The 288,358-nt window shown below is 29.3% G+C and overlaps 13 protein-coding genes and 1 pseudogene across 25 annotated transcripts; 7 read left to right on the top strand and 7 right to left on the bottom strand.

The window, feature by feature from the left end:
• Window positions 1-9,678: 9,678 nt before the first annotated feature.
• On the bottom strand, window positions 9,679-26,838 carry LOC119688900. 3 transcript variants are annotated; one of them, XM_038103565.1, is made up of 6 exons: window positions 26,169-26,838; window positions 16,645-16,906; window positions 16,382-16,579; window positions 14,971-15,138; window positions 10,912-12,298; window positions 9,679-9,751 (listed from the first exon to the last, which is right to left on the bottom strand). In XM_038103565.1, exons 2-6 carry the CDS (start codon window positions 16,891-16,893, stop codon window positions 9,732-9,734), a joined length of 2,022 nt encoding a protein of 673 aa, XP_037959493.1. In that variant the 5' UTR covers window positions 16,894-16,906; window positions 26,169-26,838; the 3' UTR covers window positions 9,679-9,731. The 3 variants fall into 3 exon arrangements, with proteins under 3 accessions (XP_037959493.1, XP_037959494.1, XP_037959492.1); XM_038103566.1 differs by having other exon boundaries at window positions 9,697-9,751; window positions 10,927-12,298; window positions 26,169-26,837; XM_038103564.1 differs by lacking the exon at window positions 9,679-9,751 and having other exon boundaries at window positions 10,211-12,298; window positions 26,169-26,254; window positions 26,331-26,838.
• Window positions 26,839-37,940: 11,102 nt separating this feature from the next.
• LOC119688902 (RING finger and SPRY domain-containing protein 1-like) lies at window positions 37,941-49,683 on the top strand. Of its 2 annotated transcripts, XR_005253318.1 has the most exons (11): window positions 37,941-38,064; window positions 45,978-46,040; window positions 46,673-47,057; window positions 47,128-47,551; window positions 47,616-47,733; window positions 47,790-47,953; window positions 48,013-48,323; window positions 48,390-48,528; window positions 49,053-49,171; window positions 49,233-49,489; window positions 49,553-49,683. XR_005253318.1 is itself a non-coding variant. In XM_038103567.1 (10 exons), the coding sequence occupies exons 3-10, from the start codon at window positions 46,843-46,845 to the stop codon at window positions 49,423-49,425; spliced, it is 1,683 nt and encodes a 560-aa protein (XP_037959495.1). In that variant the 5' UTR covers window positions 37,941-38,064; window positions 45,978-46,040; window positions 46,673-46,842; the 3' UTR covers window positions 49,426-49,580. The 2 variants fall into 2 exon arrangements, 1 of the variants encoding a protein (XP_037959495.1); XM_038103567.1 differs by having other exon boundaries at window positions 49,233-49,580.
• A 108-nt stretch (window positions 49,684-49,791) lies between these two features.
• Window positions 49,792-51,231, bottom strand: LOC119688903 (mitochondrial chaperone BCS1). Its single transcript, XM_038103568.1, has one exon. The coding sequence runs from the start codon at window positions 51,167-51,169 to the stop codon at window positions 49,835-49,837; it is 1,335 nt and encodes a 444-aa protein (XP_037959496.1). The 5' UTR covers window positions 51,170-51,231; the 3' UTR covers window positions 49,792-49,834.
• A 3,283-nt stretch (window positions 51,232-54,514) lies between these two features.
• LOC119689591 (toll-interacting protein-like) lies at window positions 54,515-57,941 on the top strand. Its single transcript, XM_038104456.1, has 4 exons — window positions 54,515-54,779; window positions 54,836-54,949; window positions 56,388-56,933; window positions 57,003-57,941. Exons 1-4 carry the CDS (start codon window positions 54,735-54,737, stop codon window positions 57,111-57,113), a joined length of 816 nt encoding a protein of 271 aa, XP_037960384.1. The 5' UTR covers window positions 54,515-54,734; the 3' UTR covers window positions 57,114-57,941.
• A 2,705-nt stretch (window positions 57,942-60,646) lies between these two features.
• On the bottom strand, window positions 60,647-94,239 carry LOC119662524 (calcineurin-binding protein cabin-1-like). Of its 2 annotated transcripts, XM_038072157.1 has the most exons (22): window positions 94,183-94,239; window positions 93,782-94,110; window positions 93,603-93,716; window positions 90,759-90,875; window positions 89,530-90,497; window positions 87,168-87,342; window positions 85,676-85,797; window positions 83,718-83,834; window positions 83,367-83,654; window positions 80,985-81,171; window positions 80,737-80,896; window positions 80,527-80,680; window positions 80,226-80,466; window positions 78,939-79,441; window positions 78,710-78,883; window positions 78,061-78,259; window positions 77,771-78,002; window positions 77,413-77,711; window positions 66,561-67,078; window positions 66,101-66,497; window positions 64,041-64,235; window positions 60,647-62,780 (listed from the first exon to the last, which is right to left on the bottom strand). In XM_038072157.1, the coding sequence occupies exons 2-22, from the start codon at window positions 93,851-93,853 to the stop codon at window positions 61,587-61,589; spliced, it is 6,426 nt and encodes a 2,141-aa protein (XP_037928085.1). In that variant the 5' UTR covers window positions 93,854-94,110; window positions 94,183-94,239; the 3' UTR covers window positions 60,647-61,586. The 2 variants fall into 2 exon arrangements, with proteins under 2 accessions (XP_037928085.1, XP_037928084.1); XM_038072156.1 differs by having other exon boundaries at window positions 93,782-94,229.
• Window positions 71,084-75,215, top strand: LOC119662525 (tyrosine-protein kinase transmembrane receptor Ror). The gene is made up of 9 exons (XM_038072158.1): window positions 71,084-71,525; window positions 72,541-72,595; window positions 72,663-72,808; window positions 72,870-73,517; window positions 73,576-73,789; window positions 73,851-74,058; window positions 74,132-74,579; window positions 74,637-74,769; window positions 74,833-75,215. The coding sequence occupies exons 1-9, from the start codon at window positions 71,395-71,397 to the stop codon at window positions 75,073-75,075; spliced, it is 2,226 nt and encodes a 741-aa protein (XP_037928086.1). The 5' UTR covers window positions 71,084-71,394; the 3' UTR covers window positions 75,076-75,215.
• A 3,274-nt stretch (window positions 94,240-97,513) lies between the features above and the next one.
• LOC119690195 (clavesin-2-like) lies at window positions 97,514-112,078 on the bottom strand. Its single transcript, XM_038105202.1, has 3 exons — window positions 111,184-112,078; window positions 98,133-98,752; window positions 97,514-98,042 (listed from the first exon to the last, which is right to left on the bottom strand). Exons 2-3 carry the CDS (start codon window positions 98,742-98,744, stop codon window positions 97,638-97,640), a joined length of 1,017 nt encoding a protein of 338 aa, XP_037961130.1. The 5' UTR covers window positions 98,745-98,752; window positions 111,184-112,078; the 3' UTR covers window positions 97,514-97,637.
• Window positions 112,079-114,549: 2,471 nt separating this feature from the next.
• Window positions 114,550-116,238, bottom strand: LOC119662636. 2 transcript variants are annotated; one of them, XM_038072296.1, is made up of 3 exons: window positions 116,012-116,238; window positions 114,743-115,949; window positions 114,550-114,681 (listed from the first exon to the last, which is right to left on the bottom strand). In XM_038072296.1, exon 2 carries the CDS (start codon window positions 115,937-115,939, stop codon window positions 115,298-115,300), a length of 642 nt encoding a protein of 213 aa, XP_037928224.1. In that variant the 5' UTR covers window positions 115,940-115,949; window positions 116,012-116,238; the 3' UTR covers window positions 114,550-114,681; window positions 114,743-115,297. The 2 variants fall into 2 exon arrangements, with proteins under 2 accessions (XP_037928224.1, XP_037928223.1); XM_038072295.1 differs by having other exon boundaries at window positions 114,743-115,954; window positions 116,012-116,237.
• Window positions 116,239-119,301: 3,063 nt separating this feature from the next.
• Window positions 119,302-160,490, top strand: LOC119661910 (NPC intracellular cholesterol transporter 1). Of its 3 annotated transcripts, XM_038071424.1 has the most exons (13): window positions 119,302-120,047; window positions 141,027-141,197; window positions 141,292-141,448; window positions 141,537-141,613; window positions 141,762-141,986; window positions 144,536-144,728; window positions 148,361-148,483; window positions 151,576-151,898; window positions 152,008-152,304; window positions 152,688-154,077; window positions 154,143-155,015; window positions 156,956-157,032; window positions 160,205-160,468. In XM_038071424.1, exons 1-13 carry the CDS (start codon window positions 119,949-119,951, stop codon window positions 160,208-160,210), a joined length of 4,011 nt encoding a protein of 1,336 aa, XP_037927352.1. In that variant the 5' UTR covers window positions 119,302-119,948; the 3' UTR covers window positions 160,211-160,468. The 3 variants fall into 3 exon arrangements, with proteins under 3 accessions (XP_037927352.1, XP_037927350.1, XP_037927351.1); XM_038071422.1 differs by lacking the exon at window positions 156,956-157,032 and having other exon boundaries at window positions 119,304-120,047; window positions 160,205-160,490; XM_038071423.1 differs by lacking the exons at window positions 148,361-148,483; window positions 156,956-157,032 and having other exon boundaries at window positions 119,304-120,047; window positions 160,205-160,490.
• LOC119662821 lies at window positions 121,072-121,148 on the bottom strand (annotated as a pseudogene).
• A 42,558-nt stretch (window positions 160,491-203,048) lies between the features above and the next one.
• Window positions 203,049-237,019, top strand: LOC119687857 (sarcoplasmic calcium-binding protein 1). 2 transcript variants are annotated; one of them, XM_038102375.1, is made up of 6 exons: window positions 203,049-203,073; window positions 208,959-209,059; window positions 234,651-234,817; window positions 234,977-235,057; window positions 235,121-235,273; window positions 236,846-237,019. In XM_038102375.1, exons 2-6 carry the CDS (start codon window positions 209,008-209,010, stop codon window positions 236,960-236,962), a joined length of 570 nt encoding a protein of 189 aa, XP_037958303.1. In that variant the 5' UTR covers window positions 203,049-203,073; window positions 208,959-209,007; the 3' UTR covers window positions 236,963-237,019. The 2 variants fall into 2 exon arrangements, with proteins under 2 accessions (XP_037958303.1, XP_037958302.1); XM_038102374.1 differs by lacking the exon at window positions 203,049-203,073 and adding an exon at window positions 208,516-208,613.
• A 5,692-nt stretch (window positions 237,020-242,711) lies between these two features.
• LOC119689158 (HEAT repeat-containing protein 3) lies at window positions 242,712-248,459 on the bottom strand. The gene is made up of 10 exons (XM_038103921.1): window positions 248,391-248,459; window positions 247,473-248,310; window positions 247,209-247,388; window positions 246,938-247,087; window positions 246,728-246,876; window positions 246,596-246,672; window positions 246,295-246,550; window positions 243,266-243,406; window positions 243,059-243,196; window positions 242,712-242,987 (listed from the first exon to the last, which is right to left on the bottom strand). The coding sequence occupies exons 2-10, from the start codon at window positions 248,227-248,229 to the stop codon at window positions 242,850-242,852; spliced, it is 1,986 nt and encodes a 661-aa protein (XP_037959849.1). The 5' UTR covers window positions 248,230-248,310; window positions 248,391-248,459; the 3' UTR covers window positions 242,712-242,849.
• An 8,570-nt stretch (window positions 248,460-257,029) lies between these two features.
• LOC119689690 (dentin sialophosphoprotein) lies at window positions 257,030-278,792 on the top strand. Of its 5 annotated transcripts, XM_038104576.1 has the most exons (10): window positions 257,030-257,585; window positions 268,427-268,560; window positions 271,265-271,434; window positions 271,496-271,640; window positions 271,701-271,888; window positions 271,948-272,052; window positions 274,744-274,909; window positions 274,976-275,085; window positions 275,225-275,555; window positions 275,625-278,792. In XM_038104576.1, exons 2-10 carry the CDS (start codon window positions 268,464-268,466, stop codon window positions 278,564-278,566), a joined length of 4,254 nt encoding a protein of 1,417 aa, XP_037960504.1. In that variant the 5' UTR covers window positions 257,030-257,585; window positions 268,427-268,463; the 3' UTR covers window positions 278,567-278,792. The 5 variants fall into 5 exon arrangements, with proteins under 5 accessions (XP_037960504.1, XP_037960499.1, XP_037960502.1 ...); XM_038104571.1 differs by having other exon boundaries at window positions 275,225-278,792; XM_038104574.1 differs by lacking the exon at window positions 257,030-257,585 and adding an exon at window positions 257,922-258,129 and having other exon boundaries at window positions 275,225-278,792.
• A 5,926-nt stretch (window positions 278,793-284,718) lies between these two features.
• On the top strand, window positions 284,719-285,189 carry LOC119688500. The gene has a single exon (XM_038103177.1). It carries the CDS (start codon window positions 284,719-284,721, stop codon window positions 285,187-285,189), a length of 471 nt encoding a protein of 156 aa, XP_037959105.1.
• Window positions 285,190-288,358: the final 3,169 nt, after the last annotated feature.

Raw genomic sequence — 288,358 nt, forward strand, 5'->3', positions numbered from 1 at the left:
AGAGAGTTAGATGGGTGTTTACGCATATCTGCTCAGGTCCTGCTAAGTTGACCAGCCTTCGGGAAGTACAACTATCTATCAGGTCAACTGAGAAGTGATAAGTGCGGTCATGTCGCTGCTTATCACTTGATGCAGATAGTCGGGCGGAAATGTAGAACATCACCCTTTTGAGTGAGTGGAATGTGCGTATTAGAAATAAAGCCCTACAAACTAAGGTGAAACACCTTAACCTTTAGCTTGGCTGTTGGGGTAGAAGAAGTCTTAGTATCGAACTCAGGATACCTGCTAACCTCCTGTTTTAAATAGCCTGGCATGCGAAGCTCTCCGCAGGTGGACATATTTCTCTTCGCTACTCGTGGGAATTAAATGGTCACTAATGAAATTTTGAAAAACTCTAACCGAGGCGAAATGTTTGACGCTAATAAGGTCAACAATGAGGCTTCACAGGCCGAAATGATATTCTTAGCTGCAAAAGATAGCCATTAATCACAACGGTAAAAAACGTGACAATGACTGACCTCGACTTAGCCGAGCGGATTTGTCTGAATAAGTGGTAGAAGCAGAAACGAAAAAGAAAAAGGCAAAAGGCTGAAAAAGCAACACCATCAGTTGAACAACTAGCCGAACGTATAAGTGAAGTATCGCATGTGGAGTCCTCACTAGAGGCCGAACTGCTAGTAAAATGGCATAAGGGTGGTGCCCGGAAGCTCCGACAGCTAGTTCGACTACTTCAACTGGAACCACAGGCCATAACTCTGATGGTGGACAACCAGTGAAGGATGATAGTGAAGCTGAATCGGCGGCGAAAGACCCAACCAAAACGCAAGTTGGACTACCCAACCGGGCACGTAATCGACCCGCATTGGTTGGCAAAAGGACTGTTGATCAGCGCGGTGGACAGTCTTTAACGGCTGATAACCAAAGGATGACACAAACTGGACCTAGGGTTGGGAAAGGCGTATAGCTCACACATGGTGTCTAACTAATCAAATCAAAGCGTAGAGGTCAGAAGGTTGGAGTCAACCAAAGTGGACAACCAGCAATAGTTGTTAACTAAGTGGGGTCTTAGTTAGGATGGCGGATTAACTGCCAAGCATCAGTAAGACTGCAAACAATCAGAACTGTGGCAAGGTTGGGGACAACCAAGGTGCAAACTAAAAAAAAAAGAACTCTAACAAGCGGGCAGTAGAAAACACAAACTATGGCCCTGCCCATTAGAGGTCCTGCGCCCAGGCAGCTAGGACGAATCTCAATATATGTATCATCGATTCAAAAGTCGAAGAACTTTTTGGCGAAAAACACTTAGTTGCTTTCAAAACATCTTTGTTAAACGCCCTGGAGTCCCTAGATGACGAAATAGGTGGCATAGGGTTTTTCAGCAACACTCGCTTTGAGAATTGTTAGATTAAGTGTGAAAACTAGCAATCTAAGGCACGATTAATCAGCAAGGGTAGCTTAGCTGGAAGGTCTTTGGTCAGTAGCTAATCTGACGGCTGGCACACTAACAGCGTTGCGCAATGAGAGGAAAATATTCCTCCTTTTATACGACTTTACTGAAGGCAAAAAAATTATTCTCAGCAGACTGCAGAAGCAAAACGGCTGAGTGAAAGACACTTCGAAATGGAGGATCACTAACTTCTGAAAGTTTGGCTGGCGTCATGCTCACAGTATGGTGGCGTAAAGAAGAGGCTAAGGTGATTAAGACTGCAGAGAGCAGATTTAACTGTGGTCAAAATCAGCCCAAAAGAATGCACGGTGAACATGACAATGGGTCTGTCTAGATCATTAAGGTGGTTGGTGGGCCCATACTAGAAAACAATAAAGGTGGAATAACTCAATATTCATAACAAAAAAGCGGCATCAGAAATGATTCTGCAACACTTTGACGTAAAAAAGTTAGACATTCTATAAATTCAATAGCCCCGGGTTGTTCAGAACGTAATTAAGGGACTCTCTACATCAACTGTTCTTTTAACAGACAGCTGAAAAAAAGGACATATAAAATGGTGAGATCAATAGTTATTGACATAACCAAATGATCAGGTGCAGTGACACAGAAAATTGAAAAATAGAGGGTCGCTGATAGACTTATGATGTCGGATGTCGGAGGATACACTTTGAAATACTCTGTCCTCCGAAACGCATTAGTAACCAAAGGCTAGTAAAGATTCCTGAGAATACGGATCACGTCACATACATGACGTCGTTAAAGGAAGTATTACAAAACAGGCCGCTGAGAAAATTCAAAACTACATTGACTGTAGAGGCGGAAGTCAAAGCAATTACTGCTACGAATGTTAAAGTATTCGGAAACGTTTGTCCCCAAACCAGTATTGCTAAAAAGTTTTCGATACCTTGGTAAAGTCAGGATCTTATTGCAATAAAAAAAGAGGCAGGGAACGCCTTTAACAAATACATGAGAATGACTCCGAATCTTGTACATGGCTAAAAAGTGCGTGGATAAATTAAATTATCTAGGTAGCTTAGTCACAACTAAGAGCAGAGCGGACGAAGACATTGACTCACGTTTAATCAAAGCCAAAATTGCATTTGGCATGTTGCGTGTTGTGAGACGCTCTAATCAAATTTCCACTCGCACAGAACTTCACATTTACAACTCCAATATAAAGTCTGTTGTATTTTTTGCCTGTGAGACTTGGAAAAAAACAAGAGAGATTGATACAAAAACACAAACTTTTGTGAATAAATGTTTGCGACAAATATTAAAAATATGGTGGCTTAAACACATCACAAACACCAACCTATGGTCCGTTATGGAAAAAGACGAAAATGAAGAGAAGCCAATTATTCCTGGAGTGATATAAAAACAGAATTCGATATAAAAAGATGGTAGAGGCTCTGTGCTCCACTGGGAGATGAGAATAAGTGAGATAAAAAGCGCGAATTTAAGAAGGCACTACTCAACTTGAAACGGAAGTAATGGCGGGACTTCTGTTCGAGCATGATGCGGACCTCTGAAGTAGGTAAATTAAAAAGGTGATCACCAAAGGCCTGGTCTTAAGCTTTAATTTAGTCCGAAAGAAGGGTGGTACCATGGCGGAGACTGTAAGAGAGTCATTAAGTACACTTAAGGAAACCCACACAGTCTGCTCTGTACGTGGTCAGGAGCGTAATTGAGAGAGAGCTAACATCAGCAAGCATATTGATAGCCATCATGATGGACATTGAAGGAGTCGTTGATAAAGTAGGCTTTGATAAGTTCAAATCTGCTGTACCTAACCGAGAAGACAGTTTACTTATTATTGATTTTATGTTATGGATTGATTTTATGCTAAGGCCAAGAGCGATAAGCCAACAAAATGAAAGACATAGACTGAGAGACAGAACAGTTTAAACTTCACATCTAAAGCATACATACAATAGGGTATGCGGACGATGTAGCACTGATGGCAAATGGCAAGGTCCCAGAAACAATAAGAAACGTAATGAGAAGTGCTTTCAAATGAATCGAGAGCATTATTAGGAAACAAGACCTGACTATCAGTGCGGTGAAATCAAATACTCTCTCTTCACGAAGAAGTAAAATCTGTCAATGGGGCACTTACAAATTTTCGGAAACAATAATTATATTTCAAATTCGGTGAATTATCTAGGAGTCCCTAGATAACAAACTGACTTGGAATGAACATGTGAATGTGAAGATTGGAAAAACGAAGAGAGTTATATTTCAGTGTAAGAGAGTGTGTGCAACACAATGGGGGCTAACCCCAAAGATGACGTACTGTGTCTACATGATGATGGTCAGACCTATTATAACATATGCATCAGTTGTCTAGTGGTGTAAGGCCACCCAAAAAACAGTAAAAGTGAAGTTAGATGACGTCTAGCGACTGGCCTGTATTGGAATAAAGGGTGTTATGGCCACCACGTCAACACCGGCTTTAGGGACGATGCTAGGTCTGCTTTCATTAGAATTATATATCAAAAACGGTGGTATTAGTGGCAATTCGCATGATCCGGAGCTCCACGTGAAATAATTAACTTTATCTAGTTTATCTTATTGAATCTATTGAGTCTAGCTATGAATTGTTTTATGAATCTGATCATACTTTTTGCCATTAAATCTACTGGACGAACCATTGGACGTCTTTGCTTAAGATTGAATATGAATGTGAAGAGGTATTAATTTAAAGAGAACCTCAATGGATTTATTCACTTATCTTATTATCTTATCTTACTTATTATCTTATCTTACTTATTATCTTAGCTTATCTTATTTTAATAAAAATTTGTAATCAGCGTAGCTTTGGAATTATAAACAATTTTTTTTTTCAATTCAGGAAGTAGTTCGTCTACACATATACTTTACATATTTACATAAGAAAGGATATCACTCCTTCCTGCTGACAACATCGTGTCGTGTTTGCTTTAATACTACTAGTCGTAGTGGGTATCTTCGCCTACCTTGTGTGAATCATGTTACCTATCCATAGAATTAATATATTGAAAACCTCTCTTCTAATTAAAATTGTGTTTATAGCTTTATGCAAATTTTTGGTCAGAAGGATTCTTTTTCTATTTTTTTCCAATTTCCGGTATGAAAACCATTTCTGCTCTCCTCAATATTTAAGGAATGAAGTAAAGTGTAAATGCTGACTTTTGCAATCCTAGTAAGTGAAGTTAGAAACTGATCAACACCTTTTCGGAGAAAATTCGGAAATCTGTATTCGACACCAGGTGATTTTGGGGGCATTTCTTGCTGACTTTACCTTTGACATTAATTGCTCTATACTTTATTCAGAGTTTGAATATATTCTACCCCTATATCTACTATTGTAGACTAATATAGAAAGTGCATATGCCTTGTTGTGAGCTAAGGCATCGTATCCGAGTATTAAAGTAAATCACCTGGTAGATTACTTTTTGCTACACCCCATCTACGCTGCTATTAAGTCTTAAGATAAGAATCCTGAAAAACAAACAAAATTCATGTTGTAACTTAAAACCAGGCAGTACTGAGTATTGCTCTAGCGACGACAAGTGAGGCTGCTTTTGTACGGTGAAGACTTACAACATAAGCGCTGCTTTACTTTAGCTTTCTTCTGTTTTTATCTTAGGTCAAATATCCTTAATGTCTGACGGAGAGATTCTATCAAAGTCATTCTCACGGACTGAGTTCATTGTCTCAAAGTCCATGAGAAAGCTCTTTTCAAAGTGTGTGTCGCGTTTACGCACAGTCGATCAAAAACAACAATGTGTTGATGATGCAAAGCTGTGTTTGGCCATGTTTAATCATAATAAATCAGATTTTTTGCGTCGATATGTGACAATGGATGAAACATAGATCCATCACTTCATTTATGAATCAAAACGATCATCATCTGAGTGGACTGCAGCCGGTGAACCACGTCCGAAGCGTTTAAAGGCACAACAGTCTGCTGGGAAATTTATGGCTTAAGTATGGCATAATCTTCATTGACTATCTCGAAAAGGGAAAAACCAGTAGTGCCATGTAGTCACTACTACATGGCATTACTGGATCGTTTGAAAGCAGAAATTGTGAAAAAACGATCGCATATGGCGAAGAAAAAAATTTTGTTTGACCAAGACAATGCACCATGTCACAAGTCAATAAAAACGATGGCAAAATTGCACGAATTACACTTCGAATTGCTTCCTCATCCACCGTATTGTCCAGATCTGGCCCCCAGCGACTACTGACTGTTCACTGATCTCAAAAAAATGCTATATAATTTATGCTATAATAATTTATGCTATATAACAAAATTTATAAACAACGTAAAGGTATGTGAATGGATTCGCCGTCGTCACATTATAGTTGATATCGTGATGAAAGAATTACTGGATAAATGTATGGGCGATATGAAATACAGACCAAAGTTATTGACGAAGTACGTAGATGATATCTTCGCGTTATTACGTAGAAATAAAAAAGATCAAAAGCGCAACATTGTTCATCAAATAAACAAAGAATGCTGTATGCAGCTTGACTATAGCTTGCTGATCATAGCGGAATCAGCATAAACGGTAAGTTAGATTCAGTGCTACACACTTCTGAATAGTGTGTAAACAGGAAGCGTTACTTTGTGTGTAAGATAAATTCCTAAAACTGTAATATTGCGCCTCCAGGTTAGCATGGCCCACCTATAATAAAAATAGATCCTCGGAACTCATCAAAAGAGGTCGCGTGAACACTGCAAGGCTTACTATAGTTCGTTCTGGTCATTGGTGTATGGGAACCCAAGCAGAGAAACTGAGAATTCCTCATAATCCTCACTGCAGTAGTTGTGAAAACCCGCAGGAAAATGAAATCATAATACATTTTCTCTGATATTCAGATATATCTCTGAAGATATAAGTTCTTAGGAAGATACTTCTACATGAAAGGCCTATTAAATTATATAAATTCGGCGGGATGGATTTAATCTTTACTTTTCTATACTAGGGTTCTTCAAGAAATGTGGCAGCAAAACGGCGAAAATCGTTAATTGACCAATTAGCCCTTTCAAAATATTTTCACATTATATATATATTTTATTAGTTCCCTGAAGTTGACTATGAAAGACATTTGAAATATTGGAATATCACTTTAATAAAATATAATTTTTATATATATATTTAGATTAAGTTATAGTTTTTAATTAAATGACTATTTCAATGACCGGTTCAAAAATTATTATATTATTTTTTAGTCACTAAAAAATGCAATAATAATTCTCATTTTGTTTGTTTTGCATTGTCTATAAAATTAATGAAGCTGTTAGACATGGGTGGACTTTTAATACAATTACTGATTCCAACATTAACAATTACTAATTTCATCAACATTTTTATGAACTTATATATATATATATATATATATATATATGTTGCTGCCTTATCTAATTTAAATGTTTTTTTTTGTGGAAGAGCATTTTTGTGTACTTGCTGTACTAATATTTTTTAAAGTATTTTGTATGATATAAATTTAATTCAAGTACACGATTTAAAAAAGAGTCACATAAAAATTTTAACAAAAACAAAAAAAACCCGAAATAGATATTGATAAAATAGTTACTGAAAAAAATGTTAAATAAAATTAGTGATTGTAGGAAGCATGTACTTTATGAAAATAGGACTGCCGAATTGAATTTTAAATTCGAGAGCCTTGACCTATCTCTTATCATTTATTAGGAGTTATCTAGTTGGTTTCGAATTTTAGTGCATTCAATGAAAAGGAAAAAATATCGAGAAAGTGTGTTGTAAATTCCTTACTTTTCGTACTTACATGTATTAAAAGGTCTAATGTACACCTAATACCTAAAGCTCAAAAAGTACTCGGATTTTGTAAAAAAAACACAAAAATTTAAATTTTATTCCAAATTTATTTTATCTCCTTTAAAATATGCTCCTTCTGAAGCGATACACATATGCAAACGTTTAACCCAATCTTCCATACACTTTTCGTAGGCCCGTGCAGGTATGGCTTTCAGTTCCTTCAGCGAATTCTCTTTTACCGAAATGCTTACCACGAAGGGGCAATTTGAGTTTCGGGAACAGGTAAAAGTCGCACGGCGCCAGATCTGGCGAATATGGTGCCTGAGCGATAACTGTGGTGTTGACAGCCGTGTTTGGTCAAAAAATCGCGTACAACAAGAATTTTCCATAGTAAAAATCGCTAAATGCACTTGAGGTAGTCTCACATTAACAGTTGCTGTAAACAAACTAATTGACAGATGGCGCTTAAATTTGTACCATATGTCAAGAAAGGGTGTACCAACATAACAAAAAAAAATTTGAAAAAGGTCCATTACTTAAGGACTAGTTAACAAACAACAAAATCCGGATACTTTTTGAGTAGAAGGTACTTCCCAATACTCGTTTCTCAGAATAGCGAAAATTTCATATATTGCATTTGTATAATTAAAACTCAATTATTTCTTCAGTTTTCTTGTTTTATTTTATATACATTAGGATTCGTTTTGTTTGCCTTTTGTGGTCTTCAACCACACTTTTACAAACTATAATATTTTACAACTCCAGCGCAAATCTCAAAAGTAATTTTCATAACTTAAAAAAATTAAAAATCATTTCTCCAGTAATATGAAGTTTAAAAATATATAATTTTTTTTACAAAAGATAATCTTTGAAATTATTTCGTATTATAAAAAACATGAGTAAATAAATATATAATAAAAATTTTATATAATAAATGAAAATTTCAAATCATTCAGATATATAAATGTTATCTTTCAATTTTGTGTAATTTATAGAAATTTTTGTATACATCATTTCATAATTTATCATTTAAAATATAATATAATTAGAAATAAATAAATATTTTTAAATAATATATAATAGTGAGTCAACACTCCTCAACAAATAAAATTTTCTAAAATTTTTGTGTCTCTTATTATTTAATTGATATTATACATTTTAAATTGTTTGTTTTAAATTTTTGCTACATTGTCAATTTAATATTTCTGATCTAACTAATGATGTTTATATATATATGCTTACATATGTTTTTATATTTATGTGTCATTATAAATAATTAGTCTTAAAATATTTCTCGCCATATTACGGCTACATATGTTTAAATCAAAATATTACACAGTTAAAAATAAAGAAAAAATATATTACTGGAATCAAAGTATTTAAAAAAATTATATTAAAAATAATGCATACATGTTTGTTTTATTAATATTAAAAATTTAAAATAAAAAGTAATTTTGAAATAAATATATTAAAATAAGAAACAATTTATAAGTAAAAGCTTTTGAGTACAAATTCTATATGTGGATCATGTCGCACAAATTTCCAAAGTTTTTTACATAATGTTGAAATTAAATACATAAAAATAATAATAAACAATTTATAAGAAACAACTTTAGAAAACAATGAAACATGTCAGAAAAATTTTCGAATTTGTTTTTGCAGTGTAGATCTCATGCGGAATATGTTACAAAAATTTCCAAAGTAACTTTTGGAGTACAAATTTCATATAGACCATGTCACAAAAATTTTCAAATTCGTGTTTGTAGTACAGATTGCATTTGGACAATGTCACAAAAATTTCCAAAGTTGTTTTTTTTTCAATTAATGTAATATTTATATAACAAATATTAAACTTAAAATATAAAATATTATGAAATGTTTACTATATATGAAATATGTAATGACAATACGCTAAATTGAGTACATTTGGAAATTAATTTACAATATAGTGAAAGTAAAAAAAAAAATTTTAAAAACACATATTATACCATAAATTACATATTTTGTCATTCAAAGAAATAACATTATATACAAATAAATATATATATAAAATATTTCAAATAATAAAAATTTGGTATCGCTATTCAAAAAAAAAAAAAATATATATATATTAAATTAAAAAAGTTATTTAATAAAATCAAGAATATGTTTAAAAAATTATTGAAAATATTTTAATTTTTTAAGTACTTTAACATATACTTTATTTTAATATAAGCTATGAGTTACAAAAACTTAAAAAATTATCATTGGCAATTATCATTAGTTATATGTTTTTAAACATATGCCAAATATGAATTAGTGTATTAATTGTAAATATATTAAAACTATAATTTCACATTTTAATCCAGATTATTAGCAAAGAAGATATAACTATTTTATATACTTAAATTAAATGTTAACATACAACGTATGATTGAGAAATATTTTCAAATTTATAAAATAATAGAAAAAAAAAGTGTAAACTTAAAATAAAATATAATATTCTCATTTCCTCAACAAAGTGTGTGTTTTTCTAGTTAAAAAAAAAAAATTGAGTTCATTATTAAAATTATTAAACGAAAATCAGTATATATATTAGAAAATAAAAAAAAAATGTCATTTATTCATAGACGAATTCTTCATTGATGAAATTTTTCAAAATTAATTATTTGATATTCAATTACGTGGGAAATTACTTCAAATGAATGAGAAAAAATTTCTACAATGGTTTTTTTCTTTGTATACGTGAAAAAACCATTTAATTAATAAGTCAACAGAAAATTTTCACTTAAAATATGTTGAGTATAAATAATTTTTAAGAATGAATAACGAAATATTACAGCTTTTATGATATATCTTCCCTTATTTAATAAGTTGTGAAAAACTCGTGTTCACATATACTATTTATAATAATAAAATAAATGTATATAATAAGGAAAATCAGTGTTTTTATAGTATACTTCTTATAAAATATGCAACAAATCTCAAATATTAAATTTACACATTGCTATTTCTTATTTATAGTAACAAACTTAAAAAAATTATGCTTATATAACGATTAAAGGTAATGGATTGGATCATCATTTCAAACACAACCTAATATTGTTGAGTCGGTTTTACATTTATTAATCTAAATGTGAACCAGGACTCACATTGTATTTAGCCCAGAACTGTTAATTTTTTAATGCGAAATAATGCAAGATTTTACATAGTTACACAATTTAATACTTGTATATAACAACGTTAATGAAGTGCTTTAGGAAAATGTTAAACATAATGATAAAAGTAAATTTCCAAATAAATGTTCGACGTTGATCTGTCTGTGGTTTATACTCATATTTAAAAACCACCATCTTAAAGCCAATTAATATCTAATTATTTATGCCAATATTTTTAAATACATATTAATTTTTTTTTTCTGAACCATAATAGAAAAGACAGTGTATTTTTATACGAGTAGCTAAAGCATTTAAGAGGTTAAATCTATTGAGACTATACGCCCCGTTGCAGTAAATTGTGAGACTAATGGCAGGCTTCTCGCTGTACGTTCACATTCTACGTTTTGAGATATATTGTTTAAATTTGTTACTAAATTGCTACTACTTCCATTGTTACTAGTAGAAACCGCTAAAGTATTTGTATTTGCTAACCAGTCTGTAAAAGCATTTGTACTTGGTAATGTAGCGCGCTTACTTGCTATGATGGTACCTGTTGTTTTCTGCATACGATTCTCCTGATTGTAATTATGGAAATTCGTGCCTTCCATATTCGATGACAAAAAATTATTCGGCGCAGCAACAAAAGCTGTTAAGGGTGTTGTTGCCGTATAATTGGAAAATATATACATAGATGGTCCTAGAGGTCTTGGTAAAACATTTGTTACATTTGGTGTTTCGGTTGTAAGCAGTGCCGTGGCTATGGGTGTAGTTGATATTATTGTTGATGAGGTCGAAGGGGACGCAGTTGGTGGTGTTAACAAGACTGCACCCTCATATGGTGGAGTATTATTGGTTACTTTATCATTATTTACAGCAAAAGGTTTAACTTTCATAACTGGCGTTCCTAATCGAATCTTGGCACTATTGGTCAATGATTTGCGGAATACTGTGAGTGTTGGTTGTTCATTGTTATTAACGCACTGACTGGCTACTGATAATGTGCGAGCATTATTTAGAACAACTTTTGTTGTATTTAATTCTTTATGAACAGCACTCGATGTATTAACAATAATATTACTATTCACTAAATGTGCAGTTATTGTTTTATTTGAATGCGAATTTGTTTTCACACCATCTTCGTCCTCATCAGATGAACATAAATCGATTGTATCTACAAGTATTTGGTTGGCTGTTGATTTCTTGTAATCTGCATTATCATTATTTTCCCAGATTTGTTTAATATTAAATTTTGTGTCAATATCCATAGGTGACTCATCTGTTTGTTTAACTTCTTGATCATTAATTTTTTTAATTCGTACTGCAATTGGTCGACAATGTTTAATTAGTTCCCCATTGAAAAAATCAAGATCCTCTTTACGTTGACGTTGTGAATACTGACGTCGTGGGAAACTATAAACATGAGACCCTACATCCTGTTGTTTTTTATAAGTTACATGAGTATTGCTGGATAAACACTTTTTATCAAAATATTTCGGCCGTTGTAAACCTTTTAATAACAATGGCGCTTGACAAAACCGATCGAGACGATCGAAACGTTCACTAATATAATCTGTTGTAACGTTCGCTTTTGTAGTACGTATTAACAGTTCACCAGCAGGTGAAGTTAATGGAATTGTTGGGCATCGTGCTAGGGATTGAACAGCACGATTACGTCTTGGCAAATGCTTTGTTTTGTGCAGTATCATGAAATCATCTTTTGCAGGACTATCATGTTGCTTAACATTATTTAATTTTAATGCTTCGTCAGATATTAAACCAAAATTTAATAAAAACATATTACGTTGTTCATTGGATTCTATTGAGTTACTTGGTTCTAACTCTTCTTGATTATCATTCATTGGTTCTGGGGTATCACATAATATAACATCATCGTCGTCATCAAAACATGTCTTTTCGTGTTCCTGTGAATTATAAAGACAGTTAAAATAAATTTTTGTTTTAAAAACTCAAGCTTATGTTTAAATTCATGTTAAGATATTTAATATAGTTTTAATGTTTTTATCTTTTCAATAACTAAATGAAAAAATCGCAGTACTTATTACTGAACACAGAACACAGAAAAACAGATAACATCATTTTTATCACTTGAGATAAGCAGTTCGCGAACAACTCAAAGTGCAGGGCTATAACAAAATCTATATGGGAAATAATATAAATCATTCATTTGATATTAGTGAATATGACTAAATCAAAAAACTGCATTTAAGCATTTAACCGCTTGTGGATGCATTCAGCAAATTTAAGTTGTTTCTTGAATATGTGATCCAAACAGTAAGTTATATACAAGTTATTACCGATCAAGCCATACATTCGATGAAAATTAGAATAAAACTTTAACTTTCGATTAATTTTTACCTTCAAATTAAAACAAAATTTTAGACAAGCAAAATACATAAAAAATGTCTTTGATTCTTAATTCACTGGTTTCATATCTTGAACATAAGAGCAATTTACTAATATAGGGACAACAGAGCCCTAAAATTATTCACAAAAGTTGATACGCTGCCCAACCCCTGCATTATTAATTCCTGTATAGTTAAAGCCTAGTGTGGTTCAAGGATAAGCTCCCCAGCCATAAAGGCGCAAAAGTGCGCAATAGCACTAACTCAAAAAACCACCACAACAACAACAACTAGGCTAACTATCATCTTTCCAACGAGCAAATGTAATTCATGGTTTATGTATAAAAACTAATGTATAAATTGTGAGCAGTAAGCAAATATATTTATTCAGAATAAGTGAATGCTCGTGAATTCTGCTCGTGAGAAATCTGAATTAAATGAGATGAAGTTTCTTACAATTTTCATGCTCCAAGTATATATTGGAAATATACGGACTAATGTTGTTGTTGTTGTTGTAACCCGCCGGGACCTGAAAGCAGATAACATGAAAGGATTACAAGACGAATACATGGGATAAGAAATGGAAAAGGTGGGAGTGAGTGTTGGGATGAGGGAAAGGGGAGGGGTGGGAGTAATTTGAACCTAACCAGGATCCAGTCGAAGAAACCTAGCCACTTCAAGGGGACGAGTCCAAATGTCGATTGGACTTAAATTGGTGTGTGCGTTGGGGCAAGAAAACAGATGGGCGACGTCATGGGGCGTGGAGCTGCAGTTTGGGCACACATTAGGAATGGACGTGTTAATACGTGACAAGTAACTGTTAAGCACATGGCTATATCCTGATCTCAATTGAGATAGGACAGTTCTTGCCGTACGAGGAAGATTACGTTCATCCTGAGAAATGTTAGGCGGAGGCCTATTGAGGACCTACGGACTAATCGAATAATTAAATATACGAGAAAACTGTATTAAAAATTTTAGAGCACAATAATGATATAGTTTTAGCTGCAATTTCATATCGCAAAAAAAAGTTAAGAAATCACGCATGAACTAAAATAAAATAAAAATACATAAACGCACTATTTGACTCATTAATCCTCACAAATATTTTAAAAGTAATACTCACTTTCACACTTTCACTTTTTATAAATAAATTTATTCCAATTGAATATGACTAATTAATAGTGAATATGACTAATTTAAACGTAACATATTAATTTTGTACGATTAGGTGACGAGATAAAAAACATTTAGATAAGTCGATAGCTAATGACGTATAAGCATAAATGTACAATTTACTGAACCTAACCGTTACTAACTTTGATATATAGCTTTATTGTGGTTTTATGCCCGATAGATTTACTCTACATTATTTATTATGCACTGTGCACTGTGCTATACTGTGCTAATTAGTAACTCAATGCTCATTATAATCTTCAGTATATTCATGAGCCAAACAATTAGTTGTCACTCATATATGCGTCATTTGTCAGTATGTGCCCCCTCATGATATGCAGTTCTCCCCTCATGATATCGTCGATCTGTTTTCATACCCCAGTGCACATATTTCATTTAGTCCAATTGATTTTTAGCTGCATCCAATTAAAATGGCTATATTTCTCCGCATTGACACAGATTAGCTTTAATTAAAATCCCATCCATTCCCAATCCACTTACATTTAACCAGCAATCTTCTCAATATTTCACACTTTCACTCTACCTATCCATATCCTAACCCTATCCATATCCTGTATACGCATTTGTAATTTCTTTTGTATTATCTGCTATTAGATCCTCAAGGATTTAGAAAAAAAATTTCTTTGATTCTTCACTAACTGATTACATATCTTGAAAACAGGAGAGACATTTATTAATATACACTTTATTTTAACATAAAATAGAGATTTGTTTAGCAGAATCGACGGCATTATTATCATTCTGTGAACATTAAATAAATAATTGTTTTACGCTATTGAAGTGTCCCCAATATTTTTGAGTTAAACCCTAATTATTTATGATAGTTTCTTATTTATTTATGGTGGGGTTCTACATTTTAATTAAGGTGCTGTTGATATTGTTTCTATTTATTCCTTGTTTTAGTTGATAAATTTTTGTTGCCTTGTGCTATATTTTTGAGTTTAGTCTCTTACCACTTTTTACTTGAATCATTAATGAAAATTTCAAACGATTATAACATATAAGGACTTTTTTGGTTTTAAAATATTAATTACCTGCATAGCTTCCTTTGAGTACAATTCAGCATCACAGTGATCACATAAATATATATCGAATGGAGCAGGCTCTACCATTACATTAGTGCTCATCCGTTTTTCATGATGATCTTGCTTAGACTTTGCTTGCAATAAAGTCTTACGGTACCGATGTTGTTGATCATAACTCTTTATGAAATAGAAAATTATAGAAACTATTAATTATATTGCTAAACATAAACATCGATTATCTTTCAATTGATATTTATTTTTGTAATTATGTAAAATATATTGATAGTGATTAATTAATATCTAAAAACAATAAATACTAACATATGAAAAGATTTGAATATACTAATATTTGCTCAGAGATTGGAATTGTTAATCCCTTTATAATTATTAAATTGTAAATATATTAATATAAAAAATATAAACTTATTTAGTTTAAGCAAAAAATGCGAAACAGGTTTTATGTCCTAAACATGATTTAGTTTAAAATTAAAAACTATTTTTTTTTTATATAAATAAAAGTTTTGGTATAGATTTTTGAGTTGTGTACTATATAAATAGCAACGTAGACGCTTTAAATATATTTCACCTCATAAAAGACGCGTGAGTGCCAAAACCACTGTTTACAACATGTTTAAATCCATGCAATTAATGCTGTAAACATGTTTGAAAATGACTTTCAGAAAGTGTTTAATCTAAAACACCATAGAGTTGCATCACAGAAAGCATCTGCGCGACATATATACATTTTATTACGTCAAATATTACTTCAGCCGTTCGAAGCAACGCGTATTTAAATGTTTGAATATTTTTGAACTCTATTAGATTCATAGTTCAGAACATTTCTAAACTAAATAAATGAATTTATTACTTTAATAGGTCGTTGTTTCATTTAAAATCTGAAGGCTTTAAATTATGGAGACACGGTGGAAGATCTCTTCTATATGAAAAAGTTAATTATGTATTAAATCAGATATCTGACATTATCTCAGCCTGATTTAATTTTAAAATGACAGTAATACATTACTGTAAGATTACATTTGCCTAACTTAGGTCAGAAAGAAGTCATTTGATAAAGGCCTATCATCAGAGCAGCCATGCAACTCTTGACCGCATGACATGTACACATATAAGTAAAATTGCCCAACCAAAATTTTAGCTTATGTGGCAATTTAAGCTACAAATTGATAGAGGTTTCTAAATCAAGAAAATATTTAATTTTATCTCTTCTTTCCGCACTTTCTGCGTTAAACTAAATTAACATTAATCTAATACATATTGTTCCTGCAACTCCTGAACTACATTCTTATTACTTGTAAAGGCATAAACAAAAAAATTATGAAAAAAAATATATTTAATATATACATATATATTAAATATATTTTAATAATTACAAAAAAAAATTATTTAAAATTTTTATTACCATATTTTCGTTTCGAAACGTTACAAGTAATTTGTTGTTTCGCCTATCGAAAAGTGAGGTTGTGGAATTATAATTATTTATGAAACGCAGACTAGTTTGTTCATAGGAAGCCAAATCGTCACAAAATCTTAGTAAAAAAACACTTTTGTGAAACTGATAGCAAATAATTACTATTTCTTTCATTTTGCCTAACCAATCCTAGAAATATAGAAAACAATTTAGTAAGAAATAAAATCAAAAAAAAAAACTTAGTTGATTCTTACTCCGACAAATTTCTTAGGCTTTATAAATGGAACTGTGTAGGTTACATCTTCAGGCCACCACTCAGGCTCACTAGCATCTATCTTTCCCTGCAGATTAATATATCCAAGTGAGCATTGCACCATAAATGGTATAAAGCTTTCCAATTGTTTTTCAGTAATCCTTTGTAAGGATGTTGGATATCCACTTGCGAATAGAAGAGGCAAGTTTGATATCATGTTATTGCGTTTAAGGTTCTGTTGGTCTTCCATTTTAAAAAATTATCTGAAAAGGAAAGAGTTATTAATTATTTAAAATTAATTTATTTTAAAAATTTAAGTTTGATAACTAAGTTGTAAATTTTTTTTTTCTATGAATATTTAAAAGCTTAAGTATGGATTATTTCTTAACAGATGTTTACCATGTACAAGTTGTAATATATTTACAGAGATATAGCTATCATCCGATAGCTTGATATAAAAGTGGTTTACTGAGTTTCGTTATGATCGTATAAACATCAAATAAGCTAAGTGATCAAATCGAATCTCATAACAGAAAAGCTACTTATTTCCCAAAGCCCTTTGATCAGGAACCTCATTTTTTAGAAACAAGTAAAAAAAAAATGAGAAAACTGTAAGATTAAAGCTAGGTAATATTTGGTAATTTTCAGTCTAGCAATTGTTATATTTATGTGGTCACCAATGCTACATACAATCACAATCAAATTGTACGATTTTAAGAGAAAAATTAATATTTTTAGCTGTGAGCTAATGTCGGGTTTAAGACGAAACTAGTCATTCCATTTATTGCAGCGTATGCTGTTCTATTGTCTATAGAACATAGAGATGTGTTTCATTAAACTTGGTATGACTGAGGCGAATCGGGGATCGGGAATATTTCACGATATTACTGCTTACGTCGAAGAAAACACGTCATTGAGTAGAAATTGTTATTCTGCAGCTCCGAAACGTGAAGTCGGCTGCTATTACAATCAACTGTAAAATTTGTTATAGCAAAATAGCCGCACTCTGCATACATATGTTACCTGTTGAATTCAAATTGGTGGTATTTTATTAGACATACGTACAAACCAGCTTATACATAATCGAAATTTTTATACCAGCGATCCCTAGGGGATTCACTTAGGCCTATTGATCCATTGTTTTACCGCATATAGAGGAAAGTTCAGGTTTTAAAACCACTAATTAGAATATTTAGCGAAGCTCAAAATACTATTTAGTGGGAGGTCCTGATCAAGATCCTCAAGAAAGGGGCCTCATAAAGTGTTGAGTCGCCGGCGTGCATGAGCTGGGAAAGGACAGAGTAAACAAGTCAACAAAAACGAATTATTTTCTATTTTCTTTGTAGATATATTGGAAGTAGAAAAAAGCCATCGTAGATAAACTGCTTTTTAATAATCTTTGAGAGCTGGAGAAATGAACGATTGGACGCTTACGGATCAAATCACCAGTTGTACTCCAAACTTTTTAGATAGCGCTCACTTGCAAATTTTTATTGTCTTGAGAACATGACAAAGGTCCGTCTTCTGTTTATTTAGATCCATTTATTTTGTATCATTCTGACGTTCCATCTACGAACACACTATCGAAATTGAGAACTCTTTAAAATCCTAGGACCAAAGAGTAAAGGGGTGTAAAGACAAATTTTTATTTTGTGTATACGTGTTGGTATGTCAACAGGGTACCGTACCAATGCGAACCTCGTGTTTGACATGCAAGTTTAGTTGTTATTCTAAAGTTTTTAGAAAGATGTAAGTGGTTCCAATTGTTTGACTTTAAGAGAAATACAATCTTTGATTATTTTCAGGTTTCGGTACACAACTCACGTTGGTGATTACTATGTATACACTTTACAACTAATGAATTCAAGCGATTTTTACGAAATTAAAATTAATAATTGCACTACGACAATAAAGTAAGCGAATAATGAAATAAAACAAAACAATATTAAGCGTTTTCGGTAACTCGCAAGTGTGACAAAAAACGCATGCTGGTTTATATTCGCTAAGCGAGACATTGGCATCACTGTTGCAATCTGTCAAGCAAATCACATTTTGTAATAAAAAAATTAAAAAATTAAAAGGAATGAAATGTTAGAAATTTATTTCCCAATTTTCTATTTTTTTGCAATTTTTCAATTTTATTTGAATTTTTGTTTACATGTAATTTTTGACATACCTATGTATGCAATATTCGATTCACAAAAGTTCGCTTAGTGCGTTGGTAACACTTTTTTCTTTACTGGCCGAAGTGTTTTTTTTTTTTAATATTTCGCCGCCATATCATCTATTTACTTTTATAAAAACTTGCATACTCCCGTTAAAACTAATTGTTCTCTTTTGCCGCTATTTTAATGTACATTTTTGTATAGATTTTGTATGAAAAATTGACTAATTGCTACACATTTATTGATATAATTGCGAAAATGGTAAAGCATTATACATCTATATATCTATATATATACATCTATATATATAAAGAAATTATTTCCAAGTTAGTTAGTTAGTTGTGGTGTAGGGAGGACGAAACCTCATCAATTAGCTAAAAGCAAAAGGAAAGCCGTTTTGAATCCACAAAAAACCTCGTAATAGTGGGTAGTAGATAGAACCAGCCAGAGGCATTAACAAAGGTAAAAATCTGGCTAATGCTAATGCTGGAGATACCGTTAAGTGAGTTGAAGAAGGGGGCCCCCAAAAACATTATTTCTTTCGAAAGAATCCACAAAAGAAATAAAGAAAGAAAGAAAGAAATAATGTTTTTGTCTAATATTATTGTCGTATTATACCATCCTTCTGTACTCTTCTTTTTTTAGATAAACACGCACTAAAATTTAGACACAATTTCTGCGACCTAAACTAATTATAATGAAATAAAATAACTTTTCGTCACATATGTATATAGTTTTTAGGGTAGTATAATATATATTAAAATCGCTTATATTTATTTTGGAACAAGTTTCAAATATAATACGGGGCAGAATTAGTGAACTTACCAACGAAATTATTGGTACTTGCGCTGTAGCGCAGCTTTTTGTCAATATTTTATATATTGCATTGTTATAAAACTAAAAATCCATATTTTTTTAAAATAAAATTACAAATTAATAGAATACTTTAAAATATTTTTTTTAAAATTAACTTTTTTAAAAAAAGTTTGATACTAATTTGAAAAAAAAAAAAATTAATATAAAAACAACGCATATATTAATTCATAAAGAATTAATGTAATACAAAGTTAAAACGTAATAAAAAAAGAACTTTACATATTACAATATAAAAAAATTATTATAGTTTATCAAATTTGTTTTCAAATTGTGTAGAGGAAAAGCAAAACGTAATTGTCATACCGTTTTGCCACAGTTCATTTGCACTGAAATTCGCACCGTATACAAATTGTATGTACGAGTGTATACGAGAACGAAAACTGTTCCCATTACATTTTTAAAACTGTTCTCACTTGGTAAACAAGAGTGTTGTGTTCGATCATTCTATTATTGAGCATTTATTTACATAAATATTTATTTCATGCATTAATACGATTCTTTTAATGTTTTTATATAAATAATAATTTTAAAATTATATAAAATTTTATTTGCTTTAATATTAATAGCAGAACATAAAAATATAAATAATATATAACGCAGGAGAAGTAAAGTTCCAAAACAATTTTACACACACACACATGTACTTATTACACTTCAATACGCAAACAGCACTAATCATACATGTAGAGCACAGCACAGTTTTCTATTTGCAAAAAATCAGCAGTTTTTTCACGACACCTTTAAGGAAAATTTTTTTTTTAAATTCTCTTAATGAGTTGAGTTACTGAATAAAATGAAATAGACATACATTACTTCTGAAATTTCAAAAAACATTGTTATTGCTAAGTGTTTGATATTAAAGTATGAATACATGTACATATATAAGTATAGAGTGGTCCCATTGAACTGCGACCGTCTTCAAGGCGCTTATAAGTGTAGGTAAGAAAGAAGCGAGACAGTAGGACGGCTTCACAAACAATTTTGTATTTGAAATTGATTTATTTATATATTATTAAAATAATTCACTTATAATAAGATTTTAACATTTTCCCTGAAAGGTACTGAATGACCAAATAAGTAATTTACAAGAAATTACCGATGAAGTGTCCAAAATAATTACCGATGTCATTTCCTAAAAATTCATATAAAGACTACTTATAAAGATCGATTACCATTGATCGAAAGATGTTACCGCCTAAATGGGATTTAGGTTCAGTATGAAATATTACTTAGTGCACACTTTAAGAAGATTATATGGGCTCCATATTCCCCTTGTCTATACACATAAAACTACTAAAACTCTTGAACTGATAGCAAAAATAGCTGGATTTTATAATTTAAATGTACGTAGAAACATTTGCGTACCCAGGATAAAATTTAACTGTAATAGCGATATATTTCACTGAAAACCCATAATTGTTAATGTTATTGAAACCCCTGAATACAACTTTCTATATAATAAGAATAAATTTTTTATCAAATTTAACAAAATTTTCACTATAATGGAAAATTAATCTACTGATCACTTAAATAAATACTTAAAAACGGACTCAAATTGATATTTAAGTTCCAAAAAGCGAAAAATTTCAGCAAAGTTCCAAAACAAAAAAACTTGACTAAATAGAGAGAACAACTTCTTGAACGAACGCGACCAATTATTGAATATCCAGCTTCTCTGATGAGAAAAAATTGTCCAATTAAACAATTTATAAACAAAAAAAATTATCGTTTTCACTTAACTGATTATACGAAAATCGAGAACCTTAAATAGCCAAAAGTTACTTCATTTATTATGGGTAGGTAGGTTGTTGTTGTTGTAACACGCCGGGACCTGAAAGCAGATAACATGAAAGGATTACAAGACGAATACATGGGATAAGGAATGGAATAGGTGGGAATGAGTGTTGGGATGAGGAAAGGGGAGGGGGGGAATAATTTGAAACTAACCAGGATCCAGTCGAAGAAACCTAGCTACTTCAAGGGGACGAGTCCAAAGGTCGATTGGACTTCAATTGGTGTGTGCGTTGGGGCAGGAAAACAAATGGGCGACGTCATGGGTCGTGGAACTGCAGTTTGGGCACACATTAGAAATGGACGTGTAAATACGTGACAAGTAACTGCTAAGCACATGGCTATATTCTGATCTCAATTGAGATAGGACAGTTCTTGCCGTACGAGAAAGATTACGTTCATCCTAAGAAATGATAGGCGGAGGCCTATTGAGGACCTTGTTGGGAGTCAACCTAGGTCTCGAAGAAGATACTGCATCTGGGTCTACGTCCCGGAGCCACTCGTCAAAGACGACCAAGTGCCGTTCAACCACCCCCAAAGGGAATTCACATAATGGGTAGGTATTTCTTGGCCGTGCTTGTTGTTAGTCTTGTTATAGCCCGCAGGGATCTGTAAAGCAGATAACATAAAAGGAATTACGTGACTAATGCATGAGTTAGATTATGGATTGGTATTGGTTGTGTAAAAGTGGAGGGGATTATTTGGGAGTAAGAGCGAATTGTGGAATGAATGAAACTTAAATTAAAGTCAACCAAGAACAATACGGAGAAATCTAGTCACTTCTATGGGGATCTCTAAAGATCGATTGGACTCAGGTTTGTGTATACATGACAGAAGGAAAAACAGATACATAACGTTATGTAGGGTAGACCTACAGTTGAGGAACACATTAAAAATAGGCGCATTAATGTGTACAACATAAATGTGTTCAATCCAACATAAATTATTAATTTAGTTATATTAAATTACTTTATATTAAATAAACATAAAAGTATTGATTTACCTTTACTAAAATATTATATATGATATAAACCATATTTGAATACTAAAAAAAAAAAAATTTTTTTTATGTGGTATACATATATATATATATGTACAACATAAATGTGTTCAATCCAACATAAATTATTAATTTAGTTATATTAAATTACTTTATATTAAATAAACATAAAAAGTTAGTTTAACTTTAATAAAATATTTATATATGATATAAAACATATTTGAATCTAAAAAAAAAAAAAATTTTATTGATGGTATATATATATATATATTATATAATATATATATATATAAATATATATAAATTATTATAATATATATTATATATATATATAAGTATAATATATATATATATATACGACATGACACATTCTTCTAAATTGAACTGAGATCGAACTGAGAACTGAGAAATTGCAATATTTTAGTAGAAATTTATTTTGTATGTCATTCGATATCTATATATATATATATAAATTGTCTATTGGAACAAGTTTGTTCCGTATTTCGGCTGAATATTCATGATTATTATTATTATTATTATTATTATTAAAGAGTAGACGTGAAAATTGCCCAACAGCCGGTACTGCGGCCAGAAGAGACCTATTGTACCAGTTTCACTATTGATTAAACAAAGCCCCTTAAAGCTTTGTGAATAAAGTCTAGAACTAAATCTAGAGAAGAGTTCTTAATCTGTTCTGGTGACAGAAATTCTTTATGAAACAGGTTTCTTCTGTGCGTTATTAAAGCTGGACAGTCACAAAGAATGTGCATGGTCGTTTTCTCATCTTCGAGGCACAATCTGCATTCCGAGTTAGCAGATAATTGTAGTTTATGAAGGTGATATTTCAGACCATAATGACCTGTAATAAAACCCTTTATCAACCTTAAATTACATTTTGAGAATTTAAGAATGTCTTTGTAGGAGTACGGTGTTATCAGTGCTTTGCTTTGTCTGAGTCCTGGAAAGTTTACATATCATGAATATTCATGATATGTAGCGATCAAAGGGTCGTACATAAATTATGTAATTACGTTTATATTAGAGTATGATTAAGGCCTAACGATACTTCGATTTTACAATATGTCACAATACTTATTTATCTAAATTATGTTTAGTACTACATCGCTGATATTATGTGGGTTTTGATTAGCATATCTATATTTGCGCCCGATCTGTATTTTTTGTTCGAACTGTCCATTTCGTCGTAATTTTATTAATTTAAATATGTAGAATATCTAGAATGATATAAATTCATTTAGAATGTTATATATTTTAAGTTTAACCAATCGAAAATTAAAATAGTACTAATAGTAAATTTCTGTTGAAAAAATTACCCTAGATTTGCCAATCCAAAAGAACATTATATGATCTTTTTAAAACTTGGCATTCTGAAGACTTCCATTTATATAGGTGAACATCATATAAACAATTAGAGTTATCGTATTTGGTTATATACAATTATATTACAGCCATAAGACTGTCATATCACCAATAGGTTGAACAGAGGGTTGTTATAGCGGTCTGAACACTAAGCATAAGCTCAGAAAGAAATAATGATACTGGTGAAAATCAGTAGATGCGAATTTAGAAAATTTTGAACATGCCGATAGCATTCTGATATTCCTGATCTTTCATAAAGTTCGTAAAACCGGATATGAGCAAACATTGTAATTCGAATAATTCGAACTATCCAAATGATTCCTTTGATTCAAATAGTTAGAATATTTAACATTTTGATGTGCTACATTTTGAAGTATTCAGTTTCATGGTTATTTTCCATGAGTGACTGTTTATATTCTACTGCAACGCAAATTTCTTCAATTCAAATCCCTTATCCGGATCACTTCTAACGCAGCTGCAAGTTTTTTGCATTTTGTAATTCCCATTATAATTTTAGTACAATGAATAATTTAAAAAAATTTTGTCATGTACGAAGGGTGTATGAAGGCTCTAATATATCACTATATCACATTATAACGTTTAAATTGTACCACGAAGTTTTTTTTTAAAAAGGCTCGAACAATAAAATCGCTCATCATTGGGCTAAATATGGACCTAGTGTTACTATAACAACTTAAAAATGAACGCAGTTCAATAGGGGCCACACTGACATATGATTTATATCGATTATTTTACAAAGATATAAATAATTGGGTCCAAATATTACTGAGTATTTATTTCTATGATGATTTGATTGTCTACTAAAGTAATAAAATCAATATTGAAAGTGTCATATTCAACATAAATTGTCCTACAAAACTGAATTTATATCAACTACGAAGTACTTCTCTTTACTCTCTACATGCAACCATTTAATGCCTAAGTTAGTTTATATATATATATGGTGCATAAAAAAAAATTAAAGTGTTCAAATAAATGAGTGCTAGTTAACAGGAATAAAAAAAGAAGAACTTATAGAAAGAACTAAGACATACCAAAGAGTAACACAAAATCAATTTCACAAAATTGTCACCAAAAGTAAAAGTGCTAGCTAACAGCAATAAAATAAAGGAACATATACCAAAGTCTAGCATCTAGCAAGGATTAAAACAAAATCAATTTCACGAAATTAGCACCAAAAATCTACAAAAAGTGTGAAAATAAAACTTTTTACTCCATCTATACAAACACTCAGAAAGATATTTGATTCGGTACCCGCAGGTGGAAAACGCGGTAGAGGACGTCCGCATCTTCGGTGGAAGGACCAGGTGACCAACGATTTGGGGGGGCACGGTACTACCAACTGGCATCAGAAAGCAACTAATCGGGCTGACTGGCGGAGGCTACTCGACGCGGCTAAGGACGACACACGTCTGTAATGGCCAACTAAGTAAGTAAGTAAGTAAGTAATATAAACACTCAACACTTAAGTTGGTTTATATGTATATATGTATGTTACAAAATAAAATAAGTAAAAGTCAATGTGGTAGCTAGCTAACACCTAACAAAGATTTACACAAAATCAATTTCACAAAATTAGTCAAAAATGTCCAAAAGTGCTAGCTAATAGCATAAAAATAATTATCTTTACACCATCCAAGCAATCATTCAATCCTAAGGGCACAAATCAAAATAAGTAAAAGTGCTAGCTAATAGCAATAAAATAAAATAACACATAGCAAAATCTAGCAATGACTAAAACAAAATCAATTTCACAAAATTATCACCAAAAATTTCCAAAAGTGCTAGTTAATAGCATAAAAACGGTCAAAGTCCATTTTCAGTGTTAAAATGTGGTTCTCTATCAATACGAAGTACTGATGCAAATACCATTAGCGGCTATGGCAAAATTTCATGAATTTAATCATGAATTTTTCAATTTTTTTTTGTTTCAGAATTAATGATCCATTCTCGTTGCCTGCATGTTTGATTATATTTGTATACAATTGGATTCGAGAGATGTGAGAACTTATCAGAAACCTTTACATCAATTAGCTACATTTTGATTTGTGTCTTCCAAAAGACGCAAGCAATTACTTGTTAAGCAAACTTTTACGGGTCTTAGCTACATAATTTTGTTTAGTTTTGCGTTTAAATGCATTTGGCATAAACTACAAGAAACGAACACAGATTACAGCATTGAACAAAACCCAGTTTCTCTGGCTTGAAAATTCCTTGAAGTATCAAAAATTATATAAAATCAAAAATTAAAATTAGCAAATGTCAAATGATAATGAAAGAAGCAGTACTTACTACTTTTGTTGTACGTATGAACACATTCAATTTTGCTTTTGCACAGCAGAGCAGGAATTCAGTAGAATGTTGTAATTAGTGGCAGTCTTCGGTGCACAATATATCACATAAAAAACACTGTTGTAATTCGTAAAATTAGAGTTTTAAACTTAAAAAATATACCATATATAATTTTTATATATGTATAGTTATACATATATTATGTATTTATATGATGCATGTATAACTAGAAATTATTCTGGGAGCAGTAACACTCCGCGTCCGCGTCCGCTTGTTTTGTTTATTTTCTCTCGTGCCGTGTTCCTATTCCGCACAGCTGCTGCTGCATCGATGCTTTGGTTCTTAATAATCAGCCAAATGTAGCCCGTTCATTAAAAGATGGCCGCGACAGAATGGTCAAAGAAACTGTTCTCGATTTACTTGAAATTACTGTTCCCATCATAGGCAAAAACGGTTCCCATGATGCAATACGCTAAAAAACTCACTTTATGTACAATAAATATTTTTAATTAAATTTATTACGAACACGCTTCATTTTATTCGTTACTCATTTTTTCTTCGAGTTTATTGCAAATAAAAATAAGCTCAGTTTCACTTTGTATCAGGGTGTTAATATGACAGAAATGAATGTTGGAATGAAAGCATAAAAACGAAAAGTATGTCGTATTTCTTTTGACAGTTTTTTTTTAATACAGATGGCGCACCCTGCGCATATCAAATAAATAGTATTACTTTATGTCAAATTTTATGTATTATGATTTTTTTAAGGCATTTTAATATATAAATTAGTTTATATAAATTTATATTAATCTATGTATCACTATTACCATACTTTTGACTGGTATAAAATATTTTGTTTTGAAATTCTTTTACTATACATATACCACAATGTCTGCGTATTAAAAAAATATTTTGGAAACAGCTCTTTTATGTAGTTCAAATACTTTATCCACTCTTTTGTAAAATTTTTATATTAAAAAAATGAAATAACACATGTTTTAAGTATACTTTATAGTAAATAATGACATATATTTAAAATCTTTGTACACGAATAGATGTTATGTTTGAAGCCAAATGTCGCAGCTGTATAACATATGTTACAGTAAATAATATTTAAACGAACTATTTACGCCTATAAGCACTTTAAACGCTTTAAAGTGAAACATTTTTCTATATTAATAATTCGATAGTGTGTAAAATGGACTTTGATTCTGTAGTAGAAGATTACTGCAATTACATGAGACATAAAAATTTATAGAAATATTTAGTACTTGCAAAAACTTACGCCTTATGCATAATTAAACTACAAATGCTTATTACAATAGCTAACGACTCTCTCAATGTAGTCCAATTCTATTAAATAAAGACGTCAGCTACTGAAATATATTTCCTCAACGACATTTTTGATATACTAAATACTATAGTTTAAAAATTTTTATTGCAAAATTAAATTGGCTGGAATTGATTATTTATTAATCACTTGTAACATGAATAAAAAAAATCTTAAAAATTTAAAAAAGATGATGCTAATGTTTTATGATATCAGGAATTGTAAAATTTTAGTATTATTGAATTAAAAAAATCCCAAAAATTTAAAAAAGAAAATGATTTTTGTATTATTGTTTTTTTACACTCTGAAATATTATTACAAATACAAAGAGTACATTCTTTGTTTATTTAAGTGACACTAAATAAACATCTAAGTTTTAATTTTAAATATTTTGTTCACTAAATTCATTACATATATTAACTATAAATAATTTTAAAATCCGCTAAATAAGTTTTGACTACAATAATTTTATTAAACATTGATGGTTTCTTAAGCTGCTTCCTTTAAAAGCAAACTGACACAATAATTGAAAGTTTGTTTTCAAATCAGGATGGACAGACGGTTAGATAATGTGCTACGAATTCAAATATGATCATCTTGCAAATGAGAATTTAATATTTCTCATTTGGAATTATGTATAATGTATATTTAAATATGTATATGTATATAATATCAAAATATTGTAGACAGCCTGCCACTTCTGTTTTGAGACAAAGCTACTTCCACTGCATCAATTTATTAGCACCTTCGTGAAATATCTCCTTATAAAGTTGAATATATGTACATTAATTGAAGGATTTTAATGAATAAGTAGCACATTGGATAGACCACACAAAATGACCAACTACCAACTTATACTAATAATAAATAAATAAATAAAAAAGTTATAATAAATTTTTTTTAATTATATGTTGCATATTAATGAAACCAAAAAGGACATAAAATTATGTAAAAATAATATTTTTTTTTTTAAATGATCTATTTTAAATTATTTTATTTAACAATACTATATTTTATCTATTAGAATTGGATAATAATTCAAAAAACATACGCGCCAACAACAAAATAATGTACTATATAAAAAAATGTAAAAAAATCTATATTTTATAAAAAACATAAACTGGACAAAAATGCTAGACCTTAATGATGACAATTGGCATTATTGCAGTTGCGTATTGTGCATTTAAAAAAACAGCTGATTTTATTGCTTCAGACTAGTGTTATTTCGCATAAAAAATTAAAATAAAACTCAAAAAAAAACTTCTTACAAAGCGAAATGATGTGAGCTGTCAGTGTCAAATTTTCATTTTACATTACAAGCAACAACAATTGCTGAAGCTTGACTGTAAGCATAACATGATCCGTATGTTCATGTTTTGTAGAGTGTTACTGCCACATCAAAAAAATACTTGTTCTGCAGAGTGTCACATCGGTTTGTCAATTTTGTACTTTTACTATTACTTTTGGACTTTTCGGTTGTGCCTGAATTTTAAACGAAATATATGACGTATGTATATAAATGTACACGACTTTAACTTAGTGACGAGGCTCTCATAACTGAATTTAAAGCCAGATTTATTTTTTTCTCTCACTCTCTGTTTTTTAATTTGTATTGAAAGCAACAACAATTTTGATTTTGACGTACCCGTGACACTTTACATAACATGGGCCGTAGACAATTTTTTTATATAGAGCGTTTTGTCAATTTTTCGTGTGAAATTGATGAAAGTACTTTAGAATAAGAAATTTATGTTTATTTTCTGTACAAAAAATTTTAATAACAATTTTAATAAAATTATGAGTATATAATTTTCATCAATATATTTTACTTTTCAAAATCATTTGTGTGAAAATATTAATCATTTTTATTTATTGGTTTTGTTTTGGCAATTTGACTGAGAATTCCTTCTTTGGAGTGACAAATAAACAGCTGATACTTTTGCGTATTTAGTTTCAAATCAGTTTTAGAGATTTATGACATTTATGTCATTTTATCAAGGACATATGTTATGTATATAACGTTATCATACTATATATTTTTGAATATAAGACCGATACATTAAATTCTATTAATTTGTATTAGAAAAAGATAGTATTCAGACAGGATAGTTTGTTTGTCAAAACACATTAAGTGTCATTGTTAAAATTTTTCATTAAAGTTCATTGTAACTGATGTGAAAGCTAATTTGCATAACGATAAAAGAGCTATTTAAAGTTTTTTGTTTTTTTTCAGTTAGGGTGAGTTATTTTAGTAGTCCTAGGAATCCAAATGGGGCGTTGTGGAAACTTGAACTTTTCACAAAAATGGAGTTCTGAAAGCTAGTCCCTAGCGGGATAAGTGAACATTGCGCATACACTGGACAGTCACAAAGCAGATACGAGGCACGGTCTCCGTCTTCCTCATAAATGCGACCGGAACCATTAAATCGAAGATAGCCTAGTTCCCTACCCGGCAGTAACCTGTCAACAAATCTGCCACGAAACTGATATCCATATAGGACATCTCAACGGTATTGTTAAATTTTTTGTTAACAAAATGAAGTCAACTTGCAACATATGTCTGCACATCGTTGAGTTCTCCCATCTTGTGTTAGATTAAGTCAGGTTCGGAAGGCGCAGGCTGACAGTTGTCCACACTTCCATTCGGGGGCATATATTGCCCATTGCAATGCCCTCAAAAAATTTTTGTCGAGAGAGGCGAGTTACTAACCTTTGGTATCCTTGTTAGACCATTTGGTTTTCCAGATGAAATTGAGGAGATCCGATAAATTTGCTTTCGTTATCTCTTCCAAGTCAGTGAAAAAGCTATCCCCGAGACATTGAAGTCGCTTTGTCTGAAGTCCTGGACAGAGACAAAGGAAGTGGTTGATAGATTCTACCTCCTCTTCATCTTGACAACTCGTACATAATCGTGCATAAGATAGTTAGAATTCGACACCGTTGGAGCATAGGTGCAATGACACAGTGCCCCCCTAGTACTCCAGTAAGCACACTAACTGCAGGTTTGCTGAAGCCTAAAAGGCTTTTCGTTTTATTTTGTCCAACCTAGTCTATAGGGTTCTAACGAACTTACAGCCCATAAATTGTTTAAATTGCAGTTTAAAACCTCTTCTAGCTATCTCATCTGCTAGTTCATTTCCTTTAACATTGCTATGTCCAGGAATCCAGCAAAGAGAGACCTTGTGATGTTTGATGCTCATCAGTGAGGCACGATAATTTAATACAATCTTGGATTTAACTGTTTTAGATTCAATTGCTCCCAGTGCGGCCTGCCTATCCACAAAAACCGTGATAATCGAGAGACGAATTGTGTTTTGTTGTATAAGGTTGGCCGCTTTTTTGATAGCATATATCTCGGCCTGAAAGGCGCTGTAGCAGAATCTAGATCCGCCTTGATTGAGCCATGACCCCTTCGTCTAATCTCCTTAAAATTGTACGGTGTCCGTAGTTAGCTGGTTTCCACATCTTAAACTCCCGAAGCACTTTAGCAGCACAGCCTTAAATAAACATACACAGTGGTAGGAGATGTAGTGTTACATTTAAACCCTGCGTGCTATTGATTGCTCCGATGATACTTAAGCAAGCCAATCTCTGTGTTTTTTTCGATGCGGACTAAATTGTATATTCCGTGTACTACGTACGGTGACAATCCCCATCGCATCCCAAAGGTTTTTTGCAGACATAATATGCAGCTAGTCCTTTCCTAGTTCTCTCCTCAATATTCCTTTTCCAATTTAGTTTGGAATCAAGGACGACATCAAGATATTTGGTCTCCGAGGAAAGATTCAGTGTAATTCCATCTAGTTTAGGTAAGTGAAAGTAGGTATTTTGGTTTTCCGTTTGAACAGGACAAGCTCTATCTTAGTAGGATTAACCCCTAAGCCGTTACTTTTAGCCCACGTAGAGGTTTCGCCAAGTGCTGATTCCTCACTAATCATTGACAAGTATTTGCCCAAGATTAAGATGGTGACGTCATCTGCGTAGGCAACAACCTTTATTCTTGTAGCCCTGAAGGTTTGGAAGAATTCGTCAACTACCAAGAGCCAGAGAAGGGGTCATAATACCCCTCCCTGTGAAGTACCCCTTGTAGTCTTCCTGGTCAAGGAATCCGTTTTCATATTAGCAATAATGACTCTGCTTTCAAGCATTGTGCCAATCCATGCAACTATGAAATCCTAGACTCCATTCTTTATAAACGCCTCTCGGATCGCGTTCGTGTTTACGTTATTGAAATTTTTGGATTCGATGTCAAGGAATCCAGCCAGGGTGTACTCCTTTAGTTTGATTGACCTTTCACTAGTGCCAACCACTTTGCGAAGCGCACTTTCTACCGACATACCCTTACGATATGCGTATCGTGCCATGTCCGTTGTACGGATACTGGTCTTTCCTCTAATATACAAATCGATAAGTTTCTCTAGTGTTTTCAAAATATATGACTAGAGAATAATTGGCCTGTAATCTTTTGCAGTAGCTTGATTAGGCTTTCCCGCTTTCGGAATAAAAACCACCCTAACTTCCCTTCAAGCATTAGGTACATGTCCATCTCTTAAACATCTTGAAAAGATGTTTACTAGATGAGGAACCATGCTTTCAGCAGAGTGTTGTAACATGGCAGGTAGGATTCCATCTGATCCCAAAGATTTGTAAGGATCGAAGTAGTTAATTGCTCAGGTAACTTTATCTCTGCTAACAATATTTACGACGTCAGTCCTAGCCTTTTGAACAGAAGTTAACTGTAATTCACAGTTAATTGAGTCAGTGCAGCCTGGGAAGTGTGTCGTCATTAAAATATAAGGGATTTCTGACTCGAGTCCGTCCATGAGCCGTCTAGCTTTTTAATACTGCCTAAAACTGTTGGGTTGGGTTTCCCTAACCCTATTTCGAAATGTTGGCTTATTGTATTTATTGCATAAAGTTAGGTTAGTGAAAAAAATTAAATTAAAAATGGATTTACCTCTATTGTTAGTATCACTGCTACCCCAGAGCTCGTGATGTTCATTTGCATTGCAGCCATCTACCAGAAACAGTCCGCCTGATTCTGCATAAGCAGTCAGTGTTCGAAAGGTTGCTGGTGGTGGTTCTTCTTCGTCATACCGAAAGTATGCGGACGTTAGCAGCATGCTGGGTCAGAGCCTTTGTTCATATTACTACTACTGTGAGATCTCCATTGCTGTAAGAAATTAAGGGAAAAATATTAAGACTTTTTTTTGTAACTATAAGGTTTACGTCTTACCTTGTGTAAATGGAGTGTAGAGATGATAATCGGTCAGTTTAAGTTCGGCGATCTTGTCTTTGATAAGCCATGGCTCTTGGACAATTGCCACATTCACATCACGGTCCGCGAGGTACTTGATCAGGTCGAGCGAGGCTAGGATGGAGTGGTGCAGGTTAGTTTGCACTACCTCCAGCCTTCCCTCCGCTGGTTTGAGGGCTGTCACCTGGCACCTAAACCTTTAGAGAACCTAGTTCGAATTTGATAGTTTCTTTCCTATTTAAAATAGATATCGACGGTTGATCCACAGCGATCAGTATTTCTCTACCTGTCCCGTTTTTAGAGAGAACCATACTTACTATCTGCCATCCAGATGTTTTCAGCGCCTAATTTTGCCATCCGATAAGCTTCAATATAAAATCTTTGTCCGGAGCCGGAGATGGGATCCACAGAGATACTATTGGGCGTACAGGGAGCTGAGAGCGAGAAATTAATTCGAGTTGGGCTTCCTGCCAGAGTGTGCCAAAACTGTTGATTGTGCGCGTTAGGAAATCCAAGGATTTCTTGTTGCCGCAACCAATAACCTTAACACCTTTCTGCCATCCAGCTCCATCGAATATTACTTCCTCACTATCCACCTCCGTCATTGCTGTCATCAGCCGCACCACAAGAAGTAGTCAATTTTTAGGCGATTTCTTCCTATCAGGGTCAACTTTGTCTGTGATGGCTTTTTTTTAAATCTTTGTGTTTCTTCTCCGGACCGTGCTATTTTTATGGTTTTTCCGAAGAAAATAAGGGCACCCTTGAAGAGGATCCTGTGAGTTTGGTCTTTGGTGGCAGCTTAAGGTTGCTATTCTTAACCGCGCTCGATGGATCCTCTTTATCTACAGTTGAAGCGATATCCTTAACGGACTTTGCTTTTACTTTGGTTTGCCATTGTTCCGCTGATAAGTGAGCTGTAGCGTTATAATTCTTGAACTTTGCTACAGCCTTTTCCTGCTTCCTTAATAGATCCTCCTTCCTCTTCGTTAAGGAGGAGGAGTCTCTCGCCTTCATTTTCCTCAGATAGTACACCGAGCGCTTGTAGCTATATCTGCCATTCTGCTCCTTTGTCACTACCGTCCGCGACTCCATCCCCGGCAATAAAGCCTTGGATGACGAGGTTTGAGGAGGATCAAGTACTAGTTTCTTGTCCTCTGGACTGATGTTATCGACGTTGCTAACCTGTGATAATGAGTCATCGTCGGTTGCTGCATCGATGCGTAAGTTCAGAAATTTAGATCCGATTTGATTTCCCTCAACCTCCCCAACCAAGGCCTCTTGCCTACCCAAAGTCCTGTTCAGTATTAAAATGCAATTAAATTTGTATTTGAGAGATCCCATACGGGAATCCGACTCCCTGCACCGTAACTTTAAAATTTTCAGTTGATATTAGTCATATAAAATACCTCCTCCATGTGAAGTTTGTTTATAAGTGTGCCACACCACACACCACACAAAGACTCGGACTCGACCGCCCCTAACATGAAGAAAACAGACGTCGTTATGTGCCGCCTCTACTTTGGGGAAAACAGACGCACACAGGTAAGTTTTAGTTGGGTGCTTATCAGCCGGTATGTCTAACATGAGAAACTCTACCAAGAGGTAGCATATCATTGTATGGCTACCCCCGTTAATGAAGCCCGACGAAGCACGACGAGGCCCTACCAAATGGGGAATCTTTTATTAAATTCCGCAATATTTCAGATTTCAACAACTCTGAGTGATGCCAGAAGATGCCTGAAGTAGTAATGTTGACACTTAATATGAGTTTTTTTAATATTTATTAAGAGTTTATAAATTATTACTAACTGCTCACTTGAACAGCTCGGTCTTTGATTAAAATAGTAATAAGCTTACGATCACGTCGTATCACTTTGAATGGTCTATCATAAGATGATTTTAAGGGGGGTCGTACGTTATCATCTCTTAGGAACACATATGAACACGTCTGCAGATCTCATTGTACGAACGTTTTCGCTTTTGCATGATTTGAATCTGGAACCGGACGTAATTGATTCATGGTCTCCCTAAGAATCGTTGCAAATTCGGAGTCACAACCGATGTGAGACGTAGTCTCAAAAAATTTTCCTGGAAGCTTAAGAGAAGTACCGTATACCATTTCTGCTGGACTAGCTTGGATGTCGTCTTTGAACACACTCCGTAAAGCTAGCAATTTCAGTGGTAATTCATCTGGCCTTCATTGGTTTCACCTACATTTCAGTGCAGCTTTTAATGTTCTGTGGAATCATTCTAAAATTTCGTTCGATTGTGGATGTCGCGAACTTGTACGAAGATGTTTTGCGCCAATCAACTGCATAAGCTCAGCGAACAGCTTTGATTCGAACTACCTGCTCTGATCTGTAGTGATCTCTGAAGGAACGCCATAGTGTGAAACCCATCCCGTGATGAACGCCGCAGCAACTGTGTCTGCACGAATGTCCATAATGGGAATAACAACAGCCCAACGGGTTAATCGATCTATGCATGTCAGGCAGTAGCTGTATCCATCTGATGGTGGTAATGGCCGCACGATATCCACGTATACTGCTGCAAATCGCCAGCAGTGCCTTGAAGGTTCTGAGTAATGTTTTGTTGTGCCTACCTATTTTAGCTCGTTGACATTGTGGACATGTTAATATTTGGCCAGACCAATCATTCACTGATCAGTTTTGCTGTATCTTTGCTACCTGCATGGCCTAAGTTATGTATGGTGAAAAAAACTTGCCTACGAAATTCATCTGTGATCCAAGGTCGCGCATGCTTTGTTGAGAAATTGCACGCAATGAGATTTGATGAACTAGGTAGATACATCAATTTTAGCTGAAGCGAAGTCTTACCCGAAGTTCCAGGTCACTCCGTTGGCTCTTTGCTAACTAATCAAAGTCAATCTGCTTTTCTCCCAGTATTCCGTCAATACGCGATAGGAAATCAGCTACACTCTTATATTTTCCGGGGAAATGTGTGATATCAGTAGTAAATTGACATTTGTAATCCAAATGACAAAATTGTCTAGGCGATGCTTATTCAGGATTTTGCTGAAATGCGAAAATGATGGGTTTATGATCATACAACACCGTATAGTTCCTGCCTTCTACCATGTGTTTGAAATGCTTAATTACTTGATAAATGACAAGTAGTTCATTGTTATAGGTGCTGTACTGTCATTGTGTGTCAGTCAACCACCTTGAATAAAACCCAAGTGGTTCGAGTCGTCCTTCACGGATGTGATGTAATGCAGCTCCCACCGCGATATTACTCGCATCAACATATTGGCTTCTGCTGTTTGGTGTGTAAGTGAACTGGCATCAGCAAGCCTTTTCTTATAATCAACGAATGGTGATTCGGCTTCTTTTGTCCACTTAATCGGCGTTCTGTCATTTTTCCGATTTCCTATTATGACCATGGCCAAAAAACGACGAAGTTCTTACGCACTGCTTGGCTTCGGACAATTGAGAATTGCTTCAACCTTTTTTTTTGGCGGACCAATGCCATTTTGATCAATATGTTACTGTGACCGAGAAAGGTGACTTCCATCTGAACAAACACGCACTTGGTAATGTTGAGCTTTATACCGTATTGGTGTAAACGCTGAAACATTTGTTGAATGTTTTCGGCTTCGTTCTTAGACGTCTATGTAGATATCGTCTATGTAAGAAACCGTGAATTCCAAACCGCTAGGTACTTGGTCCATGAATCGTTGAAAAGTTTGAACCGCATTTCACAGCCCGAATGTCATCACATTAAACTTGAACAACCCAAATGGTGTGATTATAGCAGTCTTCTTCCTGTCTTCAATTTACTCTGCAAAAAAGTACATCCAAACCAATACTATTGCAAACATAAATACCAAAATTTTCTTGGACAATCAAGCTAAAATTTTGAAAAAGTATAGAAACGTCTTTCAGGTAATCCTTAGTAACGGTGATATAACTCCCTCTTGTAGAGTTTTTTTTGCGGACATGCTTGGTTAAAGTTATACTTCCTAACTTTTGCCGTTTTGGATTTTCAAATCTGGGGTAACTTTTTCAATCGAGATTAACTTTTAGCACAATTTCCATTTTCGATTGGTAAGTCTCGAACGAAATATATAACACTCAGATTAATTTATAACGCTCTAGATATTTTGGCAGAGTAGTAAGATTACACTGAAATTAATAGCTGTTTTATATGACATGACAAATCAAGTGCGATTTGCTTCGGTATATGTATATATTAAAAATATGAACGTCTACTGACACTACTACAAACATCACTTTAAAAATGTTCGATTAAGCAATAAAATTTGACAGATCGAGAGTATATCTAGATTGAATCTAGATTTACCAATAATTAGTTGTATTTTTCTTATATGCATTGTTATTTGCATATGCATTCATGCTATTCTTATCAAATGATTATCACAAATACTTGCACTCAACACAAAAATGATGCAAACGATTTATTAATCATTCATTAGTATTACGTCACAGTCGGTACAAGATTGACTGGTATTATTTGTTGTGCATATAATTTCCAATTAAAACAACCACTAATTTAATGCACAATGCAAATATACGTTTATAATGTTAAAAACAAAAACGCACACGCAAATTTTTTGCTTAGCAAACAACAGCGCTCACACAAAATTTCTACGAATGTCAAAACTGATCTTATCGGCAGTCATTCATTTTTGATGAGTACACTCATTGATTCATACCACTCGAGTATATGCTATGACTCATGAGTCATTTGCTATGTATGCTACTCTACTTAGAAAAGTGTACGCATTCTTTTGACTCTGGTTCTGTGGTGAATGTGAATGCGTATAAGTAGTGTATGAGAAAAATATTTATACGCATTTATACTTGTTTCTTATGAGTGTACTCTGTGTGTTAATATTGGGTCTGTTCCACGAACTAACTTTGAGTAAATACTGTGTATACACAAGCGCGTTCCACCAGCAAATTTTCAAGTATTTTTGTGTAAATTTTACTTCTGTTTTACTCATGTTTTACTATGAGTAGCTCGTGGAACAGACCTATTATCACTCGTTACAGTTCTCTGATCCATATAACAACTTTGAAGTTTACTTCATAATATAAAATTGAGTTAACATTTCTTTTCAAAATATATTTACTGTCATAAAACATTTACATTTTAATTCTACAAATATAATTTATCAAAATAAAATTTTTGATAAAGAAATCGTTTCGAAATATTTGGTCCAAGTTAAAAAAATTAAATTAAAAATTCAATATTTCACAATTATTGGTTGGTACACTTTTTCCGCGTTTTTTGGCATCAAATTCTTTGTAAGCAGTCAGAGGAACGTAAGTAATATATATTTATTTAGGTACTACTTAATAAAAAATATATACAATAATATAAATTTAACTAAACAGATGAACTTTAGAATTTTAATCCATTAATCCCTTTGAGTTTTAATGCCTTTAAATTAATGCAATTTTAGCATGAACAAGTCTTTTAAATTAAATGCAGCCATTCGTAGTAAATCATATTTTTTTTTGCGATAAAAGTGATGGACGGTTTTCTTATAGTGTATAAACATCTAATTGAATAACATATTTTTCGTTTTGGTCTAATATCTTTTGCCAAATCTGCAGAGTAATAGAATTCACAAGACTACAAAAACTTTTGACGTATTTATGCGAAGAAAACCCTGGTTTTATTCTTCTCGGGGTATTAACAAATATTTTTTATTTATTGCTTATTAATTACATATCATTTGTCATTTTTGATTAAAATAGATAACCAACTATTATATCTGCCTATAAAAAATAACAAATTCAATTCAATTGTTTCAAATCAATTACTGTCAAATGCTTTTTTAAACTCAATAAGCAACTATAATAATAAGCTGGTTTTCCCATAGGGTTTTCTTTGCAGCCTCAGATATTCTGGACAGAATTAGCATCGCAAGCACACTACTTGGTAAAAGTAGCAAGGCGATATCCCTAAAATTGTTGCACTCTAATGAAGTTTTTTTGGGAATTTTAATGATAAAAACCTCGCTCATTTTCTCGGGGTACACTTCTTCTTAACAAGTGTTGCAGAAAATTGAAAAAAGAGTATTTTCAGTAAATATTGGATTCGCATTGAGGTATTATGCATATATACAGTCAGTTCCTAGAGATTTACCATTTTTTAGAGATTTAATAATTTAAATTACTTGTAGGAGGTGCAATGCTTATGATTATCATAAGTAACATTAGCAACACCACTAACTCGTTTTAAGAATTGTTTAAGACTTCTTTAAAATATTCAGCCCAGTTGCTTATTATCAGTCAGATTGTCATTTCAATCCACCTATCTATCTATCTTCAAAACAAGTACTCTGCTAATTGAGTAAAGTTCTTTCATATTGTTCGTTCTTGCTGCGGCTTTGGCTTAATCTGCCAAACTACCAATCAATTTTCTTTTATCGTTTCGTGTTGCCTGTTTCGCTTGTTTGCATTTAGTTTCATAATTCATCATCAATTTTTCCGCGGTGTTGGAGACCAGCATAGCAATCGATGTCAGCTCCTCTTTGTACTCAAACATCTAATAAAGAAGATGTGATCTAGTTGATTATCTGTGCGCCTATACTGAGACGTCCACGTAGTTTTGTGTACTATTGTATATAGAAACATGCTTCCTCCGATGACCAACTCATTTTCACAACAGGAATTTACTAATGGATTGCCGTTGTCGTTTTAGACGCCAGGACTGTGTATACTCAGTACTTTTTTATTCCACTGTTCCCGAGTTCGACCTTGACATTGAAATCCCAAAGAAGGATTAATATATCCCCTCTATGTTCGGGTTTTTTTTCATGATGGTTGGGAATCTTCATAGATACTAGGCTCCCGACTCTTGACTAGACACATGTACGATTCGCAATACAAGTTGCCTCGCAATGCACCTATGTACTAAACCCTTCACTCCTATATGTTCAACGGGACTGGTTCGCTATTACACTACTGCTTCATTGGTTTCAGCATTTATTTTTATTTGCTCAATTCTTCTTAATTCGTTTTGTACGAATACGATGTGAAATTTTGTATAGTAGGAGTAGAGGAAAAACACAAAGAGGAATCATCGTGCCCAAATATGAACAGATATTTTCGGTAACCTCCGCGCCCGGTTAAAAACTGCGTTAGATGTTTATTTGATTCGCCATTCAACCATACGTCGCATTCCCTGCGTCAATATATCAATAGGCATTACACCAGCAATAATATATGCTGCCCCTTCCAAAATAGTGGGGAAGGCGCTTATCGTTCTCAGTGCACATAATCGGTAAACCGTCATTATCTTCTTTTTATTTTTAGTTAAAGAGAGCGATTTTAGACAAATGGGCAAAACATACAGCAGTATGAAGACTACAACTTGACTAAGAAGAAGCCTTTTTTTCTGATCAGGTGCACCGATGTTTGGTAGAATACTTAACAGTAATGTCTGAGTCTTTTCCGTTTTCTCGGATACAAATTGCATATGTGTTTAAAAACTTGATTTATTATTAATCATTATTCCTAGATATTTAATAACTGCCATAAATTGGATTAATACGTTGCCTACTATAACGTTTATAAACTCCACTCGTTTGCGGCTAGTTATAAGCACTGCTTCTGTTTTATGTTCCGCAAGTTCCAGATTCACTGAGTTAAACCATTGTTTCATCTTACGTATAGTTTCATTGATTTGTCTTTTAACTTGTGTAATATGTTTCGCTACTGCGATTACTACTATATTGTAGTATATGCAATTAATAACCTAAGCACTGTATCGTACATAATATTCCATTGGTGAAGTTCTAGTACTGATTTCTGTGGAATACTTGCTGAAACGTTGCAGTAATGCATATCATCATCACTTTCGTATTTTAATCTTATCGGTAAAGTAGCTAGACATTATCAGACACAGATAGTTAGGCATCGATAGTTCCCTTAATCTTTCAAGAATGTGTAACCAATTGGCAGAGTTAAATCCATTTTTTACATTTAGGATTACTACTCCACACTATTCCTTGTCGCCCCAGCGCCACCTTTTTCCCTTTATGACCTCTGCTCTATCAACTGCCATTTCAATTGCATCTTTGGTTGTCATAGCCTTTTGAAATCTAAATCGATTTTCTGATAATGCATTTTTTTCCTCTAAGTGTGAATTTAATCTGCTATGTATTATACGTTCTAGCATTTCACTCATGGTTTCTAGCTGACAGATCGGCTGATGAGAAGACGGATCCTCTTTCGGTATGAATACAAATCTTTGAGTTTTTGACGGTTTGGAAAGAATCCTTTTTCTAGACACTATCCGGTATGCAATTAATTACGAGTTTTAGAGCTATTTTAGGAATGCCATCTGGACCAGGAGCTTTCTCGTGTCCAATATTTCGGGCCCCTTGTAGCACTTCTTTCGTTGTTAGCGCAGAAATATTTGCCCCGCTTATGTCTCGCTTAAAGAATAGAGTGAACGAATATCCTTGGGGAAATAATGTAGTTATTATATTCCTCAGTGTTTGTGAACATGCTATTTGTGGCGCCTTTTGGTTTGGGAGTTTTTTCATAACCATTTTTTATGCATTTCCCCATGGGTTAAGTTTGGCTCATTATAAAATTGTTTAAAACAGTTACGTTTACTTTGTTTGATGGTGTTTTTCAAGGTTCTTGTAACACTTCTAAATCTATTCAGAGTATCTGTCTCATTTGGTCAACCTCTAGAATGTTACAGTTAACGCCTTGTTCGTAAACAGGCCTTCCTTAGCGAAGCAATCTCCTCATTTCATCAGTAGCAAGGAATCCTTTTACTACCTTCTTGACATTGCTGCATCACAGGCGGTGTTTATTATACGTAATAGTTCTTTGCTTGAGTCTTGAAAATAAATAAAAATAATAAATAAAAATAAAATAATTTTATCCAGCTGCGAGCTGTTCCATATTGAGCCCGATAGTTTCGGTTCTTATCTGCGCTTTACAGATTTTTTATAGAACAGTATAGGTTGATGTTCACTAAATGTAAAATCCTTACTGACACATCATGTCGCATGCCGCGTTATGGACTGACCGACTGACCAACGTAATATCAATAATTAAACCCCTGCCCACTTTGCGTCAGGTATTCTTACTTTCTCTGTTCGCAATACACATATTCAAGGGAGTTGCTGTCTCGAGAAGGTATCAGCCTCTAGTTTTAGTATGTTTGCTTCTCTACTCTATTGCTCATGTAATAAAGTTTCCAGCTATGACCATAACAGCCCTTCTACGCGCATCACTTGCAAGCTCATGTAGCATATTTTAGAATTCTTGTAAAGACCAATTGGTCGGTGCATAACAACTTTAAAAAATTATATCATTAATATTTGCCCTAATGAAGGCCCTGATTTCATTCTGTTTATTGGATTCTTTCCACATGTCTAAATTGCAGCTTTTTTGTATTTTGTACGGGTAAAATAAGAGTGTTGTTTTAATAGTGATGTTTTGACTTCTTTTAATAATTTCCCTAACCTCCTTCGTCTGCTTTTCCATATTCAGCTCGAACAATCATTTTATATTTTCAATATCATCTTTCATTGGTTGATGCATGGAGCGCCTTTTCCCTTCGTCCTGCATTTCTAAAGGTTTTTGGATTTGTATGCTCAGTCTTATAAACGATTCCGGTGGTTTAGACTGCATACTCTATTCATATTGTTTCTCCGATGTTCATTTCTCCCAGATAAATCTCCTTCCTTATTTAGTCTTGAACAGTTATCTGACACAACAACCAATTATATCACTACTGTTTCATTGCGGTAACAGGACATCGACGAACGGGAGCCCGCTTGCCCACTCCATACAGACGCCGGCACTGGGGTGTCTATCCCCTACACTTTAAGTTTATTATGCTCCTTCCATTCCATATTTGATTTTAATCTCGAGGGTCCTACCACTATCGTTTTATGTCTCCCGACAAGCCTAGTAATCAGCTACCCCTTACAAGGGATCAAACGCTGACTAGATAGCCGACCAATTTACCACATTGATCGGTCATCCAGACGGTTCTGGATTTCTATCCCAGGAAACGAACGGCTTTTCTATACATCTCTCGATGATCCTTATATTGCCATAGAATTTCCCTTGGAAGGTTGGAAGTTATACTGCTTCATCACGGTCGCCAGAGCCTCGTGTGTTCCAACAGGGTTTACCAAGTGAAGGTGAGGTTGGCAGTTAGGTATGTTCAACTCTCCATCTATATACGTGTGAATTTATGCAATTGTTTAGCGTGTCCAAAAATTCATTTATTGTATTCTTATCTTGATTTACAGTATGCGCACACATATTTATAATAACCATTTTCTTTAATCTTTTTCGTAGCTTGAGTATTAAGATTCTCGAATCAATTGGCATCCATTCAATAATATATTTTATTAAACCAAATGTTATGAGGAAGTCCACACCATTTGTGTTGTTTTCGCTTTCATTTCTACCTGAATACAGAAAAGTGGTACATTTGACGTTGATTCTTCCATGTATCCTCCACCCGCTTTCTTGAAAGGCTATCATGTCTAGTTTGTACCATAGCATTTCAAGACGAAGTTGCGCTAATTTTCTACTTTCATAAAGAAAACGTGCGTTCCAGATACCTATGCGAATTTTTGTTTTTTCATTTTGAAATATTTCAGTCAATCAAAACTAAAGCTTCAATTTAGCACCTCCACATTCAAAGTAACGGCAGCCGAGGCAGGGAGATTATTTTAAACGTGCTAGTTACCCCGTGGAGTGTTAATTCCATTTTGGCTTTGATCTATGCTTTTAATATAGCTTGTTGTTTTAATCACAGAGTGATAAGCCAAAACATTATGGGTTCATAACGGTATTACGCTACCTGCGGCATCGCTCTTAGGTTCATTGCATTATTAAATCCCTTCACCACAACAAGGTGACAATCTACGATTCCTCGAAGAAGAACGCAAGTATGGGTAGAGTCGGATACGCTTTTTTAGTCGAAGAAGTAAAGAGGATGATTCAAGAATTTATATATCCAAAATGTTTAGCCATTTAGAGAAGGATGCATTTATCGTATTTCGCTGTACACTAATGACTCCATTTGGGATTTCAGTAGCTTAGACATGTAGAGGTTAAAAATTATCGATGAAAGAATACTGTTGAACAACTTTATAAAATTAACAAAAAACTACAAGGAAATTGCAAATCCAGTGCTTTGTTGAGTAGCACTATATTGGAGACTGTGTCAAGTGGTTTAGCGAAATTAAGGTCAATCAAAACTGAACGTTCACAAGGGCTCAAGGGCAATAGATTTGAGAAATTGTCTCGCACAGAGAACTGCGATGGCTCTATGGCGCTTTTTTAAACCTTGTTAATGGAAGCAGGGTTAATAAGAGAGGATATCAATATGATAAGTAAGGAGACCAACACTTTGGCTACTGAAGATAGCATAGGGATCGACCTATACTATTTACTATTTCAGTGTAATCACATATCACATTACTCACATTATCAGAGAAAAGCAGTGCAATGTGATCAGAATGTGGTGTCCAAAATACTTTTGTTTGTCTGCGAGTCTCAAGAGAATCAGAGGCATTGTGAATGAAAAATCTGCAAAACTTTTGTGCACGTTTCAATTGATCAGATGTTGTGATATCATTTTAATTTATCACCTTCTTATTAGGACGTAAATGATTAGGAAGAGCTTTAATGCTAGTCCACAATCTACCATTGTGTGGATGACAATTTTCAATGCAATTATTTTTTCATGTTTTTAACCGTTTTCTACATGGCACATTTAGCATCAGCTGCCCAAGCTGTTTTTGCTATAGACTTACCAAGCAATTGCGGTGATCAACACATAAGCATAAGCGATATTTACAGTTTATCTCACAATATAGAAGAAAACTGACAGCATACTTAAACAGTACAGTAACCATCACAGCCTTAACATCATTGCCAGAGGTCCATCGCCACTATCTATACTATGAATATAACACCAAAAGGTGTATTATATTCATTACGATCTTTTTAAAATACGACCAGGTTAAGGAAACGTGTTAACACACTGTCACACTGTCAAGTTAATCGCAGTTCTTTTAGACAACTGATGTAAAGGCCCCCACGCAGAGAGAAAGAGTAAACAATCACATATTTTCTCATTAACTGTCCAGCTTGTGCTAACGGAGGGAATAGATTTTAAGAATAAGTTCTTTCTTGAGAGTATGTTAGACTGCTCGTCGGCAGTCTATATCAGACAACTGTAATGAGTACCCAACACTCGAGTCATATTCGAATCATAGGCTATATTTTTCTTATATGAATTCTGGCTCTCTTCTTCATATACTCGATTCCATCTAACCGATACATATAGATGAGAGCACTTATTATAATTTATATTCTTATCACATGATTATCATAAATACTTACACTCAACACAAAAATGATGCAAACGATTTATTAATCATTCATTAGTATTACGTCACAGTCGGTACAAGATTACCTGCTATTATTTGTTGTGCATATAATTTCCAATTAAAACAACCACTAATTTAATGCACAATGCTAATATACGTTTATAATGCTAACAACAAAAACGCACACGCAAATTTTTTGCTTAGCAAACAACAGCGCTCACACAAAATTTCTACGAATGTCAAAACTGATCTTATCGGCAGTCATTCATTTTTGATGAGTACACTCATTGATTCATACCACTCGAGTATATGCTATGACTCATGAGTCATTTGCTATGTATGCTACTCTACTTAGAAAAGTGTACGCATTCTTTTGACTCTGGTTCTGTGGTGAATGTGAATGCGTATAAGTAGTGTATGAGAAAAATATTTATACGCATTTATACTTGTTTCTTATGAGTGTACTCTGTGTGTTAATATTGGGTCTGTTCCACGAACTAACTTTGAGTAAATACTGTGTATACACAAGCGCGTTCCACCAGCAAATTTTCAAGTATTTTTGTGTAAATTTTACTTCTGTTTTACTCATGTTTTACTATGAGTAGCTCGTGGAACAGACCTATTATCACTCGTTACAGTTCTCTGATCCATATAACAACTTTGAAGTTTACTTCATAATATAAAATTGAGTTAACATTTCTTTTGAAAATATATTTATTGTCATAAAACTTTTACATTTTAATTCTACAAATATAATTTTTCAAAATAAAATTTTTGATAAAGGAATCGTTTCGAAATATTTGGTCTAAGTTAAAAAAATTAAATTAAAAATTCAACATTTTACAGATATTGGTTGTTACACTTTTTCCGTTTTTTGGCATCAAATTCTTTGTAAGCAGTCAGAGGAACGTAAGTAATATACCTTTATTTAGGTACTACTTAATAAAAAATATATACAATAATATAAATTTAACTAAACGGATATTAACGCGCTTTAGAGTTTAAACCCATTAATCCCTTTGAATTTTAATGCCTTTAAATTAATGCAATTTTAGCATGAACAAGTCTTTAAAATTAAATGCAGCCATTCGTAGTAAATCATTATTTTTATTATTATATCTGCTATAATTATCTAATTTTTTTTATCTGCTTATAAAAAACAGCAAGTTTAATGACTCAATTTAATGATTTAATTTAGTTTAATGATATATATATCATATATAAATTATTTGATCAGAAATCAAACATTTAAGTACTTTGTGTAATACACATAAATTTTACAAAATTTTATGTTTCATTTTTAAATATTACTCGTGCGATAGTGCTTTCTGCTGTCCATTGTGAGTATCATAAAAATATATATTCAAACTGTTGAATATAAATGTTAAAACTATTTTATAACTCAGATGTTGCAATGCCTGAATTTTAAATAATTTGACAGCGCGGTTATATGGCAACCCTTTCCAATTGTTTCATTCTCGTATGTTTTTGTTTATAAAATTTTAATAGCGCACATTTTATTTGCTTTTCTTTTGTTTAAGGCGTAGCACAAAATTCGTACGTGCTTTCAGTTCAACTGTGAGTTTTGTTGACGGATTGTTGCTTGAACGAAGTTTGGTAGTGCGGTGCGAACTCAACGTATTAGTTGAAATTTACAACAAATTGGAAGTGGTATTCAAGTTTTAGTTAAAATAGTGAAAAACCGCTGCACATGGGTTCTTGCATGTGCAAGAACAGTACTGATGATGGACCGGGAGTAAATGATGCCTATGGCGTCGGTGATGACGCTTTTGGAAGAGCTCGTTTAGGTGCGGAGGCGCAGCCTCGCGCATCGTATAGCGGTGGCCTTGTTAGAAAATCTTTGTCAGCCACTGTAGACACACTGGTCAACGAGACGCTTGAAGTAATTGGTACAATTACTGATAGGTAAATAAATCAGCTAATAAATTAATAATTCTATAAACATATTTTTAACATATTGTTTTATTTATAAAAGTGATCCAGAGCCACCTAGTTCTATTTTAACTCTGCACGCAATTACTGACAAGCCAACTGGTTGGATTGAAATGGTAAAATCCCTTATGCGTGTTGTACCAGTTGAACATCCCATGGGTCCTAGCGTTATAGCATTGTTATTAGATGACAGTCCTTTGCCAACACGTGAATCTGTGTCAAAGGTTGCTGATATGATAAATTCAAATTTAAAGCGTAGTCCCCGCAAGGAGCGTAATTTATGTGTAATATTGGGCTGTTTAGCAGAAAAGCTAGCTGGTCCAAGTAGTGTTGCACTGTTAAATGAAAATACACTAAAGTACCTGATAGCTAATTTATCTGATAATGTTGAGCCCAATGTTAAGTTATTGTCGCTGATTGCTTTGGAGAAGTGCGCACAAACCAGCGAAAACAAAACTGCTATAAAGGTAAAAAACTGTACACAACAGTAAACAAAATAAATATGCATAAATATTGTTTTAATTTTTATAGAAAATATTGACAGAGATTGATAAAAACCCGTTGCCAGATTTGGAAAAACATTACAATTCAAAAGACTATTTGCAGAGACAAATAGGTTTTTGTGCACGTTGGTGTTTGGATAATTATTGTAAGTTATTACTTCTGTAATAAAGTAAATAATTTAATATCATATTTTATTTTTAGTCATAGTGGATCAACGCTCGTATGCATATGAGTCAACTGACGTTACTTACATCAATGCAATGCTTAATACAAATGATGTCAGTGAATATTTAAAAATTTCTCCGGATGGTCTCGAGGCACGCTGCGATGCGTACACTTTTGAAAGTGTTCGTTGTACATTCCAGGTAATACATTTTTCCTATTATGCTATTATGTTATGCAATTAAAATATAATTAATTGCAGATAACAAGTGGTTGTTGGTATTACGAAGTACTATTGGTAACCCCTGGTGTCATGCAAATCGGTTGGGCAACTAAAGAATCCAGCTTCTTAAGTGACGATGGCTACGGAATTGGTGACGATAAATTTTCAATTGGTTTTGATGGTTGCCGCAAATTGATTTGGCATAATGCTAAATCAATTGGTCATAATTTATCTACCTGGAAAAGTGGATCAGTTTTAGGTTGCTTAATTGATATAGAAAAGCATGAAGTTATTTTCAGTTTAGATGGCCGTCAAACTGAACCGTACAAACAAGTATTTCATACTCCAAAGTAAGTATAACTATAAATACCGTATGGTTAATGTGATTTGTACTGTAATGTATGTTGTCTTTGCAGTCAAGGGTTTTTCGCTGCAGGCAGTTTTATGTCTTTTCAGCAGTGTCGTTTTAACTTCGGTTTAGAACCATTTCGTTATCCACCGAATAGACATTTCCGCAATTTTAACGATTTTGGAAACCTCACCAAGGATGACAAGGTAAGTACAGTAATTGAAAAATATGAATAATTCAAATTGTATCACAATTTATATATATTGTTTGAACATTTCTAAAGTATAAACTATCTATAATTTGTTTCTCATTAATTTTCTTCTCAAAAAAGAAGTAGTTACTATTTTTTGGTCATTATGAAACTTGAATGATATTTAGTGAAAAAAAAAATAATTAAAAAAAATTTGACAAACTTAATATTGTTGCAAAACTTGTGGATGGTAATGGTACTCATCTACCTTAATAGTTGAATGGTTCTTTTTTAAAAAAAGTGTCTGATTTCATACTTTATTGAACTTTAAGTCAAATATCTTTTATTTATTAAAGATATATACTAACTTTTAGGACAAAACAAAAAACATGTTAAAGTTTTACTCATTGCAAATACATATTCATCATTCTTATATTATTACAGTATTCATATAGGAATGCTATTGATGATGATTACATATTATTACATTTTAGTGTTCCATTATTTATAACAAATACTAACAATTCTATTTGATTTCAGATTGTGTTGCCAAGGCATATTTATTTAGATTTAATGCGTAAAGTAAGTGTGGAGGAAGATTCATGTACCATTTGTTTTGACCAAAAGGCTATTGTAAGACTGGAGCCGTGCCGGCATAGGTAAATTTGAAAGTAATATATTCATTAAGTTAATTTTTAATATATTGTTATACACTTAAAGGGGCTTTTGTGAAACGTGCGCGGATCAAATATCTCATTGTCCAATGTGTCGCTCTGATATTAAAGGAAAGCTTGTAGAACAAACCGACATTGTCAAATCGGAGGAGCTCACAGAAGCTATAACTACGAGCACAAACGAAGCAGCCTGTAACAACAATCCTGGTGATCCTATAGAAAAAAAATACCCTGCGTGACGCAATTAATTAAAAGCGACAACATCTAAAACATCAAAAAACTGAGCATAAATACAAATCTTAAGTAACATTTCATTAAGCTGAATTTTTGTATTAACAAATTAATATAAGTACATTTTCTCATAAGTTATCTTGACGCGATGTTTCCGTCTACATTGGAATATGCCATAAAAACATGAATGACTCTGCATTTTAAAAGGAATATTCAAAATTATATTCCATACTTCACAATTCATAAATTATATTTTATATTAACAAACGTGATTTTATACATAAAAATGTAAGAAATAAAATTTGAAGTATTTGTTTAATAGCTGATAAGGTAATACTTTTTAAATCATTCACATATATCAAAAAATAAAATACTTAAAACAATTTGTTTCGTTTTATTTTAATTTATATTAGCTCATCACGCTGCTAATGGCATAGACACGCCTACAGTTTCTTGTTTTTGTATATTTTTTTTAAGACTATCTTCCCATATTTCAGGAACACTATCGAGCACCGCTTGTACACTGGATGTTTTATGTCGCATAAAGAAACCTTGAATTTGCGCAGGACTTACGGAACGTCCATCGGTAAGAACACGTTTGGAAAATTCCGTAGCCATAGGAATTTTTTGATTATCATTTTGTCTATAGAATCTTTTGAACATTTCTTCGAGTTGATAATCGCCACAATAACCTACATACTCTTTTACATCAACTCGTCCTGGCCGTATAAGTGCAGGATCCAATCGTTCTATATAATTCGTTGTCATAAAAACAATACGTGCTTCTGTTGAGGCAACACCATCAAGACAATTTAATAATCCACTGAAAGTAACTCTATTTAAGCCTTCATAAGCTGCCTTTTGGTTTGCTACATCTTCTCGTGAAATAAACGCCGCATCCACATCTTCTAATAAAATAATAGATTGTTCTGGCGCAACATTAAGCAAATGATTTAGACGATCATCAGTGAGTCCTCTCTCTGATAAATTAAGCAAACAAATTCCATACTCCAATTCGCCTGCCAGTGCCGTAATGAAACTTGATTTACCACAACCAGGTGGACCATACAGTAAATAGCCTCGTCGATATGGTATACCACGGTCGGCATACCATTGTGCATTACGTATAAAATCTTTACAATCAGCAATTATACGGTCAGCAACTCCATTTTGTAGGACAACCGAATTGACTGGACGTCGCCGTCGCGGATGACCAAATGGCCTCCAATCAGGACCCATTGCTGTGTACATTATAGTTTTACCCTCCTGGGCGGTTAATGCTAATTGCCGCGCTTCCTCGAGCATATCGAAATATATTTGCTTGTTCCTACCGAATGCAGTTAGTGTCACCGTTTCCCAAGGCACTCCCATATGTAAATCTAGTGTTTGTTGTTCTCTTGTACGTTCCACTTGTATCCAATAGCCGCGATAACGCATTAAATGTTTACCTATACTGGGAATGAAATCATATTTTGTTTGAATCTGACCAGTTTCTTTTTGAACAAAAGATGTTTCTACACTCAAATGTTGAGTCTCGCGTGCACCACGTAGTGTTATCCATTGCAATAACCACTGATATGATTTATCTCGGCATGGCACTTCCAATGTTATCATCAAATGTCGGCGAAAAAGCACCAGCCCGCCTTGTAAGCCTTTGCGTAGGATTGCGGCTCCAGCGCCGATACCAAATAAACCAAATCCTGCTCCGAAATACGGATTCGTTGACAGGCTACCAATTAAATCCGTTAACATATTTTATTTTCTTCCCTCATTTCAATTATATCACATATCTTCTTCTTCTTTTTTGTAAATAAACCACAATGTTGCATTTTTCCGCTGAACTTAAACAAAATAAACCTACTGAATTTGAACGAAACATGTTTATATCGATAAATTTCTTTCGTTCAACTGGAAACAAGTTGAAAATCAGCTAATCAGCTGTTATGTTAACAAATTTATTTTGTAAACATTATAAACAAAATAAATTGCGTCGTTGGCAAGTTAAATTATTTTAGAATTTATTTTCTTGAATTGTGTCCTTAATTTGCTACAAAAGTGCACTATTTACTATAATAATAAAAAAAGGAACTCAATTTTATAGTAGCGGTTTATTAATTGCTATTATTTATTTAGAAAATTATTTTGAAAAAAATAAAAGGTCTGTTTCACCAGCTACTCATAGTAAAACACAAGTAAAGTACAAACTGAGAGCGTAACACAAATAAACTGCCAAATTACGCTCTATACACAGATTTTCATTGAACAGTTTTGTGTAAAGTCTGGTGAGAACACTAGTGCTGCGCAAATAAAGAATACATAATTTTAAATTCAAACCAAGACAGCTGATTTACACATCACACAAATTTTACTTGAAATAAAATGTACAAGTAAAGTCTGTGTAGTATTTTTAAATTTCGATAGGGATGTTATGCTCTTTCAGATACTCTCATTTACTCGAAAATTTGTTGGTTGAACGTACTTGTATATACAGTATTACTTAAAATTACTACAAAAAGCTCGTGAACCAGATCTAATATAAAGTAATGTGGTGCTGTCCGTAATTCCATAATTGAAGAAACGAAAATATAGACTTGGAAAATATAGGGAAACTCTTTCCTTTTTGTTATAATACTATAATGTTTCGTATGCAGTTCCAAGAATTTCTAGGTTGAAAATATAAACAGGTGTAGTTTTTTAGCGCTTCTTAATTCTTTCACATAATCGGCCCACATATACTTTAATGCGATTTTTTCAGATAATTTAAAACATTTTAGGCAATGCATTTTGTGTTTCGTTAAATTAAAATGGTTTATTATAGTATATATATATATGTTAATCCATAGACAACATATGCTTATTGTTTATTTTTGTATTCATGAAGTGTCAAGTTTATATCACTACATAAACCTAACTGTAAAATGTTCCAATTTCACATGTAACTTTGTGTATTTTGCTTATTTTATAAACAAAAAAATATCTTTCGGTTCGACGATTACAGTTCCTTATAAGTTTGCTTCGTCAAAGCAATGTTTTTATATAGAGAAATTCTTTTCATTTATACACAGTTGTTGTGTCGACGAACTTGTTTAGAAGTGCAAACAAAATTGTTGTTGGAGTAAGTGACGATTTTTGTATGGAACAAGCAAAAAACAGTTTCATAGCAACTAGAAGTTCCTGCAGAAACCTTTTTGACATATGAACTTAAATACTGCGTTCCGTTTTTGCATTTTAGCTGTATATACACAAACCATTTTTATTTGCAACATATTTTAACGAAATAAATATGTCAGTGTGAACGCCACTTAAGCAAATCAAGTCCACTAGTGGACTTTGGAGCATGCAACAATTGAATTTTTGAAAACTTTTGAGGATTACTTTTGCTGCATTAATTAGGTGGACATCGAAAATTCGTAACCTGGTTGTATGTGTACAGAAAAGCAAAAGAAAAATTTTAACAATATAATATTCATTTTATATTTACAAGAAATCAAAAATTACAAAGAAATTTCTTACTTTCGCTGCCCCCTTCTGTTATTAAAAATAAAATGCCAGTGTTAATGTAAAATAGCAAATACTTTAATATTGAAGAAGATGCAGTAAATGCAGAAAATTGTATGGGAATTCATATAAAAACTAATTTTAAAGCTCAACTTTACTCAAATGTAGTATGAACGAAATAGTTTCAAGCACTATACCATATATTCTTATGGCATTGAAATATTTTTTATACTACACCTCTTTATATGGATATTTGAAAATTTTTATTTCCAAACACATAATACTAACAATGTTAAGTCAAATAAGTAAGCAATTGAATGAAACGACCTGAATCAAGACCCCTTTTCCAAATTTTAACACTAGTATTTGATACTATATTCCTTTCTTATCTAATATTTTCGTGGTTGTTTTTAAAGAATTATGCAATTTGTTTAGTAATATTAAAGAATAATGTATTAATATTATTTAAATTAAATTAAAGTTCTAAATAAAGAGAAAAGCGATGTCATTGCGTTATAAAAGCTTGGCTTATTGGCAAAATAATCTTATAAAATCTTTGTATATCGGTGTACTACTATTTCACTCTTATAATACATAGGTTTGCTGACTTTAGAAAAATTTTTTTTTATATATCTTATTTATTTATTGAATCTCTTTTATAAGAAGATTTGCAATAAATATTCAAATCTTAAAAAACTAAAGCAAACAAATTAACTGATGACTATAGTTGGAGTTAATTTATAATAATTAAAGTTAATAGCTAGTATTTAAAGAGTTATTTCATGAAAAAAAAAATTTGAATTACAGTAAATTAAAGTTTAAATTAAGTTGATAATTTAATAAATATATAATGGAAAGAAAAAGAAAATCAATGAGTTGGTACATCTTTTCTGCGTAATCTTGAAGAAAGTCGAACTAACAGTAGATTTCTTCCCAGATGGTTCGGATGAGTTTTAAAATATTTCAGAATAAATAAATAAACTTTGTGACCTTAAATAAAGATTGTTGCTTTCAGTGCAAAATGAAGTGAGTTGTCTGTGTCCAATTTTTATTTTGTATTGAAAGTAAGAACTGAAGTGACTGCAATCATAATATGCCCTTTGTACATCGTTCTCCAAAATCCCCTCATTTTCTTTTCAAAAAGTTCTCAACATCATTACGTAGAAAAAAAAAACATTTTTTTAAGAAATATTTAAAAGAAATATATAAAAATTTATTGTATATTATAATTATAAAATAAATTACAATTAGAAATATTTATAAAAAGAAGTAAAGTTTTGGATTTAAGTTTACGAACTGTGCTGTGAACTTTCTTACAAACACTCCAACTTGTACACACCATGAATCCATAATATCTTGATCAAAGTCAGTTTATACATGTATGTTAAATAAAAAATGTTTCATATACATATATATGTATATACTATGGAAATTTTAAAAATTAAATTATTTATTTATTTATTGAATTTAGTTTAAAAATCAAATAGTAATATATGGTTTTAATACATATATATTAAATTTCTAAGTTCTTTATATTAATTTGATAACATATTAACAAAAATATGGTCCCCTACTTTGTTGGAGCAGTGGATCATTTCATTTCATTTTAATTTGTTTCATGCAGTTTCGTTTCCAAAACGTTTACTGCAGTTTGCTTCAAAGCAGATAGAACTCTAGACTGGAGTAAACGTTGGATTTTGCGGCGAGCTTAGTGCTAATAAAGTTTGGATTTTATTTATGAATAAAAATATATGACATAATTGTCATAACAAAATATATACTAAATTGAACTTTCAAGTAGCTTTTGTGCAAGAAAAATATGGCTAGTGCTGAATCCGAATCGCGTTCAAGCCGCTGGCGTAAGGTAAGAATCGAATAAGCAACAATCTTTAAACGTTTTATATATTTTACTATTTAAAGGCGTTGGTTGGTCCTTTACCACCAGATTTTCTGCGAATAACTCCCACTCGAGATGTCCAAGAAGCCGCAGATTGTCAGGCAGCAATGGCGCTTTATCAGCAACCGCAGTATGTGGTGAGTCAGTATATATGTATATTTATATTAACTATTGTTTATACAAGCAAATACGTTTTATATTTCTTTTTCGCTTGAAGATGCACACAATTACGCTGAATCAGTGCAAATATGGTAGATCGATAATATTAATGCTGAAGTTGCAATAAAATTCTCTATACAATATTCAATATTATACGTTTTGTATACTGAAAACGTTTAAAAATCCCCTACTTATGAAATAGATGATAGCGTGAAACGAAAGAATTTTAGTTATACATATTTACATAAATATGTTTGGCAGAAATTGATAATCATTGTTGTTTGGTTTATACTTTTATTGTGCAATTAATAGTATACATTGAAAATGTTTGGAACAAATAAATATTGTTAATTTTGCACGTATATAAGATGCGTAGTTTATTAGGACGCAATATTATTTTAGACGACGTGTAGTTAGTCACAATTCTGATAACTATTCATTTTGTAAATTTATTTATTGTTTAAGAGATCAAACTATTTGTTTTTAAAAACACAATTGTACGACCCATATCGTATTATTAGGACGCAATATTGTTTTAGACGACGTGCAGTTATCGTAGTACGGACGATTGATATTTCTTTGGTTACAACTCTGATAACTATTTATTTTGTAAATTTATTTATTGTTTAAGATATCAAACTATTTGTTTTTGTAAACACAATTGTACGACCCATGTCCCGGTTAATAACGGTTATAAAAGTTCCTTTTGACGAGTACGGAGTACCCCTACTTCCAAACTCAATGAACCTCTACCTATTAACATCTTAACCCATGCATTCGCATTGTAAATCCTTTTATGTTATCTGCTTTCCAGATAGCAACGAGTTACAACGACAACGAGTCCGAAGCAAATGGTTTTGTTGGTTTTTGTTATATTAAATTTTATTGCTGTGGCATTTTTGTCAGAAATTTCTAGTTGTTACAGCATTAAAACCTTTATCCATACTTTTTCAACACTAACTGAATTAGTACTTTAACGAACATCTAATCTAATAAATCTTTTCAATTATAAAAATATTCAATTATTTCCCTAACATAATAAAATGTAATGTTTGAATTAATAATTAATATAGCTTCGTGAAATCCACTATTAAGTTATGTTTATTATATTGTTCTCAATTCTCAATATTTGGTTGTTTAATTTAATAATATGAGTTCAGCAAATCAACATGAGATTCACATTCACAGTGTGGGTTGTGAAGTTAACAAGGGTATCTAATGTTTTCTTCAATAAAATGAGTTCTGATAAATCTAATAATCTTGAAGATGTGAGTTGTGTAATATAGAAAATGTGTTGATTTAAAATATAGAACAAAAAATTACGATAACTAAATCTCCTGTACTCTTTATATAATAGTTATATTTTTGTATTTAATTATCTACTGTTTTTTGTATTTTCTTTGGTGTTGTTTGTAGGCACCAACTGTTGTGGGTCGTTTAAGCATTACATGCGCGCAAGCACGATTGGCTCGCAATTATGGACTGACTCGCATGGATCCATACTTACGTATACGTGTTGGTCATTTTGTTTATGAAACTCAAACTGATCCGAATGGTGGCAAAAATCCACGTTGGAATCGTGTCATATTGAGTCAATTACCCGTTGGCGTTAACTCCATTTACGTTGAAATTTATGATGAGTGCAGCTTTAAAATGGATGAACTTATTGCTTGGTGTGAAATTAAGATTCCCGATAGCGTTATGAGAGGTGAAACACACGAAGAATGGTATCCATTAAGTGGTAAACAAGGGGAAGGTCTTGAGGGTAGCATAGATATTGTTTTAAGTTTTTCAAATCAACCAATGCAGCCTTATATGTATCAACAAATACCAGCATCAGGCCATATGTTAATGGTGCCACCTGGACGTCCCATGCCAATTTTTGTAGCACCACCACAACAGCCACAGCCTGCAGCGACTTTAGCACCAATACCGCAGCTTACTGAAGCTGATTTTAAACAGGTATATATCACAAGTATTTTATATTTGTTTCGTGAAAATAACTTATCATTCCAAATTTCGTTGTTTTAGATTCATGAAATGTTTCCTAACATTGATAAAGAGGTGGTTAAGTCAGTATTTGAAGCCAATCGTGGCAACAAGGATGCAACCATAAATTCTTTGTTGCAGATGAACGAATAAACAATTAAAATAGGTGTATAAGAGGACCATTTAAAGTTTTTTATTTATCTTCTTGAATTTACCATCACATTTGTTATTTCTTTATATGGTGTTTTACATTGTTTTTATTATTATTATATCTACTATTTACGTATTAAGTAATACTTTTAGATTTGTAGTTGGGAATATTATTCATTTTCGACAACTAAATTTTGATCTATAATTAAAAAAAAAGTTTTGAAAAACAAGGAAGTTTAATAACTTATCATTTGCTAATAAGTTAAACAATGAATTGAAGTTAAAGTTATAATAACCGCTGAAAATGTTAAATTGTTTAATAATAATTTTTGTTTAATCGTACAATCGATTTGGTCCCTGTTCATTACTTACAACTCAAAAGCCATGCGAGGACGTTAATTTATTAATTTAATTTAAAATTGATTTAAATTTTAATAGCCGTTGAAAACGTTTAATATATTTTAATAATAAATTATATTTAATTGTACAATCGAAAGTTTTGGTCTCTGTCCATTACTTACAACTCGTAAGCCATGCGATGACGTTAATTTATTTAAAATTGATTTAAATTTTAATAACCGTTGAAAACGTTTAATATATTTTAATAATAAATTATATTTAATTGTACAATCGAAAGTTTTGGTCTCTGTCCATTATATAGAGCTCGAAAGTTATGCGGGGACGTTAATTTATGAACATATTTAAAAATAAATTCAAATGTATATTGAACTCTCGAAAATGATTAATATATTTTAACAATAATTTTTTTAATTATAGACTTGTAAATTTTGGTCTCTGTCCAATATTTAGAATTTGAAACTTACATGAGAGCGTTACTAAATGAACATATTTAAAATATAAGTTAAAGTATAAAATATTTTGCTAACATTCCTTATTGAAATCTACAAAAAAAATAAATATATAATTTTTTTTTTGTATTAATAAAAATACTGCTATCGGTAGTAACATCCAACGTAAAGTAAATATTGTATTTTGTACTAAACAAATTGATTTTGTCAATTGTTTATTATTATTTTTATAAAAAATTATATCTTATGTGTTTAAATATATATCTATATAAGATGGTCCGCATATTTTTACGAAATTCTTGAACGTCGATGTAAGATTTATAAAAATATATTCATTGATAATAAAATTGTAATTATTTTCTTATGTGTATTTCTAACAAACATGTTCTTTATTAAACTACTATGATATTGGAATATAATCATTTAAATAGAAACTTTATAAGCTATTATAGAATATTGATTTTACGAAGCACGACTTTTTCAGACCAGCCATTTTAGTGATGCATATGTATGCATATGCATATGTATGCATATGCATATGTACATCAGTGTATATATATGTATATGCCATTTAGATTTAAGTGTCGGATTAAAACATTCATATGCATCCACATATATCATTTTTTGAATCAAAATACGCAACCCATACTTCGAGGACGTGATTCTCAATCGAAAATTTTATTCGTTCATTTATTGGAGATACTGGAAAAACCTATCCCGGAACAGATACGTGTTTTATTTGAAAAGAAGATTTGCCTTGATTCCACAGTTTATTTTTTCCGTATTTTCTTTGATTTTTGTCTACAATAACCGAAAAGACAGAATATGAATAAGACTAGAATTTCAAACTTTAAGTAAAGTTGGAATGTCTTTTGGTTTTGAGAACTGAGATGAAGGATGCGTGACAAATCAATCGAAAAGTGATAGTTGTTATTATATTAAGGACAAATGAACTTAACTAGGTATTTAAGTGTAACCGAAAACAGTACTGGTCAACACGAAAAAATAAGCCTATTAGTTTTTTTGAGAACATTTATAGTCGTCTTTGTGGTAGGCATTCAGCTGCCATGGATTGTTTATTGCCATGGCAATAATAGCAGTTACCGGGACAATAGCAATATTAAACATATAAAATATAATTTGCTTTACTCTGCTTCGCTATCATACTATTATATAGCACAGCAACAGCATCTGTATTGTTTAAGTTTTTGAAGCCTGTCTTCTATTATTATTATGCTATTATCACTGATAAAGATGATGTGGAGTGCTTTTAAGTAATTTTTGATATTAATTTATTTATTGCACGCTATGAAAGACAATTAGGCGCGGCCTATTTATCGCGACAAGAGCTTTGACTGTAAACAACATGGATTACTACAGTTTTGAGTTACTGAATCAATTCCAAGACAATGCCTGGATTACTGGAATTTGACAATGCCTGGAAGATCCTGATTTCTTTTGACAAGGATGATGAAACCTGTATAGATCAATATGATGTAGAGATAGTAAAAAAGAGAGAGAGAAAGAGAAATTACATGCTTTCTTATTTATTTAATGTAAGAATAACTTAATAATTTTACAGTTTTCGAGATATAATTTATTGAACAAAAGTATACATTAAAAAAATAAATATTAATGATTGCAATCTTATTAAGTACAATATATAAATAATATATACGATATAAATACTAATACAGGGTTACGCGATTGAAGTGTTATCAACTACACACAGGTACATCCATCAAACTGATATTGCTAACTACGTGAAATTCTCACGAATGACAGCTGTTTATATTGTGTACAAGACTCGCGTAGAAGGTATCTTTGGTGAAGTCGTCCTTTTCTTCTGTTTGCGCGTGAACGCAAATTAAGGTGATGTTAAAAAATTTTGCCTTGATACGGATTGTAACAAGCCTTTCGTTCACTGGTGTGATCGCTGGACTGATTTTAATAGTCTCTTGCTTACCACAAAACCGCACTCAAATTCACGCCTATTTGCATGGCAGCTGTAGTACACATCACAGTTTGCTTTTTTAGAGCAGCCTTGTCCTGTCCATCCCATTTCCTGGATGGCGGTGACGTCAGCCTTACATTTATTGAGGGCTTCCGCCAGTTGGATAGAGGCACCTTCCCTATAGAGGGTCCGAACCAGTGGCGAAGCTAGACCAACTCTGGACGTAGGCGACATTAGAATTGCGAGGCCCACTTTATAATTCAGTTGTAAAAGTAAATGAGTTACATTCACTAATATGACAAAGCATGATTGAAAGTTTTATTGCTAATCAAATTAAAATATACACAAATTAAAATAAATGAAGTTTCCAACTTTTAGCTTCACTCAATTTTTCATAATTTGCGCCAGCTATTCTCGCTTCAGTTTATAGAATTTCGAATGGAGATAGTCTCTCTTGAATCATCATACTTTTCTAGTACGTCTTAATCAATTTTAAATTTGAGAAGCTATACTGACTGGAACTGGTTACTATATAAACATTCGGAAATATTTCGAATATGGTTAATGCCATTATCAAACCAAATTGTTTAAAATATTTATTAAGTGTTTAGAATCCACAGTCGGTAACATTGCTGACGCCTAGCGACGCCACTGGTCCGAACACTCCAGGTGCATATCCCTAAGTCATAGTCCTTCAAGCGTTAACAATTACAAACTTTTTTAAAATTAAAATTTGATCTTTCTCTATATAATTTTTTATGTTTTTTTTTCTTATTAAATTAATAGTATGTAGAATGTATATTGGATTATTTAGTTTTTATAAAGTGATATATATAAAATATGTAAGAATCAACTGAAATGTAAAAGCCCTGTTAATTCGTATTTTCTTCTTTTTTAACCTCGATCATTTGAAAACCTCTATAATTCGTAAAAAATGCGGTTTCCTTGTGATTTCGAATTAACGCGATTTTCAAATCAGTATATATTGCGCCATAACTCAATGCATTATTTGTAATAATTAATTCATCAGAATAACGAAAGGATAAATAGTAAAAATACATTTGGTTTTTTTTTGTTTTATCATCTGTTCAACAATTATAATAGTACATAACGCTCGTTTGGCCCAAGAATGGTTAAAAAATCATATTCTAGACTTCATTTCGTCGAGTTCACACAATAGCTTTCGAATTTCGAATAGCTTCCGTTTTGGAGAATAAGGTGAGCACTAAAAAATATGTCAGTATGGATGGAATCCATTGTTCAGGAATCGGCCAAAATACCGGAAGATCACATTCGTGGAGCATGCAATTAATTTTTGAACCGTTTGAAGGCCATAGTCAAGGCAAAAGGTGCCCACATCCAGCTAGAGTGAAAGGATTCTCAAATTTTTGTAATTTGAATCAAGAAAAAAATAATTTCACACAAAAATGATGTGGTCACTTAAATATAATAGATAACACTTCAATTGCCTAACCTTTTACATAATTTAATTGCTTTCTAAATGCTTTCTAAACTTTATCTGTAGTGAAGAAACTGAAATGCGATTTTAGAGAGCAATAACTTAAGTGCGAAAAAGAATGGTCTGCATAAGTTATTTACATATTTGATGGTAGCGATTATAGGGATTGAAATATTTTATAGCAATTTAACATTGTACTTTTAATGATACAAGTTATAGTTTTGGATGTGGCCTTCCCGGACCTGCCGTAAATACTATTCCAATATTATAACATCTACATTAGGTTTAGACGATGTAGTGCCGGTTGTGGGCATATTTGCTTCGATCAATTGGTTAGCTTTTTGCCGTTCGGCTAATTTTTGCTGCAGTGTTTTCGATGGACAAGCACTTGGCACAACAAATGGTGTTGCAGCTGGAGAGTGATGTGTTGTATAGGTGGGCGTTGGTAGTTTAGTGTTGGATATTAAGGAAAATGTTGGCAAAGTATTCGTTCTATTTCCTGCTGCTGTGGTTACAGTTACTGTAGTCATCGTTATATCGTTTGTAATAAATGTAGGAATTTTAAATGGGTTCGATGATAATACCTTACCATTAGGATCTTGTTTTGGTTGCAATAAAATGTTATTGCACATGTTAGCAGATGTCGTTGAAGACGCTGCAGTTATACTTATTTCGATCATATTTTTCCTTATTTTATTTTGTGTATTACCTGCTGGTTTGGGCTTACGCTTAGCCGGCGCACGCGGTTTTTTGGCCAATGTCTCTTGTTGGGGCAGTGCAGTGTTTTTAAATAAATCAACATATGCGGATAATAAATTCGCTTGCTGGTTATAACCTGCATCTGCATTAAATATATTACTTAAGTTTTGCATTGTTTGTGCGAAATCCGCTTCTAAAGACACCGCTGCTGGAAGTTGTGAATTCATTTGTCGATTATAAGCTTTTGGATTCTGAAATTGTTTGGCTTTTGTGGACACAGAGGATTTAGCTTTTCCTTGATACGATTTACTTATTATTAACGAATCAGAATATGTATATGTGAGTGTGTTAGTTAAGTTAGCTACATTCGTTGTTGTTATATCGGTTACACTTCCTTTCGTAGAATTGGCTACACTTGTTACTGAGTTAATTGCTTTTATTTCAAGTGGCGTTGTTGATGATTGACTTGATGTGATTACTGTAGTGGAATTATATGATGATCCAGCAAATGATTGAATCAGTTCGTCCGTATTTTGTTTTGTATTCTGTACTTGTTTGGAGGAAGTCTGCCTTTGAGGATTTGCGGGTGTTATTGTAGTCTCTAATGGTAAAGACGATGCCAGCGATAAAGTTGTTTGCAGAGCATTCGGATAATTTGTCAAATTTGCAATTATATTCGGGTCTTTTTTCTCCAGTTCCAGTAAACGATTATAATAATCCGCAACAAGTCGTTGATAAGCGGCAGTATCCTGAAATGCCAACAAAAAATTTTATATAAATTGAAATATTTTAATATATATAAATCAATAATTTTATATTTATTTAATATAGAATAATTTAATATAAGTTAATCAATAATTTTTGTTAGATTCGTTTAGTCATGCCTAAATGCGCCAATTCCTAATTTGTGTCCCAACTGCAGTTCTATCCTCCATAATGTCGAGTACTGTTTTCTTTCCGTATTGCACACACAGACCTAAGTCCAATCAATATTTAGTTGCCCATAGAAGTGGCTAGATTTCTTCGTCTTGATCCCAGTTGACTTCAATTTTAATACCATTTATCCCCTACTCTCATTTACAACCAATAACTATCTACATTCAATAACAGAAAACAGATTGTTAATGATTAGTATAGCTGCAATTGTAATACACATAACGGTAGAATTCCTTATACGTAGCAAGTAACTATTTAATAAATGACAACATCCTAACCCCTGCTGGGTCAAAACAGTTCCTGCGGAAGGAGTAAATCATCTTTCATCATTATAGGTTTCAGTTGGCGGCCTACTAAGAACTTTGTTGTGAAGCAGTCGTAGTCTCTATACTCCACCTTACTTATGTTGACTACGTTATTAAAAAATTCGAAGTATTCATGACACGAAAAAAGGGATTGACGGGTGCAATGTAAAATGACAACTTTACTGATTGTGGCCTTATAAGCATATGCAACTGTATCAGAAGCATAGAAGAGTGCCATACTGTCTTTATTTTACAAAATTTTCGAAAATTTGGCAATTTGCAAATAATCAGTAATTAATTTTGACATTGTTCTAGCGTTATGGGACATAAAAGTACAAAGCAATAATATCAATTTGATATGCATGCAGAATATTTTATAAGGAAGATAACTTCTTTATGTGAAATGGAAATAAAGGAAAAAAATATTTTGTTTTTATTTCATGAGCTAAAAGATAAGAATATTTTCGATATGTACAGAAGTCATGATTATTTCATGAGTACAACAGTCAAAGACTATTGAATAATAATGTTTCAATAGAAAATAGCTTTTACGCAGTGTACCGGTTTATCTTTTCGATTAGGCAAAAAAGGTGGCAATAACGACCCCATAAAATTTGTCAATCTTTTGAATTTTTTAATAATTGTATCAAAAATATTAATATATATCCAAAACATATGCAACATAAATATAAAGTTAATATATTTAAATTTAATTTCAGATATTGAAAAATCATACACATAACATATATATATATATGTATATATTACCTGTTTAACTACTGCTGAATTTCCAAACAAGGACATCATAGACATTAAATTTGGGTTTTTCAAAATATCCGTTGAGATTGGAGCGCTTGTCGGAACAGTTGGTTGATTTACGTTTGATGTAACTGCAGGTTGTGGCTTACTAATACGACCACGTTGGCGCATGTTAAGTCCTGGTATTTGAATTGTTCGAGGAATCTAAAAATTAAATTAATATAATTAATGTACTACAGCCATGATAAGATTAGTTTAATGTTAGTTTAATTCAAAATATGTTGTGTACTTCAGATAATCGCAACTATTCATAAAAGATAAACGTAAGAGTTATACTTTCTAAGATACTTAAAAAACAATTTTAGGTAACTCACGTGGGATGCTCTTAACTTGCTTCTTGGCTTTTGATATGATGCAAAAGCAGTTGTTCTTTTGTTTATCTGTCTTTACCTACTCACCATATGTCACTCGTAACTACACAACCAACATATGCCAATATGCTTTCGTACTTTACTTGCAGCTCCCATAGTGAATAATCAGTTGCTTTCGTTACTGTCAGTTTATAAATGTTAACCTCGATATCAGTGTTTCTGGATTTTTTTCTGTAGCAGATATTTACTTTCTTAATTTTGATTAGCAATATATTGTCTTTTAAGTGTGAAAATGTGTTACCATCGTCTTTTACGTTCTCGCATTAATTAGTTTTTCTCTTAGTTACATACTGACAGCTGTGGCTTTCCAAGAAGCTAATTGCTCGGCTAAAAGATTTTATTGTATATGTCTTTGGGACATTTCTCCCAAAGGGACTACGCAAACAGTTCCCAGCGGACTACAATAACTACATATGTTTGCGTTGCTTTTCATCAGAACTCTGTAACACTACGAATTTTAGACAAATTCTTTATATTTAGATCAATATGTGTTATGGATGGAGAGGATATTTTATTTATTTTGTATTCCGACAAATACAATTTGAAATTATGTATGTTAGACTGATCGTATAGGAAATCAAGAAATATAGTTACACATAACAGTTTTTAAGGAGCAGTTTTCTATTGTTTATATATATATGTTTATCTATAAATAACTATAGTCATTCAATTTAAGCAGCTGTGGATAGATTTTTTAAATGATTGTTTTGGATAATTTTAAATAATTCTCTTCTTCTGATAGTAACTAATCGTAATCCGTAAACTAATGTTTTGTGTTGTAGTTTCTGCCTGCTAGATATTTCTGGCCAAGTCATGTAAACATTTGTATTCTTAACAAATGTTCAATAAATTAATTAATTAATTAAAACATTAATATTCTTAATGAACGACTGTATTTTTACTCGTTGCATTTTTATTGTTTAGTGATATATGAGTTATGTTGGTCATATAGATTACGATACCCACAGTACTTTCTTTGCTTATCCGAATGAATAATTGTTTCTCTTGATTTGAACCATGCATTTTTATTGCTAAGTTAGAATTACAGTAAATAGATTCAGTATGATATATATATGCTTTATGAGTGTACTAAATAATATTTTAAGCTCAGTCATATTGTAAGCTACGTTTTTTGTAATATAATGAGGTGATCTTAATGTCTTGTGATTTGAGCATATAAGAGATTTCGTATAAAAAGGAGGTGTTTTGTCTCTAACTGCATGCGAAGAAGAATCTTAAATTTCTCTTAATCTTAACCTTAATCTTAATCTTAATCTTAATCTTAATCTTAATCTTAATCTTAATCTTAATCTTAATCTTAATCTTAATCTTAATCTTAATGTAAGATATGAAGTAACGGATAATCAAATTTTTGAAAATGATAGTGACAAAATTATACCAAAAATAATAATACATTTTTTATTTTTGCATCAATAATAAATACAAAAAAAAATATAATTTACTTATTTGTTATAATACGAAATAAGGAAGATTTAATGGATACATATTTCTATATTCATGCATATATACATTTTGAAGCATTCAACAAAACTTTAAACAACAAACAAACCATTTGAGAAAAAATTATTTTTTTTAACATTATTATTTAAAATGAAACTTATTTTATTATGTACCAACCTGTGGTGTTAAGCCAAGTACGGCGTCTCCTATATTTGCATCAGCATTGCATGAGGTGATAGTATTTGCTTTTCCCATGTTTTTACGCGCGGACAATTCTTGCATACATAATTTTATTGCTAAATCAAGAAAATTAAGGTTGGCTGGCAGATTTTCCACTTTATCTTGTACATAATATTTATATGCATCAACCAGCAACTTCGTGAAGAGTACTTCCTTATGATTCATATGTTTGACGCATTTTTTATGAATTCTGTATATATCAAGAATAAGTTCTAACAGCTCTTTATCGTCACGTTGTTCCATATTATTTTTCAGATTTTTCCTTAATATTTGTGCGCAATAATTGACACAATTAGCATAAAGTTCTATACGTTCGAAATCTTTGATGTAACGTCTGTTAAAAGAAATAATTCTTATTACAATATTTATCTTATATAGTATATATCTTCATACTTACTTGTCATTATCGGGTGTCTTATACAATTGCAATCCAATATCAATCAATAAGTTATAATCATCGGTCTTTAGTAATAATTGTATCAAAGTACTAACACATTTGACCAGATGTGTTGAGAAACTGCCAGGTCGATCAATTTCAGAAGATGGTATACGCCAAATTCCATTAAATAAATTATTGGTTTTGCGATCGTAAAATAAGCCATTGACCAAGTTCCCTAGTGTAGTTCTATATTGGCCAAGCAATAATTGTTCACAAAATGTTAAATTCCGTAATTTCTCTGGACCATTCATATAGTGATATACTAGACGATAAATTGATTTGTAATGTTCTGGAAAACGGGTTATGCATTCTTCAAGGTTTTGCACTACAACCTTATAAAGAAATTCAATTTCAACTTCGGTATATGGAGTAACTGAATCAGAATCTGATTCGGAATCGGAAGATGAGTCTGATGTGACATTTGTGGATGTAGTGCTACTTGTAACTGTTGTTGTCGTGCCTGTTAAAGCACTTTCCTAAATAAACAAAAAAAAACAATTTATTTTAAATAATTATAATAATAATAATAATAATAATAATAATAATAATAATAATAATAATAATACATAATAATAATACATAATAAAACTACATAATTATAAAAAATTAAAATAATTATATATAGACTGTAGTTTCAGAAAACAAATATTGACAAATGTTGTAAGGCAGTTTATTTAAATTCTGAGTATATTTCTTAATGGAAGCTAAGTCCGCTAATTCATAACAAGCAAGGTGCGACATCTATGATAGAATAAACTCTCAGACTCTCAAACAACAGACTCTCATGTGAGAAAATAACAGCAAAAGTGTAAATACTTACACTCAACGGCCTGCTGGAAAATTTCGTCTGTTTTCAATTGGAAGACAGTTTCTAATCTGCAAACTGCTCGAGTTTTGCTAAAGGTGCAACATGTGATGCAATTTCTCAGTTTAAGGGCTTGAAAAAAACAAGCCCTAGATCAAATACTAAAAGCCCTAGATCATACGCCTAAAATGTGATTATTTGTCCTTAAATGAAACGCTATAAATCATACGCATAATGCGTCGACTTCAACATATAGAAGCTAAGTTCAAAGCAATACCAAATCGGTAATCCCGAAACCGTGGAATATTGGATTGATTTTAGTGGGCGAAGGTTTCAACATTAACTCAGCCAGCCTTTCCACTGCTTTATACCTACATCTACAAATTAAAAGTATATGCCACCATCTCACTGAAAGTCGTTGATTAATAAAGTCAATATAGTTAAACTATTGTGGAAATCGTCAGTTATTATATCCAGTAACTATTACTTAAACGTGCGTTAGACATAAGATTTGTTAAAAACCTTTACTATATTTACTTAATTTTAGTAAATCTATATAGAAATATTTCAAATGCAAAAAGATATAATTTATTAAATTTTAAATTTATTTATCGACCTGTTTTTTTTTTAATAATGGTTGTTTCTATATTACATTATAGACAATAGAGGATGACGCTTAGATATGGATTTCATTAATATTCAAAAAAAAATTAAAGAAACGTTGAATTTTAATTTTAATAAAAAGTGACTGACCTATAGCCGGATAAAAGATATAATTTATTTTGAACAAAAGTATTTTACTCTGTTATATTAGGTGGAAATAAGCATCTGAAGTTTACATTTGTATCTAACATAATAACCAAAAGGGTATATATGGCGTTGACTCCAAAAAAAATGTGTCCTAAGTAATATTTTATTATAGAATGAATGCCCAAGGAATAATGGATCGTCCTCAATGTATGGGCCAATAGCTGATGCATGTAAAGATCTAAATGTAGATCTTAATGGAACAGTAAATAATGTATTTTAGTTTAAGCATTTTTTTTTATAAAAATATAATAAATATAAATATTCATAAATAATAGAATAACAGATAAATAGATACAGATACTGACTAGTGCTTTATTGATTATTTCAATGGAATGATGGATTTTTATTTCTATGGAAAAATTATTCCTTGATTTTTTCAATGGATTTTTTTCTTCTATTCTGGTTTTCCTTGGGGAAATTGTTTCTTGATAAGCCAATAATTGAGTAATGATTTTAATAATTTAATATACACAAATAAATTAATATTTCTTTTTAATACTTTTATTGAATTTTTTTAAATTCAGTTTAATTAAAATTTTGAACTCATAACATTCACTTTACAATATAACGAAGTAAGCACTTCCGTCTGTCTGTCCTGAACCAATATAATTTATTTTTACATGGAACTCTTGAATACTGTTTGTTGAAATATATTCCAAACAGAAATTTGCAATAAGTCACTGAGTTCTTAAAACAATCAAAGGACGAAAAAAAAACTATAGATAGGTCGCTTTAAGGGATTATAACGAGATTATAAGAGATTATATTGGTGGTTGATAGAAGGAGAATTCTTTAAGAAAATTATTCTAGTGGTAATAAATAATTGATTAAAAAAAAGGAATAAACAAAAAATGAGGTTTTCTAGGAAAATTGGTTGAAAATGTGTTAATTGCAAGAAAAGGATCTAGTGTTAATTGACTATTTTTAAGTAACTGATGTCTTATTGAATGGATTTCCTCTTAGGTAGATTATTTGTTAAGCACATCTTATGTTAGGTTCATCTTATGTTATATTGTATATCCATCTTGCTTACGATCTTCGTCCGCTACTTGTTCACTGGGGTCACGTTATGTCCTAATCGGCTCTAAATATATGTTGTGTTCATTAATATCGGAGGTGTTACTTGGCGTTTTTATTAAGTAGACTTATCTTTGATATCTTGTATTTTGATTAATATTGAAAACTGATTTTCTCTCATTTCTGATACCAAGAAATCATTTGCTATAATGTTTTTAGTTAACATATACCAATTACATCCAAATAAAAGACCAAGATACAATGTTTTTTACTAGAAGATAATAATTGCTAAGCAATATTATTTCGCACAAAGCGCTATTTCAAGAAGAAATACTAGATTAAGGATCTTAAAAGTTATAAGTTTGTTGACATAAATAACATTAGTGGAGAATTTTTTATTTGGATGATTTGACAACAATCCAAATTGAGGATATAAGTGACTTTTAGTAGAATTCATATTAAAGGAATTAGAAAAAATTTTTACAAGCGAATAGAAAGATTGTTTTTTAATTCCAATTTAATATTATTTCTTTAATACCTCTTACAATATACATGCTTATAAATTGCCATTCTATATTATCATTATAGCTGCAGTGTAGTAGTAAAAAAGTATCTGTGATAAAGCAAACTCAACTTTGGCCTAGCGTGCCAGAAAGGAGGTATTTTGATCCCGATACGGGATACTTCTTCTCTATGTGGATAGTTGCGCTCAGCTGGATCAGCCTGAGAATGTTATGGGATACGTCCACTTGAGTTGCCCTGTTGGAAAGACCTAACGCGGGATTTATCATCAGAATTTGTTACCGGCATATTACATTCGATTGCTGCGTGTTTCGATCACGCTGGGGTTACCAATATATAGCGGCTCTTTGTCGCTTGTATGAACTCCGAAAGTTTTCTTATTAAAACAGAATAAAACGCACAACGCTATATATATTATGTAAGTTTCTTATGTATGATTTTCAGAAGAATTTATTGACCACCGGAAACTGGAAACGTATCTCTAAGTTTTTCAAATTAAATTTTGTGATGTCAGCACTTTTAAATTCAACTTGTCGTTGACAAGTTCTTTAAATTCTATGCCTTACACTCAATAAAAATATGATGTATATGACATATACCATACTTCATATATATAATCTTCACAGGCTCCCCCGAATTAGAGATCTGAATCTGCGCTCTTTGAATTAGAGAATATTTAACATTTTTTAGGTAGATGCCTTTTCGTCAAACTGTTCTGCTTAATTACTTTGGAGTATTTTTTTAAGGTTTTATAAAATGGAAGAGTATATCAGAGAAATTAATAATATATGTTTTTTGTGTAAAAATTCAATCATTCAATATGCGATCTTAAACATATAAACGTAGTTGTAGGTTTTGAAATTGTATTAAGAAATAAAGTAATAAAAATTTTATTAAGAAATGAATATTTTAAAGAAAAAAGTTAAAAATAAATGTGTTTATATTTCGATTAAGAGATGAATAGAATTGACCCTTCCAATAATGAGAGTTTTATAACAGATCTTTATAACGGATCCATACAGTTTTATTTAAAACAATAGATTCAAAGAGTTCGCATATAACGAATTTTACAAATACTAAGCAGAATTATTTTAGTTAATTTACATTATTATTTAGATTATTAGATTAATATTTTAGTAAATATATTTTTAAAAACATTTTTGCGTTGCCATATTATAGATGTGGCAACGCCGTTCAAAGGATAATTACTATCCTTTAAGGGGGTAGCTTAAAGTGTATACAACATATACACTTTGAGTTACATACACTCCACTCTAAGGGTTGATAACACACACAAACAATTATTTTTCATAACTGTGTTCTGTGCTCGTAAATTAAAAAACAAATTAAATTGAAATAATTAATAAAAACATATACATAATAAATCAAGCAATTTATGGAATATTATTTGGAATTGAAATGACGCGGCACGCGGTCCACTTAGACGTGTTAATAAGTCAGATAGTTCTATAATTGCAGAGATTAGTTCGGTGTTGTGCTTTCAAAATATGCTAAATTTATGTTGGGATAAAATGCACTGCATATTTATGTATACAAATGCACGAATGCAATAAAACAAAGATATATAGTTTAAGGATATAGTATTTTGAGTTCCTAATTGGAAGCAAAACAAAGAAAATGTTTACGAAAAGTTTATTGACTTTAACGCTGATATTGGCCTCAACATATGTTGGGCAAGGGGCTGAACATGATGAGATGTTGATAACTGACTCGAGAGATAACCACCGGGGGAATAATGATAATACTGGGTTAGTATCCAATAAAATAATAATATATTGTTTCATATAAAATATTAACAAAAGAAGAATTCAGTAGCAACAAGAGACAAAATTTTATGGGTTGGGCATAATGTGACATCTTCGTATGCTCCCCCTTCGTATTGTAAACGTTTATGGACTAAAAAATATTTTTACGCACTATTCTAGAATTACCTGACATTGACAATTCAAAAACATAATTACTAAAATAATATAGTAATATTAATTATATTTTGAAAAAATATATTTTGTTTTTAGATATTTATATAAATAAATAAAAAAAAAAATAAATAATTAATTTAAATTGAATTAAGAAATAAACATTATTACAATAATAAATACCAAGTTAGAATTAATTATTTTTAATTAACAAAAAATATTAATTTATTGTAAATATATATATTTATAAAAAATTATTAAAGTGAAAAAATTTGACCAATTAAAAAAGAAATCATATTAATAATATAATACATTAATGTTTGTTATAATGCAAATCATATATTTATAAACATCCCTCGATTATTTGGAGAAAGGACTGAGTGTTTTTTATAATCAGCTGGACGCATTTAGAAATGGTAGAATAGAGGTGAAATGGTAGAATAGAAGAAATAGAATAGAAAACCGGCTGTAAGAATGGAATTGTTATGTAGTGAATTGAAGAATTGCGCTTGAAGTGAGAAAATAAAATGTGCATAGGCGTGTCTTTTTTAGACACCAACAAATATTATTTACAGGACAAAGTTGTACAAAGAATCGGACCTTATATATAATTTATAACAGCATAGTACAGAATGTATTTCGGAGTTTATACCTGCAATAGTTATCCAACACTAATATATATAATATATTATAGTTATAGTTATCCAATATATATAATATATTATAAATAGTAACAATTTCTTTTATATATATATATATATATCTATATATATATGTTATATATATTAATTTATTTACTAAACTAAAATTTAATATGTTATATTCTTTTTGAATATAATTTTTTTAGATCGAAGAGTAGCGAAGTAACTAAATCTTTGTCAAATCATGGTTATACAGAAGAGGTAAATTGCTGGTTTTTAATTTTAACTTATAACAAATCAAAGTTAACTATATTAATAATACCGACAGATACCGGCAGGAATATGTCAAATATATAATGGCAGCACTTGTGCCAAATATTTACGAAATGAAAGCGTTTTTGTACCACCGAATTTATCCTTGAATGAACTGGAAGAGAGATTGAAATCGGCGTATGGCGTTATTAAGGAATCAAAGTGCGTAGTTTGTGCTTCTTACACAAATATATATATATTAATTTGTATTTGTGTTTTTTAGAGATATGAATCCGAATTGTCGAATATATGCACTGCCAAGTTTGTGCTTTAGTTCACTGCCATTATGTCGCACTCCGGAACGTACTAATTTATTATACTTTTCTAATCGAGCCACACACAAAGAGCGTAAGTTACGCAAAAATCATACAATAATTGATGCAGGCGTCAGCACTGAGAATCACATCATTGGTGGTCGACATAGACGCTTCTTGGACAAAAATACAAAAGAGCGTAAATTATTCCTAAAACGTAAATCATCTATAGCTTATGATGAGGGTTTCTCGGGTAAAATTTCGAGCCAATATCCGCCGAGTAGGGAAACTGAAAATCTACGCAGAATATGTCGCGATGAATGTGAATTGTTGGAAAATGAATTATGTCAGAAAGAATATGCAATAGCGAAACGTCATCCAGTCATAGGACAAAAACTGCCATTGGAGGAGTGCCAGAGTTTACCAAAACATAGCGATTGTTCATCTCTTGGCATAACAATCGATGTTGATACTGAACAAAATTGTTACTGGGAAAGCGGAACAGGTTATCGAGGTACATTAGCTGTATCCGCCTCAGGGAAGCCGTGCTTGCGTTGGTCTTGGTTAATGAAGGAGATATCTGATTATCCAGAATTAGCGGGACAAAATTATTGCAGGTATATATTGTAGAATAAAGAAAATAAACATGACATAATCTCTTGTCAAATTTAATAGAAATCCAGGCAACACTGAAGATCGACCTTGGTGCTTTGTTGATGATAAGTCATTCGAAAAACTTATTGAACCGTGTGATATTCCGAAATGTGCAGATAAAATTTGGTTTTATATATTTATAACATTTGGTGGAATTGTTTGTCTTCTCATCTTATACATCGTTTTGATCTTTTTCAAACGGCGACAGAGCAATGGCATGACCAATATACAAAACGTAAGTGTTGTTAAGTACTATAAAACAAGAATATCATAATACAATGAATTCATTAAAATAGATAAATACTCCGAATGCTGATAAAAATATTTACGGGAACTCTCAAGTTAACACTTCAATTGAATTGTCACGTTTAAATGGGAACAACTTAGCTAATGAGCAGACAACTTCCTTCTCGCAGAATTTGGAAAAAAGTTCGCTTTTACGTGTGCCGCAGTACACACTGCAGGATGTGGAGTTTGTTGAGGAACTGGGTGAAGGTGCTTTTGGTAAGTAAATTATTATATTTCAAAATAATTTGAAATTCTTTACAACTATAACTTAATAACTTATATGTAATAGGCAAAGTGTACAAAGGACAATTAATGCAAACGAGTGGTGAGCGCATATTTGTTGCTGTCAAAGCATTAAAGGAAAATGCTTCGTTCAAAACTCAACAAGACTTTAAACGGGAAATTGAGCTTATATCCGATTTGAAACACGACAATATAGTCTGCATATTAGGAGTCGTTTTAAATAAAGAACCCTACTGTATGCTCTTCGAATATATGTCTAATGGAGATCTTCATGAGTTCTTAATCGCCAATTCGCCAAATGAAAATAAATGTCTTAGTCAACTGGAATTTCTAAAGATTTCCTTACAAATAAGTGAAGGCATGGAATATTTATCGGGACATCATTATGTGCATCGCGATTTAGCCGCCCGCAATTGCTTAGTTGGTGATGAATTAACAGTTAAAATTTCAGACTTTGGTCTCTCAAGAGATATATACAGTTCTGATTATTATCGGTAATATATTTTATCACTATATACATATAAATATATCTTACTTTCAAATTTTTGCAGAGTTCAATCAAAATCTTTATTACCAGTACGTTGGATGCCATCAGAATCTATTTTGTATGGAAAATTTACAACAGAAAGTGACGTTTGGTCCTTTGGTGTTGTTTTATGGGAAATTTACAGTTATGGGATGCAGGTTAATATTAGATATGTTATCAACAAGTTCAATATTAAAAAAATATATTTGTAATATTTTCAGCCTTACTACGGCCATAGCAACCAAGAAGTTATCAATTTAGTACGTTCCAGACAATTGTTGTCATGTCCAGAAGCTTGTCCAACTGCTGTTTATTCTCTGATGATCGAATGTTGGCATGAGCAATCAGTTAGGAGACCATCGTTTTCGGAAATAACACATCGCTTGAAAGTCTGGTATCAAGGGCAAATGAAAATAAACAACACTCCAACCCAAATGACCAAATCCTTCCAATCAAATTCTTAAACTATTTTATACTAATATTTATTAACAAACAATAACAAAAAACATGAAACAAAATGACATTTTTTACTATAATTAACTTTACAATTATGAATTGAAAATCGATTAAAATTAGATTTAAATAATAATAAACATATGATATGAAACGGAGGTTGCAAAATTGAGATATAAACATCAAAATATTTATATTTATTTTACATTAACGAAAAATTAAAAACAATATCAACTTGTAAAAGTATATATGAACCATTTAGATTCTAAATATTCTATTTTTAAGTTTTATATTTCGTAAAAAAATTCAAAAATATATTCCATTTATTACGAAACAAAATTTTGTGAATAAATTTTTGGTAAGGTAAGGTAAGGTAAGAAGAATTCAGTAATAGCAACAAAAAAATTAAAGATGAAGCTCGAGTATTATTTCTTTTATTAATTTACTACAAAAAATTCGAAGTGAATAAAATGACTTATAATACAATAGTTCTCACACATCCCTTTGACCAATCTTGCCTTATATCCTTTATTCACTTTCCTCATTCTATTTAATTCTAAAATTTTTGTCTGCAATAACTGATGTACAGATGTACATGAGTATAAAGTTGTTCTCAGTTTACACAAAACCAATTTGACTCAACAGTAGTCCTTTATACGTCGAATTATATAGGATCTCAATAACCTTCACATAACAACCCTGAACATTATATCAGGAAGTTTTGATTACAATATGATCATTCATAGATATCGCTTATTAACTTACAGAAAAAAAGCAACGAGTTTAAATAATATAAACTTTTCTGGCAAATAACGATAACGACAGTTCCATAGTAAACAGTTCCATATCACGCGTTCATCAACGGTATTTTATCCGTTTCTAACCCCTAAACTTCTGACAACATTTAATACATTTTACCTATATTGTTTCGACGGACTTCCTCTTCTATTACCTTTTTGTACTACGACTTTTCATAGGTTCATTCTTACGATGTATATAAATATATGCAAACATATAGCTTTTTTTTATTAATATGTATGCTCATAATTTGGTTAGTTGGGTACAGTGACTGAACAGTGAATACCCATCCGCTTCTCATAATTAGCAATTATTATTATTTAATTTAATAATAATATCAAATTATTATTTTAATACTACATTCATCTCAAGAAAGACAAGACTAAATCCATTCTACTGGGTTTATGTAATATAAAATATCTTTTATTCATATCGATAAGAAGTTTTAGAGATACTGTCTAGAAAGTATTTCTATAATAAAAGTTAAAAACTACCAGAAAGTCGAAATAACTGCAATTATCTTTGTAGTATTTCTGAATCCCTGTTAATAAGTTCATAGGACCTGATTTTATGATACGAAGACCAGATTGATCGGGTTACACATGTTGTAAGTGATCTGTTCCTAATGTAAACTGAAGAAAGTGGAGCCAGATGTTTACATTCTAATGATTTCTAGTAAAATATACATAATTAAGACCAAGACGAAGGACTGTTTTTTCATTCTCTTCAATATTTCTTTTATCGAGTACTTAGATGTTACTAACATCAGCAAACCGATTTAGCCCGCCGATTTTCACTCTGTTTTCCTATTTTTTTGACCATATTTGATTTAGCGATAAAAAATTAAAGAGCTTTAAGTTTTAAAAGTTATTATGTTCCAAATCTATGAATCTATGAAACAATATATTTCTATTTCCGGTAATCCTTACAACATTTAATAATGTATGCCGAAAATAATTATATTTCATTAACTACATGTCTATATAAAACATTATATCATCTATTCCACAGTCTTCATACATACGCGATATGATTTAAAAGCATATCGCTCAGAGTTCAGGGCTATTCTTTTCGAACGGGAACAAATTAGCTATTGCTGTTTGAGTGACATTCTTAAAAAAAGGAATATGATTAAACAGTGTATAATTCGAAGCTACAGAGCTATTCTTATCAAGCGAAAAAAAAAGGACCTATTGCTGTTTAAGTGACATTGTGAAAGCAGTGAACACATAAAAGCTGTATGATTTAGGAGCATATTGTTTGAAACTTCAGTGCTATCCTTTTGATCGGGAAAAAATTAGCTCTTGTTTATTGAGTGATATTCTGAATTAATGTAAAAGATGATATAACATCACCTTCTTTTATATTGTATCGTTTATCGTATCGTATCATTTATGTTTTTTTTTTTGTTTTAAAATACGAAAAAGTATTCTTAAACATAATTCGCTACACTTATTGATTAGAGTAACAAAAGAGAATGGATATCATGCATGAAAACATAATTAGAACCAATTATAATTATAAAGTGGATATTATAAATTTAGATTTACCTGTGATTCCCGTCTAATAGTTTGTGTTTGATCAATTTTTGGAGCTTGAACGCCATTACGTTCCCTATTGCTTATTTGCATTTCGTTGTTTGTCTCGTTTCCGAGATTAATTGTTACACGTAGTGTTTCCTTTAATTTGCCATTATCTGTTTTCATAGTTGTTTCATTTGTGGTTAAGTCAGGATTTGTACAATTAGTCGAATTAATTTTTTCGCCATTTGAATCCTTTTTAAATTTGCTGGGAGCATCAGTCTCATTTTTATCGCTCATTTTGCGTTTCAGAGCATGAAAACAACTGCCTACAACATATATACAAATTTTATATGAATTTATATAAAAAATTGAAAAATATATTTACCATCGATTTTGGCTTTATTAAAAGCAAATGGACTATTTGCCAAATTATCTAGTACAGTGGTAAATAAGCGCCCAATTTCCCTACTAATTTCCTTCTCATGTTCGAGATACTTTATTATTGCAGAATTTGTACGATAGTATAGCTCTAGTGCCTCCACCGATAATGTTGAGGGATTACTATGATTAAGTTTAATCGGATATGTGGCTTTGTTTTCGTATAAATGATTAGCAGCCTATTTAAATAAATTTGAATATAATTTAATAATAAAAAATTAAAATATTGTTTTTTACCGTCAAATAATAGTTTAAGAACACTTTTGGAGCTTCTTTTCGTTTTTCGGCGACTTTTCCTAGCATATATTGACATAACCATTTTTCATCGTGTGTATCAATATTTTCATCAGCATTATTTTGCAAAGTATTCGCCAACGAGAAACAATTATAAGCTATTTCTAACATTTTCTCTTTACGTTCCTCAATGCTCGAAAATCTAAAAAATATATGAAGAGTAAAAAATATGTTATCAATAGAATAAGTTTAACTATCGTATTATGAGTTGATATAATAACTGAATGAATTCAGGAGCAGCCGGTTTACGACTTGAAGCCACTCGTATTTTGAGACGACCATACACCACTTAATTCTCACAACAACTAATAGGTACTTTATGCTTATTCATTCATGTTACTGTTTCCCCATAAAGGCAAAAGTCTACAGCCAGACATTGAGTACTGATCGTACGACTTATCAATAATAAAACATAAAAATAAAATAAAATTTATAAACATGATTCGTTTTTGTTTACTGCATAAACTAAACAATATTTGTAGCATTTCAAATTTTTAAATTTGATTTAATACATCAAAAAAGCATTTTATTGCTTCTACCGTTCATGTTATAAATCGTATTTTTGTTTTTTTTTTTGGTTTAAAAAACTCACTCTTCCATTGACAAATTTTCAGACGATTGCTTCAAATATCTGGCACAAAACGAATACAGCGTATAAGTGAAGGAACCATATTCAATCCATAATAATGTTTGGTTGCGATTTAAGGTAATACAGCGCTCAAAACAGCGTATGGTCTCTTCACACTCGTTCAATAAAATCGATAAACTGTAATTAAATTATTATTATTATTAAACTAAAAATATATAAGTTCAATACTAACTCAATTTTTGCTAATCCATTAAGCTTAGTTTCAATTTTGCTTGCTTTTGATAATGCTATGCCAGCCCAGGAATCGACTCTTTCTGTATTTCCTACTAAATCTAATGTATAATATTTTATAGCTTTAGAAAAGTCTCGACATTTGAAATAATAATCAGCCAATAAATAATATATGCTGTTGATTTTATATGGTAACGGAGTTTGTGGACAGTCATCCTCTTCTAGATTACCACTACCACTTATAAATTTCGTTATACGTGTTATAGCAGGCGTGGGATCTAGCTCGATCGGCATAAGTGCGACAATTTTAATCAACAATTGTTCCATATCAGCTGATATTGATTCCAGTTTGTACGAGTTGAACTCAGGTAAATTCTCTGGTCTATACAAATCAAAAAGCTGTATAGCTTTTGGCCATAACAGTTCAACTGTGACAGCATCATGTTCCTCGAGATGCCTTGAGCGCGCTTTTTTTTGTGGATAACCATATAGGCAATAAGTAATCTAAAAAACATTAAAAATATTTACAAATGTGTTTTAAAAAAAAAAAAACAAAAATAAAATATTAGAAAATTTTTTTTTAAATTGTGACAAGATAAGACATTGAGAGATCTCAAAGAATATATAGACATTTAATGGAGAAGTATAAACTACAGACAAATAAATAATAATAATAGAAGAATGCGAACAATAGTCAAGAAGCAACAACAAAAATTTGATCAATTTGTTAAAATTTAGCTGACCATACAACGCTGTTTCCAGTATTGCTCGAAACGTACAACGCTGTTACTTAAGACAGCGTTGTATGGTCAGCTAACTTCCAAATTAAATTAATCAAATTTTCGTTGTTATTTCCTCATTACTATTCAAACCCATCGTTTTAACACGCGTCACATTCGTAAAAAAAAAACCAACCTTAGAAAAAATAAATATATATGACTAAAAGATAACTACCGACCGACAAAATATTGATTTGATAAGAAAAAACTAAAAATTTGGAATAAATTTATTTATAATTAAATAAATCCAAAAAATTTTTGAAAATATTTAAACTAAAATAAAAAATAAAATAAAACAAGTAGAAAAAAGAAAAAATTAATAATAAAAGTTGGAAAAAAAAGTTAAATGTTGAAAAAACAAATAAAAACAAATAAAAACAAATAAAAAAAAAATAAGTAAAATATGAAAAAAATCAATAAAAAAAAAATTAGTGAAATGTGGAAAAAAGAAATAAAAAATATATTCGAAAAAATATTAAACTAATACTGTATATGATTGAAGCAAACACCTGTTCAATATATTCATAAAGTGAATCTCTGCAGGCATCATAGATTGGTGCTCTAAAATTTGGTGTTATGGCGTCTAATGTATACTGTAATAAACTGCCATTGTCGCGAGTACACCAATGACGTTTACCCAAAAACTCATGTGCAGTAAATAAAACTAAAAATGAATGTGGTAAGATTTCTTCTTCTTCTTCGGATTCCTCAGATTTCGATTTGATAGGAGATGAATTACAATTTTCTTCTCTAAATTTTAGACAGACAAATTTATTAGAATTATTTTTAAGTATATAATTATTAGCATACCGTATTGCGATCTGATGCAAAATAACCCATGTACGTTTTGTTTCAAGCTCGTGAACTGGATTATTATTTTTGTCAAATGGTGAATCCAGTTGATGAGTAACAAGACTTATTATATTTTGTACTAGTCGTGTGTAATTCTCATCTAAGCTTTCAACTGTAAAATAAAAAAAAAATTAATTTTTTAATACTAATCATTTGGATTTTGCATACATATGTCGAATCCCTCATTTAGGCATATGGCTTCTATATAAGACATAGTGAAATTGATTGATTCAGCCCATAGCTTATGGCGGTAGGCTGACACTTTAACTTCTTTTAGATATTGACCAGTGCAGAAACAAAGACACTTTTCAGACCATATCATACATTCCTAGAGAAAAAGTTTGTTTTGGAAACAAAGTAAGGTTAATTTTAGATAGGTATTAGTTAAGTTAAATTTTTAGCTTTAGTCAACTTACTTTATATGATTGCATATTCCAAAGAGCTTGCAATAAAACTTCTATCTGTATTTTAAAATCTTTTACCCAATTTTCAGAGTCCGTTACTTCATCTTTGCTGTTTCTGATGTTATATTTTATTACTTCTGATAGTTCCGTCCATTTTTCTTTTTCAAATAATATTGGAACTTTATTTAACGAAACTTTTCTAAAAAAAAAAAAATAAAATATTAACAAATTTTTTAAAAAAGCTATTTAATATGTTTTAATTCAATTTCAAGTAGATAACTTTTTACTAGTTATCATTATAATAGTTCATGCAATTATTTTTAACCTACTTAAAATCCATATCCTTGATTTATTATACCAAAATTGTTTTTTTTTTAACACAAATTTATAAGTGTAAGTTTTTTTTTAAACAAACATTTTGAATAAGCCCAATAATAATAAAAAAAACATATTGAAAATTGGTCTTAATAACAATTTATCACAAATTGTTTATTATAATCAAAATTTAATTGTTTTAGCAAAAGGAATGGCCGGGACAAAATACTTCTAGTATCTATATAAAAAAATAACACCAAATGAAAAAATATGCGTTTTATATATATAATATATATACTGTAAACAAAGAATTGTCAACCATTAAAGCATCTAAATCTCATCAGATGAAATGTAAACTGGTGGTGGAGTTTCTAGAAAAGCTAAGAATATTTGGTCAAAACAACCAAGTTTGAATTTTCTGGGTTCTGCGACATGTTTAAATTGAAGGAATGAAAAGATAGTTACTATACTATACTACAACGGCTATACTTGAAGATACTGATGTTGATGTTGTTGTTGTAACCCGCTGGAATTTGGTTGTAAAATCCCTTTAAGAGGTTGGTGGACGGCACTTAGTCATCGTGGTTAATGAGTGGCTCAGGGATGTAGACCTGGCCGTTCTTGGAACCACTTCAAGATGCGTACTCTTTTGTGGACTGGGAACAGCTAACATTTCTTTATTTATTAGGGAAGAAGAGGAAAATTAAAAATTACGTTGGTATAACTTACAGGTGTTACATATGTCAATATAAGGATTGTTTGTATTTAATAAAGAATACCATATGAATTATAACAGGAATTCTAATCAGCAAAATAAAAATAAATTGGAAATTGCATCTGCAGGTCTTACAAAAAGAAAGAGGAAATAGAGCTGAAAGAGTCACTATAGCTTCACAATATATAGACACAATATATAGAAATTTGCACATATTTGTAATCAACATCAATTTAACATAAACATGTAATAATAACAACACGACACTAGTAACTACAAAAGACGTTTTATTTACACAGCACAGTACACTACGTTTAACACTCAACACATAATTTCATTTCACTCACTGTGGAATTTCAATATAATCTAAAATAAAACAGAGTAGTTTTATTTAATATATATTTTATATTAAAAAACTCACAAGTACCACACCGCATCTGCACCGGCAGTATATTGAATTCATCTGAAATTATAATTACAATTAACAATAAATAAAGAAATGTATTTAAATAAGTGAAGAATATACATACCTTATTTATTCATTATAATATATTTATTACGTTTATAAACAAAAGAAAACACAATTAAACAAAACACGATGAATTCAAAAACACACGAGAATACAAAGCACAGAAATTACACATAGGACAACAACAGCAACAGATCACAAGTACCAAAAATACCAACGACATATGTACCGACGCGCTACACAAAAGCTTCGGTAGTTTGAGTATAAGTAAACGCGCATTGTACAAGCAAAGACACTTGCTTGAAGATTTTCAAAGGCACTAATAAGTCTTTCTAAAACATGGCAATAGAGATTTTTCAGTAGAACAGTAGTCAAGGTTATCATCATAAATCTTGATCTCGAGTTGATCATATATGTAAATAGTGTCAAGGTAGTCATCATACATCTTGACCAGTAAATTTTGTATTTAGGATTAAGTAACTCAGCATAAAATTCTAATCCCCGCTAATAACGTTTTCTCTTACAACAAAGACTAATAACAAGAGGAGTGTCGTCTATTCGAGAGCATAAATGCAACGTCCGGACCAGTTACCAAAACGTGTGATAAGAGTATATTATAGTATAGTATATAATAGTATATTATAATTATATAAGATTTTTAAATTTTCTTTTAAATAAACAATCAACAAAAATCCATCAAATTGCTTTTGACTTCAAAAGAAAAAAAAAATAAATTGGAACGACCCCTGGACAACGGCTAGGTATACCTCAGCACTATCGGCGAATAAAACGTGCCATTACAATAGCACTCTTTAATAATAACATTAAGCATATGATTTATTTTAAGAAAATATATTACTCTTAACTGTAATAAATATCTATATTATAAAAATACCTTCTAAGTCCTTCACAGGTACTGGTTACAGTATATTTCGTCAAACATCCTGTCTTTAAGTTTGGTAAATGTACTACAATTATGTCCTGTTTACTCTGAATTATTGTCTTAATACTTTCCAAACATAAAACACATTTTTCCAATTCATTCCTGTAATCATGAAGTAAATACTCCAAATTGGCTAAACGAAGTTCATAGTAAATGAAGAAATCTGGGTTTGCAACAAATACCGAACCACTGACGAAGGAAAGATGCTGCATTGTTTCAGTCCAGGCTATCGATAATTCACTAAAATAAAAAATTAATATTATATAAATAAAATATAAAATTATATATGTTAAAAGTTATTACCGGCTCTCTGACATACAATTCTCATATTCCAATTCTAGATATAATAAGCAAATACGATACGATGCTTCAAAGTTAGAGTTTGATAACATATGCCAATTAGACTTATCAAAGTGATCGCTATAAAAAAAAAAAAAACTTATTTTCTGATATATTTGAAAGAATATAAAAAATTATTTATTTTGGGATCGATTATTGTCATATTCGACAATATTAAATATAGTTATATTAAGCAAAGTTGGAAACCCTAGCTTGTTCTTTTAGTACATATTTAGTTTTAGTACATATTATATATAGTACATATTATATCGACATTTGTTAGTTCACTGTTGTTTTGAAATCGCCGGAAATACGAAGAGAGTCATCTGATTTTATAACCATTACAATTGTGGCGAAGTCCACTCACAAATTTTATTGGTTTTAAAACCAGATGGCTCTCTTCGTATTTGCGGCGATTTCAAAACAACAGTGAACAAATAAATTGATGTCGATCGATATCCATTACACAATATGTACTTAAACTAAGTATAATATGGCGTTCACACTAGCCGAAAATGGCTCATTTTGAATGAGCCATTTGAAAGTGTTTACATTCGTTGTAATTCATTTATTCTCACATCAAACAGCTGATTTCTCAACTTACCTGTTGATTTGACTTTTGGCCTGTACCAAAAAAAAGGTTGGATTAAGGTTAATTATACCTTCAAACCTTACAATATAAACTGAAAACATATTTTTAACTTCGATTAAGTACTTTTTGGGAAGTAGAAGTTCTAAAAAGAGTTGCATCGTTTTCAAGGAAATGCAACCACCAAATATTTGTTTACCTTTTTTTGTAAATATATCACAATGCCATAAAAAGCTTTTATTTAGAGCAACATATTTGGAACGCATTCGACCCTCGTTGGAACGCATTCATACAGAATGTGATCCAAATTTTATACGCAAGAATGAGCCATTTGCTTCTCATTTCTGATTTTTGACCAAAATGAGCCATTTGAGACTAGTGTAAATGTCGTATAACTCTTGTTTTACACATTATATATATACACAATATGTACTAAAACTAAGTACAAGCTAGAGTTTCCAACTTTGCTTAATATAACTAAATTTAATATTGTAGAATATGACAATTATTGTTATTGCTGTTATTTTAACCCAAAAAGTTTAGATATGAAATACATAAATTATATATATAAAAATTTCCAATATATAAATACAGTTAAGATACATTCAATTATTATATGTTCAACAAGATTAGTATCAACAATGACACCAATACATAAAACATATATACCCCATACATCTAATATATACATATAAAATAATATGGTAGCAAAAATGTTTTTAGAGTTGAAGACTAACTGGTATTACTAATAATAGAGATAGAATAGATAATAGAGCACTAATAGAGTGTATTTTTCGTTAAATATCCCATATTGCAATAATAACAGTTTATAGGATCACTTTATAGGATCGATATTTGATGAAAGATGATATTGTTGGGTTAGTGAAATTAATCTATTTTTCAACTTTTCTTTTCTTTTTTACTTCTCTCTTTCTCTCTCTCTCTCTCTCTCTCTGTCTCTGTTTATGTCTTAAGCTTTCACTTAGTTCAGTTTAATAAAATACTTTATTAACCTTTTTCTGTACATGAGCTAGTTTTGTGTTTACAAATCGAAAATAATAACAGATGTTAGCTACTGAACTAATTAAATTTTGGTCTTTAAACTAGTGAATTACTAAGAATAAAAGTAATGATCTATTTCAAAACGTCATTGATAAATATTTTAGTTCTGAGAGAGTATTCAATTCTCTTCACATCATTGCAAAATTAAATTTTGAAATACAAGGTTTAAAAGTGAACACTTATATGATTAATATACTAAATAATAATTTAAATAAAAAATTAAAAATTAAATCCAATAATTTTTATTTCAAGTATTTTTAGTTTTACTTACGAATAAAATTTAAATATTGTTAAATATTGGGTTTTAATTTCTGGTGGCAAAGTTTTACTCCAAAACGGTGAGACATTCTTGAGCCATTTGTAAATTAAAAGCATCAAATCAAAAGGTTCTTCCTAGAAAAAAAAATAAAGAAAAAAATATGTAGTCTAAAATTAACAGCCATTTCAATTTCTCGCTGCTGCAATCCAGCAGGAAACATGCTTGGAAATCCTTGTTCGGAGAGATAAGCGGCCTGTGGTCATTTAAAAGGATAAAAATAGGGCTATATTTTTTATTTATATAATGCAAAATTATTTACTCCATGCAAGCTATTCGCTAAGGTATTCTATCTATAACAATATGTTTTGTCGTTGTAGAGCACTGGGTCTATTCAACGCATAGAGTGGTCCAAACGAGATTCTATTGCTTGATTTTATTTTAAAAACTCCGCAAGCTATACACCGTGAACTATTTTAGTTCACGTTTATGGAGTTTAAAAGCTATCAATAAAATGAATTAGATTTCCCAAAAAATGCTCTTTGCTTTGGAATACACCTTGTATTTAATTATTGAATACGTGGGATATCTAATATATGAATAGAAATCCAAGATGAATACGTGGGCTAAGATCGGTGTAGGTGAAGGTGAGAATCTAGGATAGTGACTGTTAGGGGAAGGATAATAGCGTAGGTGGATGCTAATTAGAACTTGGTTGAGGCAGAGCCACAGATTGATAGAGCTCAAATTTGTGTATTAACTTGGACACAGAACATATGGGCGATATCATGTGGAGTAGAAGAGTAGTTGAAGCATCCATTGCAAAGTTACGCACCTATGCGTGACAAGTAACTGTTTAGTATGTGGATATATTTTAAATTTAATTAGGCTTGTTGCACAAGGAAAGTGTCTTTCATCACTAGAAATGCCAGCCGAAAGTCTGTTGACATCTGTCAACACTGTTTTCCTTTTTCAGTTAGCAAGGCAGTTAACCCTGGTTTGTATCTTGTATTTGTTATATATTTAGCGTAACATAAGAATAAAATGCCATTACTAAACTATTACATTTTTTAAGTAAAAACCATTTTCAAGATTTATGTTTGGAAAAGAAATGTTACTATGAAAGCAATTGCTCAACAATCAAATAAAAAATGTTTGAATTTATGGTCAACTTTAAATTTTAGTGTAAAATTTTTAATTTTAGTATTATTAGCTATTGAAATGCAATGCAGTATATAACCTTTGTTCGTATATAGAATACAGGAGATGATGTTATACTATGTTACATTATTCTACGAAGAATTAAGACAACGAGAATTAATATTATAGGCATAACTTTTCTATGTTAATAACAAATGTTCTTTTTTCATCTTACCAAGATGCGTATATGACTGACTTACTGTAAATACTTGACTACTTATCTTCTGTTTTTCTTTTTTAATAAATAAAAGAAAACATGAAAACGAAGAGGATTTCGTAATTAAGTTAATAAATGATTTTTTCTTACTCGAAGAGCTTCTTTAAATTTAGTAAATTCATCCTCGGTCGCGTTCTGGAATTCCTCCAACGTGATATTCGTGCTGCAGTCTCCACAAGTTTTTGTTTCGTTTTCCGATGCACTATTATCATTCAACTGATCTGGAATCTCTTCATCAAAAGGCCATGAATTTTCAACGGTGTTACTGCAAAAAAAAAGGCAGTTAAATAAATCCATAAAAAATCAATAAAAACAAAAAAATATTTATAAAGGACTTTAAATTTTAGGGTCGTAGATGTGAAACGTATATTAGGTTAGGTAATACCGGCGATCCCTAAGGTATCTACTATTGGTCCATTGTGTTACCGTATATAGAGGAAACTCAGGGTTTAAAACCATCTAAAACCTTTGGCGAAGCTTAAAATGCTGTTCAGTTGGAGGTCTTGTAATTGATCAAGATCCGTAAGAAAGAAACGGGGTTCCTGAAGCGTACAGTAACAAACGAAACTTGTATAAAGAAATCGGGAATACTTTTTATGAAAGTATATTAAATCAGTCAATAGAATTGTTCTTAATATAAAGTTCTGCTTTTGTATCGCATTTTGCGTGTAGTTTTCAATTTTAGTTTATTTTTTCGTTCAGTTATTTTAATTTGTTTATTGTTAAAATTAAATTAAAAATTTAATCCATTTTTTTTAAATAAAAACAAATAAATTAAGAAATAAACATTTATTATAAATAATAATTATTAATTAAAAATAAAAATAAACTCAATAATATTAAATTAAATATATAAACAAGCTTCTATAGAAGAAAAGACAACACTTTTGATATTATATGAAAAGGAAAGAAAAGATATGTGATTGGAGTATTTAAAACATCTTAACCGATTCACGATCGAACGCAAAACTGGAATGTAGTTAGCCAATAGGGGAGATGGGGATACAAAGACAGAGAGTGACATATAAATAGAGAGGGAAATAGATAAAAAGTAGGAGAGAGTTGTAGATAGAGAAACATATATATATATATATATATGTTATAGAGTGAAACATATATAGAAATATAGCAATATATAGAGATATATATAGAAATATAGCAATATATAGAGATATATATAGAAATATAGCAATATATAGAGAGTGATAAATATATAAAGAGAGATAGATATATATAAAGAAAGATGGATAGATATATAGAAAGAACAAGATAAAGAGGCAAATAAAGTAAGAAATTTAGATAGATGGAGAAAGACAAATAAAGAAAGACACATAGAGAGAGGAAGACGCATAAGAGAAAAACACAGATAAATGCAGAGAAAATATTAAATAGAGAGAGATATTTGGGTAAGGAGAAAAATAATAGAGAGAAAAAGACAGATAAAGGGAGTAACATAAATAGGGATAAATAGAAATGGAGAAAATGAGAGATAGAAAAAGGGAGAGAAAAAGAAGAGAAAGATAATAATATGAAAGATAAGAAGAAAGGAGAGATAGAAAGAAAAGAGATAGAAAGAAAAGAGATCGAATGAAAAGAGAGATAGAAAGAAAAGAGAGATAGAAAGAAAAGAGAGGTAGAATGAAAAGAGAGATAGTAAGAAAAAAAAGATAGTAAGAAATGAGAGGTAAAAAGAAAAGGGAGATAGAAAAAAGAAAGAGATAGAGATAAAAAGAAATAGAGATAAAAATTGCGAAACAAAGATAAAATGAGAGTGAGATAAAAAAGAGAGAGAGAGAGACAGATAAATGGATATAAAAAGAAAGATCGAGAGAGAGATAATAAGCGAAAGAAAAAATTAACAACAGAAAGAGAGTGTGTGTGAAAAAATTGAATATATATTTTATTACACAAAATTATGATCATAAACTTTAGTAAGATTTCAATCATACTAAAACACTAAGTAAGTACACTAAGTTTTATTGCTTACCCACAATACTACTCTTTTTTAGTTTTCTTGAGTTGTTTATTGAGTTTTTAATCCAATATTTAAATAATGTTCAGAAAAATTTTCTTCAAGATATTTTTGCTGTGGTTAAATAGGTTTTCTCAAAAAAGTTTAAATTTGAGCTGAAGACTTTGAAGTATGTTTTGTATCTGCTCCCCACAATTTGAGTTACAGAGTGTTTTCTTTGTAAAAAATGTAAACAAAATTTTATTATTTTGAGAAAATTTAACGGATTAATTTTAGTTAAAAAACCGTATTAAAATCTTTTTATAATGTAATTGAAATTATGTTTAATTTTAAAATTGCTGGACGTTACCATTTACTTATGTATGTCGGTTGACAATTTTATGAATATTTTTTTTTTGCTTATCTAGAGTCAAGCTTTATAATAGTACATTTATAATTTCAAACTTTATATTTAATACAAAAAACTAACTTTTTACTTACATCATAAAGTTACCGAATATCCTACGTAAGAACGCGTTCAGGCTGTTATCAGCTTCAGGTCTTTCTTGTACACTTGCTTTTTTATTACGGCGTCTATTTTTGTGCCAGCCCCATTGTTCCAAAAATAATAAATCACTACATCGCCTTCTAGGCTTCGGTTTAGTTGGTTCGATCTCTCCATTTTTTTCCAAATCTTCTTGATTTACTGAATCTGATGATTGAACTACATTTGTTGTAACAGATGTCGAGGGTAACAGAAATGTGTCTTGCACAGTGACTTGGTCCACCTCTTTTTCAATATTAGAATCTGCACCACATGAATGAGTCTTGCTCATTTGTTCTTCCACACTTTCTGTTTGAAATTGATCTTTTGTGTTCATTTTAAAATTTGAATTATCATTTACACCGCCAGAAATATCATCTAAGTTCATTACAAAAAACAAAGATTGTTCCGTTTCTTTTAAATGAGTATATGATAAGATTATATATTGGCCAATAGATTGCCAAGTAAGTGTTGCACAGCAAAACTGACTTAAATTTGATGTTGGTTTTTGATTCTGAGGTTCATTTTGTTCGTCATTTCCATTGCTTAATGCTGGAAAGACACTTCCATTTTCTAACATTGTGCTTAGCATTGAGGAATCTAAAACCTCATCAGAATCTCCAAGCATATTCTTGAAATAAGGTAGTAAACATTTGAATTTAATAGTAATTTCATTCAAAGTTTGCAATGCAAATTCATAATATCTATCCGAACTAAGTATTTTGTAAGCTAAACCATACGCTCCCAGAATATTATGATTACGGCACAAAATCTTTAAAATACCATCAATTGCATTCCAGTGGACGGGATTTTTTTTAAGGCATTTGTTGAAAGCAAATTCGGCAAGTTCCAGAGCGTTGTTTTTCATTGCCAATTTTCCAAAACGCTGCATTGCATGCACATCAGTGTCATCTATTTGCATGGCCTGAAAAATATATAATTTTATATATTAAATACAGTTTTTATGTTTTAAATTTCATTTTTATAAGAATATTCGTAAACTCAACCGATGTCTGTTGGGTAATTATCTTGAAAATGTAGCATATGTAATAAGAAAAGTTCTTAATGGCACAGTTCAATCAAATACTCTCCAATACATGTTGGTTGGCACTATCCGCATATTGCGGTGACCTTTCACAAAAGTCTTAGCGACGTTTTTCAAAAAAAAATTTACATAAAATCATACCAATATATAGTGATATAATGCCATTTCGGAATCCTGCTTTTCCTCACATATCATGGCAATATTTTTATGGCAATTGTAGCGAATGGCCCAAAGCCTCTCGTTTTTATCATCCGATAGCTAAAACATAATTAATAAGAATTTCAAGTTAAACTGATCAAAATTTATATTTTTGTAGTCGTATAAGTAAAAAAAGAAAAAATTTAAAATATTTTTGTATTAAAGGAACGATTTACAATCTATCAATGTGAGATATTACCTATACGGAATCAATGATTAATTAACACCGCCACCAATCAATAGAGCTATATAAAATAATACCTTTTTGCTGATAACTTTTATATTACTAATTCAAATATATAAAATATAATACATTAAACTATAACATATGGTATTATATGAAGCAATATTTACAGTAGTAGTGGTCAGAGTGTTGCAATATTAATTTACTTCTGTAAATATAGGTAAGAAACCTTTTAGACCTTTCAATTTACATGGTATTATTTAACAAACTTATGTGTAATCCTTTTATATATTTATTAAGATTATTTAGATGTCTTTCACTAAACTTATAGATTTATAACGTATACTGATATATACTATATATATACTATATATATATACTATATATATAGTATATATATACTGATTCATAAAAACTATCCGCGACAAACAAAAATCACGCTCTATATGTCTGTTATCATGCTTATTCTTCTGTATGGTGCAGAAGCTTAGACAATTACCAACCGTGATGAGAAGACGTTGGGAGTATTTAAGAAAAAAGTTCTGCGGAAAATTTGTGTTCCTTTACGCATTGGCAATGAGTATCGAATTAGATGGAACGATGAGCTGAATAAGCTATACTGCGACAGTGACATAGTTAAGCGTATAAAAATTTAGCGGATTCGTTGGCTTAGCCATGTGGTGCAAATTGGGAAAAAAAGTTACAGCTACATAGATATTCGATTCGATAACCACTGGTGGAAAAGCCGTTAGAGAGCGTTTGCGTTTTTGATAAAAGGATGAGGTTTAGTCTGGCTGGCGGGGGCTACTGGACGCGGCTAAAGACAACCCACGTTTATTATGGTCAACTAAGTAAAGTAAGTATATACTGATTCACTGGAGAAGAAAAACCTGAACTATTAAGAATTTTCTTAACATCTGTTGACTAAAATTTTTGTTAAATCTCTATGTTAGAGTCGCTAGAAGTTTCTATATCTGTACTTCAAACGTCTAAAATAAAATGTTTATACAGTCAAATTTCCAGAACTCGAAGTACCATTTTGCAAAGAAAAGGTTCGACTTATGAAGACTTAGTTTTTTTTTTTTGAAAGAAACTAGGATTACAGTAGTTATAGTAAAGTAAAATATTCAGAAATTAGGATTTAAGATTTTATTTTTTTTCTTATTTTCAGTAAAAAGAGATTCCAATTTATTTCAAGCCTCTTAGTGATCATCAGTTGTAGTATAATTTGTTTGCAAGTAAAAATTCAGAATTTTGAATCAGTATATTCTTAACAATTTTATCCACCGAACCCTCATCATTACTTGTCGTTGCGCTTAGAATCGCATCAAGTAATTCAGAGCTATATAATGCTCAACAATATCGTCATCTGTAGAAAAGCTTGATGTGTAAATTTCATTGTCAAGCTCAATATAATCGTTATGAGTAGCATTGGAAGTTATATTATTTACTTTAGTAAATAAAACTCTTTTTAGTTCGAGTTATGGAAGTTTGACTGTATAAATCAGATCATGTTGTTATTGTAACATATTTTTTGATTGGTCTATATAATCGTTTCAGAAAATGATTATTTAATATCATAGAAGAAAAAAACACCAAGTGTTATAACTTTATCAATTAGTTTTATTTACGAATGATAGCTTTTGTGTAATTCTGTCGGCAACATCTTTTTTTTGGAGTACATGCTTTACAATTTTGAACTCTTAACTAATGCACATTCGGTTCTGCACTCTGTTCTCTGCACAAAATGGTGAAATAATACTAAATAGCACAATCACGTTCCTGTATTTGCGATTTCAGTTCCTTTTTAATATAATGTGGAGGCAAATCACAATATTTCGACGGTAGGCTGCCCAAAACACTAACAAAATTATAGATGAACAAAAGATTGACAAAAATAACGCTACTTATCAACTGATATCTCAAATGTATTCATTAAACTGAACTAAATCTTCAGTGCTCAACTTACTTTTCCATCGTATATGGAAAATAAGTATATTTGCGCGCATTTTTTTTTCGAACAGATGATCCATGGAATAATTATCATTATGGTTAGCATATGTAAACTAGCGAAACTATTCCGAATTGTATCATTTAAATTTCTTTCCTATACACGAAGTAACAATACTAAAAGTACTTCATATTTGAAATTTTTAGAAGTTAGATCTTCTTGAAGTTAGTTGTAACTGGTTCAATTCAGCTGTAGGCTATGGTGTTTACCCTCAAGTAACTCATTTGCGGCGTTCAAAATATCTAAAATATCCTTTATATGTTGGGTTTAGGATGAAGTTATAAAATATTTTTTTGACATATTTAAAGTATATTGTAGTTATTACATACATTTCAATTTAACAAATGGGCAGTGACACGTTACTATGATATCACATATCAATATTATCATTTATAAGAGATACGGAACTGTACTTCATACAAAAAATACCTTAAACCATTTAAATTAAACACAAAATCTAATATGGATAATAAAAGTTTTTCAAAAATCAGCAGGTTAATTCTATAAACAAGTATATAAGATTTTCAGCTAACATAACACTCAAAAAAAAATAAAGCCAGATCAAATAATTGATAGTGTTGCAAATACTCACATCATTTAGTACTTTTGTTTCGAGTAAGCCATTCAGGAGCGTAAGTGCTACATCAATCTTACCATTAGATTTTAGTTTTAGCGCGCGAATATACTCAGCTTCAGCGATGGATTCCTGAAACAAATAGGCATTCATTTTTCTAAATTCCCATGTTATTAGTTAAATGTGTGATATGTAACCTGTGCTTCCACTGTTGTTTCAGTCTCTGAATCTTCCGACACATCCTCATTAAGCGCAAGTATACGCAACATGTATATTACAATCTTAGTATTAAAAAAGCTTAAGATAAATTATTACTATTAACTACTCTAATTAACACCAACTATAAATTTATATTTAAATACCGACACTTTCAACACCCGTTATCAAAACACCAAAGTGAAATAAACAGACGCGCAAATTCTTTGCATTCTACTTATTTCATGTTTACCGTATGATTGAATCGTTTTACCACAGGGATGTCATACAATTGCATGTCTAACACATGATATTGTTATATTGTGAATGTCTGCAATATGATTAAAATCAGTAAACATATGTTATGATGAAAACACAACATTAGCGTGATACGAGACTTTACCCAACTAATATCAACAATAGCTAAGTGATATTAAACTTAAAACACAATTAAAGGAATATCATTTAAGTTGTTTTTGGTAAATTTTTATTTTTAACAAATATTTGACGCAGTTTAACATAATAATGAACTTGAAATTTTAACCGAAGAGTATCTGATTAGGTTAACTAACCAAATAATCTTTACAGCTTTTCTTTAATTGAACATTGAACTTTTACAAATTAAAAATTCAAACGACAATTTCGTAACAACAAATATTTAAGCATAAAATAAAATTTATAATAAAAATGCTCATCTAAGTATATATATTTATCAAATGCATAATTTTATACGTTTACGTACATAGTTATTTAAACGCATTTAGTGAAATATTTATGCAAATTTATCAATCAGCTGTATGATAGCATTATTAAAACAAGCAATAGTTATGACAGCACAAATTGCAATGCTTAAGAGTACTATCTTTTCAACCAAACTTTTAGCCAATATCGTTGCAATATTAAATATTTGTGTAAACTTTATCGATCAGCAGTGTCGCTATCAATTAAATATAAAATAAAATACCTAAATTGAACGAAACATCCAAACTGAAAAATATTTACACAGATATTTTTGTAAATGACTTGCCTGTCATTTACAAAATAAATAAATTTATTTGGCAAAATTATCATGTAAATTTATCAAGTTTGTGTAAATGATTTTATAATGCATTTCTCAGTTTAGATGGGTACCCTTAATATATAAGTATTTATATATATTATAATTCATTCTCCACTGAAATTGATTAAAATGTTTTTTTTTAAATTCCATTTCAAACTTCTGAGAATCGTTTAGTTACGATTTTTTAGTAAAAAACATTTATAATTAATTATTATTACGACCAATCATGTAGACTGAAGATGTTTTGTATTACAAATTTGAAAACTTTAAAATACAATTTTTATTTATTAAACAAATGACTTAAGACTGATGAAAATCAAAAAATTTACTTAATAAAAATTATTTATAACAATTATTGTGTCAGAATAAAGCAAAATTATGTTACTTAGTCCGTAATTTTGACGCAAAAACTACAATTACTACAAACTACTACTATAATTTTAAAAATTATGGGTTAAATAACTGGTGTAAAATTATATTGAATGAACAGATTAAAAACAGTAGAGTTACAAAAAGTTGCAAAAAAAATCTACGGTTAAGTAACTAGTGATTTAATTTAAATAAAAAGATCGGCCCTTAATTCAAGTTCAGGAAGTGTAATATTTATTTTTGTCAAATGTTCAGAAATATATGCTGTTTAGTTTTACTTGAAATATGAGTTTAAGGCCGAGTAAATTGAGGTAAAGTAAAATAAATTTCCTATGAATTTTTTTGCACTGCACTTATGTAAATATTTATTTATTTATTTTTTGCTTTTATTTATTATTTTTGGTTAAAAGTTTTCATATTTATTTATTTATTTATTAAACATCTTATAAAATTTTCACAATGGTAACACCTAATTTACCTAATTTTTATCTAGTTTGATTTACTCGAATAATTTGCCGAAATAATTTTCTATTTCTCTCAATTTACCATCAATTTACTCGTACTCGCACACAGCCATAATACATTATTATATATTAATATTGGTGCCATTTAAAACAGGGAAATTTTTTTGTGAATTATAGATTTTTTATAAGGGTGGCATCACTTTCATTTAATCTAATGCGGACAAATATATTTTTGAATGTTCTGTTTAAAATCATTTAGAAATCAGAGCAAAACAAAAATATAAAATTTTCAAATAAATGAATGAATTAAATGAAAAATTTATATGAAATAAATTTTTTGTAATAAAAATAAAGCATTTTTGAATAGTATACAATATGCGAGGATTTTTATTCCAGTGTTAAAAAACCTATCGCTATGAACATAAATATGCGAAAAAAAAATTTATTTGTTGTTCCGTCGGATATTTTAAATGGAACATTTCTTGATTGTAATTTGAAAGAAATTTTTAAAATAAAAATCGTCAGTTGTTTTTTACGTTATAGTAACGCATAAAACAAAATATAATAACTAGTGCTGGAGTAAAGAGTCTTCTCGCTAGGCATAGCGGGCATTCTAACATCTCTGAGAAGCTCAAGTTGTTAAGTTGTTAGCGAGTATTGTGATATCCTTTCAAATAATCTTCAGCAATATTAGATGTGTCCTGTTGAGGGAGTATCAAATCAAAATACCAAACCAGTATTTACTTGGGTTATTATTACAGTGAACTTTCGGAAGCCTTTCGAAGTTTATCCAATTGTTGATGTAAGATATAATTCTGAAATAACTAATTCCACAATAAAACTGAGAATCACAGAAATGTATAGCCTACCCGATTTGTAAGAAGTAAAACGCGAATTTATGGGCATTTACTGAGAATATAATAGCTGCAGTGTTTTATAGCAGACCACCAGATTTCTGGAGCAGACTTTCAAAAGGATAGTGTCTTAATTAAAGTCAATGTGAACTACGGAGACTATTAACTTTTCAAAAAAAAATAAAATAACCCATTGAGGGCATCATTTTTAAAATTTTTTAATCGGAAGAAGTTTCTTTTAAGATTATTTACTAGGCTATATATTGGTATGGTAAACTCAATAATTTTGGTATATCGTAAACTATTCGCTTATAACTTTCAAGACATTGGGGTTTTTATGATAGAATATTCCTCCCACACGATATTTTACATTTCTTGCACTTACGAGTTATTTTTTATGTGTCCAATGCTTTGGTATGAAGTTAATGTATACATACATATGTATATCTTAAAATATGTATAGTTAAAAATCTTTGGGCCCCTTTTCTAACTGACCTGATAGAACTGTCATATTTTAAGAGTAGAGATATAGCTAAGTTTATAGATGCGCGTTCCCATGAAACGCTGTTTTTGCACTGGATGCTACGGATTTCTATTTTCCAGGTCTGACGTATAAACATTATCATCCGTTGTATCATAATAACATGACCTGATATGTACATACCATACTTGTTTTTCTATTTTATTGATATATAACTTAAATATAGCGTAATGGCTCTTACATATTCAGCTGATTTGATATTCTTATATAAAATTATAATGCAAAATTTTTTCTTCGTCTCTTCCGATCACGTTTTCCTCATGTGAGATTTTTTTCATTATTTACGTTCCGTCTAACATATAAACTCTAAAATAGCATTAAAGAATCTAGAAAACTAGTATTGGTAGTAATTCACAAAATTTCCACCATATTTAAAAGAAAAGTATCTAAAATGATGTATATATATAGTTTATTTTATTGATTGTATTTTATTTGTATATAAAAATTTTTCATATAAAATTAATAGTCAGTGCAGGAAGATCAACTTATAGGCTAAACACATAAATACGACAAACAATTTATTCGTACATGATTTCGAACAACAATAAAAAATGATTTGATCACAAATTGTCATGAGATGCAATTGTCATTGTTATAATGTATATTATTTTTATTATCTTCGCACAGGGTATTTGATTTTTTCGTGTTGGTCAATTCTTCGGTATTTCGGGGCACTTTGGAATACACAGCTGTTTCAATAAGTCTATAAGATCTTGGTGATTCTACTATTTGACTAGATTCGAGCAGATAATGATACCAGTCTAAAGTGTTAATACTGGGTCCTTCACCCCCAAGATCCGGTGGTAAAATATCTTTACTAATAAGATTATGCAGTGTTGTTAAGTTGGTTCCATGTATGATAAGGCGTTGTTTGATTTTGTCATTAAGAAATGGTTTGATTACAGCTAAGGCAACGTCAACATACCACGGTTGAGCAATGAAATGGATGCCTTTAAATTTAATAGGCATACAATCCTATAAATAAAAAAATATAATATTAATGTTAATATATGTACAAAAATAAATACCTTAATATAATATTGCTATTTAATTATTATGTATTACCTGAAGTCCTTCGATCATTAATTTTAAAGTTTTTGGTGACAGCTGTGCTGATTGCTTAAATGTAAAGTTTGTCCAGTCCACAATGACAACGAATCCAAGCGATTGATTGCTAGCATTTTCTAACAATTTGTCTAATGAAAGCAAAATTGCTCTATACACATCTTCGATGGTATATTTAGTTGGATCCCAATTTGAACATGAAAACGTTATCACCTTGCGTCCTCTACGGTCGCGCTGCGTCAATACTGCTGGGTTGCCATCTCTTAAAGCTAATTGTATAGATTCATCAAATATATTAATTTTTTGTAAAAGTCCTTTATTTCGCTCCTTGTAAGAAAAATAATTGATCAAAAGTTGGAGTGCTTCATCACATTGAAACTTTCTTGCGAATAAAAAACGATTTAAAAAACTGTTGTCTGAGCAACAGGACTTGTCCCTAAGCGCCAAATTGATGCTGGCACCTATTTTATCCTTAAAAACTTGTAGCAAACGCAACTGTTCATTGGGTTCACGTACATTTATTTTCTTTTTTTCGTAAGGACGCTTGTCAAAATAATTAAAAGCGTTACTCTCGTAGCGTTTATTCATTTGAAATTCAAAGTACTCCGACATATTTTAAGCTACAAAAAAAAAAAAAAATATGATTAATATTCCATATATGTAAAAATATTCAAAATTTGTTCAATTATTTGAACGACATATAAATATAACATCTTAAAAATAACGTATTGCTTCTTATAAAGCAACTGAATCACTCATATTGATTGTCAAGGCTGCAGCAAATAAGATGGGTTAGACATGTGTTAAGAATGCCGCCTATGAGAGTACCGCTTAAGATTTATGAGAACGAAGTAGAAGAAGAAGAGGGCGATCACGAAAACGATCGAAAGATAGCGTGCAGCAGGATTCAGAAGCTCGTAATAAACAATTCCCCTATAATCCTACCGAACACTCAACCTCATTTTGTTTGCCGTCAAGCAAGGCTTTGAAAGCATGTATGGTGGATCTCTAGTTTTTGATCATGATTGCTTGTGCTGGATATTATCATATTTAGTCCATTTTTATTGCCCGTAATGATTCGCTTCAAAAATTGTTTATTTATGCGTTACCCAAATATTGTGCGTCTTTACGGAGTCGGCCCTTTTTAAATATTTGCAAACTGTCACATAAATGTTGTTTACTGCCTCCGCTATCTCCAAACAGCTTACTGAACTATTTGCAGAATTTCATCGACTATTTAGGGCTGATCCTTTTTATATATTATCAAATACTTGAAGTCCAAGCATACATATGTTAACGTAGAGATATATACAAAGAATTCTGTATTACTTCGGAAAGTAAGTATTACTCAACATAATTTATTCTAAAGTAGTGACAAACATAAGATGTTCTGCACTAATTTGGAAAGCTGTTAGCAAAGGACGTTAAACAGGATTATTTTGCGTAAATTATAATAATCTTTACTTAACAATTATTTTACTTTCAGTTGTGTGTATTTTGGGACATCTATAAATAACCTAACATATGTATGTACGAGTATAAATAATATTTTGTATGCTTCAGAGTCGTTATAAATTATTATAGAACAATGATAATAGCTTTTTATCATTATGTCTATGTAAATAATTGAAGCTAGTTATCTAGTATTAACAAAAGCAAACGATACAATTTCGATTTGCTGGACACGCCTATTTGACAACGGAACTCAATAGAGACAACTGTTATTTATTTATTTTTTTTTATTTACTTATTTATTTATGGTATTATTAACGATTCTTAAAATATAGACAAGAATCGGTTTAATATTGCACCTAGTACAAATAACAAATAAGAGGTATTAATAAGCAATTTGATTGGAATATATCGCTGTCCATTAGATCTGCCACTGTTTTCCTTTTTAGCCGTTTAAGTAGTCTGTTTGTGAGTAACTATTAGTAATGAAACATGTCTTTTCACTACTCTAGGTACCTTCTGCTCAAAAAGTATCCGGATTTTGTTGTTTGTTAACTACTCTATAAGTAATAAACCTGTTTCAAAACTTTTTTTTTTCGTTATGTTGGTGCTTGACATATGGTACAAATTTGGCCGCCATCTGTCAATTAGTTTGTTTACAGCAGCTGTTAATGTGAGACTACCTCAAGTGCATTTAGCGATTTTTACTATGGAAAATTCCTGTTGTACGCGATTTTTTGACCAACACCACTGTCATCGCTTAGGCACCATATTTGCCAGATCTGGCGCCGTGCGACTTATTCCTGTTCCTGAAACTCAAATTGTTTTATTGTGGTAAGCGTCTTGAGTCGATTGTATCGGTAAAAGAGAATTCGCCGAAGGAACTAAAAGCCATACCTGCACGGGTCTACAAAAAGTGTATGGAAGATTGGGTTAAGCGTTTGCATATGTGTATCGCTTCAGAAGGAGCATATTTTAAAGGAGATAAAATAAATTTGGAATAAAATTTAAATTTGTCTGTTTTATTTACAAAATCCGAGTACTTTTTGAGCAGAAGGTATATGTTAATATAATTTAGTTTTGGATATATCGGACTTAAAAGTGGGAAAACAAATACTACACAGGTAGTTTTACCGACAGTATCAAAAGTATATACGGGGTCCAAGAAAATAGAAATAAGAAATATTGTAAATTGAATTCAAATATTTATTGTAAAATCACTTAAATGAATTATTTCATTTCCAAGAAAATTATAATTTCGTCGAAGGTACTTCTAGTGAATGTAAATACATATACACATATAGTGTTATTACTAAAGATCTGAACGAGCCATGGACATGAGTATGGAAAGGCATTAAAAAGCCGCAAGTAATATATTTCCTCTGAGGTATACGAGTATGTAATTAAATATGTACGAGTATATATTATGTTTTCTGTAGTGTGAAGTTGTACAGTTAATCAAGCAGACAAAGTTTTTTGACCCTCTTACTTCCGTCAAAGTACAATGGTAAGCAATGGTAAAAGTTTATTCGTCATTCAACAATTTTATTAACTTAAAATCGAACTCGATAATTTGTTAGCTTTTGTCACCGTAGATACTCAGATACTTGTAAGTCATTAGTGGAAGCATGAACAGCACAGGTTGTAGACGTATTGTATAGGTTCATTTGTATACGTGAGGGGCTACAGAATAATAATAATAAATAAAATGTTGCTGATGTTTATTATTTGTTGTTGACATTTTAAGAACTCGAAAGTAGTGTTGTTAGCAAAGAATTTTTCGTTCACCACAAAATTAGATAAAATTTATTAGAAATACTTTTTAAGAAGATTGTACTACCAGCGCAAATAGCACATGTTCAGATAAATACTTTAAAAGATAAAATATGACTTCAAAATTGAACTTGTTTTGTCTAATTTTCTTAATGTAAATAAAGTACAAGTTTTTGTATGGGCTTTGGAACGATTCTGAAATTGAGAGCACGTTTAGAAAGTTGTTCTTGAAATATTACTTTTTAATAATATTCATTTCAAATATACCAGAAAAATTTACTTAATACTTACTTAAATTTACTAAATACTTATATAGGTTTGGGCAGCTTCATGTAACAGTCGGTCTAGGTGATCAACTCACTCAATCCCCACGGGTCTAATATAAAACTACTACTCAACAGGTTCATTTAACTGTATTACCTGTGCAACTATTTTGATGCACTTATGAAGCACGGGATGTTTTTAACTAGGATTTGCAGACATTTGCAGGTTTACTAAGATTAAAAGATAATACAACAGATTAATCTTCTATTAGTTGTATCTAAGTACCTTTAAGTTTTTTCTAGACTTATACTTACAGTTAGCCATTGCAGTAACAAGGTACACTGATTATTTAACGTATACTCATTTTTTGTGACAGCAGGTTTTATATGTCTGTACTTATATAAACCATTGTGGATTGTAAGTTTTAAGACTAGTAACGTATATTAGATATGGTTTTTATAATCTCATGTGTAATGCTTTAAATATTGATAGAAGTAATCTTGTTTTAAGCTTTGTTTATAAATATATGGTACATTATAATTTGAAGTAAATTTTTTATTTTAGAGTACGTGTATTAAGATCGGTGATTTTGAGTTTTAATTTTTTGGTAATTATTTGAAAGAGTTCTGGGAAATTACTTATTAACTCGATTTCAAATCATAAAAATTTAACACCATTTTTTATAAAAGATTTTTTAATATTGTTATTTAGTTTAGATTAGGTTATACCGGCGATCCCAAGGGGAGCAACTTGGGCATATTGGCCAGATTGAATATCAAATGAACACCTGCTGAGCCAAACGACTCAAAAAGCAGAACATACTTACATACAAACGAGAGGAAGTGGATAGGCTATACGTTTAGACAATCGGCGAGGCAAGGTACGCGAGACGAAGTACATAGGTAGAAGACCTAATGCGCCAACGAAAACATGGAGAAGAACGGTTGAAAGTGAGCTAGCTGAATCACGATATATATGGAACGACATATGTATAGAGAAGTACCAAATAAGGTCAGATTTAGAAGAATTATTCGGGCCCTATGCCCGGGCAATAGGAATAGTAGTAAAAAATTTAGAAGAATTTAAAAGTAATTAAATATATCAATTCACTATTATGGGATAAACTTTAGGGATTTCATTATAATTTTATTATTTATTCAATGAAGTACTGGATCTGTTGTTTAAATTGATTTCTAAAAATAGCAAAATATAGTCAACTGGTTGAGTCACAAAATGGTATAGATAGCTGTCGAGATCTTTCATATATGAAAGATTTATTATTTATATTATGATTATGGATAAAGATCATAAACTCGGTCACAGGTAGGGCGGGGTTATCTTCAGAAAAAAAATTGCCACCTGTCCTAAGGTGTAAACTTTTAGGAAGCGGTAAAAAAAAAATATAATAGATGAGATATGTTTTTTTAATATTGGTGTGGAATTTTTTAAAACGGTCCTGGTAATAAGTTGTGGTTTGCAACACATTACGATGAAAGTTCTATGCATTTAGCTATCATCTTTTACAGCTGTTTCTCTTACAAGTGTCGGCAATCAAAACACAAGTGATACGTATGTCACGTTAAGCCGATCAGCATTGCACAAAACAGACGTGATTGTTTAGAGAAGATATCAGCGATATACATATGCGTATTATTACACATCTTCTGTATTTAAAAGAAATTCATATATAAACAAATATGAATAATAAATATGTTTTGCAACTCAGGTGAAATGTATACGGTTCAACACCTTTGATGACGAATACATGTTTGTATTTTGCAAATAAATATAAATATTAAATTACAATTTCTTAGAATAATTCATAAATTACTTGATTACTTACGATTTTTTAGAATAATTCATAAATTACTTAATTTATATAATACTATATTTATTTATATATTTATCAGTAATCTAATATAAAAAAAAAATTATTTTTCAGAAAAAAACAGTACTATCAGTCGAATACTTCAAAAACACATTTTTCTAATGAAGTATATCTCCATAATATAAAAATCATAAAATTAGAATTGCAATGTCCAAAAAAAAAAAATTAAATGAAGTAAATAATTAATTTTTATAATTTTTTATAATATAATTTAATATTTAATTTAAGTGTTATTCTACCTTAATTTTTACGATTATGTATAGATGTGTTAAGAGCATAAAGGTGTTTTGGGACAGATTAAAACGTACATTCCGATATGGAAACCAAAAAAGTTCTATTAAGACGTGACATTTTCTGTCAGATCATAAACCTTACCAAATACCTCACCAAATCACTTAGATTCATTAAGGAGTTCAAAAGTTCATCGTTTCTACATTATGACAAAATGAATAATTCTCGCTAAGATATATTAACAATGGAATTTTGATTATCTTTGTAGTTAACAATGAAAGTAAAATTTAAATTAAAATTAAATTGATTTTACAAAACCTTTTTTTTTGCTTAGACGTGGAAATAGTAAATAAGGAAGAGGAAAAGGTAATTTTCGCTTAATTAGCTCTATGGCTATGGACACACTAGATTGCTTTTAGGCATTAATCTTAAGTTGAAGTCATAATAGAATTTGCATCAATCATAACTCAAAACTGACGTGCTTTCCTTAAGTACCAATGTAGGCGCATGAAAGTTCAACTCATTTGAGTTCCTAGTCTAGGGGTATCTCGGGCAATTGTAGGGCAGACAGGCGTTTTACTCCCTGACATGCACTTCTCAGTTATTGACATTCCACTTGTTACAGTAAAACTGGCAATTAAACAAAAATATATAATCATAGCCAAGCAACACTGGATTGATGAATTCTGCTGTTAGATCTGTAGGTTGAATTGATCTAATTTGGACAAAAAAATGTACCAGTCAGCTATTTCAACTAAGGCGGAACCTGATCAGTAGTACGGCATCGATGCTGACGGGTTACTGCTTAATAGGGAGGCATGTTATGAGACTAGATCTTCCCTATAATGATCTTTGTCGCAGCTGTGGCTCTGAGAACGTTGAGGAAAATGTGTTTCATCTCATGTGTTAGTCATATGCCATCTTTAGCTAGGAGAAGGTCAAAAATTCTGTTGGCCCTTTTCTTACTGATTTGATTAATAAAATTGTCAGGTTGGTTTGCCTTTAACTAATGGGAGAGTCCATGCCCTTTTCGGCTTTGTCGTGTACTGACCTTTTAGTCTATGTACGAACCAAAGCTATTTCTGTGATACAACAACGGGCCATTATTTGAACTCAAGTGGGTTTTCTTGGTATACAAGGCGGCCACTCCAACCTAATCTAACCATACTAGATGACTAACACATATTGAATATTTGTATACATAATCTCTGATGTGTGTAAAAACATATATAAAAGAAGTGGATATTTTCTGCATTTATTGATTTACTCATTTTTTCAACTGCCTTAAAATGATTAAAAATAAAAATGGACTTTATTGTGAGAAGAGTATTATAAAAATGAGTTTGATTTTAGAAAATTAAACTTACGTATCCCAAACCTTACGCATAGAAGATGGTTTTTTTCGTCATTTTGAAAAAATTTATTCCTTACGCTGTAGTTAGGAAATATCTGGTACTGAAGTTGATTAGTATAAAAAGACTAATTCAGTTTTTCGCAACATGGGATTCTCGTCCACAGAAAACTTATTTAATTGTTTAAGAGAGAAAACAAATGAAACTTTTACGAAAATTTATCATTTAAATCTGTTTCATATAATCTTTATTTAAAGATTTTTTGCAGATATCATTAGATAAAGGTTATATTAACTTTGTTTTGTAAAAGTTTAATAATAGTTATAATTAAGCACCCATTATTTCTAGCATTTGTAGTCGGTGTATATGGCATATCTTATATATTATTCTATATACTATAGAACATATTTGTTCAAATACGTTAGTATAATGATTACAAAAGGCCTTTATACAGCACATATTGTCGTATCTTTACTGTACGTAAAATATTGAAATACAATTCTTACTTTCAAGGGCAATAAAATTACGATTAATTAAAATTACAATATTCATAAATATGCTCAAACTAAAGATACCGCAATTCATTTAATATAACAAAAAACTTATACAAATTCGTAATTTATGGTAGTATTGAGATTTTTATTATTTATTGTTGTAGTAACAACACCATGTAGTTTCCTAGAAAGTACATTAATGCAGGTAGTGATTGATTAACTCAGAAAATGAAAAAAGTTGTATATAAGAGATTTTCAATATTTACTTTATTACTTTTTATTAAAAATGGTTTTATCAAATATTCTTGAAATGAAAAAAAAAAAATTCACTTTGGACATGTGCGAGTTAGGCTAAGTTGATGGTAAACCAAATCGGAGATTTTTTGGGATTTTTTGCACTGCACACATTTACCCATTTATCAACACGTATCGACACATCACTACATTATCGGCACAACTTTGAATTTCCCTCATTTAGAACGCAACTTAGCCTAACTCGCACACGTCCATAAAGTATTGTATATTGTTGTTCAGTTTAAGGAGTTGAGTTTATTTAGGACGTGTGCGAGTTAGGCTAAGTTGATGCTAAACCAAATGGGAGATTTTTTGGGATTTTTTGCACTGCACACTTTTAGCCATTTATCAACACGTATCGACACACCACTATATTATCGGCACAACTTAGAATTTCCCTTATTTAGAACGCAACTTAGCCTAACTCGCACACGACCTTAGTCTTGTCCGTCTATTAGTTTTTATTTATACTAATGACAGAATGTATACAATTTTTTTATATCGATTTAAAGTTAAATAAATTTGTCACATAAACTTATGGTGTAAACAACTGTTAGATATCTAATTGAAGAATATTTAATGAACTAAGACTTACGAGTGCAAATTTTTAGACACTCTGTATATAGGTAAATATTGAAAATGGATCTTTTTCCCTCTAAAGTCCAATTTTTTTTTCCGTTTCTTGGACCGAGAAATTTCTTATTGTATTTATGGTATTTTGTAAGGAAATAACCGGTATATATAAATATTTTATGAATGACAAAAAAAAAAATAATAATAATAGGATGTACTAAAGTTTAGTACTCTTCTTACATATGGAATAACCTCTTATATAGTTTCATTTTTACAAATGATTTGAAATATTTTATATATCTAGTTGTATTTATAGCAGATGGACTTGAACCGTATTAGAAAGTTGTATCAATATATATTTTTTTTTAAGTTTATTTCAGATAACTGTCTCTGACATAAACTTCTTTATGGTTGAAATAAAAATGGTTCACATATAAATTCCTAAATTGCAAATTTTAAGCTAATTACCAAAAATTGAGAATCGAGTTTCACTAGAAACTTGTAGACCCCGTCTGTCTACAAGTTTCTACAAGGCTAAATTATTATTTCTAATACGGGTGCCACAAATTATTTGGTTAACGAGATATCTGTTTTATAGCCTTGTAAAAAAGTTACAAACTTATTAAATATAACCATTAGTTTGAATATTAGTGTGAAGGACATAGAAAATAAAACATTTTTTTTCACAATCACAAATCCAATTTTTTTGTATTTATTATTCATTATTTAATAAAATAATTATAGTAAATTAGTTTTATGGTTTCACTTTCTTCCCCGGATACATAAAAATCTTAGCCTATTATTTGAATAGATATTTGTGCTCAAACGTGGGTGTGTTAAAAACGTGATAATTTCTTAATTTCCGTTTTAAGCTTAAAAGAAACGTGAATAACAGTTTTAGCTCTAATTTTGGACAGTTTCTGAATTAAAATATATGTTGCCAAAGTATATAGTCGTCAATTGATAGTATAACATTCGACCAATAAGTATACTTTTGCATTATGAAAGTTTTGAACTGATTATTTATTGAAACTGATTTTAAATTATTATAATTTTGGTTGGTGGGAACGCCAATGCATATAAAATTATTAGTAGTAATACTTGTATTATTCTATGTTCATACATAAATAGACAAGGAACTAATAATAATATTATTATATATAATATATTAATATCGCTAGAAACAGGTTGGAAGTGATGACGAAAGAACTTATAAATTGCCTTTACTAGTTTTATTTGCAAATACATTTTTATTAAATATATATTATAAATATATAATATATTAAGTAATAGGCTATTAAAGCACACCGACCTAAAAGATCTATTGTGCGCATATAATATATTATAAATATATAAATTATCATAGATAAAATTTTAAATTATTATAGCTTATGAATTCATCTAATTATTTTAATTTTGATAATTGTATTTGTTAATATAATACCCTAAAGCAGACCAAACCACATACGTTCGCGGGCCAATACAAATTATAGTGCAGAGGGCTGTAGAAGCACATTCGTCCATGGTTTTTTGGAGATACAGTAATAATGTTAAATTTAGTTTTATTAATTTATTAATTTGAATTTTTTTTGTATATGGTAGGCCAATAAAATAATGTAATTTTAACAAAATATATCAAGAGAAAATTTCCGTAATTGGCCATAGCCCTGCCCTAAAGTATTGCTAGACACATGTCTCTACTACGATAGATAATGATCTAAAAAAAGAAATTTACAAAAAATCATAGAACTAACTGTTTATAAATAAACCAATGACTTATAAATATAATTTAAATTACTAAATCAAGATTTTTAAAATCTCATTTAAGCCAAAAAATCCAATAAAATATTATATAAAATTCGGAGATATATCTCTGTATTTGTTGCAGCATAAAATATATGATAGAATAATAATGACAGTTCAGAACAAAAAACTATGCTAAGCATCAGTTAATGGTTTGATTTAATTGCGATTATAAGCAACAACGTACGTATAAGAACCTGTTATATACTTTTAAACATTCAATTATAAAACGTGTTTAAATTAAGTTAATATAAAAAAATTTCATTTCTCTAAAAAAAACTGTATATTTAGTTCTATAGAAAGAATAGACACAATAGGTTTTGTAGTCATACTTTAATATATGCGAGTATTACCATGTTTGAAAAACTGCAGTATAATCGAATTCTAATGTTTGGATCGAACATTTTTGATGTTCGAAAATGTACAAGTTGCTCGAAAAGCGAATCTACTTTAAATTTCATTATATTCTCGTATTGCGTTAGACAAGTTCTCGAATAAAATATGAAGCTCAAATATTTTCGAAGGGTTTGCTAAACGGAAATCTGCGTTTACACTGAATAAACTTTTGTAAGATTTCTGCATACACTTTAACTTGTTCACCAAAACATATAAAATATTATTCGCACATAAAATTCGAATATATAGTAATACGCATTTGCATTCGAACATTAAAATCTTGCCTAAGTCTCGTTAATGTAAACGCTTAGTAAGTATCCCTGAACATCAAAATGTTCAAAGCATTACCCAGCTATAATGATATAATACATAATTATCTCATTTTATCAAAGACATCTCCTTCTAAATTTTCCCTGAATGGATATATAAAATACATTTTTCTATCTTATAACATAGATATTTCTTACTTACATATTTTAACGTATTTGAAACAGTCTTCTTCTTGAAAAATGATTAGCCAGTAAATATATAGATGCAAAGAACTGTGCAAGTAACATAGATGCACTGATACTGTTACTTTATTGTCACCGATTGAAGCAAGAATGTGATTGACTTTGGTACTACAAAACTTAAAAACCCATTTAACTGAAAGTATAAAGTCCTCCAAACTGTTATAGCAAAATGAAGAAAAAAAATCAGATGATACAAATTTTGAAACAAAATTATAAATGGTATCAGTACTGAACCGGTCCAAAGATTATGCTAAAGTTAAGGTACAAAGTTTACTACATAGTTCTATGAATTCAAAACAGCTTTACTTCTTGTTAGAGAGTATATACAAAAAAAATGACATCGGTACTTAATAAGTATAGTAATTAAAGAAAATTTTAGCTATTCAATTCGATAAATAGTTATATCAAAAAGAAGAAAAAGCAAAGATACTCTGCCTTATCAAGTTATAATATAAATGGTATCACAACTAAACAGGCAGAGAAAAAAAAACACTCAGGCCCTTGAGGGTTAAACGCATAGATATATATACATATATCATGTAGTTATCTTCTTTGAGGACTTAGTAAACTGTGAACTATGGTTTGGTAGACGCATAGAACTTGTACTGCTGTTTCCTGTTGCTCTTGACAGAACCGGCAAGAATCATTTTCTGCTAGAACAATCTTTTTCAGATGGTGCCGCCGTCTATAGTGGCCTGTTAGCAGTTTCGTGTAGAGTTTGACATCTGTTCTGCTTAAGTTGAGAACAGGTTCAGCCTTTATATGTTCATGGACAAAAAGCCGTGTCAATTGCCGCATGTCGTTTTAGGCTCTCCAGAAGTCAGTTAGGATTTGTTATTCCCTTTCACTTACTAGACTGGTTTTGAAACTGTTATTAACACCGCAAAAGGGTTCGGGTTTTCGAAAGGTGTTTTTGCTCCCTTTTTAGCTAGAACATTCGCACTTTCATTGCGTTTGTTAACCTCATAAAAGGTTTATTTTTTTATCAAGATATTTTACTTACTCTAAATAGCTCTACTCAGACAAAAATTTAATTATACTATGGACAGTCGTGCTAATAAAAGGTTTAATTTTTAAACAAAGTTTGTTACTTAATCTAGATAGATATCCACAGACAAAAAATATGGTAGATAGCTTTTTTGAGGATTTAGTATACTGTGGACGGTTGAACTAATAAAAGATTTTCTTTTCAATCAAAGTTTGCTACTTTATCTAGATAGTTCCCCTCAGACAAAGACTTGAACGGATATCTTCTTTGTGGATTTAGTATACTATGAACGGTCGAACTAATAACATAATCAAATTTTAATTAAGCTTTACTACTTAATCTAGATAGCTTATCAGAGATGATTGAAGTGAGAAAAATCGACATAAAATTCAGACTTTTTTGTGGTAGTACTTAAACTGGTAGTCTGGTAGCCTCGGTTTAATAATGCCTATAATGCCTATGTACACATAAATTATATAGCTAATTATTTTTTTAATATTATTTTTTTAATGGTTTGAATAATGTACCTAGAGTCACACACATGTGAGCCTAAATATTTCCTTAATATAAACTATATATATTTATACCAAAAACAAGCAGTAAGTTCTAATTAATTTTATTTTTTATGAATCATGGTAAATGCATGTGGCACGACACAATTTGCTACATTGCACAATTTTTAAAAGAGTGCTATTTCGCAATACCACTCAACATTACAAAAAGAAAAAAATGTAGGTTCTGCCCCTGCCAAAAATAAGCACATGCCGTAGGCAGCACTGTTGTTGCAGTTATCGAAACTTGGCTTAATTGTGTAGCATTTCCATGCCAAAGGGAAATCTCCGTTTTCTTTTGTTCGTGCACACTTTTGTTTCATTTGTGAGTTCTCAGCTCTCAGTTCATACAAGGTTAAGTGTGTCAGCAGTTGCAGATACTTGTGGGTTAAGCATAAAACCATAGTTAGGACGTTTATTGTGATTATGATAAAACACACAGAGCACACAACAAAAAACACACAATGCAAATATACTTACCAATTTTACTTTGTTTCCACAGTCCAATTAATTTTCAATGTTAATATTGTTGGTTGTTTTGTTGTTGGCTTTGCGGTTATATGTATGAGGTTGTCGTTGTTTACACATCAATCATCACTGTAACGTTAGAAGATATGCGATTTAAAACACACACACACACACACACACACTATATAAACGTATGAACGAAAATTGCTATTGTGCTATTTACACACAATTTTATTTGTATTAATTTTTGATTTTATATTTTATATTTTTTAAAATAATTTCTCATATTGTTTTCCAAATTAGAATTTACATGTTTTTTTTTAAATTATATTTTGCTTTTTAATTTTTTCTTTGTACACACTTTGTGCGTTCAAACCAAGCTCAATCGAAAGCACAAAGCACAAGCCTTTGTTAGAAATGATGACTAACACTTTTCATGAATGGCGTACTGAGACGTAAATGCGGCTTTGTAAGTATTACGTTATAGACCCGTTTTTCAGCTTTTACTTATTCTTACTGTATTTCGAGTTATTGTACTATTGTTGTTGATGATAGGATAAAGTCTCTGTTTTGGCTATTAAATTAACATTGTTCAAATTTTTTGTTAATAATACAAAATGGCAATAAACGATAAAACTCAAAACAAATAATAACGCATTAAGCTTTAAGTAACTGGAATTATTTATCAAAAGCCGTGCAGTATACCAAAGTTAAATTAAAAAAAAACACACACACAGAACAAATAATAACCGCTGTTTCACGTTTTATTCGCGCACTCATCTGAAACGTTCTGCCAGCTAACAATATGTTAAAGCCAATGTGACTGCAAACAATTTCATACACACCATACCATTGTATGCCCACATAGACAACAACAACACCAGCAGCGGCAACAACAACACTACTGTTGTAGTAGCAACCACCTCTACCTCTACCAAAACCAATAAACTCATATATGGTGTGTAATACGTTTCCACCAGTTTCAAGCGTAGAATATTTTTAATGTTGTTTTTGTATTGTTAAGAGGATAGTCAGTTAAACACCAGACGTTCTTAAATATATATGTATGTATGTATGTACATTTGCACTTTATTTGGTGAATTTGTAAAACAGCGGCGTCATGCGCGCTTTGGGGAGCTTATAAGCTTCAGTTCATATCATGTTTTTATCTAAAATAAAAAGCAAAGGGTAGATTTATGCATTGAAAATATTAGAATATATTTTGTTGCTTGTTCAAATATTTATTTACTATTTACTCATTTCATGACTCATTACGTTTTATAAAAATGCAAACAGCATTAATGATGTAGTAAATACATAAAACATGAGCGCCCAAGGGGAATATTTTTATTACAAAAATAATTGAGTGATAAATGTTAATAGGTATCAGATGTCTAAAATTGGTAATAAATTTTAAAATAAATAATAAACAGTCTATATTGAATTAATGCTTAGAGATCCACGAGGAGATATAATGCTTAAATTATAGTTTTTAATACTATATAGTTTAAACAATCGCAATTAATCGATAGATTTTAAAGAAAATGTTGTTTAGTCGATGATTAAAATAAATGTAATTTTTGATATGAAATACAAACAAAAATATGCTAATACACTTATAAAATTGAAGTGTGAATAGAATATAAGTTATTGGAACCTTTTGGCACAAGAGGGCTTAAAAGAGTATCTTACATTTCTACTAAAACAATTTTTTTTCCTTAAGTTTATAATGCGAAGAGCACAAAACGTTATTTTCACTTGAGAAATCCATAGTTTACAACTTTTTAGTAAAATATTTATTTAATAAAATATATTTCATATATTAATGATGTATATTAATATATTTTATGTAATGACATATTTAATATACATATTAACATATTTTATCTAATAAAATATAGTTAATACATTTTATTTAATAAAATATTAATATATTTTAATAAAATATAGTTAATATATAAATGTAGTTATATTATACTATTAAATATAGTAAGGATTTCTGATTAATATCTTAATAATTTGTATTCTATTCTACAGCTAAATATAATTGTAAATATTTACAAGTATGGTTTACGAACCGGAGCTTCTCCTTAATAAGCATCTTAATTTATTTATTTAAGTTTTATGTTCATATCTATATAAATATAATCCACAATATGTGGATAATTAATTCTGCAACAACATAATTATAATTATGTTAATTATAAGTAATTTATATTTAGAAAATTTAAATTGGATAAGGGTTGCTTTTTTTATAGTTTTTAATATTCGTAATTATTGCCCTTAATTTTGCTCCATTCTCAATAGTTTCTTATTTAATGTTGATTTACTTAGAGTCTTCGGTTTTTTAATTAATGTAAAAATATATATTAAATAATTATTTATTTGAAGTTATCAATAATATTTCTTACTATTATTATAAATTTGAATAAGTAAAAGTCCATAATTATATTGAATTTTGTTTTTGACAATTTAATTCAGTGTATCTGAATTAAATTGATATGTGTCATTCTACATATCAAATATTATATATTATATTACATTATATAAATTATAAATAAATATTATTTAAAATTTATGTTCAAATTTATTTTGTTATTGTAACATAGTTTAACAAATTATAACTAAATAAATTGCAACTTTTATTGTTACTACTTAAAAAACAATTGACAATATTATTGAATAATACGCACTTTCAACAATGCAAACTTGTAATAAGAAATGAGCGCTACGCCGCCCCTGGAACCGAGGTTAATTGCTTGACGGTCCATTTTGAATTAATCACTAAAAATTAATTAGTGAATTAATCACTAAAAATTAATTAGTGAATTAATCACTAAAATTTATTTAAATTTAACATTTTTATTTCGCATCTATAGAATAGGTTGCCTAAATATATTATTCCTAAGACTCTGTAAAACACATACGATATTTTCACCACAAGCTTTATTACACTCGCTTTGCTAACACTGTTAAGTTTTTCTTTATTTCGGCTTTGATATATTCAACAGGTTTTAACGTGTATCACACCATGATGAGCGTAAATTATGAAAAATAAATGTTGCTTTTAGTTTTTAATATCAACATCACTGCTATGAGTGGCAGTTGATATGTTGAAGTTGGTGGGAATTTAAGAAGTAAATATGTTTAATATCATATGTAGGATGAGGAATCAAATATATTACACATTAATTTACAGCTAGTGAACTAACATCTCTTAATGAGATCCATATTCTTGGATACTTCAAAATCCATAAGTATGTATTCGAGTGAATTCTATAACTAGACGAGTATTGAGCTTATCTTACTGTTATTAAAACTATTATATATTGTTATAATAAAATTCATAGCTAATCAAAAAAATTTAACTATTTATTACACTTTGTTTTTAAAAGAATTATTATTTAATTTAAATCGAACATTACAGAAAAAGATACTTATTTTATGCAACTACTCAAGCTAATGTATACAATTTAGATACGTATGTGTACAGATTTTATTGATATGTTTCTGTAAACAAAAAGAAAAGTTAATTAAAATTTTCATAATTTTTTGTATATAATCTTCTTACCTGAAACATCATTAATAGACCAGCTATTTATTCCTAATTTGTTTTAACCTCAGTTTAAATTAGTTTAGCTGAATGATTAAAACCCGTATCATTTCATTGTTTTTTTAAAAATCAAAACTCCAACAGCAATAGTGAAGAGCATTTGCTGGTTTCAAGAGCAGTCGCGTGTACGTCTCGGAGCTACTTGTCAATTTTGACGACAAAGTGCCATTCACCATTCCCAAAAAAGAGTTATATCAGTAGATTTCCATGCACTACAATAACAACAAAAGCACTTAGTCGTCGTAAACGATAGACTGTTGGGTGTAGACTTAGCTGCTCCTGCAGTATTTAGTTGAATAGTAAGTTTTAAAAGGATTATTGCATAAGGTCAAAATCACTAAATTATTAAGTTAATCTTTCGTTAATTGTTATTTTATGAGAACATACAATGCTAAAAAGTTTACGAACATATTTTTACGAACACGAAACATTAAGATAATATAAATGTATAATAAAAAAAAGTCTTTGTCATAACAAAAATTAAAAAAATATTTATGCTTCAAAAACAGAATTTTAATTGCAGTAATGCACATCCATCTTTGAAGTTTTGGTGTGACTCTCGCAATGTGCATCATCCGAAATTAGAGTTAGATCTTGTTCCGCCAATTTATATGCTGCAGGATTATAGCAATTGAACACAACACCAAGTGATGATGCTTCACCGATGCAATTGGTTTTGTTAAATGCATTACCAAAATTTTCAGCATCCGAAATTGGTGTAAGATCATGTTCAGACCATTTATATGCTTCAGGATTACAGCAATTGAACACAACACCAAGTGATGATGCTTCACCGATGCATTTGGTTTTGTTAAATGCGTTACCATTGACATCTATGCATTTTATTTTTTTTGGTTCACTAAACAAACTTCGGCGCGTCGCATTATGTTTCAATGAGCGTTTAGTACTTACTTCATTACGATTATTACCTAAACGCTTAAGAGAACATACACCGCATCTCACCTTCTTTTTAGTTGCAATACTAGAAAGGATCAAATCAGATGCATCCATTATTCTGCGTCCAATGTTTTCACTGAGTGAGTTCTCTTTTTTCACCATATTTTCTATACCACCGTTTGATTTGTTTGCTACGTTTTTGGAATTTATAGACATTGAAGCTAACTGCTCCTCAATATCTATTAAGTCATCCATCATTAATTATAGACTGCTCTAAAAATTAACAAATTACGATCAAGTACGATTAAATAATGAAGAAGTTTTATTTACATCTTGTCCCTGGTGCACTATTTAACTGAAAATGATTTCCTTTTATTAAAAAAATATATGTTTTAACGCTCTACGAAATTTAATGGGAAGACATTTTATTATTTACGCAGCTTTCGATTTTAGCAACGTAAATATGCGTCCTTTTATTTTGTTTTGAACCAAAAACAGTTATTCTGTTTTAACTTTAATTGTGCTGCCATATCGTTTTACTAATTTGTATTAAGGTTATATAGATATCATACTTGTAGTTATGTTGGAAAAAATAAATGATGTTCACAAAAATTTTATAAAATCATTATAAAATCATTTAAATCCACGTTACTACGTCTTTGTGTTTTTATGTGTTTATATAAACTATTTTAAAATATAAAACTTTTATGTCAAGAAACTTAATGCGAAAACTTCGTGCTGATGTGCAGGAAATAAAATTTTAGTATTATAAATATATATACTATGTACATTTCTACGTACTATATATATAATAGATTTATGTATATAGTATATGTATATAAATATATATATATATATATATATATATATATGTGTGTGTGTGTGTGTGTAAGCCGACTTTACAGCCAGAGGACTGACAGACTCGATCGTACACAAAAATAATTGATGTTATTATGATTCAGAGTTACATTGGAAAAAATTTTAACGATTTTGATGTGGTAACAGGAGACATATTAAAACAAAATTATAATTGATATATGAACCCGATAATAAACAAGTATTATTATATTTTATGCGCGTTTATAAAACTTCTTGAATTAATTGAGAAGTAATTGTGTCTTAAACATAAAATTTTTTTTTTGTGTAAGCAAGAAAAATTATTACAGGATATACTAACAATCCTTTTTACCCTTAACACAAGCTATAAATAGTTTTTTGAGACTATTGACATTTTTATATCATAACATAAACATTTTTATGTCATAATATAGATATCTGACATTTTTATCGCATGCTATGAAACATATGATATAACTGGGTCAAATTTATGTCTGACATAACATTAATAATAATATAACATGGTATTTTCATTCACAAACCCAAAATATATTTTATTTATTTTGTTCGTGCATCAAAGTTAATTTAATTTTATGAAATGTCATACGAAAGAAATCCCTCATGGTGCGACAAGTATACCAAGCCATATAGCTTGTTATATATGCAAAATTTAGTTTGATTTAGGTTTTGGATAAGTACGTAAGACTTGCTTACTGTGATAACATGATATTTGACAGATTGCTATTCTGTGTCAATATATCAGTAAGAGACCTCAGACTTTTTGTGTTTTACAGCACTTTGGAGCGTCCGAACACACTTATAAAAAAAAAATAAAATTTTATATGAATTAATAAAAATTAAAAGATTTTACTCCTTTATTAATGGAGAAATTTATTTTAATTTTATATTTTAAATATATATTAGTATACGAAACACAAAGATTTTGATTTACCTTTTTTACACGAGCCTTAAAAGTTGTTTTAAGCCTCTTAAAATCGATTTTAAGGTTGCGTAAACACACTAAACTGAATTTTGCTAAAAAAACATTTTAAGCTTACTAAAAACAGTTCAACATCGTTTTTAGTAAGAAACACCACTTTTAAACATTGCGTAAACACCTTAAAAGCAGTTTAAGGTTTGAATTGTCAGCTGTTGACTGTTAATAGGTATTTGAATTTTTTTACAAATAACACTGTTGGCAAAAAAAAGCTGAAAATATGGAGAAAAAAAGGATATTGGATGAAAGAAGAGGAAGGGTATTACATTAAAGTATTTGCGGAAAAAGAAATAGTAAAATTGTTGGATAGCAAGAAAGGACACACTTCATGAAATACTGAGCCAATGGACTGGCTGACGGATGTATCGCCATTTTAAGAGTTGAAATCGCATTTCTCGTAATTTTTTAAACTTTATGTGGAATATTCCTAAACTCTTTATTGTTGTTTTATTATTTTGTCCTGCTACTTTGGTTACAATATAATTTTTTTGTAATAAATGTAAAAAAATTTATAGTTTTATTCGATCCATTTTTAAAATGTTTAAAATCAACTTTTGTGTTTACCGCTTAACAGCTGACTGATTGACAGCTATCTTAAAAGTAATGTTAATTATTGTACGTAAACACTAAAAACTAATTTTAAAATCAGTTTTAAAAGTGTTTTTAAGACTTGCGTAGTGATTATTTTAGGAATAGTTTAATTCTATTAAGTAAAATTCAAAAAAGGAATAATTCTATTATATAAAATTAAAAAAAGAAAGAAAGTTCACTACAAAATAAAATTGAAAACAATGTGATTCAATACAAAAATTCGCTTTAATTAGGACTATGGCCGTGTGCGAGTTCGGGTAAATTGATGGTAAATTGAGGGAAATAGTAAATTATATCGGAATGGCACCGAATTTTAGATTAACCAGAATTTCGAGTAGGGTAAATTAGATAAATATTAGGTAAATTAGGTGTTGCCATTGTGGAAATTGTATAAGATGTTTAATAAATAAATAAATTAGTTTGAAAACTTTAAACCCAAAATAATATATAAGTGCAATATATAAATAAATAAGTATTTGCATAATTGTAGTGCAAAAAATAACTCGGAAATTTCAATTTACTTTACCTCAAATTATTTGAACTCGCACACGGCCTATATAATAAAAGTTGTATAAAATAAAGTTTAAATTAATTTTGTATTGCGATATTGTGAATAATTTTTATAAATTAAATCATGACAAAACAAAAAAAATATTCCTAAAAAATTATTGGGGCTTCTATTGTGAATTTGCCCAATAAAAAGAAGAGGAAAGACATTTGTTTTGCATTTTTTTGCTTATACTTCGAATGAAGTGGAAAATGACAGAGGTGAAACATATCTAACAATAAAAGTCCTAACTTTAGTGGTAAATTATTATTTGTTCAGTAATGCTGCGGGTGGTTTGTTTTACGCGCTTGTTCGGTGGTTAAGGCAAAAGTGCGTTCTTGTGGAATAAAACGATATTTAAAATTACTAGTAATATAAATTCAAACAAACAAATAAAATTCGTTAAGTTTCTTCAACAATACCTATACATTTTTTTTATTAATTGTGTTTTTGATAACTTTCGGCTATTAGAAGACGAAGTGAAATTTATTGATTTTTTTTAAATTGTTTCGTGCAAAGAAAAATTAATATTTTGAGAAAATTGTATGCGAAATCTTTTATAAATATTTTTGGTCAACGAATAAGTCTTCGCAAATATAATTTAATATTTTATATACATATATATTTATGCACATATATTTATATTGTATATATATATTGGAAGAAATAAACTTTAACAATATGCAAAACACTTCCAATGCCAGTGCAAGTACAATCAGTTTTTAACATAAAATAATGCATAAGTAATACATTTAAAAAATAACTGCTTTAAACAAAATATTAAATAAAGCAAACTAAAGAAAATCACTGTTAATAAATAGAACTTATTAAATTACTCATTCAGACGTCATATCATCGTTTAAATATACGACGTGCATCGGTTTGTGAAATCGCATCGGTTTTGTTGCTATTATCCAATACATGTAGAAAGACCTTTGCTGATTTGTTCGTAAAAGCAAATTACCGATTGTTGCACTTGTGTTGAGGAAGTAGCGGCTGCTAGAGTAAGCTGCCATTGTAGAGTAACCATAAAATCCACTTCGAACATCGTAAGAAAAATATTGCAACAAAGCAACTCGCCGCATATATTGCATGCACATCGAAGCACATTGACTAGTTTTTGCATTTCTGAGTGAGCATAACTTACGCATAGCCACAGCCTAGACGTCGTTGGGCAGTTTCGGGTGATAGCGAAATTTATAATAAACAACTGCAAAGACCTTTTGTGAAGTAAACACAAGGGCGGCAAAACATTCCGAAGGGCATTACAGTGGTACGGCACCCAAAATATAAACATGACAGGCACAAGGTCACTCCGTTTTACCACATCGATACCGCTTCAACTTTTATATTTTACTGTGATATTTTTAAATTTATTTGCTGCAAGCAAACAGGTAAGATTTTCTTTAATTAGCAATAAAACTAAATAAATTCCTTTAAATAACAGTTTATTGTATTTGGTGGTTATGTTCTTGTAGGAATTATATTAAATAGAAAAGTACGATGTTTACTTTATGATACATCGTAGTACCATTTCGAAAAGGATGACGTTAACATTTTTTTTACACATTTTTTAATTTGTTTTTTTTTTTTTTTTTTTTTTTAAATTAAGAAAGTTATAGTTATTGTTAGATTAAGAGTAAAAAAAAAGTGTTTCGAACACATAAAGTTGTATATTTAATGAATATCCAAAACTGCTAAATTAATTTCGATATAGTCAATAGGAACTGCAATTATAAACGTTCCACTGTGTCAATTTCTGTTGTTGTTTTAACCCGCCGAACTCGACGAGTGACTCCAGGATATAGATCCTTTATAGATCCTTTATAGATCCTTCACTTAGCTACTTAAGTGTTATGCTCTTTTTATACTAAACGTTTAAATTTTAATTGTAAATAAGACAATCTGGATATTGTGACGCCAGCATATTTTGCTGAATGAGCGCTATCCTCTACAGTTCATAGAACTATTCCCAACAAAAATAGCTATCTGAAATAGTTTTAAAAGCTATTTTTGTGGGATCGGCTTCTATTTGCATTGAAATGGCAAAGTACCGGTAAATATGTTAGGTTAGTCTTGTACAGTGTTACGTCCTCTTTAAAGAATTTCACTACCGTCTGATCTTATAATGACTGAATGCGATTATTGATTATTTCTTAAAAATTATTTGAGTGCAGTTTTTGTGATTTTTGTTCTAATTTTTGTCATTTAGTTCGAATAAATAAGGAAATATAAAATATTTTAATATAATTACTCGAAACTTGTTTTCAAAATTTTCGAAAAAACACTTGACACAAATAGAAAAATACTTAACGGAGTTGTTTTTTTATTAAAATATAAAAAATTTTCATTAGATTGACTTGAATTTTTATTAATTATACTTTCGGCAACAAATAGAACCTTGTAAATCAGAAATAAACTATATAGCTGGTTTAACTTTGCATTTAAAGTAAAAGAAGACTGACTACAAAAATGATCCTGTGAAGTATAGTCTAAACCAGGGCTGTCCAAAGCACGGCCCTCCACATGTATTTAATCTACCACAATTACGCAAATTTTGTTTGATGCACTGGTAGAACTAGATTATTTATTTGTATGGTATACCAAATAAATGAAGTTAAATTAATAAAACTAAATTTAGCATTAAATTTAACAATTATGAACGGTTGTATTAACCTGCGATCGCATCTATTCTGGACAGCACTAGTCTAAACTATATATTTTTGCGTTTTAAGCATACTAGGATCTCACAATTATAGATTTTGTTATAGTTGTACCATACGAAGCTAGGTTACGTTCCAGAATCACTTGTTTGTATCTACAAGCAGTAATCCTAGCTGACAGCCAAACAGCATAAGATCTACCTGTGCTAAAACAACAAGAAAAAGGCAACAGGTCTGATATGTTAGTTAGGTGATGGTATAAGGAGCAACGAATCCTCCTCAATTAGCTAAGCAAGCACCAATAATTTCGTAATTATGGGTAGAAGGATGGGCATATTAAAACCAGCCATACGGATTGATGTATACAAGTATATGGTCAATACTAATGCTGGAAAGATTGTGCTCAATATTTGTGCAACGTAAACCTGGTTTTGGATAATTCTGGACGTAGATAAAATAAGACTGTTATGTTATGCTTGTAGAGTTTTTAATTTGAATTAACTATTGTGTTTCAATTTAAATTATTATTCAAAACGTATTCATATACTATTTAGTTATGAACTATACATCTTTTTGTAGTTACAGAACATAAGGAAAAATATTTCACTACGTTCTATTATTTGTATTATTTTTATTCAATCTTAAATCACATTAGGTTACGATCCAAAATAAATCAGAGAAATTACTAATGATGATGACTGATGACAATTAAAAAATGATCTGTTTTCTGTCGCTTATAATATGGTTTCTACACTATTATATAGTAGTGTGTGAATTTTATAGACATGTTGTTACTTTCTTCTGAATATGAAGAAAATGAGTATGAAATTCGTCAGCATAATAAGATAACGAAATAGTAAATTTTAATTTGTGTATAAATGTGTATTGCAATAAGAATAAGACCATCATGTCATGCTGGTTTTCTTTATGACTCATAATCTCTACTTGTAATTTTAAGAACACAGACTTTCTGATTATTTTTGAATTTTCCATCGTAGACTTCTTACACTTCTTACTTCTTCGTATATAGAAGAGCTCTATCTATCTCGTATTTATTTATAAATGGATATATATATATTAATAATTTGTTTTTTTTCTTTTAATTTTAAATTTAATTAAATAAAATTTCTTTGAATATTGGTTCTTTTGAGGTCTATCATTTATAATAAAAGAGTTGACATGACAGTCGATGTGCCATCATGCACCTAAAAATATCAATATTTTCTTACTAATGTTTAGTTGCCATTCGATTTGTTATAAATCGATTAAATGCAATAGTAGTTATAGTTGTATAGACGAATAGAGCTAATGAACATGGATAAAACATAGAAAGTGTTTACGTCATACGGACTTGGAAATATTATTTGAATTTTTCACTGTGTTTGTCTCACAGATAAAATAATGAAAACACATTTTATTCTTGATAGACAAGGTAGACGTGTGATATCATATTAGTCATTATTGGATTTGTAAACATTTTTACATTGCAAATGTTTACACAGAGATTTTCTTTAGAGATTTCTCATCATAACGGAACTTTTCTTCACCAATTATTTTGTTCCTATTATTACTATTGCTATTCTTGTTGAATTTATTTCTTCTATATTTTTGTGTTGCTCCTTTTTATTCCTGGTTGAGAGCTGAAGCTCAATCAGAACCGCAAACACATTTTGCTATATAAGTGGAGAAACTAAAAAATTTGCAATAACAATGATGTTGTCTTGTGTACTCAAGGAGTTTGTGTTGAAAGTGCAAAGTTGTACATAAACTATTTAATATAAGTCAATTCTTGATTTGTGACATAATTATTTCTGTAAATAATATATAGAGCGAAAATTAAGCCAATCTAGTAATGTAAACATTTCAATATCCATTTTATTACTTCAGTAAATGATGTTGAGAAACTCTTTTTAATATTTGCTTATTAATATTAATTTGTTTAAAAAAACATTATATATTTTTTATTTTATTTTCAACAGTTTTTACTTAAAGTTACTGCTAATCTATTGTACGCCAAAGAATGCAAGTGGCTTAAATCTCCATTAAATGCTAATAGCTTGGATTAGAACTAAATTTTTTTTCTATAACTTTTTGTAAATACAATATTGAATTGCATTTATTAAATTAATTTAAGAAGAATATATTTTCAAAAAAATTGTTTATATTTTCTTAGAAGTTTGAAAGGCATCAAGTTAAGTTAATTCAAAGTTTTGCGAAGAAACTTTACGCAAAAGTTTTGCACTTTTGGTAGGTTTCATTTTATACTTAAAATTTTTTTTCTTATTTTATTGCATTTATATTTGCAAGATAAACTATTTTGATATATATATATATATTTATTTTCTCTGTTTCACAAATGTGCGCATGGTATTGTGTGGATGGTATTTAAATGTGAGACATAATAACGTTCAAATGTTTAATTCGTTTACGTATGCAGATATCTATTTAGGTGTCATCAGGTTCCATGACATTTTCGACTTTTATTGCATTAATTTTTGCAATTTTAACACAAATGTTAACATTTTTATAAGATATTTTATCTTTCCTTGCAGTTTTTTATTATAACAGTCGTACAGTTAAAGATCCAATAATGACGTGATATCGGTGCTAGCAAATCACTAAGTGTGTACTAATTTTATTTTATATATCATATTAAGTTGTGCTATAAACCCATTCTTAAACGTTCTAAATGACGAGTAAAGAAATTTTTATCAGATATTTTATAAAAATCTAACGTTATTTTTAATTACAGAGATTATTTATGTATAGCATTATTTTCATTATCTCATCTCAATTCTTATCAGAAGATTATCTTTCACATAGTTACATTCGAAATTTGCTTCTTTTACAACTTAATTTAAAATAAATAAATGCAACAAAATGTCTTCATTTATTTTCTCAACTTATTAAACGCTAGTGAAGTATAAATGAAGATTTTTGTTAATGAAGTTGTAAAATCATGACTGGTGTGTGTGAAAGGGTCTTGAGATTTTGAATCCCCTTGGCCAAAATAATCATATATTGATTCTATAGATTTCAGGTCTATTGGGTCTAATTTGCGACAATGAAATTGTAGAAGAACTGACAAAAAAATAGTAGCTCTGCTGCTTGAGAGTTTGGAACCTTTCTGTGGTTTAGGAAGAGATCATTTTTGTTTTTAGGAGAAGCATATAAAGCTATATTCGAATAATTTATCTAGTGTATTACAAAACAATCTAAGTCATTTATAGAGAGTTACTGTACTGAATAACATACAAAAGATGCAAGTGCAAAAAAGGTGGCAAGTAGTGACAAATAGGGTCGCATGGTGGGACACTATATAACGCGCTCTATAAAAACCATACTGTAGATTAAACAATTTAATAGGTGTGGGATGTGTGATAAAGCTAAACTCGCATCGAACTGTAAACTTATTTGGTGATAATGATATGATGCTAATAAATAAAAACATTCTTAATCTTTTAATCTCTTAATTGTTTATACTATTACGAACAAAATATTTATTAAATTTTATAAAGATATTTGTAATATTCTTGATATGTATAATGTCACAAATCGATTATATGACTGACGTCTGTCTATCAGCAAACTGGTGTCTAGTCTTTGATTAGCCCGAATTAATTTTATAATAATCCAGATAGATTAAATCAGAAATGAATGTAATTGATCGACTAGATCTACGTATGGTTTTGGGTTTTGACTTTATATGTTTAAGATTTTTATAAATTTTATCATAGTTTGTAGTTGGCTTATCTAGAATTTGTATTAAATAGTGGTTCGAATCAAACATTTTTTTATTCCAATTGAGATAAAAAAAAGTACATCTGTTAGTTTTTGGTTTCAGTGTTCGCTTCAGCAAAAATATGGGGTTTTTTACGGTTTTCGATTTTAGATTCATTACCAAGTGAATATTTTTTATGTATTTGTTATTTTTGTACGTCCACAAAAATCAGCAGTTATCGTATTGAACAGAACAGAAATATACCGATATATATTTTTTAGTTGGGATTTCAGTTTTCTGTCTGGCATTAATATATCAATATAATTATTATTATTATTGATATGTTCAAAAAGATAAATTTCAGAACTTAGTCTAATCACAAAAGATTTTCAAATATTTCTATCAAGCACTATAGCTTTTAGTTCACTGTAAGATGTGCCCGACTCTCTCTTGATTGTCCTTCTCCATGTAGTCTCTGATCGACTGCGATTTCTTCTTCCTTGCGGATTCCATTCTAGAGCGGCTTATGCGTTCTACTATTTTTTTTACGATTTGTTTATCGATTGGCTTTTGTTATGTTTACGTTTCAGTATCAGTTCGAAACACTGATTTTAGAGCACAGTAGCGTTACCTAAGCTTTTGTCTATTTAAAGTAGAGCATTTGCAGAGGAAGCGTTCTGTGATATCAGAAAATGGGGATAAATAAAATGAGTTTTGTCTGAATGTTTATTGAATTTTAATTAAATATATTTTTATAATCATAAAGCAAAATAATTTATAAAATAAACTGTTTTGGTTTTGTGTTATATGTTGAAGTTCAGGCGAAGCCAAATATTTTCTTGTTTGTATTGAGCTTATAATATAAAAATGATTCAATAAAAACTGATTTAAAATTTATTTACTGATTTAAAACTTTTATTGCTTTATATTTATATAACTATATCATATGTCAATATCGTAAAATAGAATTGTAGCAATGTAAGCATGAGTGTTGCTAAATATCTAAATATAACTGAGGACAGGCTATCGGTGTTTCTAATTCTACTACTACTACTGCTATTACTACGTCTTTGGTGTTCCATTAAAAATGTAAACATTAAATTTATAAAAGTTTCAAGTCGCTTGACGCCTTTTTGGGACGTTGGCAACAATTAAGCACGTCTATTACTAATATGATTTTATCGAGATTTTACGACGAAAAATCGCAATCGTTTCTTATAATGTTTTTCAAGTATTAATTTACAAAATTCGTTTGTTTATTGTTATTTGTACTCGTATTTATGTGTAAAATATTTTCGAAAACAAACTGCCTTAATATCTTTTGCTACAAATGCAAAAATAGTCGAAGTATTATTTCATGTGTCAGGCGTTAATTGTTCTCTTAAGTTTAATTTGCACATTTAAAAGCAACAATGTGCCAAACAGCGGTAGTAAGATTTGTACGTGATTTAATAAATATGTTTTTAAATATTTACGTAGCTGTTTTTGCGTATCTCTGTATCTATTTATGCACGAGTATCTATGCCTCCATCTCTGTTTATAATAATTACATTTGTGATAATGGTAGCGATTTTGTTGGGTGATTCATAAAAAAAAAATAAAAACAAAATCGCATGTGTTCCAAAAACATATCTCACCCGATTTCTATTACACACAATTGTTTTGTACTTTAACCCAGTTATCGACTGATAACGCCATTTTTAGGTATGAGGCAGAAAAATTTGTTGGAAATTATATTGATATCATATTTTGGGAAAAATAACCGAGTAATTGTCAATGCTGTGAAATTTGTCCACCTGAACCTGCACAATTAATATAATAGCACAGAATATAATAAAGACAGGTGTGCTTTGATTATGAATAATTCATATTTCCTGTAACTACGGTGGCTGTTGATAAAATTCCATATAAATTATAGTAACAGTTTTCTATATATTATATCTTATCGAAGCTATTTCATTGAGTAATCAATTAACTCATTTCAATTAACATTGAAGAACATAATTGAACGTTGAATACTGAATACTATAAATAAATAATAACTAAATATTCCACATATAATTTTGATATACAAATACTTTATAAATTAAAAGTATATTTTTTAATTTAACTGTATTTTTTTTGCATGTCAAACATTATATATATCATATATATCATATATGCATATAATGAGTATATAAATGAAATACACCCATAGCTCGCTTAAGGGCCCTAACTCATTTCAAAAAAGTTGGCCGTAAAACGTATGGAAAATAGTTAAATTGGTTCCAAAAAAACAAAAAACCTATATAGACCGACCGACTTCAAGAAAAATAAAAAAAATTTATTTCTAATCACTATATCTGATATATAATTATTTACTGATTTACAGCGATATATATTAATTTACTAATATTTATTTTTAGTTACTTATTTATTTACTGATATATATATATTTCTAGTTACTGATATATATATATTTTTAGTTACTGATATATATATATTTTTAAAATTTTCATGACTGTTTAGAAATGGAATGTAATATTAGTTCTTTAAAAGTTTCTCAACTTAACAAATATTTAGTTAAAATTTATTGATAAAATAAATAAAATTTAATATTATTGTAGTGTTAAAATTTAAGTGTGAATTGTTGACTCAGCAATTTGTATTAAATTAGAATCATTTAATCACTTTTATTAATGTTTTTTTTTGCTTCTAATCATCGTCGTTATATTATTTAGTTTTAAACCGTTTAACATGAATCTAATTATTTACTTCAGCCATGTGCTTTGCCCCCTCATCTTTCCTTCTTTCCATTATATTATTTTTATTTTTTTTATTTATTTACACCTTTTGTATTTAAAATAGTTCCTTTGTCATCATTGACTTTAAATTAATTTAATGAGAAATACACTATTCTTTACGATTATTGTTGGCCTTTTTTTTACTGAGATAATTACTCATCTCATCACTGAATCCACCTTTAAGTTTATTAGGTTAAACTGATAAAATTGAAGCCTTAAACTAGATCTAAAATTTTAGATCTACAATAGCTCTAAGCTTTTGTTTAATGTTTCTCTGTTTAAGATACAATTAATTGTATATAAACTATTAAAAAAAAAACTAATTTTTTATTGTTTTATTCTGCTAATTAAACACATTAAGGTAAGAAAAATAACTAATTGTTGCCATTAACAATACCACAACATATTTATTAATTTTACTAAATGGCAAATTATTTATATTTTAGTGCAATTTTGACAATTATAAATAACTTCAGCATAGTTAAAGCTAAAACCTTGGACTTCTCGTTTTGAATGACTTTCAAACTGTTTAGCGCAATGAGCTATAGCCATCGTTTCTTATATCCGGTGGATTTTTCATATAAAACAGCTCAATTTAATATACTCTATGCAAAGTTCAGTTAGCTCAGTTTTTCAGTTCGAGTCTTGTGTTCCAGAACCACTTCTGCCACAGTTTTCCTACAACCGTATTTTGGAACTCTATCAGTTTTGTTATAACGATTTATTTAGATTGTGGTGTTCGAGAGATTGTTTCAGTTCCAAAATAGTCTTAATTTTTTCTCTTGTAATATTTGAAAGAAAATCTCTTCATAAGCATGAGCAAAACTCATAAATTCAAAAATATAGATTCTTTTTGTCGTATAGTCATTTTCACCTTATTCTATCAGTAAAGATCTATCTACCTTCTATCTAACTATCTCTATCTAGATGTTTAACATTGTTATTTTATTATTAATTTATTATTATTTTATTATTATTTTATTATTAATTTATTATTATTTTATTATTAATTTATTATTATTTTAGTAATTTTTTATTATTTTATTATTAATTATTTCACTTTTTTATTATTATTTTACTATTATTTTATCTTATTATTTATCTTATAATTATACAGCGCTTTAAATATTTTCATGTTCATTAACAGTCAGAATCAAACTTAAGACCTATATAGAATTGAGATCACCATTTATAAAAGTAGTTATAGAGTTGCTATTGATATATTTTGTCTTAAGTTACATACAATAAAGGTTTATATATTGAATACATTGCTTACTTTTCTAATAATATATGGACAAAGTTTAATGGGCTAAGCGACAACAGGAAACTTTTATTATACAAAGGTTTGTGTTTTTTAAACCAGTGTATATATCTTTCGTCTGCTTTCTATTGTCAGAAGTCCGTCGAAACTTTGAATTTGTTATATTTAAAACTCCTATCATGTATTTCCAAAAAACAGCGAAGACGACATTTCTTCTGTATGTTGATTTGAGTTGTCTTAATATTAATTCGTACAGATTTATTTATTTATTTATTGTTTTTTCTTACCTAAAGTGTTCACAGAAGTAAATGTACTATTATATGTTGTTAGGTATTGCTCTAAATGTCTGTTTTCAATCATCTTTGTTTTAGTAATGTCAACTACCCTCTAAATAACTCCAAATAAATAATGGACTTCTTTCTAGTGGTAAATCACTGGTTCTTGGTTGTCAATTAATATTTTCAATTCGAGAAATTAAGTCAAGATTGAAATTCTAATTATATAATTTATTAATTTCATTTCTAGAATTTGTTAAAAATAAATATAGCTTCGGCAAAAAAAAATTATGCCTTTATAATGATTTGTATTTTTATGTTCTTTCTTTAAAAAACAAGGTATAATTATGTCACTCAACAAATTATAATTCTTTCCGAATTTTATAATTATAGTTAAATTACTTCTCGATACTGTCTGACTACGAATAGACGATTTTGCATATTAATAATAGACAGATTTATGTTTTATTAAATAATAATATACTACATATAAACCATTGATTGACAGTTGCAAGTTTTTCATGACTAAAACTTAAGGATGCAATCTGATAATGCTATACATAGCAATAAGTATCTGTTTTATTTTCAAATTTAAAACTTTAAACGCAATAGAAACAAATCATAATTAAATTAATCATTGAATTAAATTTTTTATACAATTTATACACACAATAATTAATCGAATAATAGTCTCAGTTAAAAAAGAACGCTCATTATGATTTTTTATTCTTGCACCATTCAGCTACCATCTTTTGCTCATACATATCGTTCAGATAAGAATTTGTATAGAACCAGTCTTATCTAAAACAAAAAAAGTATTAATGAAATGCATAACTATTTAATCTTCTATTGCTCGCATTTATTTCTCATATTTATTAAATACAAAATTGTGTTCTATTGACTATAAAAACGAACCGAGTCACTTCAGTTCTGCTTTTCTGGATTAAATTTAAATGTGAAGAGAATGCAGTACATGAGAATATTCTAATTTTTATTTAACAAGTTTCAAACGTAATTATCATTGAAATTTTGTTATGATAATGAGTAATTGCAGTGAGCCGGAGCCAGAAAATAATGACTTGTATAGAATTTCTAAACAAATCAGCAAATATTTGCAAATTATTTTGTTGTTATTATTTTAGCTGCTTATTGTCTTGTTTTAATTAGATCATATTTCTCTTTTTTATTGTATTATAGAAAATGTAATACCATATATGGCTATAATAATATAGTATATGTATTATATATATTTTACTTGCTTTATCCATATTTCTAACTTTGAAAACATCTTCGGTTTATTATTATTATTTTTTACTTGTAAACCGATATCGTCCAGTTTTGTTTATTTTAAGTATGGAAATTTTTCTTTTTTTTTTTACTTATATTTAGTCTGCAATTGGTTTCAATAAATCAAACCTTTTAAAAAAAACAAACAGTTTTAATCCAGAAGTGCAGCGTAGAAAAACTATAGACTACACTAACACTTCTAACTTTGAATTGCAGAAATATTGCAGGCATAAATATAGATATCATTTTGATATATAGGCACATATATAATTTTTTAGGTAAATATATAATATTTTAGGCATGCATATAATTTAATAGGCATAAACATAGGTTCTTTACTCATATCATTTTGGTAAGTATTACCCGAACGTTCAAGTCTAGATACTTATAAATTCATCCCAGACTTATGATGTCCAATAATTTATTTTTGAACAAATCGGCCTAAATGTAAGCTTGTGAAATTCATAAGTCATAATATTCATGAATGGATTTACAAAAACAGATGTATAACATAGACTGAATTTTCTCCGGTAAAAAAACACTAATCTTCTTATGCAATATATTTTCTTCATAAAAAAATTTGTTAAAACGACGGCAATAAATTATTTAAATGTAAATAAAAAAATGCTAATAGTCGTTGTGTACATACTATGAGTTCTCCAAATACTTGCTTATAAAGCAGTTTTATTTTCCAGGCTCACCATTTCTTGTATTAATGGTTTTAGAGCAATTAGAGTTATATTAAAAGTCAGTTTTTAAACTTTGTATTTTCTAGCCAAGTGTATCCTCTCTTAAAAGTTAGACCTAAGTATTTCAGATTATCTTCCTATTATTTATAATAAATAATTGAAATAATATATCAAAAGTTAGACCTAAGTATTTCAAATAATCTTCCAATCATTTATTATAAATAATTGATATAAAATAAATAATATATTACATATTATAATATAAATAATATATATTAAAATAAATAAATAATAAGCAAATAAATAATAAACAAAGAAAAAATAAATAAATAATTTGAATAAAATAAATAATATAAAAAATATAAGTAATATAAAAAATATGAATAAATTAATATAAATTAAATAGTATATAATAAAATAAATAAATAATAATAATGAATAAATATTTCTTAAAAAAAATTATTATTACATAGTGGAACACTGGATGCTTTGACTTTTTTGTTGTTTATATGAAATTATTGATTTATATTTATAAATCAATAAATAATAATAATAAATTTAAATAAAATTTCAAGTGAATTAAAGTATTATTTCATGTTGGACAGTCATATAAATCATGCTTTAACCAACATTCTACCAATATTGCTCACCACTGTATATGAGGCGAGTATGTATCCTTTAAACTCTGTTGCTTAAGGTTTTAAAAAGTCTGATAAAAATATTTCCGAATCTAGAAATATGTTTATTTTTGTTTTTTTTTTTTTGTTTAATATTTATACATTATTATAAATAAAGTTACAGGGTTTATGAAAATCAGCTGCTTATCTTTAAAACTGTCAATAGTCCGAGTTTGAATTTTGTTCCTAAACAAATTTTGTATGTATATGTTAATATTTGCTTAATTCTTACAACGTTCTAATTACTTAATTTTTTAAATTATGTTTAATTAAATTTACAACTCTTAATCATCCTTCGTATTTAATGTAAAGTAATAAGAAGAAAGTGCGCTGGTGGTTAACATTTGTTTACTTTAAACTATATAAACATTGAGATTATTTTTTTTTTTTTAATCCAATGCAACTTATTTATGGAATACGAATTTTAATATTAAACAGGATGTAAATATTTGATATTAATAAAAACGATTTTTAAAATTATATTCTTTAAGAATGCTTGAAATGAGTAATAATCATGTATATGTATTTATATTTAATTAAATAAGTGACGTAAATATTTCTGTATGTTTGTTCTGAAAGTCTTTACGTATAAATTTTTAGAGATAAGACTAGTGAAAAAACAAAAGTGGCTAACAATCATTGAAGAAAAATTTAATATTCGTAGTACTTAAACTATGGAATATACGTCAGTTCAATTATCTTTATACATATAATTAAGTTTTCATAATAATAACAAAAATTTGTCAAACATATCGCTCTTTTTAACTAAATTACTCAAGTATTTTATTGGATATGTTGACTTTTAAATTTCAGATTAATTTTAGGAATATGTTAAAAAAAATTAAAAACTCACACTTCTAAAATTTAAACACCGAAAATATGTAAATATATCCTTAAAATGTGGACTAACAAGTCTTTCACATACATATATGGGAAACAATCGAGGTCACGATTGAAGAATCATTGAAGGAAAAAACTCTGCTTAATACGTTCCGGAAAGAGCAATGCTTTCCCCGTATAGCAAGAACTGTCCTATCCCAATTAAGATCAGAACATAGCCATGTCCGCAACTGTTACTTTACACGCATAAATGCGTCAATTTTTAATGCGTGTTCTAACTGCAGCTCTATTTTCTATGATGTATAATTAGAACTTAGGCTATTAAATAACATAGTGCAAATACCAAGATAGAAAATCACAAGAGCCGGCTTGAAATGCTAACATAAAAGAGAACCTTATCGAAGTAATGCGAAAGCAGTTCCGAGGAGGATTAAGTCTCTCCGAAAAAAAAGGTGTTTTGGTCCGTATACTGCTTATTATGTTAGGTAGATGGACATATCATTTCGACGATGGTTACCTCCCTAAACACAAAAATAAAAAAAATAGTCCATAATGTTTAACTATTTTCTAGTTCTAGTTCACACACCAATTTGAATGCAAATGTACCGTGTTTTGGCTACGCTTCATTGAAGTAAACAAGGTTTTTACACCTTGACCCAGGTTGATTGTATTAGAAAACCCACTCTTGTTATCAAGAGTAATTACCATCTTTCTTGAATTAATTACCCTTTCGCACTTCCTTTACCCAACCATACCCTATAATTTCTTTTATATTATTTTTTCATTATTAGTGATAGATATTTGACAATTATCAAAATAGTTGTGTGTCAATCAATAAATATCAGTTAATTAAAAATTAGTTTTTGGAGCTGAAATTTTTTCTTTATTACCTCTATTTTAATTTCTTAGACATCTATTTTTTTTATTGAAAACGTCACGAAGTTTTTTTTTATTGACCATTGTATAGTTAGAGAAACTGTATATTATTTTTATTTTTTTGCCTTTTTCTTCCTATTTATTACAAATTAATAAAATAAATAAATATTTTGAATATATTTTATCTATTTTTGAAATATTTAAAATACCGAATAATTTTGTTCTCTGGTACGTACTGTCTTTTCAAACACAAAGTAGTGCAATATGTAGCATGTATAGACCTGGTATTTTTTTTAATAGTATTTACGATGCCGGTATCCGTCGTCCCTTTTGTCGAAATTAATCGATTTAATATATTGTACTAATGTCACGGTTCGTAGTATGTTCTTTAAATATTTGTTCTTCGTTTTATGTTTATTTTTTGTTTTTAAATAATTTGTTTAGATTAAATTTACCATTAGTTGCCATCCATTGCAAATGTACTTTTTGTCGCTACAATATACTATATGTATATATTATACATAAGTCTTGCTATTCTTTTTGGTAGGGATAAGTGAAAGCGACATTATTGATTTTTTGAGTCAATAAAAATTTTTATTTCGTTCCTGCTTCGTTCTTATTTTAAACTTGAAATAAATAATTATTCATTAATCTGAAGTGCTCAAGAGGCGTTGAGTTTTTTTCATGGATTTGGTTTAGTAAATTGCGCAAAAATTTGATTGTTTTGATTTTGGCGTAAAAAATCCAAACAGAAATCCAAACAGAAATCCAAACAAAAAGGATAAACAAATGAGTTTGCTTATGTCCTAAACCTTGACAGTTTATGGATGAAGTTGTGTAAACCTTGACCACATTCCATGATTGTTTTCACTGTATTTCGTTAGTCGGTAAGTAATTTGTAAATAAATAGGTTAGGCCAAAGGAGGGGAAGCAAGCATTAAAAATTGGAGGTTCGGATTATATCATCGCTATTGAAAGAAACTTAACAAGTGAAAACCTAGCGGAACGAAATGTTCGCAGTTTATCGAAATACGCAAAAACAACAACAAGTATACATTTATTTTATACTATTGATATAATATGTATTGATATAAAATATTTAAATTATTATTATTGGATATAATATATCAAATAATAATATCAATACGTCATATGTTATAAATTTTAAAATTTTTTCTGTAATTAAAAAAATATTATGAATGATATAAATTGAACGAAGAAGATTTAATTGCTTGATAAAAATCAATCAATTTTATGCCCGAACGTGGATGAAAATTGCCGTAAATAGTTTTAATTGGTGAATTTTGACTTAGTGATAAAAATATTTTTTAACAATATTTTTGGGGTTTTTAATTTATCAACTAGTATTAATCATTTTAATTAACTTTTTGCTATACATAGAATAAATTTTTCTTTCCACTAAAACTAAAATTAGTATATGAATTATGACTCAATGAGGTAATCAAAGTCATCAATAACTAATCATTTTTTATGATATATAATTATATCTTGTATAATATTTATAATATTTAATATCAACGAAATAACTTCTTTAATAATTAAAAAAAAATATATAGTATATATTAAAAACACGAGTAACTGATGCAGATAAAATGCGTATATGATATTTAATATTAACAAAATAACTTCTTTAATAATTAAAAAAATCTATATAGATAAAATGTTTAAAACAAATAGACATAAATTTAATTTCCGTAATGTATTTCTGTATCAAAAATGTATGAACATATAGATATAGTTTAAAAAATTCAAGAAAGTCTTCTCTAATTAAAAATTGTATATGCGGATTATTAGATCATCAAACGAAAGTGCTTTATCAATAGCACTTTTTTTGCATAGTACTTATACTTTTATTATTTTCTTTAATAATTTGTTCAAGCGGGCTAATTGGTCAATTTAAATACAAAATAAAAACTATAATTTTTTATTTATATTAAAACAAGTTAAGAAAAATAAATTATTTTCTCTAACTTATTTTCTCTAACTCATTTTCTCTAACTCCTTTTCTCTGAAGCATAACGCCGTTTTAGTCAGAGTTCAATCAGATTTTAGCTTAATAAAATAAAACTGGGCCATCAGTGTTTAGATTCGATTAGAACAATTGATAGTTCCATTGGATAGTAGGAGTATTAGGTCAGATTATGTTATACCGGCGGTCCTAGGTGAATTCACTTAGGCCTATAGGCCCATTGTGCTACCCTATTATTAAAAACGAAAGGGTTAAAACCATCTAGAACCTTTGACAAAGCTTATGATGCTATTTCAAAAGAGGCACTGAAGTTCGCCAAGGTCCTCAAAAAAGAGATTCCCTAAAATGTTAAGGCGGCGCCGTGTGTGTTTTGGACAGAAACAAAGCAGAAGGAGTATTAGTAGTAGTCTTTTCTTTCTTTTTGTTTTTCAAATTAATATAAAACGTTTGATTGATGTTTTAGCAACATTTTAATTACATAGCTTTTTATTTTTTAATAGACCAGTAATTTCTTCTTTCAGAGTTGTAAAAAAACAGCATTTGGTCTGATAAAAACAAATTAGCATAACTTTTAAAATGTATCAAATGCTTTTTTTGAGATATGTGTTTTGTTGTATTGTGTACAATATTTAATGTTCAATATTGTAAATACTTAAAATTAATTTAAAAAAATTTGCCTAAGATAGAAATGATTTTTAATCATTACTCAATTGTGGACAATTTATATTACATGAAGTTATTCGACGCTCATCTATAATTTGGATGAGTTTTTGGCGTAAACGAAACAGTTGTATTAGAATTACACGGACCAAGCAGTAAGTAAGCAGTGGAATTTTCCATGAAGATTAATAATGATGTTCAAAATATTTAAGAACTGAATTCCTGGATCTTTTGGAAGATCGTTTTAGATGTATCCAGTATATTTCAGATCAGTTATATGCACATATTTTAAAAGTAAAAATAATCAATTCTACAGAGTAGTATTGCTTTTCATTGCATAGACTAAAAAAATGGAAGTCTTTCATTCAGATAATGCTTAGCGTGACGAATTTTCATAAATTGTGAGAAAATTGGTTGGCTATAAATCAGATTTTTGGAACTCTAGCTACTTTTTTTTTCTTTTAAAAACAAAATGATGACTGATTATTCAAAAACTTTACTTCTACATTAGATATGTCAATATAATGCCTATTTTGATGGCTCGGCAAATGTTATTTTTTTTGGAAGGGATCGCAAAATTAAAGAAACTTCTAACCCTTTCTTTGTATATAACCCATATAATATCATATCTTTTAACTTAGAAGTTAAGAAAGATAAAACATAAGTTCTGATTTTTTATTCTTTAAGATATATATTTTTGCATTTTACATTGAGAAAAACCATTCCATTTTTATTTGATGGTATGGCGTAGACGTTAAACAATCTAAAATATTTGCAAATAATTTTGAAAATAAATTTGCAATAAATAATATTTATGAAATAAAAAGTTTCGTTCAAGTATTTGGACGTTCAATAACAAAATACCATATCTGACCTTTAACACATTTTTTATTATATTCATTTCGCTGATTTATATGTGCATGAAAACGTGTGCGGCATATATGATTCAAGTATATTTAATTTAATTTGAAAAATAAATTGATGAATACTGGTGCTTACTATAATTATGAGAATAAAGTTCAGTTGCATTTGTAGTTCTCACGCAATTCCTTCGTTTTACTATACAAATAAACATGAAATTCGTTAAGTGTTTAGGGCAGCGCACTATTTTCGGAGCCTCAAGCGACACTAATATTATACTAATTTAACGTTTTTTTTTGTCGTTTTCTATACTTTGAGATAAATTATTTAGTAGTTACCAGGGCAGTAAATTACCGACATTATCAGGCAATCAAACTCCTTTTAACATAAAATACTAAACATTAAATATAATGAAAACTTTAGACATTTACTTTAATTTTATGAAAAAAATTCATTATATTTATAATAGATATAATATAGTAGTAATATGCTATATATTTATATGCTCATATAAATATACTTGTACGTTTTTATGTAAATTTTTTATCTGTTAGAACTTTTTGAACTTGAGGTGACATTAAATTGAGAACAGAACTATGTTCTATAAATTCGCAAAACGAACAACTAAATGTATTTTTTAGTGTAAAATCCGTTAGTTTTAATAAACTTTATAAAACTTCCGACTATCCTATCTCTGTTGTGATTTTTCTGGTGGGTCAGCAAAATATTCCTCTATGACCGTTATAATCCCTTCGTTCGAAATTTTGTGTTGTTGATAATTGTAGTTTCGGAGATCGTAAGATATCAACCTTCAATTTCCATAGTTCGGTGTCTTGGATTTAATTATATGCAGACATGGCTTTCAAACCTGTCATATCTCGCCATTTAGCCATAGTAATTTTCTACTATGCGCTTACTATGTTGACATAGTTATACCGTCGCGAACTTGGTTGCCAGTGCAGGGTGTACCAACGAGGAGGACGAGTCGGAGAGATTGTTTGAGATGTATCACGACCCCTTACATCCCATCGTTAGATGTAAAACGAGGCAAAATTTCTTTTGCACCCCAAAAGCTAATGGTAAAACCTTAACCGATTACTAGACAGGAACTTGTTTCGGAGCTTATATCACTCATTAACCTCTTAACCACACATAAACTCATTTTTGTCTTTAGTAAAACTTTCTAATGTGACAAAGTTGAACATTTTTTGGTAGCATTGTTACCGATTGTAGTCTTTATTGTGCACACAGCTTTTAAAATCCAAAACTTATCATAAAATATTCCTCATTATGTCTTCTGAAATAGCTAGAATTTCTGCTAAATCTTTCTTGGATATTAACTAAAACGTGAATCATGCTAGAATACGCCAGATCAATGTCGGTGATGTGATGATTAATCATATACAGATACCGACATGTTAGCAACTAATTGTTTATTTATGCAAAAAATTCTAAGAAAACTAATAATTGCTTTATGCAGGTTGATTTTGATATTGATATAAAAAAAAATTATGAAGAAATTATATAAAAATTAACATGAGAAAATAATTGCGAATTATAATTATTTTTTGCTTTAACAGATATGCTACGATGTTTAGTTAACATAAGTGTTGATTTCTTTAGTTAGCAAATGTGTATTTAGTTATCTATAGAACAATTCAATAAATAATTGGGTGTGTGACCCTGAACCCTGAACCCTTAAGCGGAAGTAAAACAACATGCGTTATAAAATCAGCTACAAAATCGGTATAAAAAATGAACTGCACTTAAAATCTATTTACAGATACTTCAGCATGTTTGTAAATAGAGATATATTTATGCAAGGCGTTTACTTATAGATGCAGATGATGATATATTATTCCAAACATATATTGAGATGTAGGGTGTTAAAGAAAACTAAAACCTTCAGGGATTGAACCTTTTAATCTCCATACTTTTCTTCCACAACGTGAAAAGCAATTATATATAATTATATTTATTTATCACTACTTATACGTCGTAGCAAAAATTTTTGTAACGTAATAATATATAGATGAGAAATAAAAAAAAATGCTCTATTTTTTCAAGATAAGGTTTCCAGGAAAAAATCTACTTTGAATTACTACAACTTTTAAGCTCATTACAATAAATTAACCGATTCCGCATTAAAATTAAGTAAATTTTTTTATATTATTAGACTAAAAATTGGTATTGAAGTTAAGTTATTCAAATATGTAACATAATTTCTGAGATTTTGACCAGTATGTTTTTGTTTTATCTTGGAGAACATTGAGAATGAAGGCATTATTCCTTGTATTGTGTTTTTCGTTTCTTCTATAGTATCAAGGAAATTGTATTAAATAAAGAAATATTAATATTAATGTATTAATTAATATATTAAATAGAAATATTATAATGATATAATATTTCATAATAATATAATAAATATTATAATAATGAGTCTGCTCTCTATTTTTATATATGAGAAGAAAATCTCTACACACACTTAAAGTATGATCTGATTTTTATAGTGACTCTTTTCTAATTTGTCTTAGATAGGATTTTAAGTCTTATTTATTTATAAAAATAATTTATGTTTTAATGCATTTATTATTTTTCTTTTTTTGGTGCTCAATCACACAAGCAATAAAAATGTAGATAAAATAAAAATTATTTTATTAATTAATTTTAAATATTGTTAAACAGCGATAATTAAGTAAATAAAATTAAAATAGTTGAGGGGGCTAGACAGGATACTTCAAGAACTTATTTGGACCATCTGAAAAATTTGGTAGTTGTAAGCATCATGTAAACACTTATTACAATCTTTTTATATTGAGAAATTATATACGAAATGGGATTATTAAACGATATGTACTTTAAGTATAATAAACTGCGTGGTTATTTTAATATGCTTAATGCATCTCCGATATAATGTATAATATATATACATATGTAATACTTAGAAGACTTATTCTTCTGGATTTTTTAACATTTAAGGCAGTGGTTCTCAGCCTGTTTTTAATCAAAGACTGTGATATTTTTGTTTTTATTAGGAGCCACAAAGTTTAAGTATAATAAACTGTATGATTATTTTAATATGCTTTATGCATCTCCGATATAATGTGTAAAATATATACATATGTAATGTCTAGAAGATTTATTCTTCTGGATTTTTTTACATTTAAGGCAGTGGTTTCCAGCCTGTTTTTAATCAAGGACCACTATGATATTTTTGTTTTTAGTATAAACCACAAAGTTTAGGAATAATAATATTGGAATTGTATAGGTATATTATATCTGCTATAAAAAAAGTATGTAAGTACTTGGAAGATTTTTTGTGCTTATTTTCTAATAAGTGAGGTCTCAGTGTATAAACTACAAGCTATGTATCCATACCTACTTAATTTAACCAGGTATTGGAAACCACTGATTTAAGATATTCTATATAAAATTTCGAAGTCGTGTTTACTTGAAGTTCTCAATCACCGTGTTGTTTGAAAGTTAAAGAAAAGTTAAACCTTTCTTGTTTTTTTTATACAGTAACATATAAAGCTATATAAATTGATCCTCAAGATAACTGTTCAAATTTAACCTTACCTGTGAAATTCATTACATTTTAAAGAATTAATTTAGTAATGATTCGAAGACTGAATCATCACTTTAAACCCTTCTTGTTTTTTTTATAGAGTAACATATAGTTATCTTAAATAGAGTATTAGGATAGCATTGCGTATAGCATAATCCATTAATTTTTAGTGCTTTCTGTAATGTAATGAATATTAAATATATATTTCTTATTTAATTACAGGACTGCGTTTGGTATGGCGTTTGCAATACAAATAGTGATGATCTGAATCAGTATTGTCCTTATAATGGAACAGCAAAACAAATGTCGCCGGATGGCATTAATTTATTAAAGGAGCGCTGCGGTTTTCTGGTTGAAGATGGTGCTACTGAATTTTGTTGTGACAGTCAACAGGTAAGCTAATGTTTAAATAATCTTCTAAAAACAAATTTCGTTTGAAAAATTAATTAAAAATTTGTTTTAATTTTTATTTTTATTTTTATTTCAGGTCGAAATTCTGAACAAAAACGTAAAGTTAGCTGCTAACTTTTTGGATCGTTGTCCGTCATGTATGGCAAATTTATTGCGTCATATATGCGATTTTTCGTGCTCACCAAAACAATCAGAGTTTATAAAGATTGTTTCCACGAAAAAAAATAAAAATGGTAAGACGTATATTTTGTGTAAGAGTGTTACACACCAACTCAATTAATATTTAATATATATATATATTTTTTTTTTTTGTGAAAATAGAGATGGAGTATATTGATTCCATTGATTTACATATAACGGCAGAATATTTAAATAACACCTATAAATCGTGCTCACAGGTAAATAGTATGCTAATCTCTTAAACTTATTCAGTTGATAATGGTTTATTTCCATTATTTTTCAAAACTTTTTTTTCTCATCGGATATGCACACTAATGAATAAGTAACTAAATATATATTAAACGATCTTTGTATATTTCATTTAAGGTATCCGTACCAGCCACTGGCCAGTTAGCTTTCGATATAATGTGCGGTACATATCAAGCATCACGCTGTAGCCCCACAAAATGGTTTGAATATATGGGGAACACAGATGGCAATCCATATGTTCCTTTTCAAATAAACTATATACAACATGAGAATAGTTCGTCAATAATTGACAACAAACGTCCACTAAATTCACTTACAGTTCCTTGCAATAGCTCATTGAACGTAAGTATTTAATTTTATTTAATTTAATTTAATCGATTTTAATTTATGTGCATAACAAATCGCAAACAATTCAACTTAAAATGTAGAGATGTATAAATCGATTTTTTTATATAAAATCATTATTAATTGTGCAAAAATTGAACTCTGTTGAAAAATATCTTTTAAATAAAATTATCATAAAGTAAATATTGGGAGATGATGACTTTTAAGTTATATAATGTATTTCGGTTTTAAATTTGTATGCAAATGGCAAAAGTATAATTATTTTTTGTTTAATTATTCAATAGATTTATAAATATTTTAGTAGCTTAGATACTTCAAAGCTTTTTTAATTCGAAACTTTACAATGAGATATTTCAATTCTTAATTCCTAATCCCTATAGTTTTGGTGACCAATACATTTTTCATCGGGCAGAGGTGTTAATAATCAAATCATCAGTAATTATCTACTTAAAAACACACACTGTTTATTTAGAAGTCACCAACATAATTATAAATAAGTGCTCAGATAACCAGACAGCTATCAAATAAATGAACTCAGTGATGGCGTTAAGATCAAAAATAGTCCAGAATTGCTTTGCAGTTTTTAATAATACTAGCACCGGTTTTAGAATATGGCTATAAAAGCTTCATGGCATAACGATATTGACAGAAATAGTACGGTCAATGAATTAGATAGACGGGCCACTAATCTTTCATTGGGGGTAGATAAAATAAACATCAATATACCTTTTGTCACTTAAGAGTTATTACTGAGAAATAGTGTCTTTTGAAAGCTCCATTGATCCTGGTCAAACGAAGGGTTCTGTACGGTATCTATGCTAATATGACGAATATTTAATAAAAAATCTAGGTGTTAACTAAGCTCTCTAAGAAATAATATCTACGATATCTCTTTCCCACGGTTTGATAAGTGAACTGCTGGTTAGTTTTAAATATTCACTGAAGAGGTATTGATGAGATTATTTGAATATATTTAGATGTTTAAATTTTAATTTTACAGCAGTTTTTTAGAGAGGTGATTTTTATTGAAATGGCACCTTGATCAATACTATCTTAATATCCTTTCTGTTCTGTAAAAGGAGTCTACTTAAGGCTGCTTTGAATGTTTATATGTATATCCTTTACCATACACTTGACTTTTACAGTTCATAGAGTAATTAATAAATTAAGATTACTCTCAGTTCTTGAGTTTTCTGCGTCCCTGTATGAATATAAAATCATTTTTCTAAGTTTAAATGCTCAATAATTTTAAATGTAATGATTTATTTGTATTAGTGTGATACTATTGGTATTAATGAAAATATGTATATAGCTGTCAAACACGTTAAACCAATTTATTAATACATATTTATAAAATATATACAGGGTTGAAGTGTTACCTATTCATGTGAACATATTTTTTTTTGTGTGGAATTATTTTTTATTGATTAATATTACAAAAATTTATGGAAGAAATCAAAATTTTAGAACCATTCATTCTATATCCACCTTTTGCCTTGATTATGGCCTTCAAACGGTTAAAAAATGAGTTACAAGCTTAATAAATGTGCTAATTCGGTATTTTGGCCTATTCCTAAATAATGGCTTTCTTCAGCGCATCAATACTGGCATATTTTTTAGTCCTCACCTTGGTCTTCAAAATGGCTCAGATGGAATTGTTCATCGGATTTACATCTGACGAATTCGAAAGTCATTGTGTAGACTGGACGATATGGATTTTTTAACCATTCTTGGTTCACACGAGCTTTATGAGACCGAGAACGGTGCCGAGTTTTGTTGGAACGCCTATTGCCTACGATCGAAATGTTTGCAACGGCAGTGCGTTCAGTTAAGTAAATACGATTTTGAGAGTTTATGAACTGCTCAATGGGGAAATTTTTTTCATTAGTGAAAACAATGTTTGGGAATTGGCCACGTTCGTGGAAGCGTGACAACGCCTGTGCTCTTTCGAGTCTAACTTTTTGTTGCTTTGATGTAAGATCTTGTGCCTTTTGAAACTTGTAAGGTCTAGTCTTGAGCTCATTTTGGAATATGTGTTGGATGCATCGCTGGATATTTTCAGTTCTGGGGCGTTTTGATTACCACTACGACGTGGATTTCATTCAAATTGAAAGTTTTGAAAGTCTTCACTTTCCGAATCATTTCAGGCAATATTGTTGTTTTTTTATTTTGTCCACTATTATATTATATTATAACGATTTATGTTACGATACACCAACATTTTATTCACTTTGGGGTGTTTGAGCTCACGAACAATAGCTGGTTGTGATTTTCCAGACAAATATAACGCAATCACACTATTACGTTTGGATTCTATTTCGATTAATTTTTGTTATATAAAATTTAAACGCAAATACTTCTGGAAGCCTGTAAACAATATAAACAGTTTTCATTCGTATGAATTTCACATAGTTGGCAATATCAGTTTGTCAGCTATACTTGTGTGAAGTTGGTAACACTTTAGTCGTCTAAACCTGTATATATATACACTTTTTTTTGTAATTCATAATATTTAACTTAATTAAAATTTTTAATTTTTCCAATAGGCTAATACTCCAGCATGTTCCTGTACAGATTGCGAAGCATCATGTCCTCTACCACCACAGGAGCCACCTAAACCAATGCCACTAACAATCGGTGGATTCGATGCGTTTACTGTTATTATGATAGCAGTGTTTTTAATTGGTTCAATACTGTTTCTTATGGGAGTATGTTTGTTCCCTTCAAAAAATATTGATGGTATGTACGCTGTATAAAATAGATATACATCACACTTTTATATTTATTTTTAATAAATCCTTTAATTATTTTATATAGTGTAAAAAGATTATATATAAATATATTTATTTAGTTGCACAACATTTTTTCTTATAGTTGCTCTCCCCGTATCAATATATTTTTACTATTAAAATTATTATTATTATTATTATTATTATTATTATTATTATTATTGGTATGAATACATTTTGAACAATAAATTTAGGATAGCACAAAAATAAATAAGTTTAATTTAATTATAATGATTTATAACATTTTTATTTAAAATGTAATAAAATTAATAAAAATTGTTTTATTAGGAAAATTAAATAAACTTTTAAATTTTAATATTTTTTTTTTTTGTATTTTATTTTTACGTATATACTCGTTTATATGAGAATGTATAATTACGTCTATATTTTTATGCTTATTTAAATGATTCTTTACAATATAAAGATAAGAATAATGCATTTATAATGTGATTTAATTTTTTGAACTCTTAATTTAAGTTAATTAAAGAAAGAAAAATGTGATATTGTCGTGAAAAGCACTTAATTTTACAAACGAAAAACAAGAGATCCATCATAATGAAATTGAAGTTGATTTAATATATATGAAGTCAAATGTCATTCACAAAAGATGCGGTGTTATTTCTGATTCCATTGTAATGATACACTATTGTTGTGATTCTAATACTTTGAACATGCACAAAGCGATCGTTTTGATACCTCTAATTTATATAATATCACATTACCAACAAATTGACCTCTTTAATTTAAATTTTGCACGCAAAATTTCAATTGGTGTCTCATTCATTATATATTTACTTATAGATGATATGAATTGTTCTATATATCTCCACTTAAAATGTTCACAAAATATGTTTAATAAATTGATTGGAATTGGAAATTGTTAATACTATTTCATTTTCCCCATATAATCTTAATACTCAACAACTTGCATGTTTACAACTTAAGTCGTATATAAATTGAAAGCAATAATTAAAATATAAACAAAGCGTATAATATTATGAGTATGTGTAATTGCTATTTAACTACACTAACAAAATTAACCATAAAGAATAATAATATAAAAGTCTAATAAATAGATGCATGTGCAATTATATACAAAATTAACAGCAAACTGGTAAAAGCGATGTTTACGTGATATTTATAGAGATAATGAGAGTAAAAAATTTGAAATCTAAAATAAACAAATGTTAGAGAAGCAAAGTTGCTTAAATATTAAACATTTAAATAATTTAAAATGAAATTATCTATTAATATTATATATGTATAATTAAAATATAACAGCTAAAACAAATACAGTCAAATTTCCATAATTCGAAGTATAATTTCGCAAAGAAAAGGTGCGACTTATGGAGACTTCGAGTTATAGAATTTTTTTATATTTTTTTTATTTTTGAAAGAAACTAGAATAACATTTTAAGATATTTATTTATTTTCAATCAAATAAAACACAGTAGTTATAGTAAAGTAAAATAAAAACGACTGGGATTTGCACAAAGAATCAACATAAAAAAGAAAAAATTAAACATTTGGTTCGGAAAAAGGGATCTCCCCTAACAGCGAAATGCATTTATACTTAAAACAAAAATTCGACTTATAAAATTCACTTTCTCATATTCCTATTGGCACGTGACAATATCTTTATTCGAGTTATAGAGAAATTCGAGTTATAGAAGTTTGCGTTATGGAAGCAGAAACCTTGTTGCACTGATTTATAGAAAATTCGAGTTATAGAAGTTCGAGCTATGGAAGTTTGACTGTATTTTGTAAACTAAGTTGGAATAGCTTAAATGAAGACTCCCATTCAGTATCATTTGATACACGGCCTGTATCAAATACAATGAGAGAAAATTACTAAACATTTTTATTTTGATTTTTAAGAATACACGTACATTTATGCATTATTGTACCAAAAAAAACAATTAGCCGATTTTTGATATTCCAGTCGAAGTCGTTTTAAACCACAACCGTTATAAAACTCTCAGAGAATATTCCGCGTTCTCTGTCTCATCTTCTGCGAAAAATTCACTAACAGAAACTTTTACGCCGTACTCTGATACTTTATTTTCGGTTCGTATTGGTAACACCAGATTTCATCACCACATCAGGAAGGCGAACATGCTCAAAAATTCCTTTGGGTTATTTTTAACTTATCTATGCAATTCTGAACTCTCTAGTCTTCATGCTTGTTCATCAACGTGTAGAGCGCACTCATATCTTTGTTTAAAAGTCAATTGGTTGTGTTTTGCAGTAATCTAGTTTTTTCTTCGATGAGTGTCGCAGGTAAGGCTCAGTTAGTCAGTACGTACCGTAAGAACTTAAGTCAAAGCGAAATGCACAACCAATCACACCTGTATATTTGGCAGAAACGAAAACAAATTAAAGCGACGAAATTTGTTTATTTCATTCTACCAATTACACAGGTGTGGTTGGTTGTACAGTTCGCTTAAGTTCTTACGATACGTACCGACTAACTGAGCCTTTATGTGTTTAATGTGTTTTGATGACTCATCGTCTTCAGGCAACATTAGTAATCATTAATGAAGCTGGTGTTGAAGCATTTTCTCATAAGATTTACATGCTTTCAAAAATAGTCAGAGTAATTTAAGTAATTCAAGTCCTTATACTGAACGTCAGTATATTTTTTTTGGAAACCTTTCTTTTAGCAAATTTTTATTTTGCAGTATCCGTCTCTCTTATATGATATATTTCTGTATTACAGATATTTAGTTACAAAAGATTCAGTATAATAAAAATTAGACCTTGTAGTAGTGTATTTAAAGAGAGAGATCCAGTGAACATATTCCTCTTCACAATATATTACACAATATATCACAATTGTCGAAAAAAATTGTTGAAAGAGCTAATTTCTGTTTTTGACAAATTAGAGTATTTCTAGATATACATATTAATATATGTAAATACATTTCTTATTATATTTAATTAATTGAACTGTAAATAAACTTTGACAAATAATGTTTTCTCGGTTATTCCGCTCCACTATTGGCACAAACCTTTCACTCGTATTATATTTAAGTGATATTATATCTCCAACCTTGGTACAATGCTGTAACTCTTGTTATAATAAATTTAGTTAATTGCTAAAATAATTTGATGAAAAAAATGTTCAAGTATAGCGCTCCCTGGGCATAATCCTGGCTAAGCTACTCATACCTCATAATATATTTTTAAAGAAATTTTAGTTAATTTAGATAAATTAAGATAATATAATCATATTATGATATAGCACAACCTTGTTTAGATGTGCACATATATATTTTAATATTAAGTTCCAAATTATTTCTGCAATTGTTATTGGAACTGTGTATAGCTCCATATTTATAAATCACGATTCCTACTGTTTAATTTGCTGTTAATTTATGTATAAATTGGACTATTTATTAGTTATCTATATGTTTATTAAAGATGTATGAATTAGAACTGGTATAATAATTTAATTGGTTTTTGGTAATTTTTATAACGTACTGTTATGTTTATTTAATTTTATTATCTAAAAAATTTTTTAAAGACAATTTTTTTATATATTTAATTTTATGTGCATTTTGAATGTTAAATTTAATATAGGTTTGGTAGGGGATGGCTTGGATAGCCGTTTATATAAAGCTTCCCTTGGCAGACGATTAGCTGGTCACATCGGTAGTGATTTGGCACCCGAGGAGGACTCACCACTTCAATCTAAAATATCCAGTACGTTTAATTATCTGTATTGACAGACTTGGCATAAAGTACACTTATAATTAAAATATAACTATCTACATATATCTATATTATGTAAAACATAAATGTCTGTATGTATATAACTCTATATACGTTACTTTGTCATACCATTTCACATAATGCAATATTCACACGTTTAACAGTCTAAATCACACGGCGTTCATACTGCGCGCCTGCCTTCTCATCATTCGAAATGTTAGCATTTTCATTAGCGTTTTGGTGGAACATTTCAAACTATTTGTTATTGTTTTTATTATATACCATAAATGTTTATTTAAAATTATTCATTTAAATTTTATATGTACAAAACACGTTACTTTGTTAGTAGTGCATTGTGTGTGTATTTATGCAAACTATATGTGTCCTTTTTGTGTTAATAATTTCGTTTTATTATTTTAAAATTAAAGCTATACTATGTATATAAAATTACACCTATTTTTTATTAAATTAATATTAGAATTAAAAAAGTTTAGTTTTGTATATTGTTTTTGTATTTATTAATTACGTACGTAAATTTGTTAAGTAGATAGTATAAAATTGACTATTGTTTTCAGAATTCGTTTGTATTATATTTTTTTTTTTTATTAATGTTGTATATATTTTAAAAAGTATTTATCATTTTATAAAAAAAATTGTTATTGCTTAAGACTGTGTCCTTAGAACTGCTTTATATATATATATATATATATCAAAAAAGATCAAAAAAAGAACGAGAAATTTTATTTTTTGAATTCCCGCGCTTATCCAATCGGTAATTTTATTTTCACGCTGGCAACACTATTATACACATTCTGTCAAAGTTTAACGCATATCGTACGATTAGTTTTTGTTTGGCGTCTATGCAAAAAAGTCGAAAAATTTTCGTGTGGCGATTTTTAGCTGAATTTCATTCAAAAAAAGCATCGTTGTGATGTGGCCAAAGAGATGATTTCCAACGCAGATAGTGACCCCACATTCATCGAACGCATCATAACTAGTGATGAGACATGGGTCTATCTATCTATGAATTTGAGATGCACACCAAACAACAATCGACCGAATGGTGCTTCGAAGGTGAGTCGAAACCGAAAAGAGAATGCCAAAGTTAGTCCAAAATCAAGGTTATGCTGACTATTTTCTTGGATATTCGTGGAGTGGTGCATAATGAATTCCTTCCGGACGGTCAAACGGTCAATAAGAATTATTATTTTGCCGTTATGCGTCGTTTGCGTGAGACCATTCGCTAAAAGAGGCCAGATTTATGGAAGGAAAACTCATGTATTTTACACCACGATAACGCACCGGCTCACACAGCGTTGGTTGTGTCGCAGTTTTCGACCAAAAACTCCTCCTCCAGATACTCTTCAGATATGGCCCCGTGTGACTTTTTCCTTTTCCACCGACTCAAATTGTCATTGCGAGGAACGCGTTTTGAGAATATAGAGGCCATAAAAGAGAATTCGCTGCGTGAACTAAAGGCCATACCTTCGGCGGCTAATAAAACTTGTATGGAAAATTGGATCAAGCGTTGGCATGCATGTATTGCCGCAGGAGGAGAGTAATTTGCAGACGATAATAACGAAAATTATTAAAAATTAAAATTTGCTTTTTTTTTAAATTCTCGTTCTTTTTTAATCATAACGTATATATATACATATATATGTGTATGTTTTTATTTTTAAATATTGTTTGCTATTTACTTTTTTTTTATTAAATTCATTGAGTTCTTAATTTTTAATATAGATCCCACTTTTTTGAAATATTTGTATATAAGTTTTAATAAAATATTACTGAATATATTTTGTTATAACAGCCCTTAAAACAAAATTTTACGTATAGCCCAATAATTATATACTATTAAACAAATATTTATTTCGAAAGACCATTCACCGTGAATATTATACCTATATATTATATAGTTGTTTGTCATGTTTAAATTTAAATAATTTTAATGAAAACTATTGTTTTTTTTTTTCATTTTTAATAAATTGAATTCTTGAGCTGATCATACAGCTGTTGCAGATACCACAAAATACCAATCATAAGTGGTCTTTGGATAAATCTAGAATACACTTGAATAAAAATTAAAAAAAAAAGTTTTTTGCATTTAAAAATTTTCTCACTATTAATGTCTTTTCTGTTCGAAATAAATTATTTGTTAATTTAATTAAAACCATTGAAATTTTCAATTTCAATTAAGTAAATTCTAGGCTAACTATACAGTTGTTTTGTGATATCGCCAAATATCCATCACTTCCATTCCCTAATAACTAATTCCCTCACTAGTTATTCCCTTTTTTCATATATTTCTTATATATTTAATATAAATATTTCGATTTCTTTTGCAACGATGAATCTAGTCTATCGTTGATTATAGACGAAGACTTATAGTCATCCACAACTCAACTTCAATGAGTTCATATCTGCACTGGTTTAGTACAAACGTCTAAGAAATACTGAATATCATCCATTCTCGTCCGAGTGCATGCTTATTGAGTTAGTAGCGTTTCTTAAACTGTACTCACATAAGTCTTAAATCTTCTTTTTAGCTCTATATGTAACTCGTGTTATAAGCACGAATCGTTTATTATTATCCTTCTCTCTTTTTCATATATTATTTGCAGTCTCTATTCTTTGCAGCTTGTCTTTTTAATGGATAACATCTCTTAATAAGTATAAATTCTCTTCTTCAAAATAGATTTATCTTTAAATTAATTGTCATAATTTAGTACACATTATTGGACTTAAATGCCTGTTTCATCTGAATGCTATAGCAATAGTTAGAACCCTTTACTTGGTGACATCATCAGATAGGTTATAAAATAAACTATGACCCTACTTTTTAGATTTTTATATTAAAACAAACAAATACAAATTAAACTAACATTAAAAAATTATAATAAGTTTTTTAAAGAAAAGATTTCATTTCCTGTATAGTTTCTTTTCATTAAATAAAAAAATAAAGTGTTCTAATGGCACAGTTAAGTTCACGCCTGTTTTTTGTAAATGATCAAAAATACTTTGTAATTGTAGATTTGAAGAATTTTTATTGTGCACAATTTAAAATAAACTTCAATTTACAGGTGATGGAAATGAAGTTGATGGTCCTCATCATGATGGTATCGATGTAATGATCGAAAATGAATCTGGCTATTTCGATCAACTAGGCGCAAAGACCGAAAAGTATTTAGAGGCATTCTTTACAGCATGGGGTACATTTTTTGCATCATCTCCATGGTTAACACTCGTTGGAGGAATATGTTTTGTTGCTGTACTTGGCTGTGGCATTAAATATTTGGATATAACAACCGATCCTGTTAAATTATGGGCATCTCCAATGTCTCGATCACGCGTAGAAAGAGAATATTTCGATTCAACTTTCCAGCCATTTTTCAGATTAGAACAGGTCTTTAAATTTACTAATATTTTTATGTTTATATAATATTTAGTAAAAATATTTAGTACATGTGTATTTATTTATTAATACTTACAATTTTTTATCTTAATACTTATAGATTATTATTAGAGCTGTGGACCTTCCAGATATAGTACATGATACATCGAATGGTCCAATACGTTTTGGGCCTGTGTTTGATAGACAATTCCTCACAGATGTCCTAAATCTTCAAGAAGAAATTAAAGCCCTTGGCGCGGATAATGGAACTTCCTTGGCAGATATTTGCTATGCTCCATTAGTATCGGAATTAGCAGGAGATGTAGAAATATCGAATTGTGTGGTGCAGTCGATATGGGGCTATTTAGGTGACGATATTGAGCGGCTTGATGATAAAAGTGAAGAAAACGGTTTCAATGTAAGTAATATCTTTGAAAAAAGTATTCTAAAATATAAAAAAGTTAATGTCTAATAATAGTTTTAATATGTTCTTAAAAGAGATAAATATAGCTATTAAGAATAGTTCATTTTACTTTTATTGGCTACATTGTAAATTTATAAAATAAATAAAGTACTTGGTAGTAATTAACCCAATCATTTCCATAAATTCTATCAAATTCTTCTTGACTATACCCTCCTTTGCTTTATTGATCACAGTTGGCTACTACAACAACAACATATATACTTACTTCAATGGTCGATGCCACTTTTCTTAATAAAGTGTTTTAAAACTTTAAATTTTGTTTTAAATTGTTTTTATATTTTATAATAGTAGTAATATTTTTATTTTTACTGTTTTAGGTTACTTACCTGGATGAAATCTATCAGTGCATAAACAATCCCTACCTTTGTCTTGCACCTTTTGGTGGTCCAGTGGATCCTGCTATTGGCTTAGGTGGTTTCTTAAAACCTGGAGAACAGATATCAGGCAATACACGTTATGAACAGGCTAATGCAATAATTTTAACATTTCTCGTTAAAAACCATCATGACAAAGAGAAATTAAGGCCTGCGTTGGAATGGGAAAAACGATATGTTGAATATATGGTTAACTATACAAAAACACGTATGAGTAAGCATATGGATATTGCTTTTACATCAGAACGTTCTATTGAAGATGAATTAAATCGTGAATCACAATCAGATGTCTTAACTATACTTGTATCCTATCTAATTATGTTCGCTTATATTGCGATCTCGTTGGGACATGTACAAGATGTGCGACGTGCATTAATTGATAGCAAAATAACGCTTGGTGTTGGAGGTGTTATCATCGTGTTAGCTTCAGTAGTGTCGTCAGTTGGCGTTTTTGGTTTCGTTGGAGTGCCAGCTACTTTGATAATAGTTGAAGTAATTCCATTTTTAGTGCTAGCAGTGGGTGTGGATAATATTTTTATACTTGTGCAAACGTATCAAAGGGATCCACGTCGTGCTGATGAAACTCATGAAGAACACATAGGACGGATTTTGGGTCGTGTTGGCCCTTCAATGTTATTGACATCAGTTAGTGAAAGTTGTTGCTTTTTCCTTGGTGGTCTCTCTGATATGCCAGCTGTAAAAGCTTTTGCATTATATGCTGGCATGGCACTTTTATTTGACTTTTTGCTCCAAATAACTTGTTTTGTGAGTTTATTAACGCTTGATACGAAACGGCAAGCAGAAAATCGTCTTGATATATTTTGCTGTATTCGCGGCAAAAAGACTGATGTGCCCCTTGCCTCGGATGGTTTACTCTACAAATTCTTTAAAAGCGTTTATGTGCCTTTCCTAATGCGAAAGACAGTACGCATTATTATAATGATAGTATTTTTCGGTTGGCTTTGCTCAAGTATTGCGATTGCACCAAGAATCGATATTGGTTTAAATCAAGAATTATCTATGCCTGAGGATAGTTTTGTTTTGCATTACTTTAAATCATTAAATAAGTACCTGAATATTGGACCTCCAGTTTTTTTTGTACTAAAAAATGGTCTCAATTTTTCCACTACAATCGATCAAAATTTAATTTGTTCCGGACAATTCTGTAACAGTGACAGTCTAATAACTCAAATTTATTTAGCAAGTCGACGTTCTAATTTAACATATATTGCAAAACCCGCTTCTAGCTGGATTGATGATTATTTTGATTGGAGTCAAATTATGAGCTGCTGTAAATACAATCCAAATACGGGAGGTTTTTGCCCTCATCAAGGTAAGAATTAGTTTATAATAAATTCAAAGATATTTTACGCTATACGATTTTTGTTTTTGTTTTAGATACATCTTGCGACCGATGCACGATACATAAAAATAAGTACCATCGACCTACTGAAGAAGACTTTGGTAAATATTTACCATTTTTCCTACAAGACAATCCAGATGATAATTGCGCTAAAGCGGGACATGCAGCTTATGGCGGTTCAGTACGCTATAGTATAGATAGTCACACAAATCAATCTTATGTTGAAGCATCTAATTTTATGGCTTATCATTCCATACTTAAAACTTCGGCTGATTATTATCAAGCGTTACGTGCAGCTCGTAAAATATCCGCGAATATTACTCACATGTTGCAGGGTCGTTTAATGTCACAAGGTGTTCCTATGGAAGAAGCTCTCAAAGTTGAAGTCTTTCCTTATTCAGTTTTTTATGTATTCTATGAACAATATCTAACAATGTGGCCAGACACTTTACAAAGTATGGGAATATCTGTGCTGGCAATATTTATTGTGACATTCCTGCTTATGGGTTTCGACATACATTCTTCGTTAGTTGTTGTCATAACAATTACAATGATTGTGATCAACTTAGGTGGAAATATGTATTACTGGAATATATCTCTCAATGCAGTATCGCTTGTAAATCTCGTAATGGCTGTTGGTATTTCAGTGGAGTTCTGTTCACATTTGGTACACAGCTTTTCAATATCTGTTGAGGGTACACGCGAAAAACGTGCGGCTGATGCTCTTACCAAAATGGGTAGCTCTATATTTTCTGGTATAACGTTAACTAAATTTGGAGGAATATTAGTACTTGCATTCGCCAAGTCTCAAATCTTCCAAGTCTTCTATTTTAGAATGTACTTGGGTATCGTTTTAATTGGTGCAGCACATGGTTTAATATTTTTACCAGTTCTACTTAGCTATATTGGTAAGTAATAATATTAAATAACTTATAGTAATACGTAATTTGTAAAATACACAAACAATAATTTGAAAAGTCTAATCTTTAAGTATATATATTTTACAATATAATTAAAAGAAATATGTAACATTTAATATAAAATAGTTTTAAGCACACTTTAAGGATTTATGAATTGAATTACATTTTTGTAAAACTAAAGACTTGTCCTCTTAACGTAACAAAAATACTACTGATTTTGACAGACCTCCTGCACCGAAAGCAATTGAAGCATGGTAAAGCCAGAGGTTTATTCTTTTTTGTAGCAAAGCTGAAAATATACTGAAAATATAACAAGAAGTTTCATACTTTTAGATTGAAGACTATATCTCACCACTTTTATCAGACTTATCTTGTTGATCAAGTAGTAGCATAGACGTTACTATTATTCAAAATGGCAATGACACATCGTTACGTGTAAAAATTGTATATGATATTTCGAGAGCGTCTTTTAGGTAAATCGTATAAATTTAGATTATTGATGAACATAACAAGATATCTTGGTTCAAGAGCAGATGTGATAAACGAAAGTTTTATTCTGAATTACACAGAATCTGCAGGTGTCAACGACTTTTAATCTTAGTCTGACAGTTGAATATTCTGTAGAAAATTTTAGATGTTAACGCAATTTTCTTTAAATATACTCAACTATCTTAATATAAATACTTTAGACGAGTATTGTTTTTTTTTTGTAGCAAACAATACAGTTATGTAAAACTTTAAAGCCCTGATTTAATTCCTTCTTTATGCATAAATTCTTGCAGTCTAAGTATCTAATAGTCTTATCAGTTTTATTGGTATTTCAGACAATACGAATATTTGAATTCCAGCCAAAGAATATGTCTGTTCAAGCCGGACAGTCTGGTGATAAATTATTTTTAGATTTCTTCTAGTATCTAAAATTCTGTGCCGGCAATAGTCCAGTTCGTGCTCCATCAAAATGAATTAAAAAAATGCTACAATAGTTTTCGTAGAGTACCACCCAAAACATGCTGAGAATCTCATGTTGAAAAATCTAAATCACGAATGATGTCCATTGTTTTTTTTTTTTTTTTGTGATTTGACTGATTTGTAAACCTCCTTTTTTAATTTTTAGACGATCGTTTCCCCAAAGGGAGTCAAAGTCATGGCGTATGTTGTTAATTGACAATCCTTGCATTGGCCCGGATAAAAAATATTGGTTTTTAACCCTAATAGCTTCTTTCTTCGGTGTCAAGAAACTCCACATACCATTAACAAAAGCTGTAATAAGTTTTTTACTTTTTGAACTGAAGTGCAGAGGTTTTCATGACTCTTCTACTGTTTCTTGCGGTGCTCTTAGGATGTTTTTTAATAATATGTTTATCTTGTTCACACGTGCTGCAATTCAAAGCAGTTGGTTGACGAATGATAAAATTGTACTTAAATCGATAACAGGCTATAAAGAATCCCTACTGAACACAACCAATCAGACAATTCATTGTGGCCTATAACGCACTGCGATACATATTGGTATAATAAACAGATCTACCAAGTTCAACGTTCGCATTTCAACCGGCCGTTATTGCGTGTTGTGTATTTGCCATCTAACATGCTTCCTTTTATGTTGTTGTTGTTGTAAATCACAAGGATCTTGTGTAGTTTCTTTTGGATGTGGCGAACGGCACTTCATTGTCGAACTCGACGAGTGGCTCAGGGACGTGGACTGGACCATTCTTAACATCTTGTCTTGCTTCTTTGGGTACAACATTTTTTTTACGAAACTTTAAATTTTAACCTAGGCTCTGGCTATGACAAACAGTTTTTTTTTTCGTACTACAAATTTGCTTATGATTAGTGTTATAAAAGTAGTATTCTCTATGTATTACACTTTAAATTAAATTTAATATGTAAAATGTGTATTTAGTATTTTATTTATAAAACAATTTCAGGTGCTCCAATGAATAAAGTTAAACTGGAAAATTTTCGGCGACAAGCTTATAAAGTGCAAGAGACGTCGCTCTCGACTGTAAGATTTTAAGTCCGATTTAACGGTCTTAAGAAAAAATTTTAAATAAACATACAAAAAATAATAAAGCATAATACTAAATATAAATAAACTAAACCGAAACAAACCAAACGCTATAAACGCTAACAGTACATCATTTTGGAATGAGTGCCTACTTAATGCCTAATGCCTGCCTCTTGCTATTGGTTTGCTATATTTTTTTCAAGTGTCATTAAATTATAATTTATACTTGATACATTTATTTTATATTTTCAATAGTTCTGTATTCTACTACTTAGTTTTGTTTAAGCGTCTCTACTCTACTTAGTATTATGCCTATTTATACACCTATTCGTAGATCATTTTACGTAGTTTGTAGTAACTACACGACTTCTTATACACAGAACACTGGATTAAAAAATTTATATTCGTAAACTATATTCTATCTACACATTTCAACACTTCTACACAGATTCACAGTTAAAGAGTTGAAGTTTTTATTGCACATTTTTTATTGGAAAAAAAAAATTATTATTATTGCACTATTTCAAATTCTTATTGTTTTAAATCTATTCCAGTTCTTTGTTTCTCCTGATTTATTCTTTTATTTGTTATTGTTTCTTTTTGTTTTAAATTATATATGATTAAAACTTTAAATACATATATATCTGTGGTTGCACGAAATTAAATATTTGGATATTTGGAAAAAAATTTGATGTGATATATGTTAAAAGTCAACTGAGGTACTTTCTGCGATATTGCCTAAAAATTCTCTAAGAATTCTTCTGCAACTCTGTTGCTCGCAATTTTGCTTGTGATGTCTGGTTCAGAGCGACGAAGTTGTGGAAAATAAAGAAATTTCTGTTACAAAAGTTTATATATTTGAACTTATTTTTTCGAATTTCTTTGAGAACTCTAATTATTTTATCCTAAACAAACTTTTTGTTGGCAACCAGATATTACAATATAAATCGCTGCGAAGAAGTTGCGGAAAATAAAGGAATTTCTGCTACAAAAACTCATACATTGGAACTTCATTCTGCTCAACTCCTTCCTTCTCAGAGTTTTCTTATATATGCTGCCGCTCGGAAATATTTCTTTGTAAATCAGGCATATATTAATCAACAAATCAAATCCTGTGGTTCAAAATATTTTTTCCCTATGAGCTCCGAATAATTATTTGAATATATTTTCATCTTATAATAATTTTAAATCAAAATTAAAAAATCTCAACTATCTTGAAGAAAATGGAATCATTAGAAAAACCTGCTCTAATTATAAAAATTTAATAAATGAAATTACTGAAAAGAAAAGAGAAAAAAAAATTTTTCGTAGAGATAAAAGCTTAATTACGCATTCTTAATTATTATTATTATTTAGTTGTGTTAATTCTATTATTTTAAACTTCATGATTTGATTGGTAAATTAGGCTGTGTTCCTTCTGTCTTGATTGTTTAAGTGTTTGTTGTTGAACAAATATTCAATAAATTTGTTAATTATTATTCTATACTATTTGGCTATTAAATAATTTAAAATAACAAAAACAATCTATTTTAAGCATTATGTATCAGTTTTAAAAATGTTAAATCATATTTTATAAGTATGTGGTCATTTGGTGCTTTTTGAGATGTTGAAATATCATTTTATTATTAAAAAACATTATTACATTGCAACTTACACATATACCACAAATTATTAGTAAAGTAAAAAAATTATTTTATAAAAAAAATTATAACAAATTCTAATTTGGTGTAAAAAAAATTTTAAGCACGTAGAATAAATAAAATGAAATAGTCACCATAGACTATTCACCAATAATAGTATTTACTAGTTAATCTTAATAATGCTATTGCTCCTTATAGCATTTGAAGAGGTGTTCGAAAAATTTCGGTAAGAAATCAGCATTTGATTCGAAATCTTTAAATGTTAAAAAATATTCGATTTAACATTCGGACTACTTGTAAAACCAAATCTTCTCTATGTTTCATTTTATACTCGTTTTTTGGTATATAAATGTGTTGGAACATATTGTTGCTATTCTTGTAGCCCGCAGAGATCTGCTTATGAAATCTCTTTTGGTAGATTGAACTCGACGAGTGGCTCCGGGATTTAGACCCGGCCTTTTTTTACACATATTCGAATTGTTTGCTGTGCCACCAAATGCAATTTGAAATGAGTTAAATAAATGCTTGAATATATAAAGCATACTCGAACTATAGACTGTTTTTATATAGATATTGAGCATATATATAATTACCAATCACAAAGTCAACAGTGATTTTATAGTAAATAACTTTTTCTTAATAGAAGTTTATTTTATTAGCACATTAAATTATATATATAATTTGCAATATAGACAACGGAACCAAAAATCCTGACGTATGGATGTATATTTTATTAAAATTAATTAATGTTTATGCATTTTAGAATTCTGATCCTGATGATTGCCCTCAAGTAGAGTCGAAATATAGAATATATTACAAAATATTATACAAACGTTTAATTTAAAAAAAAGGTGACCTGTAACCGGAATTGAAATATATAAAAAACAATTATTAAAATTTATATATATATATATTTGAAAAGTTCCGCTTTAGAATTTATACACTCACCAGACAGATATGCATTATCTTTCCTGTTTATCGAACAGCTTCACTATTTTATTCTCTTATACTTAAAAGTATTACTTTTTTGATTCGTATTATATGTGTCAATGACGATATGTAAGTTTTAGCGGAAATTCTTTTGTATAGTTTTGCATATCTATATATGTGAGTTGTCTGTACTTAAACATTGCTCGAAATGCTCGAAATGCTCGAAATTATGAGCAGCTCTAATAATAGTTAAAGCACATAAGTGTTACCTATGAGAGCTGAACACTGATTCAGTAAACCCGCACAGGTATTACTTAATATCTATTAGGTACAATTCAGCAATAGTAATAAATTAACAAATAGTTAAGATTCATATCCAAAAAGGATGTTCAAAAAAAAAAAAAAAATAAATAAATAAAAAATAACAAAATGTAGCATAAAAATATTTTTAAAAAATTTCTAATACTTTACGTGCATAGAATTTTTTATTACTCCTTTACTTTTTGATTGTGTTACGGTATTATTTTATTTTGTATTTAGTTTTATATATAATACACAAATTTTTAATGTATATTATTTGCTTATGTTTTTCTATGTAGGCGTGATGCATGATGCACGTCGAAGAACAAATAGAATATCACCCACCAAACCTACAAGCTACCATCCTGACGAAACAATCAACCAGTCTACTACCAACTATTCTCCAGTGCGTCCGTCGGCATCACAATCATCCTTCGGAAGTATAAATTCAGCAACAAATATGGAAACAACTGCTCCGAGCTATCGTATTATGCTCGAAGAGTAAATTACGATGATTTAGTTGGTTTTGAAAACACAACTTTGCCAAAACTACTCAAGCGCAAATAAAAAAAAAACAAGAAAAAAATTAAAACTATACATAAACAACAAAAATAAACTCGAACATTTTACTTCGAAATTTAAGTGTACATCAGATAAAATAAAACATATTTATATATATAAATGTAATTAACGATGTATGTGTGGTCATAATCAGATTTATGGATTTATAAATGTTTATATGTATAAATTTTAGGGTCAGATAGCACAGATATTCTTTTTTTATTAATGCTTATAGTTTTTAGTATAGTTGTATGAACTGTTCCTTGAACTTTAACCAAAAGTATTTATTTAAATTTTGCAAATATATACATTGTTATTATTATTATTATTAATATTATTTTCTTAATAATAAAATGTATGTGTATTTTTGCATTATCTTAGTTTAGTTAGTATTCTATTCAAAATTATCTCAATGATGTCGTTATACGAATATATGTATTTATTTAAATCATTAAAGAATGTCATTAAATAATAATCATTTTAATTTTTCATTAATATATAAAAGAAAAAAATATGTCAGTTTCACTGCAAGTAACGAATAACATAACATAATATGTGAACACAATATGTAAATTAATAATAATATATGTATCTAACGGTAATATCTTGCATATAGAGTTTATGTATCTCCAAACTGCTCCAATGAGTCAGTGCCTTAAGTAAATATGTAGCTTATACGTTATTCATATAATGAAATTTATCTAAATTTTTGTAGTAGATGTATTTTAGGTGTCATTTAATCATTCAAAAACGTTACTTCTGTTAAGTTCACGCTATACTCATCAGTATTTCTTAGCATTCTCATAACTTTTCAAAATATTCAATACTGAATGTATTTAGAACAAAAAACCCTTTTATATCGTTTGGTCACAAAAATTAGTTACAAATGTTTTTCATACCGAGTACTTGTATACTAAATAATATACATACCAAGCTAAAAGATATATAAGTATTTAAAATTTATATCTTTGCTAATAAATAACTTATAAACATAACTGGCACTATTTTTAACAAAAAAACAAAAAAAAAAATGCTAGTTAGTTAACTAAAAATTATTTAAGAATATTAATTGTTTGTATAAAGAAACAAATTTTATATAAAAAAGAAAATGTCTTGAAAGTTGTCGCGAATAGAGTTTGGTATTGAATATATGTAACCTTTAAAGGAACTTTTTTTTTTTTTGTATAAATTCGAGTCCTTCTGGACGTTTATTGATGCCTTGTTGTTAAATTGAATTTTTTACTTTGCAATTAAAATTTTATTCTTATTATTTTTTGCCTTTTTATCAAGTTAATAAATTAATCAATTGATCGTATAATAATGAAAAGAATTTCATTAATACGAATTTTCATATAAAATTTTTAAAAATTATTTTGAAAGTAACGTCTGCCTTGTTGTTAGTCAAATGTTGTTTATCACATTTACGTTAGCTGTTGATCCTAGCTAAGTCAAAGTTGAGTCCTGAATCCTTTGCCGTCTATCGGTGGTATGCTTCTGGAGTGAGTGTCTAGTAAATAAATTTAAGTTAAAATTCAAATATAACTAATAAATAACAAAGAAAATAAGAAGTTAAACGAACGTTACCAAAACGTCGTTCAATATGTAATGAGTATAAAATTTAAATATATAAACTTCTAGATGTGGCCTTCAGTGATTTTAAATATTTATATAAAAAATTTTCAAGAATATAAATAAACACTTGGATCTAAAGACTTTATAAAGGTGTAAATTTATGGGATACGAATTAAAAATATAAGTTATTCAATATATATTATATAATGTATGAGGTATATATGTAAAATGTAACTACAACAACAACTAGCATAAAAATGTTATACACTAAAAGGAACTACAAAGCAAATCAAACTTTTTTATTAAGAAAAAATTATTGTAAGAACAATTTTTGAAGAACATGTTTATACGCTTAATTTAACAAATTGAATTATATGATATTGTTGAATATAAAATATTGGAAAATGTAAACTAGGTATAAAAATTTAATGTTTTAATATTTTTATTATATTTTACTGTGGATGAAAGGAAAAATGTTGCATTTTGTTTTTGAGCATAAGTTTAAACTTGCTTTCGGAAAGATTTGTAATAAATAAAATCACAAAAAAAAGAAAAAATATTTGTTTTTATTTTTTAACTTTAAAATAGAATAGAATAGAATAGGTTCTTTATTATATATTATTATTATGTTGAGGAAAGTTGAGTTAGTGCACCTGAGTACTTTTACTCTATATTAACTGCGAGGTTTCTTCAAAACCCCTCTTTGTGCCTTGACTGGATTATTATTTATCTCATCATCAGACTAAGTAATAATTGATCTCAGATCTGCATACCTCCCCGAGGAGCCTGTAACTATTCTGAGATTTGATAACGCGGTGTTAGTAAGTCTGTCAGATTTCGCAAATAATTGCAAGGCTCTATCTTTTATGTATTTTTTGATGGGATCAATCTTGAGGTCCCTAAGGATGTCATTCGTCCTAATATACCAAGGAACTTTGAAAAGTCTTCTTAGAGCCTGACTTTGTGCAATTTCTAATTGGTGAATAGTAGTGTTTGAAGCTTTGCTAAACGCTACACAACCATATAGAAGTGACGGACGATCAATGATTTTGATCTCTGACATAATTTTTATTACATTATTATTAAACTTCTTAGGATTAGATTCACAAATAAAATTTTATAGAACGCTTACATTTATTAGAATCGAACAAGAAACTATAAGATATTGTTTATAATAGAATTGCTTAAATATTCTAGTAGCATTTAGGGAATTCATTTATCTCTAATGCTCAAAATGCGTAATTTATTACTCGCTTTGAGGTTTCTTTTTGGGAAGTTTTACTTTAAATACGCCCTTATTACACATCTGGGAGATCGTTAAGTGATTGTTATCTAAAAATTATTTTTATTGAAACGTACTGGAATCTGCTGCTGAAGTCCTTTTGGAAGGTGTCGAACGGCACTTGGTCGTCGTGGGCGACGATGAATTGAACGTTTTTGAAATTCCTAAAAAAAAAACAATAATAAAAAAAGAAAAATAATTTGTAGCTTTTGTTTTTCTATTTCCTAAGTGCATTGCGTGACTGAATTTCAAACTGTAAGGAACAAAAACAGTTGTCTAATGTTTAAATATATTGAAAAGTCTGAATTTCATTTTTTTGCGATTTGTTTCTTTACGAAAAGAAAATGTTATGCTTTTAATATTTTTATAATATAATATGCAAACAATTGCATATACAAATGCATGTGTAATAATTCTTAAAAAACTTTTTCAATTTTACTCAATTTTGCTACTCACTCTCTAAATAAAAAATAATCTCCCTTTTTCAATAAGGAACTATTCTGAGACCATAATTGGCTAATGTATGCTTGATAGGATTGTACAAAACATTGTTGGGTTTCCCTTTCAAGACTTTTTTAAGGTGATTCCAGATGATTGCATTAATCTTGACGCCACTGTCCATTAAGCTCCATAAAGAGCAAACATACCGTTATGGTCCCCTAAGCCTTAACATATTGTGGTACTTGAATTCTTGTGAACATTCGAATATCAAAATTTTTATATGAGCATTTTTTTAAGGACACCAACATTTCATAGTATGTTCACGACAATAAAACTTATTAAGTATATTTTTTCTTTATAAAATATTATTGCTATTGACATTATCTTATCTAACTGACAAAATAAAAAAATTGTCAAGCAAAAAATACTTGCTCATGTTTTCAAAAATATACTCTCCAAAAGCAACTCAAACTGATGAACAACATAATTAACTTTCAAAAATATCGAACAGCACTTAAAACACCAGAACAATATAGTACGCATATAGACCCAAGTTGTACAATATTAAAACAGCAAATTCTCTTATAATAAATAAAATAATTAATGATAAAATTATATATATATTTAAACTAAAAGTTTTTAATTAACATCTAACTTAATAATGTCGTACGTACTTGAACTGGATAGACTAAATTTACTTAAGGTTTAAGCCAGCGGTTTTATGGTTGCACATTAGTCATTAATAGTAATATTCATACAATAGTTCTTGCCGATAAATGCAATAACTGTTAGAAATACGAGATTCAAAAATGTACTACATTCGAAAGCAAACATGAATTCTTAGAAATATAGATAAACCTACAATTAGCGTACTGGAAATTAAACTTTCAGCGTCTATATTTCTAGGCCATAAAAATATGTATTAAATTAAATTCAATTAAGTTATATCCAAATACTTAATTTATACATTAAATGAACCAAATTAAATGAGAATTATAAAATTATTAATTGTAGAATATATTATTAATAAGTGGAAATATGCTTTGTTGCACCATTTAAATCTATTCTCACTAAACTACTTTAATTTAATTTATTGCTAGTAGTAATAGTTTTCGCATTATTAGCTTTACTTTATTTCATTCGTTATATTACACAGAAATTTATAACAAGTTATTATATATTATATAATGTTTACAGCTATGGCATTTTAGCTGTCTGCCGGAAGTTTAGATTTATCTATTAACTACTTATCATAAATATTAAATAAATATTATTACTTATAAACTCAATTATACAATAGAAATATTAAATCAAATTACTCTAACAAAAATAATAGATTTCAAATAAATTAATTTGAAAATCTTCACAAATAATCTTTTGCCCATATTGTAATATATTTTTAATAAAAGCTATTAACAATCTTCAGATGGAACCATTCAGTATTAGTACGGTTTCATCGACATCGAGCGAAGGCAATTATTGACACCTACATCATAATTCAGCTTACTATACACATCGCTAGAGATACTGTTTCTTGCCCTTTTCACAAAATTTCTGTGCTCTTCAATACTCAGTTTCGTTGTTACATTTTTCTGTCACATAATAACCAAATCATTAGTCACATTTAACCAGTCTCTATATGGACCATATAATTTGGGGTATTTTTTTGCAGACGAAACGTTCTCTTTATATAGAATGTCTGCAATTTTTCTACTGTCTTATGTTTCTCCACATCTTAAATTTGCGCTGCATAATTTAGAACTTGTTTAACTGTCGCTTCAAAAACTTTGTATTTTACAGGCTGTGTCACTTTCGGATTTCCCAAGACGTCCTTCCAGGTACAATTAATAGCCAATTCTGCTTCTTTCAACTTCTCGTTCAAGTTCAAGATTAAAAATCTCGTTCCAGAATGTTGTTAAGGTACCATTTTTCGTCATGTGTCAACCGTCTGGCACGTATCTTAAATATCATAACTTTCGAGTTCGAGTAAATTGATGATAAATTGAGGGACATAATAAATTATGTCAGTAAGGCAGCGAATGTCAGTATTTATCAGAATTTCGAGTAGAGTAGTTTTTAATAATATTTCAATGTTTATAATAGTGCACTATATAGTATCTGATAGAGATACTCATATCAAGTATTGGGGGAATATTAAAATATTGATCAAAATAAATGGTCCATTCCATTTATGAGTTATAAACTAACTCAAAAATTTTTATAAGTTTTGATAAGTTGTTGGATGAATAGATTTAAAAAAATTACCAATGCAAAAGATGAAACCAATAAATAATATTTATTTATAAGTGGTTGAGAAAAAAAGGTCCATAACAAATTTATATGTTATTTATATAAGTAAGTTACCAAATGAATACATAAGTTTTTTTTGGGTTTAATTAAGAGATGGTGCCAGTGAAAAGTACGCAACATATTTATTTGACACATACGTCATTTTCTGCGCTTGACATTAAATTATAAACCCACACAACAGATTTTTGAATCTGCCAAAAACTAGCGGCTTTATTTTATCGTTCAGTGATCATGCCGAATTTTGTACTTGAAAAAGATAATTTGTGGCAAGCATTGGTTTTCTTATTTACTCAAAAGAAAAAGACAGAAAAAGTCGTCGTTTGCTAGTAGAAACATATAGTGAATACGATCCATCGTTTAAAACATGTGAGATATGGTTTCGACAATTAAAAATGTGATTTCTATGTGAAAGCCAACGTGCACTTTGAGCAAGAGTTGTTGGATGATAAAAATCAGCAGACGTTTGCGAGCAACGGGAAAGATCAATAAACTGGGTAAGTGGGTCTCACACTATTTAATGAATAAACGGCAAATGGAAATTCATAAAATCATTTGTGATATTGTTCTTCAAAGCCACGATAAATAAATGGCGTAATGTTTTGAAAATTCGAAGCGATGAAAATGGTAACTTTTATCTTCTAGCCGTATGCCAGGTATATTTTAGTTCTTATTTAACACTTCAGTTTAATAATAAAAAGAAATCGTTTAATTTTAGAACGTATTGATCTTATTTTATTTACGTCAATTTTTACGTATACAATCTTGAAGTACAAACACTCTACTCCTCAGCTGATGCTGCTCTCTTATTCTTCGATCGTACTCTTCTTTTTCTTCTCTTCTTTATATGCCGTACTTGACACTTTCATCTGGCGAAGTTGGTCCTTCAACACGAAGGCAGAATGGTTTCAGCGATATAACAATATAACACTATGACAATTTCGAGGACGTTGGAAAATGGATCGACAAATGTATATTTTAGTGCTATTGATTCCGATTAATGGTCATGAAATTACTCAACATTCCTTATATACTAAAATATTGACAAATGAATCCTTGAAGACTTTATTTAAATATTATACTTACTGGATCTCTTTAGCTTTAACTAGAAAACCAAATGGTTAAATAATGATAATACACAGAGGTGAAGACGGTTAGTGTAACTGACTTCTACTATTTAATTTTTAGAGCAATACAATAGTCAATAAATGTCTCCGAGTTAGAGTATTCACAGTTGTATCTGCACTTATCCTTCTAAACTTAACCTAACTGAGTGCCCGTGCTTGGTGTGTAAATCATAGTTGTTGAAATGGTATTCCAATTGTTCCCCGGGAACCGATCGCTAAGATTTCACGTTCTCGCTAGTGTAGCTCAAGAATATATTTCTAGAAACACGAAGTTATATGTTTTTTACGTAGATCTTAGAGCAGCATTCGACACAATACAAAGAAATGCACGATTTTACAAACTTAGTCAACTGTGTTTTTCAATAAAAATTATGAAAATACTGTAAAGTCTATACTGCAACAAGGAATCAATAGTATGGGACGTAAGATGCACCTCGAGATGGTTCCAAACATGAGACAAGACTATGTCTTAAGTCCTATTTTGTTTGCATTGATCATTGATGACTTAAGTAGTGTTATGGTTGCCAACATGTTTCTAATAGTGCTATTATATGCTGATGAACTTGTACTGTTTACAGATTCTCCAATAATCTTACAAAATATGATAAATATATTAAATGAATATTGCAAGTGATGGGCACTATCCATTAGCACAAACAAATCAAAAGTTATGATATTAAAGAAACATGCTAGACGGTTGACACATGACGAAAAATGGTACCTTAACAACATTCTGGAACGAGATTTTTAATCTTGAACTTGAACGAGAAGTTGAAAGAAGCAGAATTGGCTATTAATTGTACCTGGAAGGACGTCTTGGGAAATCCGAAAGTGACTAATACAAAGCCTGTAAAATACAAAGTTTTTGAAGTGACAGTTAAACAAGTTCTAAATTATGCAGCGCAAATTTAAGATGTGGAGAAACATAAGACAGTAGAAAAATTGCAGACATTCTATATAAAGAGAACGTTTCGTCTGCAAAAAAATACCCCAAATTATATGGTGCATATAGAGACTGGTTAAATGTGACTAATGATTTGGTTATTATGTGACAGAAAAATGTAACAACGAAACTGAGTATTGAAGAGCATAGAAATTTTGTGGAAAGGGCAAGAAACAGTATCTCTAGCGATGTGTATAGTAAGCTGAATTATAATATAGGTGTCAATAATTGCCTTCGCTCGATGTCGATGAAACCGTACTAATACTGAATGGTTCCATCTGAAGATTGTTAATGGCTTTTATTAAAAATATATTACAATATGGGCAAAAGATTATTTGTGAAGATTTTCAAATTAATTTATTTGAAATCTATTATTTTTGTTAGAGTAATTTGATTTAATATTTCTATTGTATAATTGAGTTTATAAGTAATAATATTTATTTAATATTTATGATAAGTAGTTAATAGATAAATCTAAACTTCCGGCAGACAGCTAAAATGCCATAGCTGTAAACATTATATAATATATAATAACTTGTTATAAATTTCTGTGTAATATAACGAATGAAATAAAGTAAAGCTAATAATGCGAAAACTATTACTACTAGCAATAAATTAAATTAAAGTAGTTTAGTGAGAATAGATTTAAATGGTGCAACAAAGCATATTTCCACTTATTAATAATATATTCTACAATTAATAATTTTATAATTCTCATTTAATTTGGTTCATTTAATGTATAAATTAAGTATTTGGATATAACTTAATTGAATTTAATTTAATACATATTTTTATGGCCTAGAAATATAGACGCTGAAAGTTTAATTTCCAGTACGCTAATTGTAGGTTTATCTATATTTCTAAGAATTCATGTTTGCTTTCGAATGTAGTACATTTTTGAATCTCGTATTTCTAACAGTTATTGCATTTATCGGCAAGAACTATTGTATGAATATTACTATTAATGACTAATGTGCAACCATAAAACCGCTGGCTTAAACCTTAAGTAAATTTAGTCTATCCAGTTCAAGTACGTACGACATTATTAAGTTAGATGTTAATTAAAAACTTTTAGTTTAAATATATATATAATTTTATCATTAATTATTTTATTTATTATAAGAGAATTTGCTGTTTTAATATTGTACAACTTGGGTCTATATGCGTACTATATTGTTCTGGTGTTTTAACTGCTGTTTGATATTTTTGAAAGTTAATTACGTTGTTCATCAGTTTGAGTTGCTTTTGGAGAGTATATTTTTGAAAACATGAGCAAGTATTTTTTGCTTGACAATTTTTTTATTTTGTCAGTTAGATAAGATAATGTCAATAGCAATAATATTTCATAAAGAAAAAGTATACTTAATAAGCTTTATTGTCGTGAACATACTATCAAATGTTGGTTTCCTTAAAAAAGTGCTCACATAAAAGTTTTGATATTCGAATGTTCACAAGAATTTAAGTACCACAATTTGTTAAGGCTTTGGGGGCCATATTTTATTGCAATAATGACGAAAAATAAATTCAATCAATTACCGTTCCGAAAACATTCTAGACTATGTATTTTAAAGCTCCAATATTACGTAACTTTTACTCCCAATAAGACGCACTGTACTCTGAATAGATTCTTGAGTTCAAACAATGCATATTTAAGTTTTTAATAAACTGTACCAAAGTTTTTTATTTGTTGTGTCAAAATTTTATATAGTAGCATTATAGTACCACCTATACGGTGAAGCCTTTATTTGCTAAAAACTGGGTATTCATAAAGATGTGGTTCTGAGTTTTCAAAGTTCATTTCACAAAATCGACAGAAATCGATATCGATAAAACTTGAATTATTTAAGTGTTGACTTAACCGGATAACATTTCTAAGTCTATCCTGCTTAGCTAAACCACTTTATTTGATATTTCTTTTGCTGGGATAAGGATACATTTTTTTTTAACTTTGATCACCATTTTTATGCCAAATTTGCAAATTTGTTTTTACCCCATTTTGTAATGTAATGGACTTTTTCTAAGTCCATAAAAAAGTTCTTATTTACTCGAATTTGCACAATTTTTTTTATTAACAAGACTTTCAAGATAAAATGGGCTTCTTAGCCTCATTATGAAAAGCTCTATGAACATTATTTTCTAAACATATATTTTGGATACAAATGATTACCTTAATAAGTAAGGTCTTGCTTGATGATTAGCGAAACATTACTTGATTAAAAGTAAGGTCTGGATTTACAGATTGAAAACTGTACTTTTTGCCTTATGGCTGTCATTATATTGAAAAGACCCTGTATTCAAAAAGACCCCGTCTTTTTTGTATTAAAATGTTATAGACATAAGTAACTCTCCAAGTATCTATTGTAATTGGCTATAAAAACTATGATCAAAAATAAAGTATCATAAACTATGGTTCTAATGAACAAATAAAGAAACAACTGTAGATGTATATTGCTATGTCATATTATTGTCTCTAGGATATAGAAATAGTAGATGGTGCCATTGCCACAAACTCTAAAATCTTTTTCATAACCTAATAATTGTAACAAATGTTCTGCAAATTTTATAAATAGATAAAGATAATTACCATAACTATCTACTCTACCACTTTTAATGAGATCTTAACTCCATATCAATTCAAGAAAATCTATTTTATAATGAAAATTATCTACTAGAAATCACTCGGATAAGTCTCTTCCTATAGAATTCTGGATATATTTTGTAAAATCTACATATTAATTGATTGTACATGTACATATGTATATATATCTACAAATGATCAACATGTCATTTCCATTTCAATAATCGGCAACTCTTAAATAGACTAAATATATATTTTACACGAACACTCGGTCATCTTCAAATAAATATATAAATACAAGAAGTATATAAAGCGATAAAAAAAAGTTCGATTCGTTATTCTGAAAATGTAGACACAAAAATTTTAACCATTTGTTCAAGAGTCTAAAATGATTTTTTTTAGAAATTAAATACGATAAATTTGAAGCAAATATATAAGATTCATTTTAATTATTTAAAATGAAATACAAATTTCTGTTTTTCAGATTTTCAGATTTTATCAAGTAACAAATATTTTGAATAACTTTTAATCTTTAATTTATGCTGTGCACTTGTTACTCATGCAATCGACCGGCGGCATTTCATCTTGTCACACTATTATTCTATTTAGAACATAAATATATATAAATTTATATATAGTTACAACTAATAAAATCAATTTTTTACTTTTATTATATTTGATTAATTTTGTTTCGACTTAAAGATCCATATTTGCATCTCAAAGCCAACATAGGCAACATCATTTGGCATTAGGATATACAGCATCACAGACAAGGCACACTATTAAAAGTGGTAGAGTAGATAGTTATGGTAATTATCTTTATCTATTTATAAAATTTGCAGAACATTTGTTACAGTTATTAGGTTATGAAAAAGATTTTAGAGTTTGTGGCAATGGCACCATCTAGTAATTCTATATCCTAGAGACAATAATAATATGACAAAGCAATACACATCTACAGTTGTTTCTTTATTTGTTTATTAGAAACATAGATTATGATACTTTATTTTTGATCATATTTTTTATAGCCAACAACAATAGATACTTGGAGAGTTACTTATGTCTATAACATTTTAATACAAAAAAGACGGGGTCTTTTTGAATACAGGGTCTTTTCAATATAATGACAGCCATAAGGCAAAAAGTACAGTTTTCAATCTGTAAATCCAGACCTTACTTTTAATCAAGTAATGTTTCGCTAATCATCAAGCAAGAACTTACTTATTAAGGTAATCATTTGTATCCAAAATATATGTTTAGAAAATAATGTTCATAGAGCTTTTCATAATGAGGCTAAGAAGCCCATTTTATCTTGAAAGTCTTGTTAATAAAAAAAATTGTGCAAATTCGAGTAAATAAGAACTTTTTTATGGACTTAGAAAAAGTCCATTACATTACAAAATGTGGTAAAAACAAATTTGCAAATTTGGCATAAAAATGGTGATCAAAGTTTAAAAAAAATGTATTCTTATCCCAGCAAAAGATATATCAAATAAAGTGGTTTAGCTAAGCAGGATAGACTTAAAAATGTTATCCGGTTAAGTCAACACTTAAATAATTCAAGTTTTATCGATATCGATTTCTGTCGATTTTGTGAAATGAACTTTGAAAACTCAGAACCACATCTTTATGAATACCCAGTTTTTAGCAAATAAAGGCTTCACCGTATAGGTGGTACTATAATGCTACTATATAAAATTTTGACACAACAAATAAAAAACTTTGGTACAGTTTATTAAAAACTTTAATATGCATGGTTTAAACTCAAGAATGTATCCAGATGACAGTGCGTCTTAGGAGTAAAAGTTACGGAATATTGGACGTTTAAAATACATAGGCTGGAATGTTTTCGGAACGGTAATTGATTGAATTTATTTTTCGTCATTGTTGCAATAAAATTAGATATTGAATACCAAAAATTTTAACATATTTGCTAAATTATGTTTGTTCCTGTTTCAAATTAAACACAACAAATAAAAATGTTGTAGTAATAATATTTTATACGACTTATACAAAGGCATCAGAAGTAACCACGATTAATTATGCCAAACCTCCGAAAAAGTAACATAACAAATGTATTTATATATTATCAAAAGGATATTGAATAATCGATATAAGAGTTAAATTTTAAAATAATCTCTTTAGCTAAATAGGTATTATCCAACTTTCTAAGTTTAAAATGGAGTGTTGTTATAGCGCTTCCGATGGTAAGATGGAGATGTTTACTTTGGATATTTTAATATTTACATATTTTAATTTGAATTTGCTAGAAAGCGTTCTTACAATATTTTCAGTGACACGTAGCCTATATTTAAATTTAATAAATACACTATCTAGTTATAGCTTAATAACACAAATTTCTCATAACTGAGTTTAGTTAGAAAAATACAAACTTATTAGGAAAACTATTTATAGTTCGTATTACTAAAATATAACTAGGGGCTTAGCTGATTCTTCAATGTAGCGATGAAGCCATGTTTCATCTAAAGTTATATGTACATCCTGTAGAAAAGTTATTACTACTTATAAAGAAAGAAATCTAAGGACATAATCTTTTTCTTAATTTAACATAAATGTTCCTCATGCATAAATGTTTATATCTATTATAACACATAGATTCTTTGATCCGATTATGATGTCAGCTATTTTTTAAAATATCAATACATGTTCATTTTGTGAAGAAAGAAAAGAAAATTCTTTTTGTTTTCAAAAGGAGTTGTTTGGAATTTTTTTGGAGAAAGTTCCATAGATCAAAATAATCGGTGTGACTGTTGCGATCACGTTTAAATTGTGGATACTAATAAGGAATGACTGATAATTTTAAATAACTTTTACAACTTCATTTTTATCAATTCTTTCAAAATTTTTAAAAGACAAAAATTATTTTAACTTGTCAATTAATAGTCCATTTGTTTATATGATTACAACTGCAACTAGCATAAGACCATATAAAGTAATAAGATAACGTACAATTTTGATTAATTAAATTAAACACAATAATTTATTTATATATATAAATATATATATATATATATATACATACATATTTATATATGACGAAGAGGATGACGAAGAGAATACACCAATACATCCTCTATTACAGTGCCCTGCTTTCGCAAGACATCGACTTTCTTACTTAGAGTCGCACTTTTTCAATTCGCTAATAGAGGTAAATTCTATTTCCCTAGCTAGTGTCAATCGCTTTGTGGCCAGTAGCAATTGGTTATAGTGACAGGTGTCAAATTCTTAAGGGTATCACAATGGATTTCAAAATTTCAAAATTTGATCTTGATGGATTCGGTGCTTAACAAACTTTTTATAAAAATTTTCATGGTAAGTGACATCAAAGTAAACCATGTCTACATTGAAATGATGATGTAGAACAGGACGCTTGGAGCTTAGGTGTGCCCAATTGGATAATATTGGCTATCAACTTGCAATTGAGAACAGCAGAATGACTTGTTACAAGTAATCAGGGTCGCTCATAGTTTTTAACACCAATCATAGTGATGTTATTTAAAAAACAGGTTTTATTGATTTATCATAAGTTAGTTCATTGACAGTATATTAGCTTTTCTTATACTTTTTTTACTGTGCTTTTGTGACTAACAGATATAAGAACTTTTTTTCATGTTAGATATTAATACAGGTCTGTTCATCTAATTTGATAAACACTTTAACTCAAGACTAAAAGTTAAAAGATTTCAAAGTCAACTATAGTGGAACTATTTAGTAATTGATCATTTCATGACAGAGTGTAATAAATATCTAATATCTAATTTTTATACTTGACTTGAAAAATTTTATGTATCAATATTTTTTTTCAATTGAAGTAAATATATGGAATATCAAATTTTCGTATTTTGTTATAAAATCTAACATTTTTAGTTGCTATGCATTTTTTAAGCAATCATATAACGGATTGAATATGATTGAAAAGCTATAGTCTTGCCTACTTCTGCAGTTGCATTTCATAGAAAAGGCGAAGAACGAGCAAGATTCATACTCACTCTTTTCAAATTCGAAAATTCTGAAATAAATCATTTAAATTGAATTAAGTTAATTTTGTTTCGTTCGTTTTATACACTTTAGATATATTCTATATAATATTTTCAGCACAGCGTGAAAAAAATTATTTTATATAAAAATTCTTTATTTTTATTACAGAAACGAAAGGAGCTCTCGTTGCCAGGGCTTTATGCTTTTTTTAGTTTTATATACAAATTTTTACAATTTACTTGTAAACAAAACAATTTTTATATCTTAAAATAATCTTAAATAAAAATTAATCAACTTTTGTTTTATGAAATGCCAAAAAACTTTTAACATAAATATTTTTAACACAAGTATATTAATACTTTACATTATATATTATAAAAAAAAACTACAATAACAATTACTGGAGCATATAAAACAGGTTGTTATAAAAATTTCATCTACACCCATCAATCTAAAGACTATGGTATACAGCTGTAATGAAAAAGCAACATTTTCAGAGAGCAATATATCACCGGTGAATTTATTAAGTAAAAATATTGGACAGTCAGCAGATCTCTCGAACATGTTGGGGTTATAAGTTTCTTATACTTTGTGCAGATGAAATACATATCTGTTTTTGAGCTATTTAAATAGCCTTTGGATCGTTGTTACTATTTTTTAAGGGCAAATAATAATTACACTAAATAAATTTTAAAACATTACTATAATAATATTATTTAACAATATGTGCTTAAAAACAACTCTCAACCCTAACACTCAGAGATATTTTTTAACTGTTGTGATGCTCTCAAAATTACCTAATAGAGGTAAATTACACTAGTAAGTGTTATCATTTCTGTATTTTGTATTTATTATCCTCATTTATCCCATTTGGGTTTCTAATTTAAACTAAGGAGATGCTTTAAGCTCACATTCGTTATCTTCAAGTCAGTAAAGAAATTATCTCTAATACAACGAAGTCCTGGAAAAAGCCCTGGAAAAAAGATATACACAACTGATTAAAATGTATAAAAAAATCTAAATTATTTCATTTATCATTGACTTATCAAACAACCTTCATATATAACTTTAGCATTATTGCAATTTTCAAAAAAACCTAAAATTCGGAAAAAGATATGAATAAAAGATATTGGAAATAATAGTCTTAAATAGTAAATATTTCTTAAGTTATTTTTGAAGGAGCATAAGATTTAAGCAGTTACTACTCTTTCATTAAGTCTCTCCGCCATAATTAATATTTTATTTTATAATATAATACTAAAGAGGTATTTAGTATATTAACAAATATATATAATTTTTTAATAAAAATTTCCAACAATGTTTTGAGATTTCAGTACTGAAGCAATATATAATATAATACTAGTTTTTGTTATGTTGAACTCAGCAAATACATTTATTATTAAATATTTAATTATATATTATAAAAACTGTAATATTTTACGATATTCCAGATAATTTTAATTTTAATATTCCAGATGATTTTAAACAAATATAAGGAATATAATTGTAAACTCCACTGGGGTACAGTGAGTAATGGTACGGAATAAAGAAACAAACATCGAATAAAAAGTTTAATAAAATATTTATATCTGACTAAGAATAGATAAAATTGTGTAAAGCTATAAAAATATTTACAAGTAATTAAATAATTTATCTGCAATCAATTTATCTTAAGTGCATACTTTAGATTCCTTTTAGCACAAATTTCAATTAAATATTCAACGTCAGATATTTTAAATATTTGCTTTTTAAGTATTTTAAATTATTGCCTAACTTTTTTATATTTATAAATATATAATAATTACTTTTAAATTAAGGTTATAACGTCTGGTATTCTAATTAATAAGTATGTAGTTATTTAATTATTATCACCTGGCACAAAAATAATATATATTTATATCAAACTTACAATTAAAACTTATTTAAACATAAGTACTACGATTTACAAAAGTAGACTTAAGAATTCTTGGTCTGATATATAGATAAGAACCTATTAAAGAATTAAAAGAATTTCCAGATTTGATGAACATTTATCAACGACGACTCAAACGAATAAAATTGTATTAAACTTTATGGGAAACTATGTAGAATCGGTACTTGCTTAGAATTTTTTTTTATCCTTTCAATGTAGACATGGTTTACTTTGATGTAACTTATCATGAAAATTTTTATAAAAAGTTTGTTAAGCAAGATTCACTTCATTCATACGCGGCTTTATGTGCCGTTCACCGAGTCCATCAAGATTAAATTTTGAAATTAAGTCTGCTTAGAGGTAGAACGCACGCACTTGTTGTCGTAATGTTTTAGTTCTCGCCCTTCCTCATTTATGGAGCCAATAATTTTCTGTAGAATTTTACTCTCTAACGGTATAACCATATCGATCGAATTGGATGTTAAAATAGTTATTTTCTTCATGATATTGTGTTACGTACTACGAGTACCATATATTACTCACAATGCCAATTTTATGGGAATTAAAAAAACTGTTACCTTTAAAAACAAAAATTAAAATGTTGAATATTAATTAAAATGTTTTTTAATCGAAAAAAAAATTTAAAAAAACATGCTTATGGTATTATAAATTTAAGGCAGGTGTTCTTTCAAAGTGCCCCTTTCTGCATAGATAGTTGATTATATGCCTATGAGTAATTGTTTCGACTTTTAACACTTAGACTATGAGTTCCATTGTGATACCCTTAAGAATTTGACACCTGTCACTATAACCAATTGCTACCGACCACAAAACGATTGACACAAGCTAGGAAAATAGAATTTACCTCTATCAGTGAAATGAAAAAGTACGACTCTAAGTAAGAAAGTCGATGTATTGCGAAAGCAAGGCACTGTAATAGACAGTGTATAGGTGATTCCTCTTCATAATCCTCCATGCAATGTCTACAGTGCAAAGAGTGTCTCTGATATTGAGGTTCATGGCATGTCCTCCTAAAGAGCAGTGTCCTTTAATAATGGCCACTATATTATGTAGATAGTGGCCATTACGTTAATTACTTCCCCTGATCTTCTTATCTATTTTTGGCCAAAATTCCTTAGTTTTAAAACAGTTGATCACTGTTGATCGTCTTCTCATAAACATCCGGTGTAAATTTATTCGATGCCGACAGGAAGCAAGTGATATATATACCCACACTTTTTTTTCCCAGAAGAATTTGTGCAGTCGTACCTTTAACATTCTAAATATTTAATAAATCATATATATGTATAAAATTACTAATAGCGAAATACAAAAGAATTTGAAGATTATATAGTTTCTAGTTTATCTAGCACATCCCATCCAGTTTATCAATTTTGAGAATTGTGGGAATATCTGAATTGAATTATACAAATTTTTTTATTGCCGTTAATAAAAAAATTTATTGGTTTTCATATATCTCTTAATTTAAGAAATCTGAAGAGATATAATATAATTATTGTATGAACTCATAACCACTTGATCCTTTAAGAACTTCAGAGGTTTTATACAGAGGAAGATAAGTGTGAATTGAAATAATTATATAAATAACAAGTGAATTCTGCTTTTAGGGAAAGGATAATTTTGCATTGGTCTTCTAATATATGTTAAAGTAAAAAGTAACATTTTATATTTCAAATAATTCTGGTAAAATCATATATAGAAAAAACCCGGATCTCTGCAAATGAGTCAATCCATATACTAATTAATTTCAAGGAGTATAAAATTAAATACTAAATTAATTGACTATTACCGATATTATTAAAACCATTAACCTTAAACCCTTTTAGAAATGAAATTTCATTTAACTATTTAGGACTGCAGAATACTTACTAAAGGTCTATTTTGTTGATATTAACACATTTTTATAATTTATTTTAAAAATTATATGAAATTTTAGTTCTAATTTAATTAGCTTTACTTTACAACAATGGCTTGAAGATGAAAAACGTTAAAGAACCTATTATATTTTTTTGGAAAACTTTCATATGCAGGTATATGTATAAGAAGGGCAGAGACATTACTACTTTAACAGATATTTGAAATGAAGCTATCTTTCTAACAGAATAGTTTTCTAAGTGGGACAAATAAAATGTTTGTTCTTTCCATTGTATGGTCAAAACCATTTTTTTATAAGTGGATAGTGTTGTAGAACTACAACGTCTCTGGGTATAAATAAATATATTGTTTACACATCACATTAAGTAGACTCAATTAATATTATACATACACATCACAATTAATAAATTTGCAGTAATTACATAATTAATATTAAGTGTTTACACCACAGTATCTTAATAAGTGAACATTTAACGAAATTAATATTTTCAATTTGTCACCTGAAAATTTGGCTGTCATATTAGTATATTTTATAGTCGCATTATTTTAAGTGAAGTTAATAAGTGAGTTAATTACGAAAAGGCACTAATTGACGTCGTGTAAACGTATTGTAAGAGATAATAGTAATCTAAAATCATTACTGGGTTGGTAGAATGCAAATAGTTTAAATTTAAAATTTGATGTAAATTTAAAAAATACATTTTCCAATTACAATTATTATTTGTGATACTAGATAGCAATTGTGCTAGAAAAATGCACTATTTTTGCATTTATCGGACTTAGATTATCTTCAAAATAAAAATGTTTGTATTATCTTCCCGTTTTTGACATCACCTTACGTCTGACTTCTTGTAAGCCGTGTGGTTCAAGCTCACCAACACCCAATCTTATACTTCGATGAGTGCAAGCGATAACTTAATTTTAGATTCTTTAACCGGGGTCATAAAATTCACTATTATAGAAAAAAGTGACGGATAAAGTGATGCTTCCATCACTTTCCTCTATAATAGTGACTTTTATGACCCCGGTTAAAGAGTCAGGAATTAAGTTATTCCTTGCACTTTTTCAATAGTTCCACCCCGCTCCACCTATCTTCCTTCCCCTATGCTACGCTCATATTTTTGGTTTAAATAGGTAAATTAGACTTACCCCTAATTACTGGAATGAAGTTCACACATTGCCCTTGGGGTTAGTTTTAGAAATCTTCGTCATTCATTTTAAAGAAGTGACGGTCGATACCTTCCACGTGTTGCAAAAAAAAAATCTTTTTTTGTTTCATTTTAAGCAATATAGTGCCATAATTTTAATAGAACTAAGCGAGGATCAGTTAAATGGAAATATTGTTAGAAGAGAATTGAGTAACGGTAATAGCTAAAAATGGTTCTTTGGATGGACTCTGATTGACTACGAGTATGAGCTAAATATATAAATATATATTTTATTTAAATTTTTATGTTTCTCTAAAAGATACTAATTATGTTATAAGAAATAAGTTTGCGACTTTCAAATCTGCAAATAATTTGCATTTTTTATAAATGTTGTCTGCCGTAATATTTCATCCCTTCAGCTTTTATTTACATAATTATATTTTCAACGATCTATCATTTCTTTGAATCTAAAAAATTTCGACTTGAATAGTTTGTAAGTGTTTTGTTGGTTGAAATTTAAATATATACGTATATGAATATGTATTTTTAATTTATTATTCACTTTATTTCTTTTTGTTGTCTTTTTTATTTTTATTTTTATTTTTATTTTGTTTAATAGATTTAAATAAAATTGCAAATAAAATCCTCTAAATTTATTTTATACTAAAGAATTTGTTAAAAAAAAATTAAATTAAATTGAAATGAAATTAAAAACAAATAAATTTCCCCATTTCTTGCAATTTTTTTATGTTTTTCTAATTTATTTATTATTTAATATTGTGCATTTTATCTTTTTGGCAAAAATATCTTTTTTCATGAGATCTTTTCCTAGACCAATTGTTCTTTGCCAGCAGCCACAGTGGAGGTCAGTGTAAAACGCACGGTCTGCTTGCTAGCTTAGTAGGTACATTCGCCGTTCTATAGTAATTTGGATGCTCTAAAATATTTAAATAAAATGAGGCAAACCACCAGATTTTGCTCAATTTATTTACATTGTATTATGCTGTGCCATATATGCAGATAACATATGTTTCGTACAGTCACCAAATGGACTTATTGTTTCCTATATCTAAGCCAATGTAACAAGTGTAATAAAGGTCAGTTTAGAAACAGGAAGAGTGCAAGCTCTACCAATTCTTTATTGCGCCCATTTATATACTCTGAAGACCACTATTATTGATACGTAGTGAAATAGAGTATATCTGAACACATTATGAATATATTAGAGCAGGGCTTTCCAGACCAGATACGATCGCGGGCCAATACAAATCACTATACTCATTAGAAGGCCGCAGAAACAAATACACACGTTCATAGTTGTTTTCGACAAAAATAAAAACTCGGTTATAATGTTAAATATAGTTTTATTAATTTATCAATTTAAATTTATTTATTTATGGTAGTATACCATAAAAACAAAATAATGTGGTTTTGCTAGTACACAAAAACAAAAATTTGAGTAATTGTAGTAGATTAAAAACATGTCGCGGGTCGCATAAACATTAGCCACGGCCCAAATGTGGTGGGCCGCGCTGTATTAGAGTATATTCATTGTATTGTAGAACTAAGTTCCTTTTAAAAAAAGTAATCTTATTTTACAATATAATCAGTTCTAAGAGATAAACATTTGTGCAGAGATCACATAAGGATGTATTTTTTTTTTTTGCTATAGGTGGCAAACATCGAATGTAAGACTTGAAACCACTGAAATCACCTATTTGGAACGAGTTGGAAAGCTCTTAGCCATCAGATTATGAAAACTTTCGGGTGAAATTGCATCGTTTTACCCTAAATACTGGGCTAAATACTTAGAAGATTAGTATTTAAATTTCACATATTATCTAAGCTAGCCTTATAAGGATGTTGTTATTGTCATGCAAACTTATACGTAATGATGAGTCTTTATCTAACAATACGGTTACATGAATTAAAAAATCTGTGCCAAAATATGCTAATATGGTTCAATAATTGTAAGTGCAGTATTATCTTTTTGTAGCCTTCAACCGCTATTAGTTTACTCGACGAAATCCAAACTTGACTGGTGATATTTTTATCTACAACTAATATAGATTTAAACGCAAATTTTTTTTTTTAATTTTAATCATTTAATATTATGAACGGTTTATGAACGGTTGGTATTAATCAGCATGTGGAGTACCTTATATCAGTTGGTACCTTATTTTGTGGATGAACCTTTTAGTGTGATATTTAGTATGTGAGATTTATGTTTATCTCTGTGTTAAGTGTCTATTTGTTTGTCAGCATGTTTGTAATATATTTGAAGTTGCTGGATTTGGACGAACCTTTAGTTGATTTAGTGTTAATTTAGACTTGTAATTTTCTTTGAAAAGTTTGAGTGCCCTGTCCATGAAACGTTCACTATTCTTCTTAACGATATGTTTTGACGACATCGACATAATTGGGCCTATTACGCGTGAATTACTGCTGCCTTTGCTGCTATCGAAAAGGAATCTGCAAAAATGGGCTTAGCGGTAAATGAGTATATGTCGCCTACTAATATAAATGGCACGACGTTGGCATCGCCGTTATGAACAATAACGTTTTCAGTCTAGAGATCACACGAAGAATCCCCATTGCCAATAAGCTCAATAGGTGTTTAGGATGTGGAGCTCTCTCTCTCTCTCGACAAACAAAATTTACTCTCTATGGGTCGCTTATCTTACGTGTGCTTCTGTATGATGCAGAGGCATAGACGTTGTCGCAAAATAATGAAGCAGCGCGCACTTTTTTTCGGCATTGATATAATTCAGCGAATTTCCATCCAGCGACTTTATTGGCTAGGCATGTCATCAGAACTGACGAAGATGCTCCCGTGAAAAAAAATATTTGAATAGGTAGTTGGATGAAGAAGGCATAAAGGTAGACCCTGTCTGTAGTGGAGTGATAAAGTTAACTAACCAGACTTGATGTACAAGACTGGATAAGGCATGCCTGTAGCTGAGGCGCTTAAAGAGACATACTGTGTCAGGTCGAAACCCGATAACGGGTTTTGTTATAGTCAAATTAGTAAATAAATAAGTAAGTAACCTGTGTTTTGGGAGGTTGGAAGTTTGTTAATAGTAGTGTTAGCTGCTTTTCCATATGATAAATATCTATACACCAAGTATGGCCTTATGATTGGTTTGTAAAGTAGAATTTAGTTTTTAATATTGTACTTAGTTGTTAAATATATATTAATGAGCGTAGCCTATGACATAGATATTCAATTCAATGAAGTTGTTGTTGAGTTTTCTTAGTATTTGTATCCATTAATCTTTTGTGTTTTTTATAGATTTAGACTTATTTTTCATTTGTTTAGGTAGTTCATTAGGTTGGCTATGTGAATCTATAATTTGTCTGTAATGTGTACTAAAGAACACATTTCCTTCCCTCAAATGATTCGAATTATTAGACAATAGCTATGGTTTCTTGGTTTATTTTAAACAGTAACCGATTAATAGCTAAGTTTCTATAATTATATGTAAGGTAGCCTTTAATAATGGTTCTATTTTATTTTAAATAAAAGTTATATTAAAGTATGTTTGCCCGAGAACTATTTATTTCATAATGTAGCGCTGGAGCTCATGCTAACGATGCGGTAAATGTTATCTTAGATTAATATCTAAAAATTAAAATCTAAAATCTGAAAAATAGTTGCAAAAAGTAATCCAAAAGTTGTGAGTCTAAGAAATAAAGGATCAGTTTAAATTTTTTTAACATTTTAGATACATTCTCCATCGAAAACAGTAGAACCGTATGAAAACGATATCGCAAAATCTTGAAGATTATGTCTGACTGTTTGTGTTGTTGAAAAAACCAATCGATTGTTTGTTTCAAAGTGCGATAATAGGAAAACGGTGTGCGATTGAAGGAAAACGATTACATTCTGTCTACGTTTTTAAAATCCAGAAATCTTTCCATAATAACCTGGTTACTAATGAATAAGACAATGATCCTACTCACACATAAATTTAAAAGTTGGATGCTTAGCAAAAAATATTGCGCCTTTTAACTGCATTCGGAGAACTGTCAGTCCCATACGTGAGGAAAGGCGACAAAAAATACTATGCGGATGATAAAAATAATGATGATGAAAATATTAATGACGTTTTCAAACAAAACGACATAAACTCAATATAATTGACATTGGAAGTTGATACTTTCATTAGTCCACAAACATATAGTCAATGAAATAATACTTAAGTTTATTCAAAATTGGTATATGGTTCAAGCAGTAGCAAGCTTTCCAATGGACTTGAGTTGTTTTAGATGTGATAAATTACTATTAATTGACAATAACTATGTTTATTCGTTATGGTTCATTAATTTATCTTTTACTTATGTGTATATATGTATGTCAATATTGGTCATCTACAGTACCCTTCGCTGGTTTATGGGTTATTAAACTACCGTCGGTAGTAATTTTTTACACGCAATGAAAAATTATAAGCTGTCGTAAAAGTAAATAGGAGGAAAGACCAAATCTCTAATGTAGAAAATAAGTTGCCGCCGAAATTTCTATGGAAAGTAACTAATTGTGAACATTTTAAAAACAAACCGTACTATTTTTACTTTATTTTCATTGAGTATTAGAAATTAGGTCCTAATGAAGATATTAAGGCATTTTCTGGTCTAAATCTGTTGAGTTGCTTATATATGTTATATATGAGAGTTTATTATATTTTATATATTATTAATCATAGCAAATATTTGGGCTGAATAGCAAAAGTTTCTAATTATTCTGGAACTTCTGCATTCTAAATTTAAAATACGATTCTTCCTAAAAGTATATCTGTTATATTTCCTTAACGAAATTTAGTGAGTTTGTAAAATTTTTATATACAAGCCATTTCAGTTTACAAAAGTGGAGGTCAAAATATTTTGTCCTATTTTAAGCAACAGGTATATAATATACTATACAATATATATACTATATACAGTATATAATATACTATCAGTAAAGTACAGGTATTTCAGACATCAGTCTATTGGAACAATAATATTTACATATAATAAGTAACTTTCCAAAATGATAGTGGAATATGCTCTGTACTAGCTATATATTCATGTTGAAACTGATGTATTGATACATTGTTTTCTCTTCCAAACATAACTTCATACCACATATTGACTATGCCATCCGTAACGCCCGGTTCAGGCATACTCAACTTAAAACTGCACTTCGAAGACATAACCAGCTTAACTGCAAAGTTAAGCTGCTCTGCTATAAGCAGCTTATTCGTCCTCTCCTCACTTACGCTTTCCCTATTTGGTCAGCCATCACTTCCGCTCAGATGGAAAGAATCCGCTTGTTTGAGCGGAAACTTCTTCGCGATTGCACTAATTATAAGCGCAAGCCTAATGGCAAGCACTTTTCCATATCTACTCTCTATAACAATGCCAAGATCACTCGTGTTGACGAGTATCTTCTGTCACTCGCCCGTAGGTATCTCACCCGGCTCCATGACCTTCCCCCCGACGTTTCCATTCCTTCCACTCTCTCAGAAGACTTTGTTCTAGCTTTGCGCTATAAACCCCCCAATACCTGACTCACTACTTCGACGAAGTGAACCGTAACCTCTCCATTATCCCCTTATATAACCGCGGCTTTCGTGACCCCAGTCACAAAGTATATTGTTGATTCCATCCCCGCTAGTTAGCCGTAACCCCTCCCCTTTCTATATCATCCATCCTACCTAGTTTATGCCCTTGCTTTCTGACTTAGATGAATCTAGTTCACTAAGTATTAAGTCTATTTTCTCATTCCTCTTTCCCATGATTACTGGAATGAAGTTTCCACATTGCTGTGGAAATCTTCTTCATTCATTCCTAAGAGGTGGTTTTAGTGGGTTCAAGTCTCACACTGTGACTTTCGATGCTTTCCACCTACTGCAAAAAAAAAAAAAAAAAAGATGTATTGATACTCTTTTCAAATTTATTTTCAATTTTATTTAGCAACTATTTAATGTCCAGTTTTCCAAATCCATAATTGATCACAAAATAAATTAATTTTGTTTAGAAATTCAAAATTAATATTCCCAATCAAAAAACTGGGCGGAAAAACATAATTAAATAATTTAGGGTTTGCATGTCTGGGACACAGATTAAACAAGGTTTGGGAATGATAACACTGGGGTAGGTATACTGGGACATTCTTTCGAAAAAAGCCTTGGTTACGAGATGCGTACTGTATTGAATTACTTCCTACTTACCGACCGATATTTACTTTGAATAAGATTTTTGTTTCCTAAAAATATTACGAGACTTAGTTTAAATGAAATAATTAATCGTCAAAGCAAAAACTACCTTTCGAAACTAAAATATTAAAAAATTCAATGTCATGTCTCTAGTATGTGATTATGCGATTAAAGAGATTATATCTTAAGCTGTTCAAATAGAAGTGACTAACGACGTATATTGAATTTTAAATATCTAAGATGGTAGAAAGTTTATTTTTAACAAAGAGCTATGAGCTATGGACACTCACTGATTCAACACTGTAAACAGCTATAACTTCTGAACTTTAAAGATCACATATAAGGAATTACATACATCTCTGAACTGGAGTAGCTGCCTAAATATGAAACTATCATTTGAAAACTGCATAGTACAATTTTCAACGGAAGCTTAAAAGAAGGCTAAATGTCTCTATGGCAAGAGAATGATTGTTTAGTGGTTATTTAAACAAATTGTCTTTCAGTAACCGTATATACTGGATAAACCTATAAAGGAAGCATTGATTCACACCATGATCTAGTAATAATAAATTTTGATGATTTCATATTAATTAACTTGCACACCCAATTTAATGCTTAATTATTTAATATAGTGTAATACTTTATTTATTGTTGATTTGAATATTTAGGGTTTTACTTCCTATTCTATTTGACTTTTGTGTTATTTTGATATGATTATGGACTTATAAGTTGTTTACGCAATAGATAGCGTCTGTTGTTAATTTAAAATATAAAAATTTTGAATTCATAATTGTAAATATATAAGGTATCATATTTTGACTATTTACTTATTGAATAAGATTAGATCACATTAAGTTGAATCTAGCCTAATCAGAGTAGTTATCTCAGAGACAACTGTTGTTATTGCGAGATCTTAAAGCTGCCAGAGGATAGCGAGTCACACTAACTATTATTTAAAATATAGCTTGCTATGTTATCGTTTGTTAAACTATTTGGTCGTCCAGATGAAGTTAAAGAGATTCGACACTTTCATTTTCGTTATTTTAGCCAAGGCAATGAAGAAAAAGTCTCTCAAATACTTGGAGACCACTTTGTCTGCATTCTCCGGCAGAAACATGCAAAGTGATTAATGTATTTTACTTCGTCTTCACCCTTGCAACTTCTAAACAGTCTACTTGTCAGAATGTGTCAACAAAGAGCAATAGCACTGTGTCCAGTTAGTACTTCAGAAAGCACATTAACTGTAGATTTGTTAAAACCCAAAACATTTCTCGTTCTCTTCTTCGATACCATGGAGTCCTAATGTTTGTTTATTATCTGAGTATTTAACTATAATATAGGCATTTCTTAAATTCTCAGTTTTATTAGGCAAGTTTTTTTGTAATTTTTTTTCCATACATGTAAGTATACTTACTCGATTGGTCGTATTTAAGCGGCAGTATATAGCATATCCTTCCATCCTGGTCGCTATATAAGAAATCATAATAAAATTTCCATTTCCCTTAGGACGGACAGACGGATTTTGTTATTAATATTTTTTTTCTCTATTAATATGTATAAAAATTAGCACCTCAACTTACATAAAGAGACAAAGTTTAATTAATTAATAATTTTATAATATCTCAAACAGCAAAAATAAAGTCTAGAAATTATATCTGCACCAATAATAATTAAGTTCAAAAAGACTTTATTTATATACATCTATAACTTATCATATGACGATTTTCTATATATTTTTTATATCCTTACGCTCTTTTCTGAACATTTAGAACAGTTTTTTTTAAATTCGAAAATATAGAAAATAATTTATATGTCTTAGGAATATAAGGTTTGGTGACTGAAGTTTTCCTTATTCGACATTTCTGCCAAATATTTGTTATTATCGCCGGTAGAGTCTATGTAGTATGTCTATAAGTACAGTAAGGTCTTATTAACGGGGAAAGTTATTCTCGTCATATTAAAAGCACAATTTATCTTATTAAAGATTAATAAGATATTTCTATATACTTTATTATTAAATTTTTTTTATGTAAAACAATGTTGAGGTGTGTGTATCCACCCTATCCAAATACTCACAACCGCAATTTAAAATTGATCTACGTTCTGTTTAAATCTATTTCCATTCCGCTTTGTATATCATATCACTTGTAGGTCTTGGAAGGCAACCGTTTCAAATGTGCTTAATACTTTTAGGTATAAGCTTCATTTTATAGGGATAGTTTTTCGAATTTTCCAAATTAACTCTTTCCCAAAATAATGCAACTATTGAAATTTACTCTATATTTATACACTCTTTTTCAAAATAGTCGGACTATTGATATTTACTCTATTTAATTTTTGATAGTATATGTTATTTTCAATCAAATTATTATGAAATCAATAGTTAGCGCAATATAAAAAAATATCCTCTATACTATTCCTGATACTTTTAGTGTTTATCTTCTTTGCTGATGAATCTCATTTCGGAAAAATACGAAGAATAGCACTTATATCAGACATATTTATTTTTATATATTGGGACATAGTTCAAAGTTTAACAGTACTTCATATACTTCGTATACTTCGTTTCTACAGATGATATGGATCAAATTTGTATGAACTTTTACATGAGAATTATTACAAAATTTTTAGTATTTCCGAACAACATTTGGAATTCCAATATAAGTGATATTACGAATTATAGATCAATACGTGACATAAAACACATTTGATGTCCTCAACCTAGAGGTTACATAAATTTAAGGTATTTAGTCATAAAGTTAGATAATTTAATTTTGTGTATAAAGCTCCATAACACCCGCACTTTTTCATAATTTTTAAGTTGGATATAATTGATTCTATTTCGATATACCCGATATAAATTGTAATAAAAGCCAGTAGCGATATTGATTATCAGCATTTAATTAGAAATTCTCTTAAAACATAGGAACTGATCAGAAACAGTTTTGTTTTTTATTATATCTATTTATTTACTGAATCTCTTTTATAAGAAGATTAACAATAAGTCTACAAAAATTAACTGACAACCATAGTTAGAGTTAATTGATAACTATTAAAGTTAATAGCAACATTTAATTTTAAATAGTTGTTTCATGAATCAAAAAAAGCAAATAATTTAAATTAAGTAAATAATTTAATGAAAATATGAAGGTAAAAATATGAAGAGAGTCGGTACATTTTTTCTGCGTTATCTTGAAGAAGGCCGGGTTAACAGTAGATTCCTTGCTAGGTGGTTCGGATGATTTTCAAGTTTTTGTTTGTATTTGCATTTGATTTTAATGAGTTCATCTCTGATGAATGGTATTTTCAGATCTTCATAAATTCTATCGCTTCTTATATACCACGGAGCATCAGTAATTAAGCAAAGGTTGAATTAACTCAATGTTGTAGAAACTTGCATTGCCCCATAACTCAGCGCCCTATTTCTAAATACGTAGAGCTTAAGTAAACTAGTATACAGCAACATTTTGTGGTTTAGCTGTAACTTGGGGTGTTTGTTCAATAACCAGTGAACTTTTTGTGCTTTTAGCTTTATTTGAGTTCAGTTAGCCTCAAGGTGTTTGCTTTAAGTTAGTCTCCTATATAAATGAAGACTCAGATACTATACGGTGTTTGTTTGTGAAATGGTGATGCCGTTGAAGTTAACTGGGGGACATGTGTCGTTACGCAGGGTAAACGGTACATACGTGCTTTAACTATAGTTTACGCGAATGCGCTAGTTAGCTAAATAAGTTTCAATGAATGCGGGGTGTTCAGTTAAGTATCTAGATGCAATGAAGCTATTTTCATGAGAACTAAGGATAACAGTGTTATCAGCAAACGTAGAAGTGACAAGATGAGAGTTGTTTGGTGTATCCGAAGTAAACATAATGTAACGTATCGGAACAAAAAAACTGCCTTGAGGAATACCAGCCTTTATTAGCTGTTGTATAGCTTTACAGCTATTATATTTAGGTTCCTTCATTTTATAAATAAGAATAGCATGCCAAACTTTGTCACGTTTGATATAGCTTGATATAACTTAGGCTATATCAAGAAAGATAGCTGAGCAGAATTTTTTAATTTCAAATGAGTTTCTAATCTCATTTGTTGTGCGATTCATTTGCTGGATGGTGCCATGTTTGGCACGAAAATCAAATTGGTGGTTAGGTATTATGCTGCTTTGATTTAGATATGCTGTTATCTTCCCGCAAAGCATTCGTTTAAAAAGTTTTGACAGTATTGGTAAAAGGCTTATGGGTCTATAAGAAGACGCGCATGTTAAGTTTTTTCATGGTTTTGGTTTTGGAACTAGTTTTAAAAAACGATTTTCCGGATAAATATGGATATTTCAGTAATATATATAGATATTTTTAGTATTTTTATCTTTCACCATTATCTTCCAGTTGAGTATTTTGAGCTATTATGCTGTTAATTTATATTGTTTTTCACTACTTTTTCCATTCTCCTTAGAATTCGTTTTATATTTTATAACTTATATTATATTCTTATCCTATTCCTGACAGAATGGCTATAACAAGTCATTTTTTTTAGTATTTATAAGCATTTTTAGTATAAGATGAAGGTAATTAGCAGGTAATAGTAGTATATTTCACACTTTCTCTATTGGATATGTAAATTTAATATATCAATTAAATAAAAAGTTAAATAAAGTCCATATTTTAATACTGTTATGCAAATACTGTGCAAGTCGACTGTATCTTTGCTTACCATATAGTCATCTCATGATGGATTTTAATGAATATACCCATGTATATAGTACTTTGCTTTATTTAGGTAGGGGGTGTGTCCTCTTTAGATGCATGCATATTTATGAGAGTAAATATTTGGTCTACTGTATCTTTGCTTACCATATAGTCGTGTCATGACGGATTTTAATGAATATACCCATGTATATAGTACTTTGCTTTATTTGGATAGGGGATGTGTCCTCTTTAGCTGGATGCATGTTTATGAGACTAAAAAGTTTTTGAAGAACAGAAACTTTAAATGGTCCTGTAATTTTACAAGTATAGTAAATATTATGGTTTCAATTAAAAATTGATCTGATTGAATATTAAATGATAACAATAGCCTCTGTACATAATAATCATACGATTAAAGCACAGGGACAATGATACAAGCATATGATAGGAATGACAACAAGTTAAGACTTCATTTGAATTAAATGTTTTTAGAAAAATTGTATACTTACCATAGTCCACAAAACCACTGTTATCTCCGTTAATGCTCTACCTGTTGAAATACTACTGTAGGTACGAGAAAAAGGTTAAATGTGTTAGAATTTCTACTATGATTAAAAAGTAAGTTTACTCAATTGCTTTTATTGTATTAAAATAATTAAATTGGTACAAGTACATTTAGTGAACAAATCATCCAGAATTTATACTCGTAATTAAATAGTAGTTTTTAGAAAAAAAAATTAATGTGATCGATTAAAGACAGTATTCATTTATGCGCAGTGTGTGACTTTTTGCTACTTCTAAAGCTGAAATTAACACTGCAAAGAAGGCCGTTTCGCACCGTTTGTGGGATTTATCTAAAAATCTTAGAAGGAGTTCAAAGCTATACCTAAATAAACTGCAAAAATATATGAAGGATGGAGTGAATTGCTAGCAAGTTATATTACATCCTTGAAACATACTATAAAGACTGCAAAAAAAATTTGAATAGGTAGATAACTTTGGTATTGATTATTTATGTATTCTGGATTAATGTATAATATAAGGAAAATTAATCCCAAGTGAATGAAGTTCACGGCAGAAAAAATATGTTTATTATGAAAATGAAACAGCAAAAATAATCATTATTCATTTCTAAAAATAATTATTATTTAAGGTATAGAGTTTTATATGTAATTAAGTAGGTATATATATATACTTGTAAATTAGTTTTTATATAAATAATTATTTCAATACATTAACATACTGTAAAAAGTTTTTATTGTAATTGTTTATTTTTACATGTGCTGTATTACAGCATCGTCATTACCAAAAACTTTGTTGAAATATTTTGGCGGGTAGTGTTTTGCAGAGACATTGTTTATACCAAACACTCTCCTCTGGTCTCTTAATCTGTGCACAGAAACTAAAACGAAAGAATAATTTTAATTATTCATAATAAAAACTAAATGAATGATAAAATCGCGTCGCAGACAATGAGGTATCTATGAATGTTTGCTATGGTCGATTCACAGTTGCTCAGATATGTGATCTAAACCTTAAATAAAGTAACAATTGAATGACAGGTGGTCGGTCAAGTACTATTTCTGGTTACTTGTGTACTAAGATCGTTCAGATATGCGATGTATTGGATGCCCTGCACTCACCCAAATACATAATTTGTACCTTTAAATATAATAAAGCAGAATTACATCTGCTGACTGGGCACAGCAAAATTTAACAAAAAAACAAAAAAACAGATAAATCAATTTGCTTTAAAACTGAAAATAATCAAGCTTCAACACTTTAATGCGGTAAAACAATTAAATTAATAAGTGACAATCAAAGTTCCTTAACGATTAAAAGTTCTTACATTGTTTTTTTTATAATAGTCCACAGATGATTTTATACAAATAAATTGCGGACTTGCTGAACTAATTTGCAATTTGGAATGCGATCATATTAATTTTTATAACAAGGAAGTATGCTTCAAAAACGACGTCTTTCAGATAATATATATTACTTAAAAGAGACTGAAACTTTTTATTTCACCCATGAGGTTGATATATTAAAAATACAGAAGTCGTAAAATCAGAGCAATGTTGCTTTGGAAATTGTACCAGGAAAGGGGTAAGAAGTTTCCAAATCATCCTAATCATCCACCCAATTGACATAATATGCAAATACAGAATCCTTCATGAAGTTTAGTATTTAAACTTTTTAAAAAAACTAACAATCCATTAAAAAATCAAACAACCATAGGCGTAATATTTTCCACAATAATAACAACCTACACCAATTAGAATAAACAAGTTGAAACTCTGCAGATAAAACAAGTAAGAATATATAGGCAAATTATTCGCAGTAAATGAAGATATCGCTAAGTTGTAAAATATATTAAAAGCATATAATATTATTCTTGGGTCTAGTGGTAAAGATCTTCAACTAAAGCCTATACCATCTATTCATAATCTTTAGTTACACTTGCTTTATTTTACCTAACAATTTTTTTAATATCTCGGCATGACCAATTGGTCTAGATATACAGTCCCGAATTTTACAGCCAATTGTATTGAGTTAATAGTGAAGGATAAATTGGATAATATTGGTAGTTTTGGCCTTGACAAAGTTAACTTTTTGAGTTCTATCAAAAATTGTGTGTTAACAAGGATCCACTGTAGTTGCTTTCGTGTTTGATTTTTTAATATATATTCAATCCAACCGTTCTTGTGACTGGAAGCAACTTTTACAATATCGGTTTATCATGTTATATACTCTAGGCAAAACTTCAGGATGTGTCGTGGGTTGCTTTTTATAAAAGTTGTGAAATCAACTTGAAACTAAAAGTTCACTTGGCTTAAACATGTTAAAATGAAAAGTATTAGTTGCTTAGCGTTTAGCAAAGCTTCAAACATTTCGCCAGCTAAAAATTTCACAAAGCCAGGCTCTGAGAAGAGTTTTCAACATACCATGCTACATTCGGACAAATGACATCCTCATGGACCTCAAGATGGATCCAATCAAAAAATACATAACGGATAGAGCTCTGAAAATATTTACGAAAACTGACAGACTTCAGACTTACCAACACCGCGTTATCGAATCTCAGAACGGTTACAAGCTCCTCGGGAAGGTATGCAGATCTGAGGTCAATTATTGCTTCATCTGATAAAGTGATAAACAATATCCCAGTCAAGGCGTAGAGAGGGGTTATGAAAAAACTCCGCAGTTAATAGAGAGTAGAAGTGCTCAAGTGCACTGACTCAACTAGCCTCAACATAATAATATGAGTTCAATATTTGAAATGTTGTTTTTAGTTGAATATTCTTGTATTCCAAAGCTTGTTTAATGCAGCAACTACTGACTGAGCTTTATTTAGTTGATTCTTCATGCCAGTTAGTATGTTTTCTTCGTTAGAAAATATATTGTCGAGTCATATAAAATGGTTTAAGACGAGCATGTAAGTATCGTTTTAATTCTATTGACATTAATCTTCAGTTCAATATAAGAAGTTCACACGTTTAATCATGACGCAAGAGTAAATAATAAGTCTACATTAAACATGTGTGGATGAAATCCTGCTTAAGTTTTTTTAATTAGTGCATTCAGATGTACTATAAATTTTTTAAGGATTTCGATTGAATATATTTTTAATTGATGTGAGTAGTGGCATATCTACACAAAAAAGTACATCTTCACTTACCTTCTTTTCTTCGGAATTTCGACTACAATTGACTCATTTCATTCAAAACGGTCCTATTAGTCGTTTTAAATTTTCTTAAAAAATAACTGAATAAGAAATACAGAAGTGTTTGTATGTACTTCAAACCATTCAATGAAGATTTAGTCCATCACAAATTCTCTTGCTCGAGCTAGTTTACTTTTAACTTTTAGAACTTCAGCCATACAAGTAACATGCTTTTTTCCAGTTTTGTTTTGTTATTTTAGTGTAAGGAGAAAGAGCTGTTTTTCCTCTTGATCGTTGACTTCAATAATGATCTCTCCCACTCGAACCCTCTTTTAGTGTAGAAATTTAGGTAGACTTAAGAACACTATGTGTATTCTTAAGTATAATAAATTGAGTTTGTTTCGAACCGCAAAACAAGAATGGTCTTTTAAGTTTGTTTGAATATATATCAAATAGCGACGAGGAAGAAGTGAAGAGTAAAAATAATATTGATAATTAATAATTGATGAATCTTGAAGAAAAAATTGATTAGGAAAGTAAAGTAAAGAAAGTAAAAAGTCTATATAATAGACTGGGTCTATATAATATTATGTAACGGGCGAAGATTTTTCGTTGTATATCAATCGTATAGATCATTTGTAGAATTTAAATAAAATTGAAAAAGAGAAAAGAAAGAGGTCTTTTCAGATGTCTGGGAGACGCTGAGCTTTGCAAGACTTTGACCAGTGTGCTAGCACCGAAATACGAAGCAGACTTAAAATACGAAGAAATAGTGACAAAATTAAAAGTTTATCAACAAAGCACATTATTTTTGAATGCTACCAAATTTTTTAAAAGAGATCAACATTTCAGATTATATCGTCGAGTTGAAGCATGTAGCTCGAGACTGCGATTTTGGAGAGTTTCTCGATAAAGCTCTTCTTATCAAATTTGTTTGTGGATTAAATAACTGCTGTATTCAGAACAAAGTACTCAGTGAAGTAAATCTTAAAAGTTGTGAGCGAAGATGTGAGCTGGTATTTTCATTGGACATGACATTGGCATAACCGTATAGAACAAATGAGGTCGCACAGTATAAAACAGATCAGTGATAATAAATATAGCAGAGCAAATCGAAGGGAACAATTGGACAAAACTATTAGAGACAAAGTAAGCGCAGATGGTTAATTATTATAACCATTCAGTACCTAATTTATCTGCGGAAATATTAGCATTACATGATCTACCTAAAAATAATATCTGAAAAATCAAAGCAACGTATTGCGAACATTGCCGTTTTAACACACTATAATTATTTCGTGCGATGGAAGTCCTTATGGCCTGGGAAGCGTCTTTTCACATATTGTTGACGGTGAAGAACGAGCAGTTCAATTTATATCTAGTACCCTATCTCTGGCTGAAAAAAATTATTCTTAACTTCATCGCTAGGCTTTGGCAATAGCTTTTGCAGTGAAGAAATTCCACAATTATATTTTCGGGATACCGTTTACTACTGAAAGTGACCATTGCGAGAAATTACTCCAATTAAAAAATATCTACCATCGGTAGCAGCAATCCGCTTGCAAAGGTGTGTAGTTTTTTTTTATCAATGTATAATTATTCAAATAAGCTTAAAAAGGGATCGCCAATGGGAATTGAAGGAGCGCTGTTTCGCGTTACATCTGCAAGAAGATACAAATGAAGATGACGTAAGTATTAATATTTTTAACCTTATAAGCGACCTTTCGATTAAATTTGAGGACATTAAAAATGAAATCGAACGATATTGCACTATTAAAAATGTACAATTATGTTAAGAATGGATGGCCAGAAAAGATCGATAATAACTTAAAAATGTACTTTAAAATTCGAATATCTTTAGCAATTGAAAATAAATGTGTTTTTTATGGCGACTAGTGATTGTAGTTCCAGAGTTACTGATACCAAAAACGTTACAAATGTTACATAGTGGCCATATATGAGTTCTTCGGGACATGTAAAGCATATTGTACAGACTGTGAAAAGCCCATTACGAAAGTATCTAATGGATCATAAAATTAAATGTAAGTCTTGGGATTTTAAAATAAATAATTTACTTTTGAACTATCATACTACTCTATTGAGGACAACAAGATTGTCACCGGCAAGCATCTCAAATTTATTTGGCTACTAAAGCAGATATTTTTAAATTTAAACCAAAAACTTTGTTAGATAATATATATCCAAAAATTCAGAAAAATTTTAGGAGAATATAAATAAATAGAAAATTGGTAAGTGTCAAAATTGTAGAGAAAGTAAAGCACTGGAAATGAAAAGTTGAACTTAAGTAAACTCATAAACTTGAGGATCAATAAAAGGATTTTATACAAAAATATTGCAAATAACTATTTTAAATAGACACATCCAAAAGTAGTTAAGCAACTAAGTCGAATTAGATATTTGATACCATTAATAGTTAAATTAATTAATTAAAAAATTTAAAGGAAAATCTGTAACTTTTAATCCTAGAATTCAAACTTATGTAAACAATGATGTTGGTGATACAGCAGAACCTTTAATGGACACGGAATGAACCACTGAAGTTGAGACGTTCGGAGTGCCTTAATAAAGGAGACAAGCAAACTACAACTGAATTTCAATTTGATTAATTGAATATAGGAAAAAAAATTATTGGATTTATTTTAAAACAAATTAAAATTAAATTTAAAATTAAATTAAAAGTAACTAATATTACATTCAAATTAAATGTGAAAAGTATATGAATTACACAAGCTATCATGAAAAATTTATATATTGTTTGAATAAAAGTGTGGAAGAGATGATATGTATGTCTATAATCTCGCCTACTCTATCTCTCTCTTTGTATAGAAATTAAGGTAGACTTAAGAACATTATTCTGTGTATTCTTATGTATAATAAATTAAGTTTGTTTCTAACGGCAGAACAAGAACAACCTTTTATGTTTGCTTAAATGTATATCAGATCGTATTAACTAGATTCTTTATTTCCGGTTTTTATTTGGTTCGACTTGGGTTCCCTGCACAATGAATATTATTTTTGATTTGTCGTCTAGCATCAATTGGTTTTGACATACTTCCGGAAGAACATGTATTATTATATTTTACTATTCATCACTACATTTTTTTAATGTTGGTAGTATTATTAAATATATCTTTGATGATATAAAATTGAAATACATTTCACTAGATTTTATAGACTAGATATTATAGGCAGCCACTACTTCTTTCTTGAAATTAAAATTATTTTAACATTTTCGAGTACGTGTCTGAACTTTTTTAGGGACTATATTCAACATTACTTTCATGATTAGGAAGGGATCACTACATATAACATTGTACCAAATCAGTAATTCGCAAATATTTAGAATGCTGTTAATTTTGCTATCGAATATCTATAAAATTATATTTATATTATATATATATATATTTTTACTATATATATATTTCGCTAATAAAGCGTTATTACATTCCATGTGCAAATCAAGTCGTTTTAACAGATTTTTGTCTGGTTTCTGATTGAATCAGGCCAGTTTTCTTGTGGATACTCAAATCAGCATACACAAGTGATTAGTTGTATATTCGTAACAGAATTGTTGTCTATTACGTGTTTGAAGTTGATGATATTTGGTCATAATAATAATAATGTATCTCATTTTCTAGAAACGATGGTGTTACTTCGCTACTATTTAGCATATGATCATTACTGCTTTGTTTGTATTAACTGAGAGATCAACGAAAATGTAAAGTTGATGCATAGTATAGAGAGATGTTGTGTTGTATACTAATATAGCAAAGGTTTTATTTAACTCATACTTCCTACCACTAAAATTAAAAATTCATTAAAAATGTAGTTGTATTAAATTTTTTTTTATTATTTTTAAGATTCATTGCAACAATAAATTTTTTAAAAATTATAAAATATAAAACATTTATTATTCTTAAAAATGTTTCTTCTAATCTTAGAATAAAGTTAATTTAACTGTATAAAAGTAATTGGATTCTATAAATCGTATTAATTGATATACCTAAATATATTTATATAAAATCAAATTAGAAAAAAATAATTAAATAAAAATTTACTTTATTTAATTATTAAGCGGAAGTTTTTTTTATTAAATTTAAAAATTATTAAAATATTTCATCAAATAGTAAAACAAATTTGTTTTCAAACCAGTGCGAGTATGACATTCTGGTTAATGTCACTTTGAAACATCACATATTTAAATCTTATGATTTATTTAAAGTAACATAAATTTATTAAATAGCTCATTTATAAAATCGTTTTTTTCTATGTACATGAATATGTAAACAAACAGTATTGACGCCTTGTAATTAATTATATCCTATGCTGCATCCCGTGTCTTTGAGCTAAAATTAAACAAAAGCATTTTTGTGCTGATAATCATGTTTACAGAAATCGTTTGAAACATGTTGCCATGGCTTGATGTTGCATTAAGCCAAATGCTGCCAAATAAATGTTGCCATTAAAGATTTGTAATAAAAGCTCTATTTTGCATAACTTACTGAATACTTATATAAAATTATTCCCAGAATATAGAACTGCACTCTAGTCAATAAATGAGACAAATTGGATATATATTTGAAATGAATATTTTTGAAATGGTTTAACACAAAAATGAGATTGCTTAATGAATTAATTTATCTTAAGGAAGTAAAAGAAAAAATAGAATTTTTCATTATTTCTGCCACTATATTAAACGTTTTTAAGGTTAAATAGTAGTAATAATTATACATTAAGAAATCATTATAAATGTTATAAATATAAATATTTCTGCTGAATTTTCTTACATAGATAGCTGCACCAGATTTACCTTGACAGTTATATTTATTCACACGTATATAGTTGTCGTTTATGCAGAAATTTTAAAAGTAGGACACTAAATGTAATTATTATTTATAAATAAAAACAAAAATTTTAAAAAATCCTAGACTGCGGGAGCTCTACTGGATACTGAACAAAAGCTCAAACCTCTCAATCGAAATAAACTTCTTATCTACAAAGCTACACTTAAACCAATCTGGACTTATGACATTGTTCAATTCAAATCCCTTAGAATAATCTTAAATGCTCCTAGATACGTGACCAATGAATATATACACCGTGATCTCAACATCTCCGTAGTTAAGGATATTATAAAAAGCCAAGCCAGAATTTACAAAAAATGTATACAATATCATCCTAACCGTTTTGTTAGTAGAAGTATAGTAGAAGGAAGAAATTTCACACGTCTCCGTAAACAACCGCCACTGGAACTTTAATCCGTCACCGACTTCAATAAACGGATTTGCTACTGAGCATAGTCCCTTCAAGCCCACAATAATTTAAAGTATTTAACCACTTACTCTTAAATATTGTTCATTATCTATTTTTAAGTGATAGATCGTAATAAAATAAATTAAAAAAAAAAATAATACATACATATCTTGTACAGGAAGTGTTAGTAATTATAAAATATACTGAAATATAAACGTTCGAAAGACTTAGATGATTTAAATATTATTAAAATTTGTTATCTAGGATGTTTTAGCCTTTTATTTATATACAGTCAAAACCCAGCATTGCAAACAAAATATAAATAATGATAGATGCTTACTAACACATCTTCCATATACACATATACAATATATAGAATTCACTATTTTTGGGGACTATGTATTTGTAGTCCTTTTACGAATGACGCTCGGAGTGGATAGATGTACTTACCCTTTTCCACCTAGTTACAGTACTATAATATAGATACGCAAAGCTTTAGTATATAAACATTATATTATACTCATATGTATTATATATATATATATATATATATGTTTGCCGCGAAACCTTTACCTGTGTAGGTCTAAATTGCGCTGCTGTTTATTATCCAGTTGAATGCAGAGAATTTGGTGCCTTTATATTTCCGTATATAAAATAAATATTTTTAATATGTATTTAGTAGAGCTTAGTAAATATATATATACTTTATACAATCTTCTTGAAAAGTCGGTTGTTCATATATATCGACTTAATGATATTATGATTATTAAATAATAGGATATGAATGCACCCCCACCTAAAAGATATATTGTGCGCCTAAGGGCCCATCTAAAACAATTCTATACTATTTACAAATCTCGTAATTACAGTGGACTTAATTTTACGTATTTGATTTGGGCCTGAGATCCCGCTTCCAAGGTAGTCAAGTCTACATCTTGCCATTACTGGGTAGTTGAATAGAATATATTCTGATGTTTGCTTCTGCTCATGATAGAGTCTACAGGAATTACTATCTGCCTTACCTAAATTCTTCATGTGGTGATTGAACCTACAGTGTCCTGTAAGAAATTCAGTGTAGAGTTTAATACTGTTTCTGCTAAGGTTAAGGATAGCGTCAACTTTAATGTGTTCAGTATCAATGACTCTTCTCGACTTGCGCATGCCTGTTTGGGCTATCCAGTGTTGAAGTATATTTTCTTTCTTCTGTTCACATCATAAGTTATTTGTGAAGCTATTTGTTACCCCGCAGAAAGGTTCTGGACCAATGAAAAGAGTACATATACCCTTCTTTACTAGGGAGCCTGCTATTTTATTGCCCTCGTGCCCTTCATGTCCTGGTACCCACATAAGAGTAACATAGTTCCTCGATGCTAGGATATTGAGAAATTGAAAGCATTCGCAGACCAACTTGGATAGGAATGTTTAGTTGGCTAAAGATTTTAGAGCAAATTGGCTGCCCGAAAGAATGCTCATTTTGATAACATGGGTGTCCCTGTGTAGGCACTCTGTCGCACATAGCTCTAATGCATGGACCTCTGCCCGAAAAATGGAAACATGATGTGTTAATATGAATATAATTGCAGTCGAACAAAATGACTTCATATGAATTCTCTATCAGTTAAGGAAATTTTTTATGTCCAGCAAATTTTGGTGTAGATTTTGCGTTACTTCTTATAGTCAGAGCTTGTTGATGATTATCGGCATGGTTTGTAGTTTCTATTTTATTGGAGAACGTATTTAGTACATGACCATGTAATCCATTTTGCGATTTATCCAAAATGTTTTGATATGTACATATTTTTGCTTAAACCCAATTTACTTTAATTCTAAAGCATCTGGTATTTAGATAGAATATTTGGATTTTAAAGAATACGTACAGGAACATGCTTCTCTTTTTTGAGATTCGTAAGGATTCCTGAGATAATATAACGCTTGTCCTTAAGAATTTGATAAAATTTTGTGTAAGTATTTGGGTAGGAACTTATTTTTAGGTGTGAAATAACTAAATCATTCAATGTTCGTTGTGAGATATTCTAGAGTACTAGATTTTTTTGAGATATTTTTCGATAACTAATCGGAACAAAGCGGCAAGTTTTGTTTTTCAAAAAATTTTAAGAATTTCCATGAAAATATTATTATTTGCGTAACCGTACAGAAAAGTAAAAAATAAAAATGTACAATGATGTTAAATTTATTGGTGGTGCTTCATTTGAAATTGGGACATTGGGAAATTGGGACACGTCTGTGACATTTTTCACTCAACGAAGCTTAAACTGTATGTCTGGTGTGACTTGTAGTTGGATTCTGTTGAGGTCATGCGACTTTAGCAACCACAATTGACGGTTTACAGCAAAACATCATTATTTTCGATATCATATATTGACTTCTATGCATAGAATTGTCTTTCTAGAGTTACTTGTAGATTTTCACATGTACCAAGCAAATAATAACCCTTATTACTAAATAAGGATTTGACGTGAAAAGTTCTATGCAGCTAAGTTCTATAAAAATGAATTTATGGAGGCAAATTTAAATAACTCAGATCAAATAATGTGTCATAAGTTTGGGAGTTGCATCCAAAGAAAAAAAATATAAAAATAGAGTTTGTTAAAATATTGTATTTATTTAAAAATATTGTTGGAATTTACATATATATATTCATTTATTTATTATCTTTTATTTATTTGTTTAGATTTTTATTTGCATTCATACTATTTTTTGTATTCTTTATTAAGGACGTGTGCGAGTTAGGCTAAGTTGCGTTCTAAATGAGGGAAATTCTAAGCTGTGCCAATAATGTAGTGGTGTGTCGATACGTGTTGAAAAATGACTAAATGTGGCCAGTGCAAAAAATCCCAAAAAATCTCCCATTTGGTTTAGCATCAACTTAGCCTAACTTGCACACGTCCTAAATTAACTTAATTATTAGGTTACTAAAATTAATTTTTTAGAACTTAAAAATTAGGAAATTCTTGCGAATCTCTTAATGTCTTCGTAACAAAGTCATTTACAGAAATTATTGAATGGAATCAATCGAAAAGCATATCGAAAATAGGGACCAGAAATTTCTCAAAAAGATGATTAGAAATAACATTAATGGATGGCTTACAGAGTCATAAAAGTGAACTGACAAATTTGAGTTCGAAATATTCAAGTAAATAAATATAAAATCGCCTACCATGATGGACGAGGAGATGACACTTGATTTTGTTTTAAATTTATTATGATCATATAAAATAAATAATTTATTTATTTATATTTAAATTGTTTATATATGTCATATATATATTACATATTAGTGCTTGATTTATTTGTCTACTTATTCATTTCTTATTCATATACTATATATCAAATATTATATGTTTATTAGGATAACAAGCATCCTTATGTCTGTACAAATATGTTCTAAATTTATTTGGAAGCTTAAAAAAGCTTTTATTCATCAAAAGCTTTTTATTTAAATGGTGGACGGACAGACGGTTTTATTGTTGCGTTTTTATGTCAATAGTATTTCAGAAGCTGCCAGTGAGAAATTTGGGCGAGCAAAAAAATAAATTCAAAACTTAATTTTCGGGCTGAAAGGTTAAAAAATTTTTTATTAATTAATTAATTATTTTTTATTAAAATATGTTTTTTATAATTTTGGTTTTTTATATAACATTTATTAATTGAAATTCGTTTAAAATATTTACAAGTAAAGAAATTATTTGACATATGTGACTCTGCGCTGTAAATCAAATACAAGTACTATTAACATTTTTTAAATAGATTCTGTAGTATTGTTAAGCAATAAATATAATTTTACCTATAGTAGAAAAAATTCATAAAAAAAGAATAATTATTTTAACAAAAAATATAAAAATCATAAAGTTATCGATCGTTTAAAAAAAATGTCACTCATTCGCCATGTACGCCTGTTTTTTTTAATGTATAAAGCGTTTGTAAAGAAAACTGATATATTTTTGTATTATGTGTATAGGACAAACCAGTTAAAAATAATTTTTAAAACATCTTTTAATCAAAATACTACATACTATTAATTAATTAAATTAGGTAATTAATTAAAATGTGATTAATGGTTGGCGATTAAATAATTTTTATGAGTGACTGATGATATATCTGCCAGTTAATAAACTTTATTTGAACTTGGATGTGATATCAGCATTTAGGATAATTTTGCTTATCATTGAAATCAGATTGTAAATTACAATTAATTTAATTGAAATTAAAAAATTAATTTTCATAAACCGTTCCTTTTAAATATATAGAAAAGTTTTGATTTTATAATCAAAAACCAAAATATGACCATTAAACTTAAAATAACTCGATTTTTTGTAATTGAACAAAAATATTGTCTTCTTAATTGGTTATAGTTTAAAAACCATTTAATACTAAATAATCGAACATGATAACATTCCTGAGAAAGGAATTAATAAACTTTCAACATTTGCATTACAAAGATGATTTCCCTTTTTTTTTTGAAGTATTAAGCTTTACTGGATATTAAGATCTTTGGATGAATTTCCTTTTTACAATATTCTTAGACGTGTTCCAAAAAATTAAAGAGATGATGATGAATACTTGGCAATACTCGAAACAGTGTTGTATGGTCAGTCAAACTTTAATAAGTTAACTAAAATATTTGTTGTTGTCTAATCATTTTTTAATAGTTTTTTTTTGCCATTAACATTAATCAAAGACATATGTTTTTTATAGCAGCTATAAATGATAACTACCAACTTTAAGGCACTATTCATCTAAATCTGAAAGGTTCAATTGTTTATAATAAAATATATAGCTTTAAAAAGCCATCATACTAAAGTTAAAGAAAATCTAACAATTTGTTAACAATTTGATACCTAACTATTTTAAATTTATAGATATATTTATAATTTATGTAGACTTATATGTCTAAATATTAATACATCATATAGGAACAATGATATCGCCGTATCATATAAGATAATTCTTCAAGTCACTTTTTAAAGATGTGTTCTACTCCTCTGTACATGAACTAATAAAGGATACAGGAATTTTACTGAAATGGTTGTTAACATTATTGAACCTATCAATTACCGAGTTTCTGGCTTGTATCTTTTTTTGTCTTCAGTTGTACATAGGAGATCATTCTAGAACTCAGTGCTCCGTTTATTCCTATCTTTTTTTCTTCTTATAGAATTTTCTTCTTCTTTTCTGATTTGATGGTAGATGTTTTATAGTACATTTTGATACAGAGTGATTATCTTAATTTACTATTCCTAATTAAGTGCCAATAGTTTTCAATTCGTGTTTTTCATCCTAGTATTGCTTAAAAACAGTTTTCATTTTTTAAAAAAGTTTAAATTCATAAAAATGATATTTTGGTTTCATTGCACTTTAGTAGGCGATTTAGCTAAAATTTACAAATAGCGTTCAAAATTGATTGACTAATAGCTTTATTACCAAGGGTCTGTCAGTTCTGGCATCATTAACAAATCCTGGATTTGACAATTGAAATTTCAATTCGTTAGGTTAACATTCTTATCAAATGAAAGGATATCATTCTTCAGAAATATATATAGGTATTGCAGAGTTTTACGTATAATGTACTATTGACTAATACTAATTAGTAGAGGTGCAAAAGAGGACATCACATCGCGAATAAACAAGGCGAAAGCAGAGTTTAGCATGTTACGCTCTATCTGAAAATCCCAACAAATAATCACTCAAACACAAATTGGCATTTATAACTCAAATGTTAAGTCGACCCTGTTCTATGGTTTTGAGACATCGAAATGCACAAATACAATTGATTCTCGTCTACAAGTCTTCTGTAATAAGTGCCTGCGTTAGATTTTAAACGTGTGGCGACCTCATCGCATCAGTAATGCTGACCTCTGAAACGCCACCAAACGGACGCCCGCATCTGTTGAACCCTGTAAACGAAAATGGCGTTGCATATGATGATGCTTTGCTGGGTGCCTTATCACACAGGAATCAATGCTAATGAGTCTGCGAACAGTTTTGCGAGGTCAGAATCTGCCATTCAAATCTGTGGCCCGAAGTTATATTATAGATTAAGTTGGTTTACAACTAGGTCTCTGATCTTCTTTAGTAGAACAGAGTTGCGGTTGCTGGTTGGATATTTAACGGGTCACCATGGACTGTGTTATTACCTTAACAAAATGGGTCTGTCCGAAGAGATAGATAAGAAGACTCTGCTTAGAAATAGACGAAATTTCCAGTCACATTCTCTGCCTTAATCTCGACCAGGAGGACGTCACTGGGTCGAGAACTACTCTACCCTTCTGATATTAGGAGGTCCTCAACGACCGACATTTTGGCTTTCATTCGAAAGGCGGAATGTGTTCTGTTCGGTTAGGGTCTGTTGTAGCACAAAAGATCAACTATGATCGCAGTGTTCCGCTCCATTAGGAGCTGGTACCCTGTTTATGTCTAATCTAAAAATTATAAATCAAAAGACAATGTGTGTAATTTTTAAAATTCTTTATTTAATAATGCCGACGTTTCAATGTTTTTTTACTTCTTTCTCAGAGATATGATTTGATTTTTTTTCAAATTAATAAATTTAAAAACTCCTGAACTATACATTGTGACCGAAAGGTTTCCGGAAATTTTAAATAAAACGCAAAATTCTTAATCTTCATCAATATTTATTTTATCTCCTTCAAAATATGCTCCATTAGAAGCGATACACAAATGCCAACGTTTCTTCCAATCATCAAAACATTTTTTATAGGCGCTTTCCGGTATGGCTTTGAGTTCCCTCTGCGAATTCTGTTTTACGTCTTCTATGGATTCAAAACGCGTTCCTCTGAGTGGTAATTTGAGGTTGGGAAACAGGAAAAAGTCACACGGTGCAAGATCAGGTGAATACGGTGGCTGTTCGATGGTATTTATTGAATGTTTGGCCTTAAAATCGTTGATAATGTTGAACAAATTGAGGTGAATCGGAACAAGCCGGGCGTTGACACGTCGCATACACAAATTGTCCACCAAAATCAAACGAGCCATCTCACGACCGATGCCTAGCTCTCGTGCTATCTCTCTAACACTCACATGAGGATTTTTGAACACGATTTCCTTTGCCTTTTCAATGTTTTCGTCGGTGGTAGAGGTCGAAGGTCGTCCAGAACGCGGCATGTCTTCGACGGTCGTACGACAGTCCTGAAAGGCTTTGTACCACTCATAAACTTGAGTTTTCGATAAAACTGATTCCCCATAAGCCTTTTGTAGCATTCGCAACGATTCTGCACACGAAATTTCGTTCGAAAAACAAAATTTGATGCAAACTCTTTGTTCAATATTTTTTTCCATTGTTTTTTTCGCAACGCACTACTGAGGTGAACTGGTTTCAACAGCTGCCGTAAACGAACTGTCTGACAGATCGCGCTCATTTTTGGCATAGTAATTAAGGACAGTGCTGCCAAACTACATAAACTTAAAATATCGAAAAATATACAGCGCGCGAATTTTAAATGAGAATTTCCGAAAGCTTTTCGGTCACAATGTACATAAATCACAAAAAAGTATAGTTTAAAAAAATTGAATTAGTATCTTTAAATTTGTTCTCATTCATATGTGGATAAATGTATACCCATACATAACAACAACAATAAAAACAGTAATAATTGAGGCTCCACCTAATGTTCTTTTTTAAAATACTTACTTTATTTACTTACATTTATTCTAGGGCTTATATGTGCTCATACATAATAACAACAATAAAAAGTTTAATGATTGCTATAGCAGCAGTGAAAAATATTGACAGTGAAAGAAAGAATTAAGCTAAAGATAATAAATCGTTGAGAAATGATGTATTTTTTTTTTTTGAAAAACCCCTAAAAAATATTTAAGTACAGTGAAATTCCTTATAACGGACAGTTCTTTTAAGCGGACAGCTTCAGTTATCGGACAAATTTCGTGGACATAGCTTTGTCATTAATTTTTTCATACAAATATCATTCCAATAACAGGATGTTCTAATAACAGAAGGACGTGGACACTACATTTTAAACCATTTTGATCAAAAAATCCCCCATAAAAGAACAAAATTCAAAAAATACCGACAAGTTTTTTAAAAATCTATAACTTTTCATAATTCATATTCTATTTGTATTTCTGTAAAAAATTGTTAGTTTTACTCACCAATAATTTATTAAATATAATTCATAATAGCCCAGGAAGAGTGATATTCTTTCGCGCATTACCTGATAAAACTCTCGCGAAAACTCTGTCAAAATCTTTTAATATGATTGAAGCTGTTTATTTTCTCGAAGTATATTCGCATAAAGTAGAAACAACAACAATCCAAAATTGCTTCCGTAAAGTAGGATTTTCTAAAATTTACTGAACTCTTACCAATTTTGATCCTAAAGATGACATTCCGCTCGCAATATATGCTAAATTTCAGGAAGAACTCCATTTAGCAAATGATTTCAATTTCAAGAACAAAGCGATATCGTGGGTATGAGTTCAGAAGAAGAATCTTATGAAGAAGTAAGTGAGCCTATAACATCGTATGATAAGGTGTTTAACTTTCAACTTAATTCAAAATATCATTTGGGTGCAATATCAACATAATTTTTTGTGCTCCTTCCCATAAGCGCACATCTCCCATAAGCGAACAAAAACCAGAGTTTTTGACGGTGAGAGTCCGGTTACGAGAAATTTCACTGTACTTCACTTTTAGAAAAATAAAATCAAAGCTAATCTAAAATCCTGCTCTAAACTAGCACAATATAAATCTATCAATTGCTTATGCTTAAGGTGTTAAGAATTAAAAAAAGACCTTATGAGCCAAAAATCAAATTTTGCTAATTTAAAATTTTTATTAATTATTATTAAATAATTTATGTAATTATTTAGCACAAAAAAAAATTGTTTATATAAATATAGATATATTTATGAAAAATGTATAAATGCAAAGTGCTGTGCGAAGTTTTTATATCGTATCATTTCTGCGTAAGAAATGTATAGACAGTGTTTATAGACATGTTGCTTGGTAATAGTTTGCTCATGTATCTGGCAACATACTTATAAGCACACGTCTATACGAATAAAGCTATCTTGCTGAACAAAATACAAACACTAAATCAGAAACGAACGGGTCGGGTCCTCAGGTAGTTTGCATTGTTTAAGCGAAAATAATTAAGTGAAGAAAATATAACAAGAAGTATTAGAAACAGTTCTTGATCCTCTGTGCCATACGTGTCAAAATTTTAACACTTTAAAAACGCGTCAATTCAATTCAATTTACTGCAAAAAAAATATTTAATATAATAAAATTCCTTGTTAAATATTAACTATGAAATTTTGTGACTTTAAATAGAAAACGAAAATATTTAATAAGAATTTATTTTTTTAAGTAAATTAAATTAAAACAAAAATAAACTTCAATATGAGAAAATGATAAAACAATGTTATTTCAATATATTTAATCATTTAATTTTATTTAATTTTTTTAGATAAGTTTTGTGTGTGTTTAAATTATAATTCCAAAAACAAAATTCCACAATGAGTTACTCCTGGGATAACCGCGTCGACTTTGTTGTTCGATATATGTACGGTAAGTTGGATATTAAATATTCAAAGGAAAAATACAAGTGTTTTAAACACATAAACAAAAAACTTCAGAGAAGACATAAATTATATATAAAGAAAGTTTACTATATGGTGCTATCAGTAGGTGACAGCAGTCACCATGCAGCAGCTATTAACCGAAAGAAAATATAATTTGAAAATGACTTCTGTTCTGTGCTTTGAGATGTTACCATAAATGTAGCTACATTAAGAATATTAGAGTTTACAGGATCTTGCCCCATAGCTGCAAAATGACAGGATGCTTTTAGTGTTATACAATATTAAGGCAGTTACGATTAAATAACTTAGTTTTGAATGAATAATAATTTGATAAAAAAAATTACTTTGATATTTCATAAAAAATTAAAATAAATATATTATAACTAATTTATCAAATAGTTTATGAATTATAATTATAATTATTATTGATGCAATACTACTTCTTAGTATCCGTTTCCCCTAATTGGGCATAGAGCCACAATACTCAGGTATACTAATACTTTTTTTAGGTATACTATTAATTACTCTCAAAAACTTATCACAAGAATGCAGTTTTAAATAAATTTTTTATATCCTATGACAATGAATTAATTACTCTTAGATACGTGGACAAAAATAAAGAAAAAAAATTTAAAAAAAATTAATTTTTGAAATATATATGGTACATTAGGACGAATGACATCCTCAGGGACCTCAAGATAGATCCGATCAAAAAATACATAAAGGATAGAGCCCTGAAATTATTTACGAAAACTGACAGACTTCAGACTTACCAACACCGCGTTATCGAATCTCAGAACGGTTACAAGCTCCTCGGGGAGGTATGCAGATCTGAGGTCAATTACTGCTTACTCTGATGAAGTGATAAACAATAGAGAGTAGAAGTGCTCAAGTGCACTGACACAACTAGCTTCAATATAATATATGCATTTTGACTAACCATACAGCTATTTCGTATATTGCCAAATACCCATCATCAGTGGTCTTTGGAAATTTTATTTTGTTTTAATTGTTTATATAAGAAGTTTAGATTGCAAGTGCTTAGCATCGAAATTAAACCCTGTCTAATTTGAAAGATAGATTCCTGTAATAGCTTTTTTCACACATAATACACATTTTTGAAACATTATATTTATAACATATTTGTGTGTTTTTAATAATAAACAATAGATAAAACAATAACAGCGCTGGACTTTACCAGCTAGTTAGGTTTAAAAATTATTAGTAGTTCACATACATAAAATGTTCGTCATTATATTGTTTAATTTAATTTGATTTCAAACTTAGTATTTAAATTTTTAAATTTAATTAACAGATATTTCAGGAATGGATGCACAAAAACAGTAAATTCTTAAACTCCTTGAAATTCGTGAATAATGAATTTTTTTTTATTCAAAAAACAATGCTAATTAGTTAAGTATGGGAAACATTAGAGGACTTGCACAAACTTCTATAATACTATATTCTATAATACTAAGTGTTTACAGCAGAACCTGTTTGTAAAGACATTTGAATCAATTTTCAAACATAAGTAACTAAAGTTACAATCAAATCAAATCAATTTATTTATAGCATTTACTTATTATAATTAATTACAAAATATGAAATCTTATAACTAAGATAGGAAAAACGAGCGCTAGCTCCCAGAGCTTTCAGTTCGGATATTATAAATTAAATTTTATTGACTACATTACAGGCCTTTAATATATTTATACATCAAAAGTATATTTTTAACTGTAATTGTTTTAAATTGGCTGGTAGATAGGATGTTTGGAAAGATGTTACTACGAATAGAATAAAAAAAAAGGTAATCGTTAAGTATATGATCTATGGATGGTATTTTGATCACTGATCGTCACTCAAAAGTTGTTCATGAAAAAGCTTTGGATATTCTATAAGCAATCGGATAAAAATTAGATATTGTTAACGAGTGCATGCTTGTGGGCATATTGCTTTTAATCCAAAGTTATTGATAGATTTTTAGCGATAGTTGTACACTGACCACTGACAATTCCATAGCCCATTCGTCTTTCATATGTAAAAGTAACTATAAACTTTTGACTATAGTTAACTATTATACTTAACTATTCTAATACGTATACTATATAAAACCGTTTTCCTAATACATCGCAATAGTAAGTGAATGGTGAAATATAAAGTATTTCTTAATCAATATTTCATATTCATTAGATCTTATATTCCTGCTACATTTGGCAAAGAGCCAAAGTTCGAGTTTTCTTAATATTAACAGAAGGAGCTAATGTACTATTGGAATTTGGGAAAAGTTAAAGTTAATAATTATTAATTTTTGATTATATTAAATAATTCGTAATTCTGTTATAATTTAAAGCGGATATTAAAGTAGAATGTTTAGAATCTTCAAATTAGTCAATGTTTAGAAAATATTGGTATTAAAAACTGACTTAGACATACTCCAGAAGTAATGATTTATTATTAGATTTCATTTAAGTGAGGCAACGCTTTACAAAGAACTTTCTTTAGAATAAATATAAAATTTTATATATGATATGAAATCAATGAACACAATTGTTGCTATAATCCTTTTCACAAAAGATAGAACCTTTTTAGCTGTGCTAATACTCAAGTAATTGAATAATTGAATAAATTCTTTACTTGTATTGTGGAATCGCCATAGTAAATCCCCTCACATTGCGAGTATATTGGTAGATTCAATCAATTTCTAGTTAATATATTTTTAATATCTAAGGATATTTAATATATATATATTCAAAACTTTTTATTAACCCCACCCGTTTCTCAAAGATGATTAGTGAAAGTAAGATGAATAGCATTGCAAAACTGAGTATATCTTATATAGGTTGTTCGTCACTGAGGTGTGGTAAAGAATGGTAAACTGAAACCATGTCCAATAAAAACTCTGCTAATAAACTTGTAATTATTGGTGCTCTTCGGTATCAGACCAGCAGGATTCGTTTATTAAATTAATATCGTTTGAATATTTGTTCCTGAAATGAGATGATCCCAAATGGAAGTTTGCTTAATCATGAAGACGTTTATCTAAAAACATGACAGAAAACAAGAGATATTTTAGGGTTAATCACAACAGTCTCTGGACTGGGTGCACTAGTTTTATCGTGCCATCCAAGCAATTCACTATCTTCAATATACTTCATTAGTTTAAATTAATTATAATTATCGCGACGGTAATATTGATTAATGGTCTTTAAGAGTCCACAATAGGTTGGAATAAATATCTAATTTGGTATCTAAAAATCTTATTTGGTATAGTCTATTGTTAAAGAGTGTATCTTAAATTAAATATAACTTCAGGCGTGAAAAATAATAATATCACTTATAGTTTTTTAAAAACTAAAATTGATATCTCTTTATAAAGTCACCAACGATTTTTTGCAGATTTTTTAAAATAAACTCAAATGATTAAAGCGATTTAATTTACACACTTGGCGAATGTAAAATCTTTATCCTTTTTGACAAAAAAGATTTATTTGAGCATATCAGCTTTCTAGAGTTTTTAGTCCCTATGAAATAACTTATACAGAGAAATCGCAGAGACATGCATTTGGTTTCCGTAAAGCCGTTTGTATGATGCAATCTAGAGAAATGGTGCATAATCTTGTTAAAACTCCACTCTTTCTCCTCGAAAGTTTTAGTTGCCCACAATTTTAAGGCCTCTCTTAAAACGTTTTTGTCGTAAATATTTACAATAACTTTTATTCCACGGTTAAGAAATAATAATAAAGAGCAATTATAAACCGTTGCGTCCACCGAAGCTATCAGATATGGAGAGGCTTGACTTTTTTGGACCATACGAATGTTTATAATTTTCATACTATTTTCTTATTAGGCAAATTTTAAAATTTTGTGCGCTTATGGATTGCTATCTTATGGATTAATTTCTCATCAGACATAACGTTATTCCGCATTTGGACGCGTTTATACAAGATGGCTAAGTTTCTTCACTATCGAACTATTTTGTGAGGAGTTTACGAATCACAAAATTTTAAAAAAGCTGATATTCAAATATTTACCTACTATTTGTAAGGTCGGAGGAAAAAAGGTTTAATGTTTGTTATTCTACTTCAATTAAACCACAATCTATTGAAAAGAACTGAATATATAACAATCTTTGTCTTAAATTATTAGATGTTACATCAGGTTGAGGTTACGAATACAAAACTTGATAACCTCTGTGCTATAGCAATGTTGCTTGATATCACATCAAAAATGTAAAGAAATATATAGAATCAACTTTTATAGCAAGATCTACTTCTAGTGGTGTAGCTCTTCCTTTTATTGCTTATTAAAAACAGGTATACTGGATTGATACATAATGAATATCATATATCTTTCCCAGGCATGCATAATACAGTCCAAGTACTGCTTCGTTGCTTTTTTTCAAATTGCTGCCTTCCATCTCCTTGTTTTTTTTTATTATGGTATACTTTCTTTCTTCTATTTGTTCGTGAGTTGCAAATGGCATCTAAATATTTCTATCGGTGGTATTCATAAGAGAGCTGTAACTATGTTGATTGACTATATCCGATGTGTATTCGCCATAAAAAGTGTATTTAATTGTTTTAAGCTGGTAATACCTACACTTTGTAGTAAGCAGTCTGCTCCTATTGTAATAGCATAAAAAAATTGTTGAGCCTATTTTGTTTGCTATTCCAGTTGAAGAAAAGTATATACTCTTAATCTATGAAAACTTATACCAAACACCATTAGTAGAAAGAAATATCTACCACAGATCAAATCAGATACGAATTTATCCTAGGACTATGAGAGCCATGGTCAGGGGGGCGTGTTGTTAGACGTAGTGCAAACCCCTCTACTGTTCAAGTGTGTAGAAAAATAACTTATAAACCCCCAATTTTTTTTTAAGAGTCCAAAATTTATAAATTTGAACTGAAGAAATATTTTCACGATAGAAGAAAGTTTTAGTTTACGTTTAGTATTTGATATATAAAATATATATAGATACATATTTTATTTACAAAGTATCATTTTAATTAGGGCTAGTTTTTTTAAAGGAAAGTATTCCAAAATAAATAAATATTTAAATTAAAATTTTATGTTTCACAAATAAATTAAAAAATTTATATGTCCGTTTTTATATCTAAAATAATTTTGTTTTTTTATGTTCAATTTACAAGTTCTAAGGTTCTGGTTCCTAAATTTTGAAATGCATTACTGGGCAAAAGGCAAATTTAAAGTCCGACGTCAACTCTATATTTAGATACTGAAATAACACTCCAGTACGCATTTAACAAAAACTAGTCAAAATCCTCTTTAAAATAAATAGATTTTGTGTTGGGCATCTCGTAAATATAAATTTATCGGATTGTAACAGTACATTTTTTCTATCGAAAAAAGTGTATATGGTTTATTTTCCATCAATTAACTGCAGTACAAAAATTGCTTTTATCATTTGGATAAAGAACGTATTATCACTATTAAGCCCTCCCCATATTTACCCGATTTGGTGCTGTACGACTTTAACCTAATCGAAAAATTGTTGGATTTAATAATGAGACGAATGCGTTTTTTGGATGTAGAAGCCATTTAAAAGGTTTATGCCCACAGCCTGAATAACTATTACTTCAAACACATCAATTCACTCCTAATTGTCTAACTAACATGAAATTTTCACAATACTTCAATAAAGAAGCTATGATCTTGAGAGATGTTCTCTTCTTTCTTATTTGGCACTACACTTTAATGTGAACCTTGGCCTCTCTCACGATCTCCCTTCATTTTCTGCTACTCTCTTCCAGTTCAGTACTCCAATCGTTCTTGCATCACCATACACATTTTCATCTCTTCTTCTACTTGGCCTACCTCTGTGCCTGGTTGTCATTGGCTTTGCGTTGTATACGCTGCTCGGCTTTCACTCTGGTCCCATTCTTACTACATGAGCAGCCCATTGTAGCCTTTGCGAGTTAATGTACTATCTTACTATATTTTCGTTTTTTAGTAGTACTTCAATTGCATTATTAGTTCTTCAATTGTTTTTGAAAAGTTTTTGCATAAATTTGGATTGGCCCGTAGATTTGACATATAGTTTTCTTTCCAAAATTTTGATGTCCTCAAGAGAGGTATTTAATATAATTAATATATATATATTGTAAGTATGTTTGAAAGAATTTTTGATTAGGCTACGAACGGTTCCCATTCTTCGCATATGCCTAAATGTAACCTACCTCAAAATATTATAATAAACTAAGTTGTTTGTTAGACAATTGTTTAATTTACTATATAGGTAATATAAAGTGGAAGTGCATTATGTGTAAAATGAAAGAAAATTACTTGCATATCTAAATTCAACTCAATCGTGAAGTGAGGCAGTAAAATTTCACATAATTGCGCTACTGAGATGCATGATGAAATATTATAATGTTAACTAAAATAATCTCACGATTTGCCTTGTAAACTCGCCGTCTAATTCTAAACATTCCAAATGAAATAATCCATGCAAATAACTGCAAATCATTTTTGTTCATGAGTCCTTCACTTTTATCTTCCACCAACGAAAACAACCTAGAAATCGTTTCAATAGATAAAAATGTAAGAATTTTAATTAAAATAAGCGATCGGACGGCGTTGCAGCAATTCGTTCTTTGAATAAAACTTAAATAAAAAATTATTATAATTTGTTTTCGATTGTTTACACAAACTAAGAGAATAAAAAATTTCTACGAAACTAATTAATTTACGATATTTAGAGCAGATCAAAGCGGAAGTATTCGGGCAAAAAATTTTAGGCAATTATTTAAAGCAATTCAATGTGGCGAATTTCTAGTGTCGTTATCATTACGATGATAATTCAATAATGATCATTATAGTTTTAGTTTTAGTTCTTAGCTGCAGTTGGGGTAATTCGAATTTGTAGATCTGCATGCTAGTGATGGCCGGTTTCAGTGGAGTAAGTATATTTGTATACATTTTTCTAGCACATCTGGTTTGTATACTTTTGCCTTTATTAGCCCATGAAAAGAAATTTATGGCATGGCCAAGTAAGCGGCATTATGGCATTATAGCGATATGTATTAAGTGTTTACAACCTGTGTTTAGATGAACTTAATTTAATTCAATTAAAATGAATTAAACGCAAACACTTACAATAAAAACAAAAATTCAAATTCAAAAACAAAAACAAAAACTTTTCCGCGCTGCCTTAAGCAAATATTTACATTAATACGTATCGGAATAATTTTATAGATTACACGGTTCTCTGCAACCTATGCAAAATAAAATGAAGTATCGAGGAGGATTAGCACCAGATAAATAATTAAGAAAATATTTTTACAATTTAAATAGAGACCATTTGTTCTTTTATATTCAGAATTGGATTTGCTCTTCCTATTTTTGCACAACATTCATTACCTTATAGAGTTCAGTGTGGAATACAAGGTCCTTGATAAAATTTTAAGTCACTTTACTTTTTTTCCAATTATTTTCTTAAATATTAAAACGAGAAATATTAAAATAACATAAATTTACAAAATTGCCATTCAAGTGTTCGTTACTATAACAACAAGTTTATCTAAACATATTCTAAACAATATGAAAAAATCAGAAAATAATTCAGTTTTTAAGCACAAAACTAAAAAATTATGAAGTGTTGTACCATTATTAGTTAATTAGTTAAAGCGGAGGGATCAACGAACACTCCTCAATAAGCTAAGAAAGCAGTTTTGAATCCACTATTCCTCGTAATACTGGATAGAAGACGAGAGTCTGGTCAATGCTAATACTGGAAATATCGCTGAGTGTGTTAAAGAAGTGAGTCCCCAAAAATCTAAGCCTATTTTTGACCAGGCCTGGACATAGACACAACAGATGTTCAGGTGTCCTTTTTTCGAGACTTGATAGATATGCGTTGCAAGAGATACTTTTTTATTTGTATTTCCCCCTCTTTGTGTTCTTTAACTACTTATTTTGGTACTTGTACTTTTTAACACTTGCAGTTGCTGGCATTTTCATAGTTCATAATAGAGAATCAATAAAAATAAAAAAAAACACAATAAAGTAAAGAAAAATATATATAAGAATAGATTTGACCCACAGCTCAACGGATGTCGTCAGCTCATCAAATTTAATTTTGATTACGATGGAAGGGAGCTTTTTATTAATTCAATACTTTTAATTTTACTTTCAATTTTTTTACTTAATACTAAAATAATTTAATAAAAAAATATGTTCGTGTATTTTTTTCTTTCAATAAATAGAAAATGAAAGCCTCTGGGTGAGATATCAGTTCATTTCTCTGGATTATAGGAATTGTGCAGTTATTAAGTAGAGTCAAGTAAACAATAAATAATAATAGTTTTAATATTTATCAAATTAAATAAAAGTAAACCTTATGACCAAAATTATTATTAGCTTCATTAAAGTGAAATCAGAGGTACTGAAAATATTTGTTTCGTAAAGTAAGTACAAGGTTATTAGAAAAGGATCAACGTGAAAACTAATCAATTTCAAAAGGTTGATTGTGACAACTGGTGAGATATTCGTGTGATAGAAATATTGAACATTCATTACAGGGTAGGAGGAGTGTAGCTCCATGCCGTCCTATGGTCCAGTTTTTTGTAAAGATAGATATTAAACTAGTACCGTTATCAACTTTTTTAATTGTATTTTTCAAAATTAAAAACATTTCATTAACTTTATAAGATTATGAAACTAAGACTGTTCAGACTAAGACTGTTATTAAATAAAAAAAATGTAAAGTTTTTCAATTTGTATATCAGATATACAATATCAACACACCCACAATGTTTTCTATGTGGCTTAGTTCGGGTGAGTAAATAAGCTGTGATCAATAATAATGTTTTCAATGGGGCTTAGATCGGGTAAGAGAGCAGGTATTTATTAATGATCTTTGCAAAACAGTAGCTTAATTAGATCATTGTCAGCAACTTTTGTGTAGGTACACATTATTCTACATAAATACGTACAGAGGTTCTCTTCGTTTTTTAACAAAAAATATAATCCAATTATATTCCAGCAAATGTATATATGATCCACAGTATATCTATGGATCAAACACAACACATTTATTACCGACAAAGTTTCTTTTGAAGAACTAAAGAATTATTTCTGTCAATCGCATCAATAATAGTAAAAACCGTTTGATTCATTGAGATTAAATTTTTACCCCTCGATAAATCTAATCTGCTTTTTTTAAAAATTTAAAGAATTCAAGTAAAAATTAAAAAATGAAATTTTTTACCAAAAAAAACTAAAAAGGCGGCGATATCGTTAATGATTATCTAGTAGAAAAAGCATCTTATTAAGTCCATTTCTGATCATGTGTCTTGAAACGTTTAACGCACGCCAAATAGATATTTAAGTCAATTTTTTACTGTAGAAGTCAGCAAGTTAGGTTCACGATATGGTGTAGTTGGGCGCTATTTTGACAATGCGTCTTTTATCACCATCTGAAATTTCATTATTATCCTAACGCACTAGATTTTCTAAGAAATGTGTTATACCTAAGTGTGCGCCAATTTTTTTGTTTTTTTTTTTTTGTTAAAACTTGAACCTACCCCATCTCTTCACTTCTTCTGTTAAAAACTTTGAACGTGACATTTTATTGAATATTGCTAAAAAAACAGTTTCTGCCATCTCTTAACTTATATAAGACTATATGTAAACACTCTAAAATAAACTAAAGATTGTTTACTCGGAGTAGAAACTACATGCTCTTTATGCTTCCTATTTCACTCTTTTCTTTTTTTTTTAAATTATTGGATAGGTTTGTGAAAACTAAAAAATAGTTTATTATGTCGAGGTAAGCGCCTCATCATTACCAGATGATGTTAATAAGATGGTAACCAGATAAGTTAATATTTTATTAACTTTCCTCAAAATAATACTTAAGACACTTTCAAGCAGTATTATTAATACAGACTTTATTAGGCAAGTACAAAATCTTAAGAATACAACTAGTGATTAATAAAAAAATTGTAACGAATATTAACTCTTCTTTTTATAACGCAACTATCACAGTTGTACTTCGAGTATCTCAGGCAATACAATGTAAAGGTTATTAATAGAATTTAATTTTTTTGATATTTGAGATAGACAATATCAACCTGTCCCGCAAAATAAACGACTCACTTCAGCACTAAAAATAGGTTCACAGTTACGCGGATAAGAACGCTTTTCTAAAGAACTAACGTGAAGTTACCCCTATTTCTGGCCGTGAAATCAACTCATAGTTTTAATAAAACATGCAACGTCTTTAATACCTTTGCCGAGATATTGGAAAGTCTCGCGATTTTCAATAAAAAATAATTTCCTTACAGAAGCCAACATTTTACGGAAGATCGAAAGATAATGGAAACTCAACTCTCATTCAGTTGGTTCACTTTAATTTTCTTGATATTTTTTTTTCAGATTGAAGCATCTGCTAAGGAATTAAAATTTTAATCATTACAGTTTATATATCACTTTGGACAGAAAACTTGTTTTTACTACTAGACATTCATACTTGAAACAAAAATATATATTGATAGAGCCCATGTCATGTCATAACATAGAGCATGTCCATTTCTATTCCTATAAACCAAATTCCATTTAAGAAGAGGTCTGTGGAATGAGAATTATTAATTATAATTAATTTGTAAATTGTGAGTTGTTAGTTGTTTTAAGATTCAAATACACATTCTTAGGATGTGTGCAAGTTAGGCTAAGTTGCGTTCTAAATGAGGGAAATTTTAAGTTGTCCCGATAATGTAGTAATGTGTCGATACGTGTTGTTCCATTTGGTTTAGCATCAACTTAGCATAACTCGCACACATCCCTAGAATCTAAAGACGCGATATAATAAATGAACTTAAAGTAAAAAATGTGACAAATAAACCACTTATATAGTATTCATCCATATGTAGCCGAAAGAATGTAACACATTACTTTTTTGATGCCTTTGTATTTTATTAATTAGTTAATTGTTAATATAAATAATTAATAATAACAAATAAAAATTTTAATCATTTTTATAGAACTTTTGAGTCAATCAATGATATTCTTAATATTTTCAATAAAATAAAAGATGTGATTGCACAGGTACGAACCATTCCTAAGTTCTTTATACTCATCATTGTAGTTCAACGATCATTATATTAATAAAACATTTTATGCATTAAATATCCGTGCTGTCTACGTCAAGAAGATTATGGGGTTCAAACCCCTCCTGCAATAAATCAAACAGTTTTACATTAGATAAAACCAATTTCTTTTAATCTATTTTACAATGGATTAAAAATTCCACTATTTTGTAATCTTATATTCTTTTTAGTTTCTAAATTGATGGATTGCCAATAACTACATACGTCTATCAAAATATTAGTTTTCTTATTTTGAACGATTATGATGCTTTGATGAATAAATAAATACACCTTTAAGTTTTGGAAAGGTCCTATTAGATTTTAAAATATGGAAGTAGTATATGTTTAATTTGATAATCAATTGTTCAAATTCGAATCTTAAGAAATATAATTAATTTATTAACTCATATAATAAATTTTAAACGTCTTAAAAGGTTTTTTAAATTACAGCTTAAAATCTTTCTAAGGCAGTGTGCAAGTTCGAGTAAATTGATGTTAACTAGAGAGAAATAGTAAATTATGTCGGAATGGCAGCGATTTACCAGAATTTCGAGTAGGGTAAATAAGATAAAAATTAGGTAAATTAGTTGTTACCATTGTGAAAATTTTATAAGTTGTTTAATAAATAAATAAATAAATAAATTTGAAGACTTTTAACCAAAAATAATAAATAACTACAATAAATAAATAAATAAATATTTACATAAATGCAGTACAAAAAATCTCTAGAAAATTTAAATTTTCTTTACCTCAATTTACTCGAACTCGCACACGATCTCAATGTCAATAAGAGAATATTTAAATCTTACGAAGTTTTAACAGCAATGCAGATGTTTTGAAAACGTATATATAAACTTACCATAAAAAAAATATTATTCAAAATCAGATGTACACCCAGAAAATGTCATTTTTAGAACTTTTAAGTAATATATACGGTATATTGGTAGCACAGAACTCAGTTGACTGTCATTAGCAGATCTAAAGAGGTCTTAAAGGAATAGTAAATTCACTTACATGTTTTTACGAATAAATATTGAATTGTAAAATTCTTCAATTTAATGTAGAGGAAGATATATAAGGTGTCTTATTTTATTTAGAGGGACATTGATATGTAAATTGTAGGGGATTATTATATACAAGAATATGTATATAATAACATTGAAGATTTATTCTTGAGTAAATAGAGTCAAAACAAAATAAATTCTTCTTCTCAAGTACAGAATTTGTTCCAACTATTCTATTCAAAAATTATGATATATATCTGTTGTTGTAGATGTGAGGAGAAACCCTAAAATGTATAAAAAGAACTCAATTGATTTCACTTTATCTTATTCGTGCCTCATGTAAACTTTTTATTAATTAATGGTAACTGAAGTATTTATCTTACTTTTAGATAATCAACAATATCATTCCCCTTAAAATTGCTGGGTCTATACTGTTTCAGTATTCCAGAATATTTATGTATTACGTTGTATATGTACGTTGGCCGTACAAAATACTTAACTATATGCATTTAAGTTAATTTGAGATATAACTACTGTTTTCTTACAAGGGATGATTCCAGCGACAGTGTCAGTAGGTTCTGTAGAACAGAGAGCACTATGAGTAACTGTTACTCGGTTATCACTGATACTGAAGTATTTATTGTATTATAAATATGTTCATAATTCAAGAAATCAAATAACAGTTTATATAACATTAAAATGATCTGGTAGCACAAGATGTATTCTTACATTTATATCTTCGGAATAAAGCACTTGATTTTTTTAATTACAATTACTAGTTTAAGTATTTAGAAAAAAAAAGGTCAACTTTCACTTAAAAAGTATATGGAATAATGTGGATATATTTATATGTCTAACTATTTCTAAAAATATTTTTCGATATTGTTCTTCAAAATAATCTTCACTAAAAAGCGACACTACAGAAATGCCTACATCGATTCTGGTCCTAAAATTTTTTTTAATGGAAACATAAATAAAAAATAAATATATTGAACTCGTTCTAATCATTTGAAATGATTTGTAAAGTGCTCGTTTAAAATTTATTGAGATGCTTCAAAGAACTTCTCACAAAGTGATAACTTTAGTTTTGAGAATAGTAAAAATTCGTGCGAAGTTACTTCTGGTTCAGACTGCGGACATCTCGAATTTTTGAGTAAGATAAAAAATTTTACTTCATTGGATGCGGGTCTTGATGAACAATTAACATTAGAATTTTTGAGATTACACGGTTATTGAACTTTTCTCTCAATACATTATTGTGTTACAACATGTAATGCATATTGTTCCGTATTTCTGAAATCTTTTAAAGCCCAATTCGATTCATGTTACTATAGCCTTCTCTGATAATAATAACAGTGAAAAAAAAATAATACGGTCATTAAGCATTCAGACCACAAATCTCAAAAATTTTTAAATATTAGTAGATGTGAATGGTTTTAATAAACAACAAGATGGTTTTTTTCGCTTCTATATATCAATTTTGTTAGTTTTCAAAGAGATTTAATGAGCTTTATTGATAAAAAAAGAAACTTCAATAAAATAATATATCAAATTCAAGTTGGTCTAAAGACGAATCCCCAAAATTTTTATGCAATAAGTCTACATTTTGGTCAAGTTCCTTGGTCAACCCAATTTTATATGATTTTTGTTTTATATTAATGTTCACAGTCCTACGTTTACGATTGTGACAATTACAATTCTTCATACATAAAACATTATCAATTCACTCTAATATTTACATTTTATTTGTAATAGTAGGCTCTGTAGGTCGTTTATTTTGACCATAAATTTTAAATACTTCTAAAACTATAGTACGAATAAATTCTAGTCTTTGCAAAACGTTTTAAATATTTTTCCGATTTGCACGTGAATTATAAAATTTGATAAAAGTAAATTATCTATGATTTATTTTATTTGTTTAAAGGAAGTATTCATATAGAACCGTGCTAACTGATCTGATTTTTACCAACAATACATTAGCATTTCTTTATAAACATATATATCATATAAATAATAAGTGATATATACATAAAGTTAGCTGAAAATTGGTTAATGATAGTAAAGTCGGAAATTGTTTGCTATTAAACCATTGATCTAATTATTAGACCAACTGGATTATGTTAAAACGTCACGAATTGGGTTTAAAGTACGGAAATAATAATAATCTAGTTAATTATATGTGGTTTTAAATGTACCAAAACTATTATCTTATTCGATAGTTAATATACTATTAACTAGTATATGGTATTATTTTACATATTATAGTTGTATAACAATAACACCTGAGTTTTTGTTTTGCTTTTTTCTTTTTGTGCTACGAAGAGGTTTAAAAATGCCTAACGCAACGTTACTATGTCGTCACAATAGTAGTATGCCTGGTTTGCAGAGCCTAAAAACAATCTCGCTCGTGTATAATACCTGCATTGGAACCGAACAACTTGAAGAGGGTAAACAAAATTAAATTTTTCCGAATTTAAGGCTCAATAAGCGACCTCAAAACATCATGTGATTTATTAATTTTAGTTTATTAATTTTAGTCTCTTAGTTTTATTTCTTTTGCACCATTACAGAGGATGATAATCGAATTTTAATTCATTTTATCCATGAACCTCTTGTTACAACAGATCACCCAAGTGGTCATTACTAGTGGTCATACTATTGTGTAAAAGTGCTTTAAATACTAAAATACTAACTCATGTCCCATTAAGCAAAGAAGAAAAAGATAAATATATAAATTGTACTTTTTATATACCATATTTAGTCTACGCTTCATCGATTTTGTAAATCACCCTTTGCAATTTACTAGGGGACTATCATTGTAGTTGAGATATAAATAAAAAATGGTGTCTGATTTATTAATAAATATTTATGTATTTATCAAATATTCATTTAAATAATAGGCTAGATATTTGTATCATGAGTTCATTTGAAATTATGAATAATGTTTATGTATATATATGGTAAAGTCAAAATCTATGCCTGACCTAGCTGCTTTAATTTAACAAATTCTTACCCATGAAATCTCCACATTTTATGTGGTGTCTATAAATGTAATTTTTCTTTTTAATGTATATAATATAAATACAATAAATGCTATTCTATCTATTTTTATAAAAGCAATTGGCAAACATGTACAGAAAACCAAGGCATTGCCTGGGAAACATGTAACCACCTTTGATCTGAGACTAGTACTACAAAATAATTGATTAACACAATCAAATGACGTTTAATGGTCAAAAGTATTTTTAATTTAGAAATTTTTTACTTCTAACATTTCGCTCAGTTCTGCATGAAACATTAACAATTGACCTAGAAAGGGGATCCCGCGGTATGTAGACAGTGCCCTTGTCCTCTGGGCATAAATTAAAATAAGTGAATCTTTTTTTAATAATTGTGCGCTGCGTGCATCTGGCTGACTTTTTGTCTATCTATAAAACTGTCTATCAACGATTTTTTTATGTAGCTGCTATTTTTTTCTTCTATTAGCAGTTTTTTTTTTTTGATGTGCCTAGGCAACTAAGAATAACAACAAGAGAAGTAATACATCATAGACCACGTCCACATTGTTAACCAAGCAGCCAACACTTTCAACTACTTGTAGCCGTTTTCTGCTAGTTCTAGACACCTTCAGTCAGTTTTGGTCACTTCTGCCTACATCAAAGCAAATTGACACTGTGTAGAACTCACAATTGTTATAAATAAATGCGAGTACATCCAATTACGGCTACGGCTACAGCTACGGCTACGGCTACAGTACGGGTACGTAGCATGCAGTGAGGTCTAACAGCAATGTCGGGGCATTAAGTACATGTAATAACAACAGCCACAATGACATTAGCAACACAAGCACGAGCTGCCCGGCATAAGGATTAGATAGACAATTAGACAAAACTTAAATAAATGTTCGATTCTTTGCCAAAAAAAAAAAAACAAAATAAATAAATAAACAATTATTCACATTTGAATATGTGTTTATGTTTAAAATAAAATTAATTATATTTTTATAAGATTTATTTTACTTTGCATTAACATTACTTCTTACATTTGCTATTTTATCTATTGCAAGTGTGCATTTATTGTTGCAATGCGAAGCGCTTAATTTATTGCATTTTATTGAAATTTTCACCCAAAATTTTATGCGAATTTATTATGCTGACTGCAAAGCGAACATGTGGCTGCCGACATAGAAACTATTTCCCATTGTATTATTTTTTTATTCTCAATTATTTAATGAATATTTTATTATAAACCAGCGCAATGTTTCGACTCGCCTTGCCCGGCGTGCCCAATTACGAAAAAAACTACAAAATTAGCAGTTCGCCAAGAAAGAAAGAAGAACTGATGCCCGTAGTTCACCCAAACTGATAAGCCAAAAACGTCTTGTACTGTAGAGAGGGGGAAGGCAAAAACAAACTGAATTTACTTAAAATTAATTTAAGAAGCAGTTAAAGCTTTTTACTAGTGATTAAAATATTTATAAGTCCCTAAAATCATCAACAGACGTTTTAGGGAGTCACTTTCTATATTCAAATATTTCTCTGTCGAAAAGAGGTTCTTCCATTTTTATGCCAATGTGGGTATTGCAAATGACGTCGTTAATGGAGTCTTCATGTCATATTTTGAACACAATTGCAGTAAGGCAGAGAATTATGTTAAAAGAGTAAAGGGATCTAGAAAGACTTAGCCAGAAAATTGTTCAAAGCCACGTAGATTTAAAATAACAAAATTGTTTTTAGATAACTACAGAATTATCCATTTTAGGAAGAGAAAAGGAATCTAGACTAATGAGCCAGGAACTTTTTGTAAGTCACATTGGTTTGAAATAACCAAATTGTTTTTAGATAACTACAGGATTATACATTTTAGAGAGAGTAAAGGCATCTAGAAAGACTAAACAGCCAGGAACTTTTTGTAAATCACATTGGTTTGAAATAACAAAATTGTTTTTAGATAACTACAGGATTATCAATTTTATGGTCCTAATTTCAGTGACACATTAGTTGAACTATAATTGTTATTCTCAAATACTATTCAAGACTATTCAATGTATCAAGTTGTATTACAAAACTCAAATAACAATTGCCATAGTCAATAATTATTTATATTTCTTGATGTGAAATGGAAGATAAGTTTTGGCTTTGCGAGAGCTAAGGGATCTAGAAAGAGAAGGCAAAGGCAGTAACTTTTTGAAAGCTACATAAGTGTAAAACAGTCTATAAATTTTATAGTTTTGATTTGGCACCACAAAACCTAGTGACAAATTTAATTTATCATCATCCATAGCTACACAGCCCAATTAGAACCTAAGCATGTTTTACGACATTTCTTCATTCTTCTATCTATCGTATTTATCTGGGCAATCTTAAAACTCTGAACGCTACAAATTGAAAACAGACTAATTCAATTTTATCAACTGAGCTTGATATGTTATTTTTGTATTCGGTATATAATTGTATGATTATTTTATGAAACAGTTCAGAATTTTTTTACTCACATTGAAAACATTTATAGCTTTGTTTGGACACTATAAGTCGAAGCAATTCATAAATCTCATGACCATGAACAACAACAAATTGAACATTTTTTGGACTAATAGTCCAAATATGCTAATAGTGCTAATAATAGTCTTTATAGAGTTTTAACTCTATCTGATATAACTAGGAGCTAATAGGTCTATACGTGGCTTACGGCCAGCCAGATTAACCTAACATAATCAATTGAAACAAAAGTGTTCACCATAGTCTCATGGGATAAAACAGATTTATCGTTACGTATCTCTTAATAGAAGATCTTGTTTGACATATATATATATATATATATATATATATATATACATGCATATCTACCTAAATAAAGCACATCTCTTAATTTTTATATATGTAGAATATGTTAAACATGTAATGTGTCGAGTTATGTATATTGTGTAAATGCATATTTTTATATAGAGACTAAACTCTTGACTCTATTATTGAATTCATTTCATTTCCATCATACTCTTGGAAGTAAGTGAATATAATTTTTAATCTCAATATTGTTAAATTAAAAATTAAACTTTTAGACTAATTGAAATCCTACACATCAGTTAGTCTTACATCTTTCTTACTGAATACTGCAGACTACAGAAAGACGAATTTTTCTATCTCGACAAATGTGCAGCGATAAGTGCCATTTTACATAAAATCAATACAAAATCCATACAAAGTTCATACTTAAATATGCTAACGATAATTTTAGGTGTAAACACATTTCACTTCACTCTATTAAGCGGACACTGATTATAAGATAACATTTGTATGTCCAAGAGGAGTGGCCCTAGTGGCAGAGAAAATATTTTAAAATTTGTTTTAAATTAAATTATAAGTTGAGTTATCTTATTTATTTTAACAATAATTAACTGTTAAAATTAAATATATTTGTCTGGATAATGGAGTTTTGATCCAAAGCACTAATATCTTTTTTGCGTATGTGTACTCGTGAAAAATAAGTATGAATCGTTACATAAAATTATCGCAAATGCTCTCCAGAATTTTAATCCTAAATTCCAAGAAATTAAAATCCATGAAGGCTAATGCTATTTTTAATTTCAGGATATAATTTCAAACAATTATTATCAAATTTAATGCTTAATAAGAATTCATATGAAAAATACGAAAGAAAAAAATTATTTCCAAATTACTTAAGAAACAAAAAAACTCGATATACTATCCGGTAATATATCGGAAAGGTTTAACCAGATCTGAATATTTGATCTGATTGTTTACTATTCAATTCAATTCAATTCAACATTTATTTACTTCTGCTTCTGAACTTATATTTGTAACAGAAGGAGGTTTGATGTATACTTATTTTTAATTTAAATTAAAAATATTACTAATTAGATTTAATAAAAATATTAGATAAAAACAAAAAAAAGGTTAAGTTAAATAAATAGTAGGGAAATAATTGTAATTTTGCAAAATCTTATTCGTTTATAATAAATGATCTGATTTTAAGACTATTTACTATATATGTGAATATTGCTTTAGATGATTGCGGATCAATGCAGTTGAAAATGAGAGATTTATTGTCTCTAAAGACTGTAAGTAAGAAACTAAGATGGTGATCTCTTACTGAGGAGTAAATAGGGCACTCAAACATAAAGTGATTCAACGTTTCTTCAGTTTTTAAATTACAAAGTGTACAAAGGTTGTTGATTTCGAGACTATGAATTTGCCCGTTAATACAAAAACGAGTGCAGTGAGTTGATGACAACCGCAATTGGGCGATAACCTTTGCCATAAAAAATTGCTTACGGTCAAAGAGGTAGCAGGCAGGTTTGTCATCCAGGGCTCTTAATAAATTGCAATTCATGGATTGTGAGTTGGCGGATTTTAGAATGTCTTTGAATTTAAGATATCTATGATAGCGTTCAAGGGCCGTAGTTCGGTTATCAATCCAAGTTGCTGCAGTCGGTGTTTTCCACAAGTTTGTCATATTTACAACTTTAAGAAACTCATTAAATTGTGTAACCCAATTAAATTCACTTGTAGAAGAATTATTTACGTGTAGGTAAATGAGACGAAGGAGACATTGTTTGGGATATCTTGATTGGTCCATTTGGAGAATTCGTATAATGAAATCGATTGCGCGTTTGAAAACTCTATATGAGATTTTTACAAGGCCTAGTTCAAGTCTAAGTTCTGCATTGTTCGTAGCTTGGGGGAGTGCTAACAAACGTTTGTAGTACGTTGATTGAACGATTTCTAGTGATTCACAGTAACGTAGACCCCACACTTCTGATGCATATAAAAGTGTTACGGATACAGTACAGTCGAAAAGTTTAGCCCGACCTTCCCAAGAATCAGATTTAAATTTACTTATAGTTTGTATTGCCGTACCGAGCGCCATTTTCCCTTTTCTTATGGCAGTTTCTGCTGCACATTTGCCTAATGTGGAGCTTGAGAAATTTACTCCTAAGTATGTGTAGGACTTCACGACAGAAATTTTTTGACATTTGTAAAAGAAATTTTCTGCTATTGGCCTTCCCCCTCTTCTAAAGTGGACAATTTGGGTTTTTTCCGTGTTTACAACAAGTTTGTTTTTTTCGCAGTAGCTTTCAAGTGCTAATAGAATTTTTCGTAAAATAATAGGGGACCTGGCTAGAACAACGGCGTCATCTGCAAAAAGCAGCATCAAAATATCGTGTAGACCATTAATATTGATCCCTTCAATATTTGCATTCCTTAGTTCTTTCTCAAGATCAGCAATAAACAATATGAAAAGGAGAGGACTGAGAATTTCTCCTTGGAGAACGCCTTCAGTAACAGAGATAGGATCGGAGTCTTTTTGTTGAAGTTTGATCACGAAGAAAGCCTTGTCGTAAATAGATTGGAGAATTTTAATTAGGCGCGAACTTATACCTTGCGAATGAAGTTTTTGCCAGAGCAGCATCTGGTCAATAGAATCAAGTGCCCTTTTGAAATCAATAAAAAGTCCGTAAGCAGAGTTACTTTTTAGACGTAGATGTAATTGAATTGTTGTTTGAAGAGTAAAAATATTATCAGTACATGATCTTTTTTTTCTAAACCCATTTTGCGACTCAGGAATTTTATTGTGTTGTTCCGCCCATGGCAAGAGGCGATCATGCAGAATATGGGTAAAAATTTTTAAGATAATATTGCATAGAGCAATGCCTCTATAGTTTTCGGGTGAGTTTATATCACCTTTTTTGTGTAACATAACAAGTACGGATCGTGACCAAGAAGCTGGTGTGCTTCCAGTTAAGAGAATGTTATTGAATACAGACTGTAGGATATAAATCCATTGACTAGATAAATTCTTAAAGAACTCTGCCGTAATCGTATCTTCGCCTGGAGCCTTATTGATTTTGATTTTATTTATTGCTGTTTTTATTTCAATTATTGTTATTTCCGAATCCAGCGCTTCGATAAAGTTTTCAGACAGTATATGTTCAATGGTAGGACGAGGTGGATAAATTTGTTCGTAGAAGAATTTCCAAACAGAATTTGGTATGGGGTTGTTGACAAAAGGTTTTCGATTGTACGATTTAATAAGATTCCAAAAGTCTTTCGAACTTTTTACATTAAAGAACTTATTTTTGACCTTAATTTCATATTCCGTTCTTTTTTCAGACAGCATTTTTTTGTAATTTGCTTTTAAAACAATGTATACCGTTTTGGTTTCAGGTGAAAAGCTTTGACGCTTGCACTGTTTTAGGGCATGATTTAGATTTTTCTTTGAGGCTCTGAGTCAAACCATGGCTGAGAAGTATAATAAGGAGGCATAAAGGATTTTGTAATTACCATTTCTGATGCTTGAGCTGATTTTTGTATGGAGGATATGATTAGATCACTTTGTTGGTCAATGGATAAAGAACAGAAGTGATGATTCATGTTTAATGATTCAAGACAACGGTTCATGTGCATTGTAAAAATGTCAAACTTTTTTGTATCCCATTTTAATCTGGTTTGCTTACAAGAAGTTACATTTATACAATTTATATTACTAGTGCCGATAGGTAATTCAAGTTTTAGGATTACCGGGAAATGGTCTGAGCCAGAAGCAAGCGCTTGTACTTCTAGGCTTTTTATAAATGGGATTGCAGCGACGTTGACCAAAATTAAATCAATAGTACTGTTTCCATTTTTGTTTGAAAATGTAAAACTTGCTGGGATGTCACCGTCTGTGCAACCGTTAAGCAAAATAAAGCCATTATTTTCTATAAATTCTAATATATTTTTACCACGCGTATTCAAGATTGAATCAAGAGATCTTCTTTTAGATATGAAAATAGAACTAATTTCAGATAAGAATTCTTGAGCACCCTCTTCACCCACTCTAGCGTTGAAGTCACCACCTATTATTAAAGGGATCCCTGCATATTTTTTAATTATTTCATCGATTAATGGTTGAAGCAATTCTAAAGCAATATTTATATCATAATGTGGTTTAATGTACAATGAACCTAAAATAAAATTAAAATTATTAATACAATAAAAGTTGAAAATCCACAAATTTGTTTTGCTTATTTCGCAACTTTTTGCTAAATTTTTTTTAACTAGAGATACAATACCACCACTAGCTCTACCAGTGGACTTTTCCCTTGTTGCTGAGACTGTCAGTGCATCATAGTTGCACCAAGGACTAAGGCTAGTATTGAAAGGTGTTGTTGACCAGGTTTCATAGATAGATATGATCTGCGAGTCAGCAATTTTTGGTTCGTTAAAAAGATTTGCAATACCGTGTACATTCCAAAAAGTTATTTGAAGCTTAAAAAGATTGTATGTAGATTCTGTATTCCATGATGTTGATGGAGCTTCCTCTGTAGTTGTTGTTAATGTGTTGTATTCGTTCTTTAGTTTTTTGCCATATGGTTGTTTTGATCTATCTCATTCATGATGCTTAATAAGTTAAGATTAAGGTTTCCAAGAAATTAAAATCCATGAAGGCTAATGCTATTTTTAATTTCAGGATATAATTTCAAACAATTATTATCAAATTTAATGCTTAATAAGAATTCATATGAAAAATACGAAAGAAAAAAATTATTTCCAAATTACTTAAGAAACAAAAAAACTCGATATACTATCCGGTAATATATCGGAAAGGTTTAACCAGATCTGAATATTTGATCTGATTGTTTACTATAATCATGCAAATGCCAACACAACAATAACTGTGTGAAGTCTTAATTTATAAAACGAACAAATTATTATCCTATAAACAGACAATATATTAATTCTTAAAAAAATATTTTAAGAGCTCATAAATATGGACCCACTAACTAATTTACTTAGTCGGCCTTAACAGACTTGTCCCGTTCTTAGCAGCGTTCGAAGTCTACGCTAGCTGTTTTATTTGAAGACTTGCTTATTGATTGGTAACCAGACCCTTCCATCAAAGATACAGATACATGAAGATATAAATATATCTTTTCCAGTATTTTTTACTAACGTGTACTTAATCAAACACTCTTTTTGCCGTAACATTTTTCTCCAATTGAATGACATGACCATGCAGCAAAAATGTTAAATTTAATTATACTTAACTATGTATTGTGCCTTGAGTAAGACTCTTGATTCATATCATTTCAACTTATCTCATTGATAGTACCAATTAACGTCAGAAGGTTAGTCGTCTAACTCTTCCATCAAATTGCCGGATATTTTCTTTTGTGCTTTCCATTAGTGTATACCTAATGAAACACCTATATTGTATGAATCTATTCCAATAATATGACAACAGTTGAACACATAGTTAAATTTTATTACGCAAATTATAGCACAGCTGTAAAGGTAATACAGCGCTAATACTAAAGATCTTTCCAACAGTTTTTCTCTAGCACATTCCTAATGCGATCTCATCGATGTAGAGCCTAATTTTCGTTTTTCAAAAGTCTAAAGATGCATATATTTTTAAAGTGATTCATCGTCTCATAAAATCAGTAAAGTGCCTAAACTGATACATAAATAAACAACATTATCATAATTTGAAAATTGTAGTCGCCAACAGTAAAGTTAACTTCAAGATTCTCAGAAGGATTCTTTGTCAATACATGAACAGTATGGTCTGGTGTTTGGGATAATTCTGTCTATACCATAGGTATAAATCAATAGTATTTCATACAGTATCTTTACGAGAAGGTTGGATGTGTTGCATTCATTACACAGCCTTAATAAATCGCTATCAGATTGTTTTATTATTTTGCAAAAGTTTTCTTAACCTTAAATAAGATTCTGAAGAATATCTCTAAAATTCTGGAATTTCGCTATAAAAATTTTAATCAAAAAGTTGTTAAATATGTTTTGACAAAATAATAATTATTTAAATAATCTAGATTAAACACCATACTTAACAATTTGAATGCTTAAGCCAACAACAATTAGTTTTGCTGCACAACTCCAATAAGCTTCGGGCAGAAGAATAAGAAGCCTACCCCAAATTTTTTTTTAAAAATATTTGCTGAAATTTGTTTAATTATTAAGATGGGCTACTTTATTGCATTATGTATATCATAATACAGACAATATAAACGACACAAAATTTATTTATAATTCTCATTTAGTTGTACTTTACAATACTATATATATCTTACACATCCAAGCAAAGTGTATATAAATTGTTAATATATAAAATTGGTCAAAAAATATATAGATTAAGCAGACGCTTCATTTCAGAAAACTTGAAAAATATAAATGACTTTTATAAATGACTTCATATAGTGTAGATATGATAACATTTGAAAAATTCAATGTAATATATTTTTGATTTTAGCAGATACTTTTTTCGATATAGTCTGTTAACTAGAATTAATTTTATAATTAAACTAAGCGTTCAGTAAAGAATGTTTATTTTCTTTTAATAACTTTATAAATTAAAAGGATTGTCAAATTTGGAGTAAGAAGGACCCATCAGAACACATCAACACATATTGTTGCATACTAAAAAGTCAACTATTTGCTACTATTTATGCGTTTATTTTGCATGATTATATGATTGAATCGTATTTGTTTAAAAATACAAAAACATCGGATTCTTAACATCAAAAGCGCTCAGAACAGAACCGTGAAGAACGATTATTTTTTTCTTTAAATCTCTAGGACTTAGGTTTTAAGATATTGTGTTAATGTCTAATTGATCGAAATCATTTATCATCATTAATATCACATAATTTTAAATATAATATATCAAAGAAAAACGTATTTGTCTAATTTATTACAATTTTGTAAACGTTTGATATGAAAACCTAGAGTCCTTAAAAAAACTTACCATAATATACTTCCAATTTTTTAATTTTCATAAAACTAATTAAAAGACCTGTGAAACCCATGCATACATAAAATATTGTTTCGTTAAATTGTTTTGTTCAGAGTCCGTCCAATACTTGTGGTCACAATACACATAGACATCTAAAATTACGTTATGAGTATGTTATGATCAATCCAACTTGTCAATCTGATTAACGTATAAGTTCCATGATAAAAATATTTATCCGTTTGCATACATATAGTTCAACAACCCTTGCTCGATATAAATTTTTTACTGATAGGAAAAAAATTCCATATTTTTATCATTAAATAATAAGAAAAGAACTATACATTATGCATATATCTGAAGCTAGTAGATATCATGTCAAGCTATAACTTAATGAATGGAAAAATCTCATTGACTTTGGGACAAGGCTTAATGCCAATACAATGAATATGATAATATCACAGCAAATCAGAAAAGTTATTACTTAAAATATTACTATATATTATATAATACGACTACAACTCCCAATAAAAACTACACTTCAAATATCTATCTTTAATTTTAATCTAAGCGTTTTTAACACATATAGGGAAATCTAAGTCAATCAAATATTATCTAAAATTTCACAATAAATTTTAAGAAATAGAGTAATGAATTGCAAATAGACGTGGTACTAATACCTAATTCTCTCTATTTGCTGCTATAGATATCGACAATAATGGCTACCTCGACCAAAACGATTTCCAATGTATGGCTGTCCGGGCATGTGTTGTTGAGGGCAAGGGCGACTGCAGCACCGGCCGTTTGGATGAATACCGTAAATTGATGAAAAATTTGTGGGATGAAATATCAGAAATTGCTGATGATGACAAGGTAAAGAGGTTTATAAGAAAAGATTAACGAATATAAATAATAGAGTAGTTCTTATTTTTTATACATTTTCGATGAGTTAATTGTTCAATTTTTTTTTACAAGAGATTGTATAAATATTATACTGATACACATTCTATTCTTATACATTTTTTCTTAAAGGATGGTAAAATTTCAAACAAAGAGTTCAAGGATGCTGTAAAGAAAACCTGTGTAGGAAAGAAATACGATGATTTCCCTCAGGCAATTAATTTAACTAAATACAAAATGCTTAAAATAATATTATTGAAATTATTACACTTTTAGGCTATGAGAGCATTTATTGAAGCTAACTTTAAGGTGCTTGACATCAATAACGATGGCATCGTTGGAATTGAAGAATACCGGTACAACTGCATATCGAGAATAGCTATCGATGATATTACACCAGTGGACAAATCATTTGATGCAATGTTAAATGTAAGTTTTTTGATTTTTTGATATAAAATACTTCCAATTTTAAAAATTTTTTACCTTAATGCTCAATAAGTTTGTAAATTGTAAAACTGATTTTATTATGCAATATATTTTAAAATTAAATTGATCCTAAATATTAAAATAATAATCTGAGTTAATAATTTTACTAATTTGAAGAAAAACGTTGATATCTTCTTGCATAATCTTAAAACACAAACACAGTTCGGCCCAAGTTCATATCACCCCTGAGCCTATTGTTTTGGTTCAGTATAATGGCGGTGGTCATCCATAGTGATAAAATTCTTTTTCTACGATTCATATGATTCAGTTATAATTGACTAAGTCGCATTCGAATGTGTTTTTGCTGTATTGTGAACGAAGGTGACATTTATTGTGCATACAGTTTTTGAAATTCAAAGCTTAATATAAAATATTGCTCACTATATCTAATGAAATATCTATAGCTTCTACCTAATTTCTACTGATTAATTGACGATCTTACAAAAATATATTCTGTGTCTTTTGGCGACGATTTCTGGTCTTGACACAGTTTCTGTACGATCTTTATGTGGATCATCTTTAGGGCTTATACGACCACAATTAAACAAACAAATTTTCTTTGAAACCAATATTTTTGGTTTGAGCAGATCACTCTTGAGGAGACCATTTGTTTTTAAACTATTTTACAAAGAATTTAATAACTTTGTAATATTCAATTATTTCTATTTCAAAGTTTTTTATGTTTAACCAGAGACCTGTAAATTTGTGCAAGACCCTCTGTGTCTTTTTTGTAGTTCAGTCTCTGATTGTCGGGAACATCAATTATGTGTAACATTTCCAGCATTAGTCTACGTCTATAATTTAGCTCTTTGTTGATGATCTGTACTTCCTCAAAATTTTAAGTATTGTTCATCATAGTGCAATGGGTCGATAATGCTGTTTTTTTATTATTGGGAGTTGATCTGCTTTTTATTTCATGTTTGTGACTAGCGATTGACCCGTCACCTCTACATGGAATTTTGTATACGATATCATGCACATCTAATTTGTACATTGGGGTTTTTGTTTGGTTAAAAAAATGATTTTTAAATGTGTTTCTGCCTTTAAAAGCTAATGTGTGCGTGTCTTGATTATAGCATTTGGATTTGTTGAAATTTTCCAAAAACCCAGGGAAATACATCTTTGGAAGATAAAGTTTTGGTTTGGAATCGAATTTGATTATACGCACTGTATTTCCCTGTTTTAGGGGAAAATAGATGGTCCGTTTTGAAGCATTAACTCGAAATTTTAGTTCTACTATTGACATATTAGATAGGTTACCGGGAACTTATTGAGCAATCTAGTAGTAAAAGGGATATTTATGCGAACAGTCTTTTCAATTTATCAAACCTTATAAACGGAAAACAAAATTTAAGACAATCTACAGATTTCTTTCTATATTTCAAAATATTTGGTTACATTTTTTTTAATTATCTATTATTGAATTTATTTTAACTATTATATATTTATTTATAACTATTATATATTTTAACTATTATATATATTTAACTATTTATATATATTTTTTTAAAACAGGATGATGATAAGAAAAAGGGTGGTCTATCTCTTGATCGTTATAAGGAACTCTATGCGCAGTTCTTAGGTAACACTGCCGAGAACCATCCAGCTGTCAACTTGTTTGGGCCTCTATAAATTTTTCTAAATTGTATTTTAAAAAGTTCATCGTCTTCGCTGTTGTTCAACAAATTATTTTTTAATTTATTTTTAATTTGTTAAAATATTATACATACATATATTTACTATTTATAAACTTTTTGAATTATATTATCATTATTATTATTATTATTATTTTTATTATTATACAATTTAAATACAACAACATTTTGTTATATTATTAGCTATGACTAACAACCAATTTAAGTAAATGGTATTATGTACCCGCGCGAAACAAAAATCAAAAACAGAAAATATTTTATCATCAAAAAAAAAACACACAAAAAAACAATATAATAATATAATAAAAATATATAGAATCGTCAATAACTATTTTACATCAAATACATATATATTATAAGAAAAATTACTTTTTTATGGAAACTATTTGTTCACAAACTAAGAAGTAAATATTATTAATAAAGAATAAATTAAATATTTACGAATTTTTTATGAAGAAATATAAAAATCAGATAATGATTATCTGCTCTCCTACAAAAAATCTCTAAATAAAGTCTCTCTCTCTCTCTCTCTCTATTAACATATTTAAGTATTTATTCTTTATTACAATTTTTATAATTAAAAAATTATTTAAAAGGAAATGCAATATTTTAACTGAAAATAAATATGTTTATCAATATTATTATTATTATTATAATTATTATAATTATTATGATTATTATTATTATATTAATTATTTATATTATGTAAATTCAATATTAATGTTTATTCGTATCAATTTTAAACAAGTTCAAATTCATGTTTGTATCAATAACGGTAAAACAAAAGCATAAAATATATATGTATGAGTTATCAAAACAAATATATCGTAAATATATATAAAGAATATCTTTTAAACAATAATACATAATTATATATAAAACAATAAATGCACAATTCAATGTAAATGTTAGGCAATTTATATGTTTCAACTTATAACTTTGATGTTCCTTCGTTTTATACATTCAATAAAGAAAATATTCAACTAGACAAGAAAACTGGAGTTTTAATTAAAATTTTTATTGAATATTAATTTTTTCTTGCCGAGAATGACGCATCTTATGACGAAAGGAAACTACTTAAAAGTTAGAAGGTTTCGAATAGAAATAAAAGGACAACAACAAAAGTTTAGTTAATTTATTGTGACAAAAAAGAACTATTTAAAAGTTGGAAGGATTTAAATAGAAATGTTTATTTCTATTCTATTCTATTCAATTTAATTCAATTCTATTTAATTCAATTATATTCAATTCTATTCAATTCTATTCAATACTATTTAATTCAATTTAATTCAATTCTGTTCAATTACATTCAATTATATTCAATTGTATTCAATTCTATTCATTTCTATTCTATTCAATTATATTCAATTGCATTCAATTCTTTTTATTTATATTCAATTATATTCAACTCTATTCAATACTATTCAATTCTATTCAACTCTATTCAATACTATTCAATCCTATTTAACTCAACTCTATTTAATTCTATTACAAAAATGTTTGTTTTTGAAATGGACTTAGATACATCTTGTATTGAACAGTTATAATACTTCGTGCTATATAGCTCACATAGACTAAGTAAGAAATACTATATTTAATAAATAAATAAAGAGGTTTTTCGAACAGTAGTGAACTCCAATTTTAATTAGTTGGATTTTTGGCTGACCATACAGCTGTTTCGAGCATTGCCAAATACCCATCATCAATGGTCTTGGAAATAATTCTTGTATTTAATTATTCGTAAATGATTTTTCTTTTTTTTTTTGGAATGCAAGTACCAGGAATCGAACTCGTGCCCTGCCAAATTTGAAGCTCAGAGTCAGCGCTCCTTAACTAACTGATCCAAAGCCGTACTTGGCTTTTATGTTCGCACATTTTTCTCGAGTTTTGTTAATTTGCTGTGAAAGTTCATTAAGTTCATTAATATAAACACCTAAATCAAGAGTGATCTGCGTTTATATTAGAACGACATCATACACCAGCTGTAGAATAATTGAATTAAATAATTATTTTTTTTTATTTTTTAATTGTTAAATTTCAATACTATTCTGTTTGTAGAAGGCATTATTTGTTGCATAATTATATAAATAAATAAATAATTTAATACTTACTTAATATTTTTGGCACATTTCAATTTTTGGTCAAATTCCATCTCTTTCTTCATTTAGATAGCTTTTTTAAATTACTTCGCACGGTGCATCTCTTGATATTTAAAGAATTTATGTTTATAATTTAACCAGAAATACGTACCTACATTAGATATAGATCTTCAATCTTAGATCAATCTTGGTCTTCATAATTATATCATTCAATTTCTAATTACTAAAACAGGCTTTTAAAATGCAAGTTATAATATAAGTATATGGTTTATTTAATGGAAATTTCATAAGTCACATGTGAGTATTAAAGCTAAATTGCTAGATTAGAAAGACTCTGAAAAACATAGAAGAAGAAGGATAGAAGAATAAACAGCTGTGGCAACACCAAAAAGATCATTATGAAAACTGAGAAAAAGAAAAAAGTTAAAACGGTCTCCCGCGACAGTTTTGATTAATACGGAGGAATATAGATATAATATGTAGCATAATTAACTGAAGTTAAGTCAGTGTAAATAAATAAGTGTAAATAAAACCGCTAAAACAACCACTACACAGCTTACACCAGATTTTTTTTTAAAAATGTTTGCTCAAATTTGTTTAATCATTAAGATGGGCTACTTTATTGCATTATGTATATCATAATACAGACAATATAAACGACACAAAATTTATTTATAATTCTCATTTAGTTGTATTTTACAATACTATATATATCTTACACATCCAAACAAAGTGTATGTAAATTGTTAATATATAAAATTGGTTAAAAAATATATAGATTAAGCAGACGCTTCATTTCAGAAATCTTCAAAAATAGTTTCATAAATAAGTTCATATAATGCAGATATGATAACATTTGAAAAATTCAATGTAATATATTTTTGATTTTAGCAGATACTTTTTTCGATGTACTCTGTTAACTAGAATTAATTTTTTAATTAAACTAAGCGTTCAGTAAAGAATATTTGTTTTCTTTTAGTAACTTTATAAATAAAAAGGATTGTCAAATTTGAAGTAAGAAGGACCCATTAGGACACATCCATCACATATTGTTGGATACTGAAAAGTTCACTATTTGCTACTATTTTTGGGTTTATTTTGCATGATTACATGAGTGAATCGTATTTGTTTAAAAACATAAAAACATCAGATTCTTAACATCAAAAGTGCTCAGAACAGAACCGTGAAGAACGATTTTTTTTTTTTAAACCTCTAGGACTTAGGTTTTAAGATATTGTGTTAATGTCTAATTGATCGAAATCATTTATCATCATTAATATCACATAATTTTAAATATAATATATCAAAGAAAAACGTATTTGTCTAATTTATTACAATTTTGTTTGTAAACTTTTGATATGAAAGCCTAGAGTCCTTAAAAAAAACTTACCATAATATATTTCCAATTTTTCTAATTTTCATAAAACTAATTAAAAGACCTGTGAAATCCATGTATACATAAAATATTGTTTCGTTAAATTATTTTGGTCAGAGTCCGTCCAATACTTGTGGTCACAATACACATTTTCCAATTTACTTCACTCAGCGTTGGAACCCTATTCGTATTTAGGGAATTACAATGTAAAGTACATATCACTAATCTCCGCAATTGAACTATATGGTGTTTCGTATGTTGCTCATTTTTATCTATTTTATTTACATTGAACATTCCAGTAAATAATTCCATTTTCCCTCTACTTTTACAGACGATGTACCAAACTAATGCCATCATGAAAATGATTTAAAAGCTTCAAGAGAAATTAAAAAATCACTTCTCTTTGGTAAAAAAAACGACTAGTCTAAAGCAGTAACAAAATCAGCTAAAATAATGCCAGCATATCACTTTCAACTTTTATAGAAGTATTTTCCCAACAGTTATGTTACATATCACGTTACCAACAGTTATGGTATATCTCGTTACCATATCTCAATTCAACAATTTAACTTATTTGGGAATTCACTTATTAAGAAGACCAAACCAACTTTAATCTGTTAAGCTGGACTGATTACTCAAGTACCAATCCCCTCTAAATTTCGATTATAAAATTGCTTATGGAATAGTATCATTAAACTAATTCGAATATATGATCTTTAACTATACCGCAATGCAAATATATAGGGCAATCACAGAAGATCTTTAAGTATCTATGATGTCATCAGAATTCGTAAATATAAAACAACAATCATTTGTCTGATCACTGGATTTTACGACTAGGGCTGAAAGTCGGCCGCCATAAATTACAACTTAAAAATGAGTTAAAACAACAATGATTATCGTTATTGGTTTTATTTATTTTTCGCGTTTTTCTCTTTTACTTACTCATATCTTTGTGAAAGAGCTTTTAATCCCTGAACTATCTATTCTTAGAGCATGTCCTTTCTATACTTAACAGTGTATCTATTTAATCGTCAAAAAAGAGACGACCATAGATTATAAAAATAATTAACTTTGTAATATAGTTGTAAGTTGTTTGAAACTCTAACTAGTTATTGTTAGTCCCTAACAGAAAAAAGTCATTCAATATCTATATTATATCTATATAAGGATGTATATGTACATGTACTTACAGCTGATCAAAAAAAAATCATGTCATCTTTTCCAAATTCTTTGCAAATATTTCAATATAATCAAAAAAGATTTATATTTTTAAATACTTTAAGGATATGCTGCTAAACTCCGGAAACGAATAGTCGAAACTGACAAATAATTTATATTTCGAACCTCCTCTTAGAGTACAAATGTTAAAATACGAGTATTTACAACTTAAACAACATAAAGTATGTGCTTGAGATTCTTAAATATAAATAATAAATTAGTGTCTTTTTATTTATATTAAAATTTGACCAATTAGCCCGGTAACAAATTATTATAATAATAATTTTTGGTCACAAATATAAGTATTTAATATTTACAAAATATTTGTAGTAATTACAGAATAGTATAATTAAAACATTCTAAAAGCACAAGAAATGAGAGCGAGCAAAAAAAAACGACGAGAACAAATTTTGAATATTAATATTATTATGGCACTCTTTCATAAAGTCTTGGGTATTACTGAAAACCGGGGGCTCGTTGTGATTTCATGTAAATATTTTTCACTTTCCTAGCCGTTTAGTATAAATCATATGTATTCGATAACAAATGTTTTATTAAGTCAATCTCGCCTAATTCAGTCATTTGCCTAAAGTAGGAACATCTTAAAAAGTTAACTCTTTGCATGTAAACAATCGGAAATCGGCAAAATATACGTTTAATTGCTTCTTCAGAACCACATCCTGGCAACTTCTACAAAAGCCCCTGCTAAGGGCAGCCAATCTAATTGCGCGTATATCTATAAAACAATGATCTAAAATTATGGATCGTAGCAGACCGACACTACATCTCGATAAACATAGGAGAATGTTCGTTCATATATTTGTTTCACCTAACTCCTAACAATTTAAAAAATAAGCACATTTTTATCTCTTTGAAGTTTTAAAATTTGTAAATCTAAACCTCGTTCAGCATTTAATATTACATTACATATATAAATAAATATTTACATATGTATTAAATTTACAATTTATTGAAATAGATGTTGGGTAAAAATCAATACTAAACGCAGAAGATTAAATCTTTGTCCTATATATTTATTGTTAAGGTTCAACTAACGCAAATAGCAAAGTTACAAATTTACAAAAATAATATATATAAATACATTCTGCATTATAACAATTTGATTTGAAGATTCTTAAAATATATTTTTCAAAACATAATTTAAGTAATTACGATTTTTTTACATTTTTGGCTGCCATATATTTTGATGTTTCTGCTTCCATATATTTAATAAAGCGAGTTAAATTTAATTGTACAGTCTGAACAGCAAAGTAACGTTCCATTAAATCCTTTTTCTGCTGTCGTCCCTAAAAGAGTTCAGTAAAGTAAATTTTTTTTAATTCGTTTATAGAAGTGTAAATATTTCCTTTGCACTCACTTTTGCTTTAAATACTTTCGATAAATTTTGAATGCGTTCTATAATTTTGCCTTCAATAACAATTTGATGCCAATCATTATCAGCAAATATATCCATAAATGCATCTAAAGCTTCCGACATACACCATACATCCTCTTCCTGTTAACAAATGAAACACACCTCGTCGTATTATAAAGACAATTAAATAAGCTTAGAATATAAACTAACTTGTTCGGTGGCTTCAATAATAAATAAAATAATGATTTTAACCAATGTTTCCGGTAATAAACATCCTAATGTGCCCAACATGCGAAACCAATTTGCCCGAATTTCAGGTACACTGCAATTGTTGATACCACCTAAGATCAACTATAAAAATATAAAAGTTAGTTACTTAAATGAACTTAAATACTTATTGTAGATAAATACTTGTTGTAAATAAATTATTATAATATCGTTATACTGTGTTTACTTTTAATAGTTATTTTGTTGTATATAGGGGCAAGCTCAAGTAGCTGATAATTAACCTGTCAACTAATACTATTTCTTTCATTAAGTAATGTTTGACAAGTCATCATGCTAAGACTTAATTGTAAACAGAATTTGTGCAGAATTAATATACTCGTATATATTTAAAATATGTGTTCAATAAAATATAGTTACCTAAACAGTGCTATACTTTCTAGGTATAGACTAGACTATGAGGTTTACTTTTGCTTCAATAGCTTAAGAAATAGAAATCTTTTAGCAACTGATACATCCTAAAAAGAAAAACTCTTCGGTGCTTGAATTGAATAAAATCAAATAACATCCTCAATAACCTTGTCGTTGTAGCCTGCAAGGTCCTGAAACCAAATAACACGAAAGGTTGTACAATACGAATACATGGATTAGGAAGTGGATGGGTGATGGTTGAGACAGGGGGCAGGGGAAATAAGGGAGAAGGGGAGGGACAATAAGAAAAAATGGGAGGGGTAATAACGGAGAAGGAGTACTGCTTGTTTTGGGAGTGTTAGTGCTTAGTCATCGATGTCAACGAATGGCTTCGGAAATAAAGCAAAAACACTTTAAGTTTAACGAAACAACTGAGATTTCATTCCAAAGCCACAAATGTTTTCCAACGACCAAGAGCTATGGTACTTAATAACTTTAAATTTCACTAACAAGAATATGTAATGTGTATCGGAAACGTCACTTAACATTTAGAAATGAAAATCGCAATGCTAAGAACAGGAAACTGATATATAACCAAATAATTTGTCCGTCACTTCTATATGGTTGTGTAGCGTTTAGCAAAGCTTAAACACTACTATTCACCAATTAGAAATTGCACAAAGCCAGGCTCTGAGAAGACTTTTCAAAGTTCCTTGGTATATTAGGACGAATGACATCCTTAGGGACCTCAAGATTGATTCCATCAAAAAATACATAAAGGATAGAGCCTTGAAATTATTTGCGAAATCTGACAGACTTACTAACACCGCATTATGAAATCTCAGAATGGTTACAGGCTCCTCGGGGAGGTATGCAGATCTGAGGTCAATTATTACTTAGTCTGATGATGTGATAAATAATAATCCAGTCAAGGCGCAAAGAGGGGTTTTGAAGAAACCTCGCAGTTAATATAGAGTAAAAGTGCTCAGGTGCACTGACTCAACTTCCCTCAACGTAATAATAATTAATTTTATATTTTATTGTATTATATTCAAATCTAATATCAATTCAGTTTGAAGCTTATTATACCAAAGAGCAAATTAGCTGTGATGAAGAGGAAAGCTACCGACAAATGCATTTTATACGAATCACAACTTCGTGTCAAGCATATATTGTCTAAAGAAAATGTTTCATAAATTCAAGCAATGATTATATTTAGATACATACAATATGTCAACGTAAAAAAACTATATTATAAAATATGTAATCATTCTCTAAAGTCAACTCTAAAAACGCTAAAAACATTCAAAAAACTTAGACCAATTTTAAAAAAGCATTGCCTGTTTTGAAAATCTCTGCTTTTATTTTTCATATGAAGATTTGTTTCTATCTAAAAACTAAAGTTTAAGATATTAATATATATTCATATTTTTTATGATAAAAATGCAAAGAAGTCAAACTTTATGAAAATGAGGAATAAAAGATAAATACCAACCGAAAAAACAACAGCAGTCCAGTCACTCAAAAATCCAGTACACTTAGCATTACGAACTTGTTTTAGATCTCCTTCTCTCTCATATATTATACCCTATTCACACCCTACGATTTCGAAATTATATTTATGTTATCTGGCTTATCTGTTTTAGAGAAACCAGGTCGATAAAGCGATATTGAGGCGTTAGCGTAAAATTCTATTAAAAACATCTAGACCCTACTTTCCAGATGAGAAAAAATGAATGAATTCATTTTCATTTCACCACTTTTTTCTTTGGTAAAAGAAAAGCCAACCAACTGTTGATTAACCTACAAATTATTGAAAAAATAAGAGAAAATGACTTCCCTGCTTATGAAAACTTATTAAAAACATCCATCGGAAGATAGGAATAAAGTCATTATATTGTTAAAATTAAAATAAAATAAATAAATAAATAAAATAAAAAAAATAAATAAATAAAATAAAAAAAATAAATAAATAAAATAAAAAAAATAAATAAATAAAATAAAAATAAATAAATAAATAAAAAAAAAATAAAAAATAAATAAAATAAAAAAAATAAATAAATAAAATAAAAAAAATAAATAAATAAAATAAAAAAAATAAATAAATAAAATAAAAAAAATAAATAAATAAAATAAAACAAATATTAACAAATCAGAAATAAACTGTCTATGACCTATATTTTTAAACAGAACTGCATATTGAGTATGGAAATCCTAGACGTGAATAATTAGTAAATAAATTAAACATATACAAACACGAAAAATAAAAATTAGGACATTGTAAGCAAAGATAATCACTAAAAAGATCACTAAAAGTTGCGCTAAGAACTATGATACTTTAATGCATTATAGTTTTTTACATTTTTTTCTAATTCAATTAATATATAAATTAATTTTATGTTCTACTTGAATTATTGCTTATATAAAAAACTTGTTATAATCTTAAAAAGTTAAAAAAAAATTCATTACTCATTAAAATGATTCATTAAAATTCCCAAATTATTTTTTCTTCAATTCTTTTTGTAATTTTCAAATTCTTTTTCTTTAATTTAATATAAAAAAAATAAGATTTTACGATCTAATATAAAATATATATAATTTACCTCTAAATCGTTTTGACTCATTTGGCTAAAAAGATCCTTACTGCTTTTTAAATGTTCCAGAGCAGAACGCATTAAAGATGTTGATGGTTCCAAGAGCGAAATATCTGACTGTGTATCAGGTGACACTTTAAAAACTTGCTTGCCTAATTCCACCCAAACGTTATAAACTGCGTTACATCCGCCCAAATCTTCAGTGTCTAAACAATTGCACATATTTTGCAATGCGATGAGTGATGATACACGTAAAAAATTTGTCCTAAATATGTAATTAATGTAAGTTCCATTATTCATAAAAACTTACTTCTTTAATAAATCGTCGTTTGTGCACCGCAACAAATCTACAACATCTTCTTGCAAGGGTTGGGCTTTTTTCCACAGCTAAATAAAAATGGTTTAGTATTTATACGTCTATAACGTTATCGAATATGTTTACTTTTTCAACGACCGCTAGAGATTTAATAGATTCGCTTAATTCGACAGGTAATTTATTGCAACAGTCACTAGAATCTTTTTCCATATCCGCATTAAAATCAGTAACGCTTTCTTCTTCTGAATTTTCAGTATCTTCACATTCTTGCCAGTCTTTAAACATATATTTTAAATTAGCAAAAATTAAAATCACTTTACTTTAGTTATTTCATACCTTCTTCGTCATTTGAAGTTAAATTAGTTAAAATTTCGGCAGCAATACGTTGCGCATCTAGCATAAATCCGACATCTCTAACTGCTATATCTGCGTCTGTCGGTAATTCTTGTCGTCTACGTCGAATTCTAGCTGCATCTTCCGTTTCCGCTAAACAAATAATATATTATTAAATATATATACAAATAATGAAAATTTTTATTTATTGAAATTTATTAATGAATTTTAATTATTAAATTGTAATTTTTTTATTATTAATAGTAACACTTACTATCATTGGTGTCCATTCTTATTTCCAGTTCTGGTGCACTACTATCGGTTTCTTGTTGTTGCAATGAACTTATAGTATTTAGCAAAATAGACTGATGGTCTACATCAAGACTATGACTTAAAGTTTTAACTATGTGCATTACATATGATGCAGCCAGCGCTGGAATATTTGCGAGAATTCCTTTTCATAAGCAGAAAAATAAAAAAAATGACTATTTAAAAAAATTTCGTATTTTTTTATATATTTGTATATAATAACATTTACCCGCAGTTAAGGTGCTTAAATAGACATAACCATGTTTCCCAGAAATTTCTAACAATGCTATCAGTTCAGGTATACAATTACTGAGAACGTTCCAACAAGTACTATTGTTTTCGGATACAACTAATAAACACTGCGCCACTGAAATTGAAATGTCTAATCCGTATTTTTTATAATTAAGGCACTGTAGTAGTCTGTTATAAATATTTGCTTGATTAAATATTTTTAAAGCTTCCATCGAACTCTCGCAAAGATTCCACAATAGATTAATTGCTTGCAAAAATATATCAGAACGCAAATCAATTTCATCGCGCATTGAAGCGTCAAACTTGGGAGTCCAATCGTCATCATGCATATAGTCCATAAGCAACGCCAATAAAGGTGTCATTAGATCTTGAAGTACTAAATATTCACATATTTCTGTACCGTGGACGGAGCAATTTCTAAGTGCACCGGCTGCAGCATTGCGTACCGCTTCATCACGTTCACACAACAATGGTCCAACAATTCTAATAATGTCAGTGGTACATAGTAAGTCAACTTTTTCCTTATTAGATGCAAAAACCGCCAACGTTTGAAGTCCGTTAATTTTCTCCTCAATGTTAGAATTTTGAAGCTGTTCTCTTATAGCTCCAATTGGTCCGTCATGACTGAACTCATCATCACCATCAAATTGCAACTCGGCAATACCGTTGGAATTAAAAATAAGTGGATTCAAATAATCACTATGTCGCACTTTATTTCGTCTTATTTTACCCATGCTGGGAGCAATATTCAACACAAACGATACCCGTGTTGCTTTCCCACGTGCGGACAACAAATACTGCAAGAGTTGCCATCTCTAAAATTTTCATTATTTTATGAGCAAGCAACGAAAACTCTTAATTTAGAGAACTGAGTTTTTAGCAATTTATTACTTACTGTTTATGTATTTGCCACTTATATAGATTAAAATTGAATCTTATTAATATTAATGATATTGCAATAAAAGTATCATACTTTCTGGTTTAATTCAGTTTTTTATAATAAAAAACGTTATGATAATAATTGATTTAGTATTGTTTGAACACAATTTATTTTTAGCCATTGTTGCCATGACTTTTTGGTTGTGTTCATTATTCAAAAACCGATACTTTTTAGGGTTTTGCATGGATTGTAACGAATAAAAAAATTTTTACCAAATCTCAATTGACTATATTTTTAATTTTTCATATGTTCCGTGTGTCTATTTCGATTGTTTAATCAAATTATTTAAAAAGTAAATCAGAAATTTATAACCTCTTATATATATTCAGGTGTAGCAATTGAAAATTTTATATTGAAAATATTTTTCATTAATTAATTATTGATACGACCAATTTTATCAATAGGGGCTTCACTCTGTCTGGCAAAATCATTGCAAGGTACATAAAATGCAAGAATTGCAATATCAAAATGAAACAGCTGTGTTGTAGCATACGATAACAACATGAGAAGCAACAGATATTAAAACAAATGCTTTTTTTCCTTTTTTGTCTCGTTGCTAGCATATATTAGGTTTAGGTTTAGGTATAGTAAGATTGCAAACAATTGCAAGAAACTTTGTGCATGTATTCGGTTGTTGTTAATTGCAAGCTCACGCACTCTAAACTAAAGCCACTCTATGACGTGTTTTGTTACATTTTTTTTGGATTTAGCTCCGTCAACTCCAATTGTTAATGTGCAAGAACTAAAGCATAAAAAAAATCCTATCTTTAAATAGCATCGTGCTAAAATATTCAACTTCACAACCTTTTATATGTTACATTGATTATTTATTTTAATGCAATTTTCTATTATATTTTTCAACACTTTACCGTGAGTCATATGGTTTATTTTAAAGAAAAATGTATGAGATTCTTATAACATTTAAGATAATATTACTTATTATAATATTCAAGATTGTATTTTTGTCTTGTCTTTTCAATTGCGAGAAGATTAGAGATTAGAAACATGTTGATGTTAACATTACACTTTACTATCCTAAATATTTGAAATCCTCTAAAATAAATCGTGTGTTCCCATTGCCTTTATTAGAGCAATTTATTTTATTTAAGTTGTTAATAAAGTTGATTATTTGTACAAAGAGCTTTAGCGCTTTCCAACTTAGTTAAGAATAAATTAAGAAAAATTAAATTATTTGTATGGGAATTTTGTCAGCTGAAAACAGATTTGATTAGTAGCAAAGGTATTCTTTGATTAGTAGTTTCTGCAAAATCAAGTTGATTTTAACTTGGATAGGTTAGGTTAGGTTCGGAAGGCGCGTGCTAACAGTTGTCAGCACTTCCAGCATATATAGCCCATTGTGATTCCCTCAAAAAATTTTGCCGGCAGAAGCGAATTGCTAACCTTTGTAATCCTTGTTAAACTATTTGGTTTTCCAGATGAAGTTGAGGAGATCCGATAAGTTTGCTTTCGTTATCTTTTCCAAGACAGTGAATAAGCGATCTCCAATACATTTAAGTCGCCTTGTCTGAAGTCTTGGACAGAGACACAGGAAGTGGTTGATAGATTCTATCTCCTCTTCATCTTGGCAACTACTGCATAATCTACTTGTTGAAACTCGCCACCGTTGGAGTACTCCAGTTAATACTCCAGTAAGTTAACTTGGATAGTTCACCGTAATACAGTATTGTGTATGAATTCAAGATTCATTCATATAAAAATAAAACAAAATTGTAAAGGAATGGAAAATGAAAATTTTTAGTAGGACTGTTCCACGGGTTACTCGTAGAAAAACTGAAATAAAATACAAATAAAGGACAAACTGAGAGCGTGACACAAATAAAGTGTCAAATTACGCTTTTTCCAGAGATTCTTATGGAATAGGTAATTTTTTTTTTTTATTTTTTGGTATTAGTACTGTTCTCCTATAATTATTTCGCATGCATCACTTATTAGACCGAATATAACCCCAAAACGAAAATAAGAATGATATAAAAGTATACAATACTTGTCCTTGTTTCCAGATTGAATGAAAGCAAGCTTTCTCGTTTTTCGCATTTTTAGACTTGTACTGAATGTTGTATTTTAGCGACATTATATCGTGTTATATAACTTGATTCAACACCAACTAGATTTTGACATGTGTTCACATTTATACTAAACATAAAAATTTGTGTTTTCATATAAAAATCTTGTCGAAGTCTTGTCAGTGTAAACACAGATGTAGTGGGTAGCGAAAAACATTCCATAGGGATATTAAAAATATAATATGTAACAGAGTTTTAAAGATAAGATTCCTTGAACGCATGAAAGTATAGCATTTGTTGAATATTTGTTGTAGAGATCGATACAAAAAGTTTTTATACATGTTATATAACAGCACCGATGTATATGAGAAGTCTAGTTGTGGATAAAAGAATAAAGAAGACTACTATCGTTATATGTACCTGAAGAGTTATCATAGCGGATCTAAAGCTCTCAGCGTTGTAATTTAATGTGAATTTAGTTTTAAATGTATAAACATTGCTCGTCGTCTTAATAGTCGTTGTGTAGAACACATTACAAGCTAACATTTGCTTATAGAACATCTTAGGTTGTAACAAATTCTTCCTAGTTACGGTATCGAATTCATAGCCCATATGAAATACCTCATTGTTCCTCAGTCATGAAGACAAAATGTCGCAACAAAACTTTTACAATTATGAGTTTGTGCCAGGCAAAGATGAAATTCGAGGCTTCAATGTATGCATCGCTATATGACTAGGACTGTTTATTCGAAAAAAATAAGTATAATAAAATTTTGTAAGTGGTTATCGATTGTTCGTTGAACTAGTATAAACAAGTTCGAGTTCGTTTAACTCAGAGAAAAACTTTTAAATAAATAAATTGTGTAAAGGTTCACAGTGTTCACAAAAGGCAGTTTATTGCCCACAAATCTTACTGCATGCTCCATATGAATTTTGTTCTCCACAGCACTAACCTAGTTTTTGCTTGTATTTGGAATAATTTGTGCGAGATTATTTTAACTGTTAATTTCTATTATAAGCAATCAAACTCAATGAAACTAGTACCAGTCTTGCGGTTTCTTAACTGTCAATATTTCGCGACATATCGTAGTGAGAATGCTTCTATTAAAAACCAGTTCAAATTATGGGTATTTTTTAACTGTATTATTTATGGACCTACGCTTATAATTAAGTTATCTATTTTTAATATCGCAAAGGAAGAATTTTATTTAAATATTACATGAAAGAGATAACGATTTAGTCATTAGATTTGAGAAACGTAAATATGTGTGATAACTAAAGCAATTATCTAGAAGTTTTAATAGATTCATTTGCAGACCGTTTCCATTTTTTCACAATTACTTAATGAAGGTTTTCACTTCGGTAGTTGTTATAAACTCTTTACAATAAAAATGCGTTAGTAATCAACTTTTACAACTAGACCAGCAGTTCGGACAGTCAGACAAGGTTAGAAATCACATGGAAAACAGTCTAACAGAAATATTGAAACAATATTTCAATGGTCTTAACAGATGTGAACAATAATCAATTTTTGTTCTTCCTATTTTAGGCTTACCCATCCAATTGTAAATAATTTATGAAACTATTTTAATAGTATAAATATAAACTGATTACAATAATTTTAATTGGTCTATGAAAACGACGATACTAAAATTGCATAAAAAGTTAATCAATTTGGTTCCCAATTAAAGGCTATTTGAACTCATTAATTGGTGTGATGTGATTTAGTTTATAACAAACTATTCGTAATTAAGAGATTTTATGATTTAATCGGTATACATAGGTCAGTTAACATATGATTAGTGACCAACTACATTCTATTATTTTTAATATTATTGGGGAATTATTCGGGGTATATTTTGCAACCAAAATAGATCCATTGTATGTAACTATGAGTTTTATTCCTGTTTTTTCAGATTTTTTTTTAAATTCATTGCATCATCGTCTAGTGTTTGTTGTTCCAGAGTTTATTAAAAGTAAAGAATTAGCTAAAATATGCTTAGTGCTTTTGATGTCCATTTTATAAAATTGTAAGATATCAGTGTTGAAAAAGCCAAGGTGATAGCTCAGATTTTTCTGACGTTTTATGTAACAAGTAAAACACGTAACTATACTCTAGTCAACGAAAGTGACTTATTTAATGTTTGAGAGCATGTAAGGTGGAATCCAAAGTAAGCAGGACTTAGAAAAAACGCATTGGTAGTCAAGCCATGAATTTGCAGCGTGCTGTCTAAAAGGGTAACAGCCTGCGGTTTTTCTTTGTTTGCTCTCTCTCTGTTGTGCAAATATAGATCAAAGCTATTAAAACAGTGCTACTTATGGAAACGTTGCCGTTTTTAGTGAAAGTGTGGCAATATGTTTTGTCTTCCGTTCTCATTTTATCTGCTTTTGGAACATATTTTAAGGTTAAAACACGTTGACCGCCTAAGAAGATAACACCGTTGAGTGCGTGCGAACAACTTACAAAAACAATATACATAGAAATCCGATAACAAATTCGCAAAGCAAAATAACAGCATGATCTGAGAGCACAAAATATAACAGCAGGAGAAGAAAATATATTGCCACATTTTCACGATAAATAAAATGCTTCCATGCAAAATCCAGTTTTGACTTAAATAATTGACACTATAAACAGAGCAAAATAAGAAAAAAAAGAAAAGATAATAAAACTCATGCATTGAACGTTATATGTTCAACCAGTATTACGGAGTCACAATATCCTGACTTCATCACGGATGTTAAATTCGAGAAAATACCCATATCCTATTTCCTCATTGTAGCGCACTGTTATGACAAATTTTTGAGGAACCAAATATCGGAACTTTAAGCAACAAAAGTGCTTGAACAGTGGTCGCAGTTTGTGGTTTGTGATACTAGTCTATGGAGGTATGGAGATGGAGATTTGTGGTGGTAGTCAGTTGTACAACCATAAACCACAGTACAATAATAATCTGTAAAGTACAATTTTAATTTGAGTGAGAAGATATATTAATAATATACATATTTCGTTTTACTAAAATGTTTGAGATATATAAAATTGAATTAAAAAGTTATAAACCTTTCAGCATTGTATATACGGCATCGTACTCGCAATGCAACGTTCTGTCAGATTTTTCGGCATTTTGTTGCCTTATGGGTAAAAGAAATTATTGCTGCCCCTTCTCCTCTATTCACCTCTATTTGACGCTGTGTGGTTTTCACCTTTACGTAAAAATGTGTTTGCGAAAGCTATCTAAAAGTTATGTACCAACAATTCTCCTCACATGTAAGCCCCTTCAACAATTCACATGTAATAACTCCGCTTCTATTAACCGCGAGCTTCAAAAATTTTAACAGTATATCGGTATGTTAATAAATAGTATTAAAGATCCAGTTATTATATGGCTCCATATTAAGTCGTCTTCATGGACCCCATGGAAAAAAAGGTTTTAAATAAAAAGATAATCAGTTTCATAACTTATACATATATACATATATATATATATATATATCTCATATGAAATATATATTTTTTATATGAGTTCCCGGTCATTAAAGAGAATTAAAAAGCGAAGAACAGTTTAGCCGTTTTACTGCTTCCATGAATATCATCACTTTCCAGCTAGGTAATGATAGACAAAAGCCATCCACAACATGAAAAAACATCCTGGTCAATCTTATCCAAAGAGCTGATTAACCGAGTTCATACTGCTACGCTAATTGCTATTCTTTCAAATGACAGGTGTACTGAACAGTTATATTTTCATCTTTTTCTCGATCCACTCGTATACGAATTTTTTCTTTCACGGTTGTTAAAAAATAGCAATAAGTAGGGTTGAAACTTTGGCATCACTGTTAAATGCTTACTCTTGATATATGTTTTTGTTGTGTTGTGTACAATATGAAATATAAAAATTGTAAATACTAAAAATTAATTAACTTAAATAAAAGAAAACAAAATGAATGTTAGAAGGACAATTAGAAAGCTAACCATTTTCATCACATATATTTAAATTGATTTAATTATTTATGTATTTGAATTTATTAGCAAATAAAATGTTTATATGATTTCAACAAATGACAAACTTTGCAACATATCTCTAGTAAACATTTACAATAGACTGATTTTTTGATTTGGCTGCACTAAAACTTATGACGTAAAACTTTTTGCGAGTAAAATCTAACTCTTAAAATTTTAAGAGCTTTGTTGTTGCTTCACATAGTTTCTATCGTAACTTGCGAGTATTTTTTTGCTACTCTAAAAGAAAAAATTATGGCTTATGTAATTAAATTTGTCCAAAAATGACCAAAATCCAATAGAAGGTGTATTTTTTTAACATGAGAGCTCCAACAGAACAAGTGTCGCTTAAAAATTAACATGTTAAGCAAAAATTCGCTAAAATAAGCACACTTTCCTGAAAGTGTTTAACGAATAAGCCTTTTGCACTACAATGGTGGTAAATCTTAAAACTAATTTATTGTGAATGATTATTGGAAGAAAATAGAAAACTGCAGTAAGCTGGTTATTATTTATGACTGTTAAGTCTGATTAGAAATTGTAAAGAAGTCATAAATTCTGTATTATGTTCATTACAAAATGCAATACATGAATAAATACAAAACACAAGGACTTTTCGGTGGCTCGCGAGTATGGCAAAAAATGCATACGGGCCTATATTGGCCACGCGAGTCATTGGCATCACTGTTGCAATCTGTCAAGTGTTATATTTTCACAATTAGCAAAAATAGCATAATGCAAGCAAATTACATTTTTTATAAAAATAAATAATTAACATAGATTGATAACATTTTGTTGGTAACATTTGGTAACACTTTTTCAATTTTTTTTTTACTGGTCGATGTGTGGTGGGCCAGTATACCTATACTGGCTGAGATAGAGAAAATAGTGTTGTTGTTTTGCTTACATTTCGGCCAGTATAGGCCAGCAACTTGCTGTTTTTTGCCGTACTTGCGAGCCAATGAAAAGACCTATTGTTGTTTTGCGCACATTTCTACCAGAAAAGGCCAGCAACTTATTACCTTCTGAAGAGCTGGAGCTATCAAAAATTTCAAGTATTTGATCAATGCGCCGCTCTTTATTTCACTTTTTTTCTCCGTTATCGCGGATAAAGCCTAAATAAAATGTGTACTTTTACATAAATTCAAAGACAATATAAAATGCTCACCAATAACTTTTTTGTGTCATACATTTTCTATAGGTTTATACACAAAAATATTTTTATAAAATTATCTGCAGGTATTTTTGTATTTACATGTATTTATCAACCACAAATTTGTTTAAAATATTTTTTACTTGTCATATCTTAACTGATTTAGGCAGTGATGCCAATTTATTGTTAAGCAACCAGCGGCTCGTTTAAGTAACTTTCTCACTTAGTTTTTTTAAACGATTTTCTCACTTTTGAAATTTAGTTACTCGAAATGTTTGTCAAGACTGAGAAAAATCGTTCGAGAAAACGAAGTGAGAAAGTTACATAAATGAGTTGCTGAAGTTGTTCTATTGGAGCATCCACGTCAAAAGAATACACCTAGAGTTTTCATTTACAACAAATCACACAAAGCGGCAATCCCAAGTTTCAACAGTTTAATCAATTTCGTAGCTGATTAAAATTAAGCAACTTCGAAAGTTTTTATATAGTTATTTATATATGGTAGAAATTATATTTTTACATATGTTTTTTTATATAATTTTCGCATACAGTAAACTGTTAGACGCTGCTTACATATAATCAGTTGAAGAGGCATTTAATGGTTTTAGTAACTGGCATTATAGGGTTCGTAATCAACTGTTTAACACTGCTGAAATGTAAGCAGTTTAAGAAGCATTTGTTAGTTTTCGTGAATAAGCTTATTGGAGTTTTTTTTATTTAGTTAACTAACTTGATTAATAAATGAAACAAAATCATGTCTAGTAGTAGGAAGAAGTCCTCTTGCAGTAGAAACAAGATATTAAATAAGTTTATGAGATTAAAGTGTTTATTATTAATATGATATAGAATAAAGTATCAATATTATTGCGTTTGAGAGTAATAAGTTTTTAATATATATTTTTTAATTAATAATGGCGTTCTATTAATTTCTCCCATTTACTGATTTGCAGTTATTAGATTCTTTTAAAATTCGATATCGATAAAAATCCAATGTTGGGATTTTGAAAAATATAAAAAACAATACATATTTCTAAGATATTCCGTTGGTATGATAAATATAATAAAAGATAGTAATTACATCCTACATTTTTATTTGTTAGCTTCTGTTTTAAGCACTGAAAAATTTTGTACATGGAGAATGTCTAAAAAATGAATCAAAGCAGTTGATTGAGAACCATATATTTTTGTGCCGACCCTTGAGAATTTTCAATACTCATTTTAATCATACCTGTCATCTATTATAATTTGGTCATCAAAGTTTGATTTTTATGAGTTTGATCATTATTTAATATAATAAAATATATAATAAAAAATAAAAATTGAGATGAATGTTATACTTTTAAATTATTTATTAAAAAGTAATTTGTAAATCATTAATGATATATAAATTTTAATATTGTATTTTGCATTTCTTTATGATTAAAGCACACAAAAGCCAACTACAATTTGTGCGTTCTGTGTTGCATGAACGAAGAATAGCGAAATATTAACATATGTTTTCGTGTGGAAATTGGGCTATCTATCCATTTCAGTGATATGTGCAAATAACGCTTGATGTCGTCGGTAGTTGTCGTTGTTTTGTAGTGGAATAAGGAAGTTTAGTCCGCAGATGAGTGCATTAAAATGGTAAAACACGGGTTACTGTTTCCGAAATCGAACCAATTATAAATAGCGCAACACGGAAATAATGATGAATTAAAGTGCTCGTTATAGAATTGAAATACAAAAAGTGCTTTATATGTAAACCGTAAAAATATTGCATTTTACGTCCCATCATATTTTGCCTCTCTAAGAAAAGTATTTTTAAGAGATGTTACCAACAATAAAATTTGTGTAGTGTTAGAGGAGGGTAAGAAGTCTAAGACTTGGAAGGAGTAAAAAGCATGAGAAACATTGCTCTGTGCTCCACCTATGTAATAATCTGCGGCGGGATTGGGAATTGTTTGTGTGATTGCTTCGCATCTTAAATATGTGTAAGTGCTGAAGAAAAATTTAAAACAATAAAATTGACATAAATTTATAACAATGTATAAAGCTTCATTAATAAAATGATTTATGTGAAGTGTTAATTTTCTTAATATCGTTTTTTTTTTTTGGCTTAAACAAAAACTCTAACAATTGTAAATGAAAAGTTTAGAGGAATTTGATTTATATTATAAGTAAAGGGTTACCAGCTCCATGTAGAAATAAATTACTATAAAAATTTAAAATGCTGACAAAACTACAATTATAATCTATAATGTGCGGAATAATTTAATTTTTAACTTAACAAAATCTATTTGCATTATTAATTATATATAAGTACGAAAATATGATTTGCTAAGTGAAGTGGTTATCACATTTAAGCTGTTTGATTGAAGTAAGCTATGGTTATGTGAGATGCTCTATTAAATACATTAAAATTCACTGCAAAGTTGAAAAAAAGTGTCATTTGCATAAATTATTGAATAAAAAGTTAAATCAGAGAAGTATACAACGTATTCCATATTCTACATGTTTCGTGAAGTGATTCAATAGGTATCTATATATTACTTTTATACATATAATGAAAATTGCGTCAAAGAGAAAAAAATATATGTAAATCATTAAAAACCTTAAATAAAATTTAAATTTAATTATTTTGCTAGCTGATGTAGGTAAATTATGTATCTATATGTGAAGTATTCCTCCATATGTAAACAAATCTAAATCATTTAAATGAGCTTACACTACTATAAATTTAACAGTAGTTGGCAATCTGTTTACTCTTCTCCCAAAGCAGCTGGCAAAAATATCTGTAATAACTCGCTCTCATTCACTATTTTTCGCCGCATTTTCTTTTTTTCTTTTCGACATCGCATGTTGTTAGAGACAAAACAAAGAAACGAAAAAGTGTTGGACGGTTGCATTCAGACTAATAACTTGCTTGAAAATGTATGAGTTTCATAACATTTGAAAAAATTAAAAGATATAATATTAAAGTGTTAATTGTCGCTTTAATTTAAATTATATTAAATTTTTAATTAGATTCTAATAATGCATATTAACCTCTTATATGAATATAGACTGCTTTGTTATATAATCCTGTAATCCTAGCATTCTAAAAAATTTACGCTATTTTAAATATATTTTATATGGTGTTAAGCAATTGCTATTATAGATTAACTGATAATGTCGTTTAATTGTTACTTTCTTATTGGTAATCATATATAATGTGCGCCTATAAAGAAATGCTTTCATAAAATTTTCAGAAAATTAATTGTTATTTGATTTATATAAAGTATTTATTTATATATGTATTTTTTTTATTTACATATATGTATCTAAATTCTTTATTTATATATTTATATATTTATTTATTTTTATTGATAAATGTATTTTATTAATAAAAATATATAACTTACTTGTGAAGATATCACCTTTTAAAGTTGCAAATTTTTACATAAATAACAGGAATAGCAAGTAACGGGTCCTGAAACGACTGGGTACATATCCTGAAAGTATATATCCCACTTTGTTTAATCGATGTAAAATATGATGTACTAGTTAATACTATATCTATTTTTGTTTGTTTGATCAATGTGTACAGCTGTAGTGATGTATGGTATATTAGAAAAAGCTGCAGAATAATAAAATTCAACAAAAAACATGTTTTTAAGTCTTTCACTTTATTGTAATTTATTTTAAAGTTACAGTTAAAGTTAATTTAAGTTAAAGTTACATATCAATCTAATATGGTTTTAAAGTAATGCTCATGTGTATAGATGCAACTTGACACATCATAATATTCCATTTAAGAAGACTTTCAATATGTTGCAATACATTTTCATTATCGGATTTAACAATTTTGTGACTTTCGATAATCAATAATAATAATTTTATTATACCAGATAATAACAGATGAATATACCAATTGTATTTTAATTGCCTTCAATTGGGTAATTATTAATTGTTTTCCAATAGGGCAATTTTGCATCCAAGTTTTGCAAGAACTAACAGAAAACACGGCGAGGAATGATCATGAAAAGTGATTTTCAAACCAAAAACACAAATTTTTAAGATAATAGAAATAAAAATATAATATATAATAATATATATATATATATCATAATACGTATATATACATATATATAATATAAAAATGCAACACATCTTTCTTTAATTTTTGAATAAATTTCATATATATAATATATATCATTAATAATTTGATAATTAGTTTCATAATTTAATTGAATTAAAATTATTTGATATTAAATCGGTCTTTTATTTTTAATTGGTTTTTATTTTCTATTTATTATTCTATTTTTTATAATATTTTTTGTTTTGTGTATTTTATATTATGTTTTTTTTATTATTTTATGTGTTTTTATTATTTTGTTTTTTTTTTTATAGTTTTTGCATACATTTATGTATATTTTATATCTATAATTATTTAATGTAATAATTTGTTAATAATATATATATATATAACTTATAACTGATATTGATTTTCTTTTATTTTTTTAATTTTTTCTCATTTTCATTGTAAACTTTTATTTTTTATTGAAACATTTGTTTGTTTTTGTTTTCTATTAGTTTTTTATACGTATTTTATATTTTTTATATATTTTTTACATATTTTTTATATATTTTTTATATATTTTTTATATATTTTTTATATATTTTTTGTTGCTATATATTACAGATTTTGTATTCTTTATTGGCTTTGTTTATATTTTATATGAAATAATATTTGTATGTTCTTTATTTATCGTTTATTTTTATATTTATATCATTGCTTTTTTGTGTCTGATTTTTTTGTTTTTGTTTTGTTTTATTTTTTTTTTTATTTTTGGTTTTTCTGTTATTTTTGATTTTTTTTATTGATTTTATTTTATTTTTTATTTATTTATAAATTTTTTTTTTTGATTTTTTGTTTTAGCTTTTATTTTTGATAGTTTTTATTTTGATTTTGTTTTGTTTATGGTTTTTTTTATTTTTGATTTTTTGTTTCAGTTGTTATTTTTTATTTTATTTTTAATTTTTTTATTTTAGATTGTTTTTATTTTACTTATTGTTTTATTTTTTGTTTTTCTATATCTTATTATTTTTATAATACTTTGTTGGTTGTTTTTCTATTCTTTAATCTTTTCTATTATTGATTTTATATTTTGTTGTTTTTGTAGTTTGTTTATTGTTTTTATTGTGTTCATATTTTTTTTATCGTTTTTATATTTTCTTTATCATTTTTACATTTTTTTTATTATTTTTATATTTTTTTTATTGTTTTTATTTCTTTGTATATTTTTCATTTTTTTATATTTGTTTTATTGTTTTTATATATTTTTTTATCGTTTATATATTTTTTTTATTCTTTTTATATATATTTATTGTTTTTGTATTTCTTTGTTGTTTTTATATTTTTTTTATTTTTTTTTAATATTTTTTATTATTTTTATATTTGTTTTATTGTTTTTATATATTTTTTTATTCTTTTTATATATTTTTATTGTTCTTTTATTTCGTCGTTGTTTTTATATTTTTTTATCGTTTTTAATTTTTTTATTGTTTTTTATTTAATTGTTTTATAACTGTATTATAATTGCACAAGAGAGGTACAATAATTATAAGGCATAAACGTTGAATTTAGTTGATGCATACAAAATGTATCTTTGGTATACTTTTGTATTTTATAAAACTAGAAATGCAACTCTGTTGATGAATATTAAGAATAAAAGATATAACATGAAAGAAGAATGAAGCGAATATGAAAATAAAAGTAAAAAATAAAGAAACGTGCAAAACGAGTGAGAAAAATCGACGAGTAACTTTCGTAAATTTATTTCATTTCATCTACCCCAGTACCATAGCTGTATAGTGTGTAAATTTCGTAGTGTTCGGGAATTATTTTGCAGGAAACATTCATGCTTTTAATTACATTAAATTTTTCGCTATCCTCCAGTTACAATATATATCAATGAATTTTTGCACCAACACCAACAGTAGTAGCAGCAGCTAATGCTAAGAATTTACATTTTGTTGGTGAACTTCTCTGCTGTGGAACGTACGATAAATTTGCTTTGGCGAACGCGAATGCAAACGCACACACAAATTGATCAGCATCAGAAAAAATGTGTTAATTTTCGTCACGAACAATTTGATGTTAATAGAAATAAAGAGAATATGGAGGGAGGGTATGTAATACGCAGCCACTCTGGGATGCAAAAACAATTTTATAAAAATTTTATAAAATGTGAATAAATGAACATTGAAGTTATAGCTATCTATCTGGTATCTGTGGTATCTGTTATACATATATCTCCATTGCTAGTGGAGTAATCAAACATTCAAGTGAAATTTGCTAAAGTGACTCTAAAAAAAGCTGACCACTGAACAACTTATTTGTGTGTACACACATGGTACTCGGTATTGGTTGATTATTTGTAGGAGTTGTGGGTAATGTGGATAAAAGAAGGTGGATGAACAGTGGGGGTGTGTTGAATATGAACAATTTATAAGCACGAGCAACCGTGCCGACACCTTGATGTTTTTAGTGTTTAGTGTTTAGTGAGAAAGATAAATTAAAAATCACTTGTTTTAATATAATGAAGTATCTGTAAATTCAAACCCCTTTACATCGATTCAATGAAATGTGTACTTTTAACTATATATGAAGTGGTTTAGTGTTATTAACAAAAAAAAAAGTGTTAAAAGAGTTACTCTACTCGGACGTACATATCTATTCCAATAAATACAAATAAGTGTTGTATAAACATACACATATATATATATATATATATATATATGCCTTAATGCATATGTACGTATTTATATTTATAAATATATATATTCATTTTTATATGTATATATATGTATATATATATATATATTAATTTTTGCATTTTTCTGCTTTGTCAACGTTTCAAATTGCCATCCGAATTAAATCGATTTCTTGTATTCGAGCTTCATGGTAAAAAAATATTTCAAAAAAATCACAAGGAAGACCCATATATTATATTTTTACTACAACACTTATTATGTATGAAATAAAATACATGCATACATTTAACGAAAATCCTGAAATCCAAATTGGCGTATATCAAAATTTGCCACTAAATTGCTAAATATCATACTAAATTGTTCCTAAAGTTAATCAATTCATGTGCTCATAAATTATCAATAACGCCGATTAAGTTTGTTTACACCTATAAAGTGTCGTCATTTTACTTTACATTTAATTAGTTTCTGCTAAACCAAATTTTATTTTTATATTCGAAATATTTAAAAGAAAAAATTACTTGCTTCAATCCCAAATGAATTTTCAATCAAAACTTTTTTAAAAACTTTATGAAATGCTACCTCCAATAGCTCATCCCAATGCTGTTGTATGGTTCCGGTATGTCTGCAAATGAAATTTCATTACTTCACGTCACCAACGATTCCACCAACGCAGCCAACCACCCTGTTTGCACAACAAATTGGCTTTCTGGAGATTTAAGCACAGGTGGTAGATATGTAAAACCAAAGTTGGTTAAACTATGTAAGGAAATAAAAGAAAAAATAGTGCCTTGCATTCCACTGAAACGGACTTAAAAGTGTTTTAAATACTTTTCAATTACGCTGAAATTGTTTACATGTAGTTCAATTTAAAATTTTTCAATTCTTTCACATTTTTACATTGTAAATTCCTCGTAATGTTTCAATTATTCTTTAATCAATATGATATATCTTTAAAATAATTCTGTAATATACATACTAGGTGCGTTCCAAAGTAAACATGACTTGTTTTTATAACTAAGAACAACAGTTTTTTATTCGATAGTTTTGTTTTCGCGAAATTCGATTTTTTATTCAAAAAATTCTCCCCCTTTCCCTTTTGACTAAATACAGTGATTTGAACGGCTTTAAGGAATGTCGTTTAGGTATTTTAGATCTATGTCCGAGATGTAGAGAATGTCTGTACAAGTGTTTTGAATGACTTTTACGTCCACAAACGTTTTCTTTCATTTAGTCGGCAATGCATTTTTCCAGATTTTTTTTCTATCAAAATTGTCCTCTTCTGACTTCATGCCGACATTTGAATAGTCGTGGAATAGCATGTGGAAATAGATTTTTGACCGACCGAAATGTATAAAATGTCTGTTCGAATGTTTTGGATGATTTTAATCTCTATAAACGTTTTCTTTTTATTAAAAAATATGTGTGTGCATTTTTTCCGAAAAGCTATGACTCGCACAGAATTAAATTAGATAAATACGGGAAGTTGTTGACCTTAAAAAGTTCTGTGTACTTTAAAACGCAGCTTGTATATTGGCCATTATAAAGTTAGAAATGATTTAAAAGGTCCTATTTGTTATCCGAACAGGATTATATATGTATAACATTTTTTATTTTAAAGTTTAAGAATAAATTATACTCTCTTCAACTTCGAATTCGACAAACGGTGCTTCGTAGCGCTGTATTTGTTGTAGCCTACGTTATAATCTACTTAACTAAACTACGTGCTATTTGACACACCATTGGAAGTTGTGGTTCTTGTAGCTCGCAGGTAATTGCTTGTGTTGTTCCTTTTGGGAGTGTTGAACGACACTTAGTTATCGATCTTGACGATTGGCTCCGAGTGTAGATCTGACCGTTATTGGAATCAATCGGTGGTAGTGGTGAGTTTCACTTGATCATTTGGAAAGACAATTACCACTGGTGTGTAGACTCGTTAACTCTTAAAATAAAGAAATTATCTTGATAATTGCTTTAAATATATGTATGTGTATTTATCTTCATTATGTATTAACTATTTACAAGTTTGATTGTGTTATTTTGTTGATTTATTTAAAACTTTATTTAATATAACGACTTTACCCAATTCTAAAGAAATCAGCAGAATATTTGTTCGTTTAAGTCGAAATATTCACCACCTTAATTAATTAGTTAAAGTAACTTCATTTAATAACTTTTTCTTATAGTAAATTTTAACTTTACAGTTAATTTTTCTTACTTTATAATAATCTTAAATTATCTATGTTATACATATTACGCATATAGCAGTGTCATAGCAAGAAGTGAAGAAAAGTTGAAAATCGTGCCTCGGTCGCGAGTCAATACTTTAGAACAGGACAGTCCAGACCAGATGCGATCGAGGGCCAATACCAATCACTGTGCAGATGGAAGGGCCGCTGAAACAAAATTAAACGTTTATATTTGTTTTCGACAAAAATAAAAATACGGTTGTAATTTTAAATTTTGTTTAAATTTAATTAGAAAAAATTTTAATTCATATATTTGATATACTATAAAAATAAAATAATGTAGTTTTACCAGCACACCAAAAGAAAATTTGCATAATTGTAGTAGATTAAAAACATGTCGCGGGCCGCACAGACATTAGCCGCGGGATGCACTTTGGACAGCCCTGGTCTAGAAGACCTCAAAATGGTCGCTAAGATGAGTTAATTCTATATTATCATCATCTTTGGCGCGACAGTTCATTTGAGACGTAGGCCTGTCTTAGAACAAACTTCTATTCTGCTCTGTTCTTTGCCTTTTCTTTCCAGTTCCTTATATTTATCTCCTCTAGATCATTCTGAATACTGCCTTTCCATCGTTTTTTTGGCCTTCCTATTCTTCTGTTGCTTTTGATATCTTTCTCGAACATCTTGTGTTGTTCTCTTGTTTCTGGCATTCTTATAACATGGCCAAGCAATCTTAAACGCTGTTTTTTACTGCGTTTTCTATTTTATTCGCTTCAGCTTCAGTTAACATCCATGTCTCCCATACGTTATCACCAACTGGATTAATGTTTTTTACATTTTAGTTTTTTTATGTTTTGTTTTTTGTGATATATTTTTGCTTGTCATGTATTATATATTATGTTTATATATTATGTTATTATATATGTTGCTCTGGAAACTTTAAAAAATATGGTACCTCGGGTTAAATTTATGCTTGCAACGCTTCAGTCGTATAGTTCTAATATTTATTTTTAAATGATGTATTCTCTATCGTATGTCAATAACTACGATATATTTTTAAATTCGGTTAATGAGAAAGAAATCTCAATCTCAATAAGATTTTATTTATCTAAATTAATTAGAGAAATTCGCTATGTATAGACAAACACATATAGACAAGATAAAGACAATATATCTGAAAAAATGTTGGCCATTCTAAGAATATTATATAATTTAATCGGAATTATTACACAGCACGTAAGGGAGTCCCAAAGTCACTTAAGTGGATTCAGTGTTGATGACCATCGGTGGTGTTCTACCAAGGAAAGAACCATATGGTTTATGATTGATGTTTGCTGTAGATAAGTGAAATTAATTTTTTTAAGCATTAGTTTGTGGTCATGATGTGACTGTGAAATTGCTATTTCCGTGTTAAATTTTTTTAATATTATTTCCATTTACTCTCTACTCTACTTTTTCTTTTAATTTGTTCTCAATTGTTCACATAAATTTTTAACTGCTGTGCTAATTTTTATGCATCCTCAATTTGTTGTTATATACAATATAAACAAAATATTTTGAATTGCAGAATATGAATAAATAAATTTGTTCAATATATTGGCTAATAAAAAATTAAAATTAAAACTGTGCATAAATAACATAAATTATTTATAGCCTCTACAGCTGTTATTTTGAATATCCTTACATTAGTATCATTTGCAAATTTAAATACAAAATGGGATCTTATAAATATCGATAGGAGAATTAATGTATTTATATTAAGATGCAATAAACTTCTAAAGTGAGCAAAAAAATACAGTATAAATATACAGTATGGCTCAATTGACTGATTGTCAAAATGATGGTTCAGCATATTCTTCCACATTTAGTGAAGATAATTGGCAGCTTCTTACAAAAACAAAAAATTTCGTATTGGAATCAAAAATCATCTATAAACAATCAGAAACATATGAGTAAACGCTTTCCAAGGCTCAAAAAGACCAAAAATAGATCGGAAAACATTTTTGTTGTAAGTAGATGTCATCTATATTTAGGCAGAACACCAATAACATTCTTAATATTTTTTAGGAATATATAGATTAGATAACAAAATGGTTTCGAAAATGGAAAATAGAACCTAATCGAGACAAACCAAACTTTTAACATATGAAAAAGCCGCCAAAATTTTATACCCACATCAACAACAGGGGCGATAATTAAAAATAACTGGCGTAATACTAGGCGAACATTTGACGTAAAAGCCACATACTAAAATTAGGACAGCTTTTTGCGGAATGAGACTTAGCGTTCTTTACACTTTTTTATTGTGTTGGTCGGAAACAAAGGACTTAAATACACATTTTCGTATCCAATATTCACAATTTCACTACACATTTTGTTTATATATCTTGACAGGTGATATAACAAAGTTTGTTATTGCAAAGGTTTTTTGATTTTGATCCACACTATCGATTTAAACCAAATCATTACATCACTGACATGTGAAATTTACCAAATTTGACCGTTTCTGACTATATGAAACGGTTTGCTATAATTTCAAAACTCGCTATATGGCTTTGATATGTTATAAAAAATGTTACATAAAAATTTTGATAATGTCATGAAAATAATAAATATTTAAGAACAATCATCAGTGTGGACGACTGATGACAATTCGGTTATCTAGAACAATATTCAACACAAGGGATCATGGAACAAAAAATATAAACCTATATATATAATCATATGATATATAATCAATTCTAAAGTGTACTTAAACATTTACTTAAACATGATAAACTAAAATTGGTCAATAAAGGCATAATGTTCTACCGAGATAATATCTCGGCGGGTTACAGCAACAAAAACCAAGATAATGTCAAACTGCATACACGTGTGGTCACTCGCCAAAAGCTTTTAGAATTTGAATAGGATTTATTAATATATATAAACACACACATATCTAGCATTTTCGGATTATCACTTATGCGAGTATTTATAAAACTTTTATCTCAATTGAAGACGTCAAATATGACTCGGATAATTTTTTTTGTCACCAAATATCAGAAATTGTTAAGTGTAAATTATTCTACTGCCAGGAATAACGAAAAACCATCTCTGATGTTCACCAAAAAAAGTACTTTTCGAAAACTATTTTTTGTATGAGTACTGGACTTATGCCAAATCTACTTTCAATGAAATTTAAAGAATACAAAATTAACAGTTAAACAGATTAGGTAAAGGCCAAAAATGAAGATATGTATGGATCCCTACAAATTGACTTGTCAAAGATAAAGATATGAAATTTTTTGATAAGATAGATCAACTCGAAACACTATGCTTTTTATATTAATAAATCAAAGAAATCCTGTCAATGGAAGGAGATGTACCGATATTCGTACATTTATAAATGAAACGTCTCTGTATAAGATCGCTTAAAGTAAAGTAAGGATTGTAAGAGATCAACATAAATACCTGGTTTGTTTTCCAGGTTTAAAAATGAATTTTTGTTGTGGACGTATTTGGTTCTCTTTTATTTTTTATTGATTTTTCTACTCTGGCATCGATTTTTATGTTTAAAAATTTGTTTTGTTTTATTAAACTTATTGATATATTTTAGTTGAAATTTTCTTGTAATTTATTAGCCCCAAATTTAAAGATGCTGTGATATGCCGAATCGAGTTCTTTTCCAATTTTTATTTAGATTTAAATAAAATGCTTGTTAATAACTATTGATCGAAAACATTGACCATATTTTTCCCAAAATGAATTCTAAAACTAACAGTAATACCTTATTAATTTTAGATTTATATAAATTAGAAATAAAATTATATTATGCAATTAAAAATTTATTTATTTATCTTTTGATCTCACAGTAAATTAATTTTAATAATTTTTTTTCCTTACAGAGGCTCTATGAAGCATTGAGATTTACAAGGTTTTGAAATGGCAAATACTCTTTCCGTGATGAACTTTGTAAGAAATGTTGTCAGCAAGAAGCGTAGACGCTTTACTAAAGGAGGATACAATTTAGATTTGGCTTGTAAGTAATTTATACATACAACGTATTTATTTTCAATGGAGATAAAGTTTCTTTAATTTATAAAAAACATATTTGCCCTTGTAATCCCTACGAGTCTAAATCTTTTTTATCTTATCAATTTATATTGTAACTTAATCGAGAAATCAGTGTCCAAATATACTTCGCCCCAATAATAAATGAAAAGTAATATATGTTGGCATAATTTATTTATTAATACAACAAATAAAATGTATTTTATTTATAGGTAGTAGAAATAAAACTAATTTTGTAAATTTTTTTTTTGTTTTCATAACGTACAATGTCCTTTACAACTAATTATCACATAGTAAAATTTAATTATCACATGAAAATGTATTATATCTGAAATTTAGAATATGAAATAAAAATTACGAAATGATGGCAATAAGTAGAGTTTCGCACTCTGTCGTTTGTGCCCTTTTTTTAAATAAAACAACTATATATAACAGACGAAATATCAGTGAAATTGAATATCAGAGAGAGGTATCACCATTTCATACTGGTACAATATTTCCTTCAAATGCATTGCTACATTTTGCCTAATAGATTTTTCACTATCATTTCCCTGGAAGTCACTAGCTGTTGATTTAAGTTGTTCCTTTGTGAAAGTCGGCATTAAGAAGAGATTTTCTTTTTTTTTTTATTATGAGTTTACTTTATCGTCAGTTTTAGAAGAAGCAAAAATGATGTTTGAATATCTATTTGATCAAGATCTCGGAAAACATGCTAACTAATTACTTGACACATATTTATCCGTCTATCTCTATTCATCACATTATCTTTTTTCAATTATCGTACGATCATTTTTTCATCGAAGTAGAAACGTTCCTGGATTTTGACTTGGTAAAGAGTCAAACGAGAAAACTATTTTTTGAATAGAAAAGTTCACATAGTGAAAAAGTGTAGCAATATTATTGTATTTGATTAGTTGAGTTTAGCTGTAGAGCCTGTAATTATAGAGCCTGTAATTACTTTACGGACTGCCAGGGCTAGGCACAGAACTTTGAACCTGTTGATATTTTTGACGTGATATGTTAATTTTTTTAGGGTACCAAATAGTGCACATAATACTGTACATACTATATACTCCACGAATACTGCTTCGTTATTCTGAATTTATTTTTTTTTGTTACTTTTCTAAAGATAAAAAAACTACAACGTGTAAAAAACGCGATCGAACTAACGAACTAAATAAATACCATTTTATTACTAATGACTGTTTTAATAGACTGTAGTCTAGGAAAATCAATATCACAGCCTATCAGAGATCAATGACGAAATTGTGACTATAAATTGTGATATTTTTACAATAAAGAGTAATTTCGCAAGATTCAATTTTTTGTTAATCAGATAATGGTATATCTTTAGTAAAATCACATACAACAGAAATCGAGCTTTGTAGCGAAATTAATTAATATTTTCGTATTTTATTAATTAATTTCATTTCAAGATACCTATAATTTAACATTATCAAATGATGACTTAAATCTTACATTACTAACAGTAGGATTATCTCTTCTTTAAGAATAGAATAACTAAGAAAATAGTATCTCTGTGATAAAAGCGAAACATACTCTGGTTATTTAATGTTAATTTTTTTTTGTCGAAAGTGACGCTTCTTATGACGAAAAGAAACTATTTAAAAGTAGAAGGGTTTGAATATAAATCAAAAGACAATAACAAACATTTTAGTTAATTTATTGAAGTTTTGCCCACCATACAATACTGTATCTAGTATTGCTAAGTAGTTATCATCAGTGGTCGTAGGAAATATTCGAATTTTTTAATTAGTTTTTAGTCTGCATGTTCAGATTATATTGACAATTATTTTTTATGTGTCCATGACAGAATGTAACACAAAATAGTGTCCAACCTGAAAACTTTTATATCTACAAAGAGTTGCACTGCAATAAGTTTCACTTTATTACAAAATAATTGATGATACTTCCGTTGGATATATACCAAGTTTCAACGAGATTAGCATCAAACAAAAATATGGACCGTTGTTTCTATATTCTTATTTATTCAAAATGATTATTGCTTTCTTCGCAAGCTTATTTTTAATTCATCTGCCAATAATGGATTAAGTATGTCGGTTAAAGCGACATACTTCTGATTATTCCCCAGACTGAAATGGACGATAAAAAGAAATCGTTTTAATATCATTCCAATCCAATCAGAAGTCGTCCAATTTTAGAGAATTGGAATGATATTAAAACGATTTCTTTTTATCGTCCATTTCAGTCTGGGGAATAATCAGAAGTCGTCCAAAACTAAATCAGGTAAATACGAAGGTGCATTATCGAACTCGTTATGTTAATTCGATATGATGTTCTGCGTTTACCGTCTGATTTTCTGTGAAGAAGTAGTTGCTTTGAATAAAAAAAAGACCGATCCAAATTTTAATTTTATGCTTTTGAAAACATAATATTTTTTATATAGAACTGTAATTGTGGTAGAAGTGTTTGTTTGTGGTTGCAGACAGCAATAAAAAATGCGATCTCTGTCAGGATTAAAACTATTATCCACGTTCTTCCAGGTGCTTACACATTACTTGTCGCATAGGAATAGCGTTTTTTAATATTGTTTTGAAATACTTATATTTGCTTATATTAAACATTTTATTTTTATACATAAAATTGTAGATATAATATTAATTATATAAATAATCAATTTATTTTGGCAGACATTTGTGACAATATCATCGCCATGGGTTATCCAGCCGATAACATCGAGAGCATATACAGAAACCGTTTGGAGGATGTGTATAAATTTTTAGAGGAAAATCATTACGACCATTACAAAATTTATAATCTTTGCCTTGAACGTAGCTACGATATAAATAAGTTTCACAGAGTATGTAGATATGAATTTTAAAAAAATAGTATGAAACATCAAAACCTTAAATTATTTATAGAGAGTTGCAGTTTACCCATTTGAGGACCATAACCCACCATCAATAGAACAAATTCAAAACTTTTGTGATGATGTGGACTCTTGGCTTAAAGCAGATAATCTTAATGTAGCAGCTGTACATTGTAAAGCAGGAAAAGGAAGAACAGGTATACAGATATATTATTAAGAAATTATGTGTAAACTTTAATACTTTCTTTCTTTTGAAGGTACAATGATTTGTTGCTATTTACTATACAGTGGACAAAAATGTTCGGCCGAGGATGCATTGGCGTGTTATGATGAAAAGCGCACAAAAGATGGTAAAGGCGTAACGATTCCTTCTCAGAGGCGATATGTTCAGTATTTTTCGAAGTTGATTCGGTCCGGTTTACCTTATGAGAGGCGAACTCTACAAGTACTTATTTTTATATACAAACAATAAACACTTTCAATAAAAAATTTCGTTGTTTTTAGTTCTGCGAGATTCGATTTACGGAAGCTCATGTTTTGCTAAGCCAAGGTACGGTGAATTGCTCAATTTCAGAACTGCAAGATACGGGAACTGCTGGTAAAGTACAGGTAAAAATTTTATATAAATATGGATTTTCTTTTTGAAAGCGCTAGTGATAATATGTTAAATAAAAAAAGAAAATTAAAATTAAATAATTAATTGTGGAGATATTTTTTTTTTTTTAAAAATTAATTGCTGATTGAAGTAAATTTGAAATTTTTAATTATCAACTTATAGATTCCGGAAAGATTAACCTTTAAACATAAATTGATTTCTACCAAATTTGAAAAAATTATGGTTTAAAAATTTTTTGGTTTTGGGACGTTCATCAGTAGGTGTATTTTAGCATAAATGCTTAATATTATTAAAAAATAAAATTATTTGCTAACAGCTGACAAATAGGCTAGTTGTTTTGTGCGAGATATACAAATTGAGTAACATTAGAATCATATTTTGGTTTGCGTAATACCAGCTTTTTCGAAAAACTTCCCACGACGCTATATGATTTTCTTGCTTAATTTTCGCGACATTTGTCGTCGATGTCAAAATGTCAAAAATTAAACATTTTAAGCATCCATACCGAATTAAGCCAGTGGGATAGGTGTCTAACTGGAATTGCTACAGACTGAAGTCGGTCCTTAATGCCATTTTAGTGTCTGATAGACCTCGAAAACATGAAAACCTGTCAACTTAAAAGTTATGCCTTACACAGATAACAATTACATTCAGCAACTAAATGTAGTTTACGTGCAAGAACCAACAAAAGTTTTTAGGCAACTGCAATAGGTGTGCTGATTGAACTATTGCTGATACTTTTAAGATACTGCTTTTTACAAGTGTGTATAAGTTAACTAAATTAAATGCATCACATAACTATTAATACTGAAAATTGTCGAAAAAACATAAAAATCTAGAAAGTAAGTATATTAAAGGATAATAAAACTTCAAGAAAATAATAAAAATAGGATGGTAAGAAAGTATTAGATAGGATAAAAAATGAGGTGGATGGACGGGAATATTTGGAAAAAAAACTTTGCCATTTCGTGGGGGCAGAGTCATAAACTAATAGGTCCCAACAATAAATCAGTAGATTTGAAGGGGTTAGTATAATTTCATTTTGTTTTTCTAAGATAAAATATTTTGTTTCTGTTAAGTAAAACATTCGTAAAAATAGGTCAAAGCGTCTGTGGTCCAGAATCGTTCGTCTTCTCAGACGATCAGACGTTGCTCTACAACACGGGTTTCAACAATACGGGTACTTTATGCAGTGCTCGTTCTTGGTTTCGGTGGTACAATTATTTTTATCGTCTTCCAAATAATAGAAACATGATGCAAAATCAAAATTAGTTTCCTAAAATCTGTTTCTTCTGAAAGAAAAAAACGACAGTTGTAGAGGAAATGCTTAATTATATTTTTCTATCCTTTATTTTCACAACTTGAATGTTGAAAGGAATATGCAGTTTCTTTGTCTTTGTTCTTATACATTAGTCATCAGAATGTACTTCAATAGGCCTTGTATTATTCAAGAGATCGCTATTAATGAGTTTCCAGGATCTAGTTCTGTTATGCAAATGTCAGGCGGGCTAAGAAGTTGCAAATAACGTAATTTTTACTTATTATTAGTTTGCTGAAGAAAATATGGGTAAGACCTCTTGTAAACCATTTTTAGAGGAACACAGAACAAACCTCTATGAATACATCTAGAGAAGTAGCAATGTAGATCAAGCCGTCTGCTTTAACATTTTGTTCAATATTTCTATATATAAGAACTCAAATAACTGTAATATTAGCAAGACCGTTTAGTCTATCAGTTTCCACTCTGCACTTGCTATCTAGCACTGATTTTATTGTGGTGGATTAAAGAACATTGATTGGTACCTGATTAATTAATATACTGCATTTATCTTTAATATCATGTGGAATTTGTATTATATCTTTTTACACCGACATACCATTTTAATCGAGATACCTTTTAATCACCTGAAACCCGTAGTAGTCTGAGTTAGGTAGCCTTTAGGAGTTAACATATCTGCGAAAGGTTTGAATGCATTCATAGTTTATTTTGAATGCATTCGTAAAAATTTAGATAACATAGTTTGCTAAAAACTTCGTTGCTTTCTATTCGTTTTTTGACGGAAAAACAATTTGAAATTGTGTTTAGCATCTGGCTATGTCCATATATACGTTGAGGAACCTGTAAGTTTCAGTTTAATAGCAGTGTTGTAAGCGATATTTTGTTCTTGTTTGTAATTAGTTTACTATCACTGTAATAATCTGATCGGAATTTAAAGATTTTCGTGGTTATTATTTTTTGTGAATTATTTATGCAATGTAGAAAGAGCAATATTAATATAATATTTAAATAAAACATCTAGTAATATAAAAATATTTTAGATATATTCGACCTTTAAGTGTATTCTTCCTAACTTAATTGGTGATCATTGTTTTTCGTTCAGATAGACGCTATATGCGTTAAAGGTTGTTTTGAATATTTTGTGACCATTATAACGTATGCTGTTAAAATTTTTTTTAATTGTTTGTCTAGAGAGATCACTTAATTTTATTATTTCAAAGTTTTTTTTTATCTTTTCTGCCTAGACCTTAATCTTAACATTATAATATTAACAAAAATAGAAAATATTTTTAAAAAAATGTGGGTTTTCTAAAAGATTAAAGCAAATTATTATAAAAGATTAAATTAATTAATTATATTAATTCCCTCATATTATTCCCTCATTAATACTTGTGTCAAATTTCAGGCATTGCAAAACTTAACAATTGATTTTCGGAAGTCATTTACATTGGACATAAAAAACCCAACATTATGTGTAGCTGGTGATATTAAAGTGGAGTTGACTCAAAAGATTTCAAAAAAGAAAATCTTTCATTTGTGGTTTAACACGTTTTTTGTGTATGATGCAGCGAGTAAGTCTGAACTAATTTTATTTATTTGCTTGTATTTATTATGTATAACAATTCGATATCTTGAAGAAATTGAAGGCGACGGAGATGATGCCAAACTTGTGTACACACTAAACAAGTGTGAAATAGATGATGCACATAAAGATAAAGAACATAAACATTTTTCAGAAGATTTCAAGGTAATTATTAAAAATTGAATCAGAAAAAAATGTATTGACTGCATTATTTTATTTGCAAAATAAAAATCAAAAGCTTGTGTTAGATCCCACAGTGTTATTCTGATTGATGTTTTCAATGGTTTCTATTTATACAAAATAGGTGCAACTTGTATTTTATGCTGACGATTCAACTGCGAGAAATCAGTCAAGTGTGAGTCACAGATTAAATAATCACAGGACGTCACAAAGTGCTGGTCTGCCCCAAAACACATATTCCCTGCCTCAAAATAGCAGTAGCGGCAGCGATCTAAATTATATATGTGATTACAAATCCTCTTCAACAGCATCTGTAAGCAGCTTAATTGGAGGAGCAGGCGCTGAAAGTGGCTCATTTGAAACGTACAACAGATCGCTGCGCAGTTCAGCACCTAATCATGCGATATATGCTTCTGCTTGCAGCAATAATTGTGGAGAGCGTGCCTCTTACTCAGGTATTATAGCACCTCCATTACCACAGTCTTCCCCACCCTCATATGCGCATTTCAATAATATTGGTGTAGATATACAAAAACATCATAACTCAGTTGGAAATAATGTGCCACAACAGCAGCAATCACAAACTGTTTTAAACACTGTGACAGCAACTTCAACACCCAATTCAAAGCATTCAGCATATGCCTTTACAAATAATCAACGTCATCAAAATCAGCATCAGCATCAGCAGCAGTATCAACCGTCCGCGGGCAGAGACACTAATAGCAACAAAAATTTAAATGCCCAAATTATAGGTTCTGAAACGCCGCGTCTAAATCATCAAAGTAGCTGTCATGGAAGTGACAGCAAAAATAACAGTAATAGCAATACCAGCAGCAAAAGTAGCAGCATTAGCAGCCATTCTTCATCTTCTGCCACAGCTGATAATGAGGAGGACTGGGAATCCGGTGAGTCCTCCGTTAAACCAATTGCGCACAATGTATTATTTTTATCTTCACAATTACCTTCCCCCCCTGCTACTCACTTATCTTCTATACCCGCTTCCAATTTACATAAGAGTTGTTTTTCAAATTTTAATAGAAATAGTAGTAGTTATTGTAAAAATAAAATTGGTGGTGATAATGATGTTAATGATGATGATGATGATGATGATAATTATGACAATATAAAAAACAACCTTATTTTAAATTTAAATGGAACAGATGCAGCTTCTTCAGTTGTTCCACAAAGTTCCACAAATACATTTATTGAAAAATGTTACATCGCTAAAATCGAAAATAATGACCTGCCCAAAAGCAATTCAGTTCATACAAGTGATAAGCAGAAACAAGCGCTCGTACTATCCGCTGCTCCGACCAGTAGACATAAATTTATGGACTTATTAATGGCACCTAAAAACACATCAAACACGACACAGCACAAAAAACCGCTCTTTAGGCGAAATTCTAAATCAGCACATTCCAGTGCTGGCAACAAAGGAAGCATATTAGCTTTACAAACAGTAGATGGAGCAAACAATTTTAATTGTACAGGTAGTAGTGGTTTAGGTACGACTTCGAGGCAAAAACTTAAAATCAAGCTGAAAAACAATAAGCAGAAACTTTCTCAAAAATTTCAATGGTTTCAAAGTTATTTTCGTAGCGATCCCACTGATTTTTGTGAAAATTTTGTACAACAAACAACAGCGATGCGACGAAATAGTACATGCAGTGTTAATAGTCGTTCACATAAAACGTCAGTAACTACTCCACCTAGTTCTTTTTCTGTGAAACTGTGTTATCCATCTACTACCTGTTCGTTAGAAACGGTGGAAACAGTTGACACCAATGATGCCAAGGATGCTACACTTAATTCCAATATAAAATTATCTTCACCGTCAACTTCAGTAACAGCTTCGAATGCTAGTTTGTCAATAGGTGGTGATATTTGTGACGATTATTATTCTTCGATATGTGATAATCAATTGAGCTCTAATAACTCGCCATGTAAAAGTCCACGATCTTTGGTGGACATAGTTATGGCTGGTGGTAGTTATAGCAGTAGTTGTGCACGCAGTGCTTCTTTAAGTAATACTCCAGCTATAAGACAACATATGCAAAATGAATTGCTTGGTGATAAAATGGCACTACAATCAATGAACGGTTATAGTGGCAGTGCTAGTCGTCGTAAAGTAGTTGTTGTAGCCAGACCAGCAGAGACTCATGCAATTGGCTTTAAAGTGGCAGAAACAAAAACAGAACTTCAAAATATATCTAATATTGTATTAGAAGATGATAAAGAACAACGCCAAAATCCACAAAATCAGAACATTTTAAAATCTAATATGACACATACGACAAATACATCCGTAGTATCAGACACTCTCAGCACACTCAATATACCCCATGTACCTAATGTACATAGTGTACGTAATGTACTTGATACATCTGACACAAACCACGTGTCCAATATAATCGACACATCCGACACAAACCACGTGTCTAATATAATCGATACATCCGAAACAAACCATGTGTCCAATATATTTGATACATTCGACACAAACCACGTGTCCAATATATTCGAAACATCGGCCAACACTTCCAACACCCTCGACACACCTAACACATCCAACAAACCTAATACATTGTACACACCGGGTACTATCGAGGCAACAGAAAATGGTTATAATAGTGCAGCTACAACCGCTTCAAGTATTTTTTGTACATCCCCAAAAACATTTAGTAAAGAGGAACCATATGAAACACATAACATACACTTTGTTTATTCTAAAATCTGCAATGATATTGAAAAACTTTCCATTAATCATACTACAAATCCTGTCCATTCACTAAAATCTGACAATTTAAGTAATAATCATATTGTCGGTGGTACTGTGCTTAATTTATTGATACTCAAAAAAAACAACGAACATCTTGAAGATGCAGAGAATACACTGCATGTTGAGAAAATCGAAACTCATCCAGAGGATACTATAAAAAATGTTAAGAAACAAGATAGTCGTTCTAGATTAGATGGTGACTTTTTTGAAAATGATCACGAAACTGTATGTAGTAGTGATGTTAGTTCTGTTTTACAAAACTGCAATTTCACATGTGCCTTGGCATGTAACAATAGTAGCGGCAGTAGCTTTTGCACTAGTGAGTGCTGTACAAATAGTAGCAGTAGCACTTGCAGTTGTAATCCGTTTGCAATTGATTTAGAACGGTATGCAGCATCCCGCAGTGCAGAGAAAATACAAGAAAAAACAGAAGCTCCAATAAACTTTCCAATAAGCTGCGTTGATAATAGCAGCGATAATAGAAATATATGTGCTAATGATGTTGATGATAATGTTGATGTTAAAGATTGCACTTGCAACGTGCAGACCGCAGGGTCCCTGAAGTTGGAGATGGAGGACAGTACGAGTGTAAATTTCTTACCGGCATCGACATCGACATCGCAAGCAGTATCCAGTAAATCTGCGCAAAATAGTTTAAATACGAATAAAAAATTTGACAACGTGTGAACGCTTTGAAAAGTAACGTTAATCTTTAATTCCGAAACGCACTCTAATTACAAAATCTTTTTTTTAACGAATATGAGCGTTTATATAGATAAGTGTCAGTGAATTGCTATTGGGCAGCAGTCAAGAGCGAATGACTTACTACTGTAACGATACATTTATTGGTAATTTTTGTTATAATTTTATGTTTCAATCATTTGAAGGATTTCTATTTTTAGTTTTTTTTTTTTATTATTTTTTTCATTAGTGAAAGGTTAACGAATTTAATATTTAAATTAATTTGAATACATACATATAACGAAAAACTACTCAATTTAAACAATACGTGTAGGTAGTCAGCTACTTGAGCCATGCATATAGATGCAGGTCAGATATTTGTGGAAGGACAATTAGAGAAAAGGTTACACTCATATTTATCCTATTGTTGTTGAATGATTACATGTTTATAGATTTTAAACAACGAACTTTATGTTTTGAATAATTATTTTTTTTACATGTGCTTATATGCATAAACTCTTAATGGAAAGTTAACTTAAAATTATGTGAAGGCTACTTTATTTTATTTTAATATACATAAATATATTCCGAAATTTGGTATTTTTGAAAATGAAAATTTTGTCTGTCCGTCCGTGATATATCATTCAAATTTGCAGCTATAGTACAATAAAGTAGCAAGTTTTAAGTTCATATTATATTAAAACATACATTTTTTTATACATATTGAAATTTTGATTTATATGTTGATTTTATGATATATGAAATATCCATTATATTGAAATGTTTTAATTAAATATATATTTAATTATAACAAGCAAACCATTATTGATGTGTCGTGCACTAAAATGTGTAACACCGATAAGAAATTTCAAAATTTAGCTTAATTATTGTGATAAATTGGTATCTATTAAATGTGATATCTTTATAAAACTATATGGGGTATTCATGTATGAGACAATCATATAAAGTAAGTGATTTTTTTCTTTTTTTTTTTGATGAAAGATCATGAGTTTGGCTCAGATGAAAGATATATGTGTAAAACCCATTCAATATAAAACATTAGCTACTGTCAATATATGTAAAAGCGTAAATGTCACTTTTCGGATATGAAAACTAAAAATAATGTTCATTGCCATTACTTCAAAGTTGTTCACTGCCTTAAATTCGATCAAATTAAGCTAAAATATAAGTCAATAATGTTATTTCTTAATACTTCGACATTACTTTAGGTTATGAGCAAAAAAACATTCGTATGAAAATGGATGTTAAATAATTTTACTAAAAGTACCGTTTTTATTTTTTTTTATTAACAAAGTATATTATTTTAATAATTTACAACATTTTATATACCGACATTCTATTTATATATGTTATATAAAATATTTTGCACTCGTTCTTGTTCTATACAATCCAGTTATTCATACGCAAAACGTACAACCGAGTTATTATGATATTAAATATATATATATTTATAGTTTATAATTTTTTTTTTAACACCAATGAAATTACATTTTGATAATCCCTGAAATTCTCAAATGAATTAAAACTTGATTAATTATTACTAAACTTTTTTATTTTCATTAATTTCAAATATAAATATTATTTCAAGTTGTAAAAATGTTTATTTTTGACTTGGACACTATTAATCTGTCATATATATAAGTAATAAGTAAGAAAATCTTTAGAATGATGTGTAAGCGAATGCGAAAAAATTTAATAATACTAGTTATGTATATATATATATATATATATAAATATGTGTATATATATATATATTATATTTTCAATATACTGCCTAGGCTAACTCTTTAATAAATCGACTCACGACACGAAAATTATTATTATATAAGTTGTATATATGTAAACATAAATTAATATTATATATCACAGAAGGCAGTTTGCGATAAGTGATTTAGATGTCTTTAGGAAATAAATAGAGCAGAAACACTAAAACATTTTTTTTGTTTTACTATCTACTATCTAAATTTTTTTATTTGCAATTTTCGCTATTTCTTTATACATAAAAAAATCTTAAATACATATGTTATTCACAGACATACGTACCCGAATCTTAATATCATTATAAAATCTATTAAAATTTTTCACTTTTATTCCGAACAGAAATTTTATACTCAAATGAAAATTTTAATACTTTATGTTAATAATTTTAAAATTATTTTCCTTATACAGCAATGAGATTTTTAAAATTTTTCTATGGTTTAAATTTTCTATTGTTTAATTATTCTAGTGTTTGATTTTTCTATTTTGATTTTATTTTTTTCTGCGTTTAAAATATTTTTGTATTTTATTTTTGTTTTATATATGTTCGTTTTTTTTTTAATAAAAGTTCTGTCATATATATTATTTAACAAAATTGTGTTAGAAAATTTGCATATAAAAAATATGAGATATATGATCAATACCTACCTTATTATGTAAAGTGTTTCCTTATTTATTTATCATTATGATTACTATAACAAAATGTCAAATATTAAATAAAAAATGTAACATTTTTTAGTATGACATCTAAATATTTTAATACTATACGTATATATATATTTATATATATGTGTTCATATACATGTTTTGTTTGAGTTAAAATATATGTATACGATGTATATATATATTTATATATATAGATATATATATGTAAAAATTTATTAAAATTATATTAAATGATTGTAATAATTAAATATTAAAAAAAGAAAAAAAAAATAATAAACAAATCACGAAATTGAGTTATAGAGATTGATGAAGATAGAGCAAAGTTATTATTATACATATATTTTTAAAAAATAATTTTAAGAAATATTAAGTTTATTAATATTTAAAATTAAACTTAGTAATATAAAATAATTTTTTTAGCGATTATTAATATTACTTTTTAATGTTTATTATTAATTTTAAGAAGGCACGCATACGTAATTATTTACTTTTGGAAATCATGTTTTTATTAAGTTTATATTTAGAGATTTTGACAAATGTATATTTTTATTTTATGTTAAAACAAAATGTAAAACTTTATATTATATTTCCAATTAAGTTGAAGTTTTAAGAAATTATATATATGTATATATATGTATAAGTATTATATATACATATATATATTTTTACCACTAAACCTGTAACTCTATTTATTTCTTATTGTTTATAATTTACTTATTAAACATTTTAGGTTTATTTAAAATTAAAATATATAATACATATATACATATTAATGTATTCATTATTATATGTATTACTTTTTATATATATGTTTTTGTATCGATAAAGTTGAAAAATAATTTTTTGTTTATTAATTATAAGTTTAGGTAAGGTAAATGCAATGTTCTCAATAGAAAGTAATTAAATTACTTATGCTACGTTTTTATGTAAGTGTAAGAATAAGAATTATTTTCTTTTTGACATCGTTTTTTTCTTTTATTAAACAAAATGATTATTATGTTAATATGAACTGCAAAACAGTTGTGTAAAAAATAGATGATGCAATAAATTCTAAAAATATATGCAAACAAACTTTATAAATATTATATTAATATTACAGATTTTTAAATTTATATCCTTTTTTGTGGATGACTTTTTACTTTTCTACTTTTTTTTTTTATCAAATATAATTTTTTTTTTTTATATATTCAAACCATACGGTTTTGTGTACTGGATATTAACAGGATTGTTTACGATTTTAATTTGAATCATATTTTCTTTCTCTCTCTTTCTTTTTAATGCATTTAAAATATAAAAAAAATTTTTTAACATTCATTTCATCTCTTTTCCATTTTTGTGTTTTATTAGAAAAAAAATCTCTAAATTAAAATCCAATAAATTCAACCAAATCTATATATCTTCGAGGGACTTTAATTTATTATAGTTTTTAATTATATCATAATATAAGGTTATTACAGTAATGCTACATATAGATTAAAAACCAGTTTCTCCAATAGACAATTATAAATTATTTTTTTTTATAGATTTTTATTTTCATCATACTAACTTTTAGCTTTTATTTAAAGGCTGTCAGTTGACTATTTAATTATGATTTATGCAATTTTAATGTCGCAAAGTGAAACTAAGTAAAGAAGAATTCTTCGCGACATCGTATTAAGAGACAACGTCAAACTAAGATTACGATTCACTAAAAAAAAAACAAAGTTATGTATTAAAATAGGTGAAATAGTAATATTAAATATAGGATAGATGATATTGTTCTTAAATTAGATGAAATAATGATTTCCATTTTTACGGCACTATGATTTGACACCGTATTTTCGTTAATTTTAATATTTTGATGCGATCTAGTTGGGTTCTTATGGTATCCGATTTTAGAATTGCAAATTTATGCAGAAAAAACTATAACAATTAGTTTAATAAGATGTTGTTAATCATTGTTCTGTTATTAATATAATAATATCCATATACTAATTGCTTTTAAATGAAATATTTAGTTTTGTTAGTGTAATTAATGTAAAAAGTTAACAGCTTTAAAACCTGATATCTTAAAACCAAAACTACATTGGTATATAATATTGTCGAATAGGCTGATCAAAATTGTTGCACAATATGTTTCTCTTTGTTCTAATAAATATGTAAATATGTAGATATTTATATATATATTTGTATATATATATTTTTATATATAATTATATATATTTATATGTATATTTTTATATATAGTTATATATATTTATATCATATTAAATATATATATAATAAAATAATAGTTTAATAGTAAATATGATATTATATATGTATATTTTATGTATATATTTATTATGTTTATAATATGTATAATATTTATTTATATATATTGATATTTATAGTCGTATATACTAGGTGTATGCATTCGGTTTTCCGGTTTTATTAGTAAAGACACCATAATTAATTTTTTTCTTTGTTTCAAAAAAGGACACAAAGTCTTTTTGCCGAAAAGACTTAGCCTTTGTGTGGAAGGACCGTCTACGTCAGGTGGAAACCTCGAATTTTTCAGGTTATTTTCAAAATAAATTCATTTTTCTTCACACTTCACAATTCGGTACAAAAATGATTGTCTTTCGTGATGTTGAAGGTCCAAAGGATGACTTTCCATTGTCTTTTTGACCGTTTCTTTTGATTAAATAACTAGCGTATCATTTCTTAATTAAACCGGAAAAAACTTCTGCATTTGCCTGGTATATTTACATTTATATCTATATATATATCTATATTTTTATTTATGTATATATTTATATGTATTTATATTTATATATATTTATATTTATATGTAATTATATTTATATATAATTATATTTATATTTATATATAATTATATTTTTATATATTTATAGTTATATATATTTATATTTATATCCATATTTATATATTTATTTATACAGAAGTATAGTCTAATAAATTAAAAATAACTCGTTGTTAGTTTAATACCTTAAAGTTATCAAAAAATAGTTATTTGCAAGAATCTAAATAAAACAGTAAAGAAAACAGCAGTTATAAGGAATAAAATAAACTAAAAATATATTATAAAATTTTTTATGAGAAATATATTTTTTAAGTTTTAATTATAATTTCTGTTATTATATATTGAGATAGTTTTTTTAATATTCCTTTTTTATGCTTTCGTTTCGTTTCGTTATTTCATTCTACATTTTACTTTAATATTGCGATTGATTTAACTATTTTTGGTACAGCTGGACATTTAATAACGTGACTTGAACGAATGTGTTCCCTTTGAAGATAAATTCACGTGATTTTTGAGTTTCTTCAATTTTGTTACAATTTTAGGTATTGTTGTTTAGAATACTATCTTTCTATTGAAGTCATAAAAAATCATATCTCTTTCAACTCGGTAATTATCCTTGAATCCAATTATATGTTTTTTGGTTATGTTCGTTTCCTCTACCCTAGATACAATCCTTTTGAAGTTAAATCAGTTTTGTTTGTTTTTGTTTACAATCTTCTTATAGTTTTTATGTTTAAATGGTTATAGATTTTTTTGATTAGTTTTGCTTAATAACAATAACCTAAAGAAGACACAAATCCATAGAATATTAATATTTTTAGCAAATAGAAATCACCGAATTTGCGCAACAGCGTCTACAAATACACCTGCCAATGAAAATGAAACTGGAGCAACCAATTTAGTTTTAACCGCTTCAACAACTTCGTCAATGTCAACGTCAACGTCAACATCGCCAACAACAACTACAGCAACAGCAGCAGCTACAATTACTCCAAATCTACCGTCGTTCGTCTGTGATTCAGCAAATTATATGTTGCTACCAAGTGCAGTTGCTGTTGCAGCTGTTGCTGCAAATAAGGAAGTTCAATTACAAACTTATGAATATCTAAGTAAGCACCATCGCACAGCTGTATCCGCCGCCGTTGCCGTTGCTGCAGCAGCTGCTGTAGCCAAAAGTGGGAAGTGTACTAAATCCAATGAGGAGTATGCGAACGTTATGAATACAACCAATCCGCCGACAACAAAAACAGCAAATACTTTAGCTGCGGCAGCTGCTGCAGTTACTGTCTACGATGTACACCCGCAACAACAATCAATTAATCCAACTATATATCATACACCTAAAAATTTGTTTATAGCTAATAATATGAAACCACGACCACGACGTGAGACTACCTAATTCTTTAGGTAAATGTGGGCGTAACTTCTATAATTGTTTAAATATATTTAAAATGCGAAAAGCAGTAACAACATCACAGAAAAGTGTTGTTGCAATAAAATATTATTTATATTGCTAAGTTGCTAATACTATATAATGTGCGGTAGAGGCATACTTCTTAAATGGTTGGTCGACTGAAATCTATTTTTTTGGTTGATCAAATTATAGATTATCCGACTGGTTCTTTAGCTGCCACTTTGTCATATATTGAGACAAAGCAACAAATTGACAACAATATAACAATGAGCATTTTCAGCAATATTTTTCAAATTTTTTATACATTTTTATGAAACCATAAAGCCTTCAATGTTTGTAACCATTAAGCAATAGACTTAATATACTTGCTTTTACTTGGTACTGTGCACAAATCATTAATGATGTACTTACAATCTTCTTTCAAAACGAGCTTTGAGCTCACCCCGAATAACTCCGCGGTTAATGTTTAAGGATAAAACCTTTTAAATTTAAATTTATATTTAACATAAGATATTATTTATACTATGTTAGAACAGTTGTCTATAGTAGTGAATATAAATTTGATTTAATTGATTTGAATGCACTATCATTATAATTCCATTGTATCTATTTATTTGTTTTGCTTTAATGAAGAACAAATATATTTGAAAGGGGAAAGGAAGGGGTTCCTTTTAATAAAAGCGGAAATCAGAGACGAGTACCTAATGCATTAATCTGTTAGATAGGTGGTTCTTGTAATAAAATCACTTAATGAATAACTCTTATTGGTATAACAGTTTTGTAATAATTTGTTTATATACTTTCTACAGTCCATAAATTCAGTTAGTTATCATTAATACCAATTTTTATTAAAGTATTTTATTTTGCATCTATTTAAGAATATCTTTTAACAACAAACAAAACTAACGAATTGATTGATAATATTGTATATCAAAAAATTAGAAATTTTGATGTATAATATTTTCAATTCATCAACAAGAATGACATAAAAACATTTATAATGAAATTTTTATCTTTTTAATGATTTTTCCAATGTTTTATAGTAGGTGTAAGAAATCGGTTTGGACCAAAATTTGTGACTCCCAAATAAAAAAACCTACCATGTTGAGAGGTGTTAGTTATTTTTAGTTTATTAATGTACATAAACTAATAAATATTATGGATACTCGATTGCATATTTACTTGTTTAATTTATATATGTTTATAAATTGAATGGGGCCTTATGCTCCATCTTGGAGCCATAACAAAGAGAGTGAAAAAAAATTGATTAGTAAAGGCTTTTAGATTTTCTTTGGTGATAAAGAAAGAAAACATACATTTTGTATGACATATAATTTTGCTTTTTATATGGAGACATACCTTTTTAACTTGGTTAAGATGTTATTAAATTATTAAACTTTGTTCTTTACTTGTGTTAATCGGTTCAGTTTGTTTTTTTTTTTTATGTAAGTTATAATATTTGTTATATTTGTAATGATAATGTAAAGCATTTAAAAATTTTTCACAAGTTCATCAGAACCTTAAAGGAAAGATATATCAAAGCTATAGTATTGTATATATATATATATATATATACATTAATATTTTATACGTTTATTAACATTGAACTAAAGCTTGTTTTTTCATTTTACATATATAAAAAAGTAAGATATGTCTATAAATGCTTAAGCAGTGATATGTAAATTATATCTCTCCAAATGTATTCTGTAGTTTATGAAAAATATTTAACACATTGAAAAATAGACGACGACAATAGCAGCGTCAACAGCAACTGTGTGACACTAATAATTACCAGTAATAATAATTTGAAAATAATTTCTATTATTTATAGTAGACACCCATATATAATATATATATATAACATATATATATATTATATATGTATGTATATGGTTTAAGTTCGAGTCTTTAATTTCCTATTTTTCATATATTGATTGTGACAAGTGTAAACACTTCTAAATGTGTTTTTTAAGCAAAAGATTGTTGAATGTTTTAAATGTTGTAACGCAACCGTCTTTTTCAGAACAAAAATGAAATAAAATTATACAATTATTTGTATACATATATTAAACATATATATTATACGTATATATGACTTTATATATACATAATATATGTATAGATATATATATAATATAATATGAAAAACGTAAAAATTAAAAAATTTAAAAATGATATGTTTCAAAGCTGAAAATAAAATTGTAGTTGATAAAAGTGAAAGGTTACAGTAAAACATAAGTAGATATTGTATATGAATTTTTAACATACTTGTATATATGTAATTCATTTTGTAAAATTATATAAATACATACTTAATTACAATACATTATGCATTTCAGTAGATAAGCTTGTATGGTAATGTGGAGAGACATACATAACAAGCACGGACTGTTATATTTATATATATGAAACTTGATTCCAAAATTATTTTAAGGACGGAAAATTTGCTAATAAGCTAATTGGCTAATATTATATCTTTAGCACTTCGCAATTTAGACTCTGCTGAGCTTACTTTCGTTAACTCTAAAATTGTTTATATATTCCGTATACCAAAAACATGTTTAGGTTGCGTTTACATATCTACCATTTATTTCAAATTGCTTGATTTTTATTTTAAATTATGTTCCTTAAATTTAATATTCTACGTATTCATTATTTCTTTTGTTATATGTTATCTATTTATCATATCTTTTTATCGAAAACGGGACGGAGCCGAAAAAAATATCGGCTTATTTTGGTTGAGCATCTTACATACAGTTCGATACGATACCTATTTAGTTACATTCATAAAAGTTCTAAAATATATTTTTATTGTCAAGATATTTTATTATTTGAATAAATTCATTAAATATATTTTTTCAAAAAAAAAAAAATGAATAAAATGATTTTAATCATGACAAAAATACCGAAAATCGAAACAGTCGAGTTTTGCTGGAACGAAAATCGCTATCGAAAATATTTTTTTTTTAACAAAATCGGAACAAAATGTAAAACGAAAAATTTTCTATTTCGAAGTCGTATTTGTGTTTTAAATGTTATATATTTTTTTGATTTTATGTTTTACTGATCAAATTTTATTTATATATCAAAAAAACCAAGTTTTTGATGGAGTAAAAATCGCTATCAAAAATATTTTTTTTTTAACGGAATCGGA

The sequence above is a fragment of the Teleopsis dalmanni genome, chromosome X (assembly GCF_002237135.1).
Source record: "Teleopsis dalmanni isolate 2A chromosome X, ASM223713v2, whole genome shotgun sequence".
Classification (NCBI taxonomy): Eukaryota; Metazoa; Arthropoda; class Insecta; order Diptera; family Diopsidae; genus Teleopsis; species Teleopsis dalmanni.

What these genes read in the sequence shown, in the direction of transcription:
- LOC119662525 (XM_038072158.1), top strand. Translation starts at nt 71,395, where the DNA reads ATGTTTACGAAAAGTTTATTGACTTTAACGCTGATATTGGCCTCAACA. An exon ending in GCATGACCAATATACAAAAC is followed by an intron (nt 73,790 to 73,850) that starts GTAAGTGTTGTT and finishes TCATTAAAATAG; the next exon opens with ATAAATACTCCGAATGCTGA. An exon ending in ACTGGGTGAAGGTGCTTTTG is followed by an intron (nt 74,059 to 74,131) that starts GTAAGTAAATTA and finishes TATATGTAATAG; the next exon opens with GCAAAGTGTACAAAGGACAA.
- LOC119689591 (XM_038104456.1), top strand. Translation starts at nt 54,735, where the DNA reads ATGGCTAGTGCTGAATCCGAATCGCGTTCAAGCCGCTGGCGTAAG. An exon ending in GTTCAAGCCGCTGGCGTAAG is followed by an intron (nt 54,780 to 54,835) that starts GTAAGAATCGAA and finishes TACTATTTAAAG; the next exon opens with GCGTTGGTTGGTCCTTTACC. An exon ending in ATCAGCAACCGCAGTATGTG is followed by an intron (nt 54,950 to 56,387) that starts GTGAGTCAGTAT and finishes TGTTGTTTGTAG; the next exon opens with GCACCAACTGTTGTGGGTCG.
- LOC119689690 (XM_038104571.1), top strand. Translation starts at nt 268,464, where the DNA reads ATGGCAAATACTCTTTCCGTGATGAACTTTGTAAGAAATGTTGTCAGC. An exon ending in ATACAATTTAGATTTGGCTT is followed by an intron (nt 268,561 to 271,264) that starts GTAAGTAATTTA and finishes TTATTTTGGCAG; the next exon opens with ACATTTGTGACAATATCATC. An exon ending in ATTTTTCAGAAGATTTCAAG is followed by an intron (nt 275,086 to 275,224) that starts GTAATTATTAAA and finishes TATACAAAATAG; the next exon opens with GTGCAACTTGTATTTTATGC.
- LOC119689158 (XM_038103921.1), bottom strand. Translation starts at nt 248,229, where the DNA reads ATGGGTAAAATAAGACGAAATAAAGTGCGACATAGTGATTATTTGAAT. An exon ending in AACTTCAAATGACGAAGAAG is followed by an intron (nt 246,877 to 246,937) that starts GTATGAAATAAC and finishes ATATGTTTAAAG; the next exon opens with ACTGGCAAGAATGTGAAGAT. An exon ending in TGAGTCAAAACGATTTAGAG is followed by an intron (nt 243,407 to 246,294) that starts GTAAATTATATA and finishes ATATTTTTATAG; the next exon opens with TTGATCTTAGGTGGTATCAA.
- LOC119687857 (XM_038102375.1), top strand. Translation starts at nt 209,008, where the DNA reads ATGAGTTACTCCTGGGATAACCGCGTCGACTTTGTTGTTCGATATATG. An exon ending in TGTTGTTCGATATATGTACG is followed by an intron (nt 209,060 to 234,650) that starts GTAAGTTGGATA and finishes TTGCTGCTATAG; the next exon opens with ATATCGACAATAATGGCTAC. An exon ending in AAATTGCTGATGATGACAAG is followed by an intron (nt 234,818 to 234,976) that starts GTAAAGAGGTTT and finishes TTTTTCTTAAAG; the next exon opens with GATGGTAAAATTTCAAACAA.
- LOC119688902 (XM_038103567.1), top strand. Translation starts at nt 46,843, where the DNA reads ATGGGTTCTTGCATGTGCAAGAACAGTACTGATGATGGACCGGGAGTA. An exon ending in AAAACAAAACTGCTATAAAG is followed by an intron (nt 47,552 to 47,615) that starts GTAAAAAACTGT and finishes TAATTTTTATAG; the next exon opens with AAAATATTGACAGAGATTGA. An exon ending in CTGGAGCCGTGCCGGCATAG is followed by an intron (nt 49,172 to 49,232) that starts GTAAATTTGAAA and finishes ATACACTTAAAG; the next exon opens with GGGCTTTTGTGAAACGTGCG.
- LOC119688900 (XM_038103564.1), bottom strand. Translation starts at nt 16,893, where the DNA reads ATGGAAGACCAACAGAACCTTAAACGCAATAACATGATATCAAACTTG. An exon ending in AGCCTAAGAAATTTGTCGGA is followed by an intron (nt 16,580 to 16,644) that starts GTAAGAATCAAC and finishes CTATATTTCTAG; the next exon opens with GATTGGTTAGGCAAAATGAA. An exon ending in ACTCAAAGGAAGCTATGCAG is followed by an intron (nt 12,299 to 14,970) that starts GTAATTAATATT and finishes TATAATTCACAG; the next exon opens with GAACACGAAAAGACATGTTT.
- LOC119661910 (XM_038071422.1), top strand. Translation starts at nt 119,949, where the DNA reads ATGACAGGCACAAGGTCACTCCGTTTTACCACATCGATACCGCTTCAA. An exon ending in TATTTGCTGCAAGCAAACAG is followed by an intron (nt 120,048 to 141,026) that starts GTAAGATTTTCT and finishes ATTTAATTACAG; the next exon opens with GACTGCGTTTGGTATGGCGT. An exon ending in CCTATAAATCGTGCTCACAG is followed by an intron (nt 141,614 to 141,761) that starts GTAAATAGTATG and finishes ATTTCATTTAAG; the next exon opens with GTATCCGTACCAGCCACTGG.
- LOC119662636 (XM_038072296.1), bottom strand. Translation starts at nt 115,939, where the DNA reads ATGATGGATGACTTAATAGATATTGAGGAGCAGTTAGCTTCAATGTCT.
- LOC119688500 (XM_038103177.1), top strand. Translation starts at nt 284,719, where the DNA reads ATGTCAACGTCAACGTCAACATCGCCAACAACAACTACAGCAACAGCA.
- LOC119662524 (XM_038072157.1), bottom strand. Translation starts at nt 93,853, where the DNA reads ATGTTGCGTATACTTGCGCTTAATGAGGATGTGTCGGAAGATTCAGAG. An exon ending in CATTATATCACTATATATTG is followed by an intron (nt 90,498 to 90,758) that starts GTATGATTTTAT and finishes TATATTTTTCAG; the next exon opens with GCCATGCAAATAGATGACAC. An exon ending in TTGCATCAGATCGCAATACG is followed by an intron (nt 80,467 to 80,526) that starts GTATGCTAATAA and finishes TCTAAAATTTAG; the next exon opens with AGAAGAAAATTGTAATTCAT.
- LOC119690195 (XM_038105202.1), bottom strand. Translation starts at nt 98,744, where the DNA reads ATGTCGGAGTACTTTGAATTTCAAATGAATAAACGCTACGAGAGTAAC. An exon ending in TAATGATCGAAGGACTTCAG is followed by an intron (nt 98,043 to 98,132) that starts GTAATACATAAT and finishes TTTTATTTATAG; the next exon opens with GATTGTATGCCTATTAAATT.
- LOC119688903 (XM_038103568.1), bottom strand. Translation starts at nt 51,169, where the DNA reads ATGTTAACGGATTTAATTGGTAGCCTGTCAACGAATCCGTATTTCGGA.